Raw genomic sequence first — 283,447 nt, 5'->3', positions numbered from 1 at the left:
CCAGACTTACTCAGTGTTGCTGATTGAGAGAAGGAAAGTGGCAGAAATTCCCGTGATGGGAGCCAGAGGACCTCCAGGTTGTTCCACATTGTACTGAGAGCAAAGAAGGAGGGTGCTGGTGCTGTGGATATCAGGCCAGAGAAGGGGCTCCCCAAGTCCCCTGTCCCTCTGGCCCCGCAGACTTCTGGTTGGAGCCGCTACCGCTAGTTTCCAGGAAATTCTCTTCTGCCTGCGTGCTGCAGCGCCTGCTGTGACATCTGGAGCCCAGCATGCTCCTGCGGTGGCGCCCAAGGGTGAATTCTCCCAGTGTCTGTTCCAGGGTGGCATATTGGTGCGACCTAACTGGAGCGCGAGCACACCTACCAGCTGCTGGACAGGTCGCCTTCCTCCGGGGTAAGCACCACAGTGTGCCCCGGGGACACGGCCACAGTGGCCTGGACCGTGGAGAGTGCTCACTAGTAAATGTGGCTTCAGGCGTGTGGTCTCAGAGAGATCATCACTGGGAAACAAGACACCACCCAGAGGCACCAAGGATAAGAAAGAACGTGGGTATCAGGGCTGGTGGCAGATTTCTTTTAGGCCTGTAGGGGGCGCAGGCAGGAGCAGCTTTGGTCCTCGGACGTGAGACAAAAGCACAGGACTTGGGCACATGTTTAAAGCGGGCATTAGGCACGGTGGGCACAAGACAGGCATTGGTGAATGGCAATGGGCAAGGGATGGGCACAAAGTCATGGAGTGATCATAGAGGGGTAGGAGGCAGGGACATAGACACTGGAGCGTGGAATAGACAGTCCTGGAGTAGGTGGGGATTGGGACATGGAAGAGGGCACAGGCACACAGGGGGTGTAGGTATGGGATATGAGTCCAAAGTGGGCACCAGGTGAGATGCAAAGTTCTTGGTCCTGTGCTCACAGTCTCTGCACCCGCAGAGCTACAGGCCCACCCAAAGGCCGGCCACCCCAAGCCTGAATACCAGGTCAGTTTGTGCTCTGCCGAGGAGTACCCAGGACCTCCAGACCAGCCAGAGGAGAGGCTCATCATGGCTCTTGTGAGTCTCCCCCTCTTCTCCAACCCTTTCTAAATGGCCTCTCACTGATGCTCCCTAGACCTAGCTCTATCCCCTACCCCTATTCCCGGCTCCCCACACACTCTCCGTCCAACTCTCTGGTCTGTGTGACTCAAAAAGAGCTTGGCTCCCACCCAGAATGTGGGAAAACGGGTTGCCTCGTTGCCAGATGCTGCCACAGGTGGAGCCAGTCTTGGCTCGCCAGCTCCTCCTGCTGGAAGCTTCTGTACCCCGAGGCCTCACAAGATCCCCAGCCCAGCGCCCCCAGCAGCATCCCCCACCTTCTGGCAGAGCAGAATGAGTCCTAAGTCGGATGCTAAAGAACTACTAAAATCAGTGCACCACGGGATATGGGTCCTTTACCCTCAACCCTGCCCTCCCTGAACCAGTGGAGATCTCTGCCCAGGTCACTGAACAGCCTTCACCCCTCTACCCTGAGGCTAGAGCCTTGGAATGCAGGATGTGACTGGCAGCTGGGCACGGGGGTCAGCTAGAACTTGACGTGGAGGCCCCTTGAATTTGAGGCAGATATAGGACAAAACCATTTGTCACTGGTCCAACATGGCTACAGCTGATTCCTTAGAGCCGGCCTTGCCCTGCTGTAAAGCAGTTCCGGTTTGTTTTAAAGCACTGCCTCCCAGTGATCAGACCCTAAGAACTGTTCAGACCAGGGCCAACCAATAGCAAAAGAGTCCTTGTTGAGCGGTGGTGACGCCTTTGATCCCAGCACTCGGAGGCAGAAGCAGGAGGATCTCTGTGAGCTCAAGGCCAGTCTGGTCTACAAAGTGAGTTCCAGGACAGCCAGGGCTACACAGAGAAACCCTGTCTTGAAACACCGCCCCCCCCCCCCAAAAAAAAAAGAAAGAAAGAAGAAGCAAAAGGGCCGCTACTGCCCAGGTGCTCTGGGTTTCAGCCCCTTTGTCCTACCTATCATTTCTATTTTAGGGGGACTGGGGTGGTCCAAAGAGTCCTGGGCTTTGGATGAAGCACCTGTGGGAGTCTGTCTTTGGAAAAAATGAATACAGCTCTAAGGCAGAATCCAAGACTTGGGGCCAGCTTCTCCCCACGGCCCACAGTTCTTTACCGACTGCTAGACCTACTGTGGATAGAGGGGACCTTTCAACAAGCAGTGTGTCCTCTTTGTCCTCCCCCTGCCTTGTGAGTGAGGCGACTTATAGGATTCTGATTATGGATGCCAACATAACAAATCTCTTTCAATAACATGTCAACGAGCCTCTGTTTCTTTTTCTGTTTTTTAGTGCTGGGAATCAAACTCTGGGCTTTGTGCGTATGCTAAGCACTGAACCACACCCCCAGCCAATAAGCCACTTCTGTGCGGAGAAAATGTTATGATTTGACAAAGGACCGAAGGAAGTCCATTGCATTTTTTTGTCCAGTTGTTCCAGGAATGTTTATTGGGTTGCTCCGGTGCCCAGTGCTGGATATGGAGGACAGAGCAAAACAGCATGGTCTTTCCACTCTTGGGGTTCCCAGCCTGTTCCCAGCTGAGGTCCTATGACTGTCCCCACTCCTGATCCTCACAGATGTGACGATGTTAAGGAGTTACACAATACCTAATTTAAAAACCAGGACGGGGCCATAAGCTGGCCAGGCCCACAACAGGTGGCCACTGACTTGGGCGGGAGCAGAGAAAACACTGATCCATTGAAAGGACTGACTTTGCCCTGGCCCTTGCCAGGCCCCAGCTCCAGGCTGAGGCTAGAGGAGCCTGAGTTCACAGGACATGCAGCCCGTCCTCTGCGCTAGGCTCTCCCAGGGGTCTGGCTTCTAAGGGATCCTGTCGGGTCCTCACCATGGGGTCCTCACCATGGCCTGGACAATTCCATTTTAGAGATGGGAGGCTGGGAGCTCCGCCCAGGAGGCGTTCTTCCCCACAGCAGTCACTAGAGGGCGCCAGGGCTCAGGGGAACCAACCTCCTTTCCTGTCCTTGTAGCCCTCTTGAGTACACAGGCCAATAACCAGGGCTTGGAATAGTGTGGCTCCAAGGGCTCCATGGTGTGGGAAGGAGGTGGCAAAGGAGGAGAGGGAAAGCCAGAACTAGGGTACTTGAGAAGCCGCCATAGTGGCTTTTCGCGCTCCATAGGGACGCTGCCGAGATTCCACCCTTCTCCTCCCCTGCTCCACCTCTGGTCATACCTGTGTCCCTGCAGGTCCTTCTGTCTCCAGGTTCTTTCCTTCTTTTCCTCTACTGTGACTGGCACTCTCTCTGTATGCTTATTGTCTCTCTCCAAATGTCTGGTTCTGTCTCGTGTGTGTGTGTGTGTGTGTGTGTGTGTGTGTGTGTGTGTGTGTGTGTGTGGTGTGTGTGTGTGTGTGTGTGTGTGTGTGTGTGTGTGTGTGTGTGCTCCCATCTCACACTCAACTTCAGAGCATGGCTCTGCCCTCCCACCTCTCCACCTCTTCACCCTGCAGCTGCTCACAGCTTCCGACCACCACGGCTGGACTCTCTTGCCCGCCTCCTTAGACCTGACGAGGGCGGTGAGGGAGGAGGGAAGGGCAGCGTGGTGGGCCCACCTCTTTTTGCCTTTCTAGGCTGGGAGGCTGGGCCAGTGGGTTTTTTAACGGCCTGGGCAGCCTGTGCAGCTCGCCAGCCCTGAACGCTGTTCCCCCGGCTCTGCAGTCCCAGCAACAGTCAGCATGCAGCAGCCACCGTCGCCAGGATCCTTGGCTCCTTCGGCCGAGTCCACCAAGCCCCCTTACAGCTACATAGCCCTGATTGCCATGGCTATCCAGAGTTCACCGGGGCAGCGGGCCACCCTCAGTGGCATCTACGGCTACATCATGGGCCGCTTCGCTTTTTACCGGCACAATCGGCCGGGCTGGCAGAACAGCATCCGCCATAACCTGTCTCTCAATGAGTGCTTCGTCAAGGTGCCCCGCGACGACCGCAAGCCAGGCAAGGGCAGCTACTGGACCCTGGATCCCGACTGCCACGACATGTTCCAGCATGGCAGCTTCCTCCGCCGCCGCAGACGCTTCACCAAGCGCACAGGTGCCCAGGGCACCAAGGGCCCTGTCAAGGCAGACCACAGACCCCTCAGAGCTGCCAGCCCAGACCCAGGAGCCCCCAACACCACTACTGGCAGGCTGTGCCCATTCCCACCAGAGGTGCCAAACCTCAAGGGCCTAAACTTTGGGGGTCTGATGGGATCGTTGCCAGCCAGTGTATGCCCAGCAACCAGTGACGCCAGGCCCCAGCTGCCCACTGGACCCAAAGAGATGTGCTCGCCCAAGTCTGCAGGCCCAAGGGAGCTCCCCGAAGCCACCTCGCCCTCCCGGTGCCCTGCATCCGGCTTTTCGGCTGCCTTCTCTGAAGCCGAGAGTCTCGGCAAGGCCCCCACACCTGGTGTGGCCCCTGAGGGCATCGGGAGCAGCTACCAGTGCCGGATGCAGGCGCTGAATTTCTGTATGGGGACTGACCCGGGCCTTGAACACCTCCTGGCCTCTTCAGTCCCCACCCCTGTTCCCTCGACTCCTTCAGCCTCTCACCGGGCCCCACCGCCCCTGCCAGCTGACTCCAAGGAACCCTGGGTGACTGGGACTTTCCCTGTCCAGGGAGGTTCCGGGTACCCCCTGGGGTTACCCCCTTCCCTTTACCGGACACCAGGGATGTTCTTCTTCGAGTGACTGACCACAGCAGTCCCTCCACAGGGTCTCTGTCAACTATTCTCTGCAGGCTCCGTCCGGCTGTGGGACCTAGAGCGCTCTACGAGGACCCAGCCCTGGGAGACCAAGGACTGTGAGGATCAGAAGGCAGAAGTGAGCCGTCAGCCAGGTCCCTGGGGCCTCCAGACGAACCTGGGATGAGGGCAAGTGGGACCCTCGGGATGTTCTCTGTGGTTCTCAGGGCTAATAAAGCCAGTGCGATGGTGAGGGTCTGTCTGCTGAATGGCGGGGGCTAAGGACCAGGATGCTGGGTTCTGTGTGGGGCACCCATCTGGAAAGGTCCTGCTTGGGACTTCCTCCTGCTGGGGACTTTCTTGGGGAGTTTCCCAGGAAGGGAAAGGAGGGCATGAGGGCAGGCAGGGAGAAGATGCAGCCAAGGTCCACAGACTATGGGAAAGCTGGGCTGGCCTAAGAGGCTGCTTTCTGTCCTTGAACTTGTAGCTGGACACCCTCTTTACGAAGCCTCCCCATGCCCGCTGCCATCCCCTCCCAGGCTTGTTTCCGTCATCTTGCTTGGGTTCTATGGACTACCGGCCCCATTTACAATAAATAGCAGGAGCTAAGGCTCAGAGCTCACCCCAGCTCCGGCGGAAGTTCAAAAGATCGGCAGAACAACGGGTACCCAGGGCTGTGCGGCCGGCACAAGCTGAGGGGAGGTGCAGGGTGGAAAGCTGCCTCAGGGCAGCATGGGGGGGTGGGCAGAGGAGGAGTCGAGCCTTGCTGAACACCAGGGCTGATAAGACATCCTTCACCCGTGTGCAGACAGGGAGTCCAAGGTTAAAAAGCAGCACCTGGCCTTTATCTGAACTCTCCACAGTGACGGGACCTCTCCTGGGTCCCTGGGTCTCTGAAGAAGTCTCCTGGTAACTTTTTGCCAAAATCGTATTACATTAATGTGTGTGTGTGTGTGTGTGTGTGTGTGTGAGAGAGAGAGAGAGAGAGAGAGAGAGAGAGAGAGAGAGAGAGAGAGAGAATGGGGTTCAGAGGCAGCTTGTAGGAGTCGATTCTCTCCTTCTACCACATGGGGCCCAGAGACCAGACACAGGGGCCATTACCCACTTAAACCATCTCACCCCCTCCCGTGACTCTATGAACCCATTTCCTTGAGGGTGGGGGCTGCCCTAGGTACTAAGCAGAGGCAACCGAGCTCCGAGCCTTGCCATGAGCTAACTGTCCTCTTGAGTAGAACAAGAAGGTCTGCATGGTGCCCACCAGAGGACCAGACAGGAACCTGAGACCTCACTGCGCCTTCTGCAGGGAACAGAAGCAGAGGGTTCCTGAGCCTCAATCGCCTCTTCCGCGCCATGGGTATGGGCTGAGGCAGAGGGGCCAAAGTGCGGGTGTGCCCCCATTTTAACCTTCGGCAGAGAGCTCAGAAGGCCCTACGTCCCATGAGGTGGCACCCAGTCAGGTGGCCTAGTCTCCCGCACAAGCCCTTCCCTGGGCGGCTTAGCCACTGACTTCAGCCTCTGTGAAGGCGGTCTTCACCCTCCTCCCTTCAGAGGCCCCCTGGGGCTTTGGAGGAAGCAAGTTGGCTGGCCTGGCTCTGAGCTGTCTGGTTCCCACAGACTCCAGGACTGAGGTGGAGGGGGACCTGAGGGACGGAAGCCGGCTGTGACTGGAAGGGGATGGGGAAACGCCTGGCCAGCTGGGGGAAGTGGACTGCCCCCCCTCCCCTCCCATCTCCCCCTCCCCACCATGCCTGCTGCACCCCACCATCAGAACAGTGGGTTGCTGGGAGGGAAGGTAGCAGGGTCCCATGTAGTGAGGGGTGCAGATACACAGAGGGAGGGGACCCTCGCGTGATGTGGGGTCAGCATGTGGGGAGTGTGGGGTGGGTATGCTGGGGAGACACAGTTGGCTAGAGACAGGACGCAGTCCCTGGTGGTGACCTGGTGGGTCAGGGAAAGAGGCCGCGGCCGGGCACTGTTCCTTGCCTTGCATTTCTCTGGAGCCCTGGTGACCCCAAGTCCCTTCTCAGCCTGTATCCTAGCTGGTAGGAAGATGGGAAGCCAGCAGGGCTGGGAAAAGTACCCAGCCTCCCAAGGATGTTCACAGCCTCTGAGTCCAGTGTCCATGTCCCAGAAGAGGAGACTGAGGCTCTCCAAGGACGGCTCTTGCCTCGCTTGTGCTGGGGTGACAGTGAGACCCAGGTCCCTCTCTATGTCTTTAGTTGGTACTTCCCACACCACCATTCCACTGGTCCCCACCCAAGCGAGTAGCTGGCTCATGGAGGGTTAGTGAAAAACTGGGCTGAGGCCTTGCATGCTTGGGCCTTGGGAAGCATGCAAAAAAAAAAAAAAAAAAAAAAAAAAAGCCCAACTCAGCTCTGGCGCCACACCTCTCTCTGTCGGTGACCCCCAAGACTTCTTGTCTGTCAAGAAATGGTGATGTTCCCAAGTAGGACCTTGGTCTAGGCTTACTCGGGAAACAATCTTGGACCAGGCCCACTCCTCTGGGCCTTGGTTTTAGCTCTTTGTCCAGAGGGTAGGACGTAGGCAATCTGATTCTGTGTCTGAGTCTCAGGGGAGTTATCTGGCCTGGGGGACATCCCATCCCTGGAGATAGTCCTATCCCTGGAGGTATTTGGCTAGGAGGCCTGGACATCATGATCTCTGTTCAGTACCCAGTGGGCACCTTCCCACTGGGCATCCTGCCCTCATGTTCTTTCTGTGATCAACAGATACTTCTGCCTCTTGCCCGACTGCCCCCATTGGGAGGTGGAGTGTAGAGCCAGAAAGCACCCCTCATCTAGATCAGTCTAGATAAAACATCCTGATATAGATGGTCGAGGCCAAGGTCACACAGTGACCCCCAAGTGAATCCCCAAGTCACCCATTCAACTCTCAGGGCCAGGATGTGGTGTCTGACACCTCGGGGACTCCATCAGTGGAGGCTCATCTGTCTCCAGTCCCAAGTCCAGGGACCATTTACTCCCCTTCAGGAAATTAGAGCCGAATGGGTTCTGAGACCAGATCAGATCCTAAAATGGTAGGCTCGGTATTTAAGACTATTCCCGAGCTCTTCATCACAGCAGCTCAGATTCTTGGAATGCACCCTTGATGCTGACCTTCTTGCATTATGTGCATTCCAGGAGGCAGGAAGGGCCTGTTCCAACAAAATGCAGCCACCCTATTGGACTGTCATCATCTGCTGGCATTTGGTCTGGCTGTCCAAGGGCAGAGTGCCCATCTGCCTTCAGGGGGGAATGGATGGGGTCCCCACCACACCCCAAGGGCCCGCCTCTCTCACAGACTCCTCCACTGGGCTTATCACAGGCCTGCCTCCCACCCACTGCTTCCTTCCCTGCTGAAGGCATCCCCCTGCCTGAGTTACAAGTTACTCATGCCTTCCCACACCCCCAGACAGCACTTGGCTGGTGAGAGACCCTCTCCCCCAGAGGGCGGCTTCCTGCAGCTGCCCAGTGATGAGAAAGCAGGGGGAGGCTGAGCTGGCCAGGCACATCTGCCTGTTGGGAGTTTAGGAAGCAAGGAATTCAGGCCCGACATCCCTCCCCTGACCAAGCTCCCATCACCCCATTACCCAGGCTGCCAGAGGCAAGGCTGCCTCCAGTGCAGTCCAAGCTGTGTGGCCTGGGAAAAGTCACTTCCTCTCCGTTTTCATCAGAAGGACACAAATGGAGTGTTCACCCCCATGGGGCTGGCGTGAGGACACTGTAAGTTAGCATTTGCAAAGTGCTTAAGGCAGGGCCTGGCACTCCGAATTGCAATGTGAATGGTAGTCAAGTGAAATAAATCTGCATTTGGGGGCTGATATGTCCCCTTAGCATGGTGACAGTATCTAGCTGCTGTGTAAGAAGGCGATAGAATGTAAAGGAAGGATTAGACAACGCTGTGAGCTTAAATTCTGTCCTTTTGATTTCTTGCTGTGTGGAATCACTTATCTGAGCCTCAGTTTCCTCCTCTGTGCTGTTTTTGATGCCCAGGACTGGCATGTGGGACCCTCCGCATCCTCACGTATAATTTGTTCAAGAGAGATAAAATTAGAATAAAAAAAGTATCCCCACCAGAGGTCCCCCCCCCCACTCTCAGCCCAGTTCCCTCGGCCCCATCCTTTGAGTACACACACACAGCAAAACTATAAACTGGAGGTTCCTCTGAGGTGCCTGATCCTCTGTCCTCACCCTGCTGGTAACTGGGTAGGTGACTCAGGGAGACAGTTGGTGGACAGAAGGAAGCGGCTCCATAGCTAAAAACAGACCGGAGGCTCCATTAGTCACTGGCCAGCCAGGAAGGCCAGGGATGCCCCCAGGTCACTGTCCTCTGGGCCAGTCCCAAGGTTGCCCAGTGTCACTTAGGTACACAGAGAGCAGCTGGTCCTTCCTCCTTGCTGGCAGCCAGCTCAGATAAGCGTCTCCGCTCTGCTCCATGCCTGCTCTCCAAAGAGTGACCCCTTCTTTCAGGGTGGCCTTCTATATACAGTTCCTGTCATTGGCCAACACCGCCCCAAAGGAGCCCCCAAAGCCTGAGTCTGGTTAACTGCGCCGCACAATCCCTCTCCGGCAGTGCCATGCTGCCTCCGCAGGTCCCCACTGTGAGGCGTTCACAGCTGTAGGGGCTGCACTTACGTACCTTCACCTCAGAACACAGGGTTGGGGGCAAGGGCTGTGTCCACCCGGTTCTCTTTACCTCTGCTCTACCTCGGTAACTAAAACACGTTAGGGGTGTGGTGGATGTTTACCGAGTGGATGGCGCCTCGATTACCCATGCATCCTTCACCGTGGGTTATCTCAAAGGACCCCAGGGACTCCCTCCCTCGCTCAGCACTCTCCGGGGCTTCTGGGTAAGGGCATGCATTGGGGGTCTCTCTCTTCGCTGACTCAAAGCAGCTTTCATGCCCACCCTCTCTTCTGCCCGCACGGCCCTCCACTACTATCCACGGGGCTCTCTCCTTCTCACTCGCAGCCTCTGTCAAGCATCCTCAGATAAAAACTCCCTGACCACTGTCTCCTTCCCCCAGCCAATGCGGGCTAAGGTCAGTGCCTTTTGTCCACTAGAAGCCCCCTGAGACCAGGGACTTTGTCTACTCGCTGCTGTCCCTTGCAACTGCCACCCTATGTGGAACACCGCAGGGCCTCCTGAAATAGCCAAGTGCAGACTCAGGAGCCTGCACCAGGCTCTGCCTGGGCCTCTCATGTGACGTGGACACTGACCTTGGAAAGCAGGTATGGTCAATACCCCGTTTTACAGACAGGAGCCTGAGGCTCAAAGAGAGCAAGTAGGTGGCTTTGAACCTGGAGTTCCAGGTGCACCTTGAAGTATCTGAGTTCTTCAGACTCACTACTGCCTCTGCTAAAGCCACTGGACACAGCCTCCAGTCTCTCCCTGCCTCCAGTCTCTCCCTGCCTCCAGTCTCTCCCTGCCTCCAGTCTCTCCCATTTACTCATCTGCCTAGTGGCAGATATCAGTCAAAAGCATGAATATTACCATGCTCTCCCTCGGCTCAGAACCCTTCTGTGGCTCCCTACGGCCCTGGGTCAGCCTGATTATTTCCCCAGAAATGATTTCCTTCAACATATGCAAAACCTTCCTAGAATGCGCTCAGGTAAGCTTGCTTTCAGGTTCCTGTGCTCTCTTTGCCCCGCCCCCACACCCTCCCCGCTACCCTAGAAAGCCCTGCTCCTCATGTGGCCCCACCTGGGATGTCACTCCCAGAACGATGAGGCTTCAGGTTGGTGACTCGTTCCTGTCCCCGTGGTCTCCTGAGTTTTCTTCCAGCTTCTCCCAGCCCTCACCCTTCCTCTAGGGTCCCAGAGGCTGTGAGCCCCTGCCTGGAGACTGGCCCAAGGAAACCTCACCCATACTGCCTGACTCACATCCCAGGTTCACTGGGAAACCCTGCGCCTCGGTTCCCTTAGCCATGAAATGCTAGATGGGTAACACATGGAAATTCTCAATACAATGCTGGGGTTCAGGAAGTGCTTCCTCTCGAGGGGGGAGAGAGGGAGGAGAGGCAGGTGCAGAGCTGCTTCACAGGCAGGAACCAGCCCCCCCCCTCGCAGAACAACCCTGGCGGCCTTACTCCCTCTGGGCGGCCAAGCTAGGGCTGCGTCTTTTCCCACCACTGCCTGGTTGGGTTCAAGGTGGCCAGAGGAATTCAAGGCCACTAGACTCAGACAGGAAAAGGCAACGTCACCAGTGCTGGGGTAATCCAAACCAGATGTGGCCTCGGTGGCTTCCAGACCCAGGGGGTGGTCACTGTGGGCCTGGCCCAGGCCCAGAGGCAGGAAATGGCCTTGGAGGAACACTCTCTGGGCTGGGCCCAGCTAGGAGGAGGGTCCACTGGAAGCGCTTAACCCTTCTTGGCCCAAAGGAGTGTCCAGGCCCAGCCCAAGGGAGGCACACATATCCGTGACACAGGAGACAACCACTGTGTTGTTGTTGAGACCAACACTGTGCAGGACCAGCCATGCCCTTGAATTGTGAGGGGCAATGTCTGCTCTTCCTGGAGTTCAGGAAGCTCATAGCCTGGCATCCTGGGGATGGCAGGGCCCTAGGCCCAGAGCCCTGGACATGGACTACACTCTGGGAGTCTGCTGTCAGCTGTGGACTCTTGCCTCCCTTAGTGCATGCAGCTCTAGGGTACAGACTCCTTTCTCCCAGTGGCAGCCAGGGACAGAACCCAATTGAGAGCAATAGGGCTCAGGTCCCGATCTCCAGAGAGGCAGATGCAGCTCTGTAACAGGGCAAGGGCTCCAGCTTTGCCTGAGTGTGCTCTACAGGTTTTGAGAGACCAAAAAGTCCCTATGAATCTGGGCATAGTGGCGTATGCCTTTAGTCTCAGCACTTGGGAGGCAGAGCCAGGCGGGTCTCTGTGAATTCAAAGCCAACCTGGTCTATACAGTGAGTTCTAGGACAGCCAGGGCTACATAGTGAGATCCTGTCTTGAGAGAGAAAAAGTCCTCATGAAACGCCATTCTCCCATCTATCTTGTCAAGTCTAGATTCTCCGTCTCCAGGGTTCTGAGAGGCCCAAAGGTGTCTGATTACTCATGCAGACATGTGTCTGGGAGAAGGTGACAGGGTAGACTTAGGGTTGGAGAGTGAACACCCCTGCCTATGGTTCTCGGGGGGCTTCTTGCTCCAGAAATATTAACTTATGTGGCCTTAGGCAAGTCATCTTTCCTCTTTGAACCAGTTCCCTCACCAGAGGCGTATAGACGAGCCCCCATCCTGTGTCTCAACTGTCACGAACGCCCCTGAGAGCTGCAGAAGAAAGAGCTAAGGCTGTGATCAAGTTATAGAGACTGAAACAGAGCCGGGTGTGGTGGTGCACGCCTTTAATCTCAGCACTCAGGAGGCAGAGTCAGGCAGAGCTCTGTGAGTTCAAGGGCAGCCTAGTCTACATAGTAAGTTCCAGGATAGCCAGAGCTAACAGACAGCTCCTGTCTCAAAAAAAAAAAAGAAAGAAAGGAAGGAAGGAAGGAAGGAAGGAAGGAAGGAAGGAAGGAAGGAAGGAAGGAAGGAAGGAAGGAAGGAAGGAAGGGAGAAAAAGAAAGGAAACCTGCTTGGAGTCAGGGTTCTAGTTTGTACTGTTGAAGTCTTTGGTGAGGGGCCTTCCCCGTTGTGGCCACAGGTCCCCTGGTGGGATCCAGACCTTGGATCTCTGCTCAGGCTAAACCTTATTCCCTTTCCTCCCTCTCAGGGGTGACTCATCATCTCATCATCGTTCTGTGTGGCCTGATGCTCAGCCAGGGTGCGGCCAGTGAGGCAAAGAGGATCACTCAGTGGAAACCCAGGCCCAGCTGGCAGAGGTCGGAGGTGGAGGAGGCAGCAGAGTACCAGTGGGCAGTGGGCAGCAGTGTGTGGTCTTGGGGGCCCTGACAGTATTACAGCTGCCATTCACAGCCCAAACCAGGTTTTTGAAACTTTCAATTCCAAGTGCTAAGGTCAAGCTTAGATTCTCCCCACCCTCCAAGACCCAGATCCCACACCCCATGTCAGGGCTGAGGGGTGAGGTGCCTGGTTCTGCAGTCATGGAAGCAAGAAAGGTATGCACATCGCTCAGGTCTCAATCTGTGGACACACCCAAGGGCCAAGCCCGGGGTAGCCAGGCAGCAGCGAGAGCAAAACCATTGCCTGAGGGGTCCGGGTACTGATCCTGGTTCCCAGCAGCTTCTTGAGCCTTCCTGAAATCATCCTTTCTCTCTGACAGAGTACAGTACTTCTGTGCTGGTCACTGCAGGCTTGGGACCCTGGTGCTCACCACTCTGCCACTCTGGCAGGCCACCTCACACCAAGCCTCCTCGCCTGGGGCTCAGTCACCTCTCAGTCAAAGTCTGGGCACTAGTATGGCTCTGCTGTGCCTTCCTGGCTGCTCCTGCAGCAGATGGCCCCTGGCTGCATGGGTGGCCTGGATGAGGCCAGTGAGAGCAGAAAGCAGATAGACATCACAGGCCGTGGGATCTGTTAGCCTTCCCTGGACGCCCCGTTCCCTCCTTGATCAATGTTGAGCTCACAGCAAAAGTTTGTTTCAAGCCCCAGGCCCAGACTGACCAGCAGGAGGCTTCAAGTTCCCTCCTTGCTCTGAGCCTGTTTCCTCACTATTGGATGTGGATAAGGAGCACCCCCATTTCCTCCCTGGGCCGTGCGTAATTCATCTTGTCTCCATCTCGCCAATGCACCATCATTCTCTCTCCTCTGTGAGGCAGCTCTTATCTGGGTCTCACCACCTGACTCAGTTTCCCTCTGTGAAATACAAATCGTATCGACCTCACCACCCTACTCCAAAGAATAATGATCTAATAATCCCTGCTGTGCCCATGACCAGAGTCCAGCACAGGTCCCTCCGTACTTCAACTCTTGTGACGACCCTCTTACAGGTGAGGGGATTGAGGCGCCGCAAGGAAGCCACGTAAACACGGCATACAGTCGGTACTCTAGCTCCTGAGCGTACATCTGTGAACGCCACACTGTGCGCAGATGTGTGAACTCGGTGCCTGGCACACAGTAGGTGCACAGTCAATGCAGTCATTTGTGATCTCACACGAATTAGTGCACGTGCAGAGGGAAGGAGGCTGCCTCCAACCTGTATGTTTATTTACAAGACACAAGCTGAGAGCAGGTTGGGGACTGCCCGGTGGCTTCATACTCCTCGTCGTGGGCCAGTTCATCCTGTCATCTGAGGTTGTCAACGCCCCTGGGACGGGCACAGAGTAGCTGGGCTGGACTTGGGGGTAGTCTCATGTCTCCCAGGCCTCTCTCCATCACCACCACCACCACCACCACCACCACTCCAGGCCCGGGCTGGCTTTCTCTCGGAGTTCCTGTGTGTTGGTGGTCACAAAATCAGTGGGTGGGGGCCAGGAGGCCAGATGATCTGTTGGGAGTGTGAGGCAGGGCATGGACGTCCTCTCACACAAAGCCTGCTCTGTCTCCCCTAGCAGCGGGACTGCATTCTTACCCTTCTAGAAGCTTCCCATCCACCACCACAGCGGCCCACCTGCTGGACCCCCAGCCATCCCACTCCAGGCAAGGGTGCCCCCGGCGGGGCAAAGCAATACAGGGCAGCGGTTCAAAGGAGGGACTAGGGCATGGCCTGGACGTCCTTGGAGTCTGGGTGGGGCTGATGGGCCACAGCCCTGTCTGAGGAGGTGGTAGCAAGATGGATTCCAGGCCACACACTCCATGCTCGCATAGGAGACGTGGTATCAAATAAAGGCCCGGGGAGCCCCAAGCCTCCCAGCCTGGTGCAGCTTTGCTCTGACCAGCCTCCCCTAGAGATCTGGCTCTCTCTGGCCTTCTGAGCTGTGTGGCTTCAGCCTTGACCACTGTGCAGCCGCGTCCAGGCTTAACTGCTCCTGGGGCTCAGACCCCCAGAGCCATCAACGCTCCCGAGCTACTGATCTTCTTGAAGCGATTGGCAGCACTGACAGCGATGAAGTTTCTCTGGGGGACAAGAGAGGAATTCTGGTCAGCACTTCAGCAGAGGAGAACCTCGGGAAGGAGTGGCCGGAGAGAGAGAGAGCTTAACAGATAAGGAAAGGCACTGGCAGCCAAGCCTGAGTTCAGTTCCTGGGAGGCACATGGTAGAAGGAGAGAACTCACTCCCAAAGTCACTCCCAAAGGCATCCTCTGACCTCCACACATAGGCCTCCACACGAGTGTGACCCCTGAACCTTCCATTATACGCGCACAATAAATAAATGTTAAATAAAAAACTTCAAAGACTTTTAAAAGATTCTGCCCTCATTAGAGGAGGGTCAGAGGCCAGGGGAGACACAGTGCCCAACCCAGCTATAAAAAGCGCCATAACACTGTTTGTCCAAGCAAAAGAGACTCCTCACCCCGATCTATGAGTCCCTCTACAGCACTGGTTCTCAACCTGTGAGTCTCCACCCCTTTGAGGGTCAGAAGACCCTTTCACAGGGTGGCCTAAGACCATCAGAAAACACGGATTTTGATATTATGATTTGTAACGGTAGCAAAATTACAGTAATGAAGTAGCAATAGCTACTATAATTTTGATGGTTGGGGTCACCACAACGTGAGGAACTGTATTGCAGGGTCACAGCATTGCTACTGCTCCACAGCCTGTTCCCCTCTGACCTCCCTTTGCATCCCAGCCCATCAGCCTGCGGCCTGCTGCTCACACTCACGGGTCTGCCTCGGGTGTCACATGGGCTGCTCCTCTGCCTGGCTCCCTCCCCCATCTCCTTGAGGTCTGGATGCACCTGCTCCTGCTCCCTGGCCCCTCCCTGTTCAAAGGTGTAACCCCACCCCTGGCGCTCCCAACCCCTCTCCTAAGAACTCCCTGTAGACACTGGAAGTCAAGTCCACAAGACCCAGATCCCGCCCCCCCCCCACGTCTCCACCACAGCAGCGGAGCACTTGGAAGTAACAGCTATGGCTATTCCATAAATATCTGGGAAATGGAGGAGGAGAGGGGTCAGAGATGCTCTCCGGAGCCTGGACCCCTCGATTAACGATCCTCCCTTGGCAGGCAGGGTGGGTGAACAACTCCAGCTCAGAATGGGAGCTAGCCCAGATAAGGAGAAAAGCCCGTATCTTCCAGACACGGCCAGGCCCTGTCAACAGAGACTGCCCAGCGGACAGGGCTCTCCCACCTCTCGGCCCTCCTCCTCCTCCTCCTCCTCCTCCTCCTCCTCCTCCTCCTCCTGCCCCGGCTCTGGTACCTTCCAGCGCCTCTTCATGAGGTATTTCTTGAGCAGGATCTGGGACTTCAGGCGGCGGTTGCAGCGTTTGGCTTTCTCCGCCAGGTTGTTGAGCCAGGGGTGGGCGAGACATTGCTCTGCACTCATCCGGGCGCTGTGGAGAAGACAGCGTGGTGAGGAGCGGCCTGTGCCAGGCCCACTCGGCCCAGACATGTGCTCTGCCCTCGAGCGTACAGGGTTCCCAGCCCAGGTAAGCTTTACCTCTGGTCCTTCGTGATGAGATTGGAAACGAAATCTTTGGCCTCATCCGACACAGCCTCAAAGGTCTCCTCATCAAAGTACCAGTTGGCAGACAGGACATTGTTCAGGGTCTCTGTGTCATCATCTCCCAGGAAGGGGGAGAGACCACTCAGTCTAGAGGGGAGGAGAGTCGGGCAAAACAGTGAGGCAGCAGGGTGGAGCAGGGCCTGGGAGGCAGCATGTGCTGGAAAGACCCCGGGCTCCCAGAGTGGGACAGACCTGGCTTTGAATCTGGCTGGGTGACTTTGGGCAAGTCACTTCCCCTCTCTGAGCCTCACTCTTCTCATCTGTAAAATGGGCATAATCACCCCAGCTTCCCGGGGTTGCAGTGGAGACGAGGAAGGGTGAGTGTGAAACACACAGTGAACACACACAAGAAGATGTCCACTGTCCCTCTGTCCCCAACCCCAGGGCATGGGGAATCTGCTGTCCAGAGTCTGCCCCCAGATGGGATGCTGTGCTTTTAGGGGACCTTGGTTTTTACAAATATAAAATGGGTACAAAGTTTCCCTTTCTGATTCTCCTTAGCATTCCCCCTCCCCCCTCAAAAAAAAAAAGTTGGCTGAGGGATCAGGGAGGTAAGACAACCTCACCGGAACCCCCAAGGCCAGTCTCGTCCTCTTCTACCCACCCCTGTGCCCCTGCCGACTCCAGCCAGCACCTCCCCCGGGGCTCACAGCATGTAGGTGATCACCCCCAGGCTCCACATGTCAGTCTTGTCAGAGATCTGGTCATAGTTCACCACCTCGGGTGACAGGAACTCCGGGGTCCCAAAATTCACCTTCAGCTTTTCGTTGGGGTTATACCTGGGAGAGAGACTGAGAGCTCAGGTCCCCAGCTGCCACCAGCAACATCCAGTCCCTTCAACTCTTCTAGGCCCCACCCTCCCAGCCAGCCAGCTGGTACCTCCGTGCCAGGCCGAAGTCAATTATCTTCACCAAGTGGCCAGTGGTATTCACACACAGGATGTTCTCTGGCTGAGGAGACAGGGATGGCCCAGGTTGGTCTCTGACCCAGCTCACCCTCCTTTCCCCCACAGGCTCCACCCGGGTCCCTTGCTGGGGCCCCACGTGTAGGAATAAATCCTTAGGTGATACTCAGAGATCCACTGGGCCTGCCTGCTTTCAGCCTAAGCAGGCTGAGGTCCTGTAAGGGGCTTGTCTCAAAGCACAAGACTACCCAGGAGGCACAGATGGGATTTCTCTCCGCCGTCCTGTGGAGGGTGGAGAAACGGAGGTCTGCAGATAGGCAGTGTGCCCTGGCTGGAGGCCAGGCAAGGATGTTATCAGAGCTAGAAGCCTTGTAGGGCCGCAAAGGGGCCCCTGGTCAGCGAGGTTTCTCCTGCTCTCAGCTGGACGGTGCCCGCCTCTCGCAAACATTAGGCCTACGGTACTTTATTACTTTTTATGTATGTATTTTGTGTGTTGTGCTGATGATGTGTGCACGTGTGGAGACGGAGTGTGTGTCTTTCTCAATCATTCTCCACCCTGCTTTTTGAGGTAGAGTCTCTCACTGGACTTGGGGTTCACTGACTGGTGAAAATGGTTGGCCAACAGGTCCCCAGATCTTCCGGTCTCCGGCTCCCCACTGCTGGGATTACAGGCATGCACCGCTGCACCTGGCTTTTTTCACACGGTTGCTGGGCATCCAAACCCAAGTCCAAGTTCTTGTGCTTGCCACACAAACCCTTTACAGACTTAGCCACCTGCCCAACGCCTTATATTGATTTTTTGAGATGAAGGTCTCCCTAGGCTACCCCAGTCCGGCTCTGAATTCCCAGGTTTGAGCACTCCCTCAGCGCTTGAACCTAGCTTCGCCACCTTCCTCTTCCGTGTCCCAGGCCAGGGACCACCTTCTTCTCCCAGCCTCTCCCATGCTCCATCAGACTGGTGGAGAGCTGTGTTAGTCAAGGGGTGCATGCACTCACACCAGGCCTCGCTTTATCTTCTTACCACAGGGGGCACAGGGCTAGGTCAAGAGTAAGTGGGGTGAGCACTGAAGTGAACGGGGTTCAAAGACAGAAGCTACCACACAAACTCCACCACCTCTGCGGAGTAACAAGGGGTTCCACCTCTGTGGAGTGATGGGGTGCACCTTCCACACCTTCCCCTTCCAGGGTCTTCCTCACCCTGACCTCACCACTCAGCGTAACTCCGCTGTTGTTTGAGTTCTGTGGCCATTCAGTTTGAGGTTTCCTGGGGGCCTCTTTGAAATCACCGGGTTCCTGTAGAAGCAAGACCTGAGGACTTTTGTAATTTAGCTAGCGTCCCAAAGCAGGGGGAGAAAGAATGGCCCCGGGTACAAACCCACAAGGGACCCACAAACGGACCCAAGCTTTCTCAGAAACCTATTCCCACCAGACCTAGGGACGGCCTGCAGCCGAGACACACTGCTTTCTGACTATGAGCCCCTCTTCTGAGCAAACCCTTGTGGTTATCCTGGAAGCCACATTCTTGGAGACAGAGTCCTTTCTCCTGGGACCTTGTATTTTAATTAGGAGTCCTGCGCTACCCCCCCAAATCAGCCTTCGTGGGGGAATAACATGTCCCCCCATGTAGCTCTCCAGCTACCCTAGCTCCTAGAGGGCCCCCCATCTGTCCCTGCAATCACCTCTGACTCTTTGCCAACCCACTCCACACACACCCTCAGCCAGGTACCCCTACTTTTCAAAGTGCACCCCTCCAGCTCCCACCAGCTCTCTCCTAGCTTCCTACCCTAGCCTCCACACCCTACTCCACCTAGGCCCCACTGAACGCCATCTCCTCTCTCTCCTTCCCTGTGTGTCCTCATAGGTAACTGCAGGGGCTGCTGGGAGAATCCCACGCCCTCTCAGAACATGACACGGAGCAAAGCCAGAAGCTGTTGGATGCCCGCATCCATGGCCCTGCTCCACCAGACAAATGTTTGCTTCTCCACCTGCATGTCCTGGATACTCCGTTGTGCCTTTCATAACCTTTTTTATTAATTTTACTTATTTGGACACTGTATAATGAACAGGGAACATGTCCACCCTAGTCCCCATTGTAAGTTCCCACACTAGGATCGGTCTTTCCTGCAGGTACTCGGTAACTGTGAGTTAAGTGAATGAACGCAGGTACCACCCCTGTACTGATGGTGCCTATTCACTTTCTACTCAATATTCATTAGCATCTGCCACAGAGACAGGAGACACCTGGCAATTTGTGTTTCTCCTCCCCACTCCATGCCCCAGGCAGGTGTTTCTAAGCTCCCGGCAGCCACTGGTGCTGATGGGAGTGAGTACCGTGTAAAATCTGTTTGCTGTCTCTGGTCAGCTATGTGCAAGGGTGTGAAAGTCCTCTTGTAGAGTTCGTCACTAGTGCCTGCCTCCTGTGCACTGTGACAATGCCATGAGGCTTCTCAGTGAGCACCATGGAGGAGTCCCAGGACACTGGGCTGCTGTAAAGTGGCCCTCAGCACTAGGTTCTCGTTCTGAGTAAGGGCGGTACACTGGCGGTACCAGTCACAAGCCATTACAGAGGTAGCTGCTGTGAGAGACCAGCAGCTGGAATTCATCAAACACCAGACAGTGAGCTCCATGGACATTGAGACTAAGGCACGCCTCCCCCGACCCCATCCCTGCCTCCATCCCGAGTGCTTAACAAGCACTCGTGGTCCACCCTGAGTGAGCTGGAAGGAGGGATGGGGAAGGAGTAGGAGGAGCTAGAGAAATGAGTAGTGACCACAGCGACACCCAGTGGTCAGTGCTGTTCCAGCCCACTACCTTGAGGTCCAAGTGCAGGACTCTCATCTTGTGCATGAAGAGGATCCCATCGCAGATCTGCCTGACAAACACCATGGTATCCACCTCGGTCAGATGGTAGTCCTCATCCACGATCCTCTCAAAGAGCTCGCCGCCCTCGATGCTGTGTGCACAGACCCCTCTGCAGACCGGCTCCCGGCTGCTGGCCCTGCCGCCCAGCCCCAGCACCCACAGCGGGCACTCACTACTCCATGAACAGGATGATCTCATGTGAGGTCTCAATGGCCGAGTACAGCTGGATCAGATTGCGGTGGTTCAGTTGGTTCATGACCTCGATCTCCAACATCACCATTTCCTGGGAAGCAGGAAAATCAAGGGGACCCACTGGGCACCAACACGCCCACCCTCCAGCCTCCTCCCTCCTGGTCTCCTGGCCTCCACCACTCTCCCCCCCAGAACCTCACCCTGAGCCCCTGCATCAAATCCATAGCGATGTTGTATCCAGGTGTAATCAGTTCCCAAAGCCATGTGTGGTGGCACATGCTTGTAATCCCAGAATTCAGGAGGCAGAGGCAGGAGGGTCAAGAGTTCGAGACCAGCCTGGATCACACAGTAAGACCCTGTTCAACCCCCATCCCTAAGATGGGGTTGATTCTCAATTACATAACACTGCCTCCGACCACTGCTTCCATCTCTAGACTCTAATCTATCCAGCCGCCATCTTTGCCGTTTCCGTTGGGGATCTAAGAAAGCCCCAGATTCACCATGTGCTAAGTAAGTCCTTGATACCAACCCTTCTCCATGGGTGACTTGCCAGCAGCCTTCAGGGGGGGAAAAAAAGACAGAATCTTCACCCAAGCATTGAGGACAAAGAGCTTGGAGCTGTGGTCTCTGCATGCCCACTGACAGTCCATCATTAAGGCCTTGGGCACAGTACCACCTTAAACTAGATCAGAAACTCAGCCATCCCTCACCCCTTCCTTCTACTCTAAACAACCTTCACTTGTAACTTTCAGGCCAGTGGTCACACTGCTGGGCTGAGGTAGGCTATGGTAGAAACGAAACTGGCATGTGCTACTCATCAGGCCTCTCCAGGCACCTGCCTCTCCAGGGCAGTTGTTAACCTCGAGGCATCAGTGCAAGACTGTCCAGCTGCACCCCTTCCCCTTCATCCCACCCCTCCATGCCGCTCTCACTTCGCCGCCTACCACTGCATCTAACAGGGTCCCTCTGATCAAACTCCCCGTCACTGCCCTGCTTCTCTTTCTGTCTGGCACCTCTCGACACCTGGTGTCATGCTCTTCATTCTGTTCCAGCTTTTAGTCATCTATCTGTCCCTATTCTCTGAAGTGCTGGTCCCATGAGGTTGGGGACTTTTTCAGTCCTGTGACATTTCTCTGGCACCTGGTACAGTGGAAGGCAAAGGAAAAAAAAAAAAGCGTTCCGTGATCAAATTAACCAACAGCTGGCTCCAGTTAATTCACACAGCTCATGGACACTGAGTAGTCACGCTGAACCAGATCCTGTGATAGAAGCCAGTGAAGATCAGTCAGAAGTACAGGTCTGAGACTGGGGGCGTCGCTCCGTGGGTAGGCAGAGTGCCTGCCTAGCATGCATGAGTCCCTGGGTTTAATGCCCGGAACCGCGGAAACTGGACATAGTGACAAATTCCTGCAATCCCAACATTCAGAAAGTAGAAACAGTTCAGGGTCAGCCTCTGCTCCAAAGTGAGTTCAAGGTACTCTGGGATATATGAGCCCCCATCTCAAAGAAGTAAATACGTAAATAAAAGATCCACACACCAGAGCAGGGTAGGACCACACAGAAAACTTGTCCCTCCCAGCTGTGCTCGGAGCAAAGGGAATCAGTGCTCTGTGGCACTGTGGCGCTGCTCCCGTGGTCTTGGTGCGCCCCAGCCCTCCATACAGTGACTACTTTTGCCTACAACACCCTGGGACTTCAGCCCTTGCTCTCTCTGACCCCTGGCTCCCTCCTCCCTTCTTTTTTCCATCCCTTCTTCCATCTCTGTGATGCTAGAGCGAACCCAGAATGCCAGGAAATTGCCCATCTTGAGCCTCATTTCCACAGTCCTCTGCCTGAAACCCCCAAAGCCTCCCCTGCCACGCAAACACCTCCGTCTGCAAAACCTTCACTCTGCAGAAGCTGGCCCAGGAAGCGCCACTGAGCCAGGGCTGAGGCAGGAACCTGGCTGTTGCTCCCCACAGCTTCCCGAGACACCAGGCACATCTCACGTCGCCCACTGGCCCTCAATCCGTGTGACCCTGCACATAGTTGCTGTGAGCTGTGAGCGCAGCCCCCAATGGCTGTCAGCGCAGCCCCCACTGGCAGCGGGAAGCGCAGCTCTCCATTGACCCTCCTTTCCTTGACACAGGCTCCCTGGGGGCAGGGGCCACCTCCATTGCACTTTGGGATCCCCACTGTCTATCACGGGGATAACCACCTCTGCTCTGAGTGCTGCTGAGCTTTAGAGGGCCCAGAAGGGAGAGTCCCTGAGAAATGGGGTGTCTGGGTTATGGCTGTAGCAGGCTGTGCCCCCCCCCTTCTCCTTATGTGGCATCTTTAATGCCACAAGCTTTTCACATCACGGTCCTAGCCCAGCACTGTGGGTAGCTGGAGATAAGAGGTGGCCAATCCGAGAACATCTCCCACGGTAGGGCCAGCATTCCCCAGCTACCTTGTCCTTGGGAGTCTGCTTCTTGATGACCTTGGCTGCCAGCTTGAGGCCTGTGGCTTTCTCCGTGCAGGTACACACAGCTCCAAACTTACCACTGGAAAGAGACAAAGTTGGGGTGAGGGTACTTCCAAGACCCATGGGCCAGCAGGGACCTGTGCTCCGTTCTCCTCTTGGCCCAGGCCTGATGGTGACTCTGGCTACTCCTCTGAGCGGTGGGAGCATTCACCCCACCGGCCCTAACTCCCTCCTGAAGTGGAGGCTCTCCTACCAAGATGGTGGCTGAAGAGCATGGGGGGATGGAACAGACTACATTTCCCACGGGAGTGGCCAAAGGCACACCCAGGAAAGTGACCACAGTCGCTACGCCTCCGGAGGTGGTATGTGGTGTGACCACATAGGAGCAAGTGCATGCATGTGGGCCATGTCCTAGTGGACCATGGGAGCTGGCTACTCCCCAGTGCGTGGTTCCAGGCTTGGGTCCCTGTCTCACCCTCCCAGTGCCTCCTTTGAGTTCATGCTGAATTCACTGTTGACATTTCCAGTCCTCAGCTCCACGATCCTGTGTGGGAAGGGGGCCGGGGGTGGCGGGCAATCATCTAAGGAGACAGAGTTGAGCTGTTAGAACCAGGGGTGGGGACTTCTGGGAAACTCTGCCCCCACTGCCCCCGGAGAGTCGAGTTTACCAAGTGATGCCTGGGGGACACCCGGCCAGAACGGGACCCAGTTTCCAATTCTAGTTCTGCCGTGTACACCCAAAATGGCCTTTGTAGACCCAAAATCCGTCTCCTTTAGGGGGAATTCGGGTTCTCTGCAGAACGATGAGACAGCTAGCTGCCCGGACTTAGATACAAGCTCTAGCGGGGAGGGAGGGATGATTCCAATAAAAAACACCCAAACAAGCCCCCACAGCAGCTGTGAAGTGGAGTCCCAGACTGTGGGACTGCTGTGCCTGGATGATGATGGTGTGGGTGGAGACACTTGCTCGCCACCTGATTACACCACGGTGGGGCGCCCAGGGACGCCGCGGTTCGGTGGTGACGTGCCGCCACCTAGTGGGCATCCTGGGGACAGCGGGCTTCGAAGGCCAGCGGGCTGACTCATCGGAATGGAAACCTTTAAAAATAGTCAGAGCCGGCAGGGAAGCCACTCTGGTGATAAATCAGACAGCCCTTGGAGGTGGTTCAGGTCCTGTCATGCCAAGGATGTGATCTCTGGGCGGGGGCGGAGGTCTCTGTCACCGCGGGGGCAGGAGGCAGGGCCCCTGGCCACCGCCCAGCCGCCAGGTCCTCCCACCCTGTCTGGGTGGCACTCTGCCGCCAGCCAGGCAGACTGGCTGGTCTCCCGGGGCACCTCAGTCTGGAGGAGGGGGTGTCAGGACACTCTGAGCTCTCCTGACCCTGTGTCACCCCACCCCCCAGCCCAACAGCACCCCTGCTGGGACCCCTTCCCTCTTCAAAGTGACTCTCCTGCCGCCCAGGGCTTTCTCTGGGTCCCTGTGGAGTGCCGGCCCAGCTTCCCTGGCCACGGGTCCCACACACAAACACCTGTGCAGCTCGTGAAACCTAGGGCTCCCTGACACCCTGCCATCCACGGTTCCATTTCCAGTTTCCTAGGATTGGAACCTCTCCTCAGACAGAGCCCCACACCCACTTTTCAGCAAGTTTATGCGACTTTACTCATCTGTGTGATTTTCTTTTTAAATCCCATGTTAGCGGATGTAGAATAAAATCCAGAGCGGGTTTTGAGGTCCGACAGTCTTTACCATCGGTCTTTGGGCATTTAGTTTCCCTTTCCCATCTCTATCAGAAAGAAACACTACCTGGTGCCCTGTGGCATTTGAACCAGGGAACCTGGGGGAGACCTGGATCAGGGTAGTCCAGGCCCCTGCATAAGGAAGGATACTTTGGGACTACTCCACCCCTTCCCTCCCCCACCCCCAGGGCACTCCAGCTCCAGCCTGCCCCTACCTACCCAGAATTTGGAAGCAGTCTTCCTCCCTGGCAGTGAGACAGGGGCCCTGCCCCACCTCCGCTCTCTCTGAGGGAACAGCCTGGAACTCGATCCTCTGGGAGGTGTCCCCTTGCACCTTAGCATGGCCAGCCTGGCCTGGGGCTTTCTCTGCCTCTGCCTTCTGGTTCTCTTCCAGGGTGTTCGTCCCGCCTTCTGCCTTGGCTGGCCCAGGACCCCGGGAGTCGGGGGTCACAGACACCCCTGTAAAGATGAGTTCTGTTGTGTCGCTCAGGGGCTTCACAGCCGGTGTCTTCTCAGAGCTAAGAAGTGAGACATCTCGTGCTGGTTAGAGGATCTAGATATGACTTGCCATCTAGAGCTAAGACAACATTGTCCCCCTGCCCCCAAATACATCCAGCTCCACCTCATCCACTTCAAAAGCCAACTCTCAACACGTGGAGGAACTATTGACAGGATCTGACTGCCATGATGTGGCTAATCCTACTGGCCGACAGGAAGCTATAAGGCTCCTGATTCATAAAAACTGTTGCCATGTAACTGCCATTAATGTGTCACGATCAGACTGGTGCAAGAAGTGTCGCCATTGTTTCTACAGCTCTCGGGTGTCCAGTTGTGCAGAACTGACTGCATCAGTTTTATGAATGAACTGTTAGTCGCCTTTTCATATTAAATTAAGAAGGGCCTACTCTCTCGAGCTTGCCACAAGTCCCCTTCAGAAGCCTAGAGAAAACAACAACAACAACAACATGCAGCCTGGGTGGCCTTTGGGGACGTCCCCTGTCTGACATTCTATTCTCTGAACAAAAGCAATTTCCTGGGTTCTTCGGGACAGGGTGTTAGAAAGGGGGACCCAGGACCGAAGCGCCTTCCCAGTGAGAGATGTGATAATACCCAGGACTCAAGCCAGGGAGGTTAAGCCCGGAAAAGGAGCCACCCGGCCTCTCCCTCCCCAAGCAGGGACAGTCACCATGAGATGATGGCGGGACAGCTCGGGCTGTGGAGAAAGGCGGGTGAGCCTCTTCTTCCTGCTTCTCGACACTCGGCTGCCTTCTTGCCCGCCTTGGGCTCTCCAGGTCCCTGGTTGTCCGAGGGTGCTTGCTTGGCATCCTGGTTCTGGACGCTGGCCTCGGCTGTGGCAGTGGGCTGGGGCAAGGCTGCGGGAGACCCCACACTGCCTTCAGCAGGCCCCCCACCCCCGTCTCCCTCTCCTGAAGGGCCCTGGCTGCTGGCTGAAGCTGGAGCCGGGTCACCCTTTTTCTCTGGGGCACAGACTTTGGTATCTTTCTTCAGGGAGGGTGGGTCTGGACCTTTTTGGGGGTCTGGAGTGCCAGGGTCTTTCTTCGTGTTAGGGGGCCCCAGGTCTTTCTCTGTGCCAGGGTCTTTCTTTGTGTTAGGAGGACCCAGGTCTTTCTCTGCACCAGGGTCTTTCTTCGTGTTAGGGGGGCCCTGGTCCTTCTCTGTGCCAGGGTCTTTCTTCTTATTAGGGGGGCCCAGGTCTTTCTCTGTGCCAGGGTCTTTCTTCTCCTTAGGGGGGCCCAGGTCTTTCTCTGCGCCAGGGTCTTTTTTCTTGTTAGGGGGGCCCTGGTCCTTCTCTGCGCCAGGGTCTTTCTTTGTGTTAGGGGGGCCCTGATCTTTCTCTATGCCAGGGTCTTTCTTCTCCTTAGGGGGGCCCAGGTCTTTCTCTGCACCAGGGTCTTTCTTCTTGTTAGGGGGGCCCAGGTCTTTCTCTGTGCCAGGGTCTTTTTTCTTGTTAGGGGGGCCCTGGTCTTTCTCTGTGCCAGGGTCTTTCTTCGTGTTAGGGGGGCCCAGGTCTTTCTCTGCGCCAGGGTCTTTCTTCTTGTTAGGGGGGCCTAGGTCTTTCTCTGCGCCAGGGTCTTTCTTCTCCTTAGGGGGGCCCAGGTCTTTCTCTGTGGCTGGGGGACTGGGGTCTTTCTCTGAAGCTGGAGGTCCATCACCTGCAGCACCTTTGGGTGTCTGTTCTGCAAAGGAAGGGGGACATCCATCAGCATCCCCCTGCTTCCTTCGCTTGCCAGGCCGGACAGAGACCTGCTCTGGGTCCCTACCGAGGGACAACTTGTCAATGCCTGTCCCACTGCGTCTCTGGAGCCGCTTGGTAGCAAACTTATCAGGAGCTTAGAACCTCTGCGCCAGCTTCTGCCCCTCTGGATGGGCTTTGCTGGCCTCCCACCACTCTTCAAATTCTAGTGCTGAAGGGAATCCCAACAGCCACTGATGGAGGCTTCCCATCTCCCCCGTCCCTCCAGCAAGGGCTTCATGCGGGCCCTGGAGTCAGCCCAACTCCACCCACAGATTACCCCCATTCCCAAATCCCTCATGCACCGTGCAAAAAAAACCTTGGGCACAGACTTCCCTGTGAGGAACCTGCCCAACCCTGGCTTCAAAAACATCCCTTCTGAAGCTCCTCCCCCCCGTCTCCTGCCCCTGCTTGGCACCTGCTGACAGGCTCTGGATTCCCAGCTCAACTGCTCCGTTTTCTGTAGCCATGAGGTAGGTAGGCGTGTGCTTCTGCTTGTCTAACTCAAGTCTTTCTAGCTGCAGAAAGAGGAGTGAAGTGTTATCAAGTTGTCGGATGCCCGCCTCTTTTCCAGCTTTGGAGAGAGAAGGCCAAGGCCAGGGAACCGGGAGGAGAGATGTACCTGGATAGAGAGGGGCAACCTGGTGGCCGGCAGTCTGCAGCGGCTGCTCAGGCGGAATCCTGGGGTGGTTGTAAGGGATTGGGCCGGGTGGGCAGAGGCGGAGGCAGGGGCGTGGGCAGCGGAGGCGGAGACTAAGAGGAGGATCTTTGACACCAGGGGCCATGGAGTGCGGGTTGCCACCACCTGTCACTCTTGGCCCCCGTTCAGAGGACACGGCATTCTTCCCACGGCCTGACATGGGGTAGAATAGTGTTGGAACCATCAGGAAGAGAAAAGGAGGGGCACCTGGGCCCTGGGGAGCAGGCTGTGGCCAGGCCTTACCAGGCATCCCCTGTGGCCGGGATGAGGGAATGGGCTACAAGAAGAGGGGCCCTTGGCGGGGCTGAAGGGCAAGACTATGGCCGGGCCCAGGCATGGCTTTGCCCGTCTCAATGCCACATCTCTCAGGGTTCCCAGGAGCTTGGGGAGGGCCATTGGGGCCCCAGGGCCCAGCTCTGTGCCCCCTGGTATCCGGATCTACTCAGACCATCTCTGGGTAAGAAATCATGCCAGGGTCACTTGCTTAATTGTCCATAGGTCCAATATTTTTTCCTAGGGAAAACTTCCTTTTCCTGGGTTCTTTGGGGCCATGGAGGCTTGGCTGTGGAAATATGATGGCCACCCTCAAGAAGGGGTTGATAGGAAGTTTCTTCAGGGATGGGGACCCAAGCTCGAGATGTTCAGGCTGAGATGGGGCCGGGAGGAGTATGCTGTGGGGTCCTCTCCCACTGCCCAGAAGCTGTCAGCCCACTTTTCTGGGAGGGGCCCTGAGCACTGGCCAAGGCTCAGTGTTGAAGAGGCTATGGGTAGGTGTCTGGGTCCAGATCCCAACTGAGGTAAACCTTCCAGTGGTTCACCATGCCTAGCCCTGGCCACTGCCCTGTAGCAGAGGGATGGAAGCTGGCAGGAACGCAGTACCTCTCTGAAGTGGGGGAAATGCTGAGTTCTGAAATGGATTGGGCAGCCACTAAGAGACAGACATGAAGTCACCTCCAAAGGAGAGGGGAATCAGGTGCAAAATAGCCCAGGGGGTCTGTGATTTGTGAACACTTCTTTGGCAGGGTAACAAGAAATCCATGGCTTGGGTAGAAGGCAGCCATCAAGGCTTCTTACCATTATTTTGTTTTAATTTTGTTTTGGGTTTTTAGACAGGGTCTTGCTATGTGGCCCAGGGTAGCCTAGAACTCTTGATCCTCCTGCGTCAGCCTCCAAGAGTGCTGAGATGACAGACATGTGTCACTCACATCTTCAGCCTTTTACTGTTTTCCTTGAGCTTTGAGAATGTACTGAATTTCAAAAATGCATGATTTCTTTGAAAGTAGACACAAGCTAACAGGAGCTGGCACTGGAGCATCCCTCCTCATCCTGGCTCAGAGCACCCCCCCTCATCCTGGCTCAGAGCACCCCTCCTCATCCTGGCTCGGTCTCCTCTCTGGACTGGTCCTGTGCACTGCTTCTCTTCTTCAAGGTTCAGCAGACAGCATGCCTCCTCCAGGAAGCAAAAATGACCAGTGTCTGTGTAGCACCTCCCCAGGAGGAGCTGGGCTGGAGATGAACCTGAGCTCACTGTAGAGAAGGAAGGGAATCCCAGCCACCAAGCACCTCCTATTGGCTTTTTCCAACTTCTCGTTACTCATTGTCATTGGTGTAACTGTGGGCCACACTCACCCCATTTTCTAGATGAAGGCAAGGAGGGCTAAAGGAATGAGTAACTTGCCTAACACCCTCAACAGAGAAGAATCTAGAAATAGAGGTTAGTAGAATGCTTCATACACTTCACGATCCCGTGGCATTCAGAAAGTTGGAAAATGTCTCTGGCCCTCACCTGTGATGGGGATACCCAGAAATGGCCCTCTATTTGGCTGTCTCCCTAGCATGGTTTGGCTTGCCTGGAAATGTTGGATATCTCTACCCGCAATGCTCCTTGGTGCCCCCAGGCTACTCCCGTGGTGAGCTCACAACCTAGGCATGGCTACATGGTACTTGTGTGTCATCACGTGCCTGCCATAATAGCCAGTGTTTGGCTTGCAAGGCTGGCTGGGAGTTTGGATTGCTTTACTGGGGTGGTCCTTGATGGTGTCCCCTAGTTACCTCTGTGGCTATCAATATATCACCTGTCAGACACTGAGAGAGGGCCCACTAAGAGCCAGGTCTAATGATGCCAAGAGTTGACTTTTCACCCAGCTCCTAGGACCCACACAAGAGTCCTTAGAGTTTGGTGTTTCATATGTTAAAGATGTAGAGACCGATGCTGGGGGGTAGGGGAGGTAAACAGCTTGTCCCAAAGCCCTGAGAGAGTGGCTTCAGAATGGTCACATTCAAACTCAGAGCCACCTCTAATCACAAGGGGTTTTATTCTAATCTGCTGGTCTTGTTAGGATTCCCACATAAAATCAACTCACCAAGGCCAGCCAGTTGCTTGAGGAGCGCTGTGGGTGGTGGGGGCAGAGGTTGGTGTCAGGGTGTCCTCTTCCATTGCTCCACCTGATCTATGTGGGTTTCGTTTGTTTGTCTTTGTCAACTCGATGCAAGCTGGGGCCATCTTAGAAGAGGAAACTTGGATTGCCTCTGTAAGATTAGCGTATAGGCAAGTCTGTAAGGCCTTTTCCTGATCAGTGATTGATGGGGAAGAGCACAGCCCACCATGGGTGGTGTTGTCCCTGAGCAAGGAGACCTGAGCTGTATAAGCTTGCAGGCGGAGCAAGCCAGTAAGCAGCGGCCTGTCCACGGCCTCAGCTTCAGTTCCTGCCTCCAGGTTCCTGTTTCTGCCCTGCTGTCCCTTCATGGCGGACTGTAAGCTGTGAGCTGAAATAAACTCTTTTCTCCTCAAGTTGCTTCTGGTCGTGGTGTTTTATCACAGCAACAGAAAGCAAGCTAGACAGGGTCTGTCTCTGAACACAATTTAGCTGGGCTGACTAGCCAGGGCCCCCCAGGATGCATGCACCTCTGCCTCTCTAGAGCTACCACACCCGGCTTTTTTTTTTTTTTTTTTTTTTTAAGAAATTGATGCATTCTTATTTTATGTGCATTGGTGTTTTGCCTGTGTGTATGTCTGTGTGAGGGTCCCCTGGAACTGGAGTTACAGACAGTTGTGAGCTGCCATGTGGGTGCTGGGGATTGAACCCGGGTCCTCTGGAAGAGCAGTCAGTGCTCTTAAGCGCTAAGCCATCTCTCCAGCCCCCACACCCAGCTTTTACATGAGTGCTCAGGATGGAACTCAGGTCCTCATGCTTGTGACACCAGTACTATACAGACTGTTCCTACCAGGGGACTGGCTGCCTCCCAGCTGACCCTCTCTGGGGCTTCTGGCAGTGTTTTCCGAAGAGTGGGTCTCCCCAGTCCCAGGAACATCCTGCCTTTAGTCTTGAAGCAGCCCTATGGGTCAGGGTCAGGAGGACTGCAATGGAGTTCTCACCCACCAGCTTTGAGGATGACATGTACCCTAGTGGTCTCCTCCTCTGCTGGAGGACTGCCTGCTCCCAGAAGGAAACTCATGAAGTGTTTGGGGGGCTGGGAGCACCCAGGGTGACTGAGAATTTGTGCCCAGCCTGTGTATGTAAAGTACTTGGCACAGAGCAAAGGGCCCTGGGACTTGGTAATGTGGTGACCACCACAGATAGAGAGTCCAGCTACTTTGCCTGCTTTACCAAAAGTGCCTTCTGCTGGGATAGGAGGCTGGCGTGGTTCTGATCTGTGTGGGATGACCTGGTCTTGTCAGCTGCTCGCAGGCTGTCCCCAGGCTTCTCAGCACTCGTGGAGGCGCAGGGGAGGGGCACAGGGGAACCTCCTCAACCCTGCAAGAAGCTGCCAGAACCCCTGCCCACCTAACTCATGAAGGGGTTTCCCCGCCCCGTGCCAGCTGCGCAGACGCTCTCTGCCTCTGTGGGGCCAAGGCAGGAAGTGGGACGGTGCCAGGCCCAATTAAACCCGCCAGGGGAATTAAGGTCAGCAGGATGCAATTATGCCTGTTGGATTTAACAAGGCCAGAGGGAAGGTTTCTCTAGCCAGAGTTCACGGCTCCTTAGGCCACTTGCCCTGGGCAGCTCTGCCTTCCAGGAGCGCCGGGCTCCCGGGTCCTGCCCGTCTCCAGGCAATCTCCTTGGGAATGCAGGGGTTAACTCCACCCAGCACTGCTTCTTGGCTCCCCAAGGAAATCAATCTGTCCAAAAGGCTTTACAAGGACCTGCTTGAGGAGACGCTCCCCGCCTGACCCTTCCCCGCTCCTCTGTGATGGAAAATCCAGGCAGTTGAGCAATGGCCTTTCCCTTGCGGCGGCGGCGGCCACTCCAGCCTTCGCCGCCGGGGCTGTCATCAGCACGTTTTTTTCCTTGCCCTCTCCCACTCGGAGCCTTGTCCTTCCCGGCCAGTCCTGTGAGAAAGCTCTGTCCCTGCCATAGACCCCGTCCTTCCTGCTGAGGTTGGTGAAGGAGAGACATCAGCGGGCATTCTGAGTGTCTCTTGCTCGTGTGGATTTTGTGGCTCTTTTCAATGACCCGTTGTAGCTGTGACTGGATGAATAAATAAGTGAAAACATGTCAGCATGGGCACCAACAGAGCATGGTAAGGGTGATGCTGAGCTCTGAAACACACAGAAAGCAAAGTCGTGAGGACGGGTGGTCAGGGAGAGATCTCAGCAGAAGGCATAAGCCCCACTGCTCCAACCATTCTCAACGCCTAAGCTCCTGGAATTTGTTTGGGGTGGGGTGCCAGGAATTGGGCATTTTGAGCAGTGCTTCGGATTCTTTGTATACAAACCCAAGTTGCAAGATTGCCATGCCAGAGACCCACTTACTAGAAAGCACCGCCAGAGGCCCAGAGAGGGCCAGCTGTGAGGCAGGCTGTCTCCGGGTAAGTCACATTGGGATAGCCAGAGGACAGTTCTGAGGACACATCCTTGTCCTGTGAGGTCATGCTTCTTAGCCCAGATGCACACAGAAGCACCTTGGGGCTTCCATATCCTATGATGTCCCAGCTCCTCGAACTCAGCCAATAAGATCAGAGGAAGTGGGTATCTCCCCAGGAGAATCTGAGGTGCAGTCAGGGGCTTTCCTGGATGGCAGGAACTGCTTCTCCCTTACCTTGAAATCCCTCCAGAGTTGGGATAGAGTGACTCATGTGGCAGGTGTTACTTTGAACTTGTAGGGGGTGTACGCACATCCCCATAGCTAAGACCTCTGCAAGCCCAGGTGTTAGGGACCACATCTCCATCAGCCCCCCTGTGTCCCAAGCAGTACATGGTGCTGTGTGGTTGATAGTGACAGATGCTGATATCATGATGCGTTGACTCTGGGCCAGAGCCAGGCATTGTCAGCTCCCCTTGCCACATAATCATTCCCTTTTCTAAGAGGAATCTGAGGCAGAGAGGAGAAACTGACCCGAGGCTTCAGAGGCAGAGCCAGAATTTTAACGCAAACTTCCCCTGGACCCCACAGACTTTCCTGTGAGCCGGAAGTAGTGGCCACTGAAAAGCAAACTCCTGTGTAAAGAAAACAAGAACCAGGTGTGGTGGTACAAGCCTTTTTATCAGGAGGCAGAGGCAGGCTATGTAGTGAGGCCCTATCTAAAATAAATAAATAAATAAATAAATAAATAAATAAATAAATAAATAAATAAATAAATAAATAAATAAATAAATAAATAAGAATATTGAGACATTTTCATCAACTTGGTGGGCCCAGAATGAGTTCTATTAATATGGAAGAATAAATACTCTTTCTTTGGCATGGCTCTGGAACAAGGGAAGCCAGCCCAGCTCCCCCACCCCCCCACTCCTTCCTCCACCCCAGTCCAACTTCTGCAGCATAAACAGCAAAGCTAAAAATAGCTTCCTAATGACGTCAGAGGAACAAGGTCATCTGAAAATTGCCCACAGCCACTGGACACCTCCCTATAGGATCAAGTGGCAGGAGGGTACCCCAGTCGGGTGCAGCTGTTCCAAGAACAGGAAATGTCCCGGGAGCAGGCTTGAGCCCAGTGCACGGGAAGGTAGGGGCAGCAGCGTAAGCGTGGATGTGTCACAGACGAGAAGTGGGCCGTGCAGAGCGCAGACCCGGGAGCTGGTAACCTGACTTTGTTCTGGGAATTCTTCTCAACACATGATCCCAGGAAATGGCTCAAGAAGTGGCAATGTGTGTTCTGTCCCGTTGTGTGGCCAGGCGGCTCCTGGCCTGGCCTGCCTCTGTGCTATTTTTAAAGCGCCAGGTCTCTTGGCTAACTAAGCTGGGTCACCATAAGATTGAGGGGATGCCTGGCAAGCTCCGAGGGGCTGCTGGGTGGAGGAAGCCCTGCCTGGGGAGATGAAGCGTGTCCAGGCCAACAGTGGAGCAGAAGCTGAGGAAGCTCCTCCTGGATGTAGCCCCCCTGATGCCTGGACCACTCTGGCAATCATGCAGGCCTGCTGAAGCTTGTAGCTTCAATGACCAGAAGCTGCCACATCCCTGACAGGAGCCTAAACATCCAGCTGGGCATGGCCCACATTGAGGGGATGCCTGTTCTTCTGGCAATAGGTTTAAAAAGGAAAAGATCTGCCCCATGGCCTGAGAGGCTTAGCTGGAGTCCCCCCGCAACACACACACAATGCTGAGTTCAGTGGGCACCCCAGCTCACAATCCCCACCCTCCAGGAGCCCCTGAGGACACCCACACCCATGCAAGGCTCTCTTCAAGAGACTTTTGGGGTACACAGACCTTGCCACTTCCACCCGCATTAAAAAAAAATGTATCTCTGGTCTGTCATGTGACTTGTTGGAAGACTCTATGGAAAGCTACCTGTCCTGCATCTTCCTCCTAGTCATGGAGTCTTACTGAAGAGATAAACACCCACTCAAGGAACTTAGCAACAGAAATGACTGGACAGGGAAACTCCCCAGGGCCCTGGGTAGGGAGGAAAGTGTGCTCATCCTGGGTGTTTCTGATTAGCCTGGGCACTTAGGGTCACGTAAGAGAGTGGCTGCCAGCTCTATGGGAACCTGAGTCCAGATCAGCAGGTCCCTCCCCTGGCACAGTGGTCTCCACATTTGGGCATGCAATACCTCCCTTGGAGGGCTCGTGAAACCACATGAGCTGGGCCCATACCAGTGGTGTCTGATTCATCAGGTCCAGAAAGAAGATGGTGAGTTTACATTTCCAGCTGTGGGTAATGCTCATGCTGTGGCTTCGTGGAGAAAGCTCTCAGGCCAGGATGCTGAGCCTCCCTTTGCCAGGAAGGCCGCAGCAGCAGACACAGCGCTGGTGCACGTAAGGAAACACAGACACACTCACTGTCCCGCCATGCCGACTCCTGTCTCCTGCGCTGGTCTTTCATCAGCTCACGACAAACCTCAAGGAAGGGCAAGGCCAATGTGCACATGTAAGGAAGTCATCCCAGGCTCAGCGAGCCCACCACCGGGACAGCGGACAGCGGCCCGCTGGACAGTTGCCACCAGCTCCGCTCATCCCTTGATCCTCTCTCACTTGTGTGGATTCCCATGAGCCTCCTCCCTTACACAGAAGGCTCCCGGTTTCCTTTAGTTGGCTGCTAACTAGGGGCCACTGAACCTGTCCTGTCAGGCTGTTAGCCAAGGGTAAGCAGCAGGGCCACTGTGGTGACACATACCCACTGACAACTAATACTGAATATGTGACTCCGGCGTGGTCATGCTCACAAAAGGTAGCCGCCACCATGGGTGCCCACAGTGCCCAGGGGCATTTTAGGGCTGGGGAAAACTCCCCTTCACCAAGCTGGAGGAGCGGCCCCTTCTGGACACATGGTTCCAACAACCTTCGTCACTGTCTTTCCTTTTGGGGACAGAGTCTCTAGCCAGGCAGGCTTCGAGCTTGAGACAGACGAGAGATGACCTTGAACTGCTGGTTCTCCTGCCCTGCTTCCCCGGTGCTGGGATTATAGGCATTTGCCACCACGCCTGGTTTAACGAAGAAGCTTGGGATTGAACCCAGGGCTTTGTGTGTGCCAGGCACCCCACCAACTGTGCTACACCCCTAATCCCCACCGCTCCAACTAAGACGAGATTAAAGTCTGGAGAATTCAAACACCATGGGCGAGGCCATGAAGCTGGAGGAGCAACTCCCAGTTTCCTAATGTCGGGTTTGTTCAACTACCCTGTGCTCCTCCTGGACTTTGTACAAGGACACAAAGCAACCCGTCCCCTCGGCCACCGATGCCATAAAAAGCAAAGTGCAGTGGGGAGAAACAAAAGGAGCAAGATGAGGTGTCGGTTTGACTGCGATATCCTAAACCACCTCCGACGACAGGAGGACCACTTCCAAGAAAAAAAAAAACAAAAAAACAAAAAACCACATCTTGGATGGGGCAAGAGGTAGCTTTATGGACTCTGTTAGTAATTGAACATTCTGTGCAGTCTTTAACCAGTTCCAAGGTCAAGAGAAACATCAGAAAATATGTGTGTGTCAGAGGACAACATTATTCGGGGATTAGTCCCCTGGAGTGATCTGGGCTAGATTTCCGCTTCCAGAACAGCCCTTGGAAAGTTCTCAACAAGACAGCACACTGGCCTCCAGCATGCTTTACTGACGCGCACGTGGGAAAGCAGGGCCGGGAGCTAGCGGCATTCTGCAGTGCGCAGCAAGCAGCTTTGGAAGGCCCTGCGCATGCAAGTGGATGGTGGCGTCTAAAGAACTGACCTGTGGGAACTCGGAAGGCGTTTTAGACGAAAGGAGCCTTGTGCAATGTCCTGGCTCAACCTTACTGGACAGAGGTGGAAACTGAGACTCGGAAAAGAGGAATAATGTGCTAAAGGTCTTCACTTGTCAATAACAGAAGTGAGATTATAAGCTCCATTACCACTTTCCAAAAGAAACACAGCCTCCTGAGTTAAAAAGTCCAAGGACTTTCTCCTTTCCAATCTGACCTGAAGGCTTAGGGACAACAGGCCCACTGTGGATGTCCCCTTGAAAATGTAGTTGCAAGGCTTTAAAATAACATAGCTAGAATTATTTCCAGAATTATTACTAGGTGCCAATACATTTTTGTTGTTGTTGTTGTTTTGCTTTTGCTGGGCATGGGTGTCAGTAATGCTGACGCCATGTTAGCTAAATGCAGCTTCCCATTTTGCAACTATGAATAACTTGCAAATAAGTACACATGCCAGAATAACACTGCTGGCTGGGCTTGTTTGTGGACGGCGGGGTGAGTGTTGCGTGTACTTGTCTGTGACAGTTATGTGTACACATGTGCATTTGTGTGTGGAGGCCAGACGTCAGTGTCAGGTGTCGTCAGTCACTCTCCACTTTACTGAGACAGGATCTCTCACTGAGCTCCAGAGAGCCAGCCGCCTGTCTCCCTCTTGTGCCTGGCTTTTCTGTAGGTGCTGAGGCTGCAGACTCAGGTTCCTATACTTAGAGAACAAGTGCTTTATCTACCCATGGTCTCCCCTTATCCCCGACTGTAGCTTTTAGGGGCGCTTGTGGTTCTGCGTATGCACATGTGTATACATATTTGGGGGGGGGATGTATGTGCAAATGAGTGTCAGAGGACAAAACTGGGCATCATTCCCAGGACGCCCTCTACCTCATTATTTCTTAAAGAACCTTTGTTCTTACCTTCTAAAAAGGCTATTGCATTTATTGACTTAGTGTGTATGTATACGTGCCATCGCGTATGTGTGGAGGTCAGAGAATAACTTGGGAAAGTTATCCATTCTCTCTTTCTACCATGTGGGTCCCTGGGATTGAACTCATGTCACAGGGCTTGGCAGCAAGCACCTTTACCCACCGGGCCATCCCCCTAGCCCCAACGCAGTTTTTGAGACACAGTCTCTCACCGACCTAGAACTCATCAATCAGGTTCGGCTGACTGGTTGGCAAGCCCTAGAATCTGCTCGCCTCCATTTCCTCAACACTGGGATTACAAGGGCTCACGACTGCCCTGGGCTTATTTCACATGGGTTCTGGGGATCGAACTCAGGTCCTCGTGCTCACAAGGCAAGCACTTGACCAAGTGAGCCATCTCCCCAGCCCTTTTCCTCTTAAGCTTATATTTTTACTTACAAGGTAGACTAGCCAGTGGTTAGAAGCTTTCAATTTGAAGTTGATACAGACACGACACATTAAGGGGGACAGTACTGTTTATAAATAGAGCCCGGAACAGTCCTTCACAAAGCAAGCATTTTCACCAGGGAAAAGCAAACAGGAAAAAGAATGGAGTAGTATGCTGCTGTTAAAATTGGTATTTATAAAGTCTGAGTGTAGTCAGAGAATAATATTATAAAGAAGAGAGAGGAGGGGGGGCGAGTAGGGAGAGAGACTGACTATATTTTATTTAAAAAAAAAAAAAAAAAAAAACAGACTAAAGTTTCACCCAGAACACAGCAGCTTATCTGTGCAACGTGGCTGTAACAGAGAGTCACCAGGAGCCTGGAAAGTTTACCATCTCCCCTTACCACCAAGCACTGCTGAGCAGCGTGACCCCAAACTGCTTCTCACGTTTACTGTTTAGGAGTCTGACATGCTGAGATCTTCTTCTCTGACTGACCTTTGCTCCTGAAAGAAGACCCGAGAATACCATCAGAGCCCAAACAAGCTGGGCAATGGCCCTTGGCCATGGTTCTTGGCATATCCACACACCTGCCCGCAGTGCTGGGGATGGCAGGTCCTAGCTCCTCCAGGCTCTGCAAATCAGGAAATGGTGAGCATCCCTTGTTCAGTCTCTTTCTTTTTTTCCTAAAGAGAGAAGGGCAAGTGATGCCTCCAGCCGAGGAGTCTTTCCTGATAACCCCAAATCTCCTCCAGCCTCTGACTCTGCAACCACGCTTTCTCCAAGTGAACGGCAGTGTTTGCTTTCAGGGAGCCCAGAACCACAACACACAAGTCATGGCTTGGCCTGAGCTCAGCTTCTGTCCCACAAGACAGGAAAGGGCAAAACCCATGAGCCCGTTTGCAACGTCAGCTGCTCACTGCCCTCCCCACCCCCACCCTCCACACACACACACACAGCACCGTGACGGTGGGCATGTAAGGCGGCAGAGGAAACAAGGGGCCCATGCCTCTGCCTGAGTCTTTTCTGTAGCAACCACATTGGCTTTAGCTGAGTAACAAATTGTCCTGGAATTCTTGGCCTTGGAGCAAACATGTCGGCTCCCTGGTTACACCTTCGTCATTGCTCAAAGTACCTTCCTGCTCTTTCCATAGGCCTGGGTTGGTCCCGTCTCCAGGAAACTTTATATGTTGTCTAAAACGAGCATCCCAGCAGGCTGTGAGGCAGACGGCAGCTCAGGCTTCAGAATGTTGACCAGCTCCTACCAAGATCCACACCCCCAGACTGACACTCAGCCTCTGCAGAAACAGGAGCCTAGCCGTGTGTCTCACAGCTTTTTGAACTGCTACTGTCAGCAGTGTTCCCCCAGAGACTTCTACAAAATTGAAAAGGGTGATGCTGGAGGCGGCCCCGAGGTACGCACCCGTAATCCTAGCACTTGGGAGGCTAAGGCAGGATCATCGTTCAAGGCCAGCCTGAGCTACACAGTGAGGTCAAAATCAGCTGTGCTAGTAGGGAGCTCTGCATAAGGAAATCGGTTTCTGTACCAGGAGACGGAGGTTCAAGCAGGCCCTCCAGTTAATAATGAGCAAGCCTACAGGGCAACAAAGCCCAGCCGAGGCCAGGTGTTGCTGATGTGCCCCTGGGCCTCAGGACTGCCGCTTGTCCCTAGCTTCCCATGAGGCTTCATACTCAGGAAGCCAGGACACGCTCAAAGGAGCACACGAGCTGCGTCGTTCAAAGCCACAGCACACTGAAAAGAGCAAGGAGCGGAGGGATGCGATTTGTAAATGAAAATAAAGGCAGAGGTGGGAATTTGTGTGTGTGTGTGTGTGTGTGTGTGTGTGTGTGTGTGTGTGCGCGCACGTGTGTGCACAGAGGCTGCAGGGAGAGGAAACTGGTGACACCATCTCTGGGGAGGAGGACACCTGAGCAGGTGGGACACTTTCGCCTTTCTACCTCCTCCACAGCTTTGAACCACATGCATGTCATATCTAAACTTTCTAAAAACAATTTTTAAAAAATGAGTGCAGTGTGCTATAACAATCTTTTCTGCCATGTGCCTCCAAGAGCTTATAATCTTTTTTTTTTTAAAAAGAGGGCTGAAGATAGAGCTCAGTGGTAGAGCACTTGTCCATTATGTACAATAAATAAGTTTACTTTCTAGACCTCCCTGCTAAATTTACGTGGGCAATGCTTGATAAACAAGCACATCCCAAAATATTCCAAGGAAACACAGCAGGGATGGGTTAAAGAATAATAAGAGGCGAAGAAAGGACAGCTGTGTGTTCCACGTGGCCCGTATTATTCTGTTGGCAAGGAGCAGTACTACTGTAGCACTTATTTCAAAACAAGACAAACCACCTTGAAGAATCACAACTTCACTTGGCCAAGTGCTGCGCTCCCGCGGTGCTGAGCTGCGAGCCTGGGCCCTTCTTGCTGACAATGGCTTGCATTCAGGTCTCCTCTCTGAAACACTATAGCGGGCAATACTAACTACAGTCTGCCTACCCCTCAGCTCTACTTCCCAGGGACACAAACTCGGTGCAAAAGAACCTGGAAGGAAGAAAACAGCTACCAAAATGGCAGCCAAGCTACAGCACAAGGGCAACCGATGGGCTGAAGGAAGGGTGACAATGGCCTTATGCGAATTAGCGCAGAAGGACACCGTGGGAAGCCACAGTGGAGTCCAAAGCACCAAATTGTGGGAAGTTCAGCAATACGCATGTCAAATGCTGGCAATTTTGCAAAATTGTCCAGCAAAATGGTAGCCAGATTTCTTAGTAAAATCCAATAAATTCTTTTCAACTTGTATTGGAAAAGTTAAGTTTAAATGGAAACCAACAAAAGATAAAAGGCATCAAGATCAAAATAAAGATGGAAGTAGGGCTGGGGCCGCGGCTCAGCTGTTTAGAACCTGGACAGACTGCTCCTGCAGAAGACCTGAGTTCTGTCAACTGTCCCCACTGTAACTCCAGCTCCCACGGGGATCTGACAGCTCTGGCCTACCCAGGCACCTCACTCATAGACACAACTAAAATCACAATAAATCTTTTATACAAATTGAAATTCAATGGAAAGTAGTCACATGTATAAAATGAGCAAATGTATAAATTCTTTTATTTATTTGCTTTCTTCAAACAGGGTCTCACCTTGGCTGTCCTGGAACTCAGTACTAGACCTGGCTGGCCTTGAACTCAGAGATCCACCTGCCTCTGCTCATGCTCAAACGTTTAAAGCTTTATCCCAGGGCATGTACCAAGCCCAGCTCAAATGTGTAAAGTTTTATCTCAGAGTATGTTCTTTATTTAGAAACTTTCCAAGTTACCTCTGAGTATGGAAAGATGAAACTCTCTAAGACACAGCCTGAAGGGATAAGAAAACAGCATGGCCAGGAGCCTCTCTGCCTTCCTTAGATTGCCTAGGTGAAGGTCTCCTGTTAGTTATGTCCCCATGATCAGCCAGGTCACCCCTAAAACAACCCAGTGCCCTTCCAGGGTCATCAGAACACGCCTGTGTGCCCAGCTACCCCAGCACCAATGACGGTGAGCGGCTGACACAGTGGAGAACTAGAGGACGGGCCTGGAGAAGGGATCCGGACATGTGAAGTGAAAACACCAGGAACCAGAAAAGACTGTGAGCTCCAAGAACGGACAGCAAAATCCAAGGGCTGGTATAAAACTGGATTCCCTGCACCCCGAGAATAGGCCTTGCTTTGTTATCTCCACATCCAATCTGTTAGCAACAAAGTAGGGCTGGAGCCATGGATCTGGTCAGGAGCACACTCTGCTCTGGTGAAGGACCCAGGCCAAGGAGGCTCAACTGTGTGTAACTCCAGCTCCAGGGGATCTGTTTGTCTCTGAGGGCACGCATCCTTTAACATTAAAATAAAACCACTTGGAATCCAACCGTGCTTACCATCTCCCCTGCAAACTCAAGCCCAAGCTACAGCTGCTCCCTTCCTAGAAGCCACTTGGCAACAGCCTCATGGAAATGGCAAAGGCTCCCCTGCCACCAGGCTATTCTACCACAGACGGAAAGCACAGGCATGTGCCCATTGTCCGTCTCTCTGATTAAAGTACAAACAAGCGTCTTCTGTTGCTTTTGTTCCCCTCTGGATTTGCAGGGGCTGAAACAGTGCCAAGGTGTGTGTGTGTGTGTGTGTGTGTGTGTGTGTGTGTGTGTGTGTGTGTGTGTGTGTGTGTTCCCCTCTGGATTTGCAGGGGCTGAAACAGTGCCAAGGTGTGTGTGTGTGTGTGTGTGTGTGTGTGTGTGTGTGTGTGTGTGTGTGTGTGCGCGTGCGCGTGTGCGCGCGCACATGCAGCACCATGTTCTTGCAAAATGAACCGGTAATGGATTATGACGTCGTACTCAAAGATCTCTAGATGCCAAAGGAAGCACATTTGTACTGCTTTGTGGGCCTTCAGGAGGACCAAGATCGCACATCATACTGTAAGAAACAATGTCTGCTTCTGTTACCTCCAGCTAAATTTACAAAGCCTTGTATAAAATAACTTTAAAAAGTGGTCACTGCATGAACAACAAAAGAATATAAAAATAGGCTCAGTGTCATATACAATGCCAAGAACTGTCCTAGCCACAAAATGAATGCATCTTGCAGAGGACAGGGGATTAGCTCCCAGACCCCATATGGTAGCTCACAACCATCTGTTAACTCCAGTCCCAGGGCAGCTGGACTCCTCAAACGTCCACTGGCACAAGTATGCAAGAATTACACACACACACACACACACACACACACACACACACACACACACACACACGTAAAACATCCATATAATTAGCCGGGCAGTGGTGGCGCACGCCTTTAATCCCAGCACTCGGGAGGCAGAGCCAGGCGGGTCTCTGTTGAGTTCGAGGCCAGCCTGGACTACCAAGTGAGTTCCAGGAAAGGCGCAAAGCTACACAGAGAAACCCTGTCTCAAAAAACAAAAAACAAAAAACAACAACAAAATCCATATAAAATAAAACCAACACATCTCAGGAAGAAAACAAGCGACCACGGAAACTTCTGAAGTTGAAATACGTGAACTTGCACCTTGCTGAGGGCCTGTGGGCCACAGGTGGAGCACTGTGGTTTGGATGTAAAGTGCCCCAAGGCTGCTGCTTCTTCCTAGCCTGCCGCTGCTTCTTCCTAGCCTGCCGCTGCTTCTTCCTAGCCTGCCGCTGCTTTTGGGAGGCTATAGAACCTGTGGCCTGAGGCCCAGCCGGGGAATGTAAGCCACCTGGGACAGGCTGTGGAGGTGACAGACCTGTCTTAACTTCCAGCCTGAGTTGTGCTTTCTGGTCAAAAAGAGCTCTAAGACCCTGCCACAGACTGACCCGCATCCCCTGGTCATCTCCGCCCGGAGGATGGACTTCATTCCTGGAAAACAGTGAGCCGAATAAATGCTTGTGACCAAGTCATGTTTGAAAATGTAGCCTGCGTTCTTCCTTGGTCAGCACCAACAGTAAAGAACATGCTTCAGCAGCAGCTTTGCCGAAGGCTTTCGGGGAGTCCGTGCAGTCACCTGCCTCGGTGCCATTAAGGAGGTCCCTGCCCCTCGGCACAGGCTCCTTAACCACATACGCATTCTGAACAAAGAAGAATAAATCCGACAGACTGACTGCTTCCATTTACACTGACTGAAATCAGTCCAGAGTTTAACGCTCTTTATTTTATGCTTAAAATATACATATAAAAGAGGAGTGGAGGGGATTAAGAGGAAAAAAGACTGTACTAAAACAAATACTTGAAGTCCTAGAAGACCAACAGTAAAGGACCAACTGATGTCGAAAGGAGGTAACTACGAGAAGTCTGATTAAAGCCTAAATGAGTGATGTCTCACTAGTTTCAAAACTGCGTACAATGATCTTCAAGAACAATGGCGTGCGTTCAGTTGTCACTGCCACACACAGGTCCACTGCCACACGTGGTGGTGAGTCTGAAAAGGGCTCTCAGGCCCGGGGTGATGCAGAGCTCCTACTGGAAGCGGGTGGAGAACTTCGGAGACACGGGCACGGTCAGCGGCAGCTCACTTGACTTCACCTCCACCGCTGAGTACTTGCGGATTGGATTCGCCTTGTGCACCTGGGAGCAGGGAAGCAAGGTTACTGCCGAGAAGGACACTGCAGAACTGTGTGTACCTGTCTGCTTTTGTCTCTTACAGGAAAATGGATGGGAAGGTTTGCAGATCCCAATTACAAATGTAAGGAAGGAGGGCACAGTAAAATGGAGAACTATGGTGCCCAAACAGGTTCCTACTCTTGCTCACTGGGCCACTAAGAATGTCCAACTTATCCTCCGTGTAAATTGCTAGGGAGAGTGACAGAGCCTTCCTCAACTGTAGAAGACAGTCACAAGTCAAAAATTTGTGCTAGGGGCTGCAGCAATGGCTCAGTGGTTAAGTGCATTGATTGCTCTTCCAAAGGACCCAGGTTCAATTCCCACCACCCACATGGTGGCTCACAACCATCTGCAACTCTAGTCCCAGGTTCTGTCACCCTCCTCTGACCTCTGAGGGCACCACGTACACACATGGTGGATACACATACATGCAAGCAAAACACTTATATGCATAAATTAATAAATAAATCTTTTAAAAATTAAAAAAATAAATGTAATATTTAAAAAGAAACAAGGAGATCTGATGCCCTTTTCTAGCTTCCATGGACACTCCATGCAAGCAGTACTCAGACATATATGTAGTCAAAACACTCATATCTGAAAAAAACAAAAAATTTTATTACCAGTTCTTTCCGTAGCCGGGCTAGCTCCTCCTTTTCCTGTGCCTCTTCTTGTTGCCTGACTTCTTCCAACTGCTGCATTTTCCAGGCTTCCATCTCAGCCATTCTCTTTCCCAACTCCTGCCGCTCCTTGGCTCTCTTCTCAGTGGCCAGTTGAAAGGGTTCCTGAACTAGAGAACCAGAAAGGTTCTCTGAGCACACAAACAGAGACAACATTGATGCACATGCAGTACTCCATAAACCTAGCCCCGCAGGACTAGGCCAAGTGGAAAGACATGGCTAGCCCCCAAAAGCTACCGAAGAAGTGTGGACTGAAGTCACTTGCAGACTTGGGATGCTGAGGAGAGCTGGACAGGCCTATGGAAGGCATTCAGTGTAACGAGACAAAGCAAGACCCAGTGAGGCGACGGGGCTGCTCAGCACTACATGCCGCTCTCCCCACGGGACTCTTAACACAGAAGGAGAAGAATCCCAACCCCCGCCATGTTGCCCAATGCCTAAGAAACCCCAGCACCTTTCCCTCATCCACTTGTCCCCTGCTGGGGGTGGAGAGCCTGTGACTGTCACTGAAAGGCCAGCTGTGTCTGCCCCAACACAGTCGACAACTTAAGGGAGCTGTGGCCTCAACAAGAGCAGAAGGCTGGTCCAAGGGAAGAAGCTCCCGTCCTCTCAGGGAAGACATTTCCTGTTGACACAGCGAGTCCTAGCACCCCCTGGAAAGTCTGACATTCTGTCCCAACCCCCAACAGCACATAAAATACTACCTGCAACCGATTTCTTCTCTTTTTTGGGAACAAAGGGCTCTTGGAAGATGACGTTGTTTGGCCGAGCCTTGAAGCAAGCTGCTTCCTTCTGTTGCTTCTGCTCTTCTTCTAGCTGTGGGAGAGAAGTCTGTCAGACAGCTGAACACAATGTTTCATGACCACTGTGCAGGAACGCACATCCAGAAGGTTCTGGACTGCCTCTTTAGGAAGACAGCCCTTCCCAGCCCTTGATTTCCCACAAGTGAGTAGTTCGACCCAGAGGCTCAGTTAAATCCTGGGTAGCTTTGGTTTTGAGAAGAGACAGAGGATAATGATGGTGGCAAAATTAGATGCCAGTTACACCAAACTATAATCGATCACTTGTCTTTAGTCACCTACTATGAGATATAGATATAAAGAGCAATTATATACCATGCTGAAAAAACAGCCTATCTTATTGAGAACCAATTCTCCCATCCTGTTTTTTACCAAAGCACCAACTTAAGGAAATAGATGAGAAAGGAGTTACAGAAACTCTTGACTGAGAAGGAATCTTACATCACCAGGTGGCTACTAAAGCAGAGGTGAGCAAAATTCAGCTTTCTGGCAAATCAAGATGAACTAAGAGTAGTCTTTACAAGGGGGGGGGGAGAATGGGGAGAGAAATAAATTATCTGACAGAAGTCATATGTAACCTATAAAACCTGAAATAAATATTATTTGACCCTTTACAGAGAAACTGATGTGACTCCTGGTTTACACAGAATATATTAAAATGATTAACCTGTCACCCCAGATGATTTCAATATAGATAGTGGGTCGACCAGTCCACCCTACCTATAGGCCTTCTCACTCACCTACCAACCACCTTCTCATCCACCAACCAACCTTCCAGCTACGCCCCTCTTCCTACCTGCTGTTTCCACATCTCAGCCTTATAGGCGCCCCTCTTGTCTGTTTCCAGGGAGAAAGGCTCAGCCTGAGTCACATTCTTCACCTTTTTCTCTGGCAAGTTAATGGTGTCAAAATGGGGCACAGGAAGGGCCTTGAACTTGGGCACCTAAAGGAAAAGCAAACAGAAGAGTAACATAAGGAACTTTGGTCAATGAGGAAGATAGGAAAATCGATCCCACAGAGGACATCAGATCCTGTTGATGACTTCAGTGCCTCCCCACCTTCAAGTCTCTGCATAAAATAGACAGATGACAAACACTAAAAGGATCTCTTGCCAGACAAGGCGATGCACACCGAGAAGCCCAGACCTCCAGGAGCTGATGACAGAGGATCAGGAAATCAATATACCTGCCTAGACTACATAGTGAGACAATATCTCAAAAGCCAAACAAAGCCAAAAAAGGCTCTTAGCAAGTATTCTGGTAAGCATTCTGTCAGCTTGACACAAGCCAGGGTTATCCTGGAAGAGGAAACTTCAACTGAGAAAACACAAACAAGAACCTTCTTCTCAAGCTGCTTTTGGTTGTGGTATTTTATCACAGAGATAGAAAGCAAACTGAGACAGAGATAAAGCAATATTTGATCCTGAATATGCATATAGACCTGAAAGACAGGAATATGTGTATGGACCTGAAAGACAGGAAATGCATATGTACCTGAAAGACAGGAATACGTGTATGGACCTGAAAGTCAGTTTGCAAAGCAGTGGACCTTTTTAGACCCCAAAGAAACCTAGATTTTCCTCCTAACACTTCCAAAACTGGCAGTCATGAGCCTCCTTGTGCCAAACAGGTTACTTAATTTACTTGCCCAACACATATTTCACAGGGGTCTTGCAGGCCACCAGTGGAAAGCAATGATTTCAATAGTAATTTTATATAAGAAGTATACATATACCTTTTTATTAAAAAGTATATTTTTATACTTTTTTATATATTTAGTAATTTTGTATAAAAGTTCCCTGGGGCTGGAGAGATGGCTCAGCAGTTAAGAGCACTGACTGCTCTTCTGGAGGTCCTGAGCTCAATTCCCAGCAACCACATAGTAGCTCACAACCATCTGTAATGAGATCTGGTGCTCTCTTCTGGCCTGCAAGGACACATGCAGGCAGAATACTATATACATAATAAATAAATTTTTGAAAAAAAAAAAAAAAAGTTCCCTGAATGAGGTGTAGTGATAGATATATGCCTGTAGTTAGAAGCAGAAACAGGAAGACAAGCACAGATTCAAAGCCAGTCTGTTCTACACAGCAAGACACTGCCTCCAAACAGACAGACAGACAGACAGACAGGGGAGAAAAGGTTCCCTCTGAAGGACCAAAGATAGTATTTTGCAGATTACAAAATGAAAACACCTACCTCCCCCTTCTGCATTTCTTTTATTTTCTTCTCCTTCTGTACCTGGCGCTCTTTGTCTCGGGTATCAAAGGAGAAAGGGCACACCTCCACGTTTCTTGCCTCTGGGATATGGGGCTTGTAAGGCACCCCATAATGTGGCACAGGTTGAGCTCGTATCACGACTGGCTTATCCTCTTCCTAAGAGAGAAACTACAGTTTACAAACAAGGGTCCTCATGTCTCCCCTGCCCACCCACCTCAGAATGTGGACTCAGAAGGCACCGTATGAGATCAGCCACTAATTAATTCAAGTCACTCAGCCTAAGGTGTGACTACAGAAACCTAGACTCCTTTTCTATCAAAGATGGACAATGCCAATTCAGTTACCACATCATAGGTCAAAGCAATGTAAAAAGCATTGGGTAAATAACCAAAACAATTACTCTTTAAAAATCTCAAGTTCCTCACAGGAATGTTGGAGTAACTAATGAAATGAAGAGCAGAAGGTACTAAGTAAGCATACTTATACCTTAGACTCTGACTCAGACTCCAGACTCCACTAAAACATGTGACTGGAATTAATGGTTGCCAAATCCAGAATAGGACCAAGTTGGTTGTTTGGGTTCAAGCTAGTAACATAAGAGTACCATGTATTTTAGTTTCAACTGAACCTATAAAAAGGTTTATGCTGAGGTCTGCTATAAAATTACCCTAACTCTGGATATTTATAGATAAAATAGGAGATCTAATAACAAGCTAGCATGATCAATGACAGTTCACATTTTACAGTCCCATGAATCACCACCCTCAGTCACCTTTGTGACCCCTGGGTATCAAGGACAATACAATGAAACTGCTTAGTATATGTTTTAAAAGTCCCTCACTGAACAGTGACAATAACTCAGGAAACTCTTGACCATGTTACAAAGACATCATGATCAATGCTATCGGAACAGACGAGTCTCTAATGCTTTTAAACTTTCCTGCTGTTTTCATGGATTGTAAGCCATTATCACTGAAAGCCCAGAGTCACACCTTACCAATTGCTCTCAGAGGAACAAAACAGATGATCGTTCATATTATTTTTACAGATAACTCCAGACAAGAGCTGATTGCCTTTGGGCCCCATTAACTGTAAAAACTGGTTAGGACTCAGACTGGTTAGGATGCAGAGGGAAAAGGAGATGCCCTCCCCCAGGGAAATCACCTCATCTTCTCTGGTGGGCACTCGGATCCTGTTCCTCAGTGCAAAAACTGGTGACTTGGGGACAGTGGCTGGAATTACCTTCTTTTCAGGAACACCCTAGAAGGAGCACACAATTAGACATCCCAGAACAATTTCCAGTATGCTACATGGAACACTAAAACCCAGGCCTGGAAGATAAGACCCACATGAGTGGGCACTTGCCAACAAGCCTGACCTGTGTTTGATCCCATAACCCATGGTGGAAGGAGAGAGCCAACCCCCAAAGTGTCTTCTAACTTCTACATGAGAATGCAAGTACTAACACTCCTAATCAAACATCACATAAAGACAGACACACACACACAGACACAGACACAGACACACACACACACCTAGACAAAAACAAACAACTAAGGGGAATTAAGATGCCTTAAGAAAGGTTCGTGTGCCGAGACAACAGAGGCCTCTACTGTGAGCACGGTCAGGACCTCTAGAAGCCCCACTCCTGGAAACCAAACCTGACCAACGTGGAAATCCCTTAAACAAAAGGGTGCAGTATTTGCATATAACCTATGCACATCTTCTCACATATTTTATATCATTACTATATTACTCATAATACCTAACATGATAAAAATGTATTCAATATATTTATTCTATCATTTATTCCATCTCATTATGATTTTATTATATGAATTTATATTATGTAGGGAATATTAGCCAAGGAAAGAAGTTCGTACATGATTGGTACAAATTAATTTTTTCCTAAATATTTTCCATCCATGGTTAGCTGAATTCACAGATGCAGAACTCAGAACTATAGTTGATTATACATGCCATGCAAAAGTTTACTGCACTTACTTTTTCATTTTACGTGTATGAATATTGGCCTGCATGTATGTATGTGCACCATGTGCACACCTGGTGCCAGAGAGGTCAGAAGAGGGCACTGGGTACCCTGGAACTGGAGCTGTGGATGGCAGCGAACTATCTGTGGGTGCTGGGAATCAACCCAGGTCCTCCGAGAGTCACGAGTGCTCTTAACTGCTGAGCTGTCTTTCTAGCCTCAGATTTTCTGTTTTCTAAAGACTGCTATCACTAGCACAGGAAATCCAGTCATCAGAGTTTGTGATTAATATGCTTTCACATGATTCTTTCACATTTATTTTTTCTTTTATGTGCATTAGTGTTTTGCCGTGGTGAACTGCACCAGGATTACGTGACATGGAAAGAAAGCCCAGCAGGCCAGGGCTCTGCTCTGGTCCATCTGTTTCCCACCTGCATGCAGGCACACCAACAGCCTCCTAGCCAGAAGTTCACAAAACAAAGCAATTCACTATCTAAGGACTCACTCAGTCCTGCGATACCCACCCCTTTCATTTTTGGACCTTTCTCTGCATCTAACCATGATACAGCGAGAGTGGGATGGTGCTTGTGGTACAGAGAGCAATGGTACCCCTAAGCAGCAGCCACACAGACAGTTCGCAGTGGAATCAACAGAATGGAAAAGATGTTCTGTAAGAAATGATCTTGGGGGGCTGGAGAGATGGCTGGGGGGGTGGGGGTTAGAGGACCTGAGTCCAGCAGAAGTTTACAAATACCTGTAACTCCAAGGAATTACACAGTCCTTTCTGACCTCCAAGGTACACACACATATATAAAACAAACCTTTTAAGAACAAAGAAGGAAACCATCTTTGGGCAGTCCATGAGACGGCTCAGGGGGTAAAAGTGCTGGCTTGTCAAGCATCATGACCAGAGGGTCCCATTCCTGGAACCCACATGATAGGAAAGTCCTCTGACCTTCACACACACACACACACACACACACACACACACACACACACACACACACACACACACAAAGCAGACAAACAAATAAGTACTACAATACAAAAAACTTCATAAAAAAATTATGGTTAGCACTTGGGAGGCATAGGCAGACTGATCTCTGTAAATTCAAAACCAGCCTGATCTACAAAGCCAGTTCCAGGGTAGCCAGGGCTACCTGAGTCTCAAGAAAAGAAAAAGAAAGAAAGAAAGGAAAGAGGGAGGGAGGGAGAGAGAGAGAGAGAGAGAGAGAGAGAGAGAGAGAGAGAGAGAGAGAGAGAGAGAGAGAGAGAGAGAAATAATCTTTGCAGCAACTATTTAAACAAATCCCATCTCCACTACAGTCAAAGCCAACTAGGGACTCAATTAGAAACAAAGAAAAAGAAATACAATTTCCAGACACAGAAGTTTCCTTTTTTTTTTTTTTTTTTTTTAAGATTTATTTTGTATACAGTGTTCTGCCTGCATGCCAGAAGAGGGCACCAGTTCCCATTACAGATGGTTGGGAGCCACCATGTGGTTGCTGGGAATTGAATTCAGGACCCCTGGAAGAACAGCCAGTGCTTTTAAACGCTGAGCCATCTCTCCAGCCCCCTTTCTGTTATTTTTACATTTCAATTCTAAGTTCCTTGAGGCTCAGGAATGTTGACATTTGCATCCCTCTGCCTTCTCCATAGTGTAGAGCAGTGGTTCTCCACCTTCCTAATACTGCAACCATTTAATACAGCTCCTCATGCTGTGCTGACCCAACTATAAAATTATTTCCTACTGCTACTTCATAACTCTGATTTTGCTACTATTAATGTTAGATCTGTGTTTCCCCATGGTTTTAAGAAACCCCTGTGAAAGGGTCAGGTGATCCTAAAATGGGTTGTGACCCACAGGTTGAGAACCTTTGGTGTAGGTAAGTGATCCAACAAGCTCACTTTTTTGGTTTGAAAACCCACCAATCCCTGAGCTCAATCAAATCCCACCAATCCCCAACCTGGAAATCTCTACCCTAGAAAGCTCCTCCCCCAAGAAGCCCTATAGAAGCCTGTCTCCTGCTCAGCTCTTTGCTGCTTCTCAACTGAGCAGAGGCAGCCACCCTCTCCCAAAAAATCTCTCGTGTGAGGTTTGTTGTGCGGTGTGACTTTGTGGTGTTCTTTGGCTCCCAACTGCCTGGATACCTCTCCCTCAGAGCTGAAACACTTGTACAGGGGAACCTCTCCCTCAGAGCTGAAACCTTACGCTCAGCACCTACCGTAAGACCTGCTGGTGAAAGCACGTGGTCTGTTCTACCAGCCTCCTCTAGCTTTGAGGACAAGTGCCTGCCTCAGCCCACCTTTGAGCTCCCAGTGTCTAGCACAGATTACAGACACAAGCTGGTGCACACCAGCTGATAATGTCACTCACAGGGGTATCTAACGTTAGTGTGCCTGTGCTATGAGTCACCAGGTCAGGCACTGGGTAGGATACAAAGTATATTATAACATGGACACCCAAGTTCCCTGTTCTATCTTCCAGTAGAAGAAAAGAGACAATAAACTAGTAATTGAAACACATCTTAATCTTCATCAGTGTTCTAAGGAAACCCAGTGGCTGCTGCTGCTAAGAGTGAATTAGGGAGAGTCTCCCTCGGTAGGCAGTTTGGCGGGAAAGGGACTGGGCGTTTACAAGTGGACAGTGTGCTTGGAAAGATGATGGGGCCGGAAATGCCCCCAAGTGCCCTGGGATGCGCTCTCGGGCCTGGCTCAGTACTCTTAGGATCTCACCAGTAACATCATTTCAACACGTATGCAAAAACCACACGAAGACTACACAAAAAGAAGCTGGACAACCTGCTGCTGTCCCTGAGCCATCCCTGAAACGGCAGATCGATCCTCTTCCCAGCTCTGCCGACGCTGCAGGCCCCACCAGGTACCAGCACCAAGTTTCCATTCCACACCCTCGTGCTCAAGGCTCCATGACACCGCCTCTGCCCCGAGTCCTCCGCTACTCAAGCCCATCTTTCCACTGCCTTTGCCGTCTGTCAATCACAGGGGGGAAACAAAGAGGAGGAAACCCCCTTCTCTGATTTCTTACAGAACGACTTTTCCTTTGCCAAAGTATGAGGATTGGTGCCCACTACAAACTGTCTGCACGGCTGCTTCTCAGGGCTTTAACTGCTCCCCCTTGTTCACAAGCAGCACACCACACTCACTGTATCTCCTGAAGCACTGTAAGAGCACACAAGAGCACAGCTGTGTCCACATCCCTTCTTAAAGCTGAGTTCTCTAAAAAAAAAAAAAAGATGGAAAAGTGCTGTGGGATGTTCTGTATGTCCTGTGGGGAGCCTGTTCTCGGGTTCCTCATGGCTTTACCCAGCAGGTCTGCATAGAGGATGATTAGGACCACGGGCCTGAGTGCAGGTGTCTGAGATGATCTGCACTTGGCTGTGCTGCGGGATGGTCTGTATGTCAAGTTGCTCTGATTGGTCAATAAATAAAACCTGATTGGCCGTGGCTAGGCAGAAAGTATAGGCGGGACTAACAGAGAGGAGAAATAAAAGGACAGGAAGGCAGGAGTCACTGCCAGCCGCCACCCTGACAAGTAGCATGAAAAGATGCCGGTAAGCCACGAGCCACGTGGCAAGGTATAGATTTATGGAAATGGATTAATTTAAGCTATAAGAACAGTTAGCAAGAAGCCTGCCACAGCCGTACAGTTTGTAAGCAATATAAGTCTCTGTGTTTACTTGGTTGGGTCTGAGCGGCTGTGGGACTGGCAGGTGAGATTTGTCCTGACTGTGGGCAAGGCAGGAAAACTCTAGCTACAGAAAAGAATACCTCTAAGCCAGTGTGGTGGCCCATGCCTTTAATCCCAGCACATGGTAGGCAAAAGCAGGTGGATTTCTGTGAGTTCTGGGCCAGCCTGATCTCCACAAGGAGTTCTAGGACAGCCAAGACTACATTGAGAGACCTGTCTCAAAAAACAAAAGAAAGAAAGAGAAAGAGAAAGAGAGAGAGAGAGAGAGAGAGAGAGAGAGAGAGAGAGAGAGAGAGAGAGAGAATATATCTAATGTCTCTTCTATGTGCCAGGGCTACATAGTGAGGGCCTGTCTCAAAACAAAAAACAAAAACACCTCAGGGGGCTGGAGAGATGGCTCAATGGTTAAGAGCACTGACTGCTCTTCCAGAAGACCCCAGTTCAATTCCCAGTACCACATGGTAGCTCTCAACTGTCTGTAACTCCAGTTCCAGGGGATCAGACACCCTCATCCAGACATACATGCAGGCAAAACACTAATGCACATAAAATAAATAAATTGTTTTAAAAAGATAAAATAAAAAAAAGGATTTACTTTAAAAAAACAAAAAAAAAAAAATAAAAACCCCTCAGGACAGCACAAGCACTAAGAGGTACATTTCACTATCATCAACAGGACAGTTGACTGAGTCAGGAACCCTATTGTTCGTTCACCTGAGAGCTCTCTGACCTGAACTCAGCAAATCAGAATGCCAGGGCTGGGAATCTGTTTACCTAAGAAGAGACCCAGAGGATTCTGAAAGCTGGCCAGGCAGCACTCTCCTTCAGCACCTCACAGATTTGGTCCTTCCTTTCTCTCTCTCTCTCTCTCTCTCACACACACACACACACACACACACACACACACACACACACACACACACACACACACACACACACACAGGGGTTGGGAGAATGGCAGTGCCATATGAAGAAAAGCTTTCAGTTAAAGAGGAAATGGTGATTATTTCTAGGTACAATCATGATTTTTATAAAGCCTTGGAAGTGTAACTTGAGTTTGCTTTTGGTCTAAATGCAAGGAAATGGAATAAACAAAACAATCTATCACGGCCCCTCACGGGTGACTCTAAAACAAGCAAAGGCAAAGATGGCACACAGAAGGCCAGCACAATGCATGCAATCTGCAGTCCTGGCTGCCAGAAGGCTGACGCAAGGACGTCTCTGTGTCCCAGAAGGTTAAGACAAGCCTGGGCAACAAAGCAAGACCCCTTCTCAAAGGAAAGATTCATTATTTAAATAGTATATGCTGTTCTAGTTTATATGTTATGAGACTTGAGCATTTACAGATCTTGGTTACCTATGCAAGGTTCCGATGGCAATCTTGCAGATACTGAGGGATGACTCCGTATGAAAAGGGACATGTGTCAGCCATCACAGCAACACAATGACAACACAAGGATGTCACCTCTACTACACATCATCAATGGTTGCTCCTCTACAAAGCACTCTCTGAAGTTTCCTCCCTTTTCTCCAGTTCTGCAGCTCTTTAAACCACACCTCTTGCTGGGTGCCTTTAATCCCAGCACTCGGGAGGCAGAGGTGGTGGGTCTCTGTGAGTTCGAGGCCAGCCTGGACTACAAAGTGAGTTCCAGGACAGTCAGGACTACACAGAGAAACCCTGTTTTGAAAAAAAAAAAAAAAAAACAAAAGAAAAAAGAAAAAACTGCATCTCTTTTCAGAACACAACCTCCTAGGAGTCTTTTATTATTTACCCACACATTGCCTCTTACTAGACTTGAAATTCTAAGACCAAAAGTCAGTTCTGCTGGATCTTTTTGTCATCTCCAGCCTGATACAATGACGACCTACTCACAGTACCAACCTGAGCATTTGTGAATGGGCAGATTTTTAGTCACGTACAGAACACTTCTGCCAGCTCCCACACCTCAAGTATTCTTACCACAACATCTTCCAAGATCTTAGTGGGGCAAGGTCTGGAATGAAACTCAAAGTGTTCGTCCTCGGATTTTTTCTTTGACTCTCGATCCTGAATTCGTTTCTCAATTTCTAAATCAAAACCAATAGGCTGAGTGGGAGGTTTAACAGGAGGTCTCTTGGGCAAGATGGGGCCACTTCCAAAAATTCTGGGATCAAGTTCCCGGGCTTTGAATTTATATCTGTAAAGAGAGAATTTAAATAATAAACACAAAAGGCTTTTTAAATTAAACAAAAACTACACAAAGTAGAACAACACCTATTAAATAAGCGATAAGATAATCCACCCTGTGCAGCAAAATCTCTCCTCTCCATCTCATCTTCTACACCTCCTGAGAAGAGTAAATGAAGCAGCCGGAAATTCCTACAGGGGCTTGGGGCTCCCTGACGACAGGCACCCGTAACCCTAGCATTCAGAAGGTAGAGACAGGGACTTGGGGCTCCCTGACAACAGGCACCTGTAACCCTAGCATTCAGAAGGTAGAGACAGGGGACCAGAAACTCAAGTCTGGGGCTGGAGAGCTGGCTTGGGGTTAAAGGACTGGCTGCTACTCCAGAAAGCCTCAGTTCCCAGCACCCACGGCAAACAACCATTTGTAACCATCTCCAGTTCCAGAGGGTATGGTGATATTTTATTTGTGCTGAAATGTGATTTTATTTGTATGTTAATAAATAAAGTTGCCTGGGTTTCAGAGCTAATAGCAAGCCATAGCAGAAGTCTGGCAGTGGTAGCACATGCCCTTAATCCCAATCACATGACAGGCAGATCTCTATGTGTTCAAGGATACCACCAGCATGGAGACACACACCTTTAATCTCAATACCGACCATAAAAGACCTGGAGGTCTGCATAGATGGGCAGTGACGAGGAGGTCATGTGGTTGAGTTTACAAACGATGAGAAGGCAGAACAGAAAGTCTATAAAAAGACAGATACACAGGAAGTAGCGCTCTGGCAGAGAGGAAGGACAGCAGTGCCAGTGAAGGGTAAGCTCAGCTCTCAGCTACTGCTCTGACCTCTTGGGCTTTTAACTCTGCAATTGGCTCTGTGTTTCTTATTTAATAAGACTGTTCATCTACAAGAGGGTCCAACATCTTCTTCTGGCTTCCTTGGGCACCAGGCATGCCAGTGGTGCAGATACTGCATGAAAGCAAACCTCCCATAAATATAAAATAAAAATTTAAAAAAAATCAAAGTCATCTTTGCTAATAGCAACTTTGAAACCCTATCTTTAAAAAAGATAGAGCTGGGGCTGGAGAGATGGCTCAGAGGTTAAGAGCACTGACTGCTCTTCCAGAGGTCCTGAGTTCAATTCCCAGCACCCTCTTGGTGGCTCATAACCATCTGTAATGAGATCTGGTGCCCTCTTCTATGTGCATAATAAATAAATAAATGAAAAAAAAAAAAAAAAAGATAGAGCCAACGCTGGTAACATGGTCTGTAATCCCAGCAATTCAGGCCTAGGCAAGAGAATTGGATAACAACTAAAACACACCTCAGCTAAAACGCCAGCACAAGCAACTCAGTGAGGCTCTAAGTTAAAAAGGGCTGGGGTGTATTGTAGCTCAACAGCAGTGTCTGTCTTACCTGCACAAAGGTCCTGGGTTTCACCCCAACACCACAAAGATCAGGGATGATCTTGGCAGGCAAGTTTCAGCACTGACTACACTAAGTCCCAGCCTTTCCCAAGAGTAAAGCTGTAAAAATGCTTTGAAAGTCAGGAGGAGGTAAGGTCTAGACCAACCTTAGTCCTTAACTGGAATCCAAAAGTAAGTTCTGCCATCCCTACTTCTGCATTGGATTTTCACCAGCTTCTGCTCCAGCGCACCTCCCTGTTCCCACTTTCATTCACAGACAGGAAGGAGCACAGGCGACAGCCACTGTGAGAAGTGGCAGCAACGGCTGCCCTGCAGGCCGGACGCAGCCAGGCAGGTCTTACCAGCGCTCCTCAGAGAGGAAGTGGACTTACTGCTGCAGTTTCTCCAACTCCTCAGCCTCCTGTTCTGCTGCGCTTTTGCAGGTCACAAGCCTCGCACGGTATTTGGTTTGCAATATGGGAGTCTGGGGGTCTCTTGAGATCTTGGTCACAGGTCTGGAGGGTAACAAGTCTGTAAAGCAAAATCAGACATTTGCTCAGTTCCCCAAGATCCAGTTCACCTGTAAGTGCGGGCCCAACCAGGTAGAACACAGACAAAGCAGGGCGCCTGGCTTTGTGCTCTCAACCTACAGATGTTCCCTCCCTCCCTCCTACCACCCTTATCCAAGGGTGAATTTGTCTGCCATCTCTGCACTTAAGGTCTAGCCGAGCCCAATGGGGTTCTGTGCCACTGCATAGACCTTTCTACTGACAATACCAACTATTTTGCTTGTTGTTGACAATGTTTTTATTACTGTTTTAAGACACCAGACCTTTACAGACCTTTACAAACCTATGAGTAATTCCCAACTTCATGAATTTCACAACAAACATCTGTATCAAAGCAAGTCAATGGTAAAGCCAAGCATGGTGTACATGCCTGTCATCCCAGCATTTAGGAAGCTGAGGCAGGAGGATCAATAGTTGATTCCCAACCTAGGCTACATTTCAACTTTCAAACCAACCTCACTATAGAGCTACACCAAACAGAGATGCAAAGAAGAAGGAAGTCTGACAGACAGCTGGAGAAAGTCAGAGACAGACAAAAGAGCAAGAACAACTGCTCCAGAATGTTAGGATTAGACCAGCGGTTCTCAGCTAATGCTGTGACCCTTTAAACCAGAAAATTATTTTTGTTGCTACTTCCTAACTGTGATTTTGTTACTGTTATTAGCTTTTATACAAACATCTACATTTTCCGATGGTCTTAGGTGACCTCTGTGAAAGGATTATTCAACCCCCAAGAGGTCATGACCCACAGGTTGAGAACTGATTTAGAGCATTACCAACGCTCACAGAGGCTACTGATTTCCCTGGTCGGTAACAAACCTGACAATTTTCATAATTACTGAAAATGAATTCTTCTACCTAGACCTTATATAACAGTGAGAAAAATTAATTATCTAATTCATTTACTGGGTTCTCTTTTGAACAGATTCTGACTATGAAGCTTTGGCTAGGTGAGAACTTAATTCCATGAAGATAAAAACAATTTTCATGGTATAAAATGTCAGACTGTAGTAGCAAGCGTAAGAAACACTGTAGTTAGGGTTGAGAATGTAGTACATTGGTAGAGTGCCTGCCTAGCATGCACAAGGTCTTAGGCTGAATCCTCAGCACTGCAAAAAGAAAACAGAGAAATACTACATTAAAAGTAACTCATGTAGCCACCTAAAACAAAGTGCTAACCAATGCTTAGTAGGAAGAGAAAACTTTTAGATAGCTCAAAAATACATCCTGTTTTATCCAAAATATTAGCCATATTTGTTTTTGTTTTGAATATGGGTTCTTTGTAGCACAGGCTAGCCTTGAAATCACTATTTAGACCAAACTGGCCTTGCCCTACCTCCCAAATGCTGGGACTACAAGCATGCACACCAGTCCAGCTTAGCCACATCTCCTGATAAGTTATTTTACATTATTTTCTTTTCTTTGGTTTTTTTGAGATAAGGTTTCTTTGTGTAGTGGCTGTCTTGGAACCTGCTTGGTAGACCACACTGGCTTCAAACTCAGAGATCTGCCTACCTCTGCCTCCCGAGTGCTGGGACTAAAGGTGAGTTACCACACCCGGCAATTATTTTCCACCTGCAGATTTTATGCTCTTGTAGAAATTACTTTCATAAAGACAGAAACAACTGAGATCCTCTCATGTGTGCCCCACCCAATCTACACACACTTGTCAGCCTTTGCGCCCCTCCTCCTCCCCCTCCCCCTCCCCCTCCTGAGGATCACTGCTGCTGTGCAGGGATGGGATGGCGGAGGCCCGGCCCGCTAAGTGCTGGAGCAGACTTACTCTCGTCCTTCTTATTCCTCAGGTGGTATCTAGTAGGGGTTCGTCTGTGGAAGGCTTCGACCTGCTGTGCAATGGGCACATACTGAGAAGCGGCTTCGTCAAATGTTCTCTTCTTTCCTTTGGACAGATTGAATGGCTTAACAATGGTGCATCCTTTAGTCACTCGGGCCTGTGAAGAGAAAAGGTGTCAGCAAAGGAAATGGGATCTACCGCCAGCACATGCTCAGGTGTGGTGGAGCCAGGATCCTTACACTTATCAGTCCTTCGGCAAGGGTTACACAGTCTGACATTATGTTTCTTCTTTGAAAAATCTGGCACTTAGGAGATTGTTTTATAATAGTACATATGCAGTTTTCCCCAAGTCTATAATGCTTTGAACCAGTCAAGAGCAAGTTTTGTAGAATTCAAAGGGAAAGAGAAAGGAAACGTAAAACCACACAAAACTGGCATGGGCTGCTGGGTCTGCATCAGGTCAGGCAGAAGCCTAACTTAGCTCTCTCCACATAGACCCTCAAACTGACTGATACGAAAGCCTACCCCCACTGTGGATCACTAACTTTTTATCTATTTTTTTTTTTTTTTTTTGGTTTTTCGAGACAGTGTTTCTCTGTGTAGCTTTGCGCCTTTCCTGGAACTCACTTGGTAGCCCAGGCTGGCCTCGAACTCACAGAGATCCGCCTGGCTCTGCCTCCCGAGTGCTGAGATTAAAGGCGTGAGCCACCACCGCCCGGCAACTTTTTATCTATTTTTAATGAGTTTTTTAAGTTAGGTCTCTCTGTGTAGCCCTGGCTGGCCTGGAACTCACTATGTAGAGCAGGCTGCCTTTAACTCACAAGAAATCCACCTGCCTCTTTTGAAAGGAAGCAAAACTCCAGGGAATCCACCTGCCTCTTTTGAAAGGAAGCAAAACTCCAGGGCATATTTCTAAAGAGGCAGCAGCGAATTCAGGCTTTAAGACTGACTCAAGACCGGCCACAGAGTACAACCTCATCTCAAATAAAAGACAATGATGACTACAAATGTGAGGGGCTCGCTAGTTCCAGAACGATGATTTAGCATCACCATTGCTTCTGGTGGTGCTCTGCTAATAAAACTGGACACATGGGCACCAGCCATACATATGATGCATAAACATCCATGCAGACCAAACGCATGTACACATAAAATAAATAAATCATTTGGGGGGGATGGAGAGGTAGCTCAGTGGTTCCTGCTGTTCTTCCATAGGCCCCGAGTTCAATTCCCAGCACCCACTTCAGGTGACTTAGACAAACACCTCTAATTCCAATTATGGAATTCCCACTCCCTCTTCTGACCTCCACTATCACCCACACATATATGGCATACACTCAAAACACAAATACTACAAGAAAAATAAGTATTAAAAGTATTTAAAAATAAAACCTTGCCTGAAGTCAGGAGTGGTGGTGCACCCCACCATCCCATTGTTGGGGAAGTGAAGGCAGGAGGATCAGGAGTTCAAAGGTCATCCTCAGTTACACAGTAAGTTTGAGGCAAACCTAAACTAAATGGGACCCTGTCTTAAAACAACAATAACTAAACTGGATGGAGAGATGGCTCTACAGTTAAGATTAACTACTACTCTCTGTAAAATTAAAAAAAAAAAAAATGCAGAACAGTGGTAGTGAATACTTTTAATCCTAGCACTCAGGGAGGCAGAGGCAGAGGGATCTCTACGAGTTCCAAGTCCAGTCTGGTATACAGAGCAAGTTCCAGGAAAGCCAGGACTACACAGAGAAACCTTGTCTCTAAAAACCAAAAGAAAAAAGAAAACAAAACTAAACAAAAAACTGAAGACAATATGAGCGGTCCACTCCAACGCAGTTTTCACATAAGGTCTGAGAGATCTGGGACTCAACATTGTAGACAACAGGCTTTTCTTAGGATTCCCCCGCCCCAGTGGATGTTTAGCAAGGTTTTGTAAGAACAGGTCCTAAAACCTTTATGCCGATAACTAGCCCCTGGTTCTAATCTCCTTTATCAATTAGCTAATGTCTTGCAGGTTAAACTAGGTGTCGACTATGCTCACATGGCTCTAGATTTAACTTCTTTCCTTCATTTCTGACATAATTACTTCATTTACTCCTCTCCTTTCCTCCCTCCAAAGCCTCCCATATCCACCCCCTTTCAGATTTACAGCCTCTTTTTTCATTAACTGTTACATACATACATACATGCATACATACATACATACTCCTATATATAACCTGCTCAGTCTGTGTGCTGGCTAGTATTATATCAACTTGACACAAGCTAGAGTTATCTGAAAGGAGGGACCCTCTATTGAGATTGCCTCCATAAGATCCGGCTGTTTTTTTTCTTAATTAATGATGGATGTTGAGGGCCCAGATCATTGTGGGTAGTCGTTCCTGGGCAGATGGTCCTGGGTTCTATAAGAAAAGAGGCTAAGCAAGCCATAGGGAGCAAGCCAGTAAGCAGTTCCTGCTCCTCTCCATGGCCTCTAAATCAGCTCCTGCCTCCAGGATCCTGCCCTGTTTGAGTTCCTATCCTGACTTCCTTCGGTGATGAACAGTGTTGTGGAAGTGTAAGCCAAATAAATCCTTTCCTCCCGAGTTTCTTTGGTCATGGCATTTCATCACAGCAATAGTTACCCTAACTAAGACAGTCTGTATAATATTATTTGTATGTATGTTTCCAGGCTGACCCTTTGTATTGGATAAAAAGCTGATGTGCTCTTCTTCCCTGAGAAAACTATTTCTCCAGTTCTCAGCACTCCTTCGTTACTTGTAGTTCTTTGAATAGGACTGAGGCCTCCTGACCTTCCCCTCACCCATGCTAGGTTGTCCTTGTTCAGCTCATGTTTAGGCAGTCATGCTGGTGAGACTCTACAGGTGTAGCTTCTGACATTCCTAGGAGACATCTCACAGCAAACTCCCTGATGCCTGATGAGGGCTGGGGCAGACCTCTCACACTGTGTGTGTCCGGTTTTACTAGCAGAGCACCGCCAGAGGCTATGATGACCCTAAACCCTCATATTTGCAGTCATCACTGTCTTCTATTGGAGATGAGGTGCTGTGGAACAATCCTTTCCCACACTGTGAAAATGCATTACTCCCATTGGTTAATAAAAAGCTGGGCAGGAAGTTAGGTGAGAAAGCCAAACTGAAAATAATGGGAAGAAGGAGGGCAGAGTCAGGAGACACGGCTAGCCGCCAAGCAAGTAGGACGTGTAGAAAATAAGGTAGCAAGCCAGGAGCCTCATTGCAGAATGTAGATTAATAAAAATGGATTAATTTAAATGTAAGAGCTAGTTAGTAATAAGCCTGAGCTATTGGCCAAGCATTTATAAGTAATATTAAACCTTTGAGTCTGTTATTTGAGACCAGGGAGTTGGAACAAGAAACATCTGTTTACAATGAGGTCATACTTTCCACACCCAAGCCTTCAGGTGCTAGAAAAAGCCTCTACAAATTTGCCACATATAATTTTATGTGTTTCATGTCCCATCTTAATTTTTACACCAACTTGGTAACATGCTTTCCCAGAGGAGTGATTTATTGACAGTCACACAGCTCACAGGGAATTTATATCTATCTTGATTCAAAAAATAAGCCTCCTCAATTATCCTATTGTAAATAATAACAACAAATGCTACAGCTGAATCCTACTCAATTAGTAGTAAGAATATTGTTGCCTGGCAACTTACAGGAGATGAAGGATGCTTTCGAAGTTCAGACATGAAATTCACTTCCTTATACTCTTCCTGGTTCTTGGGATGTTGTTTGATTCGCTCATCCGTGAGGAAGTGGAAGTCAACTGTTTTGGTGACTTGGTTGGTGGACTTCTTCACGGGTTGCGCTGGCCCCGCGAGAGCGAGCTTCTTGAACTCCTCGTTCTTCCTCCGCATCTCCACCACCTCCTGCTGCATCTTCAGTCTTTTCTCCAACTCCTGCTCCTCAGTGCTCTTCAGAACCTTCTGCCTACAAACAAGAATCAGCAAAAGAAAGAAGAAAGAAAGGGCTAAGCGATTCAAGGACTCTAAAGCTGCTGGGTAGACTACATTATAACCTATGTTATCTATCAAAACCAAAGTTTCTCTACCAGAAACAAATGGTGCCTTAATTAGGTAACATTATGCAAAGATGGGTACTTTACATGAAGGCATTATAAAATTTTCAGAGAACAATTGCTAAAATTACACAAGACACTAGACACAGCAGAAGATTCCTATTTGTCTACACCAATGACTTGCTTTTATGCCACATGCAAAACTAAGCCAAGAAGTCAGAAAAGCCACATTTAGAATTCCAGCACTTGGGAGGTTAAGACCAAAGGACCGCAAACTGGAGACCAGCCCAGGTAACCTGGCTAGTTCCAGGTCCAGCAGTGTAAGTAAGAAAAAGAAAGAAAGTGCGGGGTGGTGGTGGCATACAGCTTTAATCCCACCACTCGGGAGGTAGCAGCAGGTAGATGTCTATGAGTTCAAGGCCAGCCGGGTCTACAGCTCGAGTTCCAAGAGAACCAGGGATATACAGAGAAACCCTGTCTCAAAAAAAAAAAAAAAAAAAAAAAAGGAACAAGAAAAGAAAAGAACTCTTAACAGCAAATAAAAGTTAAAATATTTCAATGCTGGAGGAGATAAAGAAGATGATTAAGAGAGATGGCTCAGCAGTTAAGAGCACTGGCTGCTCTTGTAGAGGACCTGAGTTCAGTACTTAGCATCTACATGTGGCTTACAACCATTGTTAACTCCAGTTCTAGGAGAACTGATACCCTTTTCGGGCCTCCAGAGTACCCACGCAAATGTGGTGCACTGGCAAATACTTGTACACATAAAATAAATAAATCTTTAAAAAAAATTAAAAAAAAACCCTAAGGTACTGGACATACTAGTTTGGTTTGACTATTCCATGTTGCTATTTAGATTATAACATTACCTTTATATCTCATAAAATATAATTATAAGCAGTCAATTTACAAAACTTAAAAATAGAGTTGGGCATGGTGGCACATTCCTTTAATCCCAGCACTCAGGAGGCAGAGGCAGGCAGATCTGAGCTGGAGGCTAGCCTAGTCTACAGAACAAGTTCCAGGATAGCCAGGGCTACGAAGAAAAACCCTGTCTCAAAAAAACATACAAACATACATACATAAATAGATTGATGATAATGGATCAATTAGATCTGAAGCAATTAAAATTTTGTTTTGTTTTCATTTTTTAAGACAGGTTTGTTTGTTTGTTTTTTAATTTATATATTTATTATGTATATAGTGCACATATCCCTGCAGGCCAGAAGAAGGCACCAGATCAAATTACAGATAGTTGTAAGAGACCATATGGTTGCTGGAAATTGAACTCAAGACCTTTGGAAGAGCAAACAGTGCTCTTAACCTCTGAGCCATCTCTCCAGCCCCCAAATTAAAATTTATAAAGAGGCGGATAAGGGGCTCAGGATGTAGCTTTGTAGTTAGAGTGCTTAACTAGCATGTGGAAAATTTAATCTCCAGTACTACATACACCAGAGCGGTAGTGCAGACCCACATCCCAGCACTAAGGGGGGGTGGAGGCATAAAGAACAGAGGTTCAAGGTCGTCCTTGGCCACTAATCTAGTACAAGGTCGGCCTATGCTACAGACACAAAAAGGTGACGACATTGCAAAACTTTTTTTCAGCCGGGCGTTGGTGGCGCACGCCTTTAATCCCAGCACTCGGGAGGCAGAGCCAGGCGGATCTCTGTGAGTTCGAGGCCAGCCTGGGCTACCAAGTGAGCTCCAGGAACGGCACAAAGCTACACAGAGAAACCCTGTCTCGAAAAACCAAAAAAAAAAAAAAAAAAAAAAAAAAACTTTTTTTCTTTTTTAAATTTCAGAAATAAAATTGGCAATAAATATCAGCACCCATAAAACCATTATCTATTATTAAACCAGTGGTTCTCAATCTTCCTAATGCTAGGACCCTTTAATACAGTTCCTTGTGTTGTGGTAGCCCCCAACCATAAAATTATTTTTGTTGCTACTTCATAACTGCAATTTTGCTACTGTTATGAATCTTAAATAAATATTTTTGGAGACAGAGGTTTGTCAAAGAGGTTGCAACCCACAGGTTAGGAACCACTATATTAAAGTATAAACAAAATTTCCCACAAAAAACTGAATCATCTCTTGGCAAATGAATAAAACTGACCCCCAAAGGTGATTGCAGACTGTAAAACCAAGCACATTTACTGGGTAAAGGATAAGAAGCCCCAGGAGGCCTGTCCGACTGAGTAGTAAGAACTTGTATTGACCTTGTCCTTTGAGTGTTTTTTGTTTTGTTTGTTTGTTTAGCCCTGGCTGCTCTGGAACTCTGTGAACCAGGCCAGCCTTGAACTCAAAGACTGGCCTGCCTTTGCCTCTCACGGGATGAGATTAGGGTATGCACCAACAGAGCCCAGCTTTCCTGTGCATGGTTTTTTGGTTTTGTTTTTTTTTTTGTTTTTTGTTTTTTGTTTTTTTGGTTGTTTTTGTTTGTTTCGGTTTTTCAAGACAGGGTTTCTCTGTGTAGCTTTGGAGCCTGTCCTAGAATTCACTCTGTAGCCCAGGCTGGCCTCGAACTCACAGAGATCCACTGCCTCTGCCTCCCAAGTGCTGGGATTAAAGGTGTGCGCCACCACCGCCCAGCCCTGTGCATGTTTTAAACCAGCATCTGTGTTCATTGCTTACCATCTCAGCATCCTTCAGATCACAGGCAGGGTCACAGATAGCTTTTAGGAGTTTCCCCAAATGGCATGTGTGCCAACTGGATTGAAGACAGACCAAAAGATTTATAATTTACTGCACTTACTCGAAAGTTTACACTGGGTAGAAACTCACCGTGCAGGTGGAACACCAGTATGGCCCCCCTTGCCTTTCTCCGGACTTTCTCTTTCATTCTTTCTGGAAGTACCTTGAACACTGCCTTCTTCCTCTTCCTCGGCTTTCTTTTTATGAGACCTTGAATTCAAAATGAACAAAAATAAAGACATTTCCTGAAGCACATCCTCACTTGGGGGACTAACGACATGACTGAACCACAGGGTTCTTCAGTCATATCATCAGATCATACACAGCAACAGCTCCGATGTTAACCATGAGAAAGCCCTCGGGTCAGCTGAGGCATCTGGTAGTGTTTAAGTCAACAAACAGACAGTGGACAGCCTTCCTGACAACTGCAACATCTGTTCCAGGTAGCCAGCTACAAGTAAGTATTGTACCGGCTTCAGCAGCCTCCACTGCAACTGGGAGATCCAAGTGACAATCTCAACGACTAAGATAAAGTTTAAGACGCACCCTCCGGAGAAGGTCTCGCTTTCCTGCGAGAGTGCTAGCCTGCTTCCTTTACAACATCCACTCATGAACATGGATGTAATGTCTAAAGATAGAGCAGTTACCTTCTGATAATGACGCTCAAGCAGAATGAAAAAGCTAAGAAGTAATAGCCAAGGATCAACCAAAGCCCGTGGCAAACTAGTTTTGACTTCTGTGAAGTACAAAAATTATTTAGATACTTTAGAGTATTCCCTTCAGTGAAACATATTCCCAACTAAAAAAAAATAATAAGCTTGAATGCCATATATTCTGGTTGGTCTTTGCCACAGAAGAACACTGGAATCAAACCTGTAAACTAAGATTTGAGCATCTTCCAGAAGGACACAGGTAACAACACCCCTGACCATAGCAGAGCTTAGCAGTTTCCCAGTCTACAGGTACACCAACCACACTGTAGATGGACCCACTGGCCACTTTACTTTATAACTCAAAATTCTCAATTCAGGAGAGAAACCTACCACACAGGTCGGTGGTCTGCAAGGCAAGAGTAAGAAACCTTGACTACTTACAATTTCATTTTTTTGGAAGGTGGGAAGTCTCTAGCAGGAGTGGTACATCTCTTTGCTTTCATCTCAACAAGGTCATGGTTTTTTTCTTTGTGCTCCAAATCCTTCTGAGCAGAGAGTCTAACGGATCTCCTATGGTAGAATCGACACAATTTATCTTAAGATGAATACATTTACTACAGATATACAAATGCTCTTCAAACAGTAAAAGTATGTCAAACTACAAGATCAATAAAATGCTTATTTTATTATCCATTCTCTAGTAATCTAATGGTTGTGAAAATTTGCTATTTCCAACCATAAAATGCTGGTATTCAAATTTGCTGGTGTTTTACAAATTAAACCTCAATAAAACTGACTTTTGGAAACACCAACAAAACAGACTAAATAGGGTTGTGCTATTGTGATCTCAGCACTCAGGAAAGCTACTACAGCAGGATGGCAAGACTTAGCTCAAAAGGAGAAAACTAGAATCAGAACCCTGATTGTGTGGTGGTATGTGCCTTTAATCCCAGGGTTTAAGAGGTAGAGGAGGAGAGAGTTGAGGAGAGAGACTGTCCTGAGATTCCAGGACAATCATAGCTCCACATTGAGAACCTGCCTGAAATTTTAAACAGAGTTAAAAAAAAAATACAAAATATATTTGAATGAGGGCTGGGATGGTTCAGTGGTAAAGACCTGCCTAGCAAGTACAGGGAGCAAAGATCTGGGTTCACTTCCAGAGGGGACATGGGAAGGTTAAGATTAAATAGAAAACACAGGGCAAGGAAAATAGGATTACAACAACACAACAACAAAAAAAGACAGTGACCAGGAAACAAAGCAGTGACAGGTCTAACCAGATTAATAATTATAGTACAGTAGTAAGTACACGCTGACAACATTCCAGTACAATAAAAATTAATGAGACCAGTTATTTTGTTTGGGTGTTTTTTGTTTTAATTGTTGTTGTTTTGTTTTTGAGACAGGATCTCTCTGTGTCGTCCTGGCTGTCCTGGAATTCACTGAGATCCGCCTGGCTCTGCCTCCTGAGTGCTGGGATTAAAGGCGTGAGACAGGGTTGGGGGGGGCGGGGAGGCATGCGCCACCACCTCCAAGCTGGGTTTTTTTTTTTGTTGTTGTTTTTAAAGCAAGATCCCACTAAGTGCCATCTACAAAAACTTAACTTTCTGTGATTGTTTAGTTACTTTAAAAGCTCCACATTATCGTGAAAGGCAGGAATTGGGATGAAGGGGATCAGATGACTCAGTGAGCAGAGAAGCTTGTGTCCAAGCCTGACACCTGGTCTGAGTTCAGGCCCCATGAACCACAAGGTGAAAGGAGAGAACTGATTCCAACTACTGTCCATATGCATGACAGTATACATACATACATACATACATACATACATACATAAACACACACACACTCTATATATATATTATTTATATATATGTAATATTAAACCTTTTTAAAGATTTTTTAATTATTTATTTAGTTTTATTTGCTGTGCGTTGGTGTTTTGCCTGCATATGTCTGTCTGAGGGTGTTGGATCCCCTGGAACCGGAGTTACATACAGCTGTGAGCTGTCATGTGGGTGCTGGGAATTGAACTCATGTCCTCCGGAAGAGCAGCCAGTTCTCTTAACCACTGAGCCATCTCTCCAGCCCCATAATTATAAAATTTTAAATAAGAGCAGGGCATATAACTCCGCAACAGAAAGTATGCTTAGCACAAATGAGACTGCCTCAAACTCTAACGCCACAAAATGTTAAGCATGAATAATAAAAAGCAAAAATAGAATAAAAGTAAAATAGAAAATATATATACAAACCTAACCATGAAAAAGCTTCTGTAATACTAAACAAAGGAAGGTATTTGAAGGCTGAAGAGATGGCTCAGTGGTTAAGAGCACTGGCTGCTCTTGCAGAGGACACAGGTTCAATTCCCAAAACCCACATGAGGACTCACAACTGTCTGCAACTCCAGTTCCAGAAGGTCCGGCCCCCTTCTGACCAGGCGCCAGGAATGCACATGACATACATAAATAAATGCAAGCAAAACACCAGACACATAACATAAAATAATTGAAATTCTTTAAAAAGAGGGAGAAAGGTAATTGACATCAGAAAAACATAACCATTTTATCCATACAAAGCTTTTAAAATCAAACTGACGAGTTTGCATCCTGGCCTTGAGTAACCAAGTATGTATAAGCTCTCACGTATAAACGAACCCTGCAGGCTCGCTCACCCCACAAGCACTGACACACAAGATCTGAGCGTCACTGTACTGTTTGAGCAGGACCAGTAAACCCACACCTTCTGTACCCCACTCTTACCTCTGAGGCTGGACAGGAGTTTTTCCTGACACATTCCCTTCAGCATTCACAGAAGAACAAGCATCTGATGGAACGGAATGTTTCTGAACATTTTCCTTTTCTGTCTCGTTATGGTAAGTGTTGTCAACTAGGAGAGACCAAAAACCTAATTAGACTACTGCACAAGTATCCTAAAATACCCACTTACAAACACATTAAACCTTTAAACCGCTAGAACGCTGGCTGCTCTTCTAGAAGACCTGGGCTTAGATTCCCAGCACCCACGTGGTGACTCACAACTGTCTGTAACTCCAGTTCCAGGGGTTCTGACGCTTTCTTCTGGCCTCTGCAGGCAGGATGTACAGACATATATGCAAGCCAAACACCATCAACGTGAATTAAATGTAAAATTGGAAGGTTTAACTGGAGTTACCCTATAACAGGGGACAGTGCCTCTCCCAGACACCATGAGCCATCAAATAAAAAGCCCAGAGCCACACACATGTTACCTTTTTGCAAGTTTTTGTCAGTGGGTCCCCTATAGACACTGCCCTAAAACAAATTCTAGGTTATTGCCAATGTGCCTTGCTTCCCTCCAGAACTCGACACTGACCACACTTGGGTCACAGAACATGGAGGAAATCAAGTTAGCATCAAACAGGAAGCCCCGGTCCTACTAGCTAGCTTTCCTGGAGCTGAGGCGGTACGTGCACTACCGGGAAGTAGAAACAGTCCTTCTCAGATGTGAGCCCGGCCAGCTGCAGTGCCGAGTGCCCTGGCACGCCCCGCCCACCAGTGCAACAGCGAGGACTGTTAGGAGAGTGACCGGCCACTTTCTGATTGGATCTAAAGCCCACCCAGAAAATGGAATTCACACCTGACACCACTAATAGGTCTCAGAACCTGTGGCTAGGGAGGGCATGGGTCCTTGGGGAGGACAAACTGCTACTATTCTGCAAAGTGGACACAGTATCAAACTGCCCTGAGTACTTATCTTCACACCCATAGGTTAGTGCCTCTCCCAAAACTCAGAGAAGCTTCTTTTGGCTGCAGATGGCAATTAACACAGAGACTCACAACTGGTCAATGTGTAGAGAAAAATAAGACGGTAGTGTTCAGATCTAAACGGGACATCATACCATCGCCTCCAAAGCTCAGGGATCATCAAGGGGGTGGAAATCTTTTAAGAGCCAGAGGAAGTAGAAGACTATAATTAAACAGCACTTATCCAGAAACGACAGGGCAGTTGCACACATTAACTCCTAGTAGCTAGGACTTCACACACAAGACCATGACCAAGATCAAACCAGACAAAATCCAACATGGATGAAGAAGTGGGACATGAAGTCCCACCCTTAGCTGAGCAGCTTTGGCAATTGATGGCTGCTGGGATACAGAGAGTCAGTTTTCTTCAGAAATGCATCCTGAGAGGCTTCCTACCCATGGTCCAGTAGACGGTCCTACACTGATGCACACTGGCAGCACTAAGTGGACTTAGTAGTTTAAAAAGAAAACATGAGCCAGGTGCTGGTGGTGCATGCCTTTAGTTCCAGCACTCAGGAGGCAGAGGCAGGCAGATCTCTGTGAGTTCGAGACCAGCCTGGTCTACAGAGTGAGTTCCAGGACAGCCAGGGCTACACAGAAAAACTCTGTCTCAAGGAGGGGTGGGGGGGAAATCATGTAATTGAGAGAAAATAATGATGGAAGAAGGGATAGAAAAGGAGTTGAAAGGGAGTTAATAGGGAATAAATTTGATTAAATAATATCATATGGGCTGGAGAAATGGCTCAGTGGTTAGTCACATTTGTTGCTCTTTGGGAGGACTTGAGTTCCATCCCCTGTACCAACATAGTGGTTCACAACCATCTGTAACTCCAGTTCCAGGGGTTCGGATGCCCTCTTCTGACCTCTACGGGCACCAGGCATTTAAGTGATACACATACATACATGCAGGCAAGGCGAAACACACACATAAAAAAGCAGATACATTTTAAAAGAAAAGTATGTCTGTATGAATTCAAGCAATAAATATTTTAAATTAATAGCCCCCAAAATGAGGGAAAAAACTAATCAGTACTCAAATCTCAAGAAAAATAAAAAATTATATACATATATACACATACATGTGTATATGAGTATGTGTACATAAGCATGTATGAGTGTGATGATACAGAATTCTAAATTAAAATCATATGTATCCCATACACAAATATTATCATTCCTAAACATGGAAGCCTTAACTCAGGTCAAGTTATGCAGAAGGCCTGCTTATAAAAGCTACTTTGCTTATACATCATATACATGTTATCAAGTTATCACAATGTACCCTATAAACATACAATTATGTTTATCAATTAAAAAACACTTTTTTGGTTGGCCATGGTGACCTAAAAAGGCCAGCCTGAGAGCTACATGAAACCATTTTTTAAAAATTTCATCAGCTAAGGTCTGGGATGCAGCCCAGCAGTAAAGCATTTTCTTACCATATTCAAAGCCCTACATTCAATCACCAGCATAGCAAAAGGTAAAAAGAAAAACAAACAAATGCCAGTTTAAAAAGAAAATCACAAGAATTATACACTAACGTTATTCATGAACCTTGGTGCAAAATCTTTCAAAAACTTAGCACTCAGGACAGCACTATAACTCAGTTACAGCACTTGTCAAGCACACATAAGGTCCTAGACTTAATCCCCAGCACTGGAAAAAAAGTTCAGAAATGAATCCTAAAGGCATATAAAAAGAAAACCACAGTCAGGTATGGTGGTGCCTGTAATGTCAGCAAGAGGCGGAGGCAGGAGGATCACCAGTCTGAGGACAGCCTGACCTCTTCTTAGGAAAAAGAGCAGCACATGGTTGTACGCCCACCATGAGCCAGATTCACCCAGTCACTAACAAACCAAAATTACAGTCTCTGGTGGTGATTCCCTGAGCTCGGCAGCTCTCGTCACGGCAGCCTTGGTTGAGGGTCTTGTCTAAGCTGTTTCTCCTTACCCGCCTTCAACGGTGTGGCACGGCCTTGCGGAAGTTTGGCTTTTCTCAGGGAAGCTTTGCCTTGAAAAAGCTCCCCTAGTCCTTTCTTCCTAAGAAAGCTGTTCTCCAGGTTGGCCTTCTCCTCTGTGAGATCATCAGTGAGGAAGCAAAACAAAGGAGAATCATGCATTAAAATGGGGACTAAAGTCCATTTCCAGCACCTTTTGCAAAAACACAATTCTAGCAGCTACAGGAAAGGGGCGTGCGGTCAGGGACAGACTGCACAATCTATCCCCGAAGCCCTTGCAACCTCCAACAAGGCCTTACAGAAAAGGAGCTGTGGATTCTGTACTCCTTTGCCTTTGTTAAGATACACGGTCAGGGCCACACCAACATTATCTGGCCTTATCTACCACTAAAATACACCACATTCTCCTTGAAGAAAACTGTGGCCACCAGGAACTGTAAGATTACAAGGAACAGATTATAGTCACAGAGCGTGGGGTGTGTGAGTGGAGCAGAGCAAAGCTTTCTCAGAGTTTTATCTTGGATTTTGCTGTGACTAAAGCTGGTACAAAAACAATCTGTCCCAGCATCATCAGGCTGTGTCAAGCTACAGGAGTACAGTGAGCCCCTGAATAACTACACTGTACACATTCTGATTATAGCCATGTTAGAAGATGTGGTAAGATGAAAGAAAACAACAAAGAAATATAAATGAAGGTAGTTTTCTTTCTTTCTTCCTTCCTTCCTTCCTTTCTTTCTTTTTTTTTTTTTTTTTTTTTTTTTTTTTTGTGGGGTCTGTCCTGGCTCTCACTCTGTAGACCAGGCTGGCCTCCAACTCACAGAGATCTGCCTGGCTCTGACTCCCAAGTGCTGGGATTAAAGGTATATGCCACAGCCGCCAGGCTTCTAAGGTAGTTTTCTAAGTGACAGCTTTTTTTTTTTTAAAGATTTATTTATTATGTATACAGTGTTCTGCCTACATATATGCTTGCAGGTCAGAAGCGGGCACCAGATCTCATTACAGATGGTTGTGAGCCACCACGTGGTTACTGGGAATTGAACTCAGGTCCTCTGGAGGAGCAGCCAGTGCTCTTAACCGCTGAGCCATCTGTCCAGCCCAAACATTTTTTTTTTCCTTCCAAACTGTATTTAATCGTATTGCCATGCTAATATGCTCTTCCTGTGGATATCGGGAGGGTAAAGAAAAACTTGTAAAAAGAAATCTTCAGACAGTCCTCAGGCCTGCAGTGCTATGGGATGGAGAAGACTGCTCTAGGGCAGCAGGCCAGGCTATCTGCTCTTCCTTCCACCAGAGCCCTCCGCTGAGAGTAACACCGAATACCAGACACCTTCTCATCTGGACTCTGCATTTTAAGTGGTAAGGGCAGCTGCAATAGGGTCATTCTTGTTCCTACCACACACTGATGTCAATGTCTCTTAATGAGGAAGGTGGAGACAAGAGAAAGGATAAAATGAAGAAGCCTCATCAACAATTGGACTCACATATCATCCCAAAGTTGTATCAAACTACAACTACCAGCTGGGGGCTGTCGAGATGGCTGCATGGTTAAGAGCACTTGCTGCTCTTGCAGAAAAAACGAAAACTCAGTTCACAGCATCCGTGCCAGGCAGCCCACAAATTAGGCTCTATGACCTTGGGCCCCCTCACCTGGCCTCCATGGGTACTGCACTCATTCACATACAGACATACACAGAAATACAAACAAAATTTTAAAAAAACAAAAACCAAAAACCATCTTGGCCTAGTTTTAGGTTTGCACCACATCACAGGACTCTAATCTGTTTGTGGATTAGGTTGTTGGTACCATAACATCTCCATTTAAAAACTATTTGGGAGGTGGAGTGGTAGTGCATAACATTAATCCCACCACTTAGAAGTAGAAGCAGCCAGATCTGTGTGAGTTCAAGGCCAGCCTGGTCTACAGAGCTAGTTTCAGGACAGCCAGGGCTACACAGACAAACCCTGTCTTGAAAAACAAAATCAAAACAAACAAACAACTAGTCTGGAGTGATTGCTCGGTGGTAGAGTGTATAACTCTCTTCAGAAGACATGAGTTAGGTTTTCAGAACCACATCAGGCGATTCACAATTGCCTGTAATTCCAGTTCCAAAGGATCCAACACCTCTGATTTTGGTAGGCAAATGCACTCAAGTACACAAACCCAAAGCAGATTGACATCATTAAACATTTTTTTTAAAACACACACAAAAATAATTTGGGGGCTGGGGATGTAGCTCAAGTTGGTGGAGTGCTTGCCTACCATACACAAGTATTTAAATGCAGTCCCAAGCAATGCATAAGCTGGGAGTGGTGGTATATTCCAATAACTTTAGCACTACAGGGATTGAAACAGAATGGGAAGTTCAAGATCATCCTCAGATATATGACACCATGACTAAAAAAAAAAAAAAAAAAAAAAAAAATTGAAATTAAAAAATGAATTGAGACTCAATTTCCAGCATGAGGGAGGTAAAGCCTCGGAGCTGGAGACCATAAGCCAGATTTGACTCTGTCTCCAAAACCTAAAAAGCCGGAGGCTTGAGAGATTTCAACAAGCCAGGCACAATCTAATCAAAAGGAGATCTCTTGAGCACAAGAATTCAAAGCTAGCCTCAGATACATAGACACAGTAAGACTGATCTCAAAAACAATGTAAATTAAATAAAATAAAAGGGCAACATGGGATTTTTGTGATTTTTAGAATATTCATCATCTTGATTGAAATGCAAGCTACATGAACCTACACAGGTGAGATGTAGTGGGTAGCTGTTCTAGCCACGACCTTGAAGCACTGCCCTTAGTGAGGCGCAGGTAACTGCTACACCTGCCTCTGACCTTTAAGTACCTGCCCCTGGGGCATGGTTGCTGGGTACCCTTAAGACCTTGGATGCACATACAGGGACCTCTCTTCGCCTCCTTGTGGTTTTGGATGCTGAGATCTTGGACCAGGCAAATCAGTGTGGGACATAGCTCAGCTTTCCTGGACCCTACAATAAATCTCCCATGGTAGTGAGTTAACCCCCAAATACATTCCTTTGTTCATTAAACAGACTCTGCTGATTTCTCCCCCACATTGGGCACCAGATAATGGGAGAAATCCATAGAGTCTGCTGAGTCCAAACTGGGCTGCTGGCTATGTAGTGAAATAGTGCCTCAAAAGAGAGAGAGAGAAAGAGAGAGAGAGAGAGAGAGAGAGAGAGAGAGAGAAGAGAAGAGAAGAGAAGAGAAGAGAAGAGAAGAGAAGAGAAGAGAAGAGAAGAGAAGAGAAGAGAAGAGAAGAGAAGAGAAGAGAAGAAAAGAAAAGATACTCGGGAGGCAGAGGCAGGCAGATCTCTTTGAGTTCGAGGCCAGTCTGGGCTACAGAGCGAGTTCCAGGAAAGGCTCCAAGCTACACAGAGAAACCCTGTCTTGAAAAATCTAAAAAAAGAAAAGAAAGAAAGAAAGAAAAAGAAGAGAAAAGGAGGGCAGGAGAGTAGAAAGGAAGACTGGAGGGTTTAGCAGCACACACACTAAAATTGGAATGATACAGAAAAGATCAGCATGGCCCCTGCGCAAGGATGACAGGCAAATCTGTGAAGTATACCATATCTTTTTTTTCCTCTTGTTTTTGTGGAACTGTATTGTAAACCTAAATTATCAGTAAAGATGATGTTTTCATCTTTAAAAAAAAAAGAAAATGAAAGAAAAGCTAGGCGTGGTAGTTCACACCTGCAATGCCAAGGCTAAATAAAGCAGGAAGACCACCAAGAGTTCTAGACCACTCTGGGCTACAGTGTGAGACCTGATCTCAAAAAACCTCATTTTACATTATCAACAGACTTATGTAGTTGAAAAGTTCACCTTTTTTTTCTTTTTTTAAATCTAAATCATGGGTTAGAAGGTGTGTAATGGTGTGGAAAAGACTGCATAGATGCATAGTCTAAGCTGGGCGGTGGCGGCGTACACCTTTAGACCCAATACAGGAGGCAGAAGCAGGTGGATCTCTCGGGTTTGAGGCCAGCCTGGTCCACAGAGTGAGTTCTAAAACAGCCAGAGCTACATGGAAAAAACCTGTCTGGAAAAACCTTAAAAAAAAAAAAAAAAAACTTAAATAAAGAAAGAGAGAAAGAAAGGGGGGCAAGAAAAGAAGAGAGGAGAGGAGAGGAGAGAAAAAGACAGAATAGTCTAGTTACTTTTTTGCAGTCTCTTGCTTCATCTCATTGATTTATTTTTTTTATTTTTTATTTTATTTTTTTTGTTTGTTTGTTTGTTTTTCGAGACAGGGTTTCTCTATGTATCTTTGCGCCTTTCCTGGAACTCACTTGGTAGCCCAGGCTGGCCTCAAACTCACAGAGATCCGCCTGGCTCTGCCTCCCGAATGCTGGGATTAAAGGCGTGTGCCACCACCGCCCGGCTCATTGATTTATTTTTATGTGTATGGGTGTTTTGCACACACATGTCTATGCACCACGTGCATGCCTGGAGCTTCTGGTGACCTGAAGAGGGGATCGGATCCCCTGGGACTGGAGCCATTGACAGCTCTCAGCTACCGTAGTGGGTTTTGGGAAGAACAGCCAATGCTCCCAACTGCTAAGCCATCTCTCCAACCCTTTTAACTCTTGAAATGTCCCCAGGGCAAAACGAGACACTAATCCTTAAAATGGCAGAGAAAGTAGCAACTTACCAAACCACGAGTCTACATTTTCAGTATCTTCTTCGGCGTCCAAAGATGAAAAGTTGATGAAGTTGGTGGGGGCATCAAAGGAGTAAGTAGTTGTAACTTGTGACATTGCCCCCACTTAGCGCAGGAGAAGCTTTTCCCAGGATTCTAACACTCTACTCAAGAGATCGACTTCTGAGGAGAGAAATGTTATAAGAAAGTGGCTGTATATCAGTCAATATCAAGCATCGATCCCTACTACTTTGGTTTTACATTTCCAATTTTGAAAGCCATCTAGGGGGCTGCAGAGATGGCTCAGTGGTTAAGAGCACTGACTGCTTTTCCAGTGCTCTTCCAGAGGAGCTGGGCTCAATTCCCAGCACCCACACGGCAGCTCACAACTGTCTAACTCCAAGATCTAACACCCTCACACAGACAATACATGCAGGCAAAACAACAATGTACATAAAATAAAAATAAATAAATTATTTTTTTAAAAAAAAGGAGGAAAATCATCTGAAACTGGGCATGGCGGTACAGGCCTTTTAATTCCAGCACTTAGGAGGCAGAGGCAGGAGAACTTCTCTGAGTTTGAGACTAGCCTGATCTACATAATAAATTCCAGGTCAGCCAGGGATACAGTAAGTGAGATCCTGTCTCAAAACGTGCGCGCACGCACACACACACACACACACACAAAGGAAAAGTATCTGGAAAATATACTCTACTTTGTCAAATCACCTTCAAAGTTACTTGCCTGGGAGATCATTTGTTTTTAGAATTGGAAAGAAGCCAGTTTGGGGCTGTTGAAAGGATTCAATGGGTGAAGAAGGTACCTTCCACCAAGCCTGATGACCTAGTATGATCCCTAAAAGCCACAGGGTGGCAAAAGAGAAAACTGCCTCCTGCAAGCTGTCCTCTGACCTCCACAGGCATGCCATGGCGTGCATGCACACCCAAACAGATAAATGAACCAGCTTTGTTTTCTGTTTTAAAGAAAAGGCTCAGTTTGATGAGTACCTACAATCTGCCATTTACTGCTGGGTGTTGCACTCATTATTAATTTTCCCTCAGCCTGTCATTTTCTTCTTTCTAAGCCTTTCTCCACCTATGTTTTCACTGTGTGCCTGATAACCTAATTTCTAAGACACATCTTTAACTTTTACACCTATGGACAAAAATCGTTACCCAAGTCCAACTACATCTCTAGGAAATGCTATGCAAAGTACTCAAACCACAGTGCTAGCCTAGCTTTAGCTCCTCTAGAACAATGAGCATCCAACTTTCTATCAGTTAACTCCATAAACGCTTCTTTCTCCTGGTCCACTGCAGGACAAACGCCCGTCTAAGTTGTACATCGGGGTGCTTAGCAGAGGGCCATACGCATAGTTTTGCCAAGTACTAGTTTTCATTCCTCAGGAATATTTTAAGAAAACTCTATTTCTGGGCTGAAGGCGTAGCTCAGGGGTAGAAAGCAAATTCAGCATGCATGAGGGTATGGGTTTGATCTAACACAGAGGGAGAAAAACAAAACGTAATTCCCTAGGCATGAAGAAAACGACTTAATACACATCAAAGCCGTAACATGCCTAAGCCAAAGAACAAGTCAACAATACAGACCTCCCCCCCACGCCAACAAAACTCTGCATTCCACTGTGTACAAACGTAGTAAGTTTAACCCTCCCATTCCAGTTCTATCTAGTAACAAAATAGCTGAAAGCAGTCTGAAAAATAGCCTAGAGGCCAGACCCACTGACAAATAATTGCCAATGAATCCCAGTGAGCTGTTGAGACAGGCCATCAGGGCACAAAGCCTGTAAATTCCAGCACTCAGAAGAGAGAGGCAGGAAAACTCTAGACGAGCTACAGTCCAGTCTGGTATACACAGCAAACTCTGAGCCAACAAGGACTATACAGCAAGACCCCATCTCAAAAGGAGAAATGTTGTTATCTTGGAGGAAAGTAGATACCTATAATATTTACATAAAAGTTATCCCCTCTTGGGACTGGTGGGATGGCTTAGTGTAAAGGCATGTGCTACCACACCTGGCAATCTATGCTCTCCATTCCTGGTATCACATGAAAGAGGAGATCTGACCCCTGTAAGCGGTCCTCTGACCCTCATATATGTATCATAGCACACACATACACACAGACACAAATATTTTTTTAAAAACCTTTCTTTAAGCTGAGTGTGGTGAAGCATGCTTTTATCAAAGCACAGAAGACAGAAGCAAGTAATCTCTGAGTCTAGCCTGGTCTACTTACTGAGTTCCAGGCCATGCCAGAGCTATAGAGGGAGACCTGGTCTCAGGAAAACAAAAAACAACAAAAAACAAAAGCCTTTCTTTAAACTCCTATAAAAACTAATTAAAAATTCATGCTCAGTGAGCATGGTGGCACATGTCTTTAGTCCCAGCACTGGGGAGGCAGAGCCAGGCAAATCTCTGTGAGTTTGAGACCAATCTGGTCTACAGAGCAAGTTCCAGGAAGCCAAGAATTTTACACAGGGAAACCCTGTCGAGAGAGAGAGAGAGAGAGAGAGAGAGAGAGAGAGAGAGAGAGAGAGAGAGAGAGAGAGAGAAGAAAGAAAGTTCATGCTCATTTAACCCAAAAAAAACTTTTATAAAAATTGAACCAATCCGGGCGGTGGTGGCGCACACCTTTAATCCCAGCACTCATAGGGAGGCAGAGCCAGGCAGATCTCTGTGAGTTCGAGGCCAGCCTGGGCTACCAAGTGAGTTCCAGGAAAGGTGCAAAGCTACACAGAGAAACCCTGTCTCAAAAAACCAAAAAAAAAAAAAAAAAAAAAAATTGAACCAGAGCCAGGTGTAGTGGCACACACATGTAATCTCAGCACTTAGGAGGTAGAGGCCAAGGCTAGTCTGCACTGTGGAATAACTCTACTGTACACTGTGGAAATGTGTTGCTCTCATTGTTAATAAAAAGCTGATTGGCTGATAGCTAGGCAGGATTTTCAGGACAGAGAGAATGCTGGGAAGAAGAGCAGAGTCTGAGGAGTCTCGAGACAGACTGGGAAGAAGCAACGTGGGAAGTTCATTGCTGAAGTAAACAAGCCTCAGGGCATCACATAGATTAATGGACATGGGTTAATGTAAATTGTAAGAGCTGACTGGAGACAAGCCTAAGCTATTGGCCAAGCATTTATAATTAATATTAAGTCTCTTTTTGATTATTTGGGAGCAAATGCCAGGATGCAGGGAAACTCCACCTACAAGTCTAGACTACGTAAGATCCTGTTTCAAAATACAAACACATACACACACACACACACACACACACACACACACACACACACACACACACAGCAAGGTCTAGTAGCTTATACCTAGAATCTTACTACCCAGGAGGCAAAGGCAGGAGGACTTACTACAAGTTCAAAGCCAGCCTGGTCTACATACACACAAGTTCTAGGGCTACATAGTGAGCAAACCAACATTACAGTCATACAGCTGCAATCCCGCCAGGTGGTGGCGCGCGCCTTTAATCTCAGCACTCAGGAGGCAGAGGCAGGCGGATCTCTGTGAGTTTGAGGCCAGCCTGGTCTACAGAGCAAGATCAAGGATAGACACCAAAACTACACAGAGAAACGCTGTCTCAAAAAACAAAACAAACAAACAAAAAAAGCTACAATCCTAGCACATTTTGAATCTGTTTCACATATTCTACACATACTCCATGGCAAATTTGAGCATATACCATCACTTAATGATATATAAAATTATTTATATTCCATTTTTAGAATTTCCCCAATATTTTCACTTTAAAAGTACTTCTAGAAGAACATTTTTATAGCTAATATTCTGTACATATTTGTTACTTTTTCTCTAAAATATTTTTTATGAGGTAAAAATGAGACAAGGGATGTGAAAATACTCCTCAGAAGAGGAGAGGAGTGTGCCAGGTCCCCAACCCCATCACCACCAACTCTATGCACTGGCAACTTGCATATTGGAGGTCTCTAAACTACACCACAGCCACCATACACTGAGCTCAGTCACCAACCTTCATTACTGCCCAGTGCTTTGGCCAGCATTTACTTAGCTTCTCAGTGACCTGAGTAATGAGGAAAGTATTTCTGAGTTTTATAGTGTCTCAGAAATAATTGTTATAACAAATAACAGCCAGGCGGTGGTGGCACACGCCTTTAATCCCAGCACTTAGGAAGCAGAGGCAGGCAGATCTCTGTGAGTTTGAAGACAGCCAGGGTTACATAGTGAGAACCTGTCTAGAAAATAAATAACAGGGATTTTTTTGTTTGATTTTGTTTGTGGAGACAGGCTCTCTCTGTGTAGCCCTGGCTGTCCTGGAACTCGATTTGTAGACCAAACTGGCCTCAAACTCACAGAGCCTCTGCCTCCTGAGTTCTGGAGTTAAAGTGTGTGCCATCACCGCCTGGCCAAAGAACAGATTTCTACAGTGCCATCATCATACACACCACTCAACTTCTCCCCATGAACGCATTATGGCTTTAACTCTTCATAGCAACATCCTAGTTGAAGACTTAGTGTAGAAACACCATACTCTGGAATTGGAAAGAACCGTAGGTAACATCTGACTTTTGCAGTTTATAGATAACAATTCATTAAAAACAAGGGTTTGCCAAAAACCATGACAACACTTAAAACAGTGGCTAAAAACAAACAAACACCGGAATACAGCTACCAGAGATGCCAGGTTGTATTAAGTACTAAATCTTTATTGTTTCTAATGCTCATTTACAACCTTGTAAAGCATCATGTACACTCCTCCCGCTGGAAGAGGAAGCTAAGGATCAGACTAACTACTCAGTACCAGCCATGTCAAGAAGGGCTGGCTCCGGGCTGCAGCACACCCTCTGACACCCTCACCTACTGTGGGAATCAGCGGTGCTGGGAGGGTCAGGTCTCATCGGCCTGTAAGCTGGCTCCTGACCTGTTCTCCAGGGTCTTTGGACTGGGAGAAGGCTCTCTACTCTGCCACTGGAAACTTTCCACTCTCCTTCACTTCCACTTTCATTAGTGGTTGCCTCATTTTGTTGATCTTGTTATTTTTGTTGCTGTTTTGTTTTTGTTTTAAGACAGGGTCTCACTCTGTAACCCTGGCTTGCCTGGAACTTGATCTGTACAACAGGCTGGCCTCAACAATTTATCAGTTAGCCTCTGCCTCCAGAGTGCTGGGATTAAAGGCGTGCAACACGACACCCAAGCTTTTTTGTTGTTGTTGCTGGTTGGGACTTATATATAGCACAGACTGGCCTAGAACCTGCTCTGTAGCCACACTGCACACAATACACACCAACTCATAGCATACAAATAAATAAAGGCCAAAAAAAAAAAAAAAAAAAGACCACTAGTGAAGGGTTTCTCTGGCAATAGTTAAAATTCCCTGGTTGAAAGGAGGACATTTTCCTGTTCTTTTGAACAACTATGCTGGGAGACATGGGAAAATCTTAGATTCCCATGATCTCAATGGCTAATTGAGGTCACTGGGAACACTTCCCAGGCAGGACTATAATGAAGACAAGCAGAGCTGGGGAAGAAAGGGACAGGAATGTAAAATGCCACAATCGCACTTGGCCCTCTGAAAACTATGATTCCAGCAACTCTCTCTTGAGAACCCCGTGAGCACACTAGGATATAGGGGTTTTTTTTTGGTGGTGGGGCTTGTTTTTTTTTTGGTCCTTTACTGAAGCCTCTTTCCTTTTCTTTTTCCTTGTATTTATTTTGGAATTCTTCTTTTTATTTTATGTGCATGGGTGTTTTATCTGTTTGTATATCTGGGTACCACCTGTATGCAGTGTCTGCAGAGGCCAGAAGAGGGGATAAGATTCACCTGGAACTTAGCTGCCATGGGAATGTGAGCGATCAAACCCAGGGCCTCTGGAAAAGCAGACATGGTCTTATCTGTTGAGCCATGTTTCAAGCCCCTTTCCTACTCTTTCGAGACAGGGTTTCTCTGTGTAGCTTTGCGCCTTTCCTGGAACTCACTCTGTTGCCCAGGCTGGCCTCAAATTCACAGAGATCCTCCTGCCTCTTCCTCTCAGGTGCTGGGATTAAAGGCGTGCGCCACCACCGCCCGTCCCCCTTTCCTACTCTTAATACCAGGCTTAAATCTATATTAAAACCCCTTTCTAACTCAAGCCAGGTGTGGCACTCGAAATGCTGAGACAGGCAGACCTCTGTGAGTTCAAGGCCAGCCTGGTCTACCAGTGAGTTCTAGGACAGCCAGGGCTATACATGGAAACCCTGTCTTGAAAAACAAAACAAAAAAAAAGGGGGGGGGGAGGAGGGAGGATGATCTTGATTCCACCCAAAAGCATATGAAAAAAAAAAAAAAAACTGAAAAGTGTTCTAATCTAACCTTTCACATGCTTGCTTTTTTTTTTTTTTTTTTTTTTTGAGGGTGGGGTCTCTTTGGCTGGCCTCATACCTTCTGTCTGGGCCTCTGTGATTTCAAAACAAAAAAAAAAAAAAGAGGGAAAAGACAACATATTCATATATCCACATACATGAAGAAGTAAACATTAGTAACTGAGTCTGTGAAGGGGCTGGGAGACATGGAGTAGGAGAGACTCACTATAAAAGTACTTGTGGTCTTGGAGAACATGCTTTATTGTTATATGAATGTTTACCTTTTCAGTTGGAAGGGCTAACTAGGTAAGCAACATTTATTTTTCTCTTAAGTTTGTACTTTAGAAAAGATTGGAGGGGGCTGGAGAGATGGCTCAGAGGTTAATAAGAGCACTGACTGCTCGTCCAGAGGTCCTGAGTTCAATTCCCAGCAACCACATGGTGGCTCACAACCATCTGTAATGAGATCTGGTGCCCTCTTCTGTATACATAATAAATAAATAAATCTAAAAAAAGGAAAAAAGAAAAGATTGGAATTCCTAGAATTTTTGCTAAATATTCTTGATAATCCAACAATAATTTTTTTTTGGTTTTTCAAGACACCAACAATAATTTCAATCAATTGGTTTTTAGAAATAATGCTTCCCATTTATGTGATCCATAAATTGACCACTATTTGACCTGTCCAAACATTACATATTCTTTCTAGTATTTCTATATATGTGTTTTTTTTGTTTGTTTGTTTTGTTTTGTTTTTTGGTTTTTAGAGACAGGGTTTCTCTGTGTAGCTTTGCGCCTTTCCTGGAACTCACTTGGTAGTCCAGGCTGGCCTTGAACTCACAGAGATCCACCTAGTGCTAGGATTAAAGGCATGGATATGTGTTTTTTTAAGATTTATTTATTTATGCATTTTAAGTATGAGTGCTCTGCCTGCATGTATGCCTGCACGCCCAAAGAGGGCATCAAATCACATTATAGATAGTTGTGAGCCACCATATGGTTGCTGGGAATTGAACTCAAGACCTCTGAAAGAACAGCCAGTACTCTTAACTGCTAAGCCTCATCTTTTTTTTTTTAACTTGTATGAGTGTTTTGCCTGCATGTATATATGTGCACCACATGCATGCAAGATGCCTGCAGAGGTCAGAAGAGGGCATCAAATGCCCTGGAACTGCAGTTACAGATAGCTATGAAGTACCATGATGCGGGTATTGAACTCAAACCTGGGTCCTCTGCAAAACCAGCAAGCACTTTAACCACTGGGTATCTGTCCAGCCCAATGGTCTATTTTTTATTTTTTAATGACTTATTTATTTGCCTACATGTGTGACTGTGTAAGGGTATTGATTGGTCAACTCAGGAGGCCACCCTGCCACTCTAGCTGGGCACGGTGTCCCACACCTATAATGCCAGCACTTGAGAACCTGAAGCAAGAAGACTGCCAAGTTTGAGGGCATCCTGGGCTACACAATGAGGTCCAGGCCAGCCTGGGCTACAAAGTGAGACTGTCTCAGATAAGAAAAACACAAGAACAATAAAAACACCCTGCCTCTCCTCAAAGTGGGATCAAACTAACAAATATGTATCCGTTATCTCTTGAGATCTCCTCCTCTCCCTCAAAGGCTGACAAATTATATGAAGAAAGTGAAGCAGGTCAGGGAGGTAGCTCAGTGAGGAGTGAACCAACGAACATAGCAGGGAGGACCAGGACACACAGCAGAGCAACTAACTGCTAAATCAAGATCGGTTCACACACTGCCTCTTCACAAACAATAAACAGTAGGATGTCCAAATATCAAAAATTAAAGTCTGTTCTGTTGGAGCCTAGTGGGATACCGCAGAGGTCAAAGCTAAGGGCAGCTGTTTAAATGAGAGTCCCATGAATGGTGGGAACTGGTCCCTTCCTGCACCCCTTAATCAAGATTGAATTTCTGTCAACAGGTCTCACTGAAGGAAGCGAGGGAAGGCACATATGTCAACCACATTCCCTTAAACAAAACAAGCTGCCAAGCAAGAGAATTAGCTTCATATTTCAAAATTATCTGAAACTGCCACAACACAGGCTCCTGAAAAATTACAAAGAGTCTCAGTATCTGGGCTTGGTGGCACTTTAATTCCAGCACTGGAAAGCAGAGGCAGGTGGATCTCTAAGTTCAAGGCCAGCCTGTTCTACACAGCTAATTCCAGGTCAGCAAGGGCTGAGTCCTTGCCTCTACAAAAGAAATAAATCAAAAATTAAAATAATAAAAAACTAACAAAAAAAAAAAACAACTTTTTTTTTTTTTGTTTGAGACCACAGTTTCTTTGTGTAGCCTTGACTGTCCGGGAACTAACTCTGAAAAAACAGCTTCTAATGAAAAATAATCCTACAGGAAATCAGAGAAAGGAAAAAAAGTCTAGGGCTGGAGAGATGGCTCAGTAGTTAAGAGCACTGTCTGCTGTTCCAGAGAGGAGGGGTTTGATTCCCAGCACCCACATGGTGGCTCACAACCATCTATAACTCTAGTTCCTGGGGATCTGACACCCTCTTCAGGCCTCTATGGGTACCTGGTAAGCATATGATATACATACATTGATGCAGATAAAAACACTCAAGCAAAATAAAATAAAGTAGAAATATTCTTTAAATAAGTAAAGAAAGGGGCTGGAGAGATGGCTCAGAGGTTAAGAGCACCAACTGTTCTTCCAGAGGTCCTGAGTTCAATTCCCAGCAACCACATGGTGGCTCACAACCATCTGTAATGAGATCTGGCACCCTCTTCTGTATAGATAATAAAACAAATAAGTAAAGAAAGCCTACTCAATATGCTATGCATGAATCAATATGCTATATATGAACTAGTTCTTTATAAAATTGCCTGTTAAATATCACCCATCATATCATATAGCCCATCTGTTCCCAAACACTGAAAAGATACACATGTGTAATCATTTCCCTTTGGATAAAAGACAATAGAGCCAGGCAGTGGTGGTGCACGCCTCTAATTCCAGCATTAATCCCAGCAGAGACAGGCAGATCTCTTTGAGTTCGAGGCCAACCTGGTCTACAAATCGAGTTCCAGGACAGCTAGGGCTACACAGAAAAAACCCTGTCTCAAAAAGCCAAAATAAAGAAATAAATAAATAGACAAACAAACAACCAAAGAGTCTTACTAACGTTTTCTAGGGAAGAAATAGGTGAAAAGGGAAACCAAATGGAGACAAACACACACGAGGAAGGCTGTAGAAGAAGCAATATAACCTGTCTCTACATTCATCTGAAATTAGCCTCATGTTGCCTCTTGTCTCTCTTCACTCACTCTCAGACCAAAACTAACTGCCCTTGACAAGCTCTACAAATCTAAAGGGGCAGGTTCTGGAGGGGTGGGGAGCAGCAGAGCACATTCTCATAATCGAGCCTGAAACTGCAGGCTAGCAGCTCCTAGCTAGCAGAGGATGTGAGAGGCACCTCACCACCCAGCTGTGAGACAGAGAAGAAAGCTTTGGTAATTCAAGAGAGTCAGCAGAAGTCAAGGCTTCCTTAGAGGCAGTCAGTTAAAATCTCATCTAGGCAAGGCATTTTCTCACCAACACCCTCTCCCACCTTCACAGGGCTAAGTGATCATACCACATTAACACATATTCTCATTTTACCCAGAGAGAAAACATCTACATTTTTTCCTTGCACATGAGGGATGAGAAAGGGTCAACAAATGGCAACATATCCAACATCTGGCTTTGACTATTAATCAAACTTACAAACTACATCTGAAGAAAGTTCAATGGACTTTGTATCCACATTTGCTAATGTCTATGTTGAAATCCGATCTGTTTACAGAAATAGATCTATGAAGCTCCCAAAACTGGGTCAATTTAAAATCCAAAACAATCCCTCACCATCCAAACACTCAGAAGTCACCAAGGACACACTGGAGACTTGTTCTAATTCACCCAGAAAGACCACACAAATGTGTTTTTAGTTCTCAAATTTACCAATTCCAGCCAGGCATGGTGTCATCGTGAATGGAATCACAGCACTTGGGCAGCTGAGGCAGCAGGGCAACCATGAGTTCAAGGCCAACATAGGCTGCCTAGCGAGCCTGAGGCCAGCCTCAGCTATCTCAGAGCAAGATCTCATCTCAAAAGACAAGCAAGGACAACAGAGATGGTTCAATGGGTGAAGGGGCTCATGGGCAAGCCTGACAACCTGAGCTCCATGAGCTTCCTGAGCAGAAGGGGGGAGCCAACTCCTAAACACACTCGGGCCTCCACACACACCACGTACTCATGGCCCTGATTGCAAACATGAATGCATCCTCTCTCTCTCTCTCTCTCTCTCTCTCTCTCTCTCTCTCTCTCTCTCTCTCTCTCTCTCTCACACACACACACACACAAAAAAAAATTTCATATTTTACAGATTTTGTTTTGAGACAGGGTCTCCCTGTGTAGCCCTGGCTATACTGGAACTCACTACAGATCCGTCTAGCCTAGCCTTGAACTCACAGAGATCTTACTGCCTTCCAAGTACTGGGATTAAAGGCACACCTGGCTCATATTGTACTTTTTTTAAAAGCTTTATTTGTGTATGTGTTCATATTAACGAGATATATTCACTCAGGGCTTCCTCCACTCCCATATCTCCCTTGACATATTTTTGAGACAAGATCACATGTGGCCCAGTCCAGTCTTAAAATGACCATATTGCTGACCTGCAATTTTTAATACTTCTGCCACCACCTCCAAGTAGTGGAATTACAGGATCTGCCACCAAGCACAACTTGTTCTTTGTTTTTTAAATTTTTTTGAGACAGGGTTTCTCTGTGTATCCCTGGCTGTCCTGGAACTCACTCTGTAGACAAGGCTGGCCTCGAACTCAGAGATCCACCTGCCTCTGTCTCCCAAGTGGTGGGATTAAAGGTGTGAGCCACCACCACCCAGGTTGCTTTGTTTTTTTGAGACAGTGCCTCAAAAAATATAGGCCAGACTGGCCTTGAACTGAATATACAGGAAAAGCTAGCCTTCTGAATCTCCTGCCTCAGTATCCTAAGTCTGGGATTACATCTCCATACCTAGCTAAAATATAGACTCAGACAAAACTCTGCAATGTCATTTAAGCTAGGCACTGTGGCCCAGACCTGTAATACTAGCTACTGAAGTAAAAACAGGGGGATCACAGTTCAAGGCCAGTCTGGGCAACAGAGTGAGACCCTGACTCAAAACAGAAAGTACAGACAGCGCCAGGTGTGGTGGTACACACCTTTAATCCCTGAGCTCTGAGACAGGCAGATCTCTGTGAGTTCCAGGCTATCTCAAAACAAAGTTCAAAGAGGAGAGCTGGAGAGCTGGGTCAGTGACTTAAGACTAGTCTCCCTTCCAGAGGACCTGGGTAGGATTCCCAGAACCCACATGGTGGTTCATAATGGTCTATAACTCCAGTTCCAGGGGAACCGATGCCTTCTTCTGGCCTCTCTGGGCACCAGACACACAAGTGATGTACAGACAGACATGCAGGCAAAATACTCATGTTTAAGATAAAGTTAAAAATATGCACAAAGTAAAATAAAAATAATAAAAATTAAAAGTCCAAAAAGGATTGAGCCTACTAGCTCTGTGTGAAGCTCTGTCTTCCAGCCCCAACACAACAACACGTTAGCCAGAATTTCTCTAAGTAGGATAGTGGACAGTTTTACTTTTACTTTTCCAAAATTTAAGGAATATCTTTCTAAAATATGTACGAGCTTAAAAAGACACATGTAAGATATTTAAACATTTATGAAGCTGGTATGCTAACATTTGCCTCCTTTGAGTGTCACTCACCATGGATACACACCTGACCTGTAGTTAACTCTTCTCTCCAGCCCACGTCCTATGGCCTTGCCTCAAGACAGCAATCACCTTCTCAGGTCTCTTCTGAACCTCTGCAGTCCCGCAGCCACTTATTAAGAACCTGGAAGCAGGGGCTGGAGAGATGGCTCAGAGGTTAAGAGCACTGACTGCTCTTCCAGAGGTCCTGAGTTCAATTCCCAGCAACCACGTGGTGGCTCACAACCATCTGTAATGGGATCTGATGCCCTCTTCTGGCCTGCAGTCATACATGCTGTATACATAATAAATAAATAAATCTTTAAAAAAAAAAAAAAAAAAAAGAACCTGGAAGCAGCAGAAAGGTATTTTAAAAGGTTAAAAATAAACTTGAAAAATTTTGGCCAGGCAGTGGCGGCCCACGCCTTTAATCCCAGCACTTGGGATCTCTGAGTTGGAGGCCAGCGACTTCCAGGACAGCCAGGACTACACAGAGAAATCTGTCTTGAAGAAAAGGAAAAAAAAAAGCTTTTATTTACATACCAGAAAACCTCAAATTTGCCAACATGTTGGAGCCCACTAGGTTTCCTAGAGGCTGTACCCAGCAGGACTGCATAAGAGGTTGATTGGACCATGGGCCTGGTACCAGGTGACTGTAACTAGCAAGGGGGAGGTCTTTTGCTCCACCCCTTGGCATTGTCATAAACAGACCTTTGGAATAAAGTTCTGAGCCGGTGGAAAAGATCCAGGCCCACCCGAGTCTATCCTGTGTTTTCTCTGTTTCTCTATTTCTAACTAAGTCTCTTATCCCTCAATCCTCAAGCGTTGTTGGGTAAATAAGAGTGGGGGCTGGTCTCCACACCAACCCACTTGGTACAATTCAGTGTTTCACATCTGCTATTTTGCTGTCAACCTAGCAGGACCTTCCTATCCATCCAGTTCAATAGAGGGGCAACCTGTCATTCTCAGCCCCATCCAGCCACACTGCTTTTCAAGAGTCAGTTTGTATCCCACATACTTCATAAATCCAACCTTTCCTGTATTGTCTCGTCCATCTCCTTCACCTCTAAACTGCCAGAATTCTTACAAAACAAACACCATTTTTATTTACATATTAGTAACTTACCCAGTTTCCGTCTTAAAAATAAAATTGGTAGAGTTCTTCTTTAATATACACAAAGACCTGAGCACAGAGACCCCAGCACCACATAAACAGAGTGTGGTAGTACAAACCCAGCATCTGGCAGTGAAGGAAGGTTAGGAGTTCAAGAACAGCCTATGCCATGGGGTTTCTTTCAGGCCCATGTGGGCTACAAGACCCTATCTCAACAGTAGTAATCATTACTATCATCACACACACACAAAGGACAGGGTACCCCAGCCGCTCCGCCTACCACAAGCAAGGTACTGGGTTCAGACCCCAATACCACACACACACAAAGAATCAACTATTTTGTCCTCAAGCACACCAGAAAACCCTTGAATATAGATTTTATCATGTTATCTGTATACACACAGTATCTAATATCAACTAACCTAAGCACACAATATACTCAAAGGTCAATCAGTTGGTTCAGTTGGCTAAAGGCCACAATAATTTTGAACCCAAAATGACAACCTGATACTACTGAATAGACACTTAAACCAACAGAGGGTACACATTATGACCGGAGTGGGGAGTGGACTTGACAGATGTTGTAATACACTAATACACTGAGGCCACACGAAAGAATATTCTCACTAGCCAGGCATAGTGGCACACATCTTTAATCCTAATAGCTGAGAGGCAGAGGCAGGTAGATCTCTGTGAGTTTGATGCCAGCCTGGTCAACATAGTCAGTTCAAGAACAGCCCAGGGATATGTAAAGAAATCCTGTCTCAAAACAACAAGGGGCTGAAGAGATGGCTCAGTGGTTAAGAGCACTGACTGCTCTTCCAGAAGACCTGGGTTCAATTCCCAGCATCCATATGGCAGCTCACAATTGTCTGTAACTCCAGGATCCAACACCCTCACACAGACTTACAGGCAAAACAACAAATATATTTACTATAGTAGCAAATAGTTATTTAGTAGTTTGTATTTTTTCAATATGAGAAAAAGTCAAATAAAGGCAAAGGACATGTGAAGATAAAAGGTAAGGATAAGCCAGGAAGTTTTCAAGAAAAGGAAGGAAGGAATTAAGAATGGAAGAAAGGAAGCAAGCAGAATTAGTTTGGTGGGAGTCCTTGCTACTCAGAAAATTACATATGATTACAAATCAAGAAAATGAGGGGGTAACAACCCACAACACTATATGATCTTACTTTCCTTCGCCTCCAATCTATAAATGTCCCAGGAAAGAACGCTAAAAAGGCAGAAACATGCAATGACTCAATACAATGGGAAGGGCAGGAAGGACGACATAAAGTGAAGTTTACATCCAAAAACAGAAGACAATCAAGTGGAATTAAACTCTGCCTCAACTGTGTTGGCAGAACACCCAAGTTACTTTCCTATCTCAGACAAACGCAACTGGTGTCGGTGGCGATACCTTTTCTTCCTCCAAGACTATTTAATGGCAGGGCTCTTTCCACCCACTGGGCCTCGACTTCCTTCTCTAAAGTGATGCTCAGAGCGCTTAATGGAAAGCTTAGTGCAGACATTGGAGAGCAGTGCTAACACGAACAGTAGTAACCGTCTAGTGCCTGACAGTCTGGAGCAGCCTCTGCTCCGGAGTTCCCAGGAATACCGGCTCCGAGTCCGAGGCTTTACCGCAAAGCCGGGTCACCGAAGCCCGCGCTCCCTAGGCTGTCAGGGCCTGCCCCGAGGATCCCCTACCCTCTCAGAAACGTGGAGGAATGGCTCCCGCCGCACCGCCGCTCCCCATCACCTTCCTACCACTTACCCGGCTTCGCCTTGCAACAAATCTAGAAGCCAGCGCCGCCCGTCCGCTCCGGGACTCAACCGGTACAGTTGAAATTTTGAACTCGGGCACCCAGTCGAATGTACCAATCAGAGAGCCGGGAACAAACAAACCCCGCCCTCTGATTGGCCTCGAAAAATGCAGCGACGCCGGAAGTTAGGAGGCGGAACCAAGCTGACAACTGGCCGGAGAGCCTTCAGGGAAATGTAGTCTCTTGCACTAAGGGCGCACATTGAAACTCTACTACAAAACCCAGAATCCTATGCTCTTATTTGGTTTTTTTATTTGTGTTTGTTTGTTTGGGGTTGGAATTGGGTGAGAGGTTGTTTGTTTTGTTTTGAGGTAGGGCCTCTTGGAGCCCAAGCTTGCCTGAATCCTCACTGTGACTGAGGATGACTTTAAAGTGTTTACCCTTCTGCCTCCCCCACCTCCCAAGTGCAGGGACTTCAGGTGTGTATCATCATGCTAGGCTAGTTTCTAGTTAATTGGGAGAATTGGTACTACATTTAAGTATATAATGGAGGTTAAATATATAATGCACCCTAGACCTCCCAGAATTCACAGAAGGAAATTTTTATTGTTTTGTTTTTGTTTCCCCAAGACAAGATTTCTCTGTGTAGCTCTGGCTGTCCTGGAACTCACTCTTAGACCAGGCTGGCCTTGAACTCTCAGAGATCCGCCTTCCTCTGCCTCCTGAGTGCTGGGTTTAGAGGCGTGCACTACCACACTGGCCTTTTTACTGTTTCTAAAGATTATTTTCTCCATGTTTATACATTGTGTTTCCTACAAGGAATCCAGTGTGGCAGCCCCGGCCTTTGATGCTAGCACTCAGGAGACAGAATCAGGGTGAATCTCTGTGTATTCTAAGCCAGCGTAGTGTGCACAGTAAGTTCCAGGCCAGCCAAGGCTCTATAAGGAGACCTTGTCTCCAAAAACAAACAAAAAGTCTCCTACAGGCAGCATACACACTTCCTTCCAGCTCTCCTTTCCTGTCACTATGGAGTCTCCATACTTTGTCCAGTGCCAGACCTGCCCCAATATTAAACTGGCGAAAAGCAATGATTCTGTGATTTCATCTTTCCTTTTAAATCCCAACTGTATTATTGTCTTTAATACTCATTCCTATGTTGTTGTTGTTTGTTTGTTTGTTGTTTTTTTGTTTTTTGTTTTTTGTTTTTTTTTTTTTTTTGAGACTTTCCTGGGACTCACTTGGTAGTCCAGGCTGGCCTCGAACTCACAGAGATCCACCTGCCTCTGCCTCCCGAGTGCTGGGATTAAAGGTGTGCGCCACCACCACCCGGCCTCATTCCTATGTTTTAAAAGAAAAGGCAAGGGCTGAAAAAAAAGTTGAGCAATAAGCTGGGCCGTGATGGCTCCTGCCTTTAATCCTAGCACTTGGAGACAGAGGCAGGCCATCATAGACTCTAACCCTCTGGAACTGTAAGCCCAACTTATCGATATCTTTTATAAGTTGCCTTGGTCATAATGTTTTATCAACAATAAAAACCCGCCGGGCGGTGGTGGCACACACCTTTAATCCCAGCACTCGGGAGGCAGGGGCAGGCGGAGCTCTGTGAGTTCGAGGCCAGCCTGGGCTACCAAGTGAGTTCCAGGAAAGGCGCAGAGCTACACAGAGAAACCCAAAAAATGGAAAAAAAAAAAAAAAAAAAAAAAAAAAAAAAAAAAAAAACCCTAACTAATACAATCCCACTAACAGGTCTTAGAGCACCAACCATCTTCACCAGGATCTCTCCACACCAGCATGTCACCACCAGCATGTCACCACCAGCATGTCACGAGCTGACAAAGGCTGCAGCAGAGTCTCCTGGCCTTTCTAAGCAGGATGGGACATGGGAATAGACCCCAAGATGGCAGGCAGATCAAGTTCTTTACTTAATTTTGTTTGTTTGTTTTTTGAGACAGGGCTTCTCTGTGTAGCTTTGGCGCCTTTCCTGGAACTCACTCTGTAGACCAGGCTGGCCTCGAACGAACTCACAGAGATCCGCCTGCCTCTGCCTCCTGAGTGCTGGGGTTAAAGGTGTGCATCACCACTGTCCACTTTTAGTAGATGGACTGGGTTGGTAACACAAAGAATGAAGCAGCAGAGGCAGAGGCAGTGGTGTGGCGGGGGTGAGGCGGGGTGTGGCGGGGGCAGCAACAACTGAACAGCCCACATGTCAAACTACAGCAGTGGCCAGGTCGCCAGCTGCTCAACAGCTGAAGAAGCAACTGAGCAGTCCAAGAGTCCAGCGTGTGGCTCATGCCTGTAATCCAAGCACGTGGGAGTTGGAAATAGGAGGATCAGAGATCAAGGCCAGCCTCTATTGCCTAGTGACTTTGAGTCCAGTCTGGGGTTTCTGAGACCTTGTCTCAAACAAAGACAACATCAACAAGAGCATGCCGAGAGGAGGGAGAAGTGTTGTAACAGCAGAGAGACAACAGGGAAGGGAAGAGAGCTGAGGAGTGAAGGGAAAGAAAAGGCTGAACGGAGTCAGAGGAGAGACCCCAGGCCCTGGGTGCTGGAAGAGTTCCAGAAAGCAGGGAAGTCTTTGGAGCCAAAGGTCTCAGACCCCAAGCCAACAGCTGTGGCATTGGCCAGTGTCAAGGGCTACGGAATCTTCACTTCCTAGACCTATACAGCAGTAACACCCTATGCTGTCAAGGACCAAGCAATCTGTGTGGCTCAGACCTGCCTGGAAGCTGCAATGCCAGCCGTAGCAAATGGCTAAGGGATCATTTCTTCCTAGGCCACCACAGGGGTGTAACATTTGTACGGCTGGGGCCATACCCAAGGGCCGAATGAGAACAGTTAACGCTAGAGGGTACCAGCTGCAACTGTTCCTGCCTGCCTCCTGCCATGCAAAAATGCTACCTGGTAAATACATACATGTAAGAAACAGAAACCAGAAGGTACATTTTTCAAAAAGGACAGAAAAAGAATCTGTGGAGGGTGTGGAGAGATGGCTTCTTCCCGCTATTCCAGAGGACCTGAGTCTGATTCCCAGCGCCTATGTCCAGTGGTTTATGACCACCTCCCGTCTTGGCAGACAGACAGACAGATGCATGGATTTCTTTTTCTTTTTGTTTTTTTTTTCTTTCTGTTTGTTTGTTTGTTTGTTTGTTTAGTTTTTGGTTTTTGTTTTTCTGAGACAGGGTTTCTCTATGTAACAGTCCTGCAGGCCTGGCTGTCCTGGAACTCACCGTGTAGACCAGGCTGGCCCTGAACTCACAGAGATCTGCCAGCTTCTGCCTCCCTGGGATTTAAGGGCATGCACCATCATGCCCAGCCACATGGATTTTTAAAAAATAAAAATAATCTGTGTGACACGGGACAAAATTCAATAGGAAAAAAAAAAGGTAAAAACAGGTAGTTCTCAGAAGAAGAATCTCTTCATGCCATCAAAGACAAGAAAAGAAGCCTGGCGTAGTGGCACACTCCTGCAGTCCTAGCTCTCAGGAGCTTAAGGCAGGCCTGTGTGTTCCAGGCCAACTTGGGCAACACAGCAAGACCCTGCTTCTGCCTCCCAAGTGCCAAGAGGACAGGCATGCCCAACTTTAAAATAAGAATTTGTACAGCGCTAATTGCTAGATCTCAAACTCAAGACAAACGGCCAATGTTAACTGAGGTGTCTACTAACATATCAAAGCAGACGCTGGCTGCCAGTCTACTTGTTACAGGGTCCTCCTGGCTGGCATACCGCACCCCCTACCCAAAACTCTCCAGTCCAGGGACTGGCTGGGTTTTTCTTCCCCGGCTTCTCTGATTCCTATATAACCCAGCCACTTCGGCTACGCCTCACACCGGCCTCTCTGCCTCTTGGCAGCCGGTCTTGTTCCTGCTCTCCTGGCCTCATGGCTTCCGGTTCTCCCCTCCCTGTCTTTTCACATGGCCCAGCTACGCCTGTTGGTCACTAATAATAATAGAGGGGCCAAAGGGATTGCTCGGTGGTTAAAAGCATTGGCTGCTCTTCCAGAGGACTGGAATCTAGTTCTAATTGCCTGTAACTCCAATTCCAGGAGATCTGATGCCCTCTTCTGGCCTCCTCACATATACACACGTTAAAAAATAAAAATCAAGAAATCTAAAGTCAACAATCTTTTTAAAAGCAGTGGACAGGGCTGGAGAGATGGCTCAGTGATCAAGAGCACTTGCTGCTCTGCTGGAGGACCTGCGTTTGATACCCAGCATCCATGTGGCAGCTCACAACTATCTGTAACTCCACTTCCAAGAGATCTATGCCCTCTTCTGGCTTCCACAGGCACCAGGCATGCTCATGGTGCACAGATATGCATGTAGGTCAAGTACCCATACACATTAAAAAAAATAATAAAATAAAATTCAAAAAACTTAATTTTAAGTAGTGGTAGAATTTGAGGGTGGGAAAACAAGTGTGGTCCTCCCTCCTGCACAATAAAGCCCTGAAGTTAGTTTTTAAAGAGAAAAAAGGGGTTGGGGATTTAGCTCAGTGGTAGAGCGCTTACCTAGCAAGCACAAGGCCCTGGGTTCGGTCCTTAGCTCCAGAAAAATAAAATAAAATAAAAAAGAAAAAGGAAAAAAGATCCTGGCATTTGGGAAGCAGAGGCAGGAAGATCGAGGCCAGCCTGGTCTACAGAGCGAGTTTTCCAGGGCAGTTACACAGAGAAACCCTATCTGGAAAAACAAACAAAAAAAGAAAGAAAGCAGTGGTAGAGGTAGGTTTAGCTGGTTTACAGGGAAATTGGCATGTATTAAAATGGCAGCCATGCAGCAACAGGATGTCCAGGCAGAGTCCCAGCCAGGCCCCAGTGTTGATACTGTAGCAGAGACCAGGAGCCTCGAATCAAATCAATGATTCTCTGCGATGAACGCCTGCATGTAAAAATGTATGGATAAAAGGGTTTACTGTGTGACTCACTTGGGTCACACTGAAGCTTCCATGATGACTGTCCCTTTCTTCCTTTTTTTCCTCCCTTTTTAATCTTTTTTAAAAAGATATCTTTGTTATGTATACAATGTTCTGTCTGCATGTACACCTGCAAGCCAGAAAAGGGCACCAGCTCTCATTACAGATGGTTTTGCAATACTATGTGGTTGCTGGGAATTGAACTCAGGACCTCTGGAAGAGCAGCCAGTGCCCTTAACCCTTGAGCCATCTCTCCAACCCTCCCTTTATCTTAAATTTTATTATGTTTTATTTGGGAGGTTTCAGGGGCAGAGGGCAGATGGGAGGGAGACAGGATATGGGTGGGATCAGGATGCATGATGTGAAAGAAAGAATAAATAAAAAAAAGGTTTAAAAAATGGCAGCCATGAAGCCTGATATGGTGGTGCACGCCTTTAATTCAAGCCCAGGGAGACAGAGGAAGATAGATCTGTTAGAGGCCATCCTAGTCTACATAGTGTGAGGACTTACATAGTCCTAGCTGTCCCAGAACTCACTACATACACCAGGCTGGCCTGGATTCTTAGAGCTCCTCCTGCCTCTACCTCTGAAGTGCTGTGATTAGAGGCATGCCATCATGCCTGGACTTATTTTCTATTTCTCTTATTTTTAGCCAAGAATAAACATTCTCTTCACTGGGAGAGAAGGGGGTTGAGGGAGGGAGAGGAGGGGAAGAAAGAAAAGCGAGGAAGGCAACCCCCAGTCTTTGTCCTTCTGGTGCTGACAATTCTAGTGAGAAGACAGATATCAAACAGGGTAAAAAGTAATTGGTAAGGATGTAGTGAGTTAGGAGGTGAGCTATGTAACAGATGTTGACTCAGCCTGAAGGGTGACTGTCAAGATGAAGAGGAAGGCAGGGGTTGGACACAGGCTAGGCAAGAAAGACAGGGGGTCTGCCTAGGCCATGGCCACCCCATTTCTAGGACATTTCTCTCCTACCCACCTGTTCCCAAATACCTGGCAACCACTTCCCAAATCACAACACAGAGGCTTACATTACAAATGCTCTGCCAATAGTTCAGGCTTATTACTAGCTAACTCTCACACTTAAATGAACCCATATTTCTTTTCTTTGTCTGTTTTTTTTTTGTTGTTGTTGTTGTTGTTGTTGTTCTTTTGTGACAGGGTTTCTCTGTGTAGTTTTGGTGCCTGTCCTGGATCTCGATCTGTAGAGCAGGCTGGTCTTGAACTCACAGAGATCCGCCTGGCTCTGCCTCTCAATTGCTGGGATTAAAGGTGTGTGCCACCACTGCCCAGCAAACCCATATTCCTATTTATGTTTGCCATGTGGCAATACCTTTATTAACATGGCACATCCATCTCCTGCTCCCTCTGCATCTGGTTGGCAACTCCCTACTCTGCCCTTCCTCTTCCCAGAATTCTAGTTTGGCTCTCACGCTCAGTCTCTTCTTGCTCAGCTCTCAACCAATCAGCTTTTTAATTAGCCAATGAGAAAAATACATAGTAGTGAGGAAAAAGATTGTTCCACAGCATTTCTTCCTTTTTGTCTAAATAAAAAAGGAAGGTTTTAACTTTAACTTTAACATAGTAAAATTGTATACAATAAAAACAGTTATTAAGAATTACGATTACACCCGCCCCCACGCCTGCTACCTCGCGAGACTTCGCGGCTGTCTCCCTCTTTCCGTTCTGCTGCCGCCAGGGCCACGTGAGCCACGGCCACGGCCGCATTGGTAAACACCGCAAGCACCCAGGAGGCCGCGGTAATGCTGGAGGCATGCATCACCACAGGATCAACTTCGACAGATATCATCCAGGTTACTTTGGGAAAGTAGGTATGAGACATTACCACTTAAAGAGGAACCAGAGCTTCTGTCCGACTGTCAGCCTGGATACATTGTGGACGCTGGTCAGTGAGCAGACACGTGTCAACGCTGCAAAGAACAAGACTGGAGCTGCTCCCATCATTGATGTTGTGCGATCGGGCTACTACAAAGTCCCGGGGAAGGAAAAGCTCCCTAAGCAGCCTGTCATCGTGAAAGCCAAACTTCTCAGCTGAAGAGAAGATAAAGGGTGTTGGAGGTGCCTGTGTCCTGGTGGTTTGAAGCCACCCAGGGAGGTTAATTAAATGCTAACATTTAAAAAAAAAAAAAAAAGAATTACGATTACAATATCTAGTCTATTTTTATTTGACAAAATTAGAGAAAAGACTGTATTATCTATCTTTTTTTGTTTGTTTTTGGTTTTTCGAGACAGGGTTTCTCTGTGTAGCTTTGCTGTATTATCTATCTTATCCAAAGGTTTTTGTTGTTGTTTTTTTTTTTTTTTTTTGGTTTTTTGGTTTTTGTTTTTTGAGACAGGGTTTCTCTGTAGCTTTGGAACTTGTCCTGGACTAGCTCTGTAGACCAGGCTGGCCTTGAACTCACAGAAATCCGCCTGCCTCTGCCTCTGCCTCCCGAGTGCTGGGAGTCCAAAGTTTTGAACCTAATTTACCTTTTATCATAACTAAGGAAAACTATAACTATCTAGTCTTCAGTTTCATCAAAGACCCCAGGAGGGTGAAATGTTACCTAATGACAGGACATATTGCTGCCTGGACAGTCACCCAAAGTTCCTCTGTAACACGGGGGCATTCACCTCTGTCCTACAGGCCTAGCATGTTTTGTTAAGAGGGAAAGTGCAACAAAGCTGTGTGTTCAGGGCCTACTAGACAAAAGGTACTAAGTGACTGATGAAAAGAGTGAATGAATGACGCCATTCATTTGTTCACAGCAGAAGGCCCAAGTGCTTCCAAATTAAGAAGTGTGCCTGGCCCAAGAGACTCCAAGCCTGTCATATCCTCCACATTCACTGAGTTTTGATCTCAGCTCAAATGCCCTTCCTGGATGAACAGGTGGCAATGAGGTCTGAAATCACAGAAGCAGAACTGTAGTGCTAGCAAGAAACACAGTGTGCACATCTGGTCCACTCCATCCACAATTTCGACATTACTGACGGAGGAGGCCAAGGATAGAAATAAGGAAATCAGTGCAGGCTCTTGCATTGTACAATAGTTTCAAAAAATTGGGAACCACCTAAATCTTCCTATGTAGGGGAATATTTCATGAAACTACCTATAATGCAGTAAGTAGCTGGGTGATGGTGGTGCATGCTTTTAATCCCTGTACTCAGGAAGCAGAGGCAGAGGGATCTCTAAGTTCAAGAACAGCCTGGTCTACAGAGTGAGTTCCAGGACAGCCAGGGCTACACAAAGAAACCATATCTCGGAAAAGAAAGAGAGGGGGCGGGGGAGGGGGGGAGAAGGAGGGAGAAAAGAAAGTTTCTTTTTTCATTCAGTTTTTCCTAGACAGGGTTTCTGTGTGTAGCCTTGGCTGTCCTAGAACACACTCTGTAGACCAGGCTGGCCTCAAATTCACAGAAATCTGTCTGCCTCTGCCATCTGAGTACTGGGATTAAAGGCACGTGCCACCACCACCACCACCACCACCACCACCACCACCACCACCACCACCACCGGCATTTTTTTTTTTTTTTTTAATTATTATTACATGTACAGTGTTCTGTCTGCATGTATGCCTGCAGGCCAGAAGAGGGCACCAGGTCTCATTATAGGTGGTCAAGAGCCACGGTGTGATTGCTGAGAATTGAACTCAGGACCTCTGGAAGAGCAGCCAGTGCTCTTAACCTCTGAGCCATCTCTCCAGCCCGAAAGACACCTTTTTCAGGTTAAAAAATGAATTAAAGGTAAAGGCACCCCCTTCCAACCCTAACAACCTGAGAACCATGCCTGGGACCCACAGTAAAAGGAGAGAACCCCACTCCTACAAGTTGTCCTCTGACCTCTACACATGACCCCCCAACACACACACACACGCACGCACGCACACACACACACACACACACACACACACACACCAATAAATAAATGTGATAAAGTAACATTTAAAATGAATTGTTAATGGATAGAAATGCATCATGAAGCTATTATGTTTTGTTAAAATATCAGAAGGGGGACGCAGGAGAGATGGCTCAGAGGTTAAGAGCACTTGCTACTCTTGTAGAGAACCCCAGTTTGGTTTGGAGCACTCAGATCCAGCAGCTCATAACTGCTTGTGCCACAGTTACCTTCAGTGGGCTACCTGACTCACCTGGGGAGGGAAGCTCACTGAGGAACTGCCTCCAGCAGATCAGCCTCCATGCACGCGCGCATGTCTGTGAGGCATTTTCTTGCTTGCTAATGGCTGAAGAGGCCTAGTCTACTGTGGGCGGTGGAACCCCTACACAGGCAGGGCTGGGTTATGCAATAAAGGTAGCTGAGCAAGCAAGAGGAAGCAGCTGGCAAACAGCACTCCGGTTGTCCCGGCTTTGGGTTCTGCCTAGGCTTCCTTCCTTCCATGATGGATTGTGACCTGTGAGGCAAATAAATCCTTCCCTCCCTCAAGTTGCTTTTGGTCAGTGTTTTATACCAGCAACAGAGAAGCAATCTAGGACAGCCTGACCCTCTCTGTCTTCCATGGCACCGGAATGCATGTGATGCACTTATATACATGCAGGTATATATCACATACATACATATCACATACACACATAAAAAAAATAATAAGGGGCTGGAGAGATGGCTCAGAGGTTAAGAGCACTGACTGCTCTTCCAGAGGTCTTGAGTTCAATTCCCAGCAACCACATGGTGGCTCACAACCATCTGTAATGAGATCTGGCACCCTCTTCTGTATACATAATAAATAAATAAATCTTAAAAAAATAAAAAATAAAATAAAAAATAATAAATTTCAGCCGGGTATGGCAGCACATGCCTTTAATCCCAACAATCTAGAGGCAGAGGCAGGCAGATCTCTGAGTTGAAAACCAGACTGACCCACATAGGTATCAGGATCAAAACTCCCGCCAGGCGGTGGCAGTGCACGCCTTTAATCCCAGCACTGGGGAGACAGAGCCAGGCAGATCTCTGTGAGTTCGAGGCCAGCCTGGTCTACAGAGTGAGTTCCAGGAAAGGCGCAAAGCTACAAAGAGAAACCCTGTCTTGAAAAAAAAAAAAAAAAAAAAAAAAAAAAAAAAAAAAAACTTCTACTCAGGAGGCCAAACCAGGAAGATCACAAATTCAAGGAAATGTGGCCAACTTAACAAGACCCCATCTGAAACTAAAAACAAAAATGACTGGGAATGGAGCTTAGTGATAGGGCACTTGTACAAAGCCCTGGGTTCTGTCCTTTGCATTGCAAAAACTGAAAGGGAGGGAGGAAGGGAGGGAGGGAGGGAGGGAGGGAGGGAGGGAGGGAGGGAGAAAGGAAGCCAGGTGGGGCGGGAGAGATGGCCAGCAGTTGAGAGCACCTACTGCTCCTGCACGGGGTGTGGTCCAATTCCTACCAATCATGGTGGCTTACAACTCTAGCTCCAGGAGCATCTGAAATCTCTAGCCTCCTAGGGCACCTAAACCCAAACATAGACAGACATACACAAACACACGCATGCACTAAACACACACACATACAGACATACAAGATATTTATAAAATAATAAATCTTTTTTTTTTTTGTTTGTTTGTTTGTTTGGCTGGCTTTTCAAGACCAGTTTTTCAAGCTGGTTTCTCTGTGTAGCTCTGGCTGCTCTGGAACTGGTTCTATAGACCAGCTGTCCTAGAACTCATAGATCTGCCTATCTCTGCCTCCCAAGTGCTGGGATTAAAGATGTGTGCCACCACTGCCCAGGCAACAAAAACAAATCTTTTTAAAAAATGAGGAAAAGTTGAATAGAAAGACCAACTGAAAAAACAACCAATATAAACGAAGAGCATTTATTGCCAGGCATGGGGGTGTATGCCTTTAATCCCAGCACTTGGAAGGCAGAGACAGGTGGATTTCTGTGAGTTCAAGGCCAGTGTGGTCTACAAAGGAAGTTGCAGGACATCCAGGGTGGTTACACAGAGAAACCCTGTCTCGAAGAACAAACAAAAAGCCCCAGCATTTACCACGACTAAAAACCTAACAAACTGTTCAATATCACTCACAGCAAGAGTAAACCAAAGATTGCTTTTTCTGTGTTTTTTAATTGTTGTTTTGTGTTGATAATGTTTTGAGACAGGGTTTCTTGTAGCCTAGGCTGGACTGGAACATCCTTTGCCCAGAGGATGAACTTGAACTCCTGATCTCCTGGGTTACAGGCTCAGCTGCCTTTCAGTTTTAACCCACCTCGCCTCACTTGCAAGAATGAAAACGAAACAAACAAACAAAAAAACTGGACAAGGCTGGCGTTGAAGCACAGAGATAAAAAGCTAACTGGATGTGTGAGCTCTCGGGTTCCCCGCAACACGGAGAGTACCTGTGTGCACACCACAGCACACTGCGGTCTTACCATGCGAAGGACTGGGCACTTCGCAATCTGCTAATGGGAAGCTAAGCCAGCACCGGTGCTGTATGCAGCACTTGGCCAATGTTCATTAAGGCCGAAACAGATTAATCTGCTCATACCCTGATAATTCCACTTCTAGGAATTTTTATATTACAAATGCCAACATATGCAGAACACAGATTAGACAAATTACAGCATTATCTGTAATGGGAAAAGATTGGAAACTACCTAAATGTTCTCAAAGGCGGGAAATGGGTGATTAAATGATAGCATATCCTTATAATGTTTTTATGTTTGTGGTTTATTTATTTATTTATCTATCTATTTATTTATTTATTTATTTATTTATTTATTTATTTATTTATTTTCAGAGCTGAGGACCAAACCTAGGGCCTTGCGCTTGCCAGGCAAGCACTCTACCACTGAGCTAAATCCCCAACCCTACTTGTATATTTTTTAAGACAGGGTCTCACTATGTAAACCAGGCTGGCCTCAAGTACACAGAGATCTATGGTGGTATTTTATTTGTACTGAAATGTGATTTTAATTGTATGTTAATAAATAAAGTTGCCCGGGGGTCAGAGCTAATAGCAAGCCATAGCAGAGCTGGGCGTTTGTGGCGCATGCCTTTAATGCCAGCACTTGGTAGAAGAGCTAGGTAGGTCTCTGTGTGGTCAAGGATACAGCCAGCATTGGAGACACACGCCTTTAATCTCAATACCACAGAAGACCTGGAAGTCTCTACAGACAGGCAGTGACGAGGCAGTCATGTGTTTGGGTTTACAACCAATGAGAAGGCAGAACAGAAAGACTATATAAAGACAAACACACAGGAAGTAGGTCTCTTTTTCGGAGAGGTCTCTTGGCTAGCTGCAGCAGGTGGGTAAGGCTCTTAGCTCTGATCTCTTGGCTTTCGTCTTTGCATTGGTTCTGTGTTTCTTATTTAATAAGACGCTTGGTTACATCTACAGAGATCCACCACTGTCTTCCTCCCAAGTGCTGGGACCAACGGTGTACACCAACACACCCTACCATACATTTGTTTCTTTTTAATTTAGAAAATCAGGCCAGTGAGACGGTTCATCATGTAAAAGCACTTGCCACTCAACCCTGACATCCTAACTTTGCTTCCCAGAATGCACAGAAAAGCCAGGGGTGGCAGTTTACATGTGTACTCCAGGCCAGAGCACTCCCACAGCAGAGTGGGAAGCAGAGGCAGGGTGATCAGAACAGCCACAGAACAAGAGAGACCTTGCCTCAAAAACAAAGAAAAGAAAGAAAGAAACAAGGTGAGAGGAAGGAACCTACTGTTCCTGTGGTGTACCACATGCATGCCTGTGCAGAAGTGGGAAGAGGACATCAGCTCCCCTGGGACTGGAGTTACAGGTGGTTGTAAGCCACCAAGTGAATGCTGGAAACTGAACCTCGGTTCTCTGAAAAGTGCAAATTAAGTGCGCTAAACCAGCCCCATATGATACCCAACGATCAAAGAAAATTGGTAAATGGAGAGTCACTGGTTATAATGTGCTAAACATTTGTATAAATTCCTTTTTAAAAAAATTCACTTACTGGCCAGGGAGGTGGTGGCGCACACCTCTAATCCCAGCACTCTGGAGGCAGAGGCAAGTGATTCTCTGAGTTCAAACCAGCATGGTCTACAGAGTGAGTTCCAGGACAGCTAGGCCAACACAGAAAAGCCCTGTGTGTGGTGGTATTGTGTTCCCCAAAATATTGTGCACCCTAATAAACTTATCTGGGGTCAGAGAACAGAACAGCCATAATATAAACATAGAGGTTAAGCGGTGGTAGCACACGCCTTTAATTCTAGCATTCCAGAGGCAGAGATCTATCTGGATCTCTGTGAGTTCAAGGCCACACTAGAAACGGCCAAGCATGGTGACTCATGCCTTTAATCCCAGGAAGTGATGGCAGAAAGCAGAAAGGTTTTTAAGGCGTGAGGACCAGGAACTAAAGCTGGTTTAGGCTTTTGAGCAGCAGTTAAGCTGAGATCCATTTGGATGAGGACTCAGAGGCTTCCAGTCTGAGGAAAAAGGATCAGCTGAGGAATTGGCGAGGTGATGCTGTGGCTTGTTCTGCTTCTCTGATCTTCCAGCATTCACCCCAATACCTGGCTGCAGGTTTGTTTTTGTTAATAAGACTCTTTAAGATTCATGCTACAACTTCTAAAGCAAGTTCCAGGAAAGGCACAAAGCTACACAGAGAAACCCTGTCTCAAAAAACCAAAAAAAAAAAAAAAAAAGATTCCTGCTACAACCCTGTCTCATAAAAACAAACAAAAAAAATTTTTTTTAAATACACTTATTTGTTAAGAAGTCAAGATTATTAGTGGTTTGGTCTGGGAAAGGAGCTGACACAAAATTTCCCTTCAGACAATGAGCATTATGCAGGGTGAGCACACAACTGTCGGGCCATGGTCAGGCCTTGCGTGGGAAGGGACTGAGAACAGCACATCACATCCGGGGTAGCATGACAGGGCTGTGAACTGAGTGACCATGATAGAAATATTGAGAAAGTCAGCTTAAGGAGAATGGGTAAGGAGCTGCTGTGGGGGAGGGAGGGAGAGAGGGAAAGAGAATGAGAACCATCGAGAACAAGCCAGCCAGGGCAGCAGAGAGAAAGCAGGAGCCGGACATCTCTTACTTTTAAAAGGCTTCTCTAGGAGCTAAGGCTGAAAGCAGGAATGAGGTAGCACGTTTATTTATAAATTCCTGTTGCAGCCTTCAGAGAGAGCATCAGGCGGGAAAGGGACGGCAGGTCCGGTCCCATGATCTAACATTATGTGTGTGCACTACCAGGAGTTAGCGGGTGGGGGGACAATTCTGAGTTAGTGCTCTCCTTCCCGCTCTACCAGGAGTTAGAGGGGGGGGGGGGAACAATTCCGAGTTAGTGCTCTCCTTCCCGATATATCGGCTCCAAGATGGAAGTCAGGCAGTCCGGCTTGGCGGCAAGCACCTTTCCAGGCCGAGCCACCTCACCAGGCCTCTCCTCTCTGCAAGTTCCTCATTTAACCTTCTGGCCACTGCAGGGGAGCTGTGAGAGCCGCTGTCTCTGCTGCCTGGGGACCGTGAGGCCGACACAGGTGAAAACGGCGAAGGACACACATGCCATTTTGATCCAGCGATGGATGGTTCATCGCGCTGGCCAAGCCATGACTTGGGTTTCAGACCAGCCTGGGTCCATTCTGCTCCAGCACCCATCCTTTCTGTTCAGATTCTCTCTGCTCGCCCTCACCCCGCTATTTTTCTTACTCTGGGTAATTTATTCATTTCTTTTCGTCCCAGCTTCCTTTGGCTAGTTTAATTACACCCACCTGAGAGATGTACGAGGCTCAGTGAAGATAATGAGTTTGAAACAAGTCTGGTGTGTCCGTCCCCACGTAGGCTCAGCTCTCCGGCACCCGACAGGCATTCAGTCAAGGGGCTTCCCAAAGGGGTAGAATGAACTCTGTTGCCAACAGTGGATTCTGCTCTGTCTTTGGCGGAAGACGGTGAGCCGAAGTCTCCAGACTGTCAGGTGATTTGAGAGTGGTTCTCCTCTTCCTGATGCCATGTCAACAGCCCAGGAATCAGGGGAGAAAGAAAACTCTTGTATTATGTTAGTTAGGGACCGGGTAGTCCATCCTGGCCATCTGCAAACCAGGAGGCCGACATCCCAGCAGCTCTCAGTCCACAAAAGTTCAAAGACTGATACGAATTCAAGGCCAACCTAGACTGTAGTAAGTTCAAGGTCAAGGGCAGCCTGAGTCACATAGCTACACAACTAGATCCTATATAAAAAGAAAGAACTAACCTGCCCAAGGATCTGAGTTCCACTCTTGGACAGAATCAACTCCCAAAAGTTGTCCTCCGACCTCCACATATACACCTACACTCACATGCTCACGCCCCAAATAAAATAATACATTTTTGAAAAAGCGGGGCTGGGGCTATAGACCATTTGGTAGAACGCCTGCCTGCTATACGCAAAGCTCTGGGTTCGATCCCCAGAAACACATAAACTGGGTATAATAGTGAGTCACGAGGCCCAGAAGTTAGGGTCATCCTGGACTCCGTAGCTAGAGGCCATCTTAGGCTGAAAAACTGTTTCTCCTGCACTAGGCGGCCAGAGCCGAGCTTTGCAGTTTTGGTCACTCACTCTAAAGCAATTCCCCCTTCACTATCATTACCATAATGCCAAGATTGGTTTGTTCGTTTTCCAGGCATTAGAGATTACCTTGTTTGTGTATTTTCCTCCTTGGACACTGTCTCCACCCCTGAGGTATAAGTCTTCATGAAAACAGAGACCCTGTCTTGCCCTGTTCAAAACCATCTTCAACACTCCAGACAAACTAAGGGGGGCAGGAAAACGTGTTTTTTCGGGGGGTGGAAGTACAGACGACATCAACGTGAACAGGGAATTCTGAGTTTCTGCGGCTCCTCCAATCCGCCGCCAGGGGGCAGCCTTGCCCACGTTTCGACGCGAGTCCTCCCGGCGCGCACTCCGCCTGCGTCTCGGGCTCGCGCGCGCTGCCGCGGCACCGGAAGTGACTGCGCTTGCAAGTTCCCCCGGTCTCTTCAGGGGAAACTGAGGCCGGCTTCTCCGGGAGACACGGCACGAGCAGCCAACCAGGTAGGCCGGCCCAAGTCCGCGGCGTACAACTCGGCCGCGGAGCGCCCTGGTGCCTGGAAACCACCAGGCCGGTGAAGGGGGGATGTGGCCCCCCACGGCTCTTTGGGCTCGCAGGTGAGAGCCCCGCCCCCGGTGCTTGACAGGCGCGGCGCCCAATGGAAGCCTTTGCCGTCCCGCTTCCGTGCCGATCCGGCCCGCGGATTGGCTGCGCTGGGGCGGGCCGCGGGGGCGAGACCCCTCCTTCCAGAGAGGTCTAGGGGGCGCCCCTGAGGGAGGGCAGTTGCCTAGCAACGGGGCGGTGGCTCGGCGTGCACCCGGCCGAGGGGAGCGCGAGCTGTAAGCGAGGCCCCAGCCCACCCACCCGGGGCTCCCGCGCGGAGCAGCCTCCTGCCCTCGAGCCCTGCAGGGGGCTCCAGGAGGCCGCTTTGGGCCGGGCCCCAGGAAAACGAGGTCTCCGCGGTGGGAGCCTCGACTCTTCTTCCTGGCCGGTGGCGGGGCGCAGCGCCCTCCCTTTCACCCCGTCTTTGTGCGGGGTGCCGGCGGCCATTGTGTCCGGGCGCGGAATGGAGGACCTGGCAGTCCCCCAATGCCATGTCCAGGGCCTTTGGGGAATTCAGAGACAGCCGGCGGTGTTTGTCGGGGGTCTCCAGCACACAGCCTCTCTCGGAAAGGCCCGCGGCTGTGCTTTCCGAAATCAGATCGCAGATCCGAGGCGGTTTCCCCCTCCCGGCGTCCCTGCGCGAAACCTTGAGATTCACTGAGAAGTCCCTTCAGGGGACTCATCCAGGGCTGGTACTTAAATAGAAAGAAAGAAAGGAGCGGGTGCGGGGTGGGGTGGGGGGGGAGGATTACACTTAAGTCCATTCCTCCGGGAGCTTCTCCTGGCTCCCAGTAGGAGGCGGAGAGCCAAGGGGCGTGCTAGAGCGAGGGGGGTTGGGCTCTCGGGTGGCTGGTGGCTGCGGACGCCCTCGATCGGGGCGATGGAGGAAGCAGGCAAGAGGGCAGGTTCCTAAGCTTCACAATTCCTGTGTCGCCTTCTGGGCTGCCTACCAGGTCGCATGATCCCTCCGGCCGCGGCTGGTTTGGGGTTTGTTGTTTTTTTTTTTTTTTTTTTTCCTCTTGCCAGCCGCCGCGAGGCAGGCAGAGTTACCGGCAACCCAGCCGCCACCTCCTCCCGACCTATGATACAAAAGATCTTCCGGGGGCTGCACCTGCTTGCTGTCGCCGGAGATAGATTTGAATGTAGGTGGGGGGGAGGCTGCCAATGGGGGTGACTTTTTGAGGAAGGCATTTCGGAGAAAAAGGGGTGGGTGGTAGTAGTGAAAAGAGGCTGATGAGACAATTCAAAGCTTGCTGGGCTTTCCATTGGACTTCATTGAAGTCCCTTAGAACCTGGACTCAGACCTTTATAAGAGCCACAAAGAAACCCGATTCTGGTACCTGGAGGAGGAATGGGATATTGTAAGGTAAATGACATGCATATTAAATTTTTCTCCTGAAGCTCTTTCTCTCCCTTCAGAACCTTTATTCTGGCTTTGGATCCTGGAAGAGAGTCGCTAAACCCAGGGCAGACCCAGTGAGCGAGCAGGTGTTTTGGACAATGGACTGGTTGAGCCCATCTCTACTATAAAAATGTCTCAGAGCAACCGGGAGCTGGTGGTTGACTTTCTCTCCTACAAGCTGTCCCAGAAAGGGTACAGCTGGAGTCAGTTTAGTGATGTCGAAGAGGACAGGACTGAGGCTCCAGAAGGAACTGATTCCGAGAGGGAGACCCCCAGTGCCGTCAATGGCAACCCATCCTGGCGCCTGGCCGACAGCCCCGCGGTGAACGGAGCCACTGGCCACAGCAGCAGTTTGGATGCGCGGGAGGTGATCCCCATGGCGGCGGTGAAGCAGGCGCTGAGAGAGGCCGGCGATGAGTTTGAACTGCGGTATCGGCGGGCCTTCAGTGATCTAACATCCCAGCTTCATATAACCCCAGGGACAGCCTATCAAAGCTTTGAACAGGTAGTGAATGAACTCTTCCGGGATGGGGTAAACTGGGGTCGCATCGTGGCCTTTTTCTCCTTCGGTGGAGCCCTGTGTGTGGAAAGCGTAGACAAGGAGATGCAGGTATTGGTGAGTCGGATCGCAAGTTGGATGGCCACCTACCTGAATGACCACCTAGAGCCTTGGATCCAGGACAACGGAGGCTGGGTAAGAACCACGCCCCTTGTCTGTCTCTTCTTTGGAGATCCCCAACTGCCCCTGTCGGTCTCTTTTCTGTTGCATGGCATGGTTGTTGAGGATGTTGATTGTTCAGGAAACCTGCCTGGCTTCATTTCCACACAAAAGGTTAACTTGGGAAATCTAGATGAGACCCAGTTCTTGAGAGACCTGCGTCTTTCATTCTGGCAACCCTCGTGGCCCCACCGTTTCTTAGTTTTGTTCCAATTTCTCAGCAAAGAAAAGCACAGCCTGTGTGTTTCCTTGGCTGGGGACCCGTGAGAGTGGCAAGTTCTCCCTGCTTCCTGCTCACTGTCACGTAGTGGGTCACCTTGGCTGGGAGTGATGCACATAATGCCCGGGGAAACTGAAGAGCCGCGAACCTCGGGCCCTTGTGCACTTGGGGGCACGGTACTCAGACCGTCTGGCCAGGCAGGGCCCCGCGGCCTTGGGTGGCAGAGTACCGTCTGATTTTCGAGGAGGGTGGCTGGGCCAGTGGTGGCGGTGCTGCGCCCCTAAGTCCATTTTCGCAGCTGCACGGTTGGCCTGTTGGGGACCTCTTGCTGTGTCATACAGTGAGCCCAGGACTTTGCACCTCGCTGCCCAGGGTCGGTTGGGGATCTCCAGCCGCTCTGCCTATTGCTTTTCTGGTGGGGCCCTGGGGCCTTTGTACGGGAACGCTGTTTGCTGGCCGAGCAGGAACCGGGTCCGAGAGGCTCCATAGGAAATTAAGATTCGGTGACAGACAGGATGTGGGTGTGAGTCCTGGCCCCGTCACTCAACTCCCATGTGACCTTGGACAGGCTGGTTTACCTTCTGGAGCCTTAGTTTCTAACACAGAAAAATGTGGCAAGCTCTCTTGCTTAACCGAGTATTGTGACTCTTAGAGATAATGGGAACAGAGGCTGGCGCCAGTGAGCGCCTTCTCTTCAGAGAATCCTTCTGCTAGTCAGGGTGATAGAGAGGTGAGAGGCTTCCTTTCCAGTTTTCACCTTTCGTAATGAACTCCATTCCCAAATAGGGGCGCTCGGGGCTTATGAGAAGTATTCTGTCCCCTCAGAATATGTAGAAAATGGACAAGCTGTGGAAAATAAGTCATCCATTGAAGGAAGTGAGGTGGAAGGGGCCATGCACCATGGACTCGGGAATGTCAAGAATTCGGTTGTCCATAGGCTGGGCCTAGGGCGGGGCAAGCGCTTCGCTTTTGCCACTGAGCAAGAAACCTGCTGGCTTTGCCCTGAAACCCCATCCTGTCTCTAGTTTCCCATTGCTTTGAAACTTCACCCTCTCCTCCCCACCAGTAGCTCTTGTAAAGGCAAAGAGGTCACTTGTCAGTGGAGGTCAGATGACCAGGGTAGAGGTGGCTGAGGTAAAGGTGGGCTTCCTTGAGCTAAGGATTGCCAGACTTGAAAGTCAGTCTGTAAATGAACTCCCTGGGGAGATAAATGATTAAATAGTTCCTGTTGGTTTGTGCTGTGACCTCTTCTATTCATTCTCTCTTGCTTTGATTCTCTTTTGGGGCAAATATTTGCTCAGCTAATTACAGGAGGGCCAAGATTCCAGCCCTTCAGACACACCCTCTGAAGCATCCCCAAGTAAGCCTGGGCCCTTTGACTCTGTCACTTGCTGACTGTCTTTAGCTACTGGTCCTAATGCCAGGTAGGCACTTGCCAGCTATAAACGGTAGGCAGGTGAAGAGGTACCTGCTGGGGCAGCCGGCCTCTGCACAGGCTACTGGGACCTGAGACTTGCCAGCTGCCTCATATTGCATGTCATGTTCCAGTCACCTGGAAAAAAGCTAAGCCCATCTAAGGCAGCAGCTTGGGGCAAGGTCATTAGCTCTCAGTGACTAAAATTCCACCTACCACCGTCTCTTCACTCAAGAGTCTCCAGAGCCTGTTGGGCTGCATACCTGGGAACTCGCCACTTGTGCTTGGTGAGCAGAGAGGGAATGTGTGTAGAAGAGCCGGTTATGGTGGAACCATTCCTGGGCAGGCATTCTTCCCCGACACCAGGGGTAAAGAACATTCCACTCAGTGACATTTGAGCCCATTTCCTCTTAGGCCCGCCCTCTGAGCTGCACAGATGCTGCTGCACTGGCACCCCAGATTTTCCTGGGGGCTGCAGCTTGGAGTCTTAGAATTCAGGTGATTCACCCAGGGTGTGCTCTGAATTTAGCATCCCTTTAAGGAAAGGGAAAAGACTTTCTTGAGTATCTTGAGTACCTCTCATGTGTTCAGCATTGTGTTTTATCCTTGACTTAATGTAGGCGATTCACTGAGCAGCCACCATAGGTCAGGCAGTGTGCTAGGTGTTAACTTAAGCTATCTCTCCATCTTGGAAACACATGGTCATTCATATATTCCACACAGTAACTTTCCAGGGTAGGTGAATTTTTTCCCAGGTGGTACACAAAGCTCCAGTGACGAAATGACTGAGCTTAAATGTTTCTCAGCCAACTAAGTGTCTGGATGAGAAATTTAAATTGAAGTTGGCCTAATTTCAGAGTCTAAACCCTTTCCATCCATACCTTGTTCAGGAAGTAATAATCTAGACAGTCGAGCATAGAAAATCAAGGCTGAGAAAAACTTGCCTGTAGAAGGTGCTCATTCCATGCTGCAATTGTGCCATTGTTCAGGCATCTAAGAACAATGCCTTTATCATCAGTAGCAGGTTCCCAGATGTGTGGGAACCTCAGATTATGGCACTAGTAAAACTCAGACATGGCAAGTGTTGAGTGGCGTTAGGAGTTTGCCCAGTCATGGTCGGCTCTTGTTAGTGTTTTCATTGTTAAAATCTCAGCCTTGTCAGTCATTGAGAGTGGTGTGTGTGCAGGGAGATGGCCTGTCCCAGGATCTCTGTTAATTGTGGGGTGATGCTCTAAGGATTGGAACTCCAGCCTCTGGCCACACTACCGCCTGAGTCACTTGGAAAAAGGCTGAACCTGTGTGTCTCTTGTCTTCGGTCCCTCCCACCTGTAAAATGGAATAATGATACCCAGCTGCCAGAATAAAAGCCCTTCCCTAACCTAAATTGTAGGGTGGACGCACTTCTTCTCCAGAGCGAGCTTCCTCCCTCAAGGTTCTGAACTTTGTCCCTGGAGTCACTTCTTAAGAAACTAAGCCAGTTCACTGGGACCTAGCCCCCAGTAGATGAAACTCTTTTGTGTGGGTGGGGGATTCACTTTGGTATAGCCAGCTCTGGAGATACCCTTCTGTGAAACACCATTGTTAGGAGCAGTGAATGAGCCATAGCCAGGAGCAAACCGAGTTTGGCCTTTCCCGAGCTGCAGATCTCTTCTTACCTGGTCTGGCTTCTTCAGTGCAGCACAGATACGGATATGTACTTAGCTGAAGCACCCTCAGCTCCATTTGCAAATTTGGCAGTTCTGTGGTTTTCTTGGGGGAAGCCCCATCAGAAATCCCAACACAGAAATTTTTAGTAATCTCATTCAGGTCTCCAAATGAAGTAGAAGGGTCTCAGGGGCTCCCCCTTGGAACACCCACTTTTTCTCGGTGTCCTTTTTTAGGTGGCTCTTAAAACTCTTTTGCCATCACAGGGTTTTCCAGACTCCCTAAAGCAATATCCCCAGCAGCCACATGGAGCTCTTCATCTTCTGCTTGAAAATTACCCAGGTATTTTTCAGGGGGCCCTAGTGGAACTTAAAGTAGTTTCTTGACTTTTTTGTGGGTAACCACCAATTTTGTTTGGGCTGTGTGAAGCCATATTGTTAGCTGACCCCTTCTCCCATCAGACTTTGGTCCTAAGACCAGTGGACTTGGGCATCCTCCTGTACCCAAGCTCTTGGTTTTTCCCCAGCCCTTAGCCTACCATCACAGGGCTTGCTTTTTGTTTAGGTTTTAGTGTGTTTAGATTTAAGGGTAATCCCCAATCAGCTGCTCTTCAACAGAAACAACATCTTTCAATAACCTTAGTCTGTCAAGATCTCTGTCTCCATCTCCAACCTAAGTCTGCAGTGTCCTCTTTTCTTGAAGGAGTCTCTGGATCCTCTATTGTCTCTGCAGCCCACAGTCTGTCTTCCCCACTCCATTGGGCATCTAGGGATATGACAGTCCCACTGGGCCTTTGTTTCACCTAGGGAAGAAAAGACCCAGACAAATTGCCACCAGCTTGATACTCACCTTTTATATATGATCCCCAGCACTGTGCGTAAGGGAAAAGAAGTGACTGCTGGTTTAAATTGGTGCACGTATTTCTTTTTAGTTTTTTTCGAGATAGGGCTTCTCTGTGTAGTTTTGGTGCCTTCCTGGAACTCGCTCTGTAGACCAGTCTGGCTTCCAGCTCAGAGCACAGGTCTTGGGCGTAGTAGTCACCTATGAAAGAGATACTGAGTATCTGAGGAAAGGACCTGATCAAGTCAGAATAATAATGGGGGGGGGGCCTCCTCTGATCCTCACTCTGGTGGGTACTGGGAAAAAAACAAAATTCAATTTTTGCCTCATGTAGCTCATTCTGGTGGAGAGACAAAAAATACATAATGGAGGCTGGGACTCAGTCTGTAAAATGCTTGCTATGCTAGCATAAGAATCTAAGTTTGGCCAAGCGGTGGTGGCACACACCTTTAATCCCAGCACTTGGGAGGCAGAGGCAGGGGATCTCTGTGAGTTCAAGACCATCCTGGTCTACAAAGCAAGTTCCAGGACATCCAGGGCTGTTAATACAGAGAAACCCTGTCTTGGAAAACAAAACAAAACAAAAAGAATCTGAGTTTGATCTCCAGATCCAGAACCCATGTTTTTTTTTAAAAAAAAAAAAAAGCCAAGCACAGTGGTGTGCACTCATAATCGCAAAGCCGTAAGGCGGAGACAAGGGGAATTCTTGAGCTTGCTGGCCAGCTACCCTAGCCTGATGGGTGAGTTCCAGGCCAGAGAGGTAGATAGCTCCTGAGGAACAATACCCAGGGTTAGCCGCTGGCCTCCAGATGCATGTGCATATATATGCAAGCTAAGCTGAGTACACACATACACATGATTGTATAGTGACATTGTTGTCAACGGTGGACGGTGTTGACCACAGCAGTCCCATGGTAGTGTATGGTCTGGGGGCTGGAGAGATGCTCAGTGTTTAAGAGCTCTTGCTGCTCGTCCAGAACCCAAGTTCAGTTTCCAGCATTTGTGTGTGTGTGTTATGCATCAGCTGAGAGTAGGTACGCTGAAGAAAATAAGGCAGATTGGTTCATAGAGAATGCCCAGCAAGGCAGTGTGGGATAACACTTTAAAGAGGTTGGTCAAAGGGCCTGGCAAGATGGGTCAGCTTGTAAAAGGTGCATGCTGTCAAGCCTGATATCCTGAGTTAGGTAGATCCCTGGTTCCTACCTGGTGGAAGGGAAAAACTAGCTTTTGCAAGTTGTTCTCCGACCTCCATGTATGTCCATGGTGTACCCTCCCCCAGTATTTATAACTAAGTAAATAAATAAATAAATGAAAGTTACCAAAAAAGTGAACAGCCAAGATGAAGGACAATGAAAAATAGCTCACCCCACACCTGTCAAATTTCTTTGGCTAGAATATGAATTTACTTGACATAAGACAAATTAAAAGGAAAAAAACATTTTGATAACCCATGGCTTGATTGAGGTTTATGTAGCATCTTGAACAGAAAGGAATAGGAATGTGGTTGCATACACCTTTAATCTTAGCACCCAGGAGGCAGAGACAGGCAGATCTTTGAGTTTGAGGCCAACCAGAGCGACATGACGATACCCTGTCTCAAACCAATTAGTAAGTAAATAAATAAGTGGAAAGAAGGGCTTTGGGATTTGTACAATGACCATTCAAGTTTTGAGAGGCTTAGCAGCAAATTATAGCAAATAAATATTTTACTATTCAGATAAAGTGTCTCAGGTAATAAAAGTTGTAGAGCAAACTGAAAACTGATACAAACACTTTTGTAACATGTTTCTTTATAGATATTTCTTTTATAGAAAACAGCTTTTCAGGGTTACTCCTGAGTTGTAGGTTTCTCAGACTAACCAGCTCCAAGTGTGCCAAATACACATGTTCTAGTCTCCCACAGGCATGTTCTTGCAATACTGTTTCCAGAACTCTGACAAAGGATATTACCTGAAGGTATTTGAGCCAAGATCTGAAGGAGAGGAGATGGTTCACTGTGTGGGTCCATATAGAGAGCTTTTCAAGCAGAAGAGTGGACCAAAGAAGAGAGATGCTTGCCATTTTCAGGGATGGCAAGAGGTCAATTTGGCTAAAAAAAGTAGCAGGGAGCAGAGGAGATTTTTTTGTTTGTTTTATTTTGTTTTTGCTCTCTGTCTATCAAGGAGATGAAGGCGGAGAAAAGGTGGGGGGCTGGGTGCCAGAGCATATAGGGCATTACAAGGCAGGTGGATGCTTTGGCTTGGAATGAGAGAGAAGCCAAGAGTAATTTGGAGCAAGGAGGTAATGATCAAAATTCTGTAAGGGTGGAAGCAGGTCTTCCTTCACCTTGAGAAGAAGCTGGTGCCACTGGCAGATGAAAAGGCATCTTGGCTTTAAGTGCCTGTAGAGAGAAGGAGACTCTGGAAACTCAAGACCATCTTTGCACATGGTGTATTCACTGGTCCATCCTACCCACGTTGGAAGCCTTTTTTTTGGGGGGGGAAACTTTGGAGAGTCTAGTGAGGGCTAAATAAACTGTTAGGCTGGGTGTGGGGGTGCATGGCTATCATCCTAGCATTTGGGAGGTTGAGGCAGAAAGATTGTTTTGGGTTTGAGGCCAGCCTGGGCTATAAAGTGAGCCCATGTCTAAATAAATGTCCTAATTCTTTTTCAGAAATACTTCTCTCTAAATACACTTTACAAATGGCCTTCCTCTATTGTTCTGTTTCTGTCTGAAAAACTGCAGCTTGTCTGAATTAAAATCCTAACTCACCCAATCTCTTTTGGTCTTCCTGAATCTTGAGTACAGTGATAAAACATTAAAGTATGCTTGGGATGTGGTGGGCCTGATGCCATGTTGATGTAATATTTCTTATCTGTACCATGGAATGCTTGGCTCATTCTCAGAGCGTCCATTCTCAATGGGGCAGTGGTGGCGCACACCTTTAATCCCAGCACTCAGGGAGGCAGAGGCAGGCGGATCTCTGTGAGTTCAAGGCCAGCCTGAGCTATACATAATGAGTTCCAGGAAAAGGCTCCAACTATACAGAGAAACCCTGTCTCCCAAAAAAAAAAAAAAAAAAAAACCACCCATTCTCCCTTTTCTTTATAGTCACCCATGAGCACATTCGCACAGCAGCCTTCTGTCACAGTACGAGCTCTAGTGTGTCTGCCCTGGTGATCCAAGATCTCCATGGTCTTAGGGTAAGGATCCAGACATACTCTCTTAGCTCTGTCACCAAATCACTTTAGCCCCAGACTTCAGTTTCTCCCTTATGGTGGGATCTTGAAATTGACATCCTAGGAGTCCTGATTCTCATAGGCCTTCAACCCAATGGCAGATTTCACCAAGAATTCTATTCCACAACAAAATTCATTTAGGCTGGCTCTTTCCTGTCCAGGACACAATATCATCACAGGGTAATTTGTCATTGGCCCCACAAGATGAAGGCTCCATGCATACTGATGAGCATATATTCCAGCTTTCAAAAAAAGTACTTTTTCTTGTCTTTGTTATACCTTTAGCCATGTAGATTGGTGACGAGACAGTGCCATCTCCATGTCACAGGAGCAGGCAGGCTCAGAGATGTAGCAGCTTCACTGGTCACCTGCTGTGTGACCTGGCCTTGTTGGAAAGGTCAGAAAGGCAGTTCTGGCCTAAAGTGCTCAAAATGGTCACAGTCGTCCAGGCACTGCTGCCATGGTGCTTGGGCTCCTTCAGTCACTGTTTTCATAGAGAGAAGCCACCTTTGGGACCTTGTGCTGCTTGGTTTTGTCCCCAGTGAGTCCCAGGCCAGGCCTACACTGGCTCTAAGCTCGGGAGTTCTCTGGGTAGCGAGCAGAGTTCCCCTCGGAACTAGAACTTTTTCTCCTGCTCTTCAGGAAATGCCATTGCAATGACTTCCATAGACTACTTCCTGTCCCGGCCCAGCAGCCAGATTCCTGCTGTAGAGTGTGGAAACTGGAAAGTAATGTCCCAAGAGGCATGCCCGGGCCCCTCCCCATGCCTCCCCCTTTCCTCTTTCAGTCACTCTCTCTCTGCTCTCATTCCCTCCCCCTTCTCCAAGTCTCTCCCTCCAACCTGCCATCATCCACTTAGGACTGGGGATGCCTTTCTGGTAGTTGTGTCACTGATGCTAGGCTGTGGGGCTCTGTCGGTTACAGCGCTCCCCCAGAGGGGCATTAAAGCTGTCACTTGGAGTGCCCTGGGTTAGCCGTGAACTGACTTCTCCCAGGGGTTCCTACCCACTTGGGAATAGGACAGAGTCCTAAGACAGGTAGCCACAGTTCTGCATTTAAAATCCTGTCTTTTGGAGATTGATGACAGGGTGGAGTGACAGAGTTTGCTGCCCCTTCCCAAGTCACCTTTCAGGAGGAAGCTGGAAGGTTACGAACCTTTTTGAACAGTCATCTGAGGAATGGGAGCTGGCCTGGGAGGAGATTGGAATGCACTCAACTATGCCTCAGATCCTTTGTTCCAACTCTTGAAAGGGAAACATTCCCCTCCCTCCACCCTGGCCACACACATGTGCCTTTGTTCCCCAAGTCAGAGGCAGGCAGCGCCTGGAACACAACCACTGGGAACACAGTGTCCCTTCTGAGGAACCTGACTCGCCTCCCCAGAGGCTGGCCCCTGGTCAGTGGGACTGGGCCTTAGGAGCCCAGCCTCATGCTCGTTTCACAGAAGTGTCTCCTACAGGCTGACAGCTTGCTTACAGGCAGATGTCCAGGCCCTTCTGTGGAATTATTCCATGGGATACCCATGGCCCAGAACTAAGCCCCTCCCTCTTATTCCGCTTGGTGATTAATATTATTGTTAACATTGCTATTAATAGCACCTAACATTTATTGAATGCTTACTCTCTGCCAGGCATTGTTCAGTGTGCGCTACAAGTCCTAATTGATTCCATTCTCACAGCAGCACTCGGTGAAGTAGGCACTATTATTAGCCCCTTTTCACAACTGAGGCAGGCACAGGAGGAAAACAGCTGGTTTGGAGTGGCACAGTTAGTGCTGGGCAAAGCCTGCGAGGGAGGCTTGGCTGGGTTTTGAAGGGGCGTACAGCACAGAGTCAGGACTCGGCACTAGATCTGCCTTACTAAAGCGTAGGTTGGTTGTTCTCATTCTTCAAACAGCCTACAGAGTAGGTGGCATCTTCATTTTATAGTCAAGAAAACCAAGGCTGAGAGAAAAATGGTGTTGCTGCGGCCTCCCAGTACTGGCCTGGGAGGAGCTGGGGTTCCAGCTCAGAGTGTTTAGCTTCTAAAACTGCACCACAAAGCAGTCTGCAGTTTAGGGACAATTCCTTTTATGTACATGACAGTGTTTTCTAACATACCAAACCTTTGTGTTCGCATTTCCAGGTAAGATGCATGCTTTCAGTCTCATTTCTAGGGAGGAAATTAAAGAGTGCAGTGCCTGTCAGGCCTAGAGTCCCATTTGGTCTGGAGTTTGTTTTAGGGACAGGTGGCTTTTTGAGAGTCTCATGTATCCCAGGCTGGCCTCAAATTCACTCTGTTGTTGAGGACCTTGAACTCCTGATCCTCCTTCCTCCACTTCCTGGGATTACAGGCATGCCTCACCATGCCCTGCTCTTATGTCTGGCTTTTCCCCTAGTGTTATTAGTGCTACCTGCCTCATCTAAACTGGATTTGTTTAGTTTCAATCAATAAATGCTAATGAATGCCTTAGATGGGGACACCATGGCTGTGGTGGTGAGTGAGACTACATGGTTCCTGTGGGTCTGTCTCAATGACTGACACCATGGAACTGCCTAGTGTCCTTCTTGCCACTTGCATCAGTCTATGTGGTCATCTGTCTGTCCTCTCAGCTCCCAGAGAAGGCAGGCAGGGCTTACCGTAGTTAGGTGGTAGTTTTCTGTTGCTGGGACAGAGTACTCGAGTCTAGACACAGTTTAAAGGATGGAAAGGTTATCTTAGCTTACTGTTTCAGAGCTTTCTACTCATGGCCCACAAATGGTGAAGCGGAGTTGCTCACCTCATGGCAGCAAGGAAGCAAGAGGTGTGAGAAAGGGCCCTAGGAAAAGAATGCACGCATCCCTGGATGCCCCAGTGATTTACTTCCCTCCAACGTTTTCCCATTGCCCAGTAGCCCATTAAATTAGGAGTCTGAGCCAGGCAGGGCGGTGGTGGCGCACGCCTTTAATCCCGGCACTCAAGGGAGGCAGAAGCAGGAGGATCTCTGTGAGTTCCAGGACAGCCTGGTCTACAGGGTGAGATCCAGGACAGCCAGGGCTACACAGAGAAACTGTCTTGAAAAACAAAACAAGATCAAACAAACAAGAATTCTGAATCTGCTCTTTAGTGATGAGAAGAGGTCAGAGATCTGCCCTGCCAATGATGTCAGCTTGAGCAGACCTCTTTAGCCCCTCCCTCGCTTCAAGTCTCTGAATAAAATGGTTTGATCCCAGTCAGTCAGTGAACCCATTATCGTCCAGCCCTCGTGATCCAGTCACCTTCCAGAGGATTCTGCTTCTGAACACTGTCATGTTAGGGACCAAGTCTTTAACACATGAGATTTTTTGGAGGGGGGGGGGTCCTTTTTGCTTTGAGACAGTTTCACTATGTAGCCCAAGCTAACCTGGAACTTCCTGCAGTCCTCCTCCTGCCTGAAAGTACTGGGATTACATTCATATGTCACTGTGCCTGGCTAACACGGAAGCTTTTCAGGGATATGTCAGAGCCAAGCTAAAACAGTATTTATTAATCTCTTAACAAACCTGTAGACAAAACTCTCAACTCACATGTGAAGCAACTTCCAATTCTCAAATCCATAAACCTGAGAGGATAATGCCAACCTTACCAGAGTCGCAAGGCATAAATGAGAGTGAATGCCTGAGTGTTGTGAGGAATAATAACAGGTGTTGTGTGTGGAGGGCCAGCTTGCTGTGTGCCAGGTGTGTGTTTATGCCCTCGACATAATGGTCTTCTTTGGTCTCCACCACTGCTCCCTCCGGGGGGAAGAGGGTCGGTCCAGGACTCGGAGACCTCGGCAGTCACACATCTTCTAAGAGGCAGAGCGCAGTCTCGCAGTACGCCTCGTGCCAGGATCTCTCCTTCTGCCACTGTGCTGTTGCTTCTTCTGCAGACCTGGACTGGTTTATTTTCTCCCGAGTACCTGGCACAGTGCCCAGGCTTCGGCAGGGGATTGGCTAGGGTCTGTTCAGTGAACATGAGGGTTGTTACTACTAGATGCAGTACTACAGAGTCAGTCCCCGAGGAAGCAGATACATCTGAATCAGAAGTAGGCCCCAAACACTTGGTGAATGGCCTGTGCCAAATCTGTGGTGTGGACTCAAAGTGGAAGAGCCCATACCACTGATTACAACCTACAGGTGGCCTGGGCCTCTGCCAGATGGTCCCACTTCTACCATCACTACCCATTAGATTACTTGGCCCAGAGGCCCCCACCCTCAGTCTGCATCGTCACCTTCCACCTGGCCCCAGGCCAGCTGGCTTGCCAGTCTAGACTCTTCAGCACCCCAGTGCAAAGGGTCAGAATGGGGCAGTCACTGGGGGCTTAAGTAACCACAGCTTTCTCGGCGGTGTAGCTTTGTATGCTGAGGTCTCCATTTCCTCATCTGTAGAATGAAGATAACGGTAATGAGTCTCTTCTTCCAGGGCTCCATGTTTTTCCTCTGTTGGGAGTCACTCTGCCTGCCTCAGGTCTGATTAGGACTCGGGGTTTATCATTGAGGTTTCCATGTTTCAGGCCTCCCCAGAGGCCACCCATGTTTACAAGTTTACTGTCTAATTCAGAGAAACTTAAGCTCCCAGAGTATACGGCCTTTGACTGGAAAGGGTTCCTTTATTACCAGCATCTAGCCGAACGAATATTTGGAATGAGGTGACATTTGGCCAATATTTTTTGAGAGACTGACTGTGTCGTGTAGACCATATAGCTGTCTGTCTGACATACGGTAGACTCAGTCAGTTTTAGGTGCTATCACCTGCTAAGAAGATGTGGAACTTGAAGGCTTCTTTGCTCCTTCCTAACTCCTGGATGCTGGGAGTAGTGTTCTTAGGCATGCTGTGCAAGTGTTCTTCCTTCAGTCTAAGGTCCAACCTTTCTGCCTGTTTTGAAACAAGGTCTCTGTAGAGCACAGCTGATCCTGAACTCAGTCCTCCTGTGACACACTCCCCAGTAGCTGGGGTTATAGGCTTGCACTACCACGCCCAGCTCGGTGCAAGTTTTCAATAGGTGAGAGGAATGTGACTGGGACAGGCTAGATGGATGAGACCCAGTCAGCCGGATCTGAAGGGTGCATGTGATTCACTGGAGATGGTGAGCTATCGTTATGGCTTCTGCTGAAGAAGATCTGGGTTGTCAGTAAAGCTGGTCAGGCAGAAGGAAGCAAGACTGATGCAGGCAGGCACAGGGATGGGGGAGCTGAAGGTAGTGCCGGGCTCAGAGGAGAGAAAGAAGCCCAGAGCACCAGGGGGTATAGGCAAGTCTCCAGTAACCCCTGGGAGAAAGAATCCCTTGCCAGCTGGGACTCAGCAGGCGGAGCTGCAGGAGGGAAGAGTCGAAGGCACCTGGGACGCGCAGAGCAGGTAGGCTGCCCTGCTTGTTATTTGGGGCTCAAAGCCAGGTGCAGATTCAAAGGATTGATTGAAGCCTTTTGGCAACTCTAGCCTTTGTAGGGTAAACATCACCTGTCTCCTGCCACCTGCTGTGACTGTGCCAGTGAGGTACCCCGGCAGTCCCAAAGAGACCCAGCTTTCTTGCTGCCCTGGTAGAGCAAAACTACCCTGCAGAGAGGCGGCTACTCCTTTTGCTCCTCTGAAGGTCTCGGGTGACAATAAGGTGTCCTCTACTAAAGAGGCCCTTCCCACTGCGGAGGCGGAGAGGGACCCTGGGAGCAAGGACAGCTGGGCCAACCAGAGGAAGGGGTCAGCTTGAGAGCAGGTGCAGATTTCGAGGAGGGTGGGGCCTGAGGGGAAGTAGGGATCTTGGTAGGCTTCAAAACTTCCCTCCTCCTCCTCCTCCTCCCCTAGCCACAGCTGGCTTCTACAAGAACCCGATGACCTAGTTACAATGCTTAGAAATAGTTAGCTTAGTTTGTAGTTTGGGACTGTGCCAGTCTCTCATCCTTGAGGCTTCTTGGGTCAAAAGGTACACTGGCATTCCCCAAAGCAGTTCCATGTGAAGGACATACACCTGGTCACATGCAGAGGCTTGTAGCCCGAGAGAGGAGCCAGTCAACAAGGCTTCTTCCTTGCTGTGCCTACTGCCAAGCCCAGGGAAAAGTCTCTCCAGCCCACCCCTTCCACTTCTCTCCAGGCGACGACGGTGGTGGATGGATGGATGCCCAGTAGAAGCTACGAACTCCTTGAGGGACAAAGAGGAAGAAACTCTGTTGCCTTGAGCATAAATCGTCTCCTCTTCTCTCAGGATGATAAAACTAGCTACTGGGAGGGTGTGTCAGGACTGTGAGTTCAGAACCAGCTGGGCCCCAAGGAGACCCTGTTTCAAAACCTGTGGAAAATGGTTGAGACCACAACTGGATGGGTGAAAAAGGTTCTGGGGTCTCTGGAGGCCTCCGCTCTTTCTGGTAGCAGCTGGCTCTGGTATTTATGCTCCTTGCCTTGCCAGTATCTCCCTGGGAGAAGATTGATATCACTGTTGAAGAGTTGGGCAGCGGGGTGGGAAGTGTAACTCACTTGGTAGAGTGTTTGCCTAGTCTGCAGGAAGCCTTGGCTTTGAACCCTAGTGCTGCATTTAACAAGGCTTTGTGACACTGACCTGAAACTCAGCCTCAGGAGCATTAGAAGTTCAGGGTTCTCTCTGACTGTATAAGGAGTTCTAAATGAGCCTAGCCCTGTCTCAAACTAGCAACAAATAAGTAATGATGAGCTGGGTATAGTAGCTGGGCATAGTAACTCGTACTGTAATCCCAGCACTTGGGAGGCTAAGGCAAGAAGAGTGCTGTCGAGGCTAGCCTGCACTGTAGAGGAAGACCTGTCGGAAAAAGAAGAGGGAGGGGAGGTGGCTCAGTGGATGGAGGCATGTGCCACCAATCCTAAGGACATGAATTCAGTCCCCAGAACCATGTGGTAGAAAGAGAGAAGAAGCTTCTCCCCCAAGTTGTTCTCTGTCTCCACAGGCATGCTGCCCCCATCCCATTGCCCCATATGCAAAATAAATAATAAATAAATGATTCAAGAAACAGCAAGAAGATAATAACTTACAGTGCTTTTCTGGAAACACTCTGCTGAGCTTGAAAGCTCTGTTAAGATGCATGCAGCCTGGCATACAGTAACTACTCACTCAGTATGACAGCTGCTGCTATTACTATTATCCCATTGCTATTACAGATAATCAAGTTGCTGGGATTGTTGTTGGAGCTACTTTTTTTTTTTGGGGGGGGGGGTTGCCCTATGTAGCCCTGACGGGCCTAGAACTCAGCGTATAGATCAGACTGGCCTCAAACTCCTAGAGATCTTCCTGTCTCTGCCTCCTGAGTACCGAGGTTAAAGAAGCTTTCTGAGAGCCTCTGTTTGGGCTACAGAAGATGTGGCTAGCCTTTGGCCCAAGAGTTAGGAAATCGAGGACTTCGGCTCACAAGCTTATCCCCACCTCCCCCACCAGGGCCTCAAGTCAACTTGTACACAGCTTGACGTCAGCCATGTTGTTGACTAGGCATTTGGCAGTGCGCTGTGTTTTCTCTAATCTTTGCCGTGGTTTTCCAAGATGGAAGACCCCTCCATATTTGATGAAGAAGACGTAGGAGTTGAACCCTTAAAGTGTATAGGAGCATGCCTAGCACACAGTGGGTGCTTCCATATCTGTATACCTAAACTATATGATGTGCTGTGGGTACTGGGGAACTTTTCTTGTTTGTTCAATGACTATAAGCCTCTTGCCCGAGCTCTGCCTGTCGCCTCATGTTGAAGGAAGATAACAGTCACTTTGCCTCCCTCCTGGGCTAGCAGGGAGGCCCAAGGAGGTGATAAGTGAAAAAGCACTTTGAAAACTATAAATGTTTGGTCTTGTTGCTCCTCCTTGACTAAGGCCACAGCCGTAATGGTATCATTCATTCATTCGCTGAAACAGCAAACATTTAAAAAAAAAAAAAAAGAAAGAAAGAAAGATAGAAAGGAAGAAACCTTAACTTAACATTTCCCTATTTTCGTGAGTTTGGACAAGCTTACTTCTGTAAGCCTAGACATCTATAAAAAGGAAATAGTTCTTTCTAGACAGGTTTGTTTCACCAGGGTGTGTATGGGGGGCAACTAAGAAGCTCTGAGTTTATTGAGCACAGGATCATCTATTCATTCTTACCAGCTACCATTGGGCTGTTAAGTATCTAATGGCCAGCTTAGCAGACATTCCTAAGGATGGCTGGTATATGTAGAGTGCCCTATATACTGCCTAGTACAGAGAATAAGCTCACCGAATTCTAGGTCTTTACAATTTCCTTCACTGTATGGCTGGTCAGTCACTGATTTAGCTTCACCTTGAAATTACCAGGTCAGCTCAGCCTGTTGAGTGTGACTCAAATGGGAAGTAGAAATGAGTATTGGCTCCTAACCCCAGGATGTCCTTGCCTGCCCAGCTAGGGTACTAGTAGGAGCTTTGACTCAGTCCAGGTCAGTGCCACTTACATAAAAAACCCAGGGCACAGAATGCCTCATCCCACACTCACCTCTGATTCAGAACAAGAATAGCCACCTCTTGTTCTACCCATTTCTTCCTTTTACTCATGGTCCCCCATTCAGATGGAACCCTGAGTCAGAGGTACCATGCTAGGGTAGTCTTAAGAGTCACTCATTAATAACCCTTTGGGACAGGGTCCAGGGAGGAAGCCCAGGTCTAGGGTTCTGGGTCTCCTGGGACTGGGCCAAGCAGCAGGTGCAGATATAAGGCCTCAGGATGGTGGCTGGATGGTGAAACTGAAAGGCGTAGAGGACCAGACAGAGTCCACCCTGCCTGCTTGTCCATGCAGGTGGACTGCACCTGGAGCACTTTCTGGGTCTGATTTGGTGGTAGAAGATAGGGTTCAATGTTAGTAGTACTCCAAGCCTCAACAAGAGAAGTATGTGGAAGGCCAGAGCAAAGGCTGCAGTTGACACCTAACCCTTTCAGAGCCCTGCAGGGAAGCCACTTCTTTGGGCTTCTCAGTTCCTGCCTTGGAGAGTCCAGGAATAATAACTTGATGACCAGATCTCCCTTTGTGTGGCCTCTGTCGTTTGTGGTACTTTGCTAAGTTTTTATTTTGTTTCATTTCATCATCATAATTATCAGCATCATTATTGTGTGTGTCCCATGTGTGTTTAGACATGTGTGCCACAGCAAGTGTGTGGAGACCAGAGGACAGCTTTATGAAGTCTGCTCTCCTATCTTTGTATTTGGGGGATCAAACAGGGGTTGTCAGACTTGTGTGCAAGTACTTTTTGGCTTTTGGAGAGAGGGTCTCACGATGTATCTCTGGCTGTCTTGGAACTCACTTTGTAGACCAGGTTGGCCTCAAACTTACAGAGATCCACCGCCTGCCTCTGCCTCCTGCCTCCAGATTAAAGGTGTTTGCCACCACCACCCAGCTACTTTACTTATTTATTTGTTTATTTCTTTTGAAGCATGGTCTCTTGATGCTTAGTCTAAACAGCTGGCCATTGAACCCCAGGGACCTGCCTGTCTCCATCACTCAAGTAATATTTTTACAGGTGCATGCCACCGCACCTAGTTTTTCACATGAGTGCTAGGGATTGAACTCAGGTCATGAGACGCTATCTCAGAAACCAAACAAACAGAAAACACAACCAAAACAAACAAACAAAAATCTCAAACCATGAATTACTCTTTTGATTTTATTTTATAGAGGAGAAAGAAAGCACCTGATCACAGAAATGTAGCTAGGAAGATGTAAAGTCCTGCTTTGAACCCAAGCAGTCTGTCTCAGAAGCCCTTTGGTCCTGGGGGGCGGGGGGTGCTAGCAAATGTTGCTGCTGTAGCTGTTGTATCCAGCACTGAGCTCTTTGATTTTGTTCTGTCTGCTGATTCTGAACTCAGAAAAAAAACTGGAAACCCATCCTAATCACCTCAGATCCCCAGAGACCAACATAGTACTCATAGTACTCATTAATATTTGCTTAATGGCGGAGAATATTCCCTCTTCATTAATCAATCAGGAGCTCTTTATCGACCATTTCCTGTAGACTAGCTCTGAACCAGATCCTGGGAGGACTGCAAAATACAGCTCTGCCTCTGTGAAGGGCACAGTGCTCAAGTGGGAGTGGGCGTGTGTGTGTGTGTGTGTGTGTGTGTGTGTGTGTGTGTGTGTGTGTGTGTGTGTGTGTCTGCCTGCCTGCCTGTCCATGTGTTGAGGGGGGTTGCATTCCAGAGCTTTGTGTCATTGGCAGAAACTACCACACAGGAGGCAGAAACAATACAGGTGACTTAGGGATGTTTCCTGAGCTAGGATTCTCACCCTTCCCTGAGTAAGCCACTCCCTCTACCTACAGAGCAAGGTACCGAAGATTCCTTACCCTTTGACCAGGGCAGAAATCACTCCTATCTCCCCAGTCCTTCTGGAGTTTTTTCTTATCTTTCTTGTCTAGTTTCTGAGAGTCTTAGAAGGATAGGAGAACAGGGGGAGATGAAGCACTCATGGCACACACCGTTAATCCCAGCAGGTACTCAGATAACTGTACACCAGAATCCAGAAACTTCTACTCACATCAGAGCTCTGATTAAGATCGACAGAGCGGTGGTGGTGCACACCTTTAATCCCAGCACTTGAGAGGCAGAGGCAGATGGATCTCTGAGTTTGAGGCCAGCCTGGTCTACAGAGCGAGTTCTAGAACAGCCAGGGCTGTTACACAGAGAAACCATGTGTTGAGAGAGAGAGAGACCATAGAAAAACCACACCTGCCTCAACACTGCAGCCAGAGTGGCTTTTTAGAACCTAAGTTCAATATGGGGTGTAGTGACCACATGCTTTATAATCTCAGTTCTTGGGAGTTGGAGGCAGCATCATCCTCAGCTACATGAGTTAGAAGCCAGCCTGGATGACACAAGACCCTGTCTCAAAACCGCAACAGAGCTAAAGCTACTAAGAACTAGTAGTGTTCTTTCTGCCTTTTTGTTGGTTTGCTTGTTTTGTTTTTGAGGACTGGGTTTCTCTGTGTAGTCTAGAATCTCCTGGAACTTGTAGACCAGGCTAGACTGTCTTCGAACTCACATCTACCTACCTCTGCCTGTGCTGGGACTAAAGGTGTGAGCTACTACAGCCCAGTCAGCCTACATTTTGAATGCCTATTAAATATCAAGTGCTATGCTCAGTAATTTGCATTTATTCTTTTTGCCATGTATATCTTCTTTTTTAGTGTGTATATGCATTATTGTGTGTATGCCCATGCGTGCCTATGAAGGCCAAAAGACAAAACAAATGTCTCCTTTGAGACAGGTTTTGTCATTTGTCCTTAGCTCTCCCAAGTAGGCTAGGCTGTCCAGCCAACAGGCTCCAAGTAAGCATCCACCTGTCTCTGCTTCCACAGCACTAGGGTTATAAGCGTATACTTGAGTAGTAAGTGGCCCTGCTTTCCTTGCAGTGAGGAAATAGAGGCCCAGAGAGATGAAATTACATGCTTAAGGTCCTCAGCTTGTATAAGATAAAACCTAGATTTGGACCCAGATAGGTCTGCTCCAAAGCCAGCCTTCATTCTGTGTGTGTTTCAGAATATGCAGGAGGAGGGTTGGGGAAGCATCTTGGAATTCGAGTCTTGAAGGATGCATACTGCTCTGCCAGCTGAGAAAGTATGTCCGCAGGGGGATGCTGCAGAGTTTGGCTTATTGCAGCAGGCCTTTGCCAGAGGCCTGTTTGAACTTAGCCATTCGGTATCCTCTGATTTCCTGCTTTTACCCTCTCAGCTGCTTGTCAGGAGGTCTGTGAAGGTGACATCATCTAGCTGAATCAGCTGTTGCTGTAGACTTTACGGGAACTGAAAGTCATTCCTCTTCCTGCTTTGCAAGAATTAAGTTAGGGCATGGGAGTTCCACCTGTCTACGGGGTCATGGCTAGAAATCACAGTGCTCACTGTTTTAGGAGCTAAAAAAGGGCCAGGTGGTTGTGGCGCACGCCTTTAACCCTAGCACTTGGGAGGCAGAGGCAGGCAAATTTCTGAGTTCAAGACTAGTCTGAGTTCCAGGACAGCCAGGGCTACACAGAGAAACCATGTCTCAAAAACAAACAAAAAGAGCTAAAAGGTAGGCCAGGTGTGGTGGTGATGCTTGACAGGCAGAGGGAGGTGGATCTCTTGAGTTCCAGGCTATTCTGGACTACAGAACAAGTTTCACAACAGCCAGAGCTGAATAGTAAGACCACATTTTTTTTTTTGTTTTGTTTTTGTTTTTGTTTCAGACATGGTCTCCCTATATAGCCCTGGCTTTCCTGGAACTCGATGTGTAGACCAGGCTGGCCTTGAACTCTCAGATATCCACCTGTCTTTGCCTCTCAAGTGCTAGGATTCAAGGTTTGGGCCACCGTGCCTGGCCCTATTATGTATTTTTTGTTACTAATTTAAAAAAAAAAACAGGGTCTCTCTATGTAGCCCTTACTGTCCTGGAACTCACTGTGTAGACCAGGCTGGCCTCAAATTCAAAGTGATCTACCTACCTCTGCCTCCCAAGTTCCTAATAAGACCCTGTTTATAAAATAAAACAATCTGGGCAGTGGTGGTGCACGCCTTTAATCTCAGCACTTGGGAGGCAGAGGCAAACAGATCTCTGTGAGTTTGAGGCTAGCCTGGTCTACAGACAGAGTTTTAGGACAGCCAGGGCGACACAGAAACCTTGTCTCTAACAACCAAAAATAAATAAATATAACAAAATTGCTAAAAGGTGCATTTCCTTCCTTCTCCTCCTCCAGACAGTCTCACTTTGTAGCCCTGATTGGCTTCAAACTCACAGCATCCTGGGCTGGAATTCAAGGTGTGTGCCACCATGCCTGGCTTAAAAGGTTCATTTCAGTGAGAAGGCTGTTTTTAAGGACAGGAGGAGTCTCAAGAAGGTTTTCTTTTCTGCCTTTATTTAGCCCTGTGATAGATGAGCAAACAAAATCTATTCATGGATTTGGATTTCGAATTTAAGGCTTTTAAAGTCTGATTAGGAGAATTCAAACAAGCAAACAAAGTTGAATACTTCAGAGTGGAGCATCACCACCATGTCATCTGTTAGGGCTCCCTCTTGGTCCAATGACCAAAAAGAAAAATAGTATTCAAAAAGAAAGAAGGATAGAGCTAGAGAGAGATCTGAGCAGTTAAGAAAGATTCCTGCTTTTACAGAGGACCCCAGTTCAGGCCCCAGCACCACCTGTAACTCCGGCTTCAGAGGATCCTCTGTAGGCACCTTCACTCACATGAACAGACCCACACAGACATACACATAATGTAAAAAATTTTAATTATTACTATTATTACTTTGGTGGCTCATACCTATAATGTTAGCATCTAGAAAGCTGGGGCAGGAAGATTGCCACAAGTTTAAGACTAGCTTGGGCTACATAGTGAATTCCAGGATAGCCTTAGCTGTGTATTAAGACTATCAGAAGCAAAGCAGGTGGGGATGGCACACAATAGCAGTGCTGAAGGATGAGTTAGTTCTGTGGCAGGAAAACAGCATGCAGACTTACTTGCCTGTGACTTTGCCTCCATCAGCCTCACTGATGCTGTATGTGAAAGAGATGGCCGGGCGGTGGTGGTTCACGCCTTTAATCCCAGCACTTGGGAGGCAGAGGCAGTCGGATCTCTGTGAGTTTGAGGCCAGCCTGGACTACACAGAGAGATCCCGGATAGACACCAAAACTACGAAGAGAAACCCCGTCTCGAAAAACCAAAAAAAAAGGAAAAAGGGCATTTAGAACTGGATACAGTAACAGACTAGAGTCCCTGCTACTGGAGAGGCCCAGGCAGGAGGCTTGGGCAACTGGATTCACTGGGTGGTAGCCTCTTTGATATGTTCTCCACAGGGGGCAGGCCACTTGGATAAGCTTGGGTGAGGCTTTGGGGATAGATTGGCTTGGAACTGGACTTTGGAGCCTGGTTGGACTGGAGATTGGTGTAGTCTATTCAGGTAGAAATAGAGCACCTTTGGAGGCTAGAGGCTGGTGATCTGCTGTGTAACTTTTTCTTTGTGTTTCTTATTTTTAAAATTAGCACACAGTATTAGCACACATTACGGCATCTCGAACAGTGTGCTTTAGTAGATTCTCCTTCCCTCATCTTTAACTTTCCTCCCTAGTCTTTTCCCCCCCATGTCCCATGTGTTCTTTTGCCCACCACTCTTCTTCCTGGTCATCAACTATTTATTTTCTCCTGGTCTTTCTAGTTTTTAGGCTTTACCCACATTTACACCTATTTACACACACACACACAGTTGTGAAGGCTAGCATCCATTTATGAGTGGGGTTTTGTCTTTCTGAGTTTGTGTCACTTTAATATTTATAACTTCCGGATTCATCCATTTCCTTGCAAAGTTCATAATTTCATTTTTCTTTATGGCTGAATAAAATTCCATTGTGTGTATATATACTCTGTGTGGGAGGGGGAGTGCAGCCAGAGGTATCTAGAAGAGTCCAGAGTAAATTGGACTATGAGTGGGGGATTGTTAAGAGAGGAAGCGAAGAGAGGGGCAGAAGAGGGGACCAGGAGCCAAGAGCTAAGTAAGGACCTGCAGTACATGGTCTATATAGGAATGAGAAGCTGGGGGAAGGGAAGGGAAGAGAGGGCTGGAGATGTTCAGGGTAGGGGGGCAGGGTGAGAAGTGCATAGAGGAGCCACAGGTACTGAGTGAGCCTTGTTCTGGGTTTCCTTGGGACCTGACATATATTTACGTGTGTGTGTGTGTGTGTGTGTGTGTGTGTGTGTGTGTGTGTGTGTGTGTGTATTGTGTATACACACCCCACATTTTCATTATCCATTCTTCTTCTGTTGATGGACGTGTATAAGTTGGTTCCATTTCTTCTCTTTTTTTTTTTTTTTTGGTTTTTTGAGACAGGGTTTCTGTGCAGTTTTGGTGCCTGTCCTGGGTCTCTCTCTCTGGAGACCAGGCTAGCTTTGAACTCACAGAGATCCACCTGCCTCTGCCTCTGCCTCCGAGTGCTGGGATTAAAGGTGTGTGCCACCACCACCCGGCACATTTTCTTGTTACTGTGAGTAGAGCGGCAGGGACTGGATACACAGGGATCTCCATGGTAGGATGTGGAGTCCTGTGGACAGATTCTCACATCCAGTAGGATGGCTGGATCCTATGGTAGCTCGCTCCTATGACTTCCATAATGGCTGTATTAGTTTGCATGCCCACCATCAGTAAAGAAGGGTTCCTCTCTCACCGCGTCCTTGCCAGCATTTGTTGTCAGGGTTCTTGATGATGTGCTGTATAATCTTTAACAAGTGACTTTGTGTCTTAGAGCCTCAGATTTCTTCTCTGTAATATGTGGATACTGTTAGACACCCACTTCACCAGGGTGTTGGCAGAACAGACAAGGTGCCATAATTTAGGAGACAACTGAATAGAAGCCCGGGCTGTGCTTTCTGCAGTGGAAATAGCGAAGCCAAAGGCTAGGAATCCAGTAGATATTGCTCATTCCCTTCTTCACCTAGTCAAGGAAACTACATCCTCCATGGTCTACCTGCTCTTCCCTAGTCCCTTCACACAGCAAATGTGAGCCTTTGGAATCTTTAGGTCAAGCTGGTAGTCCTTGGCTCAAAATCTTCCACTTTCTTTCCACTCCCACCCCCATCCTGGTATAGTCCAGGCTGGCCTTGAACTAAGTCATCCTGCCTCAGCTTCCTGAATGCTGTGATTACAAGTGTGTATCAGCCCACTCAACTATCCAATGACTCTATTCATGAAGATAAAAGTCAAAGTGTGTGTAGTATAAAGGACCCTGGCAGGGCAGCAATGACAAGATAAGGGCCCTAGAGTTCACTGATCCTGGTCTCTAAGTGCCCACGCTCATCCCCTCTCTTAGAAGCAGTCCTGTGTTCCAACCCCCATGTGCCTGTGTGCACACATTCCATGCCTGCAAGCACAAGTTGATGACACAGTGACGATGGTATGTATTCAGGACATTTTGTAACAGGGAAGGACATTAACTTAACCGCTGCTTTTGTGCTACCGAAGGTCACAGGGTTAAGAAAAAGCCAAGGGTATTTAGGCAGCCTTCCTCTCTAAAGTGAGTCATTTCCTGAGCGATGTTGGTCATTCATTCATTTGTTCATTAACAAATACAGAGTTCATGCTGTATGTCAGGCACTGAGCTAGAGGTTGAGCAAATAGTGTGAACATTCTCTGTCATTCAACTAACATGTTCTAGAAAAAGAGAAGGATTCTAAGTACATTAACATGTCAGGTAGTATTTAGGACCACAGGAAAAATAAATAAATCAAGGGAAAAGGGAATGATTTCTATTGTAGCTAGGGTAATCAGGAAGGCCTCTGATACGGTTACTTTGGGCCTGATTGAATGAGATGTGATCCATGAAAGTATTAGGAGAAAGAATATTGAAATAGAAGAAACAACAAGTCCAAGAAAGGCTTCAAATATGTTAATATCAGAGAGGCAAGGAGTGTATGGAATTTGAGCCTGAGAAGTAACCTGCAGCCAGGTCCTCTGTAGAGCCACTCCAATGTAAGACTTGCCTTTGAGCTGTAAACGGTTGGGGGCTGGAATAACTAAATGGGAGTAAATCCTGTGACGACTCGGGCACTGCCTGACTCTGAATCAGAGCAACACAGACTTCAGTTGTTGGAAGGCAGGGAGTCAGTCCCAAGGCTTAACAGGCTTCTGAAGAGCAGGCCACGGGCTCCACCCCACCTCCAGCAGTTCCCTCAAGAAGCCCACCCTCCAAGGGACAGCTCAGACACCATCTGTCCAGCAGAGAAAAGCCACTGGGAGACAGCTTTCAAGGGAGTATTAGCTGGAGGAGCCCTTCCCAAGAAACCTAATCTCACTCTCAGCAGGTGATAATCCCAGCAGCCTCCCCTGGTATCTGCGTCCAGCCCACCCACTTCCTTCTCCACCCCCACCTTGCCTCCGATGGCTCTCTTCCCCTTCTCACCACCTCCGGGCTGCCACCCGCAAACTTCTTAGCAGCTGGAAGAGCTCTAACAACCTGGAGGCCCACATCTGATTGGATCCAGCCCTTCACATGGACCAGGGCACCAGGGACTATAGGTACCACCTGTCCAGACCCCTCCCCCAGGTGCCAGTTCCTGGGCGTGGAGCTTGATCCAGGCTGAAGCCAGCTGGAGCCAGGAACTCCCACTGTGGCCCAGCTGCTAGCCCTCCCATCCTCCAGCAGAGAAGCTCACTTAACCCTTCAGGTACCACACATATCGTCAGTTAGGTTGCAGTTCTGCCCTGGAGTATTTATTTGTTGCAGTGGTCCCATACACTGGGGGTTGTTTTGTAAAATAAGTGTATTATATATACAGCAGAAATTTACTTGTTTTTAGTCTTTTGAGACAGAGTGTCATTCTGTAGCTCAGGTTGGCTTGGAATTTACTATGTAGGTCCCGCTGGTCTTGAACTTGGGGCAGTCCTCCTACTTCAAACTTCCAAGTGCTGGAATTTGTATGGTATGAGCCACTTTCCTGGCAACCAAAAATAACTAATGCATAATGCATAATGCATAATATTGTATAGTTTAATGCATAGTATTATATAGTATGTAGCATAATGTATAGTGTTTGGGGTTTTTTTTTGTTTTTGTTTGTTTGTTTGTTTGTTTTTTGGCTTTTTTGAGACAGGGTTTCTCTGTGTAGCTTTGCGCCACCACTGCCCGGCATGTATAGTTTTAAGAATAAGAAATATGTGTAAACTCTTTACCCAGCTTTAAAAAAATAAAAAAATAAAAACATTGCTGGGCAGTGGTGGCGCACACCTTAATCCCAGCACTCAGAGGCAGAGGCAGGCGGATCTCTGTGAGTTCGAGGCCAGCCTGGGCTACCAAGTGAGTTCCAGGAAAGGCACAAAGCTACACAGAGAAATCCTGTCTCAAAAAAACAAAAACAAAACAACAACAACAAATCAGAATATGTCCAGGTGGTGGTGCACACCTTTAATAGCACTCAGGAGGCAAAGGCAGGTGAATCTCTGTGAATTGAAGGTCTATAGAGAGAATTCCAGAACAGCCAGGGCTACACAGAGAAACTCTGTCTCAAAAAAACAAAAACCAAATCAGGATATGGAATGAGTTACAGGAGCTACAAGAGCTACACAGTGAGACCCTCTCTCAGAGGGGGAAAAATTGGAGAGAGAGAGAGAGAGAGAGAGAGAGAGAGAGAGAGAGAGAGAGAGAGAGAGAGAGAGAGAGAAGAGAGAGAGAGAAAGAAAGAGAGAGAGAGAGAGAGAGAGAGAGAAAATACAGGCTAAAGAGATGTCTCAGGTGGCACTTACCGACCAAGCCTGACAACTACTTCCCATCTCTGTAAACCACATGGTGGAAGAGGACTGACTCCTGCAGCTTGTTCTCTGACCTCTATGGTTGCAACAGAGTTCAAGTGCATGAGCTCTCTAACTTGCACATGTACACACACACACACACACACACACACACACACACACACACACACACACACGCCCGCACACACAAAGTAAGTAAATGTGAAAAGCAAATTCTAACATTCAAGAGTACCATAGAGTCCTCTGTACTCTTTCCCAGTCACAGTTGGGCTATGTTTTGCATGGATATATAGGGGAAGGAAAAGCCCCCTTTATCCTCTGGGGGTCCTATAATTGAGTCTGTGAGCTAAACCACAGTGGGCAGACTAACAAGTGAGGTGGTATGTGGCTTCTACAAGTTCATTGCATATACAGGAACATGCATGGCATGAAAGAAAGGGAATACCCAACACCCAGTGAGGTCTAGAGACATAGGAAAAGGTGTAGCACCTGAGGCTCCCATGACAGAAAAGGAAGGAGCCTGTGATAAGGTGTGTCTGGGCTGTGTGGTGGCCAGCTCTTCTTAGTTCAGTTTTTCCTGGTTGTGAGACTGCTAGGGAGTAGGGAGCAGGTTTATGACAGTCCTTTTCCTTTTGCAGGGTCTGCCTTTAGGTCATGAGTGAAGGTAGAGAGTCCTCCTGCACTCTTTTATTTCTGTTTCCCCAAATACCCTCCTAAGTTTGAGGTAGTCAGCATGCTCAGGCAACATATTTTGAAGTGGTAGTTCCTGAACTTAAGTATATATCCCCAAACAATATAGACTCTCCTTTAAGCTTTATTTAGATGTGTGTGTTCCCATGTGGTTAGCTGTTTGCATTCAGCATTGAGATCCATCCATGTTACATGTAGAGCTGTATTTTATCCATTTTTCTTTTGGAAGGTTGTTTTTGTTTTATTTTTAGAAGAATTTTTTAAGAGACAAGGTCTTACTCTTTAGTCCAGTCTGGCCCCGAACTCACGACAGTCCTCCTTCCTCAGCCCCTTCAGTGCTGGAACTGCATAAGCAACTTTCCCAGCTCGGCATCCTCTTTTTCATCTCATTTTGTGTGGTTAGGTCTCAAGGTATATGTCCAGTGTTCTGTTAGTGGTTATTTGGCTGCTGGGTTCCTTGTTTTCACTATTTCAAACAAAACTGCCCTGAGCATGCACACGTATGTGTCCTGCACTTGTATGCATACACATTCAGAAGTTTCTCCAGGGCAGCAGTTCCCAAACTTTAGCCTATCAGAGTCACCTGAAGGGTTTGTACAAGTCATGTGCTGGGCTCCTCCTCCTCAGAGTTTGATTGTGCACAAGTCACAGGGTGCTGGGCTCCTCCTCCTCAGAGTTTGATTGTGCATGTCTGAATTGGAGCCCTGAGTAGCTGTCGCTTTCTACTGCTGCTGCTGCTGCTGCTACTGCAGGTCCTTGGACCTCATTTTCAGTGCATACTCAGGAATGATGTGGAATCCTTCATGGGAAGGTAATGCTGGATTGTTTTCATGGGTTTACATGAGTTTACACAGATGCTATCCTGTGGATCTTCACTAATCTTGGTCTGGTCAGACTTTTACATTTTTATGGATCTGTTGGGTATTCTGTGGTTTTAATTTGCATTTTTCAGATTACAAGTGGGGCTAAGAGGTTTCTTCTGTGTCCAGCCATTCATGTTTCCTCTTTGTAAAGTAACTGTGGAATCTTTGTCCACTTCCACTGAGCTAGCTTCTTCCTAAGGATTTGTAGGGTTCCTTATAGTATTCTGAACGTTAATATTTTATCTGCTCAGGCTGGAGAGATGGCTCAGGGTTAAAGAGCACTGGCTGCTCTTCCATTGGTCCTGAGTTCAATTCCCAGCAACTACATGGTGGCTCACAACCATCTGTAATGAGATCTAGTTCCCTCTTCTGGCATGCAGGCATACATGTAGGCAGAACACTGTATATATAATAAATAAATGTTTTTAAAAACTTTATCTATTCATGTTATAATTTTGTTTCTGATTTCTCTTTTTTTCTCTGTATAATATCCTCCTCCTTCTCCTCCTCCTCCTCCTCTTCCTCTTCTTTTTTTCTTTTGGTTTTTCCAGACAGGGTTTCTCTGCCTGTCCTAGAACTCACTCTGTAGACCAGGCTGGCCACTGTCTCTCAAGTGCTGGGATTAAAGGCATGGGACACTACTGCCCAGCTAGCCACACAGTCTTTTAATGGAATTAAATCCTTTGTAATTTATAACATTTATATCTTAGTAGGCTTTCTCTCCTTTCTTAACTTGTGATCCCTAAGGCATTGTCTATATTTTCTTCTAAAATATTTATTTATTTATTTATTTTAGTGATTTATTTTTATATGCATTGGTGTTTTGCCAGTGTCTGGGTGAGGGCATCTGATCCCCTGGAACTAGACTTACAGACAGTTGTGAGCTGCCATGTGTGTTCTGGGAGTTGAACCCGGGTCCTCTGCAAGAGCAGACAGTCCTTTTAACTGCTGCGCCATTTCTCTAGTCCCCTAGAATATTTCTTAACTTTTTAAATTAAATTGATTTTTTATGGGTGTGTGTGTGTCTGTCTGTCTTTCTGTGTGCACATGCACACATGTTGAGGTCAGAGGACAGTTTTCAGGAGTCTGTTCTTTGTTTTCACCATACGGGTCCTGTGCCTCAGCCCAGAGTGCCTTACCCCACTAGCCTCCTTGACAGCCCTCATCGAAAGGTTTCAAAGCTTTGTTTTCCACATTTAAGTCCTCGATAAATCTGGAACTAACACACTCTTTCTCTCACTTTAGTGCTTTTGTTGGTGGAATACATTTATTTCAGTGGCTTTTAACTGGCTACAAATATAAATCATTTATGACTTGAGTCATACTTAGTGCTTATTACATATACTGCATTCCTCTCATACTGAACCAAGCTATCCTCTCTGGGAAAGAGTTTTGATCACATTTAAAGCCTTTCCAATATTTTGGTTGGGGGAAAAGTTCAATTTTTAAACATAAAATTTATCTTGAATGCTCCTTGCTTGTTAGAAACATACTGAACTGCATCTGGGATTTGCTTCACAATACTACAGGAGTAGAGAGTGGCTGAAGAACAGATGGCATCAGGTTGGCACCGAATTAATAGTTGTAGAACCTCAGTGATGGGTTCATTTTTGTCACTGTTTTGTTTTTGTTACTTAGAGAATACTTTTCATTTCTATAACCAAACCCATCTAGATAAGGTCTTATTTAATACTGTGTGTTACCCCTCGACAGATGGAAAAAATGGTTAGCATTTATAGGTCAATAGTGCTATTAATTTCTGTATTGTTTAGTTTTTTAAGATGAGAGTCTTGCTGTGTTATCCAGGCTGACCTCAAACTCCTGAACTCAGGTGATGCCTCTGTCTCCACCTGCCCAGTGCTAGGATTACAGGTATGTAGTTCCATGCTTGGCATTCCCCATCACCCTCTATGATTATGACACTCAGTTGGACCATCTGTGAATATAGTACGGCTATATTGAATAAATTACAAGTAGAATTGTTGGCACATACCTTTAAATCCAGCACTTGGGAGTCCAAGCAAGGTAAATCTCTGCAGCCTGGTCTACAGAGCTAGTTGCAGGAGAGCCAGGGCTGTACAGAGAAGTTCTGTCTTGAAAAACCACTAGTAATACAATATCTTGAAAAGGCGATTTTTTTTAGTTATTTTTGTATATGTGTAAGTATATGTCTGAATGTATGCCGCCTATGTATGTTCAGGTGCCCACAGAGGCTAGAAGATGGCATCAGATTCCCTGGAACTAGAGTTTTAGATGATTGTAAGCAGTCAGGCAGTGGTGGTGCACGCCTTTAATCCCAGCACTTGGGAGGCAGAGGCAGGCGGATTTCTGAGCTTGAGTCCAGCCTGGTCTACAGAGTGAGTTCCAGGACAGCCAAAGCTACGCTGAGAAACCCTGTCCCATAAAACCATTGTAAGCTACTGGATGAAGGTGCTGGAAACAAAGCTCAAATACTCTTAACTACTAGTCACCTCCAGCCCCGAGAGGTGATTTTTTTTTTTTTAAGGAGGTGTTTCCAGCCTTGTCTACAGCAGTGACTCCAGTTCACAGCATCTTTTCCTCTGCACACTCATCCACCCCAGAGGTTGGTACTGCACATTTATTACTGTCTTGTAGTACCAGGAATACAAAATATTGTCCTGTGTTGAGGGAAACTTGCTGCATGCCCACTACAACACTTTATCAGTTGGACCTCAACCACCTAACAGAAATGTGAAAACTAGAAGGCAGAAAGAATAAATAGTGTGCCAGGGTTACTGGCCTAGCTAGTTAAGTGGTGGGGAGTTAAGATTAAACTCAGGCTAATTCCAATATAACACTCCCACTTTTTAATTTTTTTTCTTGGAGAGTGGGGGGTTGTTTGACAAGGTCTCACTATGTAACCTTGGCTGGCCTGAATTCATTATGTAGACCAGGTTGGCCTCAGTCTCAATAGACATCCTTCTGCCTCTGCCTCTCAAGTGCTGGGATTAAAGACATGGGCCACCAGGCTGGCACCTGTAGTCCATTTATTCTACTGTCTGTCTGTCCGTCCATCTGTCCATCCATCCATTCTGAGATGGTCTTACTATACAACCTTGACAGGCCTCTAACTCACTATGTAGACAAGGCTGGCTTCAAACTCACAGAAATCTGCCTGCCTCTGTCTCTTTTTTGGTTTTTTGAGACAGGGTATTTCTATGTAGCCCTCGCTGTCCTGGAATTCTCTCTGTAGACCAGGCTAGCCTTGAGCTCACTGAGACCTGCCTGCCTCTGCCTCCCAAGTACTAGGTTTAAAGGCATGCACCACCACTGCCTTGCCTCTGCCTCTTGATTGCTGGGATTAAACTTGTGTATCATCATGCCTGGCCAATACCCACAACACTCTCTAAAATGTGCTCTGTGCTATCAGGAGGAATAACACTTGGCCATGGAGTCTCATACTGATGAGGAATTGGGCTTTGAGAGGGTAGCTATCCACATGAACATATAGCTAGGATCTTTGGAGTTCCCAGGAGAAGCCCACATATGTCCTCCATAGCCCATGATGGTCATGCTAAGCTGCCACTCTTCCCCCATGGGAAGTTTCCAAATCTAGTTAGGATTCTGTCAGTTTCTGCATCCAAAGCTCTGTCGCAATGGGAAGCTTCAAGTCATCTCTTGACCATCAGAGGGTCTCTAGGAATGACCCATCTGTAATTAATATACTAATGACATTGTAAATACTGTTCTGATACTGAGTTCTACAATATGCAGGATAATGTAGGTGCACTGTCAGTTTTAATCCCCACAATAGTACTGCGTGGGAAATGTGAAGTTCTTTTGAAGGGTATGTGTTTTGTTGTTGTTTATGCTAGGAATGGAGCCCTGGGCCTTGTACATGGTTGAAGGGACACTAGCCCACTGGAGCATGTGGCTCTGGTAGGCCTTGCCCTTCTCCCCAAATCCCTCTGCTATGCTAAAAACCATTAGATTACGTTCCTGAAGCTAGCCCCCAAGGTCTATTCCTTTATTTGGCCACTTCCTCCTCCTGAGGCAAACTACCGAGGTCCAGCTATCAAAGCATTGAAATCCAGCAATCAAAAGCTCACTTTGGCTCACCTAATTAACATGCTCAATTAAATTTAAACACCTCATGCCAACACGGGATTTCCCCTTGTACCTTTATAAATTGCCATTTTCTCATGTGCCATGTCTATCTCCTCTCTGTCCAGAGGGAGTTCTTTGTCCCTCCAGGGACAGGAACTCTGCCCCCTTTCCCTGGTTCCCTTCCCCTTCCCCTTCTCTCTCTCTCTCTGTCTCTCTGTCTCTCTGTCTCTCTCTCTCTCTCTCTCTCTCTCTCTCTCTCTCTCTCTCTCTCTCCTCCCTCCCTCCCTCCCTCCCTCCCTCCCTCCTGTCTTTGTCCCTTACCCCTCCCCTCCATCCCTCAGGCAAATAAATCTCCTTTGTGCTTAGAACTTGGTCTGAGAACTTGGCCTTGGGGGTCTTGAGACCACATTTTTCCTTTCAGTTATAAAGGTCTAATACTAGTAAAGGTTCATTCAAATCCAGTCTATTAGACTAAGAAAACCTCATTATTCACTCCTTGTTTTTTTTCCAGTGAAATTTATTTATTTATTTACTTACTTACTTACTTGCTTTATGTGAATGAGCTTTCTTGTCTGCCTGTATGTGTGCACCATGTATGTCTAAAGTGCCCATGGAGGCCAGAAGAGGATATAGACCTCTTGAAACTGGACTTAAAGATGGTTGTAAGCTGCCATATGGGAGCTGGGAATTGAACCTAGATCCTCTGGAAGAGTAGCCAATGCTCTTAACCTTTGAGCCTCTCTCCCAGCATCTACTCTTTCCCCGTCACAGTGGCTCAGGGCTTCCCTCAGCTCTCCTCCTGCCCCATGTACTTTTCCTTCCTGTTGGATGCTCTTTCCAGTATGGGTGTCTGGCTTTTGTCTGGCTGCCCTGCCTCACGCTGGACATTTTAAAGAAGACTTACACTTCCCACCTACTCTTGGCCCCAGACTCTATCCCTGATGCTTAGGACAGGGAGCAAAAGAGTGGGCTGCCGAGTGATGCCTGTGGCTCGTCATTGCTGGGAGGTCTGCACTGATAGACCATCACCACCATCGCAAAGACTCATCCCCAGGCCTGGCGCTGTCTGGACAGCTGAGATCTTGACAGGCTCTGCAGTCAAACATACCTGGGTTTCAACTCTACCTCCTCATTTTGTGTCTGTGGAATCTTGAACAAGTGAATTCACCTTAGTAAACTTCCACTTCCTCATCTGTAAATGTTCATTTTAAACACACATAAGTGCCCAGCACCTCCAATAAATAGCAGCCATCTTTTCATTGGCATCAGAAGGAAGTTTAGGACCAGATGTGATCCCATCCAGTTTCTGTGTTACAGCCTGTTCTCAAGGATGAATGAGCTGTTAAGTAGCGGCAACATAGGCAAAAACATTGGGGAGCCAGTGATATGCTCATAGGTGGACCGTGGAAGGCAGACTCCAAGGGCTTCTTAAAGGGCTTTTTCAGTGTTCTTTCAGCACTTTGGTTTATAAGTGAAGAAAGCCAGGTGCCTGCCATAACCTGCACAGCTTTGAAGTAGACCCTTACTGGGGTGATGAAGGAATGAATAAAAGACAGAAACACCTAAGGAAAGCTGGGATAGGGTGGGCTGTGCACTGTGCTGGGCCTCTGATGAAGCTGCACCAGCAGCGGCCCCGAAATTCAGTGTTTGTTCTAACCGCCTGAGCTGCATCTGTTGTATATAGCTAATCTCCATAGGAGGTCTCTCTAGGGGAGCAGTCTCAGACTGTAAACGGAAGAGGACAAAGCTGTGGTCAATACTTTCTGCACATGGACTAAGAGAAGGCTTGGGGTCCCTGACAGGGCTGTGCTCACTGTCAACAATACATTCACTGAGGACTTCATTCCCCACAGGTGCCACACTAGAGGTGAAGAGACTTCCAGGGTCACACAGTAACTAAATAAATGCCAGTACTAGGAGCTGAGATAGACCTCAGTAGTAGAGAATTTCTCTAGCCTGAGTGAGGCCTGGCAGTCAGTACTAAACACCACAAAAAAGAAGCCTCTGCTGGGATTCACACTTTCTCACCAGCAAGATGGCTCATTAGGGGAAGGCACTTGCCATGCAGGTGTTTGCAACCTGAGTTCTACCCTTGGAGCCCCCTAAAGGTGGAAAGAGAGAGAATTGACTCCACAAGGTGACAGCCATCCTCTGACTTCTGAACGTGCTCGTACGTGCACATACATACAAAAAAAATCATTTTTTTCTATGTTGAATTTCTTTTGCAACTTTTAAAGAAATTGTTTTATTGATGTGTGTGTACACTTGGGTATGTGTATGTGCACCATATGCATGCAGGAGCCTGTCGAGTCAGAAGAGGCTTGGGTTCCATAGACCTGGAGTTACATGCAGTTAGAAGCCACCATGTGGGTCCTGGAAACCAAACCTAAGTCTTCCATAAGAGCAACAAATGCTCTTAACCACAGGGCCATCTTTCCAGCCTCCCCCCACCCCCAATTTTTAAATTAAAATTTATAATTACATCATTTCTCTCCTCCCTCTCCAACCAACCCCTCCTATATTTCCCCCTCTCTTGCAAATTAATGGCCTCTTTTTAAAAAATTATTATTACATAGTATGTAATATATACACTTAAAATACAAATACAATCTTGAAATCCATTTAGTGTCGCTTGTATGTGTATGATTTCAGGGCTGACCACGTGGTACTGGATAACCAAGTAGGGAACAACTCCCTGGAGAAGACTAGTTCTCCTTTTCTCAGCAGGGTTTCCCATGGTTCTTTATCTAGGGTTGGATTTCCCCTTCCATGTTAGCGTGTCCATTGGTGTTGTTAGCTGGGTCTTATTTAGGCAGCCATGTTGTTTGAGGTATCATGAGTGCAGCTGCCCTGTCATTTCTAGGTGACACACTCGTGAGGCAGAGTTCTTGGTCCTCTGGCCCTTCAAATCTTTCCATACCCTCTTTTTACAGCATTCTCTAAGCCTTAGGTGTGAGGGTTGTGTTGTAGATGTATCAGTTGAAGCTGGCACCCAGGTCAGTTGTCCCCCACACTTGGAGCAGCTATGGCTTTCTGTAGTGATCTCCCATCTTCTCAAACAAGAAGTGTCAGTGATGAGAAGCGAGAGCTGCACTTAGCTATAAGAATGAGGAGAAGTGTTCAGAGTGCAGTTAGGAATTATCCTGGTGCAGTGAAGTGGTGGTGGTAGGGTCTTCTCTAATGTTCGTGAGTTCAGTGGCTCCAGATAGAATTTAAAAATAAGTGAGTAAAAGAAAGGCAGACCTCAGTCTCTTTCCGTCCATTCCACTGCTTCCTTGAGGGAAGCAGGATTTTCAGAGAAGAGTCATAGGGCTTTGGAACCCAGAGTGATAAGTCACCTGCTGAGGTGAAGAACGCCCACTCAGTTGAGACAACGGTGTCCAGGGAGCGAGCGCCATGCTAGAACAAGAGGAAACCCATGTCTCCTGACCTTTCCACAAACCAGACTTGGGCAGCTTTTTTTTCTAGGCAGAATCTAAGACAGCCCAGGTTGGCCCCCTAGTTTGCCTTGTAGCTGAAAATGACCTTCGGTTTCTGGTCTCCTACCTCCACCTCCCAAGTGCTCGGGTCACAGGTGGACCTTGCCATTCCTGGCCAGAACTCTTAAATTGTGTGGGGTTTTTTTCTGGGTTGGGTTTTTTTTTTTGTTGTTTGTTTTTATTTTTTCCTGTGAAAAACTAAAGCCTCCTCCAAGTGCCAGTGGTTTGTAAGAAAAGCAACTGTTCCACTTGGGGACTTTTTTCCAAATGAATCATTGAACTACCTGGGGGGAGTCGGGGGAGAGTGTTAGTTTTCTCAGTAAAGATAATATACTAGAAGAAGTAAGCTTTAGTGGAGGACCTCGGTAGAAGGAAGATTCTCATCTCTGAAACCTGTACAAGTCCCCAAAGCTGCAGCCTGCTTTGGAGGCCAGTCATCTTGCCTTTACTCTTGACAGGCTCTCCAGAAGCCCAGGCTTCCCTGAACCAGCTGCATCTCGTGAGCGCTAACGGAAAGGCCTGGTATTTTCTTTCATGCAACCAAGCATGGAGATGTAGGTCAGGCACTGCTGGCCTGGCAGTTACAGCAACTCTGACTTTGCCTCTGCACCTGCAGCCATGTTCACAGAGACCCATGGGGCAGGGAAGGGATGCCCCCTTTAAACAGGGATAGGATCTTCAAGGGCTTGCGGGTGGAGCTGGCTGGATCAAGCCCAGGGTCGGAAAAGACCATCTGGAATGTGGGGACTGAGAAGATGGTTCTGCCCAGGCATGTCTATGGCTTCTGTTCATCTTAGTGTCATTGTCACTGATGGAGGAGGCTGGGGAGGTCCCATCCTCCTGCTGAGCTCAGCTGGGTCCCCAGACCTGCACCTGAACCCGCCACTTGTCTGGTGTTTACAAAGCTGAAGCTGCCGCCCTTTGGGACCCAGCCTGTTTTCGTCTCTGCCCTCAGCTGTCTGATCTCCATGGACCTCACCTACACGTTTGTGCGTGCCCGTCCCCCACGATCGTGCCCCACTAGGCCCCTCAAGCCTGGCACACTCTGGTCTTTGTCCTCGACAGAACTGCCAGCTCCGTGCCTGGCACAAGGAGGGCTTTTCTAGCCTGAAGCAGGCTTTGCTGCCCTGCCTAGCCACACCTTCCCTGAGACTTCGCTTCTTTCTTTAGCTACACTCTGGGGGCAAAGCTTTGCCCCAGGCTGCCCTTTATGTATCACCTCTAGTTATCTTGTTTGTTTGTTTGAGACAGGGTCTCTCTATGTTGTCCTGGCTGGCCTGGAACTTACCACACCCAGCACCTCTAATGATCTTAAAGCCCATGCATAATCTTGGTCCAGCATCTTTTCAGTGGCTATATATTAGACTTCAGCAGAGGAAACTCAGGGCTCAGGCACAGTAGACTTTGACTGGCTCTGGCCTCACTTGTTTCCTCTGAAAAGATGTTGAGCCAGAATCCATATGCAGTCCTTTGGAGAACTTAGAGATGACATCAAATGGGTAGTTTTTTGTTCCAGTAATCAATGTATTTACTTTATATTTCCATCTGTGGTAAGTGATGGTGATCTTTATTTCAGAGTATTGATAAGTTGCCTTTTCATTTCTTCATTAATTTCCTGAATACTGAATATCTACCAAGTACCATTCCACCTACTGTGAAAGCCTTTCTGCCAGACCTTTACAGGCCAAAAGGACAAAGAATAATGGTTGGGGGCTGGGCAGTCTTAAAGGTTAATTAGGAAAGACTCTGAGGTAGGGACAGTAAGTAGAGGTCTCGGTAGCTGGAGGGAGTAAACTATTAAACAATCTGAAAAGAACATTCCAGACAGGAGGAACAAGTGCAGAAATCTGGCTAGAAGGTGTGGCACATTTGAGGAAGGGCATGAGAGATGTCAAGGCTAGAACAGGGAGAAAGTGGGAACCAGCAAAGGGGTGAACCATGCTGGGCCGCCCTGCGCTATCTTATTTCTCTGGATAATGGACAGGTTAGTGAGTTTTAAGTAGACAGGGACCTACTGTCTGGATTTTTCTGGCTGCTGCTTGGGGACTATAGGGTAGCCCAGGAAGCCATTGCAACAAGACCTGGACCAGGGGCCTGGAGAGATGGCTCAGCAGTTAAGAGCACACACTGTTCTTCCAGAGGACCGGGGGTCAATTTACAGCACCCACATGGGAGCTCACAACAGTCTGTAACTCCAGTACCAGGGGATCCAACTCCCTTTTCTGGCTTTTGTGGACACCAGGCACACACATAATGCATACATATAACATGCAGGCTGAAAGACTTCTGGGTATATCTAAATGTGAATCTGTTGGAACATGCTGAATTGTGAGCGCTGGAGAGAACTCAGGTGACAGGAAGGTTTGCTATCTACTGCATTTCCCATTAGGATGTAAATCCATACAGCTAGGAATTTTCAGCTGATTTAGGTGCTGCATTGTCCCCAGATCATCAGTGCTCAACACCTGATACAACACAGACTGAATAAATGAAGGCCCAGAGATACAGGGCAGCTTGGACCTTCCTGCAACTAACTCCAGGCAGCCTGGCTTACAAAGAGCCTCTGTAATGTTCACCTTGGGTGGTGGGTAGGTGAGTTGGAACAGAGCACAATCATTATACCCTTCCTTTACTGTCTCTTGAGATGCCCAGGGAACCAGAGGGCATATGGCATCCCTGCCTGGAGGTCATCTCCGATTTCCAGAGCCTAAGAGTATCAGGTGTGGCAAGGGTAGTAGGACTTCCAGCTTGTGGTGGTGCCTACTTGTACTTTAAGCACTTGAAGCTGAGGGAGTAGGATCACTGGAGTTCAAGCTAGCCTGGGTAATATAGCAAGACTTGGCAGGGCAGAGGGGAACTTTTTTTAGCTGTTGTAAATAAAGCTAAAACTAACAGACTCTATGAGAAGTGCCACTCATCTTAGCTGGAGTCAAATCATTTATTGGGCATATACCATGGACCGTTTAATTCTGTTGTCATGCCTGTGGAGTAGGTACAGCTGTTCCTGTATAGCACCAGGCTCAGCAAAGTAAAGATCTTTGCCCCAGAAGTCAGGAAGCCTGAGACCAGGCTTTGTCTTATGTCTGGTAGTCTTTGGGGATGTCCCTGGATCTCAGTGTCTATCTGTTGAGACAGAAATTGACCTAGATAGGAGCCACACATCATAACACTAAGGTTTTTTTTTTTTTTTTTTTTTTTCAAAACAGTTTCTCTGTGTAGCCCTAGCTGTTCTGAAACTAGCTCTGTAGACTAGGCTGACCTCAAATTCACAAAGATCCTCCTGCCTCTGCCTCCCGAGTGCTAGAATTAAAGGTGGTATGCCACCACTGCCCAGCAACACTAAGATTTTTGAGCAGTTGGTATGTCGTAGCAGATAGTTAGCTGCTCCTGGACTTCATGGTGGTGGTGTATAGTTTCTCAGTTGCTTGAACACTGTACCTCGAGCAGCATACCTCTGGATGTCCCTTCCTTGAGTGTCTGTAGCCCAAGTTCCCTGTCCTAGGCACCCTGTAGCTCTGCATGATGAGGGCTGATGAGCCTGGACTGTGGTAGATGTGGCCCACAAGGCCCTCTAAGGTTCCAGTTACTTGGAGGGTGGAGTGCATGCATATGTAGCAGAGGGAAGGGAACACAGGAGGGAAGGGCGTTCTAGAGATTTGTACCCATTGCAGAATCCTCTAGATCAGTTGCATTCAACCGGTAGAATTCCGAACATTTCTGATCAGATAAAAGGTGGCTGAAAATGCCCGGACTTGTCTGGACTAGCTGGAGGCGGTTCTGGGGTGAAGAGGTTGACACTCCAGTGCTTGAGCAAGGTCTGACTACTTGGGAGCTTGCCCTGGGTCATAGTTGTGTCACTGTCCTCTTACCCTGAATTCCTCAGGATGGGGAGCAGAGCCTGTTACCATGCCTATGGAGTGGGCTTTGAGGTAGAAGAGTGACAGACCCTTTTGTAGCAACACATCATCCCAAAATGTTGCTTCTCACGATGCCCCTGAAAGAATCCAAGTAGTGCTCAGTTGCCCTAGTGCGTTACTTTCTTCCTCTTTCCAGTAGCCCCTGAAGAATCCCTGTGATGTGATTGCCTTCACTTTGTTTGTTTGTTTGAGGTTTATTCATTTTTATGTGTATGAGTGTTTTGCCTGTATGTATGTCTGTGCACCTTGGGGGTCAGAGGAAGGTGTTGGAGTTAGAGTCCCTGGAACTGGAGTTATGGATTGCTGGGAGCCACCATGTAGGTGCTAGGAACTGAGCCCGTGCCTCCTGCAAGAGCAAGTGCTCTTAACTGCTGGGCCATCTCCAGCCCCTCCTTCCCTTTCAGGTGGGGAAACACCAGACAGGAGAAGGGACTTAATCAAGCAGACTGTTGATGAAGCTGGGAAGAAAAGCCCACCCTGCCCTGTGTTGTTCTTCCCCAGCAGCCAGGACTAAGCACCCTCAGGACACAGGCTGGCCATGATTGTGGAGAAGGAGGCCGGAGAGGCTGCTTTGGACCCCAGTTGTCCCAGCACAGTGCAAAAGACATCTTTTTTATTGTCACATTTGTTTAGTTTGTTTTGTTTTGGTGGTGGTGGTTGTTTTGTTTTTTGTTTGTTTGTTTGTTTGTTTTGGGTTTTGGGTTTTGGTTTTTCGAGACAGGGTTTCTCTGTGTAGCTTTGCGCCTTTCCTGGAGCTCACTCTCTAGACCAGTCTGGCCTTGAACTCACAAAGATCTGCCTGCCTCTGCCTCCCGAGTGCTGGGATTAAAGGTGTGTGTCATCACTGCCTGGCTACATTTATTTATTTGGTGGGGTACATATGCCACAGCACATGTGTGGAAGTTGGTTCTCTCCTTCCACATGCAGGTTCTGGGTATCAAGAATAACACACCTGAGGGTTGTCAGATTCGGGCAGCAAGCACTTTACCTGCTGAACCACCATCTCACTGCCCCACAGAAAAAATGATTGTTTGATAGTTTGCTTGATTGTTTTGAGACAAGGTCTTACTATGTAGTCTTGGCTAGCCTGGAACTCACTATGTAGCCCAGGCTGCTCTCCAACTCAGGAATCACCTGCTTCTGTTTCTCAAGTGCTTCAACTAAAGGTGTGTGCTCACAGATGCCTTTTCTAGTACTTTCCCATAAGCTTCCCGTTTTTCTGCATGAACCTCTGAGGACTTGGCATCTGGAGAGTGCCAGGTTCCTGCCTCATTGCTTGATATTGCAAGGCCTTCTTTGAGTAGTGTCAAGAAAGATAGGAATAAAGAGGGAGACAACTGACTTTTATTCTTTCCAGCACCTTCTCTGGGCCAAGCACAAGCCTAGGCCCAGAAATCAGAACTCATGGGCTAATGGAGAAAGTAAGCAGATGGCTTCCTTGAAGATGTGCCTGTAAGCCTAAGAAGGGTAGGAGAAAGCTGGGCCCAAAGACCAGCGTGCCAAATAACCTGAGGCAGAACAGAATGTGGATATGAGGAGAGAAGCATCCTGGCCCTGGTTGAGGCTGAGGAAACCCCACTGGCCCTTGCAAGCCGTGGGAAGACCCAGACTCAAACTGTGCCTTGGCTAGTGGTGAGCACAGTAGTTGTATCTAACATTTCCTCCGAGTTCACTGTGTTTCATGATTTGCATGTGTTATGATGATGAATCCTTGTAGTAATCTGAATTGAGGTCACTTTTTAATCCCATTTCATGGATAAGGCCTAAAACTAAACATCTTAGTCTGCTTCTGCTTGCCAGACTTGCTGGCTGCCTGCACACTCTGTGCTCTGACAGCCCGGCGTGGTGGGAACTAAGTCAGCCCTGTCAGTACCCGGCTGCACCTCCAGTTCCCATGGGAAGAAACGCTCCGAGAGGAAACTGGCCAGGCCAAGGGAGGCTGGCAGAACTACTTCTACCCACAGTTGCCTTCCTTGGTATCTGGAACAGCAGAGAAGAGACCAGGTCTAAGACCAGCCTTGGATAGTAGAAGCACTTGCTCCCTGAAAGATGGTTTTCCAGTGGGGCTGCCCAAAAAGAAAGTGCTCTCTCCACGGAGTCTGCCGTGGAGTGACTGTAACCTCCTCTTGATATAGACCATCGACACAGGACAAGCTGTGTGACCAAGACAGTCCATCCTAAGTCCCCCGGGGAGTAGGTAGTGTTAGGGTCTGGTGGAAAGAGGATAGAAATGTTAGGACACCACTCTTGGCTGGAGCGGCGGTGTCTCAGCAGTCGCTCGCCGCTCTTGCAGAGGACCAGTGCTCTGTTCCCAGCACCCACACTGGGCAGCTCACAGCACCTGCAACTCCAGCTCTAGGGGATTCAACGCCTTTTTCTGGCCTTACCAGGCACTTGCAAGTGTGCATACATAGATGTGGGCATGTGTGCACCCACACACTCGTGCATGTACACACTCTTTCTTGACTCTTGAGTGTCCTGGCCTGGGACATTGGGAGAATAGAAACTGTTATCTTCTAGTTGACAGTGGATAGGAAGTCACCATGCTTGAAATGAGAGGGCTGAGGTGAGAAGAGAAGAGGCCTCATGGAGCGTGCTGCACTGCCCAGAGCAGTGAATTGCTGGGCTCTGGAACCAGGCTGCTAGATTTCAGCTGTATCTCAGATGTGTGAGATGACCTGGGGGAGACCGTGCTTTTTTAACTCTTGTGTTCTCATCTGTAACATACGTGTCCTTGTCTGTGACATGAAGAGTAAGAATAGCACTTGCTCTTCAGGATTTTGTTTGGTTTTACTGTTAGTGTTTTTTTTTTTTTTTTTTTTTTTTTTTGATTTTTCGAGACAGGGTTTCTTTGTGTAGCTTTGTGCCTTTCCTGGATCTCGCTCTGTAGACCAGGCTGGCCTCGAACTCACAAAGATCCACCTGCCTCTGCCTCCCGAGTGCTGGGATTAAAGGCGTGCGCCACCACCGCCCGGCCCTGTTAGTGTTTTTGAGCGTGTCCTATGTAGGCCTGGCTGGCTGGAGCTCACTATGTAGACCAGCCTGTCCTCAAACTCCTGGCAGTCCTGACTCCGCCTCCTGTGAGTGCTGGGGTACAACACGCCCTGCACTCCTGTTGGCTATTGTGAGAACTGGGCGATTTCCTACTGGCCTATGAATACTGGTTGTCATGTCACCCGCCCTCTGGGAGCAGGTGGTTGCAAACTCCACTGAGCAGTCTGCCCCAGAGAGTGTGCCTGTGATGCTCTCCGGGTGCCCAGTTGAGTGGCCTGCTTCAGAGCTGGGCAGATGGAAGGCCTCGCTGCTAGGCCGGATACTTCTCGATTCCCCAGCGAGGTGTTATCTCCTCCCTGCACAGTCGCTTCCTGTTCTGAGAAATGAGCACATCTGTCAGGCTTTGCTTCTTAGAACTAATGGTGGGGGAAGGGCAAGGAGAGGAGAGGCTGACAGATGACCAGCCGGTTAGAGGAAGATGTGAAAATGTCCCCAGAGATTCCCTGAAGCTCACGTGGCCTAGACCCTCAGCCAGGAAACCCTCAAAAGATCACCTTGCTTTACTGAGCATTTGCACCCCTAATCTCAACACTGCCCAGCATACCAGAGCTAACTGCTTCTGCTCCCACCCCACCCCCACTAGTCTGCCTGTCTAGGGTGCCCACTCTTCTCCAGATAGAGGAGAGCTCATTCCTCTCACATCACACAGGTCAACAGCTCCCCCAGGAAAGCCAAGGGAAGTGGATTCCAGCCACAAACCTCACTCCTTCCTAGCTGCTGCCTGCACTCCTGCCAAGAAAGAGATAAGGCCTCTGCGTGCCCTCACCCCACCCCCACCCCGCCTGATGCCTCCCAGGGATCTCCTAACAAGGCCTTGTTTGTCTACTCAGCTGGCATTTATCAGCTTCTCTCTGGGAGAAACTGAGGCTAGGAACAGAAGGTGACGCTACATGTGACTCACAACCTGTCCATACAGGGCCATGCCAAGGCCAGGGGAAGGCAGACTGCCACCGATTCTGGCACGGTGTCACTTCTAGGAGCCCCTTCCTCTTCTCCACCCACATCTTTCCTGAAATAACTGAACAGGAAGGAAGCAGTGGGCACAGGCCTGGTGCCTTTCCAAAGTCCCCCAGGAGGAAGGAAGCACCGTCTGGCACAGGAGCTTGCTCGTTCCTCCCTGAAGCTGACGGGATGGAAGGGTTTCACTTTCCCTGGTTTTCGTCACATCCTTTCCCTGGGGCACCTCTCAACTGGCTGGGTGGGACTCATTCATTTGGTTGATGCCTTTAGACCACCTTACTCTCTTTGAAGGGCCCAGAGCCTGGCCCTGGCCTAGAATGTGGGGTTTGCTGCCTGACACATTGGGCTTAAACTGCCTTACCCACTTTGACAAAGTCTCTTAATGGCTCTGAGCCACAATTTATTTGAGCTCAGAATGCAGACCTCCTTCCTTCACAGAGGTACACGAGCATGATCCATTATCTGAGCAGGAGAAGGTCTGTTCTTTGGAAATTGAGCAGAAGAGCCCAGCCTAACTGTTGCTACAGATCTGTAGGCCTCAAGCAGGCAGCAGTGGTACCCGGTGACAGCATGAGGAGACAGCTGATGAGCTGACCCGTAGAAAGGGCAAATCAGAGCACTCCACAAGGTGGCCGTGGAAGAAAGTCCCAGCTACTGCCACTGCCAGTGCTGGTGAGGTCAGGCTTTCTTGGGGTAGATATCGCAGACACTGAGATGGCAAGAATGGGACACCAGAAAGAATAAGAATCCCAAACCCAGCCGGGTGGCAGTGGTGACGCCTTTAATCCCAGCACTCAGGAGGCAGAGCCAGATGCATCTCTGTGAGTTTGAGGCCAGCCTGGTCTACAGAGCGAGATCCAGGATAGGCACCAAAACTACACAGAGAAACCCTGTCTAGAAAAACAAACAAACAAAAAATCCCAAACCCCTTACTGCTTAGATAGGGATCTTGAGTGGCCCAGAGTCTCTACATTAACATTTGTAAAACAGGGTTAGTAAGAAGTGTTCATTCATTCATCTACAGTAGGGTCCTTTAGAACACCTATTCTATTCCAGATGCAGTGCCAGGCTCTCGAGATAATGGGAGAAACAGGTGGGGAAGACAGGGCAGAGAATCATCTTTCAAGTGAATGGGAGCATAAATGGATTAGGAAATATGCTCTACTGGAAGAAAGTGCTTTAGTCAGCCTGGCACATATCCAAAAAGGGGCCAGAACTGGTGGCACAGGTCACCTTGACTTCTTGAGTGTTGTAGTTGGTTGTGGAGGGGTTGACTCATTCAGTTAGCTGCCTCTGGGCAGAGATCTGTCTAAAGTCGATCTACGCCTGATTAGGTGAGCTAGGTTTCAGGTCTGGCTTAGGCTTGGTCTTGCTTGCACTGAACCCCAAGACTGTTAGGGGAGACCAGATCATAGACAGAGGCTTCCCTTTTTCCTCCATCCTGCCACGATCTTTGTACCGTTAGAACCTCTTGTGAGATGTGATTTTTTTTTTTTAAATTGGTGCTAGGCATAAGATCCAAGACATCAAGTACGCTAGGCAAGAGTGCTCTGTGACTGAGCAACACCCAAGGCCCTGGGAGCATGATCTTTTGCACCTAAGGTATTTTAATCCTTCCATGGCTGCCACTGGCTCATCATTGAGACCTCTTCAGCCTAAACCTCACTTCCTCAGAGACTTTACTAACAAGTATACCCACACCAGGTACTCTCACTTCTTGTCTTCAAAGCCCTGTCATCTATGGAGTTATCTTACTGTTTTTGTGAGACTTTCTCTCCTTGGGTGTTTTTCTTTTTTCTTTTTTATATTATTTTATGTGTATGGGTGTTTTGCTTGAATATATGTTTCTGCACCACATGCATGTAGTACCAACAGAGGTCAGAAGAGAGCATTAGATCCTCTGGAACTAGAGTTACCTTACCTTACATACATGGTTGTGAACTACCATGTGGCTGCTAGGAATCAAACCCATGTCCTTTGGAAGGACAGCCAGTGCTCTTAACCCCTAAGCCATCTCTCCAGCCCCTCCAACCCTTGCCTCTCCACCTCCCTTTTCTTTCAAACTTTCCCTCAAGAATCTCTCTAGAAACTGGGTGGTGGTGCTGCATGCTTTTAATCCCAGCACTCGGGGTAGGGGGTGGGGGGCAGAGCCAGATGGGTCTCTGTGAGTTCGAGGCTAGCCTGGTCTACAGAGTGAGTTCCAGGACAGGCACCAAAGCACCAAAACTACATAGAGAAACCGAGAGAGAGAGAGAGAGAGAGAGAGAGAGAGAGAGAGAGAGAGAGGGAGGGAGGGAGGGAGGGAGGGAGGGAGGGAGGGAGGGAGGGAGGGAGGGAGGGAGGGAGGGAGGGAGGGAGGGAGGGAGGGAGGGAGGGAGGGAGGGAGGGAGGGGGGAGAGAGAGAGAGAGAAAGAAGAATCTCTAGACATTTTTGTGCTACCTATGAAATTGGAACACCATAGTGAAACACTTTTTTGTTTGTTTGTTTGTTGTTTTGTTTTGTTTTCTGGAGCTGAGGACCGAACCCAGGGCCTTGCACTTGCTAGGCAAGCGCTCTACCACTGAGCTAAATCCCCAATCCAAAACACTGTTTTTATGCATTATAGATAACCACAAACAATTGGAGTATCTTAAGAATTTTTCACAGTACCTCTTTGGAGGTAATCTCACTACTGCTAAGAATGTACTAGAACATAAAACATTTCCTGGAAGCCCTGTTCACTGCCTATCTCCAGTGAAGAATGGTATGTGGTTCGTGAGCATTGGTGATGTGATTGAGAGTGCAGAGACCCTGGAGCACAAAAGAGATGTTCATTGCAGAGTTGGGGAGGGGAACAGGGAAGAGGGGACTCCACAGTGGTCTCGTGGGTGGGTTGAGGAAGAAAGGCGTGAGGAGGAGTGAAGCCTGTAGCATGTGAATCCCCTCGATGTGCGTGGCCGTGACTGCTGGAAGCCCGCCCGGCAGTGTGGGAGGGAAACGCCTTTAAAGGGGTCCTAGACTGGACTTCTGGGGTGAGAGCTGGGAGAACTGGAGTCTTGGTCTAGGCTCTGCTTCAAAGCAGCTGTGGGTTGACGCTCCAACCTTACTTACCTGCTCGGATAGGAGTTCATGACTGTTGTGGAGGGCACTAGCCATTGTGTCCCCAGCTACCCTAAAACCTGCACGTGCATCTCCAAGGAGCAGTCAATTCCAAAAGGAGACTTCTGTCACTTAACTCGACCCTCAGGCCTGGGTTTCCTGGGAGCAGCCGTGACTTCAGTCCCCTACCTGCTATGTAGTAAAACCAGTGGGCGCCCTGAGGAGCAGTGAGGGCTTATCTCTGCTTTTCCAGACCTGGGAGCTCAGCAGTCCTGTTTATTTACCCAGAGCAGCCGCCCGCTGAGAAAATGGCTGTTTGTTTCCAAGTGTGTCGTGTGAACCATGGGCTAAATATACCCACACCACAGCCTCTCCAGCCCCCGCCTGGGAACAGCACGCCCCATTCTGCTCAGCTCCCTGCAAAAGCCATTGCCAGAATCCACGCCCTTGAAAGCCCTGCTCCCCCACCCCAGGAGAAGGAGCTCTGAGCAAGATCACCCTGGCCAAGAATGCAGCCTAGGAACAGAGACAGGAGTGGTCAGTGCCTTGTGTTCTGTGTCCCCTCCACCCTGGAATGACTGTTCCTGGACAGTGAACGCTTTGTGCCCTTGTGGGGACAGGGCCTGTTTACTACAGCCCAGCCCCAGAGCCAAAATTTCCTGTGGCTATCAGCCCTCTACTTCAGGAAAGTTCCAGTGTAGAAGGCTCTCTAATTTGGTGACCACCCCATTATCCCTGGTTCCTTGTGGGACATTTGGCACCTTGAGATAACTGAGACTTCTCTAGCTGTGGCATTTTTTCTCCTGTTCTTCCCACAGCACAGGATTCTCATCTTTATTTTGCTTTACCTGGGCCTTTTACTGGCTGGCCTCAAACTCCCTATATATCTGAGGATGACCTTCTTGATCTTCTGATCAACTTCTGATCTTCTTGCCTCCATCTCCCTCATGCTGGGGTTGTAGCGTGCACCACCATACCAGTTTTCTGGGTACCGAGGGCCCAAGGCTTCATGCGTGCTAGCCTGACACCCTTCCAACTTCGCTAGCCTCAGTCTTCCTAACAGTTTTCTTTTCTGCCAAGATGCGCAGAGGCTGGCCAGGATGGATGAGACAGGAAGACCCACCCAAGCACTGCTTTCTCCTGCCCAGGTCCTGGGCTCCCCTCAGCTCCACTGTCACAGTTCCCTTGCCCCCAAGCCCCATGGCACGGCAATACAACAGGTTTCCCCTACCAACAGGTGGAAACTGAACAGCGGTCCCTCGGATTTGCTAAAGATGGACCTCATACATGCCACGTGCTCTCTAGACCCAACAGCCACTGTCCTGCGCTCTGTCTGATGACTCTGCTACCTGTTAATTAACTTGTTCCATGCCTTAAGCCTCACCTACTTCTGAGGGCCTGAAGAGAAGAAAGAACAGTACCTGGAACTTATTTTACTGTGTGCAGTATATCTGTTCTCTCTGTATGGAGTCTTGTGTTGCTTAACTTCCCAGGGAAGAACTCAGAAATGTGTTGTGTATCAGCGTGTACTTAACAAAGCGGGAAGAGAATATGATGCAATGCCGAACTTGCCCATCCTTGAGCAGGGCACTCAAAAATAACAGTGACAAAAGTTGTTACCACTACCGCATACTGCACATGGCACAGAACTGTGTGTTCCGTTTGTTTGTCTGTCTGTCTGTCTGGTTTTGGTTTTTTGATTTTTTGAGACAGGGTCTCGCTAAGTGGATCAGGCTGGTCTCAAACTCGTAGAGATCCTCCTGCCTCTACCTCTTAATACTGGAGTAAAGGTGTGTGCCCAGCTGTGCCTCATTGCTGTGCTTCACTGTTAGGTGACTAGCAGCCCAGGTAGGCTTGTTTTCACCAATGTCACAAACACATGAGGAAAACATCTCATTAAAAGAGCTAAAACCTTACAGGCTCTGTTTTAATGTTACAGGTCTGTGTGCACATGCACAAATGTGTTGTGTATGTGTGTGAAACATTGTTATGCAACACATGACAGTTTATAGAGCATCAGCTCTGTGCCAGACCCTATTCTGAGCACAAGACAGGATCTCAGCCCTTGACTAAACAGATCTAGTACAGAAGGCAAATCACAGCAAAACATAGTGTACCGTGTGGTCATGAGAAGCTGAGATGGGGTGGCCACCCATAACCTCAGTGTTCCCAATACCCAAGAGGCTGAGGCAGGAGGATTGAGAATTCAAGGCTAGCTCCTGTCTCTGGAAAAAGGGGTGGAGGAGGAGAGGAGAGGAGAAAGAAGATAGTATGCTGAGAAAAAGACGTACAGCAAGGTTGGGGTGGACACTGCCCTAGACAGTGTGGTCAGACGGATCCACAGAGACCATATGGCCAGCGTAGGGGTAAGAGAGACTCTGGACTACAGCTGTGGGGAGGAAAGCAGACTTCTCTGATGTGAGGAAGCCTTGGGAAAATGAGAGTTGAGGCACTGTGGTTGGAAAGGATTTTCCCATCTGCCTGCTGCTTCCGATTCTTTGCCCTAAGTGGATAGGGAGCTCTGTCCTAGGGCTCATGGCTCACTGCTGCCTGCCCAACAGCATCATAAATACTGATCTTTACAGGTCAGTCTGCTCAGAGCCTGTGCCATTCTGCTGCTAGGTAGCAGGGATGCATAGATGCTCTGCTAAGTACAGGGGAAGCTGCTAGAGCAGAGGACTGCATGCAGCGGCAGTAATCTGGTCAGTGGTTTTAAGCAGTCTTCTCGCAAAGCATGGCCTTGAAGGTGTGTGGTAGTGGTGAGGGCTGGCAGTAGATAAGAAAAAGACCAGGCTGCATCCCGAGTGAGCGCACTGGGAGGTGGGGCCCAGAGCCACCTGGGACCAGATGGAGACATTATCATTCTACAGAACACATCAAACACTATTTCTAGGGGCCAAGCACCAAGTTTGGATTCTGGTTCTATCAGTGTCCAAGTAGGGGTGACCTTAGTTGGGTCCCTTGCCTTCCAGAGTCCCAGCTGCCTGGTCTAAACGTGAGGAAGAGACGGCCTGTGGTAGTCTGCTGGATGCAAGGCTATGACCTCCATGTGCTGGCTTGTCCCACTGACTCATGTGCCCCCCCCATGACTAAGCGCCATGGCAGAAAGCTGTTGCTTACCTCCTCCTGGGCCCAGACTGACAGCCCTGGGATAGGGACAGGAATGGACTCCCCCGTGTCCATGTTAAGTGTTCTGCTCTGTTGTTCCCAGCTACCAGCCAGCGATGGCTGAGGCCCCTCTACAGGGAGAAGGATCCTTGGTCTGAAAGTTCCAAGACCACTAGCTGAGTGCCCCAGTAGAACTGCTCTGAGAACCTCCCTTCCCTGACAAGCCAGAGCCTGGCATTCCTCTTGGCTTCCACAGTCTCTAGGGTTGTGTGATAACGCCCATCTACCTCATCCCACCTCCTGCGCTCCCCTTTCTCCTAGTAGTCTGTCTGGTGTTCCCTCCAAGCTGTCTGTTGCTTATTTATTTGTTTGATTGATTGATTTTTCGAGACAGGGTTTCTCTGTGTATCCCTGGCTGTCTCTGGAACTCACAGAGACCCGTTTGCCTCTGCCTTCCAAGTGCCCCACCACTGTCCGTCCTTTACTGTTACTGGTTGGTTGGTTGGTTGGTTGGTTGGTTGGTTGGTTGGTTGGTTGGTTGGCTGGTTGGTTGGTTGGTTGGTTGGATGGTTGGTTGGTTGGTTGGATGGTTGGATGGTTGGTTGCTTGGTTGCTTGGTTGCTTGGTTGGATGGTTGCTTGGTTGGTTGCTTGGTTGGTTGCTTGGTTGGTTGCTTGGTTGGTTGCTTGATTGGTTTTGTCTGTTGCCTCTTGAAGCAACACCCATGCCCTCTGTACCTGTGTTCTCAGCAGTGAATTAGGCTGGCCTTCCCCAGCTGGGGCTCAGAAGGGCAGCCATTGACCTTTCTCTGGCCATGGTGGGCACTAATGCTGTGGCCTTCGAACTCACCAAGGCCATTGTTTGCAGGCGGCCCTTTCTCCTACCCCATTCTGTGCACGGATTCACACAGTGTCTACCTTTCCTTCTCTGCCCCTACAGGACACTTTTGTGGAACTCTACGGGAACAACGCAGCCGCTGAGAGCCGAAAAGGCCAGGAGCGCTTCAACCGCTGGTTCCTGACGGGCATGACCGTGGCTGGTGTGGTTCTGCTGGGCTCACTCTTCAGTCGGAAGTGACCAGACACTGACCACCCACTCACCTCTCGCCTCCCACCCTGTCTCCACCACAACTCTCTCTTCAGCCACCATTGCTACCAGGAGAACCACTACATGCAACTCACGCCCTCCCCCCATCACAGGGTTGGGCCTAGACAAAGTCCCTTTGCAGTTAGCTTTCTAGAACCTACCACGCTTCTGTGAGAGCCACCTTCCCCCCACATCTCAGTTCACTTGGCCTCAAAATTCACAAGATTCTCCCCCAAAACAGCCCCTTGGAGGCTGGCAGGAGTGGGAAGGGATGTGCTAGAGAGAGGAGAGGAGCCTGCCTGGCTGGTGGGAACCCCTATTACCCCTGAGCCTCCTGGGAATGCTTTCCTGGCAGGGAACCGGAAAGCTTCCTAACCCTTTTCCCCAGAAAGAGACTAGATTGCCTTGGTTTTGATGTGTGTGGCCTCAGAATTGATCGTTTCCCACCCCACTGTGTTCCTGACCCCCGTCTTCCCTTCTCCACCCCCAAGAGCCATTGAGAAGCCCTTTTATTTTTTGTTTTTTGGTTTTCTCAAGACAGGGTTTCTCTGTGTAGATTTGGAGCCTGTCCTGGAACTAGCTCTGTAGACCATGCTGGCCTCGAACTCACGGAGATCCGCCTGCCTCTGCCTCCCGAGTGCTGGGATTAAAGGCGTGTACCAGTATCACCCAGCAAGAGGCCCCTTTTGACTAGTTAGAAATTCAGGCTGCTTGGGATAAAGGGGCAAGTACCAGACCTCCTCCTGGTCTGAATGTTCTCCTGAGGCCGCTGGCTAAAGGCCAGCCCCACCCGGGAGGAGGGCCTTAGTAGCAGAAAGTCCTCCATCCTAGGGCTAGCGTGGCTCTCAAAGCTTAGCAGCACCCTAGACCCTTCACCCTCCCTTGGCTCTCGGGACCATGACTGAGGGACCAACTGGGCCCAAGATGGGTGCCCCAAAGCTGTTAATGACTTCAGCTGCCTCACTTCCTGCAGGATCAGCCTGTGGCATCTTTGCCTTGGGTGCTGACCACAGGGTCCAGGGACACTGGCCTCAGCCCAGAAGTGAAGGGGAGCTGTACAGAGAGCTGTGGGAGCCCCAGGGGCTTCCCTACCTCAGGCAGGAAGAGCAAGAAGGAGAGCCTGGCGCACAGGCGAGGAGGATTGCAAAGGCCTGTCCTACCCAGTCTTTGTGCCCTGCCCCCACCCAGCCTGGGCAGCAGGGCTGCCAAGGTCAGAGTGGCTTGGCCAGGAGCCCTTCAGGCCTCTCCTCTGCTCCACCCTTGGCCTGTCTCATCCCTGGGGGTCCCAGCTCAGCTTTGGCTACCCCGGGCGGGCTCTCTGCTGTACATATTCAAGACTAGTTTTTATTCCTCGTGAAGATGATATACTATTTTTGTTAAGCGTGTCTGTATTTATGTGTGAGGGGCTGCTGGCTTGCTGTGCGCGTGCACGTGGAGAGCTGGTGCCCAGAGACTGACAGCCTGACGCTCCCTCCTCGCCCTTGCCTGGGGAAGCCCACCGGGGGTCCTGGCTTCTGAGGGGCACCTGTCCCTCCCCTCCCCTCCCCCTACACTTGTTCCAGCTCTTTGAAATAGTTTGTGTGAAGGTGAAAGTGCAGTTCAGTGATAAACGGTGTCGACTCTGTGAACCAGTCTTGGCTCTGTGCCTCTCGGGTAAGGGAAAACTGGTGGGTTCTGGCTCTGCCGCCCTGGGGATGGGGTGGCTCACCAATTCCTTCCGTCCCAAAGTTCTGTTCTTCACATTTCTGTACATTCACGAGAGTAGGGGTGTGAGCTGAGCACCTGCTGGTCCTGTGTGTGAACATGACCAAGTCCTCCCCATGGGGAGCCCGGCAGTCACATGGTCACTGCACAGGTGTTTACTGAGCCCTGCTCCAGTCCAAGCCTGCCTTCTTGAGGACTGCACACTCTAGAGAAGATGGGTGTGGAAGTGCGCTACGGGGACCTGAGGGCTCCCATGAGAAAGCCGCTGTCTTCTGGAAAGGCATGAGAGACTTGGGAGTCGATAAAGTGACCAGATCTGAGGTGACATTATTAAGGCAGGTCTTAGAGTTTCACATGAATTAGAGATGGCTCTAGAGAGAAGGTGACATGGGGCTGGAGAGGTGGCTGGGAGGTTGAGTGCTTGCTGCCCAATCCTGAGGACCAGAATTGAGATCCAGCACCACTTAGAGTGTTCCCCAAATACCCGGAATTCCAGCTCCAAAGGATAGGATACCCTCTCTGGCTCCTGCCCATGCACAAGCATGTGTACCCTCACACGTGTGCACATATATTAGACACAAACATTTTTTGTTGTTGGTTTTTCTATGTAGTCCTGGCTGGCCTAGAACTCGCTCTATAAACCAGGCTGGCCTCGAACTCAGAGATCTGCCTGCCCCTGCCTCCTGAGTGATGGGATTAAAGGCATGCGCCACCACTGCCCTCCCACCTTGATTTTTTTTTAAGATGACATAAGCCAGGCATAGTGACACACTTCCTTAACTCAAGCATTTGGGAGGCAGAGGCAGGTTGATCTCTAAATTTAAGGCCAGCCTGGTCTACAGAGCAAGTTCCAGGATAGCCAGAGCTACATAGAGAGACCTTGTCTCAAAAAAAGGAAATGACAGGTTTGGGGATTAGTGAAACATCATAAATAGCAAGCACTGGGCTCTTCATGATGGCACATAACTTTGACCCCAACACTCTGTGAGGCAGAGGCAGATGAATCTCTTGAGTTTAAGGCCAATCTGCTCTGCATAGAGTTCCAGGCCATTTTGGACTGAATAGTCAGACCTGTCTCAGAAGACACGCACTGATTAGAGTCTTCACAACTCAAGAGGCTGATGGGACACATGGGCTCCCAGGAGACAAGGCTTGAAGAGTGAGGAAGAGTCCCTCTTTGGGCTGATGGAAAGCTAGTGTGTCTGGCACTGATTTGGACATGGATTTGGCCCTGGTCAGGAAGCATATGATCCTGAGAGCTCTGAAAATATCTCTAGCTGCTATGAGAACATTCTAGAAGGGAGCTTGGAGAAACCCCAGAGCCCAGTAAGAAGCCATTGATTACAGCTTTGGATTATGGAGGAGATTATGTAACCTGGGTCACTGTAGACTTCGTGACATTGCCCACTGCTCCTGAAATCCCTTTGACAACCTTTTCAGAGAACCCCTACATACCATTGGTCCAGATTGAATGGGGACCCCTCCATCAGGCAGCCATCCTCCAGGGCAAAGAAGTGCTACTTTCAAGTTCTGTGTTGGTATGGCTGGAGGTGGGAGGGACTCCCATACTGGATGGTTTTCTGAGCAGGCTTGACTACCTCTGGTGGCCGCCTTATGGATCCTGAAAGCCATCCCGAACCATGGGACTGGGTGCCACTGACTTCTGACTCATGCAGGACAGCTTTGCCCAGTGTCCTCCCACCTTGCTCTGCTCACTAAAGGACTTCTGCACTCCCGTCATTTGGGTGTGGAGCTACCCAACTCTCCTAGGGCTGTCAGCATTCTCCCGCCACAGCCTCCGCCCTCCACCCACCTCTCCCTCTCAGCTGCAGGGCTGTCAGTCAGTGCCATCATTGACTGCCCACCCCTGCCTCCCAGGAGTACAGCTGCTTCCTACCCTCGCTATTCCAGAACCCCTGCGCCAGATTCTCCATATGCTTCTAGAAAGATCTTTCACATAGACAAATACACACATATAAAATATGCTTTGATTGTACATCCTAATTTTTTGAGCATATTTTGGGTTTGTTATTTTTGAGACAGGGTCTCACTATGTAGCCCAGGCTGTTCTAGAATAGAGTCTCCACCCTAAGTGCTGGGACTAAAGGCAAATGGTTGGTACAAGTAACCTATTTTCCTCTGTGTAACCTGTGGAGGTTTCAGTATCCACGCATAAATGCCCATGCACTCATTGGCAGCTCCAGTCATTTGCAACTTGGAGCATATTCATCTTTTTTTTTTTTTTTTTTAAGCTATGTAGTATTCTTCAAAATTTGGGAGGTTGAAGTATGGTCTGTGTCTGTCTCTGTCTCTTTGGCTGGCCTGGAACTGGCAATCATTCTCCTGCCTCTGTCTTGCAAGTACGAAGATTAAACATGTGAGCCACCACATCTGGCTTTCACAAAACTTTTATGTGTGAGTCCTCCAGCCAGACATGTCATCACGCTGTCTGTCGGAGTTGTCACACTGACTGAAGGCCCTGGGCTCCCTTTTAAAAGGGGGCAGGGACAACTTGGTTTGGGCTCTGTAGCTGCAACTTTTTAAAAAAGATTTATTTTTAGGGGCTGGAGAGATGGCTCAGTGGTTAAGAGCACTGCATGCTTTTCCAGAGGACCTGGTTTCAATTCCCACTACCCACATGGCCCCTTACATCCACCTGTAACTCAGTCCCAGGGGATCCCACACCCTCTTCTGGCCTCCATGGGCACCAGGCATACATGTGGTATGCAAAAGGCCCTTCTTCATTCAATCCCCAGCACCACACAAACTGGGCATAGGAGCACATCTCTATAATCCCAGCACTCAGAAGTGGAGGCCAGAAGATCAGAAATTCAAGGTACTCCTCAGCTACATAGCAAGTCTGAGGCCAACACATGAGACCCTGTCTTAAAAAGAACAAGAACAACCAAGAATAATGGTTTTGGATTTTGAGACAGTCTCACTATGTAACCCTGACTGGCCTGGAACTGTGTAGACCAGGCTGACCAGGAAATCACAGTGATTGATTGGCCTTGCCTCTGCCTCCCTGAGTACTAGAATTAAAGGTGTATGAAGCCAACTAGAGCTACATAGACTCTGTCTCATAAATAAATTAAATAAATAAATAAATAAGTAGCTCTTTGGGAGAGTAGGGGAGGTGGGATGGGGATGTGATGTTGAAGATCAAGTCCAGAGCCTTGCAGGTGCTAGGCCAACATTCTCTCACCGAGGGATACACCCCAGCCTTAATTGTAATGTTTATTTCTCAATGTCTTCAATGAGGTAATTGTAATATAAACCCAGACTTGTCCTCCATTAAATTGTGCCCTGTCTGCATGTGAACAACTACCTGTAACTGCAGTTTCACAGGATCTGACACCTTCTTCTGACCTTCGAGAGCACCAGGCACACATATGATGCACATAAATACATGCAAACAAAACATACATACATACACACTCCAAGACAAGGTCTCTTGTAGCCCAGAATACTTTCCTGAAGCAAGAATGACCTCCTACCTCCACCTCATAGTCATGAACCATCACGCCCAACTCCAAATCTACTTCTCAGTGGCATTTGAGAAACAGTGAAGCACACATACAAAGAGCAAGTCTGCAGCTGTCCGCCAGGGCCCAGATTTGGGAGTATTTTGTGATCAGAATGGCTAGCTACCTAAAGGTCTCGATGTAGCTGTGCCCGGAACTCTGTGTTAGAGCCTTCTTTCCCTCCTCTCTGCTGAGACTGCATGGGCATCCATGAGGAACAGTGCTCCTCATGCATCTGTCCCCACAGCTCCCCAGTGTCAGCAGCAGCACACCCACAGCATGCCTGCACCACCATATGGAGCTGCGAGCAAGAGCTGAGAGCATGCCTGTGTGCTTGCCTGTTTCTCTGGTTGGTTAGTTATTCTTTTCTGGTGTGCTGATACTCCAGCCCAGAGCCTGGAACATGCTGAGTGATGCTAGGTCACTAGCCACACCCTCAGCTCTTTCTTGATTGCTTATTTGTGACTGGATCTCACTCTGAAGTTTAGGTTGTTCTAGAATTCACTGTGTCATCCAGGCTAGCCTCTAACTTGTGGCAACCCTTCTGTGTCAGTCTCCTGGATGCTGGGATTATAGGTGTCAGCCACTGTGGCAAACTACTTAAAAAGGTTTTCAGAATTGGCAAATCATGCGGGGAACCCAGTAACTAATGATCAAATTCATTAGAAGGGCCAGAGAGATGTCTCTGTGAGTAAAGTTGTGTTTCTGCTAAAGCTGGTAACTCAGGTTCAATCCCAGGACCACAAAGGAGGGGACCTGAAGACTAGCTGGTGGGCCTCTGGCTTTTACATGCATGTTGTGGCACACACACCCTTGAAAAAATATTTTTAAAAAGTTTAATTGCCAGGCGGTGGCGACGCACGCCTTTAACCCCAGCACTTGGGAGGCAGAGGCGGGCAGATCCCTATGAATTCAAGGCCAGCCTGGTCTACAGCATGAATTCCAGGATAGCTATTTGGACATGGATTTGTTACACAGAGAAAGCCTGAAACCCTGTCTAAAGAAAAAAAACAAAACTTTTTATTATAAAGCATTTTACTCTGGACTTTGCTGTCTTCACATGACAGCTGTGTCATGAGGTTAAAAACGAATTTTTCTTTCGTATAAAGAAAATAGGAGGATTGGGGATGTAGCCCAGTGGGTAGAATGCTTGCCTGGCGGGCACAAAGCTCTAATTTCAAATCCTAGCACCACACTGTGAGTGATGGGATGTGCCTGTAATCCCAACATTCAGACGCTAAAGGCAGGAGGATCAGAAGTTCAAGGTCATCCTCAGCTACATAGTTCTAGGCTACATGAGAGCAAAGAAAGGTGTCTGTTATTGGTCTATTGCTGTGAAGAGACACCATGACCAAGGCAACTCTTATTTTTTTTTTAAGTTTTTTAATTTTTTTTTTAGATTTATTTTGTGTGTATGAGTGTTTTGCCTGCATGTATGTATGTGCACACATATATCCCTGAGGAAGTGGTGAACCTCTGGGTAGGTGCTGGGAATTGAATCCAGGTCCTTTGGAAGAACAAGTGCTCTTAACCACTGATTAAACTCTCCAGTCCTACCCCCCCTCCAAAAAGTGCATTTTATTGGGGGCTTGCTTACAACTTTAGAGGGTTAGTCCATTATTATCATGGCTGGGAGCAGGCAGGCATGGTAATGGAGCAGTAGCTGAGAGCCTTACATCCTGATCTCCATGTAACAGGCAGAGGGAGAGACACTGGACCTTCTGTGTGCTTTTGAAACTTCAGAGTCCACCCCCAGTGACATGCCTCCTCCAACAAGGCCACACCTCCTCATCCTTCTCAAATGGTTCAGCAACTGGGGACCAAGCATTCAAACATGAGTTTATGGGAGCCGTTCTCATTCACACCACCACAGAAGGAAAGGGGAAGAGAGATACGAAAGATGACTAAGATGCAGGATAGCGCTGGTGCAGAGAGAGCACTTGCTTAGATACTTGCAATGCCCTAGGTTCTTTTTTTTTTCCCCTCATTTTCATTTTCCTGACAAGGTCTCACTATGGTAACCATGGCTGTTCTGGAACTCACTCTGTGACCAGGCTGGCCTCTAAATCACAGACATCCCCTGCCTCTGTCCCCCAAGTGCTGGAATTAAAGGTGTGGCCATTACACCCAGGACCCTAGGTTCAATACCACAACAAAAAGAAAGAAATGAATATATGTAAACTAAGTTTATGTGTTCTTTGCTTTTTACTAAATATCCACACATTGATGTTTGAGAGCTGAGCACACACATAAAGTATTTATTCTTGCCTAAATTATACAAGCCATCTCATTTCAGTAGGCTCACACGTGAATAATTAGCTTGAATAATCATAATATAAAAGTCCTTGTGAAATCTTAAGGAATTTAAAGGACCATATTACAAAATTTTAGCAAGATGATCTTCAATTTGAAAACATCATCCTTAAAATACTGAGGTACTAAGAATGCGGATGTAAAGTTAGAATAGGGTTTTCTGAGAATAAATAGAAAATAATATAAACTTAATGTAGTGGCCTGTCGATTGCAGGGCTTTTGCACTTACTGCTCAAGAGGAAGTGGCCCTCCTCAGGAAGTTCCCAGGTTAGGCTCAAGTTGAACTAATGTAAAAAGCAAATATCCTGGAAAAAGCTGTAACAACTGCATTGCAACAATAACGATCGCATCAAATCCAAATAACAATGGGGAATAGTAACAAGATGGCCCATCCAGTAAGGAAGCTTGCTGCCATGCCCGACAACCTGAGTTCGGTGGAGGGAGGGAACACTCCTGCAAAGTTGTCTTCTGACCCCAGCACGTGAACCCTGGCACTTGCACACCCTCACACATAAATAAATAGATGTCAGCCGGGTGTCATGGAGCACACCTTTAATCCAAGCACTCAGGAGGCAGAGGCAGGCAGATTTCTGTGAGTTTGAAGCCAGCCTGGTCTACAGAGTGAGTTCCAGGACAGCCAAGACTGTTTGTTATACAGAGAAACCTTGTCTCAAAACACCAACCAAAAGTGTGGGCTCTTCAAGAGACTGTGGCTTTACAGGGATTTTGTGCACTCGGGGAAAGAGCTGTCTCCATATGATGGGACCTGAACACTCTGCCCGAGGCCAACCTGGGGCCCAGCTGCCCATCCTGCAAAGCCCAACAACTTGGAGGCGTTGGTGAGATTGCCCTACTGAACAACTGTTCAGCTGAGATCCATTTGGGAGAGGTTTCAGAAGGCCACAGCCTTCAGTCTGAGCAAACAAGATCAGCTGAGGAGTTGACGAGCGAGCAAAAACGGCACCTGAGAACACAAGAGAAGGAGCCGTCCAGCCACCAAACCAGATCACCAGACTCATAAGCCCACCCTACGCCGACTAGGAATAGATAAGGCCTCATCTCTGACGGCAGACCAGGTCTCTAGCCCCTAGGCCCCAGCCATTGGAGCTCCAGGGAACAGGCAGCTACCTTTCTCTGCTCCCTCACCAAAAAAAAAAAAAAAAAAAACAGCTCCTGTGAACCCAACAACTACTGGAGCCATAAGCCCACCCTGCACCAATTGGGAATAACTGCTCCCTGAGAAAGAACCCACTAACACTGATTAGACTAAGCTGCTCCCAGAGAAACAAAGCCCAACAGCACTGATTCGACCAAGAACTCCTAGTGGACCAAGACTATCAATTAGAACGAGAGGCACCTCCAGACACAGACACCACCTGCACCGAGCAGAGGAAGAGATGAGTAGACGCCAGTGCAAAAATACAGGCAACAACATACAGACCTATATGACAACATCAGAACCTAGCAATTCTACACCATGCAGAAGCAGAAGAAATCAATCCTAAAAATGACTTTAAGAAGATGATAGAGGCCTTTAAAGAGGAAATGAAAAACTCCCTTAAAGAGGAAACAAAATTAGAAAGACAGTCATGGTATGTACTCACTCATAAGTGGATTCTAGATATAAAATAAAGAACAATCAGACCACAACCCATAGAACCATGGAGGCTATATATATAGCATGGAGGTCCCTAGGACAACTGTGGCTTATAATAAATTTCGGTTTTACTCAATTATTTTAAAAAAAAATAGCCAGATGAATGGAAACACATGAACTATGAACCAAAGGCTGAGGGGCCCCCAGCTGGATCAGGCCCTCTGAATAGGTGTGACAGTTGATAGGCTTAATCAGTTTGGGAGGCAACTAGGCAGTGGGACCGAGTCCTGTGCTCATTGCATGAGTTGGCTGTTTGAAACCTGGAGCTTATGCAGGGACACTTGGCTCAGTCTGGGAGGAGGGCACTGGACCTGCCTGGACTGAGTCTACCAAGTTGATCGCAGTCCTCGGGGGAGGATTTGCCCTGGAGGAGGTGGGAATGGGGGGTGGGCTGGGGGTAAGGGAAGGGGGTGGGAGGGGGAGAACAGGGGAACCCATGGCTGATATGTAGAACTGAATGGTATTGTAAAAGAAAAGAAAAGAAAAAAAAAAGGAAACAAAAAATTCCCTTAAAGAAATGGAAGAAAAAACAAACACAAAATTGGAAGAAATCAAAGAAAGCCAAGGAAAAGTAATTAAACAGATGAAGGAAACAGTTCAAGATTTGAAAATTGAAATTGAGACAATAAAGAAGACACAAACTGAGGGAATGCAGGAAATAGAAATTCTGACTAAACGAACAGGAACTACAGATGCAAGCATAACCAACTGAATGCAAGAGATGGAACAGAGAATCTCTGATGTTGAAGACACAATAGAGAAAATAGATTTGTCAGTCAGAAAACACTAAAGCTAACAAAGCCATAACACAAAACGCCCAACCTAAGGAAATCAAACATACCCATGAAAACTCAAGCAATAGATAATCCCACAACAACAAATACCAAAAAAGGGAAACACGGTACTACCACAAAAAAATAACAGGAATTAACAATCACTGGTCATTAATATCCATCAGTATCAATGGTCTCAACTCACCTATAAAAAGACACAGGCTAACAGAATGGATACGAAAACAGGATCCATCCTTCTTCTGCATGCAAGAAACACACCTAAACTTCAAAGACAGATACTACCTCAGAGTAAAAGGCTGGGAAAAGGCTTTCCAATCAAATGGACTTAAGAAGCAAGCTGGTGTAGCTATCCTAATATCTATAAAATAGACTCCAAACTAAAATCAATTGAAAGGAATCAGGAAAGACATTATATATTTATCACAGGGAAAATTCACCAAGATGAAATCTCAATTCTGAACATTTATACCCCAAATACAAAAGCACCCACATTTGTAAAAGAAACATTACTAAAGCTTAAATCACACATCAAACCCCACACACTAGTAGTGGGAGATTTCAACACACCACTCTCACCAAAAGACTACAAGACTGAAACTTGGACAGTGGTGGCGCATGCCTTTAATCCCAGAGCCAGGTGGATATCTGTGAGTTCGAGGCCAGCCTGGGCTACCAAGTGAGTTCCAGGAAAGGCGCAAAGCTGCACAGAGAAACCCTGTCTCGAAACACACACACACACACACACACACACACACACACACACACACACACACACACAAAGACTGAAACTTAACAAAGAAATAAAGGACCTAACAGATTTATGACTCAAATGGACTTAATAGATATCTACAGAACATTTCACCCTAACACAAAAGAATATATCTTCTTCTCAGTACCCCGTGGAACCTTCTCAAAAATTGACCACATGCTCGGTCACAAAGCAAATCTCAAAAGATACAAAAACATTGGAATAACCTCCTGTATCTTATCAGACCACCATGACTTAAAGTTAGATTTCAACAACAACAAAAACTATAGAAAGCCTACAATCTCATAGAAACTGAATAATGCCCACCTGAAGTACCAATGGGTCAAGGAAGAAATAGAAATTAAAGATTCCCTTGAATTCAATGAAAATGAAAGTACAACATACCCAAACTTATTGGACACTATGAAAGCAGTGCTAAGAGGAAAATTCATAGCACTAAATGCCCACATAAAGAAGAGAAATCTCACACTAGTGACTTAACAGCACACCTGAAAGCTCTAGAACAAAAAGAAACAAACACCCAGGGGAATAGATGCCAGGAAATAACCAAATTGAGGCCAAATCAATGAAATAGAAACAAAGAGAACAATACAAAGAATCAATGAAACAAAGAATTGGTTCTTTGAAAAAATTAACAAGATAGACAAATCCCTAGCCAAATTAACCAAAAGGCAAAGAGAGAGCACCCAAATTAACAAAATCAGAAATGAAAAGGGAGACATAACAACAGACAACAAGGAAATCCAAAGAATCATCAGGTCATACTTCAAACACCTGTACTCCACAAAATTGGAAAATCTGAAAGAAATGGACAATTTTCTGGATTGATACCACATACCAAAGTTAAATCAAGACCAGATAAACTATTTAAATAGACCAATAACCCCTAAGGAAATAGAAATGGTCATTAAAAGTCTCCCAACCAAAAAAAAAAAAAGCCCAGGACCAGATGGTTTCAGTGCAGAATTCTACCAGATTTTCAAAGAAGAGCTAATTCCAATACTCTTCAAATTATTCGTTCACATAATAGAAACAGAAGGAACATTACCAAACTCTTTTTATGAGGCTATAGTTACCCTGATACCCAAACCACACAAAGATGCAACAAAGAAAGAGAAATACAGACCAGTCTCCCTCATGAACATTGATGCAAAAATACTCAACAAAATATTGGCAAACCGAATCCAAGAACACATCAAAAAAATTATCCACCTTGATAAAGTAGGTTTCATCCCAGGGATGCAAGGATGGTTCAACATACAAAAATCTGTCAATGTAATACACCATATAAACAAACTGAAAGAAAAAAAATCACATGATTGTCTCATTAGATGCAGAAAAAGCCTTTGACAAAATCCAACACCCCTTCATGATAAAGGTTCTAGAGAGATCAGGAATACAAGGAACATACCTAAACATAATAAAGGCAATTTACACCACCAAAGCCACCATCAAATTTAATGGAGAGAAACTCAAAGCGATTCCACTAAATTCAGGAACAAGACAAGGCTGTCCACTCTCCCCATACTTATTCAACATAGTACTTGAAGTTCTAGCTAGAGCAATAAGACAACAAAAGGAGATCAAGGGGATACAAATCGGAAAGAAGTCAAACTTTCACTATTTGCAGACGATATGATAATATACATAAGTGACCCAAAAAATTCTACCAGGGAACTCCTACAGCTGATAAACTCCTTCAGTAAAGTGGCAGGATACAAGATCAACTCAAAAAAATCAGTAGCCCTCCTATATACAAATGATAAAAGGGCTGAGAAAGAAATCAGAGAAACATCACCCTTTACAATAGCCACAAATAATATAAAATACCTTGGGGTAACACTTTAACACTTACTAAACAAATGAAGGACCTGTTTGATAAGAACTTTAAATCTCTAAAGAAAGAAATTGAAGAAGATATCAGAAAATGGAAAGATCTCCCATGCTCATTTATAGGTAGGATTAACATAGTAAAAATGGCAATCTTACCAAAAGCAATCTACAGATTCAATGCAATCCCCATCAAAATCCCAACACAATTCTTCACAGACTTGGAAAGAATAATACTCAAATTCAGATGAAAAAACAAAAAACCCAGGATAGCTAAAAGAATCCTGTATAATAAAGCAACCTCTGGAGGCATCACCATCCCTGACCTCAAGCTCTGTTATAGAGCTATAGTAATAAAAACAAATAACCTAGCTGTCATCTTAGAGTCCAGTGACTGATGGAGGCAGATGCAGAGATCCATGGCCAGGCACCAGGCTGAGCTCCGGGAATCCAATTGATGAGAGAGAGGAGAGATTCTGCAGGCGAGGGACGTCGAGATCATGATGGGAGGACATGCAGAGATGACCGGCCATACTAGTGGAAGTCCATGAACTGTGCACTGGTGGCTGTGGAGCCCCCATGATACGTATCTCTCTGGATACGGAAGACGGTTGTTTGGCTCGAACTGTTTGGGGGGCACCCAGGCAGGGGAATCAGGATCTGTCCCTGGCTTATGGGCAGGCTTCTGGGAATCCGGTGCCTGTGGTGTGACGCCTTGCACAGCCTTGGTGCAGTGGGAAGGGACTTGGACCTGCCTAGGCTCAGTGTGCTGGGCTCTGCTGACTCCCCATGGGAGACCTCAATTTGGGGGATGTGGGGATGCAGGGTGGCTTGGGAAAGAGGGCTGGGGGGTGGGAAGAGGGAGGAGGGGGGACCTGTGGATGGTATGTGGAGTGAATAGAAAATTTCTTAATAAAGAAAAATGAAAAAGCTTGGTACTGGCATAAAAGTGGACATAAGGACCAATGGAATCAAATTGAAAACCCTGACATTAATCCACACACATATGAACACCTGATTTTTGACAAAGAAGCCAAAACTATACAATGGAAAAAAGAAAGTATCTTCAACAAATGGTGCTGGCATAACTGGATGTTAACATGTAAAAGATTGCAAATAGATCCACATCTGTCACTGTGCACAAAACTCAAGTCCACATGAATCAAAGACTTCAACATAAATCCAGTTACACTGAACTTGATAGAAGAGAAAGTAGGAAGTACTCTTGAACGCATGGGCACAGGAGATCACTCCCTAAATATAATACTAGTAGCACAGACACTGAGAGCAATAATTAATAAATGGGACCTCTTGAAACTGAGAAGCTTTTGTAGGGCAAAAGACATGGTCAATAAGACAAAAAGACAGCCTACAGAATGGGAAAAGATCTTCACCAACCCCACATCTGACAGAGGACTGATCTCCAAAGTATATAAAGAACTCAAGAAACTAGACATCAAAATACTGAACAATTCAATTAAAAAATGGGCTAAAGAGCTAAATAGAGAATTCTCAAAAGAAGAATCTCAAATGGCTGAAAGACATTTAAGGAAATGCTCAACATCCTTAGTCATCAGAGAAATGCAAATCAAAACAACTCTGAGATACCACCTTACACCTGTCAGAATGGCTATGATCAAAAACACTAATGACAGTCTATGTTGGAGAGGATGTGGAGCAAGGGGAACACTCCTCCACTGTTGGTGGGAGTGCAAACTTGCACAACCGCTGTGGAAATCAGTATGGCGGTTTCTCAGAAAATTGGGAATTGATCTACCTCAAGACCCAGCCACACCACTCTTGGGCATATACCCAAGGAATGCTCAATCATACCACAAAGATACATGCTCAACTATGTTCATAGCAGCACTATTTGTAATAGCCAGAACCTGGAAACAACCTATGTAGATGTAACCAATCGTATTATTAAAATAAGAAACACAGAGCCAAGGTAAAAGAGAAAAGCCGAGAGGTCAGAGCTCAGAGATAAAATCTTACCTCCTGCAGTGCTCCTAGCTTCCCCGAGAGAGGGAGGTACTTCCTGTGTGCCTGTTTAAATAATCTTTCTGTTCTGCCTTCTCATTGGTTGTAAACCCAACCACATGACTGCCTCATCACTGCCTGTAAGTACCGCCCTCCAGGTCTTAAAGGCGTATGTCTCCAATACTGGCTGTATCCCTGAACACACAGAAATCTACCTAGCTCTTCTAACCACCACGCTCTCACTATGGCTCTAATAGCTCTGACCCCAGGGCAACTTTATTTATTAACATAAAATTAAAATAACATTTCAGTACAAATAAAATATCACCACAAACCTAGATGCCCGTCAACTGAAAATGGATTAAGAAAATGTGGTACATATACACAATGGAGTACTACTCAGCAGAGAAAAACAATGACAGCATGAAATTTGCAGGCAAATGGATGGAACTAGAAAATATCATCCTGGGTGAGGCAACCCAGACTCAGAGGGACAAATATGGTATGTACTCACTCATAAGTGGATACTAGATTTTAAGCAAAGGACAATCAGACTGCAACCCACAGATCCAGGGAGGCTACCTAGCAGGGGGACCCTAGGATGACTGAGGCTTATAATAAGTTTTAGTTTTACCCAATCACTGGGCAAGCTTTAGTGAAACATTTCATTATTAGTATAAGAATTTGTACTGTATCAAGCTGATGAAAGAAAATGCTGGCCGTACTTTCAGGAGGGGAGGCTAAAATCTTTTTAGACTATGGATTAGCCTATAGAAAAATATCTGCCGTAAATCAAACAGTGAAGGGGAGGATGAATAGGAATCTCACTTACACAACTTAAATAAAACATAGCTCTCTGAACAGATGAAAATAAAAAAAAATGTGTGTACCCCCCCAAAAAAAAATCAACCAACCAAATAAATAAATAGATGTAATAAAAATATTTTAAAGAAATAACTAGGGGTTGGGGATTTAGCTCAGTGGTAGAGCACTTGCCTAGCAAGCACGAGGCCCTGGGTTCGGTCCTCGGCTCTGTTAAAAAAAAAAAAAAAAAAGACAAAATAAAATGGGCTGGAGAGATGGCTCAGAGGTTAAGAGCACCAACTGCTCTTCCAGAGGTCCTGAGTTCAATTCCCAGCAACCACATGGTGGCTCAAAACCATTTGTAATGAGATCTGGCGCCCTCCTCTGTATACATAATAAATAAATAAATCTTTTAAAAAAAAAAAAAAAGAAAGAAAGAAATAACTATGTAGGAGAGGTCTGGGAAATGATCCAGCAGTGGGTTGGAGAGTTTGCTATGTGAACAATCCTAGCACCAACCTAAACATTTGGGTGTGAAATCCATTTTTTTGGAATAATTTATTTTTATTTCATTTGCATTGGTATTTTGCCTGCGTGTGTGTCTGTGTGAAGGTGTCACATCTTGGAGTTAGAGACAGTTGTTAGCTGTCATGTGGGTGCTGGGAATTGAACCCAAGTCCTCTGGAAGAGCAATAATCAGTGCTCTTAACCGCTGAGCCATCTCTCCAGCCCGTGAAATAAATCTTTTTTTTTAAAAAAAAAAAATGGGCCTGGAGAGATGCCTCAGCGGTTAAGAGCACTAGCTGCTCTTCCAGAGGTCATGAGTTCAATTCCCAGCAACCACATGATGGCTCACAACCATCTATAATGAGATATGGTACCCTCTTCTGGCATGCTGGCATACATGCAGACAGAACACTGTATACATAATAAATAAATCTTAAAAAAAAAAATCTTAGAGGCAGGTGAATCTCTGTGAGTTTAAGGCCATCCTGGTCTGTAGAGCAAGATCCAGGACAGGCTCCAAAACTGCACAGAGAAACCCCGTCTCGAAAAACCAAAAACAAACAAATCTGGGTGTGTGTAGTCAGGTGGTGGTGGAGCATGCCTGTTCCAGGACAGTGGAACTGTTACCCTGAGAAACCCTTGTCTTGGGGCTGGAGAGATGGCTTAGTGGTTAAGAGCACTGACTGCTCTTCAGGAGGATTCGGGTTCAATTCCCCGCACCCACATGGCAACTCACAACTGTCTGTAGCTCTAATCTAGGGAACCTGACACCCATGGCAAAACATCAATGCACATAAAATAAAAATAATAATTTTTAAAAAAGAAACCCTGTCTTGAAACAAACAAACAAACAAAACAAATCTGAGAGTGTCTGTACCCCTGTTAATGTCCTCCTCTGGCCTCAGCACAGCACACACAGATACAGATATGAATACACATCCCACAAACATAAAATAACTTTTTAATTTTTATTTTATTTTATGTGTATGGGTGTATTGCCTGCATGCATGTCTGTGTACTCCATGTGTGCAGTAGCTGAAGGGACCAGAAGAAGGGATGAGATCCCCTGGGACTGGAGTTACAAATGAATGTGATAGGTATGTGGGCACTGGGAATTGAACCTGTGTCTTCTGTAAGGGCAGCCAGTGCTGTTAACCACTGAGCCATCTCTACAGCCCAGGCAGGTTAGTTTTACACTGGACTTTGTGCCAAGCTACCTGTAAACAAATTACAAAGAATGAGTGGTCCTCATGGACGGCCACACTGCACAGCTAACCACTGAGGGCATGGGCAGAAGAGAAGAACCCATCTTTGGTTGTGCCCAAGGACAGAAGAACAATGTGGTGTTTGGGAGAAAGACTGACCACGGAGAGCCTGAGGTGAGTGATTTTAGGTGCCGAGGTTCCTTTACTAGATAAATGGAGGGCGTGGCATGGTGGTGTATGGCTATAATATTGGCTCTTGGGAGGCTGAGGGAAAAGGATTGCAAATTTAAGGCTAGCCTAGCAAATTCAAGACCTTGCCTCCCCCTGTAAAGTAGGAATGCAGCTGGAAATAGAGCTCAATAATAGAGTGCTTGTTGGCATGTGCAAGGCCCTGGGTTCATCCCCAGGAGAGAAACAGCCAAAGAGGGTAGACCGTGATGGTCCCGCACACCATGTGTGGTGGTATCACAGATGTAACGCTTATTAAACGCTCAAGAACCTGCCTGGCAAATAACCACCCCATCAGATTGTCAGGTGACCTATCAAACCACCAAGTTCTACCTTAATGTGGATCCCCCCAAGTGGACTAAGTGGTAAAGTGAGGCAGGGAGACTGTGGCCAATGGCTGTGCTTCTGATGTTGAATCTCTGAAAAGGTCCAGGTATCAAAGGATCCATCCCCAGGGTGGTACTACTTGGAGGTAATTGAGCTTTTAGGAGGTGGGGCTTATCAGGATATCCTTAGGTCTTTGGGGGTGTAACCTCAAGGGGTTATGGAATTCCTGACCTCCTCTTCCTCTCCTTTCTTCCTTCCTTCTTTCTTGTTGTTGTTTGTTTTGTTTTGAGATAGAGTCTCATGTAGCCTAGGCTAGCCTCCAACGTCCTGTGCATCTGAGAGTGACCTTGAATTTCTGGCTCTCTTGCCTGAGCCCCTGAGCGTTGTGATTGCAGGAGTACACCACCACTTCCAGATCTGAGAGGTGCTGCGGATCGAAACCGGGGTCTCACGCACGCTGGACAAGAACTCTACCACCTGAGCTGCACCCAGCCCCTCTTCTGCCCTTGTGCTTCTTGGCTGAGGAGATGAGCGGGTTAGTTGGTTTTGTTTTAACATAGGGTCTCACTGTGTAGCTCAATCTGACGTAGAACTTGCTATGTAGACCAGGGAATTCACAGAGATCCTCTTTTTTGTTTGTTTGTTTGTTTGTTGTTTTTTGTTTTTCGAGACAGGGTTTCTCTGTGTAGCTTTGCACCTTTCCTGGAATTCGCTTTGTAGACCAGGCTGGCCTCGAACTCACAGAGATCTGCCTGCCTCTGCCTCCCGAGTGCTGGGATTAAAGGCGTGTGCCGCCGCCGCCGCCGCCGCCCAGCCACAGAGATCCTCTTACCTCTGCTTCCTGAGTGTTGGGATTAAAAGCTTGTGCCGCCACTCACTCGTCGCTAACAACACACCTCTAGGAGAGCCTGTAGAGAGCTGAGAGACAAGTGAGATGGAGGCAAAGGCTGGACCACTGTCTTCACATCCTGGTTCCTTTGCTGTCCACCCAGTGAGTCAGACTCTGCCTGGCTCTTATGTGGACACAGTTGATCATCTCAGAAATGTTTTTCCCAAGACAGTAACACAAGGTTAACTTGACCTGTTGTTATGCTCACTGGAGCGATGTGTTTCTTTTATCTTGCTCTTGGTAACCTTGTGCTTTCTTGGCATTTTAAGCTGCAATTAGTCCTTCAGCCTTGTTGCAAGGCTCAGACCAAACCCTGACCCATGCCTGCAGCCACAGGAGGGTGGACAGCTCCTGAATTAAGTCACCACCTGTTAGTCCAACAAGTAGAAGGCCAAATTCGTTTGTTTTTATTATTATTTTGTATATATGGATTTATTTCCTGAATGTATGTCTCTATGCACTGTGTGTCTGCGCCTAGTGCCTGTAGAGGTCTAAAGAGGGTATCAGGTCCCCTGCAACTGGAGTTACACATAGTTGTGAGTTGCAACATGGGTGCTGGGAATCGAACCTAGGTCTTCTTGAAGAGCAGCCAGGACTCTTAACTACTGATCCATCTCTCCATACCCAAGGCCATTCTTGATCACAAGAAGAAAAACTTCATTAGAAATCACACTGGCCACAACTAAACAATTTTCAGATTTTTGCCTAATCCCAGGGGTCAAGCGAAAGCCTGCTGCTACCTCCACAAAGGACACCTCTGTGATAGAGCCCTCCTCTGCCCAGTAAGGCAGGTTTGGCAGCTGAGAGGTGGCACTCACCTGACTTGTACAGGGTCCTGGCTTCCACCTCAGCTTTGCATAAAAATAAGTAGATACATAATAAAGAAGTGTCGCAGCAACTTCACCTGTCTTACTCATTAGTGTCCTGGTCTGAGTTCTACCATTTCCACGCCACAGATCCTACTGTGTTTGGGGCTGGTTTGTTGGCTGCAGGAATCTACACATTGAGACCTTGTCTCAGAAAAAGCAAAAACCAAAAAACCAAAAAGTTCCACATCTGTTTCCACAAAACTCTTCCAGTAGTTTCCTCCTCATGCCTCTGCCTCCTCGAGCCTCCTGCTGTGATCAGATACCTGAGGCGCTCACATGGAATAAATCTGAACCCAGCTATGGATCATAGTCCTCAAATCCATGTATTCACCTTACTAACCCTCAGCACCTCAGAATGTGACTGTATTTGTAGATAAGGAAAGCTCAGTTGTAGAAGCACTTGCCTTTGGCCAGCAAGATGGCTCAGCAGGTAAAGGTCCCTACCTCCAAGCGTGACCTGGAACTCATAGGTGGGAGAAGAGGACCACTTCCCACAAGTTGTCCTCTGACCTGCACACAGGAGCCATGGCACATGTAACAACCCTCTTCCCCCATAGATGATAGATAGATAGATAGATAGATAGATAGATAGATAGATAGATAGATAGATAGATAGAGTGATGCGGAAATTCCACAGAGTCTGTCTGATAATCAAAGGGATTTATTTTGGGTTAACTCAAAACAAGCATGAAGGAGTTGGTCGAAAGATCCAGGAGGGGTGGGGTGCGGTCCAACACGGTTCTCTGGAGAACTCTGCCTTGATCTGCAGCACCAGCCTCCAGCATCCAAGACCACGAGGTAGCCAAGAGAGCAACATGTAAGCATCCCAGGTCTTAAGGGGTCCCCCTTCAGCCATGCCCTGGGAAGGCAGGTGGTACCTAGCAGTTACCTGCTGCCTACTAAGGACAGTGCTTTAGGGGTAAAGCACAGACAAACACCCCTACAATAGAAAGAGAGAGAGAAAGATTAGATGATAGATAATAGGTAGGAGAGAGAGAGACAAAACAGACAGACAGACAGACAGACAGGCAGGCAGGCAGATAAAAGGAGTGCTTACCTCATATGCACAGTGCCGTGGGCTCCAGCCCCAGTACCACATGTACTAACGTCATGGTGTAGACCTGTAATTCCAGCACTTGGGAGGCAGAGGCAGGAGGATCAAAAGTTCAAGGTCATCCTCAACTACACAATGAGTTCCAGGTTCCAGGTCAGCCTATATGAGACTTGTCTCAACAATGACAAAACAAACCAACAACAATAACAAAACCCACAGCCAGGTTCCTTAGGAGAGAGATGGCAGCGGCGCTCTTCCAGGGGACCAGAGTTTGGTTCCCAGCACCCACCTCAAGAAAAGCTCAGCCGGGCAGCAGTGGTAGCGCACACCTTTAATCCCAGCACTCGGGAGGCAGAGACAGGCGGATCTTTGTGAGTTCAAGGCCAGCCTAGTCTACAGAGCAAGATCCAGGACAGGCACAAAGCTACAGAGAAACCCTGTCTGGGGAGGAGGGATGGGGGGGGGAGCCCACAGCATCTGTAACTCCAGCTCCAGTGGATCCAATGCCCTCCTGAGGCCTCCTCAGACCTCTTCAGGCATCTGCACTCATATGTAACAGACATGTCAAGTACACATATATAAAAATTCATTTAAAAAAAAAAGGTTTCCAAGTACCTAAGCAACTGAGCATGGTGACACATGCCTGTAGTCTCAGCACTCAGATGGCTGAGGCAGGAGGATGGTGTCCAGCTAGTCTGGACAATGCAGCAAGACCCTAAATTCAAATGAAGTGGCTGAGGAGAGCCCTGAGGGCTACAGTCCAATCTATCCAGTCTGCCCGGTGTTCTTGTGAGAAATGGAGACTAAGAATCCTGGAAGCAGCAGAGCTTCTCACATAACATATCACAGCAAGGACGCCCCTGTGCAAGCCACAGAGCTGGACCGGGGGAGGGGGGGGGGAGCCAGCCTTGACACCCCTGTGCAAGCCACGGAGCTGGACCGGGGGAGAAGCCAGCCTGGACGCCCCTGTGCAAGCCACGGAGCTGGACCTGGGGGGAAGCCAGCCTTGACACCCCTGTGCAAGCCACAGAGCTGGACCTGGGAAGAAGCCAGCCTTGACACCCCTGTGCAAGCCACGGAGCTGGACCTGGGGGGAAGCCAGCCTGGATGCCCCTGTGCAAGCCACGGAGCTGGACCGGGGTAGAAGCCAGCCTGGATGCCCCTGTGCAAGCCACGGAGCTGGACCTGGGGGGAAGCCAACCCTGCCGACTCCATGATTCCCGGCTTCTGGCCTCAAGAACAGTGAGAATATAAACTTCTGTTGTTTAAACCTAGCCTGTGGATTACTGTCTTGGCTGCCCCCACAAACCAATACAGTGAGACCCATAACTGTGGCCTCAGAGATCCTCAGCAGCCACAAGAGGAGGAAAATGGAGACAAGAGCTAGAAGATGTTGGTTGTCTGTTCATAGACTTGCTCTTTCTTTTTGGCGTGTGTGTGTGTGTGTGTGTGTGTGTGTGTGTGTGTGTGTGTGTGTGTGTGTGTTTCTAATTCAGGCTCCACTGCTGAGCCACACACCCAACATTACCATAGGGACAAGACTGATATCAGGGGTTGGGGATTTAGCTTAGTGGTAGAGTGCTTGCCTAGCAAGCACAAGGCCCTGGGTTTGATCCTCAGCTCAAAAAATAAATAAATAAATAAAAAGACTGATATCAGGCATTCAGTTTTCCCTGAACCGATTTTGACAGTTTACTGCCCAGTAACACCACTCCTTTGTATTTTACTAAACAAACCAGTTTTACAGCCTGCACATTAAACCTGTTCAGCTATGTCCACACGGCTGCCTGAGAAGCAGGGTCCAAACTGGCCTGAAAATATACCGTACCACCAAACCAGCTTTCTTTTTCTTTCTTCCTTGTCTGTGTGAGACAGGGTCTCACCATGAAGGCCCTGCTGACTGTGAACTTTCTGTCCTCCTGCCTCAACCTCCCGAATGCCCAGATCACAGTCGGACACCACCATGCCAGCGGCCACAGGGCATTTCTAGAATTCCTACCTCATTGCTCCCACCTGTGGGTTCCACCCGACAGGCCAGCAGGCGTTGAGGGTGGGGCCCCATCTACCCGTCCTCTCTACTCTGGCACTGATGGCCCGAAGGCAGTGATGGATCGGGGAAGCCGCTGAGCTCTGGACACCCTCCTCTGACGGCTCTTCCCACGCTTTCCTCCAAACTCCCTCTTCAGCCGAAGCAGCAGAACCTGTACCGCTCTGGAGGACTGTCTGTCCCTCCTCCCCCACCTCGCTTGTCCCATCTCTTTCCCTCTGGCTGTCTCTATCTCCCTAACGTGTTCTAGCCCTCACCACTGCGGGACCTTTGCACACAGCTCTCCCTACCTAGCCTCTTTCACCGAGCTTACATCTGGTCATCTTCTGTGATGGAGGACACTTCCTCAGGGAAGCCCTCCAGGCTAAGCCCCTGATTGGCCATCCACATAGGGCTTGGCTTCTCTTTTGGCACTCCCTTGTGCTCTGATTTACTAGACTGGCCGTCTGATTAGTGTTCCTTTTCCCGTTCCCGACTTTCAGATTCACAGTGCCAGAATTAATGGCCCTGGGACAAGACCTCATTCACTGTGCCCCCAGAGCCTGGGATATAGTTGCTATGCAAATTTGGTGGTTGAATGAATATTGTTGCTGTTACTGTTCCCCTAAATCCTTCCTTCGATATGGGAGGGTGTGTGTGGAGGTACACCGCTCAGATCTGTTTTCAGAAGGGTAGTCATAAAGCCAGGGGTAGTGGAGCACATCTGTAATCCCAGCACTTGGGAGGTTGAGGCAGAAGGATCAGAAGTTCAAGGCCATCCTCAGGTACATAGTCTAGCTAGGCTAGAATTTCATAAAACCTTGTCTGGGACTGGCATGGTGGTGCAAGCCTTTGATCTTAGCACCCGGGAAGCCAAAGCAGGAGGATTCTGAGTTCAAGGCCAGCCTGGTCTACATGATAAGCTACAGGCCAGCCAAGGCTACATGGTAAGACAAAACAACAAAACAAAACAAGAAAAAAAAAACTGTCTGGAGGAGGTGGGCAGGAAAAGAAGGGCAGTGTTCAGACCTGTGCTTTCAAATCACTGCAGCATTCCTGGTCGCATCTGCCTGGGCTGCCCCCAGCTAAGGACCCATGGGTTTGCTGGTGGGACAATGTTGTCCAAGGCAAATGACATTAGAGGCAGGATTCTTCTACCGGTCACTGTGTGCTCTGGGGGCTCCCTCCCATTGGTCTCCCCAAGACTGTCTACTGATGCTTGCACTCTGCCGCCTCTCAGCTGCAAGTTCACTCCCTCAGAAGACTGAGTCAGGGGCCTCATGAGTTCGAGGCCAGCATGGCCTATATAGCAAGACTCTGCTGAAGTAGACAGACCAAAGTGGGGAGGGAAAGAAGGGGAGGCAGGAAGGGTGGAAGACGGGGCGGGGTGTGCCGGGAATAGGACAGACATTCATTTCATGTCATGCCTGTAATCTCAGTATTAGGCAAATGGAACAGAAAGATTACCATGAGTTCAAGGCCAACCAGAATCACATAGGGAACCCGTATGTCGAACTAATGAACAGATGAACGAACGGGAGAACAAATATTGACCGGGGGAAGGGAGTGCCAGGAACAGGGTACTGTCCTCAGTACTAGCTGGACCTCCTGGAATTCACGTCGGACCTGCACTCAAGAGATGAGGCAGAGCTTTGCCGGTAGAGGGCGCCGGAGGGAGCACCGTGGGCAGAAAGTGTCCTCTAGTGATCATCACCCCAGCCACAGGGCGGAGTAGCTGTCAGCGCCCCCGAGGCCCCCTGCAGCCCTCCCGAGGTGGAGGCCGCCCACGTTGGACCTCACATCCGCAGATGCCCTCACCGGCCACCAGCCTCAGCCCCTGCAGGGGCAGTGGAGCGGCCCATGACTATACAACAGCTGTAGCCGGGCACCCTCCAAACTTCCCACATCCACACTCCTAAGAGATCTGGACCACAGCATGCGGGAGCACCCTGCTTCCTTGGGGTTCCTTTTGTGTCCTTGTTACCTTCTGGTGTAAGCTTGATCTCTTTCTGTATTAATCAGACCCTGATTTTTTTTTTCTTTTTGATAATGCTGGAAGTTGAACCCAGGGCCTTGCACTCCATCACTGAGCCATATGCCCAGTCCAGTCGGTCCATTTTAACCACGGTGTCGTTTCTCCGGATTGGACACAGCCGGCTCCAGACCACCCCACCTCCTGCGCTCCGGCTCTCCTTCCCAGATGTCAGACTAAGGGGCTCTCATCCCCCTTCCCCCTCCATCCCCACAGCACAGTCATTGCCTCAAATCTCTTCACGTGACTAATTCCTTCTTGACATCTGTCCCTCAGAGACCCCAAACACGGAAGCCCCCCCCCCATCACCTGCTCCCCAGCCCAAGACCAGCTAGCTCTCTTCCGACACACGCCTCCCCCTCCCCCCACTCCGGGATTTCTGCAGTCGCTGTGGCCTCCTTGAAGTTCAGATTAGCAAATCAGATCCCACCTCAAGGTTTTTGCACTTGTTAGTCTATATCTTTTCTTTTGCAATGCCGGAGATAAAGCTCGGGGCCTCACACACGAGTAAGAAAGGTACCACAAGACTGCGAGCTCAGAAGTGCCACTTCCCTTAAGAGGCCCTCCACCTGCTTCCCAGGCTCCTTTTATCCTGTTTTCTTTGTGGCACTCATCTCCTGCAATTTATCCCACCATTATTTATTATTCGCTTTGGTACTGGCCTCCACAGGAGGAAAGTCTCCTCCCCGGAGCCAAGCACTGTCCGTGTACCGCAGCATCCCCAGAGCCCAGACTCTTACTACTAGGTGCACCATGGTGCGCAGTACAGACTGGTTAACTGACCGAGGAAAAGAGTGTTTGCAGTCTCTTGACTACCTTCTGCCCTCCCTCCATTCTGCCTCAGGCCCAACCCTGGCAGACTTCTCCAGGAAACCCTCCGGGACTTGTTCCTGCCCCCATCTCACTGGGTAAGTTTAGATGTCAGATACAGTCCAAGGGGAGTTTGCAGGCAGAAGAAATCAAGCTGCTTTTATTGGAGCAGAGGAGGGGAGGGGAGGGGAGGGGAGGGGAGGGGAGGGGAGGGGAGGGGAGGGGAGGGGAGGGGAGGGGAGGGGAGGAGAAGGGAGGGGCCTCTGGGCCTCGGGCTCTGCACCAGGGTGGTCTCGCAAGGGCAAGCAGTGGATGAGTGATGCTGGTCACTTTTTCCATTCTTTCTTCTCGTAATCCCACTGGGCAGCCAGGCCCTGGATGGGGTTGCTCTTCATGTCCAGGAGGCGCTGGAGCTGCTGGGCTTTCCGTTCATCCGTCAGGGTGACAACCTTCTCAGGGAAGACTGCAAGGGCACCAAGGGTGAGCCAGGGCAGCAGCCCAGGTCCCCATAGCCACACTCAGGGTCCCCTGCACTGGGGGGGGGGGGTACTCCCTGCCATCTCCAGGCCCTCCCTCGGCCCTCTGTTTCTGCTGTCTCTCTTTGTGAATAAGGGTTTTACTATGTAGCTCCTGCTGTCCTAGAACTCACTATACAGACCAGGCTGGCTCCGAACTCACAGAGATCCAGCTGCCTCTGCCTCCCCAGTGCTGGGATTAATGGTGTGCACCGCCAGGCTTTCCACTCTTTTTAAAAGCTCGTCCACAGCAGGGTGGTGGTGGCTCACGCCTTTAATCCCAGCACTTGGGAGGCAGAAGTAGGTGGATCTCTGTGAGTTTGAGGTCATCCTGGTCTACATAGTGAGTTCCAGGACAGCCAAGGCTGTTATACAGAGAAACCCTATCTCAAAAAACGGAGAAAAAAAAAAAAAAAAAAGCCAGGTCCAGGGCTTTGCTCCCAGCCTTGCCTTGGGTTTACCCCTCCCCTCAGGGAATCTATTTCCTCGCTTGTCTCTGTGATCAATGGCAGGCAGGCTGCTTTGAGGACTACATGTGCCACTCCCAGCCCCACCATTTCTCTGCTGTGTAGCTTTGAACAAGTTACTTCACCTCTCTGAGCCTCACCCTCCTCCCCTCTCAGGAGTAGGTCCTGTCTGGAGGGTTATGGGAATGGAGTATGAGTATTTGTGAGGTTCTGGGCTTCTCTCTGGCTGGCCAGAGAGGAAGTACTGGCTATGGCCCACTAGACAGGAACGGTAAGGGAGCTCCTTCTGCATCCTACAGCTGGGTGGGGGGTAGGAGGATTAGGAGGAAAAGGGTGGTAGACATTGTTCCCCTTACACACCAGGAAAGGAGCTAGATGGTGGTGTAGGCCTGTAATCCCAGACTTGGAAAGCTGGGCCAGGAGGAGAGAGAGCTCAAAGCCAGCCTGGGCTACATAGTGATAATAAATACCAGAGAACCGCATTTAACCCAAAGACTGGACCCCTGGGGAGGGACGTGAGAGACGCCTTAACTGTGGACCCTCTTAGCCTCGCCTCTATCTTTGATACTTAATTTCCCCTCTTCATTCATTTATTTGTGGGGGTGGGGTGGTGTGTGCACAATGGAGTACTCCTGTGAGCTATGGCGCATGTGTGGAGATCTGAGGAGGTGGTTCTCTCCCTCCGCCACGTGGCTCCTGGGAATTTAACTCAAGTTGTAGGCATGCATGGTGGCATGCACCATTAGCCACCGAGCCAGGCCCACCTTAGTTTTTGAGGCAGGTTTTCTCACTGACCCTGGCGCTCACTGCTCAGCTAGACTGGCTGCAGGGATCCGACTGTCTCTGCCTCCCCAGTGCTGGAATTATGGAAGTGCCCCACCATCCCAGCTTCAAAATATGTATTAGTATTACTATTATTTCATGTGTGTGGGTGTCCTGCCTGCACGTATGTCTGTGCACCACGTGCGTGTCTAGTACCTGCGCAGGCCAGAAGAGAGTGTCATATCCCCTGTTATAGACAGCTGTGAGCTGTCATGTTGGTCCTGGGAATGAATCCAGGTCCTCTGAAGAGCAGCCAGTGTAATTGCTGAGCCATCTCTCTGGCCTAACACACCCGCTTTTCATGCGGGTGCTGGGGATCCGAACTCAAGACTCATGCCTGCATGGCAAGTGCTTTTCCGAGTGAGCCGTCTCCCAACTTCGTCATTGATCTCTATCCAGGGGCGGACACAAAGAGCTGTGACACAGGAAACCCTGAGCTAGCCTTTCCCTAAAGACTGTCCCTTTTCATGATTGTACAAGACAGGAATGCCCAGCGAATTTTATGGACAAAAATAAATAAATAAATAAATAAATAAATAAATAAATCACAGCAGGCCACTCCCAGCATTTGGGAGGCAGAGGGTGAGGCAGGCATATCTCTGTCAATTCAAGATCAGCCTGGTCTACACAGAGAGTTCCAAGCCAGCCAGGAGCATGTAATAAAACACTGTCTAAAATAAATAAATACTCAAAGGGCTGGCAAAATGGCTTAATGGGTGAATGCGCTTGCCACCAGGCCTGACAGCTGACTCCCAGAAGCTGTCCTCTGACCGCCACATTCAATACAATTTTGAAAGAAAGAAAGAAAGAAATGACACACCTACAAAACAAACAAATGAACAAACAAACAAACAACCCACAACCCGGGCATGGTGACTCACATCTATAATGCCAGGACTCGAAATTTCAAAGCAAGATGACTGCTACAGGTTTGAAGCCAACCTAGGCTCCTTAGTGAGTTTCACATCAGCCTGGGTGTGGCGGTCTGAATGCAGGCTCTTATATATGAATGCTGAGTCATGAGGGAGTGCCACTATTTGAAAAGGATGAAGAGGCGTGGCCTTGTTGGAGGAAGTGTGTCACTGTGGGCAGACTTTGAGGTTTCAGAAGCCCAAGCCAAGCCTGGTGTCCCCTCTCTCTTCCTGCTGCCTGCTGATCTGGATGTAGAGCTCTCAGCTACCTCTCCAGCACCATGTCTGCCTGCATGCCACCCTGACAATGGACTAGACCTCTGGAACTGTAAGCAAGCCTCAGTTAAATGCTTTCTTTTATTAGAGTTGCCGTGGTCAAGGTGTCTCTCACAGCAACAGAACAGTGACTAAGACACTGGGCTAAACCGTAAGATCTTGCATTCGTTCATTGATTTGGTTGGTTGGTTTTTTGAGACAGGGTTTCTCTGTGTAGCCCTGGCTGTCCTGGAACTAACTCGGTAGACCGGGCTGTCCTCAAACTCAGAGACCCATCCACTTGCCTTTGCCTCCTGAGGGCTGAGTGCTGGGACTAAAGGTGTGTGCCACCACTGCTCAGCGAGTTCTTGCATTAAAAAAAAGAAACAAAAAACAAAAAACAAAAAACAAACAAAAAAAAAAACAGTATCTGGTATGGCAGTACATGCTTTTAATCTCAGCATGTGAGTTTCAAGCCAAACAAAAGTACTTAGTGAGACCCTGTCTCAAAAAATATAGAGATATAGATATAGATGGATATAGATATATAGATAGAGATAGAGGATTCCCAGGAAAACGACATTTCCCAGCTTCTCCTGTAGCTAAACTAAGCAAGGACATATTATCATCGGTAGCCAATAACAGAGGAACAAAAGAGGCTGGACATGGAGAGCCCATCTTGTACATCAAATGAAAGCTTCCCTTTCTGTTAAATGTAACAGAGCAGAGGGTCTGTGAGTGCCCATCCTGGCCTGGATCGTTTCACTGGCCTTTTATTGTGAGAGAGGACTAACCCTAGCTAGGAGTGGTCATGCACACCTAACCTCAACTATCAGGAAGGGGAATCCCAAGTCTGAGGTCAGCCTGGCCTGCACAGTAAACCCTACTTTTAAAAAAAGAAAAAAGAAAAAGAGAAAAGGAGCTGATCACAGTGGTGCACACCTTTAGTCCCAACACTTGGGAGGTGGATGGGTCTCTGTGAGTTTGAGGCCAGCCTGGTCTACATAGTAAGTTCCAGGACAGTCAAGGCTACATAGTGAGACCCTGTCCAAAAAAAAAAAAAAAAAGGAAAAAGACAATAGATTCATGTCTTCCAACTGTTGAAAAGTATGCTAAGGGGCTAGAGAGATGGCTCAGTGGTTAAGAGCACTGGCTGCTCTTCCAGAGGATTTGAGTTCAATTCCCAGCACCCACATGAAGGCTCAACATTGCCTGTAATTCTAGTTCCAAGAGTTCCTAGGCCCTCATGTATGCATACTCCCACATAAGATAACATACACAATTAAGAGATAATAAAAGTAAATATTTTAAAAAAGAAAAGTATGCTAAGAAACACATGGTTAATATGCAGCAATCAGAAACGCCACTATTCATACACCCACTTGGAGCTATAGCCTTCTCATTAAATACTCACAAGAGCCCAGAGAGTTGGATGTTACTATTCCCATTTTGCAGATGAGAAAACTCATACCCAGAGAGCTAACCTCCCTACATTCCCCCTAGGTAGATCTTTTTTTTTTTCTTTTGAGACAGGGTTTCTCTGTGTAGCTTTGCATCTTTCCTGGGTCTTGCTCTGTAGACCAGGCTAGCCTCCAACTCACAAAGATCTGCCTGCCTCTGCCTCCCGAGTGCTGGGATTAAAGGCGTGCGCCACCACCTCCTGGTTTCATTTTCTCTTCTTGACGCTCCCTCTGTGGACACTTCGGAACCCTTCAGGAGAATCCTGAATACGGACCCCTTGAGAGCTCACCAGTGGCTTATGGGCACAAGAGCCTACAGTCAAGTTACTCATCCACTCACCATAGATCCGCTGCCACCAAATCATCAGAGCCGTGAATCCAATGAAAAAGAAGACACAGCCCATCACGGTCTTCCATTCATTGGAGCGACGGTTCATCTCTGCGAAGGTTTCTTGGAACTGGAGCCGGTACACTGGAGGCAGGCAGTGTGTGGAAGGGGACTCATGCAGATCCATGCCCAGGACCCTGGAGCCAGCTGTTGACCCCTGAAACCCTGGGCTGCCCCTTCCTGCACCATAGGCTGTTCACTCAGCCTCTGTGTTGTAGAATATTATTTTCACTGGGCAAAGATGTGTTACATTTGTTCATGTTGCAGAATCTTACTTTAACTGTGGAAAGGTGGGTTGCTTCTGTTTATGCTGCATTTGTTTAATTATGCAAAAATATGCTGCATCTGTTTCACCTTGCCTGCCTACGACGCCTGGTTGGTCTAATAAAAAGCTGAATGGCCAATAGCTAGGCAGAAGAAAGGATAGGTGGGGCTGGCAGGCAGAGAGAATAAATAAATAAATCTAGGCTCGAGAAAGAAGAAAAAAATGAACGAGAGAAGGAAGAGGAGAGAATGAGAGAGACACCCTGAGCCAGAAGCCAGGCAGACACCAGTCAGCCAGACAAGAGAAAGTAAGATATACAGATGTAAGAAAGGTAAAAAGCCCCAAGGCAAAAGGTAGATAAAGAGAAACAGGATAATTTAAGTTAAAAGAGCTAGCCAGAAACCTGCCTGAGCTAGGCCAAGCATTCAAAACTAATGATAAGTCTCTGTGTCATGATTTGAGGGCTGGTTTGTGGCCTAAGAGAAAAAGCCTGGTACACCTACCTCTGCGTGTGCATGACATACATGTGTGTGAGTGTGAAGGCTAGAAATCACCATCCGGTGTCTCCCTTGATTTCATTCTACCTTGCGTTTTGAGGGATCTCTCACTGACCCTGAGGCTCACTGATTGGTCTCTACTAGCTGGCCAGGGAGCTCCTCCTGTCTTGGCCTCCCCAGGACTGGGGCTACAGGCAAATGCTGCTAAAGCCGGCCTTGTTCTGAACTCAGGTTCTCTCACTTGCATGGCAGGTTCTTCACTGAGCCATCTCCATCTCCCCAGTACACCAGCCCATTCTTGTTTGCTTGTGTGTTTTGAGCGAGGATCCCACTCTGCTGTCCTGCCTGCTTCCCGAATGCTGCACCCCATAGGCTGCTCAAGCAGCAGACTCTTAAGCACGTACTGCATAAGAAAGCATGGTAACTGTACACAGCGGCTCTTACCCTCCTGGAACTTAGGAGGGGAGGGACCAAATGTTTCAGAAAACATGTCAGGGGTGGGCGTGGGGGAGCTGCCTTCACTAGGGAGACTGAGAAGGCCTCTCTGAGGAGAGGAGACCTAGGGACCCAGGTTTAGGAACTCAAACAGAGAAAGCCAAGTTGAGATGAAAACAAACTCAGCATGGTGTGGTGGCTCGCACCTTCGGTCCAACACTGCTGAAGTAGAGGCCGCAAATCTCAGGGCATTCAAGGTCAGCCTTGGCTGTCTGTTGGATTCCAGGACAGCCAAGCTACATACATGAAACCCTTTGTCCCCAAAATTAAAATAAGGCTGGGCTGTGGTGGCCCACGCCTTTAATCCCAGCATTCGGGAGGCAGAGGCAGGCGGATCTCTGCGAGTTCGAGGCTAGCCTGGTCTACAAAGCGAGTTCCAGGAAAGGCACAAAGCTACACAGAGCAACTCTGTCTCAAAAAACAAAACCAAAAAAACAAAAAAAAAAAGAAAGAAAGAAAGAAAAGAAAAGGAAAAAAAACTAAAACATAAATAAAATCTATTAATTAAATTAAATGGCCCAAGACAGGAACAGATGGGGAAGGGGCGAGGTAGGGCAGTATGGCTGAGGAGGTAGTGTCAGGAGGCAGATCCCACAGGACCTGGCTAGCCCCAGGGAAGGTGGATTTGGGTCCATTCTAACAGAATAGGGATGGCGGACTTCTGACAGAGAAGGACAAAAACAAGCTTTTATGTGGCACTTTTTTATCAGGACTTGCCTGCCCTCCCTCCTCCCACTGAGAACTTTATCATCTGCTCTGTAGCGCTCACCTTCGCCAAGCCTCAGAAGAACAAGGGCTCCGGTCATCAAAGCAGCCCAGCCCCTAGACCGCTGGCTGTACGCAGAGGCTCTGTTTTCTATCGTTATGTATTTAAAACGATAAAACATTGATTTATTTTGGGAAAGCATCTCACTACACAGACTAGGCTGTCCTTGAACCCACAATCCTCCTGCCTCAGCCATTCCCAGGGCTGGTATTACAGATATATGTCGCCATGCCAGCTTAAACTTTTTTTTTTTTTTTGAGGCTTTTGGTTTTTGGAGACAGGGTTTCTCTGTGTATCCTTGGTTGTGCTATAACTCACTCTGTAGACCAGGCTGGCCTTGAACTCACAGAGTTTCACCTGCCTCTGCCTCCCAAGCGCTGGGATTAAAGGCTTGCGCCACCACCGCCCAGCTTTCATGCCAGCTTAAAGCTATATTTTTGCTTAAGTTGTGTGCCTTCTAGTAATTATCAAAATATAGCCACAGCTAGATGCCTACCTAGGCTCTGGCATGGCTATCAGGAGATGTGTGGACCAGGCCCGTGGCCCACTACCCAGCATGATGCCTAAGCTCAGATCGAGTCATAGACTGAAAAGTCAGTAGAGGTGACAGGGAATGTCTGTGTGCCAAGGACCTGGTCTCAGGAGGACTTCGGGAAGGATGCTGACCTTCCTTCCTTCCTTCCTTCCTTCCTTCCTTCCTTCCTTCCTCCCTCCCTCCCTCCCTCCCTCCCTCCCTCCCTCCCTCCCTCCCTCCCTCCACTTTGTCCTCTTTTTTTCCTGCTTGCTTCCCCCCTTTTCTTTCTACCTTTCTGCCTTCCCTGCCTCTCCCTTCTTGTAGCCCTTTAAGAGCGTCGCCTGTGTGAACAATGCGTCTCTGTACCTTAAATAGCTCCGAAATGGTGTGTGAAGGAAAATGCGTGCTGGCCTGGGTGCCTGGGCAGGACCGTCTGGGGTTGGGCAGTTTGGCTGCCGCAGTGAATCTCCAACCAGGCAGGAGCAGAGAGAAGGAAGGAGGTGGGGTGAAGGTGAGGGAGGGGGGACCCAGTGGCTGCTGGGAGCACTGGCGCCCTCCTCTAGCTCACCAACCCTCCCAGAGTATGTGGTGTGGCAGTGGTGTGGTCCTGGTGCCTTCTGTGTGGGTCCGAGTCCCGACCGATATCTAGTGACTCTAAGTCATGTGGCCTGGCCAGTGACTTCATCTCCCTGAGTTTCAGTTTCCTATGACTGTGGGACCAGCTGCCAGGTAGTTAATGGTGGGTACAGGGACTAACTTAATATGGTGACATTTGGGTACAGAAGGAAAGAGTGGCCTTCCCTTTCTGATATAGAGGGGAGATGGGTGGAATCAATAGAAGGGAAAGGAGGGAGGAGAAGAGAGGAGAGGGAGATGGGGGAGGGAGGTGAGGGATGTGGGAGAAAGGAAAAGGAGCCAGGCAGAGCATTAAGCATGTAGGTTTAGAGGGCCAGGATGCAGCCTGGCTTGTTCCCACCCAGGCCGGGGCCTGCCTTTGTAGTCGATGCCAGTGAGATGCCGAGTGAGGAAAGAAAGAGTGGGCGAGCAGTGTGAGCTTCTGCCCCCCAGTACCCCCTGAAGTAAGAGACCTCCTGACCCCAGCTGTGAAAGGAGGCAAAGAGGCTCCAGAGAGCCCGGGTCAGCGGAGGGCCACACGGCTCACCCCCCTTCTTCCCTACTTCCCTCTGCCCCACTTGGTGACATAAAGACCCTGCACACCTGCTCCTGGGACACCCTTCTCCATGTCACTCTTAGTCTTCCCCAGACAGACCTCCTGGAGACCCCCCCTTGTCTTTTGGGTCTGCGGCCCCTGGGACACATCCCACCCTGGCCACACACCCCGGCTCTCAGTGTCCGATCAGTCCAGGTGATTCTCCTCATGTCCCCAGGGTCACTAGCTCCAGACATGGGGGTTCGGTGGATAAAGGGTGAGCTGAACTCCACCCCCACCTCCCACCCCACCCCCCTGTGCCTTCCCCTTCCGTCCTGCCAGACCGCCTGCCCGGCCCAGTACTTACAGGCCACCTTCTCTGCTTGGCTCAGCTGGGCCCAGCTGCTCTTCTCTCTCTCCTTCAGGGCCCTCTGCTCCTCGCTGAGCTCGGTGCAGAAGGGTTCGTCTGGCATGGGGTAGGAGCGCTGGGCATAGCAGTCAACATAGGGACTCAGCCTCCGCTGACCGCCGGCTGTGGGGACAAGGGAGGAAGCTGAGTCCCGCGGCCCCGGAACCGCCGATCTCTGACCACGACAGTCCCTGCTCACTGTGTGTCGGCTGAAGGCTTTCAGGTGAGTTGGCTCATGGGCCACATGTCGCTCGGAGCCAGATGTGGTCATCTCCATTTGACAGATGAACACACTGAGCCTTCAAGCCAGGAGCACGGTCAGGAACGCAGGTCACCACCTCTCGGCTGCAAACCCTGTGTTCTCTGGGAAGGTCTAAGCCTGAGTGGAGGTCCAGTAAGGCAAAGGCTAGAGGTGAGGAGGGGCTTGAGGAGGGAACTGAGATCCAAGCAAAACTGCCATGCAAACTATAAAGCACCCTGTGCGTGCATGTCTTTACGCATGCTTCATGGGGCCTCGGAGGCAGCTGGGGTTGACTGCAGCTTGACATTCAACTCATACTGTGCACAGCTGCATCTGAACGGCCTCGTCTAGAAAGCATGGGTGATAGGTTGCCTCACACCTCAGTGGAAGCTTCCAGATAACACATCCAGAGGTCCTCTGGGGGAAGAAGCATTGAGAATGTATCTCAGTGGGTGGAGTGCTTGCCCAGTATGTAGAAAGCTTGGGATGTGAGAAGATCTGGGAAGAGCTGAGATCTTGATTCCCAGCACCACTGAGCTGGGGGGAGCATGCCTGTCTGCTCATCACTTGAGAGGACTTGGGAGGTCGAGGCAGGAGGATTAAGAATTCAAGGTTATCCTCGGCTACATAGCAAGTCCCAGGCCAGCCTGGTACATGAGAGCCTGTGTCCAAAAAATAAAATAAAGCAAGATGAAAGGAGAAGGCCTGAGCGATGACTCGGTGGGTAAAGACAGTTGTGGTTGGAGGGCCCGAGTCCAGTCCCTAGAGCCCACACACGGGTGGGAGGAGAGAAGATGCCACAAAGCTGTCCTCTGACCCCCAGAACCATGGTGTAGCATGACCCCCCCATACATCTTGCATACAAACAATAATAAATTTAAGTGACGCCTATACGTCATGTATACAAGCAATAATACATTTTTAAAACACCAAAGGCCTGGCACACGGCAGTGTTCAGTGATCCTAGGTCCAGAAAGGACGGTTTTCTTCCCGGCCTTCTTCCAGAGGCTTTCCTTGGTAACAGGGCCTCAACTTTGTGCAGATGGCCAGGTTGTCCTGAGCGTGATCAGAAAGTGAGGGTCTCCCTGCAGGCTCTCCTGTTTGTTGACACCAGAGGCAGAGAGCATCAGAGCAGTCCTAGTACTGAGTCTCTCTCTCTGCGGCTGTTTTTTTTTTTTTTTTTTTTTTTGTTTTTAAACAGTCTGTCCCTGTAGGCCGGTCTCTCACCCAGAGCTCTCCTGCCTCGCTCGGTCTTCCAAGAGCTGGGGTTGGAAACATGAACCGCCATGCCCAGCTTTGTTGTTGTTTTTTTGTTTGTTTGTGACAGGGAGTCAGCCTGCAGGCTGGTTTGGGATGTGTGTGTGGCAGCCCTCCACCTCAGCCTCCCGAGTTCCCGGATGGAGGTGTGAGCCACCGTCCGCGCGGGGCCTTGGGTGCTGCCCTGTCTCATATCTAGAACTCTGACGTCTAGTTGTTCATCTGAGAAGCAGAGCTAGCGCCGCCTCTAACTGTGGTTGCAAAATCTAAAGGGAAGTGATTAGCATAGTTGGGGGGGGGGGGTCCCGGTAATGGATCAACAAATGTTATCTTTGACATTATTCGCCTGAGCGTCTGGAGATCCCTTCTGCTATCTGGCTGAAATCTCTCCTGCTTTAGACCTCTTCTTCTGACTAGTCCTGGCACCAGGTCTGGAAAGGAGAATTCAGGGTCCCCATCCTTGTAGCACCCTCCTTGGGGGTGCTACAGAGGGCTAAGGTGTGGGAGCTGGGCTCTAATGAAACCTGGAATGAAGGGGTCCTATTCTCTTCCTCGGTGGGCTCCAGTTTGCTGCTGGAGGAACATGGTCCAGGACCTAGGGGCAGGATCAGAGGAGGTGATGAGAGGCAGTTCACGGGGCTCTCTGCTGGAGTTCTGGAGCAGGGCTGGACCCTGGGTCTGAGCCTTACCAGTACTTCCTGGGCTGTGTGTCCCCCGAGTTCCGAGTCCTCCGGTCCTCATCAGCAGACTCCAGGCAGCTCTGGAAAGCATCTTTGGGGCGGGAGACAGGTGTGGTTCTGCACCGCGGGACTGGCTGGCTGGCCCTCAAGGCCAGATGCTGATTTGCTGGTGGGGTGGAGGTGACCCCTTTCCGCGTTGTCTAATACGTGGGAGGGGCTGGGGGCACTCCAGATCTTTAGGGCCCTCTTGGGTTCTCCATCGTTTGAGAAGTGGAAATTCAAGCCTCTGGATAAAGTCTGAAAAGTTTGGGACTCGGGCACGCAAGCTCGTATCAGCCAGGTTGGGAGCCCCACTAAACTGTCTGCCCCAGAGGAAAGTCCTGAGCCTCCTCCCTGCAGGGCAGTTGGCCCAGGTCTCAGAGCAGATGCTCGGGCGGCTTGCTCCAAGGTCTCCTTAATTGACTGCCTACGTGCGTTCTGCCTGCTCCGCTGCAGGAGGAGGGGGCAGGCTGAGCCCGGCCATCACTCGGACACGCAGGGTCTGGCATCCCAGCCGCTCTGGAGGCCAAGGACCAAACTAGGTCAGCGGGTGGGAGAGGCAGCAGCAGTCCTCTGGAAAGAGGAGACCCCACTTCGTGGGAAAGGGGCAATGCCCAGGACTAGGACCCCAGTGAGGGACCCCAGGAAGGGAGAGTTGTGCGGTGATGGGGCAAAGGCTCAGGGTGGCCACCACGAACACCCACCCACCCACACCCACCCCCGCGCGCGACCCTTCCCTCGGGCGGGACTCACCTTTCCAGGCGGAAGGCAGCAGACCGATCCAGAGCTGCCCCGCTGAGTGACTGGCAGGGAACCGCAGACGGGACCGAGGGGACCAGAGCGCGCCCCGCCTCCGCCCGCCACCCCCACGTGGGAACATCCCGCCTCTGTCGCTTGTGCTGGGCCACGTCCCCAGGGAGAAGAGGGAGGGCTGTAGCTGCCCGCCCTGTCTCCACCGGTGCGGGGACCTCTGCAGACCCCCGGCTGGCAGAGGAGCAGGAGGAGGTCCCTGCTACTTCAACTTTCTCCTGGTCATCCCACCAGGAATGCTCTCTGATTTTGTTTTGAGTGAGGGTTCCGTGTAGCCCAGGCTGGCCTGGAACTCACTACATAGCAGAGACTTGGCTACTTCCTGCCTCCATTGCCGGGGCTCTGGGGTTACAGGTGCGACTGCATTGTCTTGTCAGCCTTCCAGCCTCCTACTCCAAGCAGCCTTCAAGTACCATTGTGGGAGCTCCTTCCGGCCCTCTACCCCCCTCTACCCCGAGGGCGGTGAGGTTGGGGAGAGGGGAAAGCCTCCTTCAGCCGCAGGCTGCCAGCCGTCCCAGGATTCCAGAGGTGGAGGCAGGAGGACCACAAAGTTCAAGGACAGGCTTTGCTACAAACCCTGTCTCTAAGGAAAGAGAGATGAAGCCTCCCCTGGATTTCTCATCTGTGCTGTGTGACTCTCAACAATTGGCCTAGTGTCTCTGAGCTCCAGTCTTCTCTCCCATGAGAGAGATCTACAGTTAGTTCCCACCACATGTATTGTGCCTCTCTGGCTTCAGTACCAGAAAAAACCTCAGGAACATTTAATAAATAATTACCCATCGACCCAGCACTCCGGAGAAAGAGACAGACAACTCTATGAGCTGGAGGCCAGCCTGGTCTACATAGCTAGTTCCAGGCCAGCCAAGGCTACATACATAGTGAGGCACCACCTCAAAAACAAAAACAAACAGAATTATTATTTATTGATACTGTGCCAGTGAAGCAGTTTAATCCCAGCACTTGGGAAGCAGAGGCAGGTGGATCTCTGTGAGTTCGAGGACCGTCTGATCTACATAATTCCAGGACAGCCAGGGCTATGTAGAGAGACCCTGTTTCAAAAAGAGATAAATAAATAAATTTATTATTATTATTTGTGTGTGTGTGTGTGTGAGAGAGAGAGAGAGAGAGAGACAGACAGAGAGAGACAGACAGAGAGAGACAGACAGAGAGAGACAGAGAGAAGGGGGACATGCATATGCCATAGTGAGCAGGTGGAGGTCAGAGGGTAATTTTTTTCAGCAAATGTTTCTACCTGCTGATGGGTTCAAGGCCAACCTGAGCTACAAAGTCAGACCTCTCTTGCCAGTGGAGCTAGGTGTGGTGACAAATGCTTATAAGCCCAGCACTCAGAAGGCTGAGGCCGGAGAATCACATTGAGTTCAAGGCCAGCCTGGACTACCTTTGATTACCAGGCCAACAAGGGCTATATGGAAAAGTCCTGCCTCAAAAAAAAAAAAAAGAAAAGAAAAAAAGAAAGAAAAAGAAAAAAAGGGGAGTGGGGAGTGGGGAGCAGGGAGATGTAGTTCAGATGAAAAATGCGTGCCCAAAGCAAAACGAAACATTTCTTTTTTCTTTTTCCTTCCTTCCTTCTTTCTTTTTCTTTTTTTCTTCTTTCTTTTTAAAGAAAAGAGTGTATTGAGACCCAGTGCACATTCATTACCAGTCTACAGTGACAAGACCAGACATAGTTCCTGCTCCTAAGGCTCACAGTCAAGTCCCAGGCTCCGGAACAACCTGTCAGAGCCCAGAGGCAGAAAGACCCAGGGTGTGTGGCAGACCAGAAGGAAGGCCAAGGCGTACAGGGAGGCACGCAGGAGGAGGGCTAGATGAGGGGAAGAGAGGGTTGAGGCACCGAGCCGGGGCCACACTGAGGATCTTGAATTTGTTCTAAAGAGGGGAAGAGGGCTCAGCGGTAAGTGCATGGCCAACATGTCCAAGGCCCTGTGTGTTCAATTTCCAGTACCCATAAAAAACAATGAGAAGCACCCAAAGGCCAGAAGTGAAGCGCTGCGGAAATGAGGAGATCATGGATTCGGTTAGGAAGGCAGAGGATTGTCAGGTGGCCGGGGGCCGTGGTTCTACAGTGAACTGGAGTCACGGCATCCTGTTTGTGTCCATGGGGAATGCCCATTCCCAGCTCACACACTAGAGTTCCAGTAGCCTGCCCGGGCCCGTTCACTGGAAGGAAGGGGCGTACTCCTCAAGGAAAGGCACGCTTGCAAGGGCAGACCTTCAAGACAAGATGCTGGAACTCACAGGGAGGATGCATATCACCTCCATTCTGCATCAGAGTAGCAGGGCCCGGGGGAAGGCAAATATGGGGTCCTGGGATTCTAATAGCCCCCTCCTCTGCCCAGTGCCAAAGGCAGGCCTTGCCGAGCTCTCTAGTGGTCACCCCTGGAAGCTGCCCTCCCCTTCCAACTAAGCTGACTCCAGATTTGAGAGACAGACACCAAAGGACTACTCTCCTTGAAGACTAACAAGGTGTGTTGTGGAGTAGCTCCCTGGAGACGCACCTTGCATCTTCAATGCCACAGCCCCGTCCCCCCACCCTACCGCACCCCGGTGCTCTGCACACACCCTCAATGATTGAACCCAGCGTCTTGCCAGCATCCCCAGCATGCCTTCCCAGATGGTGGGTGGCTGCCCTGGGAAGAGCCGCTTATGTTGTGGGCTCCGCTGCGGCCACACTGCGTGGGTGAGCAGTGGCACTTCTGGGTCTCAGTTTCCAGGCCCTCACGGGGCCTCCCAAGGGAAGGCTTATGGGGAACATGACCCTCTGTTCTTCCCTATCCCTTCCCACCAGGCTCTGTGGGAACTCCAGGCTCCCGATGTGGGGTGAGGCTGTGATGAGGAACATCTGTTTGGGAGCTCTGTCCAGGACTGAGGAAAAGAGTGAAGACAGGATCCTCATCCTCCTCCTCCTCCTCCTCCTCCGCCGCCGCCGCCACCGCCCAGCATGGTGGGTCTGGTGGCTCACTGTGCTTGGAGGACCATTGAAGACCATCATCCTCTATGGGTCTTGGACATGGGACAGACTCTCTGTCACTTGAGGAACCCTGGGCCTAGGAGTGAGTCTGCCCCTGAAGTCCCTGGTGAGACCGGTCCTCGTGGTGTCCTCCTGTAACCTGGGCACTCGGGGGTGGAGACAGTAGGAGAAGGGGTTAAAGGTCATCCTCGGTCACACAGCAAGTTCAAGGCCAGCCTGGGCTACAAGAGACTTCAAAGCAAAACAAAATCTGCGCTTGGCACCAGAGTAGGGAACAGTCCTTGTGGGTGTTGCACTCATGCCAGGGGCCCTAGGGCTGCACCTGTGGAGGAAGGGAGACATTTGTCCTTTTTCTGTGGGCACTAATTTTTGGTCTTGGGGACACCTATAGAAAGATGCAGCTAAGCCCAAAGTGGTGGCACACGCCTTTGATCCCAGCATTCCAGAGACAGAGGCAGGTGAAGCGCTGTGAGTTCAAGGCCAGCCTGGTCTACAAAGCAAGATCCACGAGAGGCACAGAGAAACCCTGTCTTAAAAACAAAACAAAAAAGATTTATTTATTGGGGCTGGAGAGATGGCTCAGCATTAAGAGCACTGGCTGCTCATCCAGAGGACCCAGGTTCCATTCCCAGCACCCACATGGCAGCTAACAATACACCCACATGTAACTCTAGGAACTGACACCCTCACACATACATGTAGGCAGAAACACTAATGCACATAAAATAAATAAATTTTTAAAAAAACAAACCAAGCCGGGTGGTGGCAGTACATGCCTTTAATCCTAGCACTTGGGAGACAGAGCCAGGTGGATCTCTGTGAGTTGGAGGCCAGCCTGGTCTACAGAGCGAGATCCAGGTCAGGCACCAAAACTACACAGAGAAACCCTGTGTTAAAAAACAAAACAACAACAAAAAAAAAATTTATTTTCAATTGCATGTGTGGGCTTATATGAGCGCAGGTGCCCAAGGAAGCCAGAGAGGGTGTCAGATCCCCTAGAGCTGGAGTTTCAGGTAGATGTGAACTGCCTGATATGCATGCTGAGAGTGTAATTCAGGTCCTCCACAAGAGCAGTAAGGCACATTCTCATCCATCTCCCTAGCACAGTTTCTACACTTTCTATTTCTTTGGTTTTTTTTTCTTTCTTTCCTTCTTTTTTTTCCCTATAGACCAGACTAGCCTTGAACTCATAGAGATCCGCCTGCCTCTGCCTCCCAAGTGCAGAGATTAAAGGTATATGCCACCACTCCCTGGCTGCTTTTCTTTTTTTAACTCTCTTGAAGTAGGAGCCTGTATTATTTATGTGAGACATTTCTTTCTCTTTTCCGTATAAGCATTTGATACTATAAAACTAAAACTGTTATATAAATTTTGATGTTGTTTTATGTAATTAATTCATTTTAAATTATTTTCTAATTTCTTTTTCTTTCCTTTCGTTGTTTTTTTTTTTTTTTTTTTTTTTTTTTTTGGTTTTTCGAGACAGGGTTTCTCTGTGCAGCTTTGTACCTTTCCTGGATCTCACTCTGTAGACCAGGCTGGCCTCGAACTCACAGAGATCCACCTGCCTCTGCCTCCCGAGTGCTGGGATTAAAGGCATGCGCCACCACCACCCAGCTTTTCTAATTTCTTTAGAGACCTTTTGGCCCCTTTAAAAGTCACTTGTAGCCAGGCATGGTGGGGCACACCTTTAATCCCAGTACTTGGGAGGCAGAGACAGGTGGATCTCTGTAAGTTTGAGGCCAGCCTGGTCTACAGAGTTCCAGGACAGCCAAGGCTATACAGAGAAACCCTGACTCTTAAACAAAAAGTGAATTGTAATCCAGGATGAGGGGGTAGTGAGTTCCTTTAATCCTAGAACCTGGCAGGCAAAGGTAGGCAGAGCCCAGTGAGTCCAAGGCTAGCCTGATCTACATATCAAGTTACAGCCAGAGCTACATAGTGAGATCTTGTCTCCAAAAAACACCAAAAACATTCCCCTGTGTCAAACCCAGAAGAATTAAATCAGGAAGTAATTCCTCAGCAAATTCCACAATACTAGGTACAGCTTGTTCTACAAAAGTTGATCTCAACCAGGTGTTTTGGTGCACATCTCTAGTCCCAGCACTCAGGAGACAGAGGCAAGCGGATCTCTGTGAGTTCGAGGCTAGCCTGATCTATAGAGCTAGCTCTAGAACAACCAGGGCTACACAGAGAAACCCTGTCTTGAAAAACCAAAGAGAAAAGTGGGGGGGGGGGGGGAGAAGGAGGAAGAGAGGGGAAGGGGATGGAGGAGGGAGGGGAAGGAGGAGGAAGAGGCTCACTATTAACTCAGGTACAGAAGATCTGCGGGTTTCTCCTGTTTGCTGACTCTCATTCTTCTGTTCGTGTGATTCCATCCAGGGACCCGCGTTACACTGAATGTTATGTCTCCTCCATCTCACTGATCTGTGACAGTTCTTCAGGCCTTCCCGCTTCCCGCTTTTTTCATGGCCTGGACAACTTTGATTTTACTTTCCCGCTTTGAAGAGTTGGAGTCTGCTGTGTTTATAAGAACTGCCTGCCAGTTTGGATTCCCGAGGTTTTCTCATGATCCAATTAAAGTTACACATTGCTGGGGAAAACGTCGTAGAGGTGGGAAGTGGTGTCTTCCTTTTTCAGTGCGTTCCTACAAGAGGCATTTCATATTGAGTCACAACCCAGGGAAGTGAACCCTGACTGAGGCTAAGGTGGTCTCTACTGGGCTACTGGGCTGCTTCTTCTTCTTCTTTTTTTTTTTTGGTTTTTGGAGACAGGGTTTCAATGTGTAGTTTGGAGCCTGTCCTGGAACTAACTCAATAGACGAGGCTAGTATCGAACTCACAGAGATCCGCCTGCCTCTGCCTCCTGAGTGCTGGGATAAAAGGTGTGCGCCACCACTGCCTGACTCTACTGGGCTTCTTAAAACACTGTAGAATTATTTGTTTTTCTATTTTTAATTTTATGTGTATGAGTGTTGGTTTGTTTTTTTTTTTTTCTGCATGTGTGTATATATTTCTTTGGAGACATACATGCTTGGTGCCCTAGGAGGCCAGACAGAACTGGATTCCCTAGAACAGAAGTAACATAGTTGTAAGCTGCTGTGTGGGTGCTGGGAACTGATCTCAGGCCCTCTGCAAGGGCAGCAAGTGTTCTTAACCATTGAGCCATTGATCCAACCCTATTGTACAATTATTGTTATTTTTTGAGAGTCTCACTGTGTAGACTAGGCTGGTCTTGAACTCACAGAGGTCCACCTGCCTCTGCCTCCAATGCTGGAATTAAAGGCATGCATCAGCACACTTGGCCCATTATTAATTTTTATTGTTGTTTTGTTTTGTTTTTCTAGACAGAGTTTCTCTGTGTAGTTTTGGTACCTGTCCTGGATCTCGCTCTGTAGACCAGGCTGGCCTTGAACTCACAGAGATCTACCTGGCTCTGCCTCCCAAGTGCTGGGATTAAAGGCGTGTGCCACCACCACCCTGCCCCACATTGTTAATTTTTAAATCTTTACTTATATGTAGATGTCAATATGAGTGTATGCCACATGTGTGTGTGGGTGCCTGCAGAGGCCAGGAGAGGGCGTGGGATCCCCTGGAGCTAAAGTTATGGGTAGTTGTGTGCTGCTGTGCCATGTGCTTGCTGGTAACTGAACAGCAGTCCTCTGGAAGTGCTCTTAACCACTGAGCCATCTCTCTAGCCCCAAATAGTATTACTTTACTTTGTGAGGTATATGTATGTATTTGTGTGGGTATGTGCCCATGTGTGTGATATGTGTGAAGTATGCCAGATGTCAGCATCAGGTGTCTTGTCTATTACTTTCCACCTTATCTTATGAAACAAGGTCTCTCACGGAACCTGGAATTTGTTGATTGGCCTTGGCTGGCTAGCCACATATCACACACACACACACACACACACACACACACACACACACACACACACACCTCCCTTTCTCTCCTTGACTAGTGATTGACCCTAGGGCCTTGCACATGCTAGTGAGTGCTTGCCCACTGAGCTACATTCCCAGAACTTTTTAAAATTTATTTATTTTTTATTTTAAGACAGGGTTTCACTAAATGGCCCAGGCTACTCACTATGAAGCAAGATTGGGCAGCTACATGAGACCCTATCTCAAAAGATGAAAGGCTGGGGAGATGGCTCAGTGGTTAAAAGCACTGACTGCTCTTCCAGAGGACCTGGGTTCAATTCCCAGCACCCACATCCCATCAGCTCATGATCATCTATAACTCCCTGTTTCAGGGGTCTGACTCCCTCTTCTGCCTTCTTGGGTGTCAGGCATGTACAAGGTACACATGCATACTAAATACCCATCCATACACATAAGACAATTTTTTAAAATTTAATCATGAGCTGGGCAGTGGTGGTCACACATTTAATCTTAGCACTCAGGAGGCAGAGGGGCAGTCTGATCTCTGTGAGTTCAAGGCCAGCCTGATCTATAGAGCAAGTTCCAGGACAGCCGGGGCTACACAGAGAAACCTGTCTGAAAAAAACAAAAAACCAAAATATTTAATAATGAATCCACCCGCCAGTGACTCAATCTACAGATAAGCAGAAACCTCCTTCCTGATCTGGTCACCCTTGAGCATCGCCACTAGCTAGGGACCAAACCCTGAATACAGAAGCTTTCAGAAAGTCACTTCAGATCCAAACCGTAGCCCCAGGGGAGCCTGTGAGAGTCCCCAAACTGCACTTGGTTCCCTGAGGAGGCGAATTCAGATAAAGGAGATTTGGCAAACAGTGTTTGAAGTTTTTGTGCAAAGTCTACAGGTCAGAACAAGAAGAGGATGCAGGTGAGCACGTAAGGGCCTACATATCACCATAGGCTTTAGGAACCAGGACTGTTCTCGGTGCCTTTGTCCACAGCTGCGGGGTCGGATGTCCGAAGCTTACAGTACCCTCTCCTCAATGCCAAGGTCTCTTCAGGAGTGTTCCAAAGTCTACCCAGCTGGCTAAGGAGCTGGACACTAGTATGGCAGGTCTGAATCTCTCCGCCTTCTTTTATGGAACACGTGTTTACTGAGCAGCGACTTTTTGGCGGTCAGGGGACATAGAGCAGTAGGCAGAACGCTCAGGGAGATATAGAGAATTACAGTGAACAAGTAACACCAAAGTAACAAACAATATTAAACGTTATGTCCTAAAACAACTGGGAACAAGCCAGGTGGCGGCGGCGGCGGCGGCGGCGGCGGCGGCGGCGGCGGCGGCGGCGGCGGCGGCGGCGGCGGCGGCGGCGGCGGCGGCGGCGGCGGCGGCGGCGGCGGCGGCGGCGGCGGCGCACGCCTTTAATCCCAGCACTCGGGAGGCAGAGGCAGGAGGATCTCTGGGAGTTCAAGGCCAGCCTGGTCTCCAAAGTGAGTTCCAGGAAAGGTGCAAAGCTACACAGAGAAACCCTGTCTTGAAAAACCAAAAAAAAAAAAAAAAAAAAACAAAAAAAGCTGGGAAGAGACAGGCATGAGTTCAAGGCCACCTGGGCTATAGTGTGAATTCCAGGTCAGCCTGGGCCAGACTGAGACCCTATCTCAGCAACAACGAACAAAAACAAACTTTGGAGCCTGGCAGCCCACACCTTTAATTCCTGGAAGGGGAGGCAAGCGTAATCTATGCAAGTCTGCAGAGCAAATTCCTGGTTGCCCAGGGCTACAACGGTGAGACCTAGCCTCAAAAAACAACAAAAAACTGGAACCAGCTGGGCCATGGTGGCACAGGCCTTTAATCTTAGCATTGGAGAAGCAGAGGCAGATCTCTGAGTTCAAGGCCAGCCCGGTCTACAGTGCTAGTTCTAGAACAGCCAAGGCTACATAAAAAAATACTGTTTAGAAACATTCCTCCCCCCACCCCCACCCCACCAAAAAAAAAAAAAAAAAAAAAAACAAAAACAAAAAAAACAACAAAAAACCCTCGGGTCACTCAATGGGTTCATTCTTTGTGTGTGTCTGATCTGGTTTGTTTCTATGCTGGGCCTCATTCAAACCCAGGGCTTAGAACATGTAAAGCACATGCTCCACCCAAGATACACCATTAGCCCGACAGTTTGTATCATGAGACAAGGTCTGTGTTATGGTTTGAATATAAAGTGTCTCTCACAGGCTTGTGGTGTTAGCTCCTGGCCTCCAGGTGGTGGTACTATTTTGGAAGGTTCTGGAAACTTTAGGAGATGGGACCTAGCTTTAAGAAAGTAGGAGGTAGGTCCTTGGGAAAATATTGTCCCTGCCCCTTTCTGCTGTGGCCCTTCCTGCCGGCTTTCCCTCCATGCCCTCCCCACTGTGACAGAGTCAACCTTGGGAAACTATGAACCACAACACCCCCCCCCCCCAGAACTCTGTCAGTCAGCTGTATTTGTTTGTTCTCTTGAGAGAGGATTTCAGTGTACTTCAGTCTGGCCTGGATTCTGTAGTTGAGGATGATTTTAGGTTTTGTGTGGTGTTGCCTGCCTGTAATCCCAGCACTTGGGAGAAGGATCAAAAGTTCAAGGTCTTCCCCAGCTACATCAAGAGTTCAAGGCCAGCCTGAGATACTGGGTTTTCTTTTTAAAGGTGTATTTTAAGGCTGGGCGGTGGTAGCTCACACCTTTAATCCCAGCACTCGGGAGGCAGAGGCAGGCAGATCTCTGTGAGTTTGAGGCCAGCCTGGACTACAGAGTGAGTTCCAGGAAAGGTGCCAAGGCTACATAAAGAAATCCTGTCTGAAAAAACAAACAAACAAAAAGGTGTATTTTATTATTATTGTTATTCAGTTTTTTGGAGACAGGGTTTCTCTGTGTAACAGTCCTGGCTGTCCTGGAACTCACTCTGTAGCTCAGCGATATACAAGATCTTAATCAGAGCTCTGACGTGGGTGGAAGTTTCTGGATTGTGGTGTACAGTTATGTGAGTACCTGAATACATACTCATAAACGAAACAGGAACACACACACACACACACACACACACACACACACACACACTCACTCACTCACTCACTCACTCACTCACTCACTCACTCACTCACTCACTCACTCACTCACAATACTCTCACAGTCCATTAGAGGCCGCCAGGATTCAGGCTGTCACTAACCCTGGGACCCAAACAGGATTTTGCTCCCGTGGGGGCGCAGTTCCAGTTCCTCCCGAGAGGGGGCGCGAGTGGCCAGAGAAAAACCAGAGCCCACACAACTGGTGCCTGCTGGGTGAGGGCCACTGGGGGAGGCGGAGTCCACTGGTTCATCTCAGCAATTTTCCCCATCCCTCTCCTGGCTTAGAGATGCCGCGTCTTAAACCCAAGAATGGAACACAAACGTAAGCGTGATTCTTCTGTCTTGCCTCTCCTCATGTACAAGACACAACCCAGGTTTTGTGGAGCCTCTAACAAGAACACAACATACAAATTTTACGAACCTCACAAAAACCCCTGTGAACTCTAAGCTAGAACGCTTATGAGTGAGAGCCTTGACCTTTAAGCTTCTTGGGTCATTTCAGAGTAAATGAACCTCAGGTTGTATGTGTGTGTGTTTTTATATACCCACTGTCGGTCTCCAACTAAAAAAAACGGAAACTCCTAGATGGTACTGAGTCTTGTTGGAATTTAGTTCCGGTAGTCTGTTCCTAGTGCACGGGAAGAGCTTTCTAACTACACGGTGAATAACAGTTGGGACTCCTCTAAATTCGCAGGTAGAAGGGAAATCAGCTTAGCCTGGAGCTGACGGTGTATAGATTGGACTTCGCTGGAGCCTCAGCGCGGCGGGTAGAGCTGGCGATGCCCGAGAGCCAGGAAGAACATCCGATCAGAAATGGCACCGGGGCCGGCTTTCCTGCTTCCCTCTTGGCCCACAGCCATGCTCTCATCTCTCCTAACCGCTCCTTGCACAAGGCGCTGATGCAACCCTGTACCGGCCTGGGGCACCTCTCTTGGGGGAAGCTCTGGGAAGGAGGTTTTGCAAGAGTTGAGGGCAGGAAGCAGAGCCAGCCAGGGCGGGGTCAGAGAGATAAGGGAGCCGGGCCTGCTCCCCAGACCTGTGGTTCCTCCTAGGCCTGTTTCCTCTTCCCTTCCTTTTCCAGGAAAGTGGTGCCTGGTCCTCACCTCAGCCTCACCCAACTCCTGCCTGGCCCTGTGACTCACCTCCGTTCACTCCAGCAGCCAGGCAGGATCTGAGGTCTGCCTACCGCTCGGGAACCCAGCTATGTGACCCCAGGCATGGGGTAACCCTCTCCGGTTGGCGGGTCTGGTGTTCAATGAAGAGTCAATGCTGTTGCTGGGAGCAGTGGCTGGCTCATCCTTGACTCCTACCAATTGAAAGGCTGAGGCAGGAGGACTGCCTTGAGTTCAAGGGTAACAGGGTAAAACCTTGTCTCAAATGTGTGTGTGGTTGTAATGCCAGGTGTGGCTGTAATGATAGAAAACACAGAAAGGCAAAGTGGGTACTTTTCGTGGGGCCCCGACAAAGTGTGCCACTAAGCAGACACACGCCACGTGCGACCGAGTTAGTGCAAGAGGTTTATTGGGGGAGGGGAGAGAGTGAAAGCCCTGTCAGAGTGGGGACATGAGAGAGGCAGGCAGGCAGACAGACAGACAGAACAAGGAACAGACAAGAAGAAGAAGAAGAGGGCCAAGAGAGGAGCAAGAGGCAAGAGAGCGAGCTGTGCCTGGCGGGCACTTTCAGGGGGTGCACATGTCGTATGGCTGACGATGGAAGGTCCCCTGGCCAAAGGTGATGAGCTAACTGCTTTGGTGGCAGAGGCGGGCTGCTGCTGCTGTGGTGGCCAGGAACAGCAGCGGCGTACACCTTTGATCCCAGCACTTGGGAGGCAGAGGCAGGCAGATCTCTGTGAGTTCAAGGCCAGCCCAGTCTACATCGAGATCAAGAAAAAAAGAAGAAAGAAAGAAACCAAGCAAACAAAAAAGAAAAACAAATGTCATTTAAAAAGTCTAAGACCAGGCAGTGGTGGCACACACCTTTAATCTCAGCACTTGGGAGGCAGAGGCAGGTGGGTTCGAGTCCAGCCTGGGCTACAGAGTGAGTTCCAGGACAGTCACGGCCACACAGAGAAACCCTGTCTCAAAAACAAAGCAACAACATCAAAAACTCAAGGAGCACCACTAGCTGCTGGGTGGGGTTAAGGGTGCATGCAGATATCAGGCTTGATGACCCACCACTCTCCACACAGAGCCAGAACTTCCCATAGAATTTGGTTGGCTTCCACCTGGTTTTAAGACCTATGTCTAGCTATGGTGATCTATGTCTTCTCAAAGGCAGGTCACACAGAACTTGACCCAGGACATCTTAGATACAGAGGGAGCCTGGACTATCTCTATCTTTCCTGGTTCCAGTTAGATTTCATTCTTGTTGTTTGAGACAGGGTTTTATGTAGCCCAGGCTAGCCTCCAATTTGTTATGTAGGTGAGGATTACCTTGAACTCCCGATCATCCTGCCTCAGTGCCTCAGTTCTTAATCGAAGAGGCAGGAGGATGCCGTTCAAGCCAGCTTACATACTGGCGGGCTACAGAAGGAGATGCTGTCTCAAAAAAAGCAAGAGTTAGGGATGTGGTTGGTCACGGGGCACTTGTCTAGCATGTTTGGTTCTCCAGGAAGGAAGGAGAGAGAGAGAGAGAGAGAGAGAGAGAGAGAGAGAGAGAGAAAGAAGGAAAGCGAGAAAGAAAAAGATTAGCCAGCCGCTACTATTGTTGCTATTAAAATGAGCTTAAGTAGGTGGAGAGATGGTTGAACACACTACAGGCTAGGCTTGTAACCAAAAGAAGATTGCATTTGGGTCACTAAGGGGTTAAATATGTAGTGCCTATCGCATGTATATGAAGCCTCTAATCACTTCTTGGCCTTTTGTCTAAGACCCATTTTCGGATAAGGGCTAGCAAATACTAAGCACTCTGCATTTGTTAAATAAAGAGGACCCTGAGTCTTCAGTCTTCGCACCGGGTCTGGGAGGGTTTGACATGTTAATGATTTCCAAAGGAGGAAGGTTTGGCTTGTGCGGGAGCGCGGGAGCGCGCGCGCGCGCGCACACCCACCCACCCACCACGTTGGTGGCCTCTGACCCTGGGTTTGGGTCTCTCTGTCTCTGTCTCTGTCTCTGTCTCTGTCTCTCTCTCTCTCTCACACACACACACACACACACACACACACACACACACACACACACACACACAGAGGTGGCCTTTGGCCCCTGGTCTGGGGTACACACACAACTGGGATATGCACGCACATTGGTGGCCTCTGGCCCCCTCCCTCCTTGGTATCTCTTATGCAAGCTGCCGGCGCCCGCCCCGTTCCCAGGCCTGGCTGCAGCTGCGGGCGGAGGGGCAGGGCGGGGGCGGCCGCTGTTTGTCTAGCGCGGCCGTGCCAAAGTCGGCGGGCCCAGACAGCCAGGCGCCTCCGTACACCTGGGGATGCTCAGGTTAAATAGCTCCGCATTCCTCGGGCCCAGCTGATGGAAACGCTCCCAGGCTGCTGCGGAGCCGGCCTCCAGATGGGCTGGGTCCGGGCCAAAGAGGAAGAGAGGGAAACGTGGAAGCCAGAGTGTGCCTGGATGGCGGGGGAAGTGGCCAGGGGCGCCGTGGCCCCTTCCTGGGCTAGAAAAAGGCTCTGCAGGGTAGAGGTGCGCGCGGGGACACGCCCACGTCCCCGTGGGTGGGCTTGCGGGGCGGGGGACTCACATGGTGAGGAAGTGGGTGCACACGTGTGTGCCTCCGATTAATAATTTCTGTCTTATGTACTAGGCAGTGTGCTAAACTCTGTGCTGGATTTCATTTATTCTGGACAATTCTGTGAGGTTAGTACTATAAAACTGCCAGGTGGAGAGGGCTCAGCAAAGGGTTTAACCACCTACAAATACTGCGCTGTTTGGTAAAGTCCATCAAATGCTTGAGATCATTTTATGTACCTGGCTTAGTGTTAAAAGTTAACGTAACTTAGTCGAACTTAATGCAAGTGCTCTATAAATATTTCCCAATTTTATTGCTGTTCAGCTTATTTCTTCAGTGATATAACTGGGCTCAGAGTTCTGCCTTTAACCCCAGTGGGGATCCATGAAGTCCTTCAGGCAAAGGAGTAGTCTGGCTCCTGGCTCTAGGTGTTGTTTATTGGGTTTTAATCCTTATTTTGTAATTTGAGAAAGGGTCTCCCTGTGTAGCTCTGGGTTGCCTGGATCTTGCTACACACACCAGGCTGTTTAGCACCATGCTTTAGTACAACTGGTTGATACTGTTTAGTGCCAAATGATATCAGCCGTTCTTACTATTGGGGACAAGGTCTCTGCCTTTTCTGGCACTCCATTTCTCTATGGGAGTTAACCTGGCAGGGATACTTAAAGGACAGTATCCCCAAGGTCTAAGGCACAACTGGCCAGGGAGGTGGGAATTGTACTTTTGAGAAACGGTTTGCCTACACACGGCTGGACTGTTGCCCTAGACCCGCAGTGGCCTAGAAATGCCAAGCAATCTAGTTACAAAGGAGCCCAGTGTGGCTCTACAGCCCATAACATACACACTACCTACCAACCCAGAGCCAGGCAGGTATGAGCACAGTGCACGCAAGCAAAGCCCTGGAGGGCACACACTAGTCTGCAGAACCCATGTGCCCATTCACATGTGCCTTGCTACCTGCTTACACTACCAGACCCCAAGCCTGCACAGGAGAGATGCCCCAGTCGCCTAGAGTTCCTCAGGTCACACACAGGCAAGCTCAGATATCTGTGCACCCCCCTTGTGAGCACAAAGCTCCATGTCCAGGTAGGTAGAACCTGAGTAAAACCTTTTCCCTTCTCAGGGGTTAGGGACAAGACTCGCCCCCACACTAGCCTCGGGGGAAATGTTGATCTGCTAGCAGAGCCAGGCCAGGGTGAGGGGGCTGAGTTCAGACCCAGAGCAGGTGGCCCTGCAGCTGTACACAGCCTAACCCTGCCAATTTCATCACCCACTTGGACAAGGCAGGAGCCCTAAGGCAGCCTGCTGGCACCCAGAGACGGGTGGCCCAGCAGGCAAGAGAGGGCCACACAAGTCCTGCTTCGGGCAAGCTACGACCCTGTGCAGGCCCCTCTCACTCGGTCTCATCACACACACACACACACACACACACACACACACACACACACACCCCTGCCCTTGGCAAGGAAGTGAATGGTCCAGTGACCTGCTTTTCCAACTTGAATGGCTTGAATACGCCCCAGCCCAGAGCGGGCCGACCCAGCAGGTCCATCTGCATTTTAACAACCTCCTTGGGTGATCCAGATGGCCCAGAGACCACTTTGAGAGAAACCCTACTAGAGGTCTAGAGGATTTAATTTTATGACACTAGAGAACAGGGAAATGGCCAGGGATGAGGGAAAGAATAGACATTAAAGACACCGGAAACACTCATTCAGGTCGGTAGGAATGGCAGTCCAGATGTGGCCCTCCAATTCCTCGCTCTCAACACCAGCTGTGAAGATGGTCAGAGGTCACTCCTGCCCCAGGCCCCTCCCCCATCCAAGAAGTCACTGCAACGTTATCTAAAGTATTTGTTTAATAACAACAAAAAGCCCACCCCCATAGAACTATTGTAAAACAATATTCTCAGCCAGTGATCATTGTAATATACAATACAAAACATTTTCTCAGAAATCTGAGAAGCACGAAATGTGACCATTTAAAAAAAATGTCTGCTTTTCAAAAAATAGAAACACACGGGGTTGGTTAACCCCCTCCCCAAAGTCTCTGGGTGCTGAAAGGTGGAGAGAGGGTGAGCCTCCGCTGGTCAACCCTCTAGCCCCCTGGCCAGATCCGCCAAGAGTCCGGTGGCGGCGGTAGTCCTTCCCGGGCTCCCCTGGGGAACCTAGAGCACTTTATTCCTCTTGCCTCCTGAAGGGCTGGAGTCCATCTGGTCCCTCAGCGCGCCGCTTCAGCGACACAAGATGCGATCGTCGGCTGGAACACATGCCGCCTGTGAATACCAGAGCGAGATAAGGGATGAGACAGGATGGAAGGGACAAGGGGGGAGAGGTGTTCCCACTTCTCCACTCCAAGGGACACGAGAAAGGAGCCACCTTTTTCCTACTGGGGGCCCCTAAATCGCTATGCACCCGAAATGGAAGGCAGACATACTGCTAACCCCTCCCCATGACCTCAGTTTCCCCATCCACAGGAGAATAACGTAGTGTTCCGACTCGACCCTCACCTCGGCCGCCAAGGCACTGATCTCGCCATTCAGGGTGCTGAGCGGAGCCCGAACGGGCAGCCCCCGGCCTCCGGCTGTCCCGACTTCGGATTCCGAGTTCAGCTCCAGCTGCAGGTCCCTGATGTAGTCGATAACGTGCTGCAGGATCTCCACCTTGCTCACTTTGCGGTTCTGAGGCAGGGTGGGCACCAGTTCCTTGAGACGTGAGTAGCAGCCGTTCATGTCGTAGAGCAGGACGTTCACCTGCTGTTCGTCCAGCAGGGCCGGCAGGCGCGTCCCGGCGCAGCGCGAGATGGCTACGCTCTGCTCCGACAAGCCGAGCACAACCTCGCCCGCGCCGCCCGCGGTCCGGCCGGCCTTCAGCGAGCAGCTGGGGCCCGCGGTGGCCGCGGCGCTGCCACTGGCGACCTTCATGATCCTGAGGACAGGCGGAGGGGAGCAGAGGAGCCTACGAGGGAAGCGCAGGGAGAGAGCGCACAAGTTGGAGGAAGGTTGTACAATGAGAGGGCTGAGCGCTGGAGCCAGGCTTTTATAAGGGCGGACCCAGGGCGGGTTCAGAACGTTCAAAAGCAACCAATGGCTTGTCCGGAGGCGTGGCTTAGCGCGCCCTCGGGTCCCAGCTCCAGCAACCTTGGGATGGCGGAAAGGTGGTGGAGCTCAAGAACAGCGAGGGTGGGAGGGCATGGGCAGAGCAGCTAGTGGGCTCGTCCTTAAGGAAGCCAAAGAGGCTAAGCCAATTTTGCAGATAACAAAAAGAGGCTCAGGAATCAGCTTCTCGTGGTCTCTTTCTCGCTTCTCCAGGTCCATTTTGCAGATGTGATAAACAGGACCGGAGAAGTGGCTGGCTCTGGGGCAGTCAGTAGCTAAGGACTAGCCCAGGATGCTGTCAGAAGATTGGGCTATGATCTCCACTTCTCAAAGCCGAATTTTATTTTTATGTCTATTTATTTTTGAGGGTTTTGTTTTGCTTTGTTTGTCTTGAGACTGAGTCTCATGTAACCCAGGCTGGACTCAGAACTTGCAATGTAGCAGAGGAGGATGACCTTGAACTCATGATGCTCGTTGGTTGCTCCAGATCCCAGGTGCTGAGTTTACAGGAGTAAACATCTTGTTGAGACAGATTTTAAAGCAGGCTCTCTCTTACTCTGAACTCCGGGGCTGGTCTCAATGTCCAGAAAATGAACTGTAAAGTCCCTAGGACCAGGACCTAGGTCCATTGAACTGGGAGCATTACCGGGAACATCTTTATAAAGTAGAGGACAGAATCTGAGGCCTGAAGTAGAAATGAGACCTGGTCGCTGGAGAGTGAGACTACATTCCCCAATTCTACCTTGGATTTGCAGCCTCTTGCAGAAAGGTCCCAAATCTGCAGCAGCTGGCGATTTTTTTTTTTTTAATTTTTCTCTTCTTTTTGCTAGCTTTTTTCTTTTTTCTTTCTTTTCTTTTTTTTTTCCTTGTAGCCCTCGGAGCAAGCTCTCCCTCCCACAGAGCAGCAGCTGCGGAGATCGCCCCCTCCCTTTCCTTTCCCGGGCTGGTCTGTGTCAGCGTCTGAACAAGCGGCTCAGACCGTTAGACGCCAGGCCCGTGACGTCACCCATTCATAAAACCCGGACGGGCTGTCAAGCTGGCGCCGCGCGGGCGGTCGCCATGGAGACGGCAAACTGGGCTGGAGCATTCTCCGCTCGGCCCCCCCTCCCATGAGCCTGTCACCTGCAGACCTTGGGCGGGAGGCCTGGGAATGCGTTCCTCGTGGGCGCGGCCGCAGACCAAGGGTCAACTTACCTCCCCGCCCCACACCTGCGGAGTCTCCTCCCCCCAGCCCCACAGTTCGGGTGGTTTAGGAGGTTTCCTTGTGAGAAAACCTTCTCCCCGCTCAACTCCTCTGGGCCGAGGCCCCTCCCCAGCTGAGTTGGATTCCTACACTGAGATTACAGGTGTGCTCTGTCACGTCATGTTCTGTGACAGATTTTAAAGCAGGCCTTCTTTTATCCTGGACTCCGAGGCTGACTCAGTCTCCAGAAAAATGAACGTGAAGTTCCTAGGACCGGGACCTATCTAGGTCCGTTGAACTGGGAGCGATACCGGGAATGTTTTTCTTTAAGGTGGAGAAGAGTCTGAGACCTGAAGGAGATAGAAGGGTTTGAGGTGTTCGGTGTATGCTCTGCTCTGCTCTTCCTCATTTCTATAACAGCCACGACCAGTCCTGGAGCTCTTTCTCGGAACAAAAGCTGTGTGAAGTCTGCCTTCATCTGTCGTAGTTCTCTCCATAGCACTGAAAATGGATCTATTTAGTTTATTCACAAAAGAACAGGGGGGTTAAAAACCTCCCAGGAACCTTAGCTATTGTCCTGGAAACATTGTTATATCAAGACATAGAGTCACAGAGGATGTAGCTCAGCTGGTAGACTGCTGGCCTAGCATTCGGGAAGTCTTGGGTTCTGTCCCCAGCATGCCCTAAAACATGCCTGCAACCTCAGCACTCAGAAGGTAGAGTTAGGAGGACCAAGAGTTTATCCTAGCTGGGCAGTGGTTGGACTCAAGAGGCAGAGGCAGACAGATCTCTGAGTTCCAGGCCAACCTGGTTCCAGGACAGCCAGGGCTACACAGAGAAACCAAAAGCCAAAACAAAACAAAAAAAGTTTGTTCTAAACCACACATTGAGCTCAAGGCCAGGCTAGTATATGGTATATGTATGTGAGATCCTGTCCCTCACTCTCGCTCCCAAAGAGGACAGGCCACCTGACTCCAGAGCCCTAGACAACCAGAAGCAGGAAACTGAGGCTTGTCACTTGTCACCCCAGAATTACCTTGAGAAACAAGGGTAAAATACTGTATGCTCCCTAGGAGAGGGCAATATTATAGTCTCTCCTCCCCACAGCAATGAATTCATACAGATACTTGGTGGGACAATGCCCGCTGCACCTCAGAAAACCAGGAAAACTGGCATGTGAAACCAGCTTCAAAGGAGAGACTGTCACATCTGTAATCCAGCAATCCCCAAACAATGAGGCAGAAGGATCTGAAGGGTTAGGAATTTGAGGTCAACTTGTCCTAAAAAAAGAAAAAGCAACATATCAATAAGGAGCTGAATCCCCTCCTCCCCACATCCTTACATACCGTTCACCAAACAGCTAACAATCGTATCACAATAGGTTTGAACTTTGCACTGCTCAAAAGAATTGCTTGGGGTTGGCGGTTGGCAGTGATACGGCTCAGTAAGTAAAGGCCCTTGCTCCCAAGCCTAAAGGCAGGCGTTCAATCCCCAGAAGCCACATGGTGGATGTGAGCCCTGCAAGTTGTCCTCAGCCTTCCATATGCTCATCATCATGCATATGACACCTCCTCCTGTACACAAAATAAATAAAAACATAAAATTAAACAAGTAATTTTAAAAAGGAGAGACTTGCTAAAGGGACTAGAAAGGCACCGGGCAGCCAAAGAAGGGAATTGGAAAGTTAATTAATTACTAACAATTATTCATCGCCCCAGAGATTCTGCTGCAGTCAATTTTAGAGAAACCTACACTGACAGGCATAGAGCTCCCTGCCCAAAGATACTCACTGCAGTCTGCTGGCGCCAGCCCTGCCTAGCAGGATTCTTTGGGAGCTAAGGAAGACAGATTGCAAGTTGGAAGCCTGTCTAGGCTATACATTGAGTTCAAGGCTGGTCAGAGCAATCGAGGAAGATCCTGTCTCAAATTTTAAATTTTAGAATAAAAATACATACATTTAAAAAAAAAGTTTATTTGTTAATTTTTGACGGGGCTCACTCTGTAGCCCAGGCTGGCCTCGAACTCACAGAGATCCACTCTTCTTCACAAGGCCTGTGATTAAAGGCATGTACCACCATAGCTGGCCCCAAATTTAACCATGGTTAAAGGCTCAAGTCTTGGTGGTTGTAATCCCAAGCCCCCAGGAGGCAGAGGCAGAAAAATCACTGTAGGTGGGAGGCTGCAGGTAGGAGGCTGCTTTTGACTACACAGAGAGTTCCAGGCCAGTCTGGGGTGGGCGGTGGGGTAAATAAAAGGCTGGAGATGTAACTCGGTGGTCGAATGCTTGTCTAGCACGTGAAGACCTGGATTCAACTCCCTGTCCCACCAAAGGCTGAGGGAGGAAGACTCTAACTAGTAAGGATTGGCCCCGTGAGAAGGTTAAGAGGACTAGGAGAGAACAAGGCGGGCGGCAAAGCCTCATGTCTGGCCTCAAACACACCATGTAGGCAAAGTTTAAAGTTTAGCCATGAACTCCTGACCCTTGCCTCTGCATCTCCAGTCCCCAGTGCTGGGATTTTGGGTGTGAGCCACCACACCAGGTTCCGAATGCATGTGTGTGTTTGTGAGACAGGGTCTCTCACTATGTAGTCCTGACTGACCTGGAACTCTCGAACCAGGCTGGCTTCAAACTCATAGAAATTGGAATGATGAGATTAAAGGCATGTACCAGTATCCTGGCTACGAATGTGGTTTGGAACAGAAATGTCTATAAGGCTGTGTGTGTAGGTCGGTGGTGCAGTAAGTTTTCAGTGTGTTGAAGGCCCTGGATTCACTCTCAATAGAAACAGAGGTAAAAGAGGAAGAAACAGGGGGGAAGAGGGAAAAAAGAAAAAAGAAAAATATATTTCTATGCTCCTTTGTATAGAGGCCCACCTCACAGGCCTGACTGCTTGCTGAGATGAGGTCAGAGCCAAGAATATTTTGCACACAGTAGGGGAAACAGAAATGAGGTGACAATTGAATCCCAAAACTGAAGTATGTGAGGGTGTGGAAGCCCAGGTGTGTGCAAGCTCTGTGCATGTAGAGGCCAGAGGACAACTTGGAATTCGTTCTTTCCTTCCACCGTGGTCCCCTTCCTCCACCGTGGTCTCCTCCCTACACCGTGGTCCCTCCTTCCACCATGGTCCCCCCCCTCCACTGTGGTCCCTCCTTCCACCATGGTCCCCTCCCTCCACCGTGGTCTCTTTCTTCTACCATGGCTTCTGGGGATTGAACTCAGGATCTCAGGATTGCATGTTAGGTGCTCCACCTGCTCCTCTCTGTCTCCAGTCCTGAAACGGCCTCATCACCTGTTCGGCTGGCTCTGTGCTTGCCATTATTCCCCCAGCAGGACCACAAGATCAATGCATCTTAGCAGACGCCCAAGAAACACCAAAAGGAGTTCTTTTCTTTTGTTCTTCTCCTCCCTGAGACGGGGGTCTCATTTGCCCAAGCCGGACTCTGCTTAACTATGTAGCTCTTCCTGAGCTCTGGGGTTATAGATACGCCCCACCATGTCTGCTTTATGTGTTGCAGGGGATCAAACCCAGGGCTTTGTGCATGCCAGGAAAGCTCTCTACGAGCTGATACACCCCATCTCTCCTCTTATTTGACGTGTATGGATGTTTTTGCCTGCCTGTACGTCTGTGTACCATGTGAGGTCCTGGTGCCCTCTGAGGCCAGAAGAAGGTGTCAGATTCTCTGGAACTGGAGTTTCGGACAGTTGTGAGCCACCATGTAGGTGCGGGGAACTGAAGCCTACTCCTCTGGAAGAGCAGCCAGTGCTCTTAACCTCTGAGACATCTCTTTGGTCCCAGTATTTTTTTTTTTTTTTTTTTTTTTTAGGTACGATCCAGGTTGGTCTCAAATTTCTGGGCTCAAGCGATCCTTCTGGAGTGGCTGGCACTGCAGATGACACTGAGACTACCAATGTCATGGTGGAGGCTTCCTGGCCCGGGTGGTTTCTTGTATTAGTTATTTTTCAGTTATTTTTCTCATCACTGAGACAGAGTACCTGATGTAAGAACTCAGAGAAGAGCTGCTTTCTTTTGGCCCATCAGACAGTCCAGCAGAGTGGGAAGGCGGTGTGAGTGTGCTCATCATCAGAGTGGGAAGGCAGTGTGAGTGTGCTCCGTCGTCAGAGTGGGAAGGCGGTGTGAGTGTGCTCTGTTGTCAGAGTGGGAAGGCGGTGTGAGTGTGCTCCGTCGTCAGAGTGGGAAGGCGGTGTGAGTGTGCTCCGTCAGAGTGGGAAGGCAGTGTGAGTGTGCTCCGTCAGAGTGGGAAGGCAGTGTGAGTGTGCTCATCGTCAGAGTGGGAAGGCGGTGTGAGTGTGCTCATCGTCAGAGTGGGAAGGCGGTGTGAGTGTGCTCCGTCGTCAGAGTGGGGAGGCGGTGTGAGTGTGCTCCGTCGTCAGAGTGGGAAGGCAGTGTGAGCATGCTCCGTCAGAGTGGGAAGGCAGTGTGAGTGTGCTCCGTCAGAGTGGGAAGGCGGTGTGAGTGTGCTCCGTCGTCAGAGTGGGAAGGCGGTGTGAGTGTGCTCTGTCTTGTACTCTGTGAAGAGGCACAGGAGAAACGTGCTGAGTGAAGGCAGGGCACCATCACACCTGCTAAGGAAAGCTTCTCCAGGGTGATTTCCATCCCAGGGCCTCCCTTTCTGTGAGGCAAATGGCTCAGAATAACTTAGTGCTCCCTCAGTTTCGGGCATTGTTCTAAGTATTAGCCTAAGCCAGAGGGCAGGGGCCCAGTTGTCCCATCCAGTGCTCAGCTACAGGGCCTGTCGCATCAGGGAGGCCCTGGACCAGTCACTGAATGAGCGGTCACATCACGTCCTATCTGCAGGATGACTAGCTTCGGAGCACACAGTGTGACTAGCTTTGGGGCACACAGTGTGGAGGTGGCATTGCCTCTCAGTGTGGGCGTGTGGGGGTGTGGGGAGACTTTGTGTGGAAGTCCCCACTGCGGTGTGTCTCTGTGGACATGTGCACTTCCAGCTTATTCCTCAACTGCTCTTTCCCATAGTCTTGGCTCTGTAGGCTCCAGGGCGGGCCTGTTTGGTGCCCACGTGACCTGCTCTGGCCCTGGCCCGCCAGCTGCTCCCCAGATGTGCCCACAGCGAAGTCTTCCAGCAGCCAGGCCGGCGCCTCTGGGCTGGGACTGAGGGAGCTTTGGGGAAAGACCTTGGGCTCTGGCTGTCCCCACCCCTGCTTGTAACTAGAGACAACATAGTCCCCCATCCCACCCCAGGACTCGGGTCCAGCCAACACAGGGTCTGTGCCCATCTCACCAAGAACAGAACCCAAACTCCTCCCCTCCCCTCACCCCTCCCCCTCCCCCACCCATCCCATGTCCTGTCCTCTCTCCAGCCTCTTGACTTCCTCTAAACCAGCTCCATCCGGTCTTGAGGCTCTTTGCCCTGGATGTGCCCTCAGCCTAGAGCACTTACCAGCCAGATCTCTGCAGGTTTGTCACCCTGAGGTCCCAGGTCAAAGGTCTCCTCCTCACTGGAGACCTCAGAACACCCTTGGCTATTTTCCTTTACTATCTAAAGTGATCTTTGTCTTGTGCTCTGTTATCTGCTTCCTTTTCCCATCCTCCACTGACGGGGCTGTGAGCTCTGGAAAGCAAGTAGGATTTACAGGGCATGGTAAACCTGTAACCCCAGCGCCCAGGTGGAGGCAGCTGGAGAGCTGGCCTTCGGTGGCCATCCTGGATTGCATAGTAAACCTTATTGAGGGGGTCAGGGGAGCAGGATTAGAGACCCACTGAGGAAGTGCATAGCTCAGGAAAGGTGAGCAGTTTGCTCAATCAGCATAATACTTGCAACTGAGTAATTTTTTTAGATAATTTTAGTTAAATAGTGAATTGTTCCTCCAAGGCCCTCAGTTTCCTCATTTGCAAAACGAGGACAAGACTTGAACTTGGGCCTCTGCAGATGGCTCAGTGGAAGAGGGGAAAGGTGCTTGGGGCCAAGGCTGACAGTCGGCGCTCTGTTCTTGGGACCTACCCTCATGAGAGAAGGAGAGAACCAGCTTTTACAAGTTGTTCTCTGCCCTCCACACGAGTGCACACACACTAGATAAATAAATAAAATACAACAACAAGATACAATTTAAAAGTTGAACTTAACCCAGAATTAGGGTTAATGTTTAGCTCACAAGAAGTACTCTGAAATGGGAGCCAGGACAAGACAGTTTTGTATCTTTTTCTAGGATCCCGTTTATCTAGCCCCCAGATCCAGCAGGAGGTTGTGGTGGGGGGGGGGAGTTTGCACACGAGGTGTGTGTGTGAAGGCTGTGACCTTTCTAGCCTTATCACTCATAGAATCATCTCTTTCTGCTCTGGACTCAACTTCTCCATCTGCACAATGGGGTCCATAGTCAACCTTACCCTAAGGGTTCCGAGCTGGGTTTCTGGGTGGTTCTAGGGAGTGTGATGGTCCAGGCTTGGACCCACCTTTTGCTGTCCACCCCAGTTTCCCAAAGAGACCCTAGAACAATGGGCGGGAGTCTGGAGCCTGGTAGTCTGGGCCCCTCCCCAGGTCCCTGCAGATGGAGGGGGTGGGGCCTTCCTGTGGCTGGACAAAGGGCTGCTGCCCCCATCCCCCAGTGTCTCCAGTGACAAGGAGAAAGGGCAGAGCCTATGCCAGGGAGCTTCTATCTTAAGCAACCAAACCTTAAGGCAGCACACTGCTGTATACACCCACACAGCAGAATATAGGTGCACTGATCCAGCACCCCATGAGTGTGCAACAGACACAGCCAGCACGATAGCAGCACACTCACACACAACCAAAGGAGCAGCCTGCCAAGATGCACACGAACGTGCATGTGCAAACACAAATACAGAGTCTGCACAAAGCCAACACACTGGAAAAGACTAAAGAGGCGACATACAAACTACACAATGGTTGCCCTCCTCCCAGCCACTCACACAGCACATACAGCCATCCCGGGAACCCAAACCACACGCAGATGCACACAGCCTCCTGCCCCTGCACCATCCGGAACCACGAGGACAACACACACTTCCAACTGTGCTGTACTAGTCATACCAAAGCACCATCCACAGACTGGGTTGTAGCTGGGAGCGGAGCGTGGCTGGAGCACGCTGGAGACCCTAGGTTCCATTCCCAACACTGCAAAACCCAAAGGAACCAAGCCCAGGCCTCCCATCCCGTGGGGGAGGGTTCCGAAGGATCACTGAGAACTGGAGGCCAGCTCAGTCCACCCAGTAAGTTCCAGGCCAAGAGGGGCTACATGCTAAGTGAGATCCTGTCTCAAAAAAAAAAAAAAAAAAAAAAAAAAAAAAAAAGCCAAAGCAAAAATGAAAACATTAAAAAACAAAAGCCTCCCAGTCATACCAAGACCTGTAGCTGTACAAAAATGTCTCTTTTAGACATCTGTCACAGTGCTTAGGCCCAGCCACTGTCAGCCCATGCCAAGATGAAGACTCCATGTTGGCGGGTGATAGCATGCAGCCAGGATTCCAACTACTTGGGAAGATCACAAGTTTAAGGCCAGTCTAGACTATTTATGGAGACCCTGTCTCAAAATAACAATAAACAAAGATAAAGAACAGATCAATAGATTCTAAGGAGTTTAAAATTAAAACAAGGTAAAAATCCCACCAAGACCACCATACTGTCACCCAGCCCCGAGTATTTTTAATTGTACACAACCCCTTGACTCTCAACATGAACACATACTTCAGAAGGCTACCAAAGCCCCACAGACACACAGCTGTAAAGATCCAGACCTCAGGAGTCTCACACCCACGCATGCAGGCCTAGCCCTTTCCCAGGACTGTGGTGTAGGAGTTAGCCTGACCCTGGCGCACTCGGAGGCTCTCAGGCCACAGCCTAAGCAAAGGCCCGCAGAGGTGGGAGGGTGGGACAAGGAGATTGCACAAGACACCCCTGGGCGGGGCCTCGGTGGTTTCTGCATGCACCCACTGGGGATGGACAGGAGCCTCCAGAGATCCCATCGTGGAAGCAGCACCCCTCCCTCCCTAGCACGTGACCTGGTCTTCCTTTGACTCACCTACCTCCCATACACCTGGGTTCCCCCTCCTGCTGCTGCAGGGCCTGGAACCAGGGGAGGGGCTGAGGTGGAGGCTGTCATAGGACCCCACCCAGCTCCCTGCCCGTCAGTCCTTCAAAGCCTTGAGCACCCCCTTCCTGTCCGCTCCACCCAACCTTGAGTATCCTGTCACCAGGGGTGGCACCTCTAGCTCCTCCCTCATCTCAGGCCCCAAGGAAGGACAGCTGGATTCCGCCGCTGACACTATGTGTGACTCACCACGATGCCTTTCCTACTTTTCTTTTTAAAAGTATCATTATCATTTTACCGAGGCCAAAGCAGCGATGAGCTGGCTGAAAGGCAGTTCAGACATCCTGGAAGCTGGGCCTAATGGCTCACACCTGTAATCCTAGCACTTAGGAAGCTGAGGCAAGAGGGTTACCTTTAGTTCAAGGCTAGCCTAGGCTACATAGTGAGTCCTGGCCAGCCTAGACAACAATGGGAGAGCTTGTCACAAACACCACCACATAATAATAATAATAATAATAATAATAATAATAATAAAGACATCCAGGAACACTTGAAAAGGGAGCTTTTTTCTGGGTGTCTCAAAGGCCCCAAGAGTCTGGCTCCACAGGACTGAGCCACTTTATTTCATCATGTTTCTGTGTCATTATCTGTGAGAGCATAGACGGCAGATGCTCCCACCTCTGTGAGGGTGAAATGATATGTCAGTGAGGAGCTTGGAGCAACCTCAGCAAAGTCAGCCTTGAACAGACACTGCTTCTTCTTCTTTTCTTTTTTCTCCCAAGACAGTGTCTATGTAGCTTTGGAGACCAGGCTGGCCTCGAACTCACAGAGATCTGCCTGCCTCTGCTCCCGAGTGCTGGAATTAAAGGCATGCACCACCACTGCCCAGCTCAGACACTGCTTCTTAATTATTGTTCCCATAACTCTGCTCTCTCTCTTAGCGGCTCCACCATGGCCATTAATTCCATAGTAACTCCATGGTTCACACTCGCATCACAGAGAGTGACTTGACTTCATGACTTTAGGGACCCCATTCGTTCAGCTGGGAGTAAACCAAATGGGAGCAGTTTGCTTGGGACACACAGATGCTGTCTGGAGCTGGCGTTTGTCACCTCAATAGCACACTTCATAAAATAGTGAAAGCCCTACATTCTGAGTAGGGGCAACGTCTGCAAGAACACTATCTATAGTGCCTGTGTACCCTTCACAGCTGGTTCAGTAGCCGGAAACTCTGGTGCCTGCCTGGGGAACTCATAGTCTGGAGGGAGAGACAGGCTGGAATGAGGCCATCATCTCCCAAGTTCCCCAGGAGAGACACAGGGAACTAGAAGAAGTCAAGGGGGTCTTTCTGTCAGCGGAGGCTACTTCCCCGGCGGAGGCAGATGTTTCTAGCTCCAGCGTCTGCAGACCGATGGCCACATACACTGCAAAGGTAATTGAAAGCGCTGGTGATGGTGTGGGAGAAGGAAGCCCTGGTCCTCTGCCGGTGGGTGTGGAAACTGGTAGGATCGCTCCGAGCTCTGTGTGGCAACAAGGAGGAAAAGTGAACATCCAGACACCCTGTGACCCAGAGGCTTGCTCTCACTCCCACGGACAAACCCAGAGAGTCTTTCACACAACCCGCTGCGGATGTGGGCTGGAACCCTTGGCTAGCACTTGCCCAGCAGCCTCGAATGGGAAGCTCCTTGTCCTCCGCAGAACAGAAATGAAGTGACAATGGCCAACTGTGCAACATTTCACCTGGGTGAGCTGGAGGGATGAGAGCACTCGGCAGATACATGACAGACTTGCTAAGGGCAGATGCAGAACGACAGAAAAAAAACAAACACTCGAAAACCTCTCCAGCAAGACCAAGACGTTTATGTGGAGCAAAGTCTGAAGCATGGGGTTCTCAACCTGTGGGTCGCGCTCCCCAGGAGGTTGCAGGATTTTTTCACAGTGGTCGCCTAAGACCATCGGAAAACACAGCTATTTACATTAAGAGTCATTAGGAAGGTAGGGAACCACTGCAAAGAAAGAACCACGGCGGAGTAATTAAAAATAGAAGTATGGCCCAGGTATGGTGGCTCCCTGGTCAGAGTGTGTACTGTGCAATAGGAATCCCAGCTCCACATTGGCAGTTTAAAACCACCTGGAACTCTAGGGGAATCTGTTGCCTCCGGCTTTCACGGGCATTGGCATTATCCCTCCCCCACAGACACACACAAGCACATACACAATTAAAATAATAATAGATCTTGTTTAAAAAGAAAAGAAAAAGTCTGAGGTGGCTAAGGACGCAGCTTAGTTAGGCAGAGTGCTGGCCTAACATTTATGAGGGCCTGGGTTTGACCCCCAGGACTGCATAACCTCGGCATGGTGGTCCTTGTCTGTGACGTCAGCACTCGGGAGATAGAGGCAGGAGGATTGGAACTTCTGGAACTTCGAGAGAATCCCGGACTACTAAGGGAGCAAGTATTTGCTTATGCCTAATCTCTGGAGGTAGGGTGCCGGAGAGATCCAGGGCAGGGCAAGTTGACGACACCACCTCAAAACAACAACCAAAAAAACAAAACCCTCCACAACCAAGGCCGGTACCTTCTGGCCCAGGCCTGCAGTGTTCAGAACTGAGGCAGAGCTGGGCGTGCACCTTGGCCCCAGCTGCTCCTGCAGCGACTTAGGACTCAGTAGAACTGGGCCTGGAGGAGGCTCGTACCCCGGCTTTGTTCCGGGCGCGCACTGCTCGAAAGCATCCCCCGCCAGGGCACCCGCCCGGCAGATGGGAGCCCGGGCTGCGCGCGCTGGACCGTGGGAACCGACCGGCGGCCCGGGCAAGGCAGGGCACAGATGGGGCGGGCGCCGGGGGCGGCGGCAGATGGGTGCGAGGCTGGCCCCGGCTGTGCGACAAAGGCGAAGGGCAGATGTTTGTGACCAGATGTTCGGAGAGTGGGGCGAGGGCCTGGGAAAAACCGACAGGCCAGTTTCCTGCATCCTTCCCTCGCGGCCGCTGGGGAGGGCCTGGGAAGCCAGGGACCGAGGTCGGGGTCTCAGGGCTGATGTGATCCTGTGTCTCAACCTGGGTCCCCTGCACCCACGCCCTGCACCACCGCCCACCCTGATGTAGGGAGACACAGGAGTCTGTGGGTGCAACCACACCATCCTGGCCACAGCGGGGCTCAAAGCCTCCTCCTACTGAACTTTCGCAGACACTTGTGCAGAAGTTGATCCAAGAATCGCCTCCCATGAGGGTCTATGAACCTGGAGGTCTCCAACAGCAACGACTGGACCAAAGACTCAGCCCGTAAGTGTGTGAGGCCTGCGGCTAGAATCTAGACTCGCAAAGCCTGTGGGTCCTCTACACCACACCTTTAGTTTGTCCGCCAGAACTTCACAAATCTTACCCAGGGATCAGTCGGGGAGCCCTGCACGGTGTGGAGACAACCCATAATCTCAGCACTTGGCCGGAGGATCAGAGGTTAAAGGTCGTTCTAAGCTAAGAATTATCTTCGTGTTCTGGGCTGTATGAGGCTCCATCTCAACAAGACAAGGTATCTGGAAGACCCTACGTGCCAGGTTCTGGCCAGTGCTGAGATATTATAGAGGACAGAAACAACTCCAGTCTTTGTCCTGGGCAGCTTTTATTTTGGGGGTGGGGACAAGGAGACATGCAATATAAATGCATAACTATATCTCATATGAGAAATTACTACTACTACTACTACTACTACTACTACTACTACTAATAATAATAATAGAGAGAGGAAGATGGGAAGTTTAAGGTCATCCTTAGCTACATAGTGAGTTGGAGCAGGACTGGGTTGCACGAGCCTCTGTCTCAGGTCAGCTTCAAAAGGCCTGTGAGGTGTCTCAGCTGCTAAAGGTACCTGCCACTGAGTCTGATGAACTCAGTTCCTTCTCTCAATCCCAGGGACTCACGTGATGGAGGAAGTGAACTGACGCCCCAAAATTGTCTTTTGACCTCTAAACTTACACACACACACACACACACACACACACACACACACACACACATATGTGCGCGCGCAGGCGTGAATAAAAACACTTTAAAATTCAGTTTTTAAAAAAGGTCAGGTTAATTTGTTATGTTCCTTTGGGAGAGTTAAGCCCACAGCACAGACAGGCAGCCGGGCTCAAGGGGGGCTTCCCACAGTGTTTGTGTCAGCTTGTTTGAAAGAGCAACCCGAGAAAAGTCCTAATAAACAGCCACTGGAAGAATGGCTGAATAAACTATGAATTCCTCATGCCTCGGGGACCTCATGAGACAGCACTTTCCTTTCAGGACTTTGTCCTAAGGAAGTCCTCAAACGTGGGAAATAATGTATGTCTGAGAGGGTCAGCCAACTGGAAAAAGTCACACAGTCATCACCAAGGCACATCACCTCGAATCATGGTGTCGTAGTCACTTGAGAGAATGGGGAGTAGCAGAGCATGGAATGTGGACCTGTAATTGCGATGGAAGCAGGAGGCTGGAAAACTGGGCTTACCTATGCTACGTAGTGTGTTCTAGACCAGCCTGGGCTACCTGTCTTAAAAAAGAAAACTACCAGGGTTGGAGAGGCGGCTCATCAGTTAAGAGCATTTGCAGCTCTTGCAAAGGATTCAGGCTTGGTTCCCAGCATCCAGCTCATAACCATCTGTACCTTCAGCTCCAGGGAGCGAATGCATTCTGGCCTTTTCCATGGGTACCTGTATGCACATGCACATACCCGCCCACATACACACACACAATTGAACATAAAAGATTAATCTTTTGTTGTTGTTGTTTTCCAGACAGGGTTTCTCTGTAACAGCCCTGAGATCCACCTGCCTCTGTCTCCCAAGTGCTGGTATTAAAGGTGTGGGTCACCACTGCCCGGCTAAAAGGTAAATCTTTTAAAAAGGAAAACATCCAGGCTTACTGGCGAATGCCTTTTGCATTCAAGAGGCAGAGGCAGGTGAATCTCTGAGTTTGAGGCCAGCTTGGTCTATATAGTGAGTTCCAGGACAATCATTGCTACACAATAAGACCTGCTGAAAACAAACAAACAAACAAACAAACAAACAAACCAATGAAAACCACGGGCTGGGGCTGTAGTTCAGTATTTGTCCCCAATGCATGCGGTCCTGGGTTCAATCCTCAGTACTGCACACAACAGTATCCCTTGCTGTCGGCCTGAGGTTAATCCTGAGACCTCATGCAAAGGAGGAAGGAGAGACTCCAGAGAGCTGTCCTCTGATCTGCACACTCACGCCATGGCATGTGTGCCCTTTCCCACCACACACACACACACACACACACACACACACACACACACACACACACACACAGATTTACTAAACCAAAGTTTCTCAGTGTAGCTTTGTGCCTTTCCTGGAACTTACTCTGTAGACCAGGCTGACCTTGAACTCACAGAGATCCGCCTGCCTCTGCCTCCCGAGTGCTGGGATTAAAGGCGTGCGCCACCACCACCTGACTTGCAACTTCTTTTATATCTAAGGTTTTCAAGGCACCTCTCCCCCTCCCCACCACCTTGTTAAGCAACGTTAGAATAGCTGCTCCAGGACCTTTTTGTGCATGCTCAGTAGACAAGGGCTTCACCACCGAGCTGCCAGCTGCACACCCAAACAAGACTAGTTTTCTTCAGTATTTTATTTTAGATTAAAAAAAAATTTTTTAAACTATGTATGTGTGTGTATTCCATGCATATGTGGGTGCCCGTGGAAGCCAGAAGTGTCAGATCTCCAGGAGCTAGAGTGACAGGCTGTTGTGAGTCACCATGTGGGTGCTGGGTCCTGGTGCTCTGAACCATTCAGTCATCTCTCCAGCCTTTTCTTTCTATGACAAGGTCTTGTGTCGCTCCAGCTGGTCTTGAACTTGCTATATAGCTCAGAGTGGTCTTCATCAAAGTTGGATCCTTCTATCTCCATCTTCTGGGAACTGAGATAGATGTGTGCCACTATACCTGGCTGATACAGTGCTGGGCACTGAACCTGCTGGGGGCGTTGTGCGTGCTGGCTAGGCAAGTCCTTTACCAAGTGAGCCACATTTCCAGTTGTAGAACATGGTTTTTGTTTGTGTGTTTCATTTTTTTTTTTTTGGTTTTCCGAGACAAGGTTTCTCTGTGTAGTTTTGCACCTTTCCTGGAACTCACTTGGTAGCCCAGGCTGGCCTCGAACTCACAGAGATCCGCCTGCCTCTGCCTCCCGAGTGCTGGGATTAAAGGTGTGCGCCACCACCGCCCGGCCTGTCTTTCGTTTTTGAGACAGGGTCTCACTGTGTAATCCTGGCTGGCATGGAACTGGATATTCAGGGCAGGCTGGTCTCAGATTCAGAGATCTGCCTGTCTCTGCCTCTGGAAGGCTGGCACTGAAAGTATGTGCCACCATGCTGAGCAGAACGTATTTTTTAAGGGCACAGCTTACACACGTGCAATCCCCGCAGTTGAGAAGCAGAGGCAGCTGAAGCAGGAGTTCGAAGCCTTTTTCTTAGGGAGGGATTAAGACCAATCTAAGACCCCATGTCAAGGGGCTGGAGAGATGGCTCAGCAGTTGGAAGTACTGGCTGCTCTTCCAGGGGAGCCGGGTTCAATTTCCAGCACCCACATGGTGGCTCACAACTGTCTGTCTGTAACTCCAGTTCCAGGGACCTGACACCCTCACACAGACGTACATACATTAAAACACCACTGCATATTAAAAAAAGACCCCATGTCAAAAACAAAATGTGTGCTGGAGAGATGGCTCAGAGGTTAAGAGCACTAATTGCTCTTCCAGAGGTCCTGAGTTCAATTCCCAGCACCCACAAGGTGGCTCACAACCATCTGTAATGAGATCTGGCACCCTCTTCTGTATACATAATAAATAAATACATCTTAAAAACAACAAACAAACAAACAAACAAACAAACCCAAAAAGCATGGAGACACTGGCAAGGTGTTTTTGTTTGCTTGTTTTCTTTCCAAGACAGGGTTTCTCTATGTAGCCCTGGTGTCCTGGAACTCGATCTGCATATCAGGCTGGCCTCAGCGAACTTAGAGATCCACCTGCTTCTGCCTCTGGAGTGCTGGGATTAAAGGTGTGCACCATCACCACCTGGTTTGGCAAACTGTTTTAGCAGGGATTAGGATGGGGATTATATGGGCAACTCAGACTTGATGTGGACTTTCTTCGTGTTGTCCCCGTTCCTGTATCCTTTGCCGGTCTGTGGTGCTGCATCGCTTGTATTGTGCTGACTAAAATGTCATATCCAGAGTGCAACGCTAAGAAACATGTTTAACTTTAAATAGAGTGCAAGTCTTTCTCGGTTCACCCTCCTGAATGTCCTGAGATAACTAGTTTGGACGTTTGGGTGTGGGTAGGAGGAGATGGATTTGGAAGTGTGGAGATGCTATTTTTCATGGGGGATGGAGAGCTGGGAGAACCAATGACTTCCAAGATTCCATGGGAATGGACAAAGATTCTGATTCTAACTGTCACTGGCAAAAGTCCCAGCTCACGCCATGTCCTTCCTTTATGTTGAGGTGGAATTGTATGTTTGAGGACTCATTTAGTTCAAGAGCATTTGAGGTCTTGGAGGCCATAAACCAAGTAGGAATAACAGCTCCAACGTCACTTAGGGACCTGGTGAACGAAGCATGGGCGGACGCATCCAGAGCTCAGCACCTTGATTCCCGGAGACCTTCATCATCTGTGGCATGACACCTGGAGTGTGAAGATATGTGCTCATCATCTGGTCATGCCATACATTTACTTGTCGGTTTTGTTTTTTGTTTGTTTTGTTTTTCTAGGCAGGGGCTTGCTATGCAGTTTAGCCTGGACTTGAACTTATGATCCCGGGCCGGCGATGAAGCTCAGTTGTATGTGCTTGGCCTGCAGGAGGCCCTGTGCTCTGTTCCTAGCACCACATAAACGTGACACACTTCTGTAATCCCAGCTCCGAGGAGGCAGAGGCAGGAGGATCAGAATTCGAGATCATCTTTAACTATACAGCAAATTTATGGTCAACCTGTGTACCGAAGACCCCACTTCAAAAATACAACAACAACAAAAATTTTTTTTAAAGAAAAGAAATTCCAATCCTTATGCCTCAGCATCTGAGGGGAGAGCAGGAATTCTGGGCAGGTTCATCATACTTGGCTTTGATCTTCAGTTTTAATCACCTACTGTGTTTCATGCTCTGCCCAAGTCTTGGGGAGACAGTGGTGGGTAACATTTGGTCTCTTTCCCTTCTTAGCCTCCTTGAGGTTTTCACATGACCAAGGTCACGACCTAACTCATTAACTGATATTAATAATGATGATAACGACCTAATGTGCTTCCAATTTCAGAATGGAATAGCAAAACTGCCCTCATATCTTGGCTCTGCTGTTTGGGGGACATATATCTTCTTGGGTCAGGGTGCTCTCCTTTGGAAATGAGAGGCCCACCAACCAACCACCTGTCACAGCAAGCTGTAGTCCCACACCTTGGCGGGACATTTTCCAGCAGGGCTCTTTCTGATAGTGCTACTAGCAAGGCTGTGGTGGGAATATAGGAGACAAGGACGAACTTGAAACTTCCTCTTGTCCAGCTTAGTCCAGCTCAGTCCTCAAGAAACCACAGGGGCTGGAGTGTTCTTGGGACTGGAACCCAGGGCTTCCTGCATGCTAGAGAAGAACTCCATCAGAAAAAAAATTAATTAAAGTAGCAAATTTTTAAAAATATCTCTACGGGGGAGGCGGGGCTCTAGACTGGTGTCCCCTCCTGGACCATTCTCCATTTGTCCCGCAGCAACCCTTGCTAGCCTGCCCCCACGTTGACATGGTAGCCTGGCCTGCCACACTAAGTTGCTAACACGCACAGCATCACCTCCATTTGCTGAGGAGGAAACACAGTGCGGAGGAGGATGGCTGTGAGCCGAGCCAAGGACAGCAGGCTCTTGCGAGTTGATTCCCAAGATCAGGGTCTACGGGAGGTGGGGGCTGAGAGCCGGGGCTCCTCCTCTTGGTCAGCTCCCTCCCTTCCCTGGGAAAATCCAACAGGTGGTGGGCCCACTGCACTGGGGCCATTGTATGGCCTAGAGGGTCCTGAGAGTGTGTGTGGGAAGATGGATGCCTTCATTACCATCTGAATCCTGGGAAAGTGCAGGGCTGGAGGTGGGTGGGCGTGGGGCCGGGTGGGGGACTTGGCTGGCCCTGGCCGGACCACACAGCGCCTGGGAAGGGGGTCCCCACAAACTCTGAGAGAGCCTTTTAAAAATCCCAGGTAATGGGATTCCTCTTCTTGTTTAGCTCCTTAGTTTTAGGACATTTCCATCCTGTGAAGCTTAAACGGGACACAGACAGAAATACGAATTTTTAAAAGGAGAAACATTCCTGTTTCCCATCCATACTTTCTCAATTGCAATGTTTCACCACGGGCACTGGCCCACCAACCGCCTGTCACAGCAAGCTCTGTAGTCCCGCATCTTGGTGGGACATTTCCCAGCAGGGCTCTTCCTGACTGCTCTTCACATACGTCCCAGGTAACTCCAGAGTGATTAGTTGATGAACAAATTGATAGAGGCAGGGTTTGGATTTGAAAACTAGATGTGGTCAATTTGGCCAGAGTGGAAATGGCCGTGATGGGAAAATAAGCGAGGGAGAGAGAATGCCACTAGAATAACAATGTTCGGTGACCATTGTGTCCCACGTTACAGATGATGAGAATTCACTGACTAGAATCCCCACAAGGAGAGAACGGCACAGTCAGAATGGCATGTCCTGTTTCTCTAATCCAGTTCCTGCCATTTCTGGAGGTCTTCCCTGAGGGCGGGAAAAAGGAAGGCTACTTGGGAGATGGGGTGGGTGAGGGGACACAGAAAACTCAAACTGGGAGACACACACACACACACACAGTCGCACAACCATACACGCAGGCTCACACCCACCCACCCACCCCACACAGAGCAGAGAGAGGACAGAAGAGCACAGGTTCACAAGTTGATGCCAACAGGCTTGCAAATCTTTATGAGCGCATTCTCAAGCTAGTGTGCTCCTGCTCCCCACCAAGCATGCCGGCACATTCTCATAGAGACACACACTCCTAAGCCTATCAGAAACACGAGGGAGGGCATCGGCATGTACACTGTGGAGGAGAAAGTACAGGCAGCCACTGGCCTAGCCTGAGCTCTGGCACTAGACCAAAATGGTCTCTGATGGTGGAGGCCCACTTGGCAAAAGCCAAAGCAAGATGCTTATCTGACTGTCCAAGAAAGGAGGGCTGAAAGCCAACTGCTCGGCGGCATGCCGCTGCAGCCAGGTGTGCTGGGAAGTCCCTCCTCTGTGCCCGTAACCTTTGGGACAGAAAGGTGTGTAAGACAAGGCCTTCCTTTGTAGGCCAGGCTAGCCTATAATGCCACTGTCTTCCTGCCTCAGCCTCCACATCTACTGAGGAAGATAACTTTGAAATGACTAATTCACTTTTTGCTGTTTCTACTTTCGTCCTTTGGATCATCCCCATCCATGGACTCAGGCTCTCTCACTCACCCCCCTCTCCTTGTTTTGAGACAGAATCTCCCTGTGTCTCGATGGCTGGCCTGAAACTTGCTATGTAGACCAGTCTGGCCCCAAACTTGAAGTTCTCCTCCTGTCTCTGCCTCCCGAGTGCTGGAATTAGAGGTTGTGCCATCACTGGCAGCCTGAACAGTCACTCCATCTCAGCACAAAGCGCTGCCTGAATACGGAACCACACATCAAACCAGCTAAGAGCAGAAGTACAAGCTTGGCCAGGTGTGGCGGCCCAGCACTCACTCAGGAGGCAGAGGGAGGTGGATCTCTGTGAGTGGAGGCCAGCCAGGTCTATGTAGCAAGTTCCAGGCCAGCCAGGGCTGGACTGTTCCACAGACTGGGGGGGACTCAGAAGGGAGGGGATTTTAGCCTTCCCAGCAGACAGCCTCCGAATGACAGGGATCGGGTCCTGGCTGGAATGAGAGGCCAGGAACTGACGGGAAAGGGAAGACATCAAAATGATATGTACTGGGGAGCTGATTTAGGCCAAAAACATATAAGAAATAGCCAGGTTTGGTAGCACACGCCTTTAATCCCAGTACTTGAGAGGCAGGCGGATCTCTGTGAGTTTGAAGCCAATCTGGTCTATACAGTGAGTTCCAGAACAGCCAGGACTACATAGAGAGACTCTGCCTCAAATAACAACAACAACAAAGCAAAAACAAAAAACAAAACAAAAAACCCAAAATAGATTAAAAACATAAAAACAAAGAAGCAATATAGCTTTTAAAAAGGCCTTTCGTGGGGCTGGGGAGATGGCTCAGAGGTTAAGAGCACTGACTGTTCTCCCAGAGGTCCTGAGTTCAATTCCCAGCACCCACATGGTGGCTCACAACCATCTGTAATGAGATCTGGCACCCTCTCCTGTGTACATAATAAATAAATAAATCTTTTTTTTTAAAAAAAAAAGGCCTTTCATGTTACCAGTCCCTCTCTGTAGTATTATCTCCTCCATCCTGCCTTCCCTATAGAGACCACCACAGCAGCGGCCTAAACACACACAGAGAATTAAAATAGAGTCACCGTATAGTGGGACAACAATGTCCCTATGGGCACTACAGGCTAACAAAGAGAGAAGCCCGGTGCAGGAATGGGTTACCTCCTCTGAAGCTGAAGGCCAGTGATATCCCCAGACAAGCATTACAGGCTATTGCCAATGCCATGAGAACTGGACAGAAGACCCTATTGCTGAAGACACCACATACTTGAGTCACAGAACATGGAGAAATCAAGTCGGTGCTGACCTGGAAGCTCCATCCCTCCTGGCTAGTTTCATAGTTCTGGAAGGTACTATCTATGCTACCAGAGGAGAAAAGTAGTCATCAGTCTTATCCAGCTGTGAATCCTGCCCAATGATGCAACAGTAGTACGAACATCACGGGAGTAACCAATAACTTTCTGATTGGATTTCAATTCCGATCTATAAGGTGAATCCCATACCTATCACCATTATCAGGCCAAGAACCTGTTGCTAGATAGGTCACAGAAAATAGATAGGAAAACCTACAACTCCTCCTCTGCTAAATAGACACTGTCTTAAATTGATTCCTTTTTCCTTTTTTTTTTTTTTTTTTTTTTTTTTTTTGGTTTTTCGAGACAGGGTTTCTCTGTGTAGCTTTGCACCTTTCCTTGGAACTCACTCAGTAGCCCAGGTTGGCCTCAAACTCACAGAGATCCTCCTGCCTCTGCCTCCCGAGTGCTGGGATTAAAGGCCCTATTGATTTCTTTTAGGTTAGTGAATCTCTCCATCCTCATATGAGAAGTTTCTTTTCACAATAGATGGCAGTTAACACAACTGGTCAGGGCACAGTGAATAAGAGACTGCTAAGGGCCCAGCCCTAAGCGGGGCATCTTTTTCACAACCCTCCTAAGGCTCAGGGATTACCGTGGAAGAGGTGGTGGAAGACTGTAAGCCAGAGGCAGTGGATGACCACGAGGTGTTTCCCGGACATCGCAGGACAGCAGCACACAAGAACTCATAGTGGTTGTGACCGCATGCACAAGGCCTGTGGAACCTCGACCCAGACAAACTCCCAGTATGGGGTGTGTGTGTGTGTGTGTGTGTGTGTGTGTGTGTGTGTGTGTGTGTGTGTGATCAAGCTCCACTCCTCCCTGAGAAGGTATTGGCAATTGACACCTGCCATGAGTGGCTGAGCTAGTTTTCTTTAATGGTGTGGTCCCTGGTCGGTGCATCACACTTCAGGAGAAAGCCATACATCCAAGAATATATAAGCAACGCATACAGGACTAGATGTGCTAAAAAAAAAAAAAAAAAAGAATTCAACATTGGGCGAGTAGGGAAGGTGGGATAGGTCTAGGCATGGGGGGAGGGGGGAGTAGGAAAATATTGTGTGACATTCTCAAAGAACTAATACAAAGTCAAGAGGCAAACCAACAGGGCCTTATGTGAATCGTCACTGTGTGAAATGTATTGCTGTGCTTGGCGTAGTCAAAGCAAAATGGTCATTAGCTAGGCAGCAGGTGTAGGTGGGACTTCAGGGCAGAGAGAACTCCGGGAAGAAGAAAGGCAGAGTTGCCAGCTGGACGTGGAGGAAGCGGCATGAGCAGTACGGAGAAATGAGGGAAACGCAGATTAAAAGATGTGGGTTAATGTAAGTCATAAGAACTAGTTAGAAACAAGCCTAAGCTAAGGCCAAGCATTCATAACTAATAGTAAATCTCTGTGTCATTATTTGGGAGCTGGTGGTTGTGGTGATATTTTATTTGTGCTGAAATGTGGTGATATTTTATCTGTATGTAAATAAATAAAGTTTGCCTGGCGATCAGAGGACATAGCCAGCCATAAACAAAAGTCAGGTGTTGGTACCACACGCCCTTAATCCGATCACATGGCAGGCAGAGTCTGTGTGTTTAAGGACACCGCCAAGCGTGGTGACACACGTCTTTAATCCCAATACCAACCATAGAGTCCTGGAGGTCTGTATAGACAAGCAGTGACGAGGAAGTGAGGTGGCTGGGTTAAGAGCCAATGAGAAGGCAGAACAGCAAGGCAATAAAGGCGCAGGTTAGACAGGAAGAAGCTGGTTCTCTTGGGAAGCTACAGCGGCATGGTGAGCTAAGGTTAGCTGGTGGCTATTCCTATTTCTCTGATCTCTACGGCTTTCACCCCTATATTTGGCTCTGTGTTTCTTATTTAATAAGACTGTTTAGAGATTCGTCTACATGTGGTCTTGACGAGAAAGTTTATCTACAGCCTTATACTCGTTAATAAGTACTTTATCATTAAGCCACACTCCTAGCCCCAATAAAAGGTCTTTTTTTTTTTTTTTTTTTTTTTTTTTTAAGATTTTACATGTATGTTTTGCCTGAAGGTATTTCTGTGTACCACACGAGTGCCTGGTGTCTGCAGAAGAGGGCATCCGTTCCCCTGGATGTTACTGGAGTCATGGAGTTACAGATGGTTCTAACTCATCATGTGGGTGCTGTGAACCAAATGTCCTCTGTAAGAGTAGCAAATGCTCTTGGCCACTGGGCCATCTCCCTAGGCCTCCAACAAAGGCTCTCTCTTTTCTCTCTTTCTTTCTGAGACAGGATTTCTCTGTGTAGCTCTGACTGTCCTGGAACTCAGAGATCCGCCTGCATCTGCCTCCCGGGTGCTGGGATTAAAGGCATAAAGCTACCACTGGCTTTTTTTTTTTTTTCAAGACATGGTTTCCTCTGTGTAGCCCTGGCTGTCCTGGAACTCACTCTGTAGACCAGGCTGGCCTCAAACTCAAGAGATCTGCCTGCCTCTGCCTCCCGAGTGCTGGGATTAAAGGTGTACCAACATTATTTAAATTAGTGACATTTGGGAGAGGACCCAGTCCATTCTTGGTGGGGCCACTCCTGGGTTGGTGGCCCTGGGTTCCATAAGAAAGCAGGTTGAATCAATAGTGAGAACAAGCCAGTAAGCAGCATTCCTCCATGGCCTCTGCAGCAGCGCCTGTCTCCAGATTCCTGCTCAATTTGAGTTCCTGCCTTGGCTTCCTCCAGTGGACTGTGACTCAAGATGTGTAAGCCAAATAAACCCCTCAAGTTCTTTTGGTTGTGGTGTTTCATCGTTGCAATGGAACCCCTAAGACACGTGTCTCGTGCACACCCCAAACGTGTTCCTTGCAGGAAACACAGTGCACAAGAAAAAGGTTCCCAGGCCCTTGGCTCCTAGAACCCCTGTGGGTCACGGTGGGTGGGTAAATACTGCCGCTCGTTCTTTTCAGCGCTTCTGAACCTCTGCACTGTCCCCAGATTCTTTCATGTCAGTCAGGCCCCAGAGATCTTGAGCTCTGGAACTTTTTTTTCTTTGCAGTGTGGAGGATCAAATCCTGGCCTTGCACGGTAGGCCAGCGTGGTTCCACTGAGCTGTGTAGTCCCACTCTGTCTTAGGACTTGTCAAGGGAGAGGATGGGAATGTGAGGAGTTGCCTTGGGAGAGGATGGGAATGTGAGGAGTTGCCTTGGGAGAGGATGGGAATGTGAGGAGTTGCCTTGGGAGAGGATGGGAATGTGAGGAGTTGCCTTGGAACTGTCCCTTGCCCCCTGGACTCTCAAACTGGGCTAAAGAGAAGTTCCTCAGTTCTGGGTAACTAGCTGAAGATGAAGGATCATCCCTGGCTGAGGAAGGCCCTGCCCAGAGTATGGGTTCCCTGTAGTTTGCCTTGTAAGTTTCTGTGACCTTAAATCTCCTTGAGAGAGAGATTCAAGGTGGAGGGCTTCCTCATCCACCTTCTGCAAGGTGGGCCCTTTTCTTTTCCCCATCTTTTCTTCCTCTGTCTTTTTTTAAAAATATAATTTATTTTTATTCTATGTGCATTGGTGTTTTGCCTGCACATGTGTCTGTGTGAGGGTTCCCTGGAACTGGAGCCACAGATAGCCATGAGCCACCATCCAGGTGCTGGGAACTGAACCCAGGTCCTCTAGAAGAGCAGTCAGCTCTCCCAATCTCTAAGCAGTCTGTCTTTTTTTTTTTTTTCGAGACAGGGTTTCTCTGTGTAGCTTTGCGCCTTTCCTGGAACTCACTTGGTAGCCCAGGCTGGCCTCGAACTCACAGAGATCCGCCTGCCTCTGCCTCCCGAGTGCTGGGATTAAAGGCGTGCGCCACTCCCCCCCCCACCCCCCCCGCCCTTTTTTTTTTTTTTTTTGAGATAAAACTTTTTAATTACATTATTTTAGTGTATGTGGGTGTTCATGCCAAGGTGGAGACAGTTGTAGGAAGCAATCCTCTTCTACCACCACTTGGTTCTGAGGATCAAACTTGGGTTATTAGGCTTGGCAGCAGGTGTTTTCTATCCGGGTCATCTTGCTGGACTTGTCTCTCTTTTGATATAGTTTCTCATAGCCAAGGCTAGTCTTTAATTCCTACATTTTAACTGTTTATATTTTGTGTGTAGGGATGAGTGTATTATACTCCAGCACATGTGGAAAAGTCGGAGGACAGTTACCAGGAGTTGGTTCTCTTCTTCCAGCACGTGAGGCCCCAGGTCACTAGGCTTGGATGCAGGTGCCTTGACCCACTGAGATGTCTGGCCTGACCATTGACCTCAAGCCTGGCTGGAGGCCTTAAACTTCTGAACTTCGTATTGGGATTATGGGCATGCACCACCACACCCAGTCCTAAGGCTGCATCTGAGTAAACCTGTTTCTGTCTACCAACTTCTGGTCCTGTTTTTTGATTAGAGTGGTGAGCTGTAAGAACTTGATTATTCACATGAATGAGGCCATGAGAAAATTGTCAGGACATCTGGATGACCTTGGGTCCACTCTATAGCATGCCTTCAGGTTCCTGTCTCTCCTTTCTATCCAACCCATAGTCTCTGCTCTGGCCCCCTGGCTTGTTTATTTTAATGTCCATTAAGGATAACGACACTTCCCAGCTCAGAGTCCTCCCTTGGCTCCCCATTGTCTTTAGGATCAATTCTAAGTTCCTTGGTCTGGCTTTGTGCAAGGGCGGTGTACTGCTCCCCAGCTCACTCCTAAAGCCTCTGGCTTCTCTCCCTCTCTGCTGGGCCCTTTTCCTCTTCTGGACTAGGACTCATTCCTGGAGGAAGTGATGAAAAGCCAGGGAGGGAGATGAGCTTCCCCCCCTTACTTTCTGTGTATTTAATTTGGAGTCCGACAGATTTTCATTCATGTCTCATCCTACTGTTTCCTGCTGAGGTTCTTGTTACCATTTGGTTTTGGCACAGGGGATTGAGCCTAGGGGCCTCCTCCTTCTAAATCAATGCTTTACCAACTGAGCTCTGGCCCTAGGCTCTGGATCAAAATATTTAATATGAAATTTGATAAATTATTTCCTTGAATCTAGGTACACCATAAACTTGCAGGTACCCCACGATGGATTTCTTATCTTAAAGATTTATTATTTTATGTGTATGAGTGTATGTATGTGTGTACATGGTGCCTGTGGAGGTCAAAAGATGGTGTAAAATGCCCTGGGACTGGAGTTACAGACAACTGTGCGCTACCATGTGGGTTCTGGGAATTGAACCCAGGTCCTCTGCAAGAGCAACAAGTGTTCTTGACTACTGAGCCAACTCTCCAGACTTGGATCAAAATCTTTAAAAAAGCAAATAAGAACAAAATTGCTGGGCGTTGGTGGTGCACACCTTTAATCCCAGCACTAGGGAGGCAGAGCCAGGTGGATCTCTTTGAGTTTGAAGCCAGCCTGGTCTACAGAGCAAGATCCAGGAAAGGCGCAAAAAGCTACACAGAGAGATCCTGTCTTGAAAACAAAACTAAACAAAACAAAACAAACAAAAAAAGCCGGCAGTGGTGGCACACGCCTTTAATCCCAGCACTCGGGAGGCAGAGCCAGGTGGATCTCTGTGAGTTCGAAGCCAGCCTGGTCTACAGAGCTAGTCCAGAATAGGCTCCAAAGCTACAGAGAAACACTGTCTCAAAAAACAAAAAACAAAAAACAAACAAACAAACCAAAACAAAAAAAACAAATAAGAGGTTGCATATGTAGAAAATTTCTAGTAATCCTAGCCTGGTATACATAGAATTTCATCTAGGCTAGCCTGGGTTACATAGCAAGACCCTGTCTCAAAACCCAACAACTCACTTTATTATTATCATTATTATTATTTTTTTGGTTTTTCGAGACAGGGTTTCTCTGTGTAGCTTTGCACCTTTCCTGGAACTCACTCGGTAGCCCAGGCTAGCCTCGAACTCACAGAAATCCGCCTGCCTCTGCCTCCCGAGTGCTGGGATTAAAAGCGTGCGCCACTAACCGGCCGGCTCCCACTCACTTTGAATACTACTACCCTCCAAAAAGAAAAGGAAATCTTCCAAGTGGAATTTTATGTATCTTTTACCTCCAAATTTATCTTACATTCGTTTTGAGAGAATAGTCTTATGTAGCCCAAACTCTCTGCAGTGAAGCTCTGATGCTTCTGTCCCCACTTCCCTCCCGACCCCAACTCCAGCGTCACAGGAGTCAGCCACCACACCTAGCTTTCACTTAATATTGCTTTTTCACCTCTTGGGGATTCCTCCATAATATCTTTTACTGAGGATATACTAGATGTCTATGCTTCCAAGGACTGTTTAATCCCCAGCCACCCTTGAAGTAGAGGAAAATGTAGCTCAGATTAAACAAAGGATGCCTCATCTGAGGGAAGTATTCGCCGAAGACAATGCAGACCTTCGCATCCATTCATGTAACAGACAGTGCCTGCATGAGTCCGCACTAGGTGTTGGGGGGGCCAATTGTTCCCTCATTTTCCAGGTAAGAACACCAAAATACAGGGCTGGAGATACAGCTCAGCGATAAAGCGCTCGCCTAGCACGTGACCTTTCACAGATTCGGCCCCCTGGGACTGGGATGAAAGAAAAGCAATGGAGAGAAGGTAAAGCCAGACCAAATTCCGAAGCTTGTCCTTGGCCAGTGACCCCGCCCTCTTGGGTGGGACCAACGCCGACCACGCCCCCAAGGCGAATGGCTTCCGGCCGCAAAGCTGCGCGGGCGAGCAGCCCAGCTGGCGGCCCCCGCGGTGCGGAGGGAGGCGGCCCAGACTCGCTGGAGCCAGGCGCTGGCCGGGCCGACCGCCTGCGGGGCCCAGGTGTGGCCTTGGCGGGGGCGGGAGAGGTGGCGCTTTCCTTCCCGCTCGCGCGGCCCTTCCTGGCGCACCCCGCAGGATGCTGCTCCTCCCGTGGCCGGCAGTCACGTGGGGAGTCCAAAGTGGGGGAGCAGGAAGGAGGTACATGCCGCAGAGACCCCAGCCAGCCTGGCTTTTTTTCCTCCCTTGGTGTGGTGGCAGTGGCACTTAGTTTTGCAAGGGCAGCTGATGTCATAGGCCCTTGCTTTGCCCACCAGGACCAGGAGGCCCCTCTCCTGCGGCGTCCATCTTGACATGTCCACCCAGTCATCTGTTTAAATCAGTGTCCCCGGAGGAATGTCATCTTGCAGGATGTCAGCTCTGGAGAACCACCATTTGAGTTCCTTGCTAAGTCCTTGGTGCCTTAGCTAGTGAGTGTCTGACACACTGCATGGAAACAGCAGGGACTTCCCATAACGGGACCGACCGGCCCTGGGAGGAAGCTCTCACCCCTTAGCTGGGGATAGGGGCCAGATGTCAGGACACTGCCACCCCATCGTGGAAGCCAGAATTGGGAAGCCTTTGACGTCGTCATTCTCTCTCCACACCCCTATGCTGTCCCTAAGGAAAAGAACCAGGAATCTAGCGAAGTGGTTGAGCATGAGCTTAGAAGCCAGACACCACGGTTCAAACCGCCCCCCAGGCACCTACTAATGGCCTCACTGCCTCAGTTTCCTTATCTGTAAATAGGATGGTAGGTACCATATAGGATTACAATTAATCTTCCCGTTGGCTTTGAGAGAGGGTCTCATAAAGAGGCCTTGAACTCTCTGCAGCCAAGGGGACCTTAGCCTGAGTGCTGGGATTAGTTGGGCACCAGCATGACCAATCATGCTTTTCTCGCTTTTTTTTGCAATAGGGTCTCTCCTCATGTAGCCCTGGCTGGCCTGGATGTAGACCAGGCTCCTCTCAGCTTGCTGCCTCTGCAAGTACTGGGATGACAGGCATTCACTACACAGGGGTACAACCAACTACTTCTAGAATACCAGCACAATGCTGGCCACATGCGTACCCGGTTCATATGGAGTATTGGGGTCTCTTGCAGGGATAGTCTTACAGCCTCCTCCTGCTACAACCAGGAGAAGCCAAGGCACACAGAGAACATCACAAATCAGGGGAAATCTGTCTGAAAGCAGCTTCCCGAGGATCCACCCCCCCACTCCAGGGTGAGCCTGGCCCCAGGCCCAACGGAGGCCCTGCCCACCCCCCCACCCCAGGGTGAGCCTGGCCCCAGGCCCACCGGAGGCCCTGCCCACCCACCCACCCCGCACCCCAGTGTGCAGGACCAGTGCGTGCCCGGCCTGGTGCCATTTTTCCATGGGGCTCAGGCGGTGGCGGTTCACATCTGGAGTCTAGACTCAGAGGCTCTGCTGGCCGGGCCTACCGCCCAGGCTGGGCCCCGCTGCCCGCTGTTTGCTCAGCTGAAGCTGGTTAATTGGAACTGGAGTGGCCTCTGTGGCTGGTTGGCCAGGCAGGCCCTGATCGGTGCTACAAGGTCTGTGGAACATCTGGCCGGGCCAGGACGGTCATTAGGTGGCAGGCGCCCGGCGCCACTGCCACCTCAGCCTCTGCTGGGGGTCGGCTGTGACTCAATGAGGCCTTTGTGGGCTGTGGGCTGTAGAAGCCAACCACACTGTGTGCCTGGGCTGCCTGCCCCATCTGCCACCCTCAGAGGGGCTTTGTTCCAGGACCACACGGCCTCCCCCTGAAGGCAGTACAAGCCTGCAGAGATCCGAGAAGCCCCTAAAGAGATCCCCTGGCTGGAGGAGCCTTTGAGACTTTCCTCTCCATAGAATTTTAGACCCAGAGAAGTTGGGTGGCTGACTCAGAGGAGCCCAGCATACCAGCCACAGTGACTTGGTCTTAGAAGGTCTGGAGAAGAGCACAGTGCTTCAGTACACTGAGCTGGACAACCGCTTGAGGTCACATCCATGTCTGAGAGCAAGCTGCCCTCATTTCCTCATCTGTATGGTGAGGCTAACAATGTGTTAACACATTGGTCCACATCGGAACCCAGGGAAGACTCAACCCCCGTATTCTCACTCCCAGGGTCTGGCCATGTTTGTTCTCTGGCTACTTCCAATCTGTTATTTTTAGGCATTAAACCTGAACGCTGGACAGGGAAGGTCATGGCCATTGTCCGGTCTCAGTTTCCCCACCTGGGCAGGTGTCCCCTGGACTCTCCTGAAGGTCAGAGGTGAGGGAAAACTCTGGCGTTGGGACCCCTAACTCCTGTCCCCGGATGGCCTCTTATAGTCACTGGAGCCTACTCCCTTCCTAACCCAGGCTCTCTGAAGATCTGGGCTTTATGTTGGGAAGCCCAGGAATGGGCAGAATGGGAAAGATGGAGCTTTGATCTCCAGCCAGACGGACAGCAAGCCCAGGGAGAGCCGCCTGTCCAGTTACAGTTCCCTGTGAGTCAGGTGCCCGTGAGTCTCTCATCTCCTCATGCCAAGGCCAGCGGGACGCAGCAAGCACTTGCCCACCACCTTCACTGTCCCCAAGGGTTTGGAAGAGCGTGGTGAGGAAAAACCACAGGCCGGGGAAGAAGACGCGTGAGGACCCACCCTCTTCTGGCCTGGCAATGGGGTGGGCACCCAAGAAGGGGCTTGCAGAGACCTCGTGAGCTTAGCACAAGACACTAGGTGAAGCCGGGAACCCCCCAGGAGCACAGTGCCCGACAGCCATGGGATGAGTTTTTAATGTGAGTCAGTCCACAATACAAAATCTAAAAACCACGTTCGGCTCCCACCTGGCTCCTGGGAAAAGAAGAAGCAGAGGGTTTCCTTGGCCTGCAGGGGATGAGGAGCAGCAGAGGAAGCCAGAGAAAGGGGAGAGGGAAACAGGCAGCAGCGGCCCGCTCCCCGTCCTGGAGCCACCCTCGCCTCCTGCAGGTGTCCTGTCGGGATCCCACAGGCCGTCCCGTCTGTCCGATTTGGCCCTCAAGGGTCAGGCAGCGGCCGCCTCACTTCTCCTTCTTCTCTAGCTTCTTCGATGCTGACGTCTCTGTTGTCACCTCTTTGGATTCAGTTCCAGTTGCTTGATCTTTCGGGTTTGACTCCTCGTAACTGACCGGAAAACAAAGGAACACACTGAGAGGATGCTGAGGGCAGAGTCCTCGCCACCCCCTCTCTTTGCGATCTCAGGGAATCACAAGGACCCGCATCTCAAGCCTGGCCTCTGGCCCCAGCCGTCTGGGTGTCCTCGTGGACACCCTGCTTGGCTTTCTCTGTGCCCTGTGCTGCCAAAGGGCTGTAAGGGCAGCAGCAAATGGGAGAGGCTGGGCCTGGACTTGTGCAGGTCAACACTAAACTTCTCGAACCTTCTGCTGGAGAGCAGCAGATAGCACTAGGGATGAGACTCGGGGAGACCAGCTGTCTCCTGGGGCGCATGGTGGAGTTAGAGCTCAGCCCTGGGTGAGGACTGGTCTGGCAAATCGCAGAGTGCTGCTCATTAGGATGGACACACTAGGTCTTACCAGGGGCTCTGCTTACTGAGCACCTGTGCCCATTCAAGCACAATGCCTATTTCCTGCCTGGTTCAGGTGGGCACCAGGTGCTTGCTTGATGGATGAAGGCCATAGAGGAGAAAGTGGTGTGTTCAGGGGCAAACACGCAAGCAGGCAGTCATGGTGTCTGCTAGTCTCACAGGCCACTCATGCTCATCTCATGTGACTTCCCTCTGTGGGTGAGCACCCCAGGGTTCTGCCTTGGGGCCGGGCAGCAAGTGCTTGTGGCTGTGAAGAGCGGCCTCCTGCCATCAGCCCCAGGCACACTCCATGACTTGACACCAGGGCTAGAGCTTCTGCCCTACCTTAGGCCCAGGACAGTGGGGGGAGCGGGCAGGTGGGCACCCGCTGGGCACTACATGGCGCTGGGATTCTGCGGGCGCCGGCGACGAGGGCCAGCCAGCTTCTGCTGCATGGAGTCGGCCAGGCTGGCAGGGGAGCCCGAGACTGTGGGGAAGTGAGTGAGCCTCGGCGTATGAGGCAGGATTACGGCCGAGGACTCGTAGCTGTGTAAGAGACAGACAGAGAAGACAGAACAAGTAGATGGAGAGGGGAAGAGGAAGGAAGGACAGAGACCTCCTTCCCGAGGAGCACAGAACACAGCTCTTGGTCACCTGGCTTGCACTTGCCCTTCACTGTGGTAAAGCAGCCTGTGCTGTTTTGGGGGAAGATGCACCACTGCAAACAAGTGTGAAGGAGGGCTCACGGTGCTGGGCTGGCACGCTGTGAACTAGTTCTCCAACATATGCTGTTCCGCAACACACGAAGTGCCCGGGAGCCGCTCAGCAGGAGAGCATGTGCTGAGACTAAGTGAGGACCCGGATTGAACCTCAGCCCTCTGAAACACCACACAGGAAAAGCACCAAAGTGCAGAGAAGATGCTGGAGATCCTGTCAGTGCACAGATGTCTCTGAAGGTCTGTAAGAATTGGCCTCCCGCAGGCCAGGTAGGAGGCTATCCTCCCTTCTCACAGCGGTGCCGTGTCTGTGTGTGTGTGTGTGTGTGTGTGTGTGTGTGTGTGTGTGTGTGTGTGTGTGTGTGTGTGTGTGTGTGTTGTCTGTGTGTGAGTGTGGGAGCCAGAGATTAATGTTGTCTTCCTCTATAACTCTGCACCTTATGTTTTGAGACAGGGTCTCTTACTGAACCACAGCTCACCTATTGGCAAGATTGGCTGTCCAGTGAGCTCCAAGGATCTGTATGTCTGTCCCACCCAAAGCTAGGGTTACAGATGTGTGCCACTCTGCCCATCTGGGTATCCAAACACAGGTCTTCATGTTGGTGCAGCAGGCACTTTAATAACCGAGCTAGCTCCCTAGTTGGTTTAAAACAAAATAAAACAAAACAACCTTCGTGTGTGCCGTGGTGCTTGTGAGGAGGTCAGAGGACAACTTCTGGGATCAAACTCAGGTCCTCAAGCTTGGCAGCAAGCAACGTTACCTTGTAAGCCATCTCACCCATTTAAAAAAAATTCATGCCAGGCGGTGGTGGCACACGCCTTTAATCCCAGCACTGGGAGCCAGAGCCAGGCGGATCTATGTGCGTTCGAGGCTAGCCTGGTCTACAGAGCGAGATCCAGGACAGGCACCATAACTACACAGAGAAACCCTGTCTCGAAAAACAAAAAACAAAAATTCACTTCCATTTTCTGTACGTGTGTTTGGCCTGCATTTATGCATGCACACCAAGCGCCTGCAGATGTAAGAGGAATGTGTTGGAGCCCTGGAACTGGAGTTTACAGAAGGGTGTGAGCACCCGGGGGTGCTGGGAACCAAAACCACGTTCTCTTTAAGGGCAAGAAGTGCTCTTAACTGCCGAGCCATCTTCCCAGCTCTCTTTTTAACAACTTTCTGAACTTCAAAAATGTTATTTATTAATTTAGAGACAGGATTTTACAATGTTGCCCTGGATGGGCTGAGATTGTACTGTACAGAGATGTACCTGCCTCTGTCTTCTGAATGCTAGGATCAAGGGCATGTATCACCATGCCAGGCTTTTTAGTCACCATATTGATGCTGAACTTAGTGTGGACACCTGATACACATGACACACCACAGTTCAGAACTTCTGGACTTGAGCAATCCTCCTGTCTCAGCCTCCCCAGTAGCTGGGACCACAGGTGTGCACCTGGCTGAAACAAGGTTTTATTTTGCCACCCAGGCTGCTGGCCCAGAGCTTGCTATATAGTGCGGGCTGGTTTTGAAATCAGAGATATCCTGTCCCAATCTTCTAAGTACAGGGATTAAGGCATGCAGCACCATAAGACACAGGCTCAGCTGCGAATATGAAAAAGCAAGGGGAACACTCCTCCACTGTTGGTGGGGGTGCAAACTTATACAACCACTGTGGAAATCAGTATGGCAGTTTCTCAGAAAACTGGGAATCGATTTACCTCAAGACCCAGCCATACCACTCTTGGGCATATATCCAAGGAATGCTCAATCGTACCACAAAGATACATGCTCAACTATGTTCATATCAGCATTATTCATAATAGCCAGAACCTGGAAATAACCTAGATACCCGTCAACCAAAGAATGGATTAAGAAAATGTGGTACATATACACAATGGAGTACTACTCAGCAGAGAAAAACAATGACAGCATGAAATTTGCAGGCAAATGGATGGAACTAGAAAATATCATCCTGAGTGAGGTAACCCAAACCCAGAAGGACAAACATGGTATGTACTCACTCATAAGAGGATTCTAGATATAAAGCAAAGAACAATCAGACTGCAACCCCCAGAACCAGGGAGGCTACATAGCAGGGGGGACCCTAGGATGACTGTGGCTTATAATAAGTTTTGGTTTTACCCAATCACTGGGCAAGCTTTAGTGAAACATTTCACTATTAGGATAAGAATTTATACTGTATCAAGCTGATAATAGAAAAATAAATAAATAAAAATGGGGAAATTTTTTTTTTATATCCAACTGGGTGCTGAGTATCCAAACACAGGTTTTAATTCTTACGCAGCAGGCACTTTGCTGACCAAGCTCTCTCCCTGGTCTCATATATTTGAATGTTTAGTCATCAGGGAGTGGCACTATTTGAAAAGAATTAGGAGGTATGGCCTTGCTGGAGGAAGAGTGCCCGTGCCGGCCCAGCGTCACTCTCAGCCTACCGACCAGGATGCAGCTCTCAGCTCCGGCCCTAGCATCAAACATGCCACCACGCTCCCTGCCACGATGCTAACCCTCCGAACGGTGAGCAAGCCCCAGTCAAATGCTTCCTTCCACACGAGTTGCCTTGGTCACGGTGTCTCTTCACAGCGACAGAACAGTGACTGAGACAAATACATTACTTGTGTGTGTTGTGGTGCTTATGAGGTCAGAGGACAACTTATGGGAGTTGGCACATGTGTGTGTGTATGTACATGGGTGCAGGTGAGTACATGTGCAGAGTACAGGTGCCCCATGGAGGCTTCAGGTTCCCCCAGAGACATGGTTGTCAGCTGCCCAATGTGGGTTCTAAGAACCGAACTAGAGTCCTCTGGGAGAGCAGCAGGTCCTCTTATCTGCTGAGTCAACTCTCTAGCCCCAGCAAGGGCACTTGGAACCATGCAAATGTGCAACCCATTCAAGAGCCAATCAGTGAACGAACTTTTCAAAAGGGGAGTGGCAGTGAGAGAGAAAAAAGCGCAAGAGACCAGGTTGAGAATGGGAGAGGACAGAGGAGAGAAAGGCTACCTGCTTTTCCCTAAGGACCTTCTGGGCAGGGTGGGGCTTACACAGAAGAACATTTAGGAATGGGGCCTTGGGGTGGGGGGCACCTTCTGCCCTGGCTGGGTGCTCAGAGCTCAAGCTGCTGAGGATACAGGGGATGGTTCAGATGTTTCTCCAAGCATGGATGTGCAGAGGGAGGGATGTAAGTGCTGACCTCGAGGATCAGCTGCATGCCACAAGACAGGGGTGGGCGGGCTTCCGAGGGCAGGCCGGGAGCTGGGGATTCCAGGCAGGGCAGGCACGGGGAAGAGGTGAGTCATCTGCAGCCCTGAGGCATCCAGGTGCACAGAAGGCCGTGGCAGGCACTCGGGGGACAACTTAAGGCCAAGCAGGTGGAGTTGGGTGAAGGGCCCGAGTGGGCAGCTTTAACAGTAGCTGGCAGCTATTTCTAGGCCTTTGGCAGACAGGGTTGATGGTGCCTGGGAGCAGACACCTGCTGGGAGTCATGCAGGCCCTGGGGTAGGGGTGGGGCGGTGCACAAGGTGTGGCAGATATGGCAGCAGCCAGGGAGGAAGGGGACTGTGTATCTGAAAACAAGCTGTGGGGTATGGCTACGGAGGCATCTGGACGGGGATGGACATGACTTCCTGTGGAGGTGTCCTTGTCCTAGAACATGCAAACACGCTGGGGGAAAAGATGAGCCTCAAGCCACCTGGCAGAGCTAGCTTGTGATCCAAGGCCCGGGAGAGCAGGCAGCCATCCCTTTAAGACACAGCAGGCGCGTGGTATGGGCTGCCCTAGACTAGACCTCCCCTGGCTCCTAGGGAAGGTCCCACTGGTGACCACAGGCCAGGCAGCTAGTCACTGGCGGAAAGGAACAGGTGGTGGGAACACTCCCTTGGAGACATGCTCATGTGACCCGGCAGGCCATGCAGGTGCGCGAGGGCCCGTCTGCATGTCTGCTCCACCCCGCCTTACCTGAACATCTCTGCCACTTCTCCCTTGGCCAGTGCCACCAGGACAGGAAAGCCAATGCAGGCAGGAACCAGGTACAGGAGAGCGGGCTGGGAAAAGACAGAGGCTTGTGAGGCCAGGCACTCCACCCTTTTCCAGACCTGACTGACGGACAGCTCAGACCCAGGTTTGCAGAGTGAGTCAGTGGCTGAGCCAAGCACAGGGCTGGAGTCCCAGACCAGGGCTGCTCCTCCCTGGGAGGGAAAGCATGCGCTGCAGGAAAGGGCGCAGCGCTCTAGGCTCCTCAGGTAGTGTCTGCATCACAGAGCGGCTCAGTGCTGCTCCTTCTCGGCCGGCTCTCTTCCTAGAAGCCTGCAGCCTAGGCTGGGGCAGAGCCTTGCACTTTAGTAATGCTCACGAAACACTGTAATGATGGCGACAAGGACGGTAGCCAGACAAGACCGTTAGCCGCGGTTGGTGTTAGCGTGACTCCTGCTCACTGGCTTTCACTCTCATGTGCTCTGCTCTCCACGTCCCCTACTTCCAAGTCTGTGCTGAGACTCCCGAGAAAGCTGGGAGAAAAGGAAGACTGTCCCCAGCGCTTGAGGCTTTTCCTGGTGGTTCCAGCTCACCTCCATGGCTGTGACCACCCCCTTTGGGCAGAGAAGGCCTAACGTTCTAGAGGGAGGGGACAGTCTAGGTCTCAGTTCTAAGAGTTAAGCTGAGGACAGAAGCCCCACGTCCTAGGCTGTGACGTCACTCCTTGCTCCTTTCCTCTAAAGGTGAACGTCACACCTGTTGGATACTCTAAAGTCATCAATGATGCCAGTGGCCTAAGGCCCCACGAGACGTGACCCTTGTCATCACCTCTTCCCATCTCCGACCGACCTCACTCCCGACCACAGCCCCAGTACCCCGGCATGTGCAGCTGCCACTGCCTAGGCGTTCTTGCCCTCTGCCCAGCTCCTCCTGTCCTCAGCCCTCAGCTCTGTGGAGAAGCCCCCACTGGCACAGCATCAGGTCCCCGGCAGTGTGGAAGTGATTATCCTAGGCAGAATAGAGTCTCTATCCCCTGCTGGGCGGTGGACTTGGATAGAGCAAGTGCCTGCTGTCCTATTCAGTCTGTATGCGTGGCATCCCAGAGGGCCTGGGGGTGGGCAGGTATGCGGTATACTGGTGGCTTCTTTGCCATGCTCACCAAGTTAGGTCTTGGAGATGAATGGGATGAGATTAAAGAGACATCATTCTCAGTACAAAACCAGCCTGGGACCCAAGAACCACAGGATCTGTCCCCTGCGTCTGAGGATGAGCTTCAGGAGACCATTTCTTGGCACTGGTCTGGGTGGGTGGTGAGCCACATTACTTTATACAGATTACCCTAGAATCTAATAATAGTATTCAGACCGAAGTTCTAAAGATGATGTTCCTGATTTGCCCAAGGTCATAGAAGGTCTGTGAGGCCAAGCTGAGTTAGGATCTGGGGAGCTGGCCCTTCGTTCTTTCTTGGGTCCTTGCTGTGGGTTTTTTAGGTCCATGCCCCAAGCTGTGAGAAGCAGCTGGCGGTACTCTAAGCCCTAAGCTAGCCCCAGAAACAAGACACATGGAATGGTTTAAAAGCCTCCAGGTCTCCAGGTGATGGTGGAGCACACCTGTAATCCCAGCACTCGGGAGGCAGAGACAGTGGGTTCTGTGAGTTCCAGGCCAGCCTGGTCTACAAAGTGAGTTCTAGGACAGCCAGGGCTGTTACACAGAGCAATCCTGTCTCCAAATAAAACAAAACAAAACAAAAAAGCTTTCAGGTCACAGAACAAGAAAAAACGGGCAGGGGTCTAGCGGCAGAGTGCTCACGTAACATTCATGCAATGCTAGGGTTTGATTCCCAGCACGGGCGCAGGTGGGTGAAAGGGGCAGCTAGAGACAGGTAAACTATCCTCAAAGGAGACAGAGGCGGGCACTGGGGCACACACTTCAAACTCTAGCACTGTGGAGACAGAGGCAAGAAAATGACTGGGCGTTTGAGGCTGCCCCAGCTACACAGGGAGAACTTGCCTCAAAACAAAACAAACAAAAGCCAACCACCAACCAACCAACCAAGCACACACCCAAAACCAGGCTGGGTGTGGTGGCGCACACCTTTAATCCCAGCATTTGGGAGGCAGAGGCAGGTGACCTCTATGAATTATAGGCTACCCTGTCTACAGTGAGTTCCAGGCCAGCCAGGGATACTCAAATGAGACCCTGCCTCAAACAACAACAACCAAACAAACAAACCTAGCCAACCAACAAAGGCCCCTAAAAACAACAGGACGAAAACAACGTGAGAGGCAGGAAAAGAAGGCCAAACTTAACATTCAAGTCTAATTTGTGGGGGGTGGAGGGACGGCTCAGTGGTGAAGAATGCATACTGCTCTTGGAGAAGACCCGTTTGGTTCCGTTGGCTCCCGACTGCCTATAGCTCCAGCTCCAGAACCTGACACCCTTTGCTGGCTTCTGCAGGCATTACTCCCCCGCATACAAACCCAAGACTCTTCCACACAGTAACCCTAGGTTAACAAAAGGATGAGCAAACGGCGCTCTGAGGATGGAGAAGGCCTGGTCGGGATTTGGAGCAAGCCTCCTCCTGTACAGTCCAGTGCCTTCTCTTGCCCAAGACAGTCTTGGGCAGAATGTAGGACTTCTAGGGGAGCTGGTGGCCTCAGGCTCACGGGAAGGCTCCTTCAAGAGAGCAAGTTTGCTATTACCAGAGGGATACAAGCCTGCCTTTTCTTTCCTCTCAAGGCACCTGGGGAAACCTTCAATGAGAATGTGATGGAGAGCTGGGCGGTGGTGGCGCACACCTTTAATCCCAGCACTTGGGAGGCAGAGCCAGGTGGATCTCTGTGAGTTCGAGGCTAGCCTGGTCTACAGAGCGAGATCCAGGACAGGCTCCAAAACTACATAGAGAAACCCTGTCTCGAAACAAAATAAAACAAGAAAAAGAAAAAGAAAAGAAAAGAGAATGTGATGGAGAAAGAGAGCTGGACTGCTCAGGGCAGTGAGCTGAGGGCCAGGCTTTCTGAGACAGCAGCGTCTCATATGTGTGACTCAGGCTTATCTGAATTAGCTGTGTGGCTGATTCTGAACCTCTGTCCCTTCTGCTTCCACCTCCTGAGCACTGCGATCATAGGCATGGGCCACTGTGTCTGGCTGGGAAGGCTTTTGAAAAGGCTAAGTGAGCTGAAGGCCGCAGAGGGACCTCCGCCCAGAACAAAGCAGACATGGAGACTGCCTGCATTGTCTTGGAAAAGACCACCTCACTCAACAGGCTCTTCCTACGTCCTGGATGCCCCCTTCAAGGGCTTTCAGGGAGATGGCCATTTGGATGAACCAGGACCAGGAGGAGCCTGGGCCCAGGCAGGCCTGGCTAGCCGGATTACCTGGGATTTGTTTCTCGAGGTCTGCAGTGTCTCCACAATGGGGAGGACACCACCTTGCACGAGAGCAAGATCCTCTTCCGGTTCCTGCTGGGAAGGCAAGCCTGCCACCTGGTGGTTGCCAGGGGAATGGCTCTGGCCTACTCCAACGCAGGGTTGGGAAGTATAGTACAGGCCTTGAAAAGGCCTCTAAGCTATGTCTTGATCTGGCACTCTAATCCTCTCACCAAGCGCATGCCATGCTCCACAGGCACACCAGAAGCTGTGCCAAACATAACTGAACAAACGCGAAGGCTCTGTGAACACTCTGGGTTTCTCTGCTTATGAGCCACACCCTTGGGTCTTTGTGGAAGCTTTAGCATAGGTACAGTGATCACCAATCTGATCTTGTGATGAATTCAAAGGCAGCTCCCATGTGACAGAGCTCTGGGGGAGGGGAGGAGTGAGGAGCAACACTACAGTAGCCTCCCTCCAATCCTCGGAGCACCTCAAGACTACAGTATGGCAGGCGGTGAGTGACTGCTCACGGGGTCTAATGGTAAGCAGTATGTAGTGTGATAGGCTGGATCAAGGAAGGGCTTATGTGAGCAGTAAGAGTTCATCTTGGTATTCAGGATGCATGGCATTTAAAACTAGAGTTTCTGATTTAATATGTTTGGGCTGTGGGTAACCGAACTCACAGAAGGCGACGCTGTGCTGGAGGTGTGGGAATGCACTATCTAGATAGTGGAGCTCTGAGGGATGACATTGATTTACCCCATCCCCCAAGCCACTCTTTTTCTGCTTTTATTAATGAATGAGGAAATTTGGAACCTGGCCCGAGTCCCAGAGAGGAGTCCACTGGCTTCCCCTGGGGCTTCCTTGGCCTCTGCCCCACACACTGTCCTTGCAGCCTGGCCTCGTTTGTACAATGTTCAGGCCAAGTCCTAGCTCTACTACCCACTCACTGGGTGGCACCTCAGCTCCAGCTTCCTCACGTGCTAAGACCTCAGGGGCACAGGGTTTGGCATGTGCACTGTGTTTCAGCCAAGAGAAGAGGCCATCCTGGCTGCTCAGTCCCTACCGGCCTCCCCTCTCCAGGCCCCTGAGACCCCAACCTTCACACAGGCCGTTCACTGCTGCAGCATATTGCTTTAACTGTGCAAAGGTGTGTTACATCTGCTCACGTTGCACTGCTTTAACGATGTAAGGGTGTGTGTTTAATTATGTGAAGATGCGCTGCATTTGTTTCACCTTGCCTGCCTAAGGCACCTGATGGGCCTAATAAAAAGCTGAATGGCCAATAGCTAGGCAGGAGAAAGGATAGGTGGGGCTGGCAGGCAGAGAATAAATGGGAGGAATCTAGGCTCAAAAGGAGAGAAGGAGAGCGTGAGGGACACGCCCAGAGCAGGAAGCCCGCCAGCCACAGAGAAGCAGCGAGAGTAAGTTATACAGAAGAAAGGGAAAAAGCCCAAGGCAAAAGGTAGGTAAAGAGAAACGGTAATTTAAACTAAAAGAGCTAGCCAGAAACGCGCCTAAGCTAGCTGAGCATTCGAAACCAAGAGCAAGTCTCTGTCATGACTTGGGAGCTGGTTGGTGGCCTAAAAGAAAAAGCCTGGCACAGCTCACTGTGGTAGAGCCCACCTTGGTGGGAGGAGGCGGAGCCTTGGCTTTCCTGGGGTGGGTGTAGCTAGCTTTCACTTGGCCGAAACACCTGACTCTCCCCAATCCTGCTCTCTGTTCGTCCATGCTAGCTTGCCTGGGAAGCCATCCTCTCTTCCCCAGCCTCCTCCTGCAGCTGGAATGGCCACGTGAGTACTACCTGGCTTATGGGCTGCAGGCGGAAATCAGGTAGAGAACTCTGGCAAAATGTCTGCTTTTCTAGTGGAGACAGTGGTGTGCTGAAAAAGCCATTTGCCTGGAGCAACCGCGGCCACATTCCCACAAGTCAAAAACAACCAAACACCTTGTTCTGCTCCCACCGCAGGGTGCCCACCTCAGGGCTGCTTGTGCAGGTGACAGAGCAGCTCTCTGAGTTCTCTTACTGTCAGGGACGCACTCTGGACACACCAAGGCTGTTCTGCTCACCTGGGCATGCTTGAAGATGTGCATGATGAAGATGGTGAGGCCCAGGCCGAAGATGTAGGCCGCGAAGCTGGTATAGAAGTAGGTGTGGGTGTTCTTCTTCAAGCTTTAAGGAAGGCAGAAAGAAGGGTTAGAGTAGGAACATCCTTTCTAGGGAACTCTCTGCAGTTGATGTGCGTGGGAGAGCGCTCTCAGCTGGGGGCCTGGAGGGCCATGCACCCTGTACTTGCCTGAGTTAAGTCTCTGTAGTAAAGTTACCATTACTTTTTCATATTCAGTTTATATCTTTGCAAAATGGGAACGCCATAAGCCTATTTGTAAATAACAAATATTATAATCTAAAAACGGCCTGTAAGACTATTAGCCATAATAATCTCTTGGGAGAAAAAGCATTTCGGGTTCTAGGTTTTCCCCACAGAATGTAAGACTGGGGCAAGGCCCTCTGGGGACTGAGCCCGGCCCCGTGCATGCCTGGCAAGTGTCCTCTCGGCTCCAGTCCAGCCTTATGTTTAGTTTCTACCACAGCCGTCAAAGCCCGAGGAGGGAGAGCACAGGGACCAGCTAGACTGACCAGTGACTCGAGTGCGGCCTGGCAAACGATGCCTGCAGCTCGCTTTCCCCAAAGCCACTGAGGTCAGCCTGTGCTCAGCACTCTCCACAGACCGGCACAGCAGACTCAGTGGGAACTCGTGCTCCCCACCGTGGACGTGAGGTGGAGGCTCCTGAGGTGAGACTATCCACCAAGGGCTCAGGGCTACAAGCACCAATCTCAACTAAAAGGACTTTAAAAGGACAAAAACAAACAACAACAACAAAAACCCCAAACACTCAAATCTTCAGAATGCAGGTGAAATGAGAATTTCTCTGGATGTGTGGGTGGAGGTACCTGCTCTGGGCTCCTGATAGCTGGAGAATGCTGGGAGAACCCCAGGCCAGGCCAGGCCCGGCCCCCCTTGCTTACCTGATGTCAAAACGAAGCAGCAAGGCAATGAAAATCCCTGAAAGGGAAAAGGCAGGGTTAGCAAGCCAGGGCTGGGGAGAAGAGGGGCAGCCAAGTGAAGGAGCCTGGCCTGGTCCCCACCACAGCGCCACTCTGTCACAACAGACACTGTCTGTTCCCCTCTGACCAGGCTCAGCCTAGGATCAAGGGAAGCCAGAGTTCCCAGAGCTCGGCCGAGGGCCAAGACGGGAGGGAGAGTGACATCAGCTCTGACAGACTGCAACGGGGAATCAATCTAGGCCTGCTCTACTGAAAACAGACTTCTGTGTCAGAAAAGGTGGACTGGCTGGGATCTAGTCTGAAGAGGGCTTCTTCAAAGTGACACTGGCCAGGGGAGAGTGGAAGGCATGTTCTGAGCTGCAGGAGGGAGACACCCAGCACAGACCGTCATACAGCAAGCAGGCTCGGGTCTATATTCCGAGTAAGGAACATAGCCCGCTGAAGAGTTCTGGGCAGGAGAGCCTAAACAGGTCTAGAGAGACCCCTGTGGCTGCTGCCTGGCTGGAGCAAGAAGCAGACCATTGGGAGGTCCCACAGGAGCCCAGGAGTGCTAACTCTGTCCCTTAGCACCTGGCCTACACTTCAAAACCAAGTCCAGATACCCCAGGATCCCCAGTCTCAGACAGAGCCAGCCAGTCCAACCTCTGCATGCCGCACACACCACACCCTTTACAGATCTTCCCTCCTCACTGGCCTTCGGGCTCACACAGGACAGAGACTAAGTCTCATTTAGCTAAGGACAGCCTCTCAAGAACTGAAGCACAGCCGGGCGGTGGTGGCGCACGCCTTTAATCCCAGCACTCGGGAGGCAGAGGCAGGCGGATCTCTGTGAGTTCGAGGCCAGCCTGGGCTACCAAGTGAGTTCCAGGAAAGGCGCAAAGCTACACAGAGAAACCCTGTCTTGAAAAACCATAAAAAAAAAAAAAAAAGAACTGAAGTATGGTGGCCATCAGAAGCCTATCCAGCACGATGAATAGGTATTTTTGCAGTGTTGTGTTTGGAACCCTGTGCAGGCTGGGCACGGGCTCTACCACTGAGTTACACTCCCCACCCTTTGTTGTTCATTTTAAAGAGGGAGCCGAGTCATTCTCGGCGAGGACTGTGAGAGGCGAGTTGGATGGAAAAAGCTGACCAGAGCGGCCTTTCCTACAGTGTTTGGAGCTCAGCGCCCCCTGGTGACTGATACTTGTAACAGCTCCTCAACTAAAGCAGGGGCAGGGGCTGTGCTGGTATACTAACAGCCTGGGGGTCGACAGGCTGCTTTCTGGGCTGGGTGACTGCTGGAAGATTTGGAGCCACATACGGATCCTGAAGGAACTATTAAGGAGAGGATGTGTCCACTCCTAAAGCCCAGAACCATGCACTGAGGAGACTGGCGAAGCTAGACACTGGGTCTCTGTAAGACAGCAGTTCTCAGCCCATGGGCGGCAATGCAAGCCCTTTGGAGTCAAAAGACTCATATTCACATTGTGATCCATAGCAGTAGCAAAATTACAGTTATGAAGTAGCAACGAAAATAATTTTATGGTCGGGGATCACTACAACATGAGGAGCTGCGTTCAAGGGTCGCAGCGTTTGGAAGGTTGAGGCCACTGCTGTAAGGCATTTGTCTTGGGGGTGGGATTCTATTATTTTCTTTAAAGACCGCTCTGGCCACCAAGCCAGGCATCCCACCTAGGATGAACGCAGGACCACAATCTACTCTGTCCCTGACCACCATCACCAATGCAGTGTCTCTGCCCATTGCCAGGGGATTGGAATTCAATTTTGTTTTGAGACACGTTGACCACTTAACCAGGCTATCCTTGAATTCATGATCCTCCTGTCTCTGTGTCTGGGGTCATAGGCACATGTCATCATTTTTACCGAAGGACTCAAATCTCTCCTGTGTTACCTGGGGTGGGGTATGTCAAGCCCAATCTCTCAGACAAGTAGACCTGCTTCTTCAACCTGGATCACAGAAATTCCCTCTATTCCCTGGACTTGCTGGGAACAGCAAAATGACCCAGCACAGCACCCACCACAGTGCCCGGGGAGGGAGTGGCAGGTGCTGTCACCACCGTTCTCCTGCTGTTACTGTCCTACGGCCTGCTCTGACGGTATCGGCGCGCGCGCGCGCGCGCGCGCGGTCCTGGGGATGAACCCAGCGTCCCTGCATGCTAAGCTTCACTCTGCTACTGAGCCACAGACCCATCCTCTGCAGGAGACCTTTCCCACAGTCAGACGGCCCCACTGCTGAGGACGATGGGAAGGAATCTCTCTCAGTCCTTTAAAGGAACTAGGAGCTAGACAGATCCCTGACAGGCGACAGGGAGAGGAGCCATAGATAGATAAAGATGCAAACCTGGAGCTTCGTCAGCCTCCTGAAGTGAGAGAAAGGCCAGGCAGGCCTTTTCTCCCCACTGGCAGGGCTCCTCTGGCCTAGAAGTCCAGGTCGGCTAGGAGATACACTCAAGGCCGTTCTGAACACGTTTACCTGAAGCTGAGGGCTCAGCTCCACTTTCTTGGTTAAAGTCCAAAATTAAAAGAGAAAGAGAGCTGCCCTGTGCCACCCAAGGCACAAACACGTACAGAGGGGGATCTGCCAAGTCCTCACCTGATCTTCCCTATTCCCAACAGGTAAGGCTACCTATCCGCCTCCTAGTAAAGCCCTTGGCACCCCCCACCACAGCCCTCTCCCCAGCAATCACCTGGAATGACGATATCTCCAAGTCCCAGCATGGCGAAGTTGTCCGCTTCAAGGCCCTTCTCCAGCAGATCCTGGGGGAACACCACTGCAGGGAGGAGACGGGAGGAGACAGAACCATCAGAGGGAGCCGCTTTCTCAGGCTGCCAGCCTTTCTCAGCTCCAGCCCTGCCAAGCCTGACTCTCACACATTTGTATTCAGAGTGTACAGGAGATGACAGGGTGTTCTCAGGATGAAATGGCAGCTTTTACGGCAAGGAGGGATCTAGGACCATCTAACCAAAGGTTTCCTCTTCATTTTTCCTTCTATGTTGCTATAGGACCCATGAGAAAGAAGCCCCAAGCTGACTTCACCCCAACTGCTTGCTGCCACAAGCCAGCATCACCAGGGCGCTACCAATCACTGGGTCGCATTCCATCCTCTCAAGGCCACCTCTCCTCCTTCCCAGCTACCATGCCTGGTACAGCCTTATGGTCCCAGGTGACTCGGGATCATCCACAGTTGAGACTCTAAGTTAATCTCCTTTCCCATCTACCTTGGGATGGTTAGTTGTTTGCTTTGACTGTTTTTGAGATGATCTAGCTATGTAGCCCAGGCTGGTTTTGAATTTTCAATCCTCTCAAGTACCAGGATTAGCGCTCGTGTGGTACCATGGTCAAGCCAAAGGACCCAAGTCCTCATGCATGGTAGGAAAGCACTTTATAGGAATGTGCCCCATGCCTGTGTTATGGATCTTTTTTCTTTCAGAGGTGCAGGGATGGAACCCCAGGGTTCACACATGCTAGACAAGCATTCTACCACTGAGCTACTACAGTCCTAACCTCTATAGTTGGGTTTTCTAATACTTGTATAGACAACGGTTATTCTAAAAAACAAAACCAAGGTATGGTGAGTGTCAGTAGACAAGAGAACACCTGGTATTCAGGTAAAAAGGGGGAACCCAGGGAGTGTGATACAGTTAGTGTGACGGTCTCGACTTCTGGAAAACCACTGTGGGCCCTACAATAGGCCGTTAAGCACCTCTCCTCTATGCTTACCCCCATTCCTATACATTTCATGCCACACGGCGTCATGACCAAGTGGCCAAGGGTCTGGGGGTGGGGTGGGGGGACTGAGAACAAGAACACAGTCAGATGAATCAATGAAGAGGAAAGAGAGGGAGGTTCTGACACCAACATGGATGATGAGCCAACTGGGGGAAAGGAAGATGCCCAATGGTGGGAGGTGGTCACTTACTTACATTTGATTGGTGCCTCAAAGGACTTGGCCACAGTCACCATCACGTTGGTGCCGAATACCTGGAAGGAGAAGACAGGAGTCTAAAGGGAGGTGGGTGGGCACGAAAGGCTGTCCCTAGGCTTCTAGATGTGGTGTTGAGGTGCATGAGAGTCCAACAGGGAACCGGAAGAGCCCAGAGCACACCTGACATTCATGTGGTTCTGGGCAAAAGAAAATCTGAAGGAGTCGGAGAAAGACCCTCAAATGGCCCAAGCCGGGCAGCCTGCTTGTTCAGGCTCCTCTCCCTCTTACGAGACAAAGACCCTAGGCAGCTCCCAGACCCCTTAGCCGTGCCTCAGAAAGGGAATACTCAGCCAGAACACAGCTAACCTCTGTCCTCCTTGCTGGGTCATTCCCCAGCATCCACCACTCCTATTCAAACGGCCCCGCATCTCAACTCATTTGCTCTAGAGACACAGGATTTAGTGGTACCCCTGTCAAGACCACAGAGGGTGTATGAGGGCACTGGGTACACTGGCTCTTGGTAGGAGATGCCACCCTTTTCCTCCAGATTTACAAAGGGACCAGAAATAGACCTGCTCTGGGGTACAAATTTTATCAGACTGCCACTTGGACTGAGATGGCAAAGATGCAGGGAAGCCGGGAGGCGGAGAAGGGCCCTCAGAGCTGGACAGCACATCCCTGCCTGACTCACCCAGAAGATGTCATAGATGAAGAGTCCGCCAAGCAGGATGCAGCCAGTGCTCACGTTGTTCAGGTGCAGAAGCTCTACCCCATTAAGGGAGAAGGCCAGGCCAAAGAGGTTGTTGGCAATCCAGTGCTGGGGAAAGGTTGGAGTGAGACTAGCTCCCTGTGCTCCATCCTGCCCTGTCTCCCCAGCCGCCCACCTGCTCAGGCTCTGACCACTTACCTTCCTCAGCAGGTACCAGACACCAACGACGCTGCTTAGGCCCAGGCACACCAGGTCCTTAGTGTCAAACTCATAGTTGATGATCTCTGGGCAGAGAGGCCAGGTAAGTCCACTTCCCCAGGTGAGGCTATCCCGCCTCCCCCCCCAAACCTGTCAGCCCCTGGTTGAAGGCGGGCATAACTGCTGGCACGGTCGGACAGGCTCATGGACTTGGCCTTGGCTGCCTCAGACTGGCAAAAGTATTAGGCTGGGGAAAGCTCACTGGGGCCATGTCCAACCCCTCTTAATTTTCTAGAAGAGGGAAACATAGGCCCATATAAAACACAGGGTATTGGGGATATAAGCTCTGCCACCTAAAGCTGGGTGATCCTGGAGGAGGCTGTGGCCTCTTAAGAGTTTGTTTCCTCATCAGTAAAACACCTTTGTCAGGGGGGCTGTCGTGAGAAGCAAGGCTACTCTTACAATGCCCTCAGCACAGTGCCCGGAAGGGAACACATTGGGTTCCCAATTAATGTTACTCCTACCAAGTTTGGAATTTTAGGAAATCAAAGGGATTACTGGTAACCCTGTCCAAGCAGAGGAAGAAAGAAAGAGAGATGTAGAAAGTAGTCAAGAGGGAATCTTGAAGGCTGCTCTTGTCGGGAGCACCTTGGTAGAGACCCTGATGTCAGACCTACTCTGGATGCTACCAGATTTCCTAATAACTGAGTGTGGCCACTTCTATGATTCCAAAGTGCAGCAAACTGTTACTTGTCTCCCAATTCCTGCTCTTTCTTGTGGTTACAACACCCCGTTTTCATTTTTTTAAAGGTATCTGTTGAATTTATTCATCACAACCACAGAGGCATTTTCTTCATGATGTCACATACAGACACACACACAGATACAACACAATATTTATATTTAGTTCAAGTGCATTGCGTCTAAGGCTCACTTATATGTCTTCATGTGCCACAGCCCGTCATTTAGATAATGGATGTTCTCTATGCCGATGCCCTTGTTGACTTTCTCAATGTCTGCTGCAGCCATTTTCATGACTCCGACACACAGGGCGTGCTCCTTCCCTTCTGCCATGACCGCCACGATGGTATCTACTGCAGCAGCATAGAGCTTTGCTCCAGGAGATGTTAAACCCGGACACATGATATTTGCACCACTGAGCACAAATTTGATGGCTCCTTTGTCGACCTGCTGGTGTGGTAGGATAAATGGGTATTTGTGAAGTAACCTTAGCGTTGGATAAAAGGGTCCTTTTCTCTGCCTGAAAAACAGTAATTCTCCATTAACTGTAAGGATTTCCATGTGTTCATGGCATCGCACTATTTTGACGGGATCTTTCTTAGGCATGATTTGATTAAGCCACGGCTCGATACCTGGGAACTGCTCAGTCAGTTGGCTCTTAATACCCTTAATAACGGAAGTTTTCAGCTGGATGCAGTTGGACACACAGTCCTTCTCGTCAAATTTCTTGAACATGATCTTGGTGTGAAGAGGCGCCGACAGGGTAGAGCTGAAGCGAAGTGTGGATCGCCGAAGGTCCGCGCTGCGGTCTACAGGAAGGATAACACCGGCATCCGAGCCGGCCGTTGTCGCTAACCGGAAGATGGTTCGACCGACTGCACTTTACGGCTACGTAAGATCCGATTACTTCCGTCTCACTGACCCTCACGTTTGCTCTGACCCCGACGTGGTCACCCCACAGCTCTTCCCCCCGACTTCCGGCCCTTTTCCGGACTTCCGATTGCAGAAAGGGCGGGGCTCGGACCGGATAATGCGTCAGAGTGTCCACGTCTACGGATAGACGGCCACTTCGGGTTCCGACTGGACCTGCACGGAGTCGCGCCGCCTCTTCCGGGCACACTGCCCAACTCCCTTGGAGATAACCAGCCAATCGGGATGCGCCCGTCCTCCCTACGGCTGCGCAGTAGATGCTCCAGTCTTCCCTACGGCTGCGCAGTGGATGCTCCCGTCCTCCCTACGGCTGCGCAGTAGATGCTCCCGTCTTCCCAACGGCTGCGCAGTAGATGCTCCCGTCTTCCCTACGGCTGCGCAGTGGATGCTCCCGTCTTCCCTACGGCTGCGCAGTGGATGCTCCCGTCTTCCCAACGGCTGCGCAGTAGATGCTCCCGTCTTTCCCTACGGCTGCGCAGTGGATGCTCCCGTCTTCCCTACGGCTGCGCAGTGGATGCTCCCGTCTTCCCTACGGCTGCGCAGTGGATGCTCCCGTCTTTCCTACGGCTGCGCAGTGGATGCTCCCGTCTTTCCCTACGGCTGCGCAGTGGATGTGCCTGTCTTCCCTACGGCTGCGCAGTGGGTGCGCCCGTCTTCCCTACGGCTGCGCAGTGGATGCTCCCGTCTTCCCAACGGCTGCGCAGTGGATGCTCCTGTCTTCTGCGGCTGCGCAGTGGATGCTCCCGTCTTCCCTACGGCTGCGCAGTGGATGCTCCCGTCTTCCCTACGGCTGCGCAGTGGATGCTCCTGTCTTCTGCGGCTGCGCAGTGGTCGCACTCCCAGACCCCGAGGGGCCCCAGAGTATTATGGAGCTTGGCATAGATGGGGATTTGGAACCCTGAAGGTTCTATGGTCGTTAAAAAAAAACAGGCTTAGCCTTTAAAAAAATCAATCCGGTAATCGTTTATTTGGCACAGATGTACTTGATGCAGAGACGAACCATCGCATCACCGTTTGGGGGGAAAAGGCAGAATGTGCTTGGCAACCAGCAAAGAATGGAATACATTCCACAGGCTTCTCAAGTGTGAGAATTATCTTCCATTTGGTTCAAACCATCATTTCTCTTGTCACCATGTTTGAATCCATATGACAACGAACACATCTTCATTGTTTTATTTTCCAAAGCTTAGGCGAAACAATCACTGAGCAGACTTGCTAAGAGCTAGCTGTCTGGCATAGCTTTTACGGAGTGTACAGATGAGCCAGGCACTGTGCTGAATGCTTTCCACTTATTTACTTCCTAATGAAGGGACTAGATTCTCATTTTTATTTTACAGATAGGGGAAACAAACTTCCAGTAAAAACACCTAGTGCTCAGAAATAATGGATTCACCCAGATGCCCAAGTCTGAGTAGGTGGCAAAGCTGGGACATGAACCAGGGCCGTAAGATCAGAGTTTCTCCTTTTCGTTACGTGTTTCTTTGGAGAACCCAGTATTACAGAAACAAAGGGGGGAGAGGGAAGTGGGTACCACTGACCTTCCTTGTTTTCCCCAGAGCCCTGTGTGAAGAGCAGCTGATACTGGCGGTTTGGGAAGTTGGCTGGAAAAAACTTATTCATGAAGGGGCTGGAAAGAAAGACAAAGGAGGTCGGCAAACAGAGCCCCCACAGGCAATCATAGCTCTTAACAGTCCCCACTAACTTCCACTATGGCTGTTACCCCCAGGCACCTTTTCTAAGTGCCCTGGGAGGTACATGTTATTTTTGCCACTCTACAGATTTGGAGTCTACTAGAGGATGACTTGACCAGGGTCACACAGGGAGCCAGGATCTGCGCTGAGGTTCAAACTGCAGTTTCTGAACTCTTAAGTGATTTGTTTCCCTTATTGGCAAAGTGGACACAGGCAGACTTGGTATGAAAATTTTGGGGGAAGAGTCAAGATTTCCAAGTCTGGCCCATCAGCTTCTTGTCAGGAAATGTACTCCCAAACTCTTACCAAGTCCCATGCTACAGAACTGGGCTTTTACAAAAGTTGTTGAAATCTACCAGCCAGATGAACCACAGCCTCCAGGGCAGGAACATCCTCTTTTTCAAGCCCACTATGAGGTCTCTGTTGCTTAGGACCAGCATAGCTTTAAAAACATTGTTATCCAGCATGCTCCTGGCCAGGCAAGGTACACAGACATGTTCTTTCCCAGACTATGTTAGAGCAAGATTAGCAAACCAAGGTCTCTTGGTTATGAGTGTGAAAGTACTATAGAGTGGTTACTAGTCCCCACAGTCTTGTGGGGGCCACATTTCTGGCAGCCTCCTTGGGCTTTGGTCTCCTTACCTGTGTGTGAGGATAAGCATATGGCCTATCTCAAAGAGGTGTGTGAAGATAAAATAAGGCAGGAAAGATGCTCAGCTCAGTGCTGGCCTGTATTAAAGATGTTTAAGAACTGTGAACAAAGGTCATAGAAGATATCCCAGAATGGTTTCCTAACTACCAAGAAGTAAAGCAAGGTAGGCCTGGAAACATTTAGGTCACAATGGATAAGGCAGTGATGCGAGATGTCTGTTTTGAAATTCTGGTGGCTTGGAGAATATGAATTTAAGAACTATCTCTGGGCCTCAGTTTCCCCACTTGTCAAACAACTGATCCCTTGTATCCTCAGGCTGTGTGATGTAACTGATGGTGAATGGCATGGCTGGAATCTGGATTGGGCATTCATGGAAGAGCTCTGAAGAGATGGAAGGCAGAAGCAGCCAAGATGGCCGAGGCTGGAAGCTCAGTTTGCTGAATCTCTTTTGGGAGGGTGAGGCCATAGTGCCAAGTACAGAGAGAGGCAGAGAGCAGCTCAAGCTGAAGCATTCACCCAGCCTAGCCTCTTAGCAGCTGGACGTTCTGCATCTTAATCAGCATAACAGACTTGAGATACGCTTCCTAGGTTCAAGTCTTATGTCTGCCACTTCTTAGAGGTGTGATCTTGGGGAAGTTACTTAGCTGCTCCTTGCAACTCTTTCTGTATCTGGACATTACAATACCTTTCTCAGAGAATCACTGTTTGTTCAAAGATAGGGTCTCACTCTACAGCTCAAGTTGGCCTTAAACTTGCAATCATCCTCCTGTTTCTGCCTCCCGAGTGCTGGAATTATAGGGATAACACACCAAGTCTGAGGCTCTCACAGGATTAAGAGGATTAAGCTAATGCTTGGTGTCTGACAAGTTCAACTGCAGCTTCCACTTCAAGTGTTAAATATCTGGACTGATTTCTGCATCTGATCCACACCACTGAGCTACAGATCCAGCCCTTATTTTAAGATAGTCTCACTAAGTTACCCAGGTTGGCCTCCAATTTTTGACCCTCTAAACAGCTGGGATCACAGGCAAGCACTGAGAAAAAGGGCCTGCTGCCTAACACACACAAAGGATGACCTCTGTGATGCAACTGGTCAGTCTGAACTCGAGGGCGGGGCCCTGTTGTCCCATCATTTTCCATGCATGATGGACACAGTGGTGGATGTTTGCCAGCCAACTCGGAATGCACTTTTACTGTGGGCAGGAGCTCAGCCACAGGGGATAAAACAGGCTAAGGCTGCCTGGGCAGAATGTGGAATCTGGCTGGGTTGGAGTCTTGGTGACTGTATTAGGTGAAGGCGGGCTGTGACCCCTGCCTGCCCGCAGTACTACGAGCTGTGGTCTGTTCTGAGCAGTTTGAGGTAGGCAGTGGATAGCAGCAGAGGTGGAGGGTTCAGAGAACTGCAGCCAAGGCCAGCATGGCCTGGGATATGGCTAGTACAGCCTTTAGCAGGCATTTTAGAGATCTGTGAAGAGGAGACTGTTCTCTCCACGTTCTCCCTTCCCCTCAACTTCTGCCAAAGCAATCAAGAATTCTAGCCCTGGAGTCAGACAGACCTGGGATCAAACCCTCTGCTTTTATCAGCCATGAATCCTGGTGGACTTCCTTATCTCATACCTTCAGGCCTTATTGTACAGATCCAGAGGAAGGTCTGCCTCGTGGATATAAACAGCCTGTGGAAACTCTTAACACTGTAGCATTCTTAACCGAAAGACTTGAGAAAATACAACTCCAGTGAGTGTCAGTTTAATATTTGGATCAACACTAAAAAACCCCGTGACTAAATTAATCCCCTCCTTGTAATAAAATTGCTTTTGTTGTGTTTTGCTCTTTCTCATGACAACTTTATAGCTTCATTCATTGGCAGTTTTTGTAGCCCAGGCTGGTCTTGAACTCATGACCCAACTGCCTCATCCTGCCAGGTTCCTGGGACCTTTACATGGGTGCCAGAGCAGATTACTGTTGCTCTGAATTTTATGTGAAAATGATTGTGGGGAATGTGGCTTAGTGCTAGACCACTTGACTAGCATATGGGAGTCCCTGGGTTCAATTCCTAACACCAGAAGAAAGAGAAAAAAGCAAAACTAGGGGTGGGCTATGGCTGGGTAGAAGAGACTGCCTAGGGAAGTACAAGGCTCCAAGTCCAACACCCAACATGAAAAAAACAAAAACCAGTCTCTAGCTGACAAATTTTACCATGCACCATTTATTTGTTATTTTGAGACACTATTTCATATAACTCAAACTGGTCTTGAAGTAGCTGTATAGCTAAGGATGACCTTGAACTCCTGTCCTCCTGCCTCTACCTCCCAAGTGCTGGGATTAGAGGCGTGAGCCACCAAACTAGCCTGTGTGTCCTTTTTTTTTTGGAGACAGTCTCTCAGTGTAGCCCTGGCTAATGTGTAACTATGTAGATCAGACTGACCTCGAACTCGGGGATTTGCCTGCCTCTGCTTCCTGAGTGCTGGGATTAAAGGCGTGGGGTACCACCTGGCTTCCCATGAGGTTAACGGCTGACTTTTGCTTATTTTGGTGCCAGGTTCAAACCCTGGGCCTTACCCTTACTAGGCAAGTGCTCTACCACTAAGCTATACGCCCAGGCAATTGCGTGTTTTTTTTTTTTTTTTTCTGTTGATAAAATCTATCACTAAAATGTACGACTTGGTTAGAGGTTAGAGAGACAACTGGTTAATCTGAGACATTGGGACCACAACAGTTTGTGGGTAGTTAGATGCCGGGCTGCTGGGACGCTGTGAAATAATCAGCGCCCAAGCATATGGCCTAAATATTGCTTTCAAAGTAGATGTTCTGTGTGGTGAAGCTAGGCTGTGGAAGAACTGGGGATCTCAAACCTCTTGGAGACACTGGGGTGGAACTGACTAGACTTGGAGGAGTCATCAGCATGGAAAAGGAGACCCAGAATTTAAAAATGATGGCTCCTGTCCTTGCCTTAGGTCCTCATGAGTGCTGGACCTGCTATTATTCTTACTAGGTCCAAGTTATTCAGGTTCTCTGAGCTGGGCCATGGTATTTTCAACTCAGCTAGAATAAGATTTTGCAGGTAAAGACAGTGCTGGGTTTCGTATAAAGCCTATAGCCAAAGTCCCAGGTCTGTAACACCGGGCCAGCCCTAAGCCCACTGTGTGCCTGGAGACGGCAGCCCATCTGATGCTTCCTGTCCCTGTTAGAGGTTCTGTACTGTCTATAGGGAAAGCTGATACTTCGAGGGGTTGAGGCTGCCTTCTGAGACCACACTCTGACTGCCACCTTCCCGCCAGTGTGTGGAGAGGAATAAGCCTCACTGTCCTTGGCATTCACGACCTCTGGGGCAGATTCTACTGTCTACCTCTGAATGCTCTGGAAGGCACCTCTCTCCTTACACCTCTCCCAGGATACCTATCTTCCAAACCTGAGTGCAAGCTGAGTTCCTTTCTCTGGGCAATTCTTCCTGGCCATTCCTCAGTCTATCTGTAGACTACTGCAAAGAGGCAGGCAGAAGCGTGCTGGGCTAGTTTTGCTGTCCATACTAGAGGGTAAGATGGTGAATGTGAAATGATGCCAAGAGATAAGTGTGCAGGCTAGCCCTGCAGAGTGAAGGTGGCCACTAGCCCCTTGTTCCTATGACACTGTCCTAAATCCTTTATGCCTGATGTCCTGATGCGAGTGACCGGCTCTGAGCAGAATGGCCTGTGTCCAGACCTGGGCTTTGATCCCGGTTTGGCTGTTTGCTGTGTGATCCTATCGAACGTCTTACTCTAACTTCAGCTTCTCTGACTGTAACCTGGGGTCAACAGCAAGAGCTGGCTAGCCAAGGTGTCTAGCAAGTTGACACAGGCGATCATAGCCGTCCTAACGAAGGTGACAGTTGTACCTACTGACTACGACCCATTTTCTACATGAAGGGCATTCCTTTTTTTTTTTTTAATACACCCTTGAGGACACTGAAGCCAGAGGTTAACTTGTAGTGTAGAGGCTGGACTTAAGGCCAGGCAGTCAAATTCAGAGTCTGCATCCCACCCTCTACTGTTAGGAGTGTGTCCCATGAAGAGCTGAGCCTAGTGCTTGGCAAGTGGCGCTAGGGTGATCCATCTCAGCACCGTGATGACCCTTTGACACTCTGACTGGGCTCTCCCTCTCCAAGATGCCTGGAGCTTGCCTCAGCCTCCTGAGTGCCGAGAGCCCCCAGAACTGGCTAGCCCTGTAAGTCCCTGTAAGGACACTGTGGCCCAGAAAGATCCCAGTTCCCATCCCAGGTCATGTACAATATGACACAGGGGAAGAATCCCTTGGATTTAAACCTGGCTTGGACTGACACAAAAGATCATGTTCCTATCCAAGACCCTGCACTGGTTCCTGAGAAAGTGGCTTCAAATGTTGTCGGGAGATGCCTTCTGACCTGATGGTGTGGGACAGGGCCAGGATCCCCAGCACGAAGAAATACATGGACAGCAAGAGGTTGATGTACTCCTGGGAGAATATCTGAGGAAGAAATACAAAAAGAAACAAGTCAGGGTTGTCAGAAGCCAGGACCCATCTCCTGGAGGTTGGTCTCATTCTACCCCTCTGGAGTCAGGGCCAGTCAGCAAGAATCTCTTTTGACTCCAGGCTTCCATTCTCACAGCTAGGGGGAAGGGCAGTACCTCAGGTCCCACCCAGATGGACTCTACCCACAACGGAGTCTAGATGTTTACATATGTGATTCCGTCATTTGGAGAAGGGCAATTACTATGTGTGCCCAGGGTCTTACACGAAGTCCTGAGGGCACAGGGGAGGGGTCTGCAATCAAACCCAAGGGCAGTTTCAGAAGCAAGAATTTGTTTCTTTCTCCCTGCTCAAAAATCCAGGAGCCCCTTCAGAGTGGCCCCCAAGCCCCAAAGCATGCTAGTTACAAGATCTCTGGGTACCCTGACCCACTCTTCGACTCAACCCTTGCCTCTTCATGCCTGTGACGGCAGCTCAGAGTCGGGACACCAGGCCCTGCCGGCTACTTCCCCATCTTATCCCCGTCAGCTGAAAGATTCTGTCGCAATGCTACAAAGCCAATCGTCCATCGTCTTTCCAGAACTTGGGAAGGCTGTGCTCAATCTGTAACCTGCCGCAGCCTCTGCTCCACCAGTCACTGTGCTGACTCTTAACTGGGAGGCAGCACGTGCTTTTTGGGGGCACAGGGACCACGCCGCTTGAGTACGACTCTACAGTTATCTGTTTAAACGCCAGGCCGATCGCGTCGGTCCCCCACTTCAAGCCTTGCCGCTGTTTCACTGTTTGCTGCAGCTGTTCCCCAGTGGGAAAGCCTTGTAGGCCTTCCTGATGGACTGTAGATCACTCTGCCCCGTTCACACACCGCGTGTCACACTCTGCAGCCTCCCTCCCCTTCCCAGGCAGCCTGGGTGTGTGTTCTTGGGTTGCTGAGATGTCTTTTCCCCTTACCTAGGTTACTCCAACTCCTCTTTCATCAGCTCTCAGCCCTGAGCAGCTTTATTCAGGGACCTGTCTGACCTCTGCCTGGCAATTTGGCTGCATTTCCTGACTGCCTGCTATGTGCAGGGCATGGAGCCAAATACTAGCCATGCAACGAGGAATAAGGCAACTTCAGAGTTCATATGCTGCTAAGAGAGAAAGAATCTCAGAGGATGCTGGGAGCCAGGGGAGTGCCATGACAGATTTGAGATTCACCAGGCATGACTGGAGGGCTGCAGGCAGGGCTGTGGCATGATTTGAGGGCCCGAGATGATCCTACTGCTGCTGTGCGTATAGAGCAAGAAGAGGCGGCAGAGTGCCCAGGGAGAGAGGGTCCTACACAAGCCAGCCGAGTCCAGTCTGTCCTGGACCGGCAGGATGTGCAGAGGAGCTGGGTGTGAGTGGGTGTGTGTGACATGGGCTCCAGCAGGAGGAGCTGACAATGGCCTGAGTCGGTGCCTTTTGTCAGACACAACTCCATACTCGATGCACGAGGCCTAAATTCAGAAAGACTGAACAGCCAGCAAACCAGTGTCAGGTAATGGGAACTCACTTCCCATTTACAACGCAGCTGGTGGCCAAGAAAGATGGGAAGTTCCTCAGAAAGGTGCACGAGAAGAAAGGACTTCTACTCATGGGTCCTCCAGGGAGGGGGCAAGGGAGGCCCACGGGCAAGGGTCTGTGCTGGGATCAGTGGAATACACAATCAAAGACTTTAGGTGATTTCATGTGCACACCTGGATGCTGCTAAGTCACAGCTATGAGAGCACAGGAGGAACTCACAGCAGCGAGTGCGGCTGTTACAGCTCTGGAGGGAAAGGTATCTGATTCGCCAGGAAGTCAGGCTAAACCTGGAGCTGCCATAGGACAGAGCTCTGGTTTCGGGACCAGGGTGGGTTTCTTTGGTTGGCCCTTTTTCCCTACAGGGAGCAGCCTTACTGCTTGGTGGCACCTGGTCCCCTGGTCTGCCTAGAGCCTGTCTATGAGGAACATAGGTGGCTAGAAAGGAGGAAAGGGCTAAGTGCCACCGAGGTGGGCCTTCTCTAGTTACACAAATCACACTGCCGTCAGGCTAGAGCTCTTGCAGAGATTGGTGGCCACACTGTCCCACAGCTGTGCCAGGTCCACTGCCCAGAGAGAACAGACTGAGCAGTGCAAAACTTTAGACAGAATTCACACCCTTTGTTGTTTTGGGGGGCAACTGGCCTAAAGAAATTATAAACATTAGGGCTGGAGAGATGGCTCAGAGGTTAAGAGCATTGGCTGTTCTTCCAGAGGTCCTGAGTTCAATTCCCAGCAACCACATGATGGCTCACAGGCATCCATAAAGAGATCTGGTGCCCTCTTCTGGCCTGCAGGTGTATATGCAGACAGAACGCTGTATACATAATAAATAAATCTAAAAAAAAATTAAAGAATTAAACTAAACATTAAAAATGTGAGAGGACAGTTTGGAGGCAAGGGGCTGGGTGTGAATTCACACACTCAGCATAAGAGACTCAGACAGCAGCAGCAGCAGCCGGATCAGAGGCCGTGCAGGGCAGCAGTGAGGCAGGAGACTGGATGACAGCACAGGACTGCGGGGTGCCAAGGGAGTCCCGTGCACATCGCTGCCTGCGACAGTTCAACTCTCAGACACACCGGAGGAACCTTGGAGCTAGTCCTCTGGTGGAGAGGGTAACGGAGGGGAGCATGGAGGTGGGCACTGGGGGCAAAGGAGAATCAAGAAGACAGGGCTCTGAGCAGAGCGTGCTCCAAACCAGTACCCCTGACAGATCAGCTTCCATGTGAGGTCCAGGAAAAAGGAAAAGAAATTAAAATTGGAGCTTTTACTTGACTCTTGATGCTACCTGGGGTGAGGGTCCAGCTCAATGGTACAAAAATGTGCTTGCACGCCTAAGGCCTTGGGTCTGGTTCTCAGCAACCCCACTTCCGCCATCACTACGACTTCCGCTACGGAATTCGGCACTGTGTGTCCAACTGTAAATGGAGACCCTGTTTTCCTGCACAGACTTGTGTACCAAAGTAGTTTGTGCTACGCTGTGGAACGAACAAATTCATAGCAGCACTGCTATGATACCCCAGTACTGGGCATACCTAAAACACCCTCAGGGTGTGTGAAACCATCAGGAAGACATGACTGTGTTGATACAGGCAACTCCCACACTCTTCTACCCCCCAAACATTTAACACAAATCTAGGTCCATCATTACAGATTCTCAAGAAACTACAGGAGCAGGTCTAACTTGTTTGTACCTTTCCTTAGATTGAAGTATGCATGTACATGTACACACGCATGCACATTTCGTTACTGCGTTAATAATGGAATCCAGGGCCTTGTACATGCTAGGCAAGCATTCAATGACCTAGCTACACTCCCAGCCTTGAAAAAATATTCATCATTTAAATGTACTTTGCAATTGCAAATTAAAGCTATTCTTGACTAAGTTTCAACAAATAGGAAAGGAAGTAAGTACTTGTGATACATTAGTTAAAAAATACCAAGAGTTTATTTGAATGCTTTCCTTCTGATGTCGAGGCATGCTTACCAAAAGCCTGAAGGGAGCCCCATGAATGGGGACACCGATTGCTCATTGTGAGATCTACTGCTCTCCTCCCAACAGACTCTTGTGTGTAATGTTAACCATCTGGTACATGTTACTGCCACACCCAGAAAGCAGTACACACAGAAGAACACGTACACGGGCAACAGGTTTAAGGAGCATTTAGCTACATGCGAAAATGCTCATGACATTTTCAGTGGGAAATGGAAGCTACAGAGAGGCTACACCGTGGGGCCGCAGCTATGGAGAGAGCATGCCCAGGGTGGCCATGGAAGACACAGCTCCGAATGGGAACTGGAGTGTCTGTGAAGCTGAGTTTTGGATGGCTGCCACCTTCTCCCTTTTTACTTTTTCTGTTTTCCAAGTTTTCAACATTGAGCCCGCTCAACTTCTATTGGGAAAATCAACCTCAATAAATCAATAAAGGTGACTGGCATGGTAGAGGTACGTCTGCAACAGAAACTACATTCCAGACCAGCACAAGCAACCCAAGGAAGCAGAACTGGTAGCAGCGGAACACAAAGCTACACGGAGAAAAAGGGCTGACTGGTGGGAACGGGGAATAAATACCAACAGGCTCTGGCTGGGGACTTAGGGCTGAATTACTGTTCTTCCTGCTGTTTTCTATAAATGGCCATTCATAAAATCAAGTTATCCAGGCAGCCAAGGACTTACTTTGAAGAAGAGGTAGAGCCCCAAGAGAGTGCAGCTGGCGATGATGGGGAAGCGGGCGGCATCTCGGCTGGTGATGGTTTCCGGCATGTCCGACGAGCTCTACAAAGAGAAGGCATGTGAGGCTGAGCCACCCTGGCGACAGGCCGCCGGAACACCAGGCTTCAACAGTCATCTCCTGCCCCCGCCATGCTGGCCCACTTGGCATCTCATTCCTTGTCTCAAGGCTTTTGCTAATGTTATTCCCTCTACCACAGAGGTTTATAATGACAGATGTTATAATTAGCAAAAATATGGTAAGGAGCTGACAAAGGATAAATATTTACACAAAAACGAACTGAATATAAAACAAAAGCATTTCAGTATTGTAAATATGGGAAGAAACTGAAAATGGGGTGATAATGTAGCATAAGGACTAAATTAGTTTTTTAGAATTTGAGTCGAAGTCTTCAATGAAACTTCGTTAGCGTTAGTACAATCCTGGTTTAAATTTGTACTAAAAAACTTTCAACATGGAAGTGGTGGTGCACCTTTAATCCTAGCACTCAGGAAGCAGAGGCAGGGGATTTTCTGTGAATTCAAGGCCAGTCTGGTCCACATAGTCAGAACCATGGTCTCAAAAACCAAATCAAACCAAATCCCCAAATCCTCATTGTCTTTAGGAACCCAGCTAGCATCCCTGCTGGGAAACCCTTCTGACTTCTCCCAGAGATAGGTCTACTCCTCAGCCCTGTTTTCTTTAGAGATGGATGCCCACGGACCCTGCCACTCAACCTACTTCCGCCTCCTGAGAGGCTGGGATTGCAGGTGTGCACGGCTTGGCTCCCCCATTTTATATCACAGCTACCCAAAGTCCTAGCAATGCCAGACTAGACTCCTACTCATGCCAAAGGAAAAATCTCTCCAGGGCAGCACTGTCTCATCACAGCACCCGGAACTTCACTATCACGACATCCATCTTGTGAAGAGGCGTCTACATCCCTGGGAGACAGGACCTCAAGCGGCTGTGGAGGCACACCAATAATTTGGCTCATCAAAATCATCAGGAAAAGGCATGCTAAGAGGGCAGCTCTCTGGAGAGGAAGATTCTGAATCTGAGAAGTTCTTGTGCCTTAAAGTACAAGACCGTAGAAGGGCAAGGAGACAGGAGGTAGGCAGCAAGCCTGTGAAACCATCACCAGGTACGGGAGGCGTCTAGTATGTGTGCCCCATCCACTTAAATGTATAGAAACCTGGGCAGCCTTTTGGATGGGATGCATGAAGTTTACACATGCCCAATGACACACAGAGCACACACCTATGGTGTGTACGTGTACCCCTTTTATACAGACAGGGCCTCTCACTTGAACCCATAGTACTTCAATTTGGATAGTCTGTCTAATCGCTTGTTTGAGGGCTCCTGTCCCTGTCTTCTAAGTGCCGGGATTACAGGTGAACTGCCACACCCACCCAGCATTTATCCCAGTGGTGGGATCTGAACTCTCGTCCTTGATCTTGCTGAACAAGTGCTCTGCCCACTGAGTCACATTCTCAGCTCCAAGTCTCATTCTTTGTCAAGTTCTTTGTGTGGTACTGGGGTTTAAGTCCAGAGCCCCACACAGTTAGGCCAGCACTCTGCTTCCAAGATTCCCAGCCTGTCATTCTACAAGCTCAAATGAAAGAACATCAGGATTCCATTTCTCATCTACCGGAATGGCAAGAATCCATGCCTGTAAGACACCGAGCTGATGAGCCACGGGACAAGTGAAGGCCAACAGGTCTTCCTGTAGAAATAATTGTGATATACGTCAAAACCTTACTGCACATATTCTTTGGCCAAATAACCCCAAGTCTGAGGATCTTCCCTACAGACAGTCATTGTTAAGTCTGTTCACCCTCTGTCAAACAGGGTGACAATCTGTAGCTTCACTTACCTCAAAATGGGGGAGGAGTGCAGTTAAGAGGCTGGAGACTAGGATACATCAGGGGCATTTAAAAAAAGGCCACTGTGATCTTGTAGGTGAATGCAAAGGTCCTTAACAGCTCCCCTCAAGGCAGGGCTGAGGGGCTGCTGCCCCAGACGGCATGGCAGGCCACTCACCCCTCCACCAATCTCTCCAGTTTGCCAGGAAGGGGGAGAAATGTGGGCAACTCTGACAGGGAGGCCCAGTTTCCTTCCTTCTCTCCTCGGCCAGCCCCTGGCTTCTGCTTTTGGCAGCAGAGCAGGGACACTTGGCCAGTGTCACCCCGCCTCTGTGCAGCTCCACATGTTGAATGCATTTCCTGTGCAGCGGCAGTGTGGGTACAGCATTAACCAGACGGCTCCAACCTCAGTGGGTCCCCAGTGGGCTACAATCTGACAGCTTAAACAGACTGTTACAACGACAGTCATGTGAGGCAGCATGGACGTGCATGCTGAGACCGGACATGCATGCCCAATGGTTAGAGCGTGTGCTGGGGCCAGGCCCAGCAGCCTCCCAGCTGCATTTGGGATAGTGATTTATTTTCCCATCTCAGAGCCTTCATTTCCCTGACTGCAAAACTGGGACTCCAGTCTCTGCAACGAAGTACTTAGCATAGAGCCTGGAGTCAGTACTGGTCTCGGTGCTATTTCTACCACTATTGCGGGAATCACGGGTAAGCCGACACTATTTCTGAAGGGAAGTAAGTGTCACAGGTGGCTAGAGCAGATGCAACTTAAAGCCTTGAAAGCCAGACCCAGGGTCTGGAATGCAGCAGAGGCCCGATAAAGGGCAACTGTGTGGAGGCGTCTGCTCTGTGTACACAGTGGAGCGGTTCTCAGGCAGCCTGCACAGGGAGGGAGGCTTGGGACTCGAAAGCACATTCAGGACTTTGTGGCTTCCCATCAAACCAGTGCTGTGGCTCATTTCCACAAATTCCTTTCAGTTCAGCCCAATCCCAGGGCAGGAAGAGGCTTCACGTTATTCGATGACAAACCAAGGTTGGACAGATGCTTCCAACAGAGGAATCTGGTCTCCTCTGTGGGTGACGGTTATAAATATCTCCCGCTGCAGTGTTGAGTCAGAGTGGGAACCTTGCGATCTGACTGGTAATAACAGAAGGCGAATATTTACGGAGCCCTCTCGATGTGCCAGGCGGGGCCCCAGGAGCCGTGTGCACAGCCCCTGCTCCCAGCAGGCACTTTTGACGTATGAGGAAACGAGCCTTAGAGGAGGATCTTGCTCGGTGTAACACAGATGGTGAGTGGGATCGAACCCGGGCAGCCTGGCTCCGTGTTACTACTAGCTGTCTTCCACCTCCCCTCCCTGGAGAATCCTGTTGGAACTGATGATGCTGGAGCCTGGTGGCCTTCCCAAGACACAAATCCTGAAGATGAGGAACAGTTCAAACCACCCCACCCCCAACACAAGACAGGGCTTCTCTGTGTAGCTCTGGCTGTCCTGGAACTCACTCTGTAGACCAGGCTGGCCTCCAACTCAAGATCTACCTGCCTCTTGCCTCCTGAGTGCTGAGATTAAAGGCGTGTGGTACCACCGCCAGGCTGAATAGTTCATCTTTGTAGTTATAAAAATTACTACAACTTCATTAGGATTTACTGCCAATTTGGTTTGGGTTTTTAAGCCAAACATGAAGAGAATTAGAGAATCGGAAGAAAGTTTCACAAATGGCTGAAATAAATTTAGCTTTCAGTATCCTGGGTATTCAGATATCAGGGTGGAAGCCAAAGCAGCAGAGGGAGCCAGATGCCCAGCTTCAAGCCACTGGCACAGCCAGAGCCCTGGAAGGACTGCTTCCTGACCACACCCCAGAGATAGCCTGGGATTCCTGGGACACGTATTGTTGTCTCCCCAGACTAAGGCCCTGGGGTCTCCTGTACTCACCCCCTTTGCCACCGTTCTGCCTCCTGGCCATGTCCTGAACTTATCTTCTCCTCATCTTTGCCCCACCATCCCCCGGCCAAGGGGGCCTCCCCGAACTGTACCAGCCCCTGTGTCTCTCCTTCTACCTGACAGAGCGCTCTCTCTAAAGCCTACACCTGCCCGGAGTTTCGTCAAGACCCCCGGAGTAGACTATGTGGCCCTCTAACAGCAAAGACCCAACCCATGCCAGAGGACTTGCCACAACCTCTACAGCAGACCCTTTTGTAAAACCTAAGGATGGAGATTCAGGCAGTCTTTGACTCAGTAAGCCAATTTCAAGAAACTTGCCCTACAAACAAATTATGAAACAATAAATGTGTAAGGATACTGATTTCATCATGGTTTGTAGTGGTTAAGGACTACAGCCAATTGTGGAGGCCTCTAGATTAGCGGCTCTCCAATTTTGAGGGTGCACTAGAATCACCAGGAGGACGTGCAAAACACTCTTCTGGGCCCACCTGGAATTTCGACTGTGAATCTGCATTTGCTGAGAGTTCAAGTTCTGCCCTTTCAGAACTGGTGCCCTGAACAAACTGTAGTTCCAGCACCTCGGGAGCTGAGGCAGAAGAGTGCTCGGTTAGAGGCCATGCTGAGCTACCTAGTGACTACCAAGGCCAGCCAGAGCAACTGGCTGCATTCAGCCTCATAAAAACAAAAACAAAACCCACCCTCCTCCCCATTCTCCCGAAAAGGACCCTTCCAGACACACCAGCGCACTGGGGTGTCCAAAGGAACATTTCTATGGATGGGTAAACGAGACCCAGGCAACAGGAGCTGCTGCTGGCAGAGGCAGCTGGGGTGGGAGGCTTTCACGGTGTACCTGTGGGCCTTTTGCATTGTGTACCAGGGACCTATTTCACTACAAAAAGGCTGAGGCAGCTGGAAAGCAGAAAATGACTAATTCACACTGCTAAATAAAAACAAGCTGCCGAGCAGCATGTACTGAACAATTGCTTCCATAACAGACCTACCTGTGCGTACATACAAAAGCAAGCATATATGGGTATGCACACAGAAAATGTTCTAGAAGGCAAGCTGGGGATATAGGTTGGTGGTAGAGAATGTACTTAGCATGTGTGAGGCCCTGGGTTAGATTAGGAGTGCCACATCCAAGCGGTTCTGAAGCAGCTTTTCTTATGCTCTACAGCTGCTTGAATTTTACACATCTGAAGTGTTACATTACCTTCAGGATTCTTTTCCTCAGAAAGGGTGTATGTTCCCCAAGCATCCTGGCCCGGCACTCAAGTCCCTCTCCTGGGCTCCTGTTATACTTCTCACTGCTCCCCGGTCTTAGCCTGCTGAATTCTCACTCGTGTGTGCAAAGATACCTGTTGCCTCTTCCAGGAGACCTTGGCTGATCATCCATTCCGTGTCTTAGCCCAGCACTCCTGGCACCCAGCCCAGGACTTGACAACAGATGCCCAGCGCTGTTGGCTAAGAGGTCCCTCTGTGCTCTAGGTGAAAGTTCAAAGAACCTACCCAGCAGTCAGCTCCTGCTTGGCTGGAATTCACTCCCTCTGGGGACACAGGTCTCTGACACCCCTGCTGTGACTCTTCCCAAACATCCCTGCCCATCTCACCTTCTTTTGCTTAGGGTTTTACGATCTGCTCTGCCTCTTGTGGACACTGTGGCCCCAGGGGAACTGTCCTCGAATGCTCTCTCCCTCTCAGCAGGCCCTGGTATCAAATATCAGCTGGCAGTGCCAAGCTCCTGCCTGGGTCCTCACTCCAATTCTTCCCTCCTGTCAGATGAGCAAGGTAGACAAAGGAGTCATTTGGCTCATCCTATCGCAGGTCAAAACACTCCTTGTGTGTCTTCAGGGGCACCTGTCTCAAGGATGGCACCCCCATCTTCTAGAACTGGACCCACCCGGTTCATTCTTGAATGGCAGAGCAGAAAGATCTTCATTCTTTGGCCCTCAGGTCTTTTTTCAAACGGACCTGATAAACTAACTGGCTTTGCCTGCTGCTCAGCACTGTGAGCGTCAAGGCAGGTAAAGGTTCCATAAGCTCAGAGCATCCTGGTTACTGAGACCAGGAAGCCTCTAAAGAACAGGCGAACCCTGTAGTGGTTTTCATCTTCTAAGAAGGCCTCTCTGTGGACAATGCTCAGAACAGATAGAAAGTATGGCCCCCTTTCTTCTATCCACACCCTCTGCTTCGCTACGCCGAAGTGCCTTCCTGCTTTGTTACCGTTCTTGCTTTCCCCAGCTTAGAATGCCCTCTCCTGGCTGGAACTGTACATCTCACCCAGTCAGGACGCCTGCCTGCTCCGCCTCTCTCTAGCCCACCCCAGCCCTCGCTACATTTCAATCCCAGACCTCGTTATGCCTCGCCTATCTTCCTAGACTCCCTGGAAACAAAGCTCTGACCTACCCATCTCCCATCTATGCGGCATTCCCCGGTAACAGCTTAAATTTGAGAAACACTGGCGCCTGGAAGGTATTTTCTGCAAAGAGTGGTTCATGTGCAGAAGGCGACAAGGAAAACCACTCAGTCTAGCGGCTGCTCAGCCTCGCGCCATGCTGCCCAATCCCCCCCCCCACCCCAACACACACACACCACCACGCCATGTTGTCCTCCATCTTTTGTCCTATTCTGTGTTCCAGAACTTGCCTTGGCACCAGGTATCTGCCTGACCAGACTGGGAGAGGCTAAGGACACCTGAAATCTGCTTAGAAGAGGCAGAGGAACAAAGAAAATGGGTCAGTCTGAGTGCTCTCTCTGCATCTGCCCAGAAAGAGCCAGCAGTAGGTTTCCTGAACTTGGGCAGAAAGGCGGTGTTTTCAGAATCTGAACTGAAGCAGTTTCAAAAGTGCCAGCTGCCCTGTGGGCCTGCCCTCTCTGAGTAGGGCAGCTTCCTCTCCAGGCCACCTTCAGGTTCCATGGGGGGGAGGGGGGAGGAACAGTGAGGAACTGTACACTCTGAGGCTGTTGAAGACGGGATGCCAGGAAGGGAGAAACTGTTGGTTTCAATGGGCTGTAGAGGCTTAATAGAGGGCAGGGAGATTTGGGAGGGAGGGAGGTGGAAGGTTCTGGAGTCCCCCTGGACATCAAATGAGACAAACGTCATGGAAGGCCAAAGGCAGGGTCTGCCCCAGTCTCAAACAGTTCAACAGTGGCTATTATTCAGAAGGCAGACTCAATTTGCAAAGGGATTTGGTTTTAATGGGACCTGGGGAGAAAGGCTACCCTGCAATCAGCATCTGGGCTTTAGTTTGGATAGATCCAAGGCTGGGTGCTAAGTAGGGAGAAGAAATCAAAGAAGAAATCTAAACCTGGGGAGAACCAAGGTGCCACATTCCAAAGAGCTGGATGGCCGGCACTGGTTCCAAACAGTGAACAAAAGACGAGCAGCTGGGCTGGCGCTCTAATCCCCACCCCCACCCCACACCCCTTTTTTCCCCTGGCAACTGGGTCTCCCTCTATAGCCAAGCTATCCTAGAATTTTTGATTCTCCTGCCTCAGCTCCCTGAGTGCTAGGCTTACAAATGTGTGCCATCACGCCAGGCTTCTATTTTATTTATTTATTTTTTTTTTAACATTTACTTAGTGCGAGTGTGACGAGGTCAGAAAATAACATGCAGGAGACGGTTTTCTCCCTCCACCATTTTCGTGTCTGGGATTGACCTCAAGTCATCAGGCTTGGCGGCAAGCGCTTTTAACCGCTGCGCCACCTCCCCGCCCCTGGGTTTTGTTTTTAAGGCAGGGAGAAGGGTCTGATCAAGGGGTTCCAGTCGGGCACACACGCCGCAGTGATTCCCGAGCGACAGAAATCAGGGTCTAGGGATGGATATGGATGCTACAATCAACTGTGGGTGTGGCCAGGCATGGCTCCTAGCAGAAGGATGACAAAAGATGGTGCCTTTCAGAGCCATACCTGTAAGGAACACACTAGGGCTGACCCAAGCCACGGATGGGGTGATCGATCGAGGTGAGGAGCAAACACCTGGCTGCTGGTTAGCCATAGCATCAGGTGGGGCTGGTCTGGCTGGGCCCGGCAGGCTCAGCGAAGTCAATGCCTGCCTTTGTGTCTGAGGTCGGGCCGACAGCGTTCGCAGCTGTAGCATGAAGCACAGGGTCTGGGGGAGGGGATATGGCGGGGTCTGTCGGCGAAGCCGCTGTCTGAGGACAATGCTAATCCCCGCTTTGGGGAGTGGCCAGATTCGGGGACACCAAAGGCCAGCCACAGATGTGGACTCAGGCGGAGGGAATGGTGATCGATGCCCGCCCGGGTGGGTGGGTGCGTGACGCGGGAGAAAGGGGCCAGCTATCGGGTCTGCAGGGACAGGTTCGTGGGGGCTGTGGCCGGGATGGGGGTGGAAGGCGCCCACTCTCGCCCTGACCCTACCTTGCCGCGGGCGCAGCGCACTGAGCGCAGGGCGCCGAAGAAGATGGGCAGCAGCGCCATGAGCAGGAGGCTGCCGTAGGCCAGCGCGATGCCCTCGGGCGTGGAGGGCGGCCGCGTCGAGACGTTGGTAGGGCTGCTGGCCTCGGCGCTGCCGTTGTGCGGGTCGCTGAGGGCCGAATCCATGGCGAGGCTGCGCTCGGGCTCCGACTCCAGCTCCGGCCGCCGCAGCACGAACGCAGATGGAAGGCGAGGTACTGCGGGGAAAAGCCACGTTCCCCTAAAGAAACAGGAAGTGACGTGCCTCCTCGCCTTTCCGCGCCCCGCAGTGAACGCGCGCGCGTTCACGCTACCCCCTCCTCCTCCCCGCCGCCCTATCGCCCTCTAGTGGCGGTGAAGGGAGGGGAGGCTTGTTGCTAAGCAACTTGGGGGCCGACCCACAAAAGCGCTCTGGACCATTATGGCTGTCATCCATCCTGAGACTTGAGGACCCATTCCTTAGTCCCAGGTATTTCTTCAGTACCAGGCTGTCCTGCTCGCCACAAATCCTCAGCCTTCAGCCAAGAAGGATGCACACATTCATTCGATACTCAACTGTCCATGTGTGCCTTAAATATTTATTGGGATGTCCCACTTATCTTCTAGTCACTGTCGTAGGGTCTGAGGACACTGAAGAGAACAAGCAAAAATTTGTCCTTGCACTCATGAAGCTCGCATCTTAGTGCATAGGAGCTGGGAGGGGAAGACAGAAAGAGAGTAAAATGAACAAAATAAATTATGAAATCTAAAATGTATCTTTTAGAATAGCTTTAAAATGTAAAGATGTCAGCATATAGGTATGAGTTCTAAATCACGTTAATGTGGATAAATTAGAGGAAAATAAAGCAAAATAGGGAAGGCGTATAAAAGGTTTGCAAATGTACTAATTGCTTATTATGTGCCAGGCAATAACAACCCTACCACTCCGTAACCTCATACAGTTTATAAACACTGTGGCTCTCCTCATAATTGGAAGATGTGTTTGTTCAGTTGGCTTGTTGACTTGGCACTTAACTGAAAAAGCCAATTAGACTAAAATGTAGTATTTTCAAAAGCAACTGGTTATAGACCTGGAGAGTTTATAAAATTATGGTTACACACTTTAATACTCAGTTCAATTAATATGTTGCTTATTTTATCCATTTCTAGGGTTCTTGTTCTTGCTAAAATCATATCATCACATCATGTTCTAATTACTCATCTCCTATCTCTGAGGCTTACTTACATCTTTATACTGATGCCATTTTTATGGACATTTGCTGACCAGAATGGTGCCATGTTGTCATTCCTTGTCTGCTTTAAAAAGCAGTTAGTTTATGCACGTTAAATAACTCAATCTTGGAAGCCAGGCATGGTGGTACACGACTTTAATCCCAGCACTCAGAGACAGAGGCAGGTATATCTGTGAAATTAAGGTCAGCCAAGGCTACATAGTGAGACCTTATCTTAAGCAAACAAACAAACAAAGCCAAAACAACAACAACCCTCCCCCTCTTTAAAAATTCAGATGTCATGAGTGTAAGTAATGAATATCATGAGTGATGAGTGTAATTTAAAAAATAAATAAATAAATAAATAAATAAATAAATAAATAAATAAATAAATAAATAAATAAATAAATAAATAAATAAATATTCAGTCTTGTGGCTGGCCTGATGGCCTGGAGGTAAGAGCAGTTAGTTCTTAGAGGGCAGGAACTGGTTCTCAGCACCCACACAGTGTCTTCTTACATATACAAGCCCACTTCCAGGGGCTCCAATGACCACTTCTA

At 49.1% G+C, this 283,447-nt stretch overlaps 8 protein-coding genes, 1 long non-coding RNA gene, 1 other non-coding gene and 1 pseudogene across 26 annotated transcripts; 5 read left to right on the top strand and 6 right to left on the bottom strand.

The window, feature by feature from the left end:
* Nucleotides 1–3,560: 3,560 nt before the first annotated feature.
* Foxs1 (forkhead box S1) lies at nt 3,561–6,393 on the top strand. Its single transcript, XM_006985477.4, has one exon. The coding sequence runs from the start codon at nt 3,726–3,728 to the stop codon at nt 4,713–4,715; it is 990 nt and encodes a 329-aa protein (XP_006985539.1). The 5' UTR covers nt 3,561–3,725; the 3' UTR covers nt 4,716–6,393.
* A 7,375-nt stretch (nt 6,394–13,768) lies between these two features.
* Mylk2 (myosin light chain kinase 2) lies at nt 13,769–27,289 on the bottom strand. Its single transcript, XM_006985478.4, has 13 exons — nt 27,232–27,289; nt 27,028–27,127; nt 25,542–26,553; nt 24,575–24,873; nt 23,094–23,199; nt 22,604–22,697; nt 20,154–20,263; nt 19,930–20,071; nt 17,094–17,164; nt 16,865–16,993; nt 16,149–16,301; nt 15,909–16,041; nt 13,769–14,661 (listed from the first exon to the last, which is right to left on the bottom strand). Exons 2-13 carry the CDS (start codon nt 27,077–27,079, stop codon nt 14,581–14,583), a joined length of 2,382 nt encoding a protein of 793 aa, XP_006985540.2. The 5' UTR covers nt 27,080–27,127; nt 27,232–27,289; the 3' UTR covers nt 13,769–14,580.
* A 15,602-nt stretch (nt 27,290–42,891) lies between these two features.
* On the bottom strand, nt 42,892–107,530 carry Tpx2 (TPX2 microtubule nucleation factor). Of its 8 annotated transcripts, none has more exons than XM_076570860.1 (18): nt 107,001–107,530; nt 106,099–106,327; nt 98,254–98,338; nt 76,509–76,679; nt 71,839–71,961; nt 68,866–68,992; nt 66,548–66,676; nt 65,544–65,663; nt 62,398–62,671; nt 58,710–58,878; nt 56,750–56,888; nt 54,746–54,962; nt 48,251–48,346; nt 47,066–47,242; nt 45,664–45,810; nt 44,772–44,883; nt 44,011–44,198; nt 42,892–43,351 (listed from the first exon to the last, which is right to left on the bottom strand). In XM_076570860.1, exons 4-18 carry the CDS (start codon nt 76,612–76,614, stop codon nt 43,244–43,246), a joined length of 2,232 nt encoding a protein of 743 aa, XP_076426975.1. In that variant the 5' UTR covers nt 76,615–76,679; nt 98,254–98,338; nt 106,099–106,327; nt 107,001–107,530; the 3' UTR covers nt 42,892–43,243. The 8 variants fall into 8 exon arrangements, with proteins under 8 accessions (XP_076426975.1, XP_076426978.1, XP_042132425.1 ...); XM_076570863.1 differs by having other exon boundaries at nt 44,011–44,177; nt 107,001–107,203; XM_042276491.2 differs by lacking the exon at nt 98,254–98,338 and having other exon boundaries at nt 107,001–107,257.
* On the top strand, nt 75,336–75,437 carry LOC121829281 (U6 spliceosomal RNA). The gene has a single exon (XR_006072048.1). It is a non-coding gene; the product is annotated as a U6 spliceosomal RNA (small nuclear RNA).
* LOC102920442 (large ribosomal subunit protein uL15 pseudogene) lies at nt 96,264–98,463 on the top strand (annotated as a pseudogene).
* On the top strand, nt 107,277–161,071 carry Bcl2l1 (BCL2 like 1). Of its 8 annotated transcripts, none has more exons than XM_006985485.4 (3): nt 107,277–107,396; nt 108,916–109,592; nt 159,297–161,071. In XM_006985485.4, exons 2-3 carry the CDS (start codon nt 109,029–109,031, stop codon nt 159,432–159,434), a joined length of 702 nt encoding a protein of 233 aa, XP_006985547.1. In that variant the 5' UTR covers nt 107,277–107,396; nt 108,916–109,028; the 3' UTR covers nt 159,435–161,071. The 8 variants fall into 8 exon arrangements, with proteins under 8 accessions (XP_006985547.1, XP_015859431.1, XP_015859429.1 ...); XM_016003945.3 differs by having other exon boundaries at nt 107,296–107,510; XM_016003943.3 differs by having other exon boundaries at nt 107,298–107,396; nt 108,898–109,592.
* Nucleotides 161,072–184,906: 23,835 nt separating this feature from the next.
* Nucleotides 184,907–196,797, bottom strand: Cox4i2 (cytochrome c oxidase subunit 4I2). 2 transcript variants are annotated; one of them, XM_006985487.4, is made up of 5 exons: nt 196,653–196,797; nt 195,870–195,951; nt 193,641–193,805; nt 189,539–189,670; nt 184,907–185,231 (listed from the first exon to the last, which is right to left on the bottom strand). In XM_006985487.4, the coding sequence occupies exons 2-5, from the start codon at nt 195,949–195,951 to the stop codon at nt 185,095–185,097; spliced, it is 516 nt and encodes a 171-aa protein (XP_006985549.1). In that variant the 5' UTR covers nt 196,653–196,797; the 3' UTR covers nt 184,907–185,094. The 2 variants fall into 2 exon arrangements, with proteins under 2 accessions (XP_006985549.1, XP_076426973.1); XM_076570858.1 differs by having other exon boundaries at nt 195,870–196,418; nt 196,653–196,706.
* A 15,395-nt stretch (nt 196,798–212,192) lies between these two features.
* On the bottom strand, nt 212,193–214,399 carry Id1 (inhibitor of DNA binding 1). The gene is made up of 2 exons (XM_006985488.3): nt 212,862–214,399; nt 212,193–212,627 (listed from the first exon to the last, which is right to left on the bottom strand). The coding sequence occupies exons 1-2, from the start codon at nt 213,273–213,275 to the stop codon at nt 212,586–212,588; spliced, it is 456 nt and encodes a 151-aa protein (XP_006985550.1). The 5' UTR covers nt 213,276–214,399; the 3' UTR covers nt 212,193–212,585.
* A 10,691-nt stretch (nt 214,400–225,090) lies between these two features.
* On the top strand, nt 225,091–230,707 carry LOC143273035 (uncharacterized). The gene is made up of 2 exons (XR_013050875.1): nt 225,091–225,938; nt 230,425–230,707. It is a non-coding gene; the product is annotated as an uncharacterized LOC143273035 (long non-coding RNA).
* A 13,234-nt stretch (nt 230,708–243,941) lies between these two features.
* Hm13 (histocompatibility minor 13) lies at nt 243,942–281,991 on the bottom strand. 2 transcript variants are annotated; one of them, XM_006985490.4, is made up of 13 exons: nt 281,641–281,962; nt 273,412–273,510; nt 269,109–269,191; nt 263,908–263,996; nt 260,699–260,784; nt 260,483–260,608; nt 259,790–259,847; nt 258,553–258,636; nt 255,824–255,860; nt 254,866–254,968; nt 249,410–249,495; nt 245,072–245,272; nt 243,942–244,326 (listed from the first exon to the last, which is right to left on the bottom strand). In XM_006985490.4, exons 1-12 carry the CDS (start codon nt 281,821–281,823, stop codon nt 245,122–245,124), a joined length of 1,185 nt encoding a protein of 394 aa, XP_006985552.1. In that variant the 5' UTR covers nt 281,824–281,962; the 3' UTR covers nt 243,942–244,326; nt 245,072–245,121. The 2 variants fall into 2 exon arrangements, with proteins under 2 accessions (XP_006985552.1, XP_006985553.1); XM_006985491.4 differs by lacking the exon at nt 245,072–245,272 and having other exon boundaries at nt 281,641–281,991.
* Mcts2 (MCTS family member 2) lies at nt 261,583–262,174 on the bottom strand. Its single transcript, XM_006985489.4, has one exon. It carries the CDS (start codon nt 262,172–262,174, stop codon nt 261,629–261,631), a length of 546 nt encoding a protein of 181 aa, XP_006985551.1. The 3' UTR covers nt 261,583–261,628.
* Nucleotides 281,992–283,447: the final 1,456 nt, after the last annotated feature.

The sequence above is a fragment of the Peromyscus maniculatus genome, chromosome 4 (assembly GCF_049852395.1).
Source record: "Peromyscus maniculatus bairdii isolate BWxNUB_F1_BW_parent chromosome 4, HU_Pman_BW_mat_3.1, whole genome shotgun sequence".
NCBI lineage: Eukaryota > Metazoa > Chordata > Mammalia > Rodentia > Cricetidae > Peromyscus > Peromyscus maniculatus.
The sequence above is the reverse complement of the archived record's forward strand: the minus strand, read 5'-3'. Positions and strand labels throughout refer to the sequence as shown.

What these genes read in the sequence shown, in the direction of transcription:
- Cox4i2 (XM_006985487.4), bottom strand. Translation starts at nt 195,951, where the DNA reads ATGCTTTCCAGAGCTGCCTGGAGTCTGCTGATGAGGACCGGAGGACTC. An exon ending in ACACAGCCCAGGAAGTACTG is followed by an intron (nt 193,806 to 195,869) that starts GTAAGGCTCAGA and finishes TTGTCCCCACAG; the next exon opens with CCGGCGGTCAGCGGAGGCTG. An exon ending in CCAAGCAGAGAAGGTGGCCT is followed by an intron (nt 189,671 to 193,640) that starts GTAAGTACTGGG and finishes GCCTGCCTCCAG; the next exon opens with TGTACCGGCTCCAGTTCCAA.
- Hm13 (XM_006985490.4), bottom strand. Translation starts at nt 281,823, where the DNA reads ATGGATTCGGCCCTCAGCGACCCGCACAACGGCAGCGCCGAGGCCAGC. An exon ending in CTGCTTCGTTTTGACATCAG is followed by an intron (nt 254,969 to 255,823) that starts GTAAGCAAGGGG and finishes CCTTCCTTAAAG; the next exon opens with CTTGAAGAAGAACACCCACA. An exon ending in GAAGTGGCAGAGATGTTCAG is followed by an intron (nt 245,273 to 249,409) that starts GTAAGGCGGGGT and finishes TCTCTTACACAG; the next exon opens with CTACGAGTCCTCGGCCGTAA.
- Foxs1 (XM_006985477.4), top strand. Translation starts at nt 3,726, where the DNA reads ATGCAGCAGCCACCGTCGCCAGGATCCTTGGCTCCTTCGGCCGAGTCC.
- Mcts2 (XM_006985489.4), bottom strand. Translation starts at nt 262,174, where the DNA reads ATGTTCAAGAAATTTGACGAGAAGGACTGTGTGTCCAACTGCATCCAG.
- Tpx2 (XM_076570860.1), bottom strand. Translation starts at nt 76,614, where the DNA reads ATGTCACAAGTTACAACTACTTACTCCTTTGATGCCCCCACCAACTTC. An exon ending in GAAAGCATCCTTCATCTCCT is followed by an intron (nt 58,879 to 62,397) that starts GTAAGTTGCCAG and finishes TTCTCTTCACAG; the next exon opens with GCCCGAGTGACTAAAGGATG. An exon ending in AGATCTTGGAAGATGTTGTG is followed by an intron (nt 48,347 to 54,745) that starts GTAAGAATACTT and finishes TGCTCCTTCTAG; the next exon opens with GGTGTTCCTGAAAAGAAGGT.
- Mylk2 (XM_006985478.4), bottom strand. Translation starts at nt 27,079, where the DNA reads ATGGCTACAGAAAACGGAGCAGTTGAGCTGGGAATCCAGAGCCTGTCA. An exon ending in TGTCCCGCCATCATCTCATG is followed by an intron (nt 24,874 to 25,541) that starts GTGACTGTCCCT and finishes CTCACTTCTTAG; the next exon opens with CTCTGAGAAGACACCGGCTG. An exon ending in GGGGTGATCACCTACATGCT is followed by an intron (nt 16,302 to 16,864) that starts GTGAGCCCCGGG and finishes CCTCCCCTCTAG; the next exon opens with ACTGAGTGGTCTCTCCCCCT.
- Id1 (XM_006985488.3), bottom strand. Translation starts at nt 213,275, where the DNA reads ATGAAGGTCGCCAGTGGCAGCGCCGCGGCCACCGCGGGCCCCAGCTGC. An exon ending in TCAGTGCCTTGGCGGCCGAG is followed by an intron (nt 212,628 to 212,861) that starts GTGAGGGTCGAG and finishes TGGTATTCACAG; the next exon opens with GCGGCATGTGTTCCAGCCGA.
- Bcl2l1 (XM_006985485.4), top strand. Translation starts at nt 109,029, where the DNA reads ATGTCTCAGAGCAACCGGGAGCTGGTGGTTGACTTTCTCTCCTACAAG. An exon ending in TCCAGGACAACGGAGGCTGG is followed by an intron (nt 109,593 to 159,296) that starts GTAAGAACCACG and finishes CTGCCCCTACAG; the next exon opens with GACACTTTTGTGGAACTCTA.